Source organism: Spodoptera frugiperda, chromosome 1 (assembly GCF_023101765.2).
Source record: "Spodoptera frugiperda isolate SF20-4 chromosome 1, AGI-APGP_CSIRO_Sfru_2.0, whole genome shotgun sequence".
NCBI classification, from domain to species: domain Eukaryota; kingdom Metazoa; phylum Arthropoda; class Insecta; order Lepidoptera; family Noctuidae; genus Spodoptera; species Spodoptera frugiperda.
The window spans coordinates 9,987,158-10,198,279 of NC_064212.1; the positions used below are offsets into that span (position 1 = coordinate 9,987,158).

At 35.7% G+C, this 211,122-nt stretch overlaps 21 protein-coding genes, 1 long non-coding RNA gene and 1 other non-coding gene across 69 annotated transcripts; 12 read left to right on the forward strand and 11 right to left on the reverse strand.

The window, feature by feature from the left end:
- Positions 1 to 5,809: 5,809 nt before the first annotated feature.
- LOC118273446 (Krueppel homolog 1) lies at positions 5,810 to 8,526 on the forward strand. Its single transcript, XM_035590424.2, has 2 exons — positions 5,810 to 6,025; positions 7,059 to 8,526. The coding sequence occupies exons 1-2, from the start codon at positions 6,019 to 6,021 to the stop codon at positions 8,117 to 8,119; spliced, it is 1,068 nt and encodes a 355-aa protein (XP_035446317.1). The 5' UTR covers positions 5,810 to 6,018; the 3' UTR covers positions 8,120 to 8,526.
- A 4,099-nt stretch (positions 8,527 to 12,625) lies between these two features.
- LOC118273054 (small nuclear ribonucleoprotein-associated protein B) lies at positions 12,626 to 13,997 on the forward strand. The gene is made up of 2 exons (XM_035589816.2): positions 12,626 to 12,794; positions 12,989 to 13,997. Exons 1-2 carry the CDS (start codon positions 12,792 to 12,794, stop codon positions 13,550 to 13,552), a joined length of 567 nt encoding a protein of 188 aa, XP_035445709.1. The 5' UTR covers positions 12,626 to 12,791; the 3' UTR covers positions 13,553 to 13,997.
- Positions 13,998 to 14,805: 808 nt separating this feature from the next.
- Positions 14,806 to 21,028, reverse strand: LOC118273052 (uncharacterized). 2 transcript variants are annotated; one of them, XM_035589812.2, is made up of 5 exons: positions 20,454 to 21,028; positions 17,387 to 19,898; positions 16,944 to 17,179; positions 16,113 to 16,606; positions 14,806 to 16,018 (listed from the first exon to the last, which is right to left on the reverse strand). In XM_035589812.2, the coding sequence occupies exons 2-5, from the start codon at positions 19,891 to 19,893 to the stop codon at positions 15,680 to 15,682; spliced, it is 3,576 nt and encodes a 1,191-aa protein (XP_035445705.1). In that variant the 5' UTR covers positions 19,894 to 19,898; positions 20,454 to 21,028; the 3' UTR covers positions 14,806 to 15,679. The 2 variants fall into 2 exon arrangements, with proteins under 2 accessions (XP_035445705.1, XP_035445706.1); XM_035589813.2 differs by lacking the exon at positions 20,454 to 21,028 and adding an exon at positions 20,281 to 20,437.
- Positions 21,029 to 21,286: 258 nt separating this feature from the next.
- Positions 21,287 to 25,691, reverse strand: LOC118273053 (ATP synthase mitochondrial F1 complex assembly factor 2). Its single transcript, XM_035589815.2, has 6 exons — positions 25,493 to 25,691; positions 25,179 to 25,372; positions 24,585 to 24,695; positions 23,925 to 24,105; positions 23,414 to 23,529; positions 21,287 to 21,509 (listed from the first exon to the last, which is right to left on the reverse strand). Exons 1-6 carry the CDS (start codon positions 25,596 to 25,598, stop codon positions 21,360 to 21,362), a joined length of 858 nt encoding a protein of 285 aa, XP_035445708.1. The 5' UTR covers positions 25,599 to 25,691; the 3' UTR covers positions 21,287 to 21,359.
- Positions 25,692 to 26,329: 638 nt separating this feature from the next.
- Positions 26,330 to 30,183, forward strand: LOC118273337 (repressor of RNA polymerase III transcription MAF1 homolog). Its single transcript, XM_035590241.2, has 4 exons — positions 26,330 to 27,088; positions 27,181 to 27,301; positions 27,776 to 28,053; positions 28,166 to 30,183. Exons 1-4 carry the CDS (start codon positions 26,889 to 26,891, stop codon positions 28,227 to 28,229), a joined length of 663 nt encoding a protein of 220 aa, XP_035446134.1. The 5' UTR covers positions 26,330 to 26,888; the 3' UTR covers positions 28,230 to 30,183.
- A 1,270-nt stretch (positions 30,184 to 31,453) lies between these two features.
- LOC118273402 (mRNA (2'-O-methyladenosine-N(6)-)-methyltransferase) lies at positions 31,454 to 38,769 on the reverse strand. 3 transcript variants are annotated; one of them, XM_035590353.2, is made up of 7 exons: positions 37,464 to 38,769; positions 36,747 to 36,887; positions 35,949 to 36,125; positions 35,388 to 35,656; positions 35,016 to 35,226; positions 32,968 to 33,026; positions 31,454 to 31,815 (listed from the first exon to the last, which is right to left on the reverse strand). In XM_035590353.2, exons 1-7 carry the CDS (start codon positions 38,391 to 38,393, stop codon positions 31,626 to 31,628), a joined length of 1,977 nt encoding a protein of 658 aa, XP_035446246.1. In that variant the 5' UTR covers positions 38,394 to 38,769; the 3' UTR covers positions 31,454 to 31,625. The 3 variants fall into 3 exon arrangements, with proteins under 3 accessions (XP_035446246.1, XP_035446245.1, XP_035446247.1); XM_035590352.2 differs by having other exon boundaries at positions 31,456 to 31,833; XM_035590354.2 differs by lacking the exon at positions 31,454 to 31,815 and adding an exon at positions 31,843 to 32,348.
- Positions 38,770 to 39,901: 1,132 nt separating this feature from the next.
- Positions 39,902 to 42,426, forward strand: LOC118273169 (2-oxoglutarate and iron-dependent oxygenase JMJD4 homolog). The gene is made up of 2 exons (XM_035589989.2): positions 39,902 to 40,883; positions 41,766 to 42,426. Exons 1-2 carry the CDS (start codon positions 40,363 to 40,365, stop codon positions 42,424 to 42,426), a joined length of 1,182 nt encoding a protein of 393 aa, XP_035445882.1. The 5' UTR covers positions 39,902 to 40,362.
- LOC118273170 (alpha-methylacyl-CoA racemase) lies at positions 41,347 to 47,627 on the reverse strand. Of its 5 annotated transcripts, none has more exons than XM_035589992.2 (3): positions 47,466 to 47,627; positions 43,613 to 43,723; positions 41,347 to 43,501 (listed from the first exon to the last, which is right to left on the reverse strand). In XM_035589992.2, exons 2-3 carry the CDS (start codon positions 43,718 to 43,720, stop codon positions 42,473 to 42,475), a joined length of 1,137 nt encoding a protein of 378 aa, XP_035445885.1. In that variant the 5' UTR covers positions 43,721 to 43,723; positions 47,466 to 47,627; the 3' UTR covers positions 41,347 to 42,472. The 5 variants fall into 5 exon arrangements, with proteins under 5 accessions (XP_035445885.1, XP_035445886.1, XP_035445884.1 ...); XM_035589993.2 differs by lacking the exon at positions 47,466 to 47,627 and adding an exon at positions 46,834 to 47,430; XM_035589991.2 differs by lacking the exon at positions 47,466 to 47,627 and adding an exon at positions 46,567 to 47,430.
- Positions 47,628 to 48,104: 477 nt separating this feature from the next.
- On the forward strand, positions 48,105 to 51,472 carry LOC118273168 (basic proline-rich protein). The gene is made up of 2 exons (XM_035589987.2): positions 48,105 to 48,601; positions 49,094 to 51,472. The coding sequence occupies exons 1-2, from the start codon at positions 48,380 to 48,382 to the stop codon at positions 50,219 to 50,221; spliced, it is 1,350 nt and encodes a 449-aa protein (XP_035445880.1). The 5' UTR covers positions 48,105 to 48,379; the 3' UTR covers positions 50,222 to 51,472.
- Positions 51,473 to 54,083: 2,611 nt separating this feature from the next.
- Positions 54,084 to 56,515, reverse strand: LOC118273176 (39S ribosomal protein L3, mitochondrial). Its single transcript, XM_035590004.2, has 6 exons — positions 56,302 to 56,515; positions 56,129 to 56,207; positions 55,809 to 56,036; positions 54,885 to 55,180; positions 54,498 to 54,662; positions 54,084 to 54,405 (listed from the first exon to the last, which is right to left on the reverse strand). Exons 1-6 carry the CDS (start codon positions 56,349 to 56,351, stop codon positions 54,153 to 54,155), a joined length of 1,071 nt encoding a protein of 356 aa, XP_035445897.1. The 5' UTR covers positions 56,352 to 56,515; the 3' UTR covers positions 54,084 to 54,152.
- Positions 56,516 to 56,921: 406 nt separating this feature from the next.
- LOC118273174 (protein O-glucosyltransferase 2) lies at positions 56,922 to 60,247 on the forward strand. Its single transcript, XM_035590002.2, has 6 exons — positions 56,922 to 57,173; positions 57,539 to 57,747; positions 57,979 to 58,435; positions 58,517 to 58,754; positions 58,828 to 59,127; positions 59,234 to 60,247. Exons 1-6 carry the CDS (start codon positions 57,016 to 57,018, stop codon positions 59,351 to 59,353), a joined length of 1,482 nt encoding a protein of 493 aa, XP_035445895.1. The 5' UTR covers positions 56,922 to 57,015; the 3' UTR covers positions 59,354 to 60,247.
- Positions 59,473 to 65,357, reverse strand: LOC118273172 (ubiquitin carboxyl-terminal hydrolase CYLD). Of its 6 annotated transcripts, none has more exons than XM_035589997.2 (12): positions 65,204 to 65,312; positions 65,029 to 65,105; positions 64,309 to 64,579; positions 62,781 to 62,978; positions 62,480 to 62,679; positions 62,096 to 62,275; positions 61,837 to 61,992; positions 61,408 to 61,596; positions 61,158 to 61,266; positions 60,728 to 60,861; positions 60,325 to 60,508; positions 59,473 to 60,113 (listed from the first exon to the last, which is right to left on the reverse strand). In XM_035589997.2, the coding sequence occupies exons 2-12, from the start codon at positions 65,092 to 65,094 to the stop codon at positions 59,935 to 59,937; spliced, it is 1,866 nt and encodes a 621-aa protein (XP_035445890.1). In that variant the 5' UTR covers positions 65,095 to 65,105; positions 65,204 to 65,312; the 3' UTR covers positions 59,473 to 59,934. The 6 variants fall into 6 exon arrangements, with proteins under 6 accessions (XP_035445890.1, XP_035445889.1, XP_035445892.1 ...); XM_035589996.2 differs by having other exon boundaries at positions 65,029 to 65,124; positions 65,204 to 65,307; XM_035589999.2 differs by lacking the exon at positions 65,029 to 65,105 and having other exon boundaries at positions 65,204 to 65,357.
- Positions 63,337 to 77,287, forward strand: LOC118273175 (probable phosphorylase b kinase regulatory subunit beta). 5 transcript variants are annotated; one of them, XM_050706930.1, is made up of 21 exons: positions 63,337 to 63,484; positions 65,866 to 65,983; positions 66,325 to 66,460; positions 66,866 to 67,148; positions 67,230 to 67,359; positions 67,436 to 67,587; positions 67,669 to 68,005; positions 68,093 to 68,182; positions 68,474 to 68,500; positions 69,326 to 69,480; positions 70,296 to 70,415; positions 70,838 to 70,948; positions 71,387 to 71,514; positions 71,856 to 72,031; positions 72,415 to 72,677; positions 73,142 to 73,300; positions 73,513 to 73,638; positions 73,826 to 74,049; positions 75,220 to 75,334; positions 75,456 to 75,689; positions 75,878 to 77,287. In XM_050706930.1, the coding sequence occupies exons 1-21, from the start codon at positions 63,473 to 63,475 to the stop codon at positions 76,028 to 76,030; spliced, it is 3,249 nt and encodes a 1,082-aa protein (XP_050562887.1). In that variant the 5' UTR covers positions 63,337 to 63,472; the 3' UTR covers positions 76,031 to 77,287. The 5 variants fall into 5 exon arrangements, with proteins under 5 accessions (XP_050562887.1, XP_050562933.1, XP_050563058.1 ...); XM_050707101.1 differs by lacking the exon at positions 63,337 to 63,484 and adding an exon at positions 65,440 to 65,458; XM_050707000.1 differs by lacking the exon at positions 63,337 to 63,484 and adding an exon at positions 65,538 to 65,701.
- A 245-nt stretch (positions 77,288 to 77,532) lies between these two features.
- LOC118273177 (dnaJ homolog shv) lies at positions 77,533 to 80,008 on the reverse strand. The gene is made up of 5 exons (XM_035590005.2): positions 79,433 to 80,008; positions 79,072 to 79,248; positions 78,517 to 78,684; positions 77,827 to 78,037; positions 77,533 to 77,731 (listed from the first exon to the last, which is right to left on the reverse strand). Exons 1-5 carry the CDS (start codon positions 79,880 to 79,882, stop codon positions 77,676 to 77,678), a joined length of 1,062 nt encoding a protein of 353 aa, XP_035445898.1. The 5' UTR covers positions 79,883 to 80,008; the 3' UTR covers positions 77,533 to 77,675.
- Positions 80,009 to 80,809: 801 nt separating this feature from the next.
- On the forward strand, positions 80,810 to 82,095 carry LOC118273178 (proteasome subunit beta type-7). Its single transcript, XM_035590006.2, has 4 exons — positions 80,810 to 80,992; positions 81,081 to 81,517; positions 81,604 to 81,809; positions 81,892 to 82,095. Exons 1-4 carry the CDS (start codon positions 80,931 to 80,933, stop codon positions 82,030 to 82,032), a joined length of 846 nt encoding a protein of 281 aa, XP_035445899.1. The 5' UTR covers positions 80,810 to 80,930; the 3' UTR covers positions 82,033 to 82,095.
- Positions 82,096 to 82,121: 26 nt separating this feature from the next.
- LOC118273171 (protein O-mannosyltransferase 1) lies at positions 82,122 to 86,399 on the reverse strand. The gene is made up of 9 exons (XM_035589994.2): positions 86,115 to 86,399; positions 85,813 to 85,985; positions 85,423 to 85,724; positions 85,013 to 85,175; positions 84,161 to 84,475; positions 83,799 to 84,081; positions 83,390 to 83,657; positions 83,085 to 83,302; positions 82,122 to 82,924 (listed from the first exon to the last, which is right to left on the reverse strand). Exons 1-9 carry the CDS (start codon positions 86,232 to 86,234, stop codon positions 82,433 to 82,435), a joined length of 2,334 nt encoding a protein of 777 aa, XP_035445887.2. The 5' UTR covers positions 86,235 to 86,399; the 3' UTR covers positions 82,122 to 82,432.
- A 421-nt stretch (positions 86,400 to 86,820) lies between these two features.
- On the forward strand, positions 86,821 to 90,692 carry LOC118273741 (ATPase WRNIP1). The gene is made up of 9 exons (XM_035590885.2): positions 86,821 to 86,988; positions 87,105 to 87,409; positions 87,495 to 87,698; positions 87,784 to 87,956; positions 88,309 to 88,563; positions 89,327 to 89,492; positions 89,860 to 90,043; positions 90,212 to 90,457; positions 90,551 to 90,692. Exons 2-9 carry the CDS (start codon positions 87,149 to 87,151, stop codon positions 90,661 to 90,663), a joined length of 1,602 nt encoding a protein of 533 aa, XP_035446778.2. The 5' UTR covers positions 86,821 to 86,988; positions 87,105 to 87,148; the 3' UTR covers positions 90,664 to 90,692.
- LOC118273729 (DNA topoisomerase 1) lies at positions 90,688 to 96,127 on the reverse strand. Of its 2 annotated transcripts, XM_035590865.2 has the most exons (10): positions 95,959 to 96,127; positions 95,502 to 95,653; positions 95,015 to 95,410; positions 94,501 to 94,600; positions 94,260 to 94,418; positions 94,081 to 94,177; positions 93,826 to 93,991; positions 92,205 to 93,502; positions 91,757 to 92,033; positions 90,688 to 91,669 (listed from the first exon to the last, which is right to left on the reverse strand). In XM_035590865.2, exons 1-10 carry the CDS (start codon positions 95,998 to 96,000, stop codon positions 91,567 to 91,569), a joined length of 2,790 nt encoding a protein of 929 aa, XP_035446758.1. In that variant the 5' UTR covers positions 96,001 to 96,127; the 3' UTR covers positions 90,688 to 91,566. The 2 variants fall into 2 exon arrangements, with proteins under 2 accessions (XP_035446758.1, XP_035446759.1); XM_035590866.2 differs by lacking the exons at positions 93,826 to 93,991; positions 94,081 to 94,177; positions 94,260 to 94,418; ... (2 more) ...; positions 95,502 to 95,653; positions 95,959 to 96,127 and adding an exon at positions 93,575 to 93,730.
- A 1,464-nt stretch (positions 96,128 to 97,591) lies between these two features.
- LOC118273747 (mRNA cap guanine-N7 methyltransferase) lies at positions 97,592 to 99,790 on the reverse strand. Its single transcript, XM_050707743.1, has 3 exons — positions 99,703 to 99,790; positions 98,457 to 99,573; positions 97,592 to 98,367 (listed from the first exon to the last, which is right to left on the reverse strand). Exons 2-3 carry the CDS (start codon positions 99,568 to 99,570, stop codon positions 98,258 to 98,260), a joined length of 1,224 nt encoding a protein of 407 aa, XP_050563700.1. The 5' UTR covers positions 99,571 to 99,573; positions 99,703 to 99,790; the 3' UTR covers positions 97,592 to 98,257.
- A 1,973-nt stretch (positions 99,791 to 101,763) lies between these two features.
- Positions 101,764 to 129,196, forward strand: LOC118273734 (ral guanine nucleotide dissociation stimulator). Of its 7 annotated transcripts, none has more exons than XM_050707290.1 (8): positions 106,812 to 107,100; positions 110,178 to 110,462; positions 120,838 to 120,939; positions 124,140 to 124,291; positions 125,166 to 125,276; positions 125,622 to 125,757; positions 125,865 to 127,293; positions 127,481 to 129,196. In XM_050707290.1, exons 2-8 carry the CDS (start codon positions 110,256 to 110,258, stop codon positions 127,615 to 127,617), a joined length of 2,274 nt encoding a protein of 757 aa, XP_050563247.1. In that variant the 5' UTR covers positions 106,812 to 107,100; positions 110,178 to 110,255; the 3' UTR covers positions 127,618 to 129,196. The 7 variants fall into 7 exon arrangements, with proteins under 7 accessions (XP_050563403.1, XP_050563435.1, XP_050563247.1 ...); XM_035590870.2 differs by having other exon boundaries at positions 106,813 to 107,100; positions 120,835 to 120,939; XM_050707446.1 differs by lacking the exons at positions 106,812 to 107,100; positions 110,178 to 110,462 and adding an exon at positions 101,764 to 102,210 and having other exon boundaries at positions 120,835 to 120,939.
- A 756-nt stretch (positions 129,197 to 129,952) lies between these two features.
- On the forward strand, positions 129,953 to 208,328 carry LOC118273731 (whirlin). 24 transcript variants are annotated; one of them, XM_050707792.1, is made up of 19 exons: positions 129,953 to 130,267; positions 149,775 to 149,947; positions 151,022 to 151,235; positions 151,359 to 151,579; positions 155,138 to 155,291; positions 156,990 to 157,120; positions 161,163 to 161,321; positions 161,943 to 162,068; positions 163,046 to 163,212; positions 163,954 to 164,137; positions 166,831 to 166,938; positions 167,639 to 167,695; positions 168,278 to 168,369; positions 169,408 to 169,474; positions 179,046 to 179,147; positions 203,596 to 203,676; positions 204,867 to 205,133; positions 205,304 to 205,444; positions 205,554 to 208,328. In XM_050707792.1, exons 2-19 carry the CDS (start codon positions 149,795 to 149,797, stop codon positions 205,632 to 205,634), a joined length of 2,505 nt encoding a protein of 834 aa, XP_050563749.1. In that variant the 5' UTR covers positions 129,953 to 130,267; positions 149,775 to 149,794; the 3' UTR covers positions 205,635 to 208,328. The 24 variants fall into 24 exon arrangements, 22 of the variants coding, with proteins under 22 accessions (XP_050563749.1, XP_050563784.1, XP_050563753.1 ...); XM_050707827.1 differs by having other exon boundaries at positions 204,930 to 205,133; XM_050707796.1 differs by lacking the exon at positions 179,046 to 179,147 and adding an exon at positions 186,848 to 186,949.
- Trnap-cgg (transfer RNA proline (anticodon CGG)) lies at positions 170,349 to 170,420 on the forward strand. Its single transcript has one exon. It is a non-coding gene; the product is annotated as a tRNA-Pro (tRNA).
- On the reverse strand, positions 187,989 to 197,393 carry LOC126913080 (uncharacterized). The gene is made up of 2 exons (XR_007707662.1): positions 195,611 to 197,393; positions 187,989 to 189,005 (listed from the first exon to the last, which is right to left on the reverse strand). It is a non-coding gene; the product is annotated as an uncharacterized LOC126913080 (long non-coding RNA).
- Positions 208,329 to 211,122: the final 2,794 nt, after the last annotated feature.

Below are 211,122 nucleotides of genomic sequence, written 5' to 3' on the forward strand. Positions count from 1 at the left end.
TTGATATGACTAAGCGTCTAATTTTCTTCGTAATCGTCTACAACGTAGGTAGCGAGTAACGAAGTATTAGTAACTGACTGGAGATATCTGTGTATGCCTAGTATGTCTACCTATATGTACAAGTGACTTACTTGACTTAAGGTTCTATGACCCCTAGATGGGACAGAGGGCGTCCACAGAGGTCCTCTATCTCGGTCTTGTGCTTCCCGCTTCACCTCGCTCCGCGTCATCCCGATGCTCCCCGATTCCGCCACTACAATAGCCTGCCAAACCCCGCCTGCTTTGTGGAGGACGGCCACGTTTCCTTAACCGGGGATTGACATATTATATATTATATAAGTACACATTCGTAATAATAAGTGTACAAATAATATCTATATAATATAATAATAAGGTTTTTTAGGCTCCCCACCTAAGTATCTAGGTACTTACTGCATATTATGTAATAGCTTCCCGCTAACAATTCACTCACGTTTAATTGAAAAAAGCTGAAAGTTCCCTCGATTGAGCAGGAAAAATGAAATCCACGTGTTTATATTTTTTACACGTGTATGTAATGGTTTGTACATAAAATAATCTGTGGGGATTATTTTCTTGTTTCGTAGTTCATAGAGTGTATTTAAAAAAAACAACGTTATATGTACGCACGGATATCCTTGCTACGCCCGCAGCACTTAGTTGTAATCATTGCTACATTCATAGCACATAATTTTTACAATCCTTGGTACGCCCGTAGCAACTAGTGGTAGTCGTTGCTACGACTGTAGCACATATCAATAGTAATCCTTGCTACGCCTGTAGCACTAACTGGTAGTCGTTGCTACGCCCGTAGCACATAATTTGGAATCCTTGCTACGCCTGTAGCACTAACTGGTAGTCGTTGCTACGCCCGTAGCACATAATTTGTAATACGTACTACGCCTGTAGCACCTACTGGTAGTCGTTGCTACGCCCGTAGCACATAATTTGTAATCCGTGCTACGCTTGTAGCACTTATTGGTAGTCGTTGCTACGCCCGTAGCACATAATTTGGAATCCTTGCTACGCCTGTAGCACCTGCGGGTAGTCGTTGCTACGCCCGTAGCACTTAATTTGTAGTCGTTGCTACGCCTATAGTACATAAATAGTAATCCTTGCTACGCCCGTAGCACTTAATGGTAGTCCATGCTACGCCCGTAGCACATACATAGTAATCCTTAGTACGCCTCGTAGTACTAAATTGTAGTCCTTGCTAAGCCAATACTTAATGATTGTCGTTGCTACGCCCATAGCTCTTAATGCTAGTCTCCGCATGACGCTACGCAATGACTAGTAGGTATTAAAAAACAGAATGACTGAACGCAATATACGTAGTAGGAGTTCGGCACTTCGATCAGTCAACAAAGTATATTATTTTAAATGACCTAATTACAATATCAAAAAATAATCACTAGTTAGAATAACAGACAATGCTAATGTTTATTTTTATTAGATAACTAGTTTAATTGCAATTTTATCAAATTGAGTGACGTCATACTTAGCAGTAAATATTCATTTTGACATTTGATTACCCAGTATTTAAGTATAATGCTTGCCTGCGTACCATTTAATACCTACAAACAAACAACACAAGCACAAACAAGCAAACATAAATAATTGGCCTTAGCTACAGATATACACTAATTAATATAGTTCCTTGTACAATGTATGTAGTAAGTACAATTGATACGATACAAACACCTAAATCACATTTTGTACGATTTTTATCTGCCTGTCTGACTGTTTGATCCGGCTAATCTCTCAATAGTTAGACCGATTTTGACGGGACTTTTATTGGCAGGTAGCTAATATACCTACTAAGGAGTAATTTAGGATACTTTACTAAAAAAAATCAAAACCCCAAGTTCGTTCATTTAACTACGCAGCGAAGTTGCGGGCAGCAATTAGTTATACCTTTCAGCACATATCTAAAAATATTATTAAAAAATTGGGATTCAGACTTTTGATTTAAAGTCTCCTACGAGTACGGTAGCTACGCACTTACGCAGGTATCGTATTATAACTTAAAACTTCTGTTTGGTAGGTAAATACAACAACAGATAGAAATATAAGGAACTTAAAAATTGATTCTATGAGGTATTTCATAAATATATGTATATCAGAACGATTTATTCAAATACAAAAACATCATTAGGTACCTACCTTTTTAAACAAGATTTCTAGTTATGACCCAGTACGTGAATAGGTATCATGGTTCCAATCTATTAATTAGTTGACTAGATAGGTAATAATATTTAGTTCCAATCAGACCAATTACTGTTTATTATAGGTTTTTGATGTTTGAACAGAATTTCCATATTTATCTATTTACAGTTACCATGCTAAAGTAGAACTTATTACTAGTTAGTACTAGAAGTTATTCACATTCTAAGGGACATACATCACATACAATGCTAAAACAAAACAATAATAATAGAAACGAAAGAATCGGCCGTCTTTAGCGCGGTTACACGGGCGGCGGCGGGCGCCGGCGGGGGCTGAGGCAAGTGCGGGAGGCGCGACGCGGCCCGTGGCGCGGGTCAGTTGCGGTCGCGTTGAGGAAGGTTGAATCGGGCGCACGAGCCGTGTGGCCTCAGTACCGCGGTTTCGACCGTTCGGTGACCGTGCAGCGCGTGTCGGTACTCTGCCCCGCGCCGCCCGCCTCACTCACCGCTCGCTTGCGCCCGCCTCACTGTTCACTTTGTGAACTACGAACCTTTCTTCTGATCTGACACAGTACGATTTATACATAATGTACCTACTTACACCTACCTATAGTGTTTGAGTGTACTTACTAAGTGGTTAGAAATGTAACTAAGAACTTGGGTACCTCTCAAATGGGTCACCTTGCGACTTTACCTAAGTATTACGTTTAATAAAACAATATTCTTTCCGTTTACACGTGGATGAGTACTATTTATAAATAGAGAGCAGCGTACGATTGATAGCTATTGCTACGATAGATGTATTTTTACAATCAATAAAAAGATTCCGATACGATACGAAGGAGACATGATTATAATAAACACAACGTTTTTATAATTATGTTATAAATAAATGCGTGGGTAGTTCCGCAAAATAATACCTACTTATGTAACTTTTTATTTAGAATTTAGTTAGCTATGTGAAAAATATTATACAAAACATATTTGTTGAATCTGCCTAGGTACTGAAGTTTGGAACACGTAGGTATACCAATGCAGGTAACCCATACATGATCATGCACCAATATACACAATGAAATAAGTAGGTACATAACTTAATGATAGACAGTATTGGTAAATAAATAGTTGTTCACTAACTCAATATTAAAACTACTTCGCTTGAAAATTAAAAACCTATATCAATCCTGGATTATTTTGAATTGGTTAAGTATTAATACCGGTTGTTATTCTTCGGCAACCTGACTACGATCCGTAATCACCTGTTAAGGCTAAGCATGGAAACTGGAAAGTGGAATTGTTCTTAAGAGGGAAAGAGGGAAAATGATTATTATGAAAAAACTAAATGTTTTCTGTTGTTTCTCTAGTAACACTACTACAAATATTGCCTTATATTAATTAGTAGTGCCACTTACGATTTATTAAATACACGTACATGTATGTACTATAAGCAGTTATTTTTTGCTTTATTAATAGATAAGTTATTAATAAACTACACATATTATATGAGGCTAAAATAAGCCTACGTATAAGCTCTATCAAAATACACAACTACCGAAGAATTCTTCAAAAAATATGTCATAAGTTTGATCAGGATGCAGCGAACTAAGTACCTAGCGGGTTACCGGGGTTCCGGCTCGATAACCAGGAGTAGGAATGGGGTGGTTTTTAGCCAGTAAGAGTCCGACATTCCCTCTCGCTTCACCCAAGGCGGGAGAAGCCATTGAATGATTTTCCCCCTCAAAAAAAAAGTTTGATCAAGATAAATATATGTATTTTATTTAGTTACAACGGCGGGCTAATACGGTGACATTTCTTGTCAATGGCAAGGTGAACAAGGCCGTGGTATTATGTAAGTGAAGCAAATACTTACGTGCATAGTACCTTTCTATTACATTACAGTACTGAGTGCTATACACGTGCTAGTGCTACATTAATGGGCTGGAAATATTACTAGCTACCTAAGAATGTACTTAGAAATCTAAAGAAGCAACATTTAAACGTATTTATTTATAAATAAAGCAAGTGAAAAACAGATAATAACTTGATATCAGCAAAAATCGGGAAGAAACCGGATTCCAAGATTTGTACAATTTTAGCCTTTGTTGATAGTCCACTTAGTCGAGCATGAGTTGGTACCTAAGATTAGATTTAGATTTAGATTTCAGTCATGATCGTCCCACTGCAGGGTCAAAGGCATGAGTACCTAAGACCTTTTAAAATAGAAAATTATGTAAGTACCACCTGTATGTTTGTACCTGTATGTATGTTTACATAAAGTAAAACATAACATACCTATTTATCAAAGAGTAGTAGATGTAAGTACTTATCAATCTAGCTAGCAAGACGCATGCAACATAGTCTCATCCAATTACGTAAATATTGCTGTTGCAATGTTTGTTATATGCATGCATGGCCCATACAATGCAATACAACGTAATAAGCTACCTGTGCCGATATTATGTATAAGTATCTACCTATATCTATATATTAAACATGTATGTCATCATTCAGTAAACAATTTACTCACATTTATCACCTTAATAGACATGTACATTAACTACATAATATAACTATAATAATAAATGAAAACTACATTTTGTGGATACCTATCTGTCTAAATAAACTGAAGTAGAAAAAACATCAAAACATGTTGAACTGAGGAAGTAGCTCGTAAATGAATTTAAATATAATTATTAAGTTGGTACCCAAATAACTTTAGTAGGTAATTTCTTTTAAATAATTACTTCACGGGTCACCAGACCCACCTAACATAGATCGCGTTATGTTGTTGTCCTAGCTAGACAGACAGATATCGGCGAGAGGGAGAGTGCGGAAGGGAAAGAGGACAGGGGGGGCAAGGGAGTTACGCACGCGCACTGTTGTCGAGAGTTCACACGCGCGTTTCGAAACCGCGGTGCGCCTCCACGTGTACGCTAGCGTTGCTCCCCGCCCGCTCACCGCGCCCCGCTCGCGTTTCGTTCGGACATTCCAACCAACCTTCAACAAACGCGCACCGTCTATCGCATGCTAGGTATATATACGATATAATAGCGTTATGCTTGTGTAACAATTACAAATACCCATACATTTAATGAGTGTGGCTGAAAACTATTTACTTTCTGAAAATATTGGCAATCCGAAGTCCTACAAAAAATGCCTAGGTACTTATATATTTAAAAAAATAAACTGATTTACTTATAAAGTCAACATAATTATAAAAGTATTTAGATACTTTTTAGGTTTTGATATCGTTGCATACTTTTTCCATCAGTCTTTAATTTTTTGTGCCTAATGTTCCTTCCTCGACCAACTACCTAACCCAGCAAGCAAAGGTTCATAACCTTTAAAAACGGCTCGTGAATTGGAGACCTCAGTTTAGTGTGGGTAGGCATCCTGTCCCAAGGTAAAACTAAAAAGCGGATTGTTGAAATTAAAAAACCGGAAATTTTACTTTTAATATAAGTATTGTATTGTAATATTGATATGCAGTTGTCTAATACTACTTCATATGCTCATAATCACCATAAAATCTGGTTCAATTAAAGTAATTGCATCTAAGAAATAATAAAAAATGGATAAAAGAACATTATCGTAATAATAATATTTATTTGCAGTGGTTGTCAGCGTGAGCGATTTAGGTGTTCCCGCTTGGTCTCATGACTTGCACCGCTGCCCATCCCGCTCCGGCTTGCTCCGCAGCGCGGCATTCGGCTGCTGTCGGTCGAGTGAGTGTGTCGTTATATAGTTGCTCGCTGTCAGACCTTTGTACACAACCTACGCCAACATTAACAACATTGAACCTTGGCTAGAAAAATCATCATCATTGTATAATAACATGATAGGTAAGGATTTTTATTAATAACATTATTTATAGTATGGTGTTACATTTTGTTCGGTAATAGGTACCTATTATGTTTCAGCATTTTTTTACCTACTTGTTAATATCGCAATTTGAATATAATAATAACTTATACAGGTTCTCTTTCTACTGAAATATTGAAACCATCATTATTGTTATTTTTTTTAAGTATTTAATAATGCACTTCTAATATGACTTATCTATTATTAGCGACCATAATGCCTATCTAGATTAGTGCTTAATACAAAGGTTTAGGGTGTATTTCTGTGTGTGTGGTTTACTTAATCAAAACAATAGAGTTCCGTCCGATTGGTGGTACTTTACCTAAGCTTCACAAGTTACTTGTGTATTGTCAACGAATGCTGTCATTAGGGTGCGATTTTTATAAGATTTGCAATAAGGGACAATTAGTATGTTTTAATTTAATTTACTTTATTAATGTCTTTACCAAAAAAAACCCATATAGCTACCTAACTAAGTATATAACTTACATTAGTTAATTTTGAATTGTTACTTTTATAGTTTTTATTAATAATTCTAAGTATAGAAACTAAAGGTACCTATATAAAAATAAAAAATCATTGGTAAAATAAACATTCTAAATTAAAAACAAATACCTAAGCTTTATTATCTTGTGCCGGTAAATGGGGCGGGGTGGGGCGAGCGAGAGAGGAATATCTACTTGAGCGAGTGCGAACTCCGGGGTCGGCGGCCCAAACACGTGGAGGCCTGCACCGCGGTTTCGACGCGATAGTGCCGCGGTGCAGGCCTCCACGTGCTGTCAGAGGACATTCACTCGGCTTATGCCCCGCTCCCCCCTTACCGCTCACACCCCTGCGTGGCCGTATTATGTTGGTGCATCCTGATATTCCTGATCGCTGCATGCCATACACAACAGACACCGTACTGAGAACGGTCGTCGCGTTTGAATCGGGGCGCTAACGTTTTACGGTCGACACTCAACCTATATATAATGGAGTCTTTGTTACCTATTAAAGTAAAACAATTTCCGACAGGCGAAGAGGAACGGGTCCACCAATGTGGCGAGTGTGGGCTGACGCTGTCCACTCGCAGTGCCCTGACAGCCCACGCGCGTTCTCATCGTGCCACTGCTGATGCTCATCGTTGCGACGTCTGCCATAAGACTTTTGCTGTACCTGCAAGACTAGTGCGCCACTACCGGACCCATACTGGTGAACGGCCCTTTGAATGTGAATATTGCCACAAGATGTTCAGTGTCAAGGAAAACCTTCAAGTCCATCGTCGGATCCATACTAAGGAACGACCGTACAGGTGCAGTGTGTGCGACGCCGCTTTCGAACACTCCGGAAAATTACACCGCCACGCTCGAATTCATACGGGAGAACGGCCGCACGCGTGCCCACACTGCCACAAGACTTTTATTCAGTCGGGACAACTGGTCATCCATCTTCGCACCCACACTGGAGAAAAGCCATACCGGTGCCCAGCGCCCGGCTGCGGCAAGGGGTTTACCTGCTCGAAACAATTAAAAGTGCATTCGCGTACGCACACCGGTGAACGTCCTTACACTTGTGATATCTGTCTTCGTGATTTCGGTTACAATCATGTGTTAAAATTACATCGGTTTCAACATTACGGAGAGCGTTGCTACCGTTGCACAGTGTGCGATGGTACGTTCAACACAAAAAAACAAATGGAGGCCCATATTTACAAGGAGCATGGCGCAGATACGCCGCGCACTCAACAGATGCCGGCCACCGGTTCACTCGTAGTGAACGGTAATGTAGTGTGCGACTTGGTAGAAGCAGCTTTACAGCAACTACCACCCACTCCACCCAGTTCTCCACCTTCTCCTCAGTGTCCCACAGCTCCTTCTGCTGCCAGTGTGACGCCAGCATCAATTCCGTCACCCTCCGTATCTCCAACTCCTGTTCCACTTTCTCCAGCACTCACTACCTCAGTGCAATATACCTTCGCACCGTCCTCACTGCCGCCACGGAAAAGAAAATTAATTCCTCAAACAGAGACTGAAATACCCGCTGTGCGGCACACTTCAGTAATACAGTTCGCTCCAGCTGCCGCCTCCGACTCATAATAGGCAATATAGTATAATAATCTAATATTGTAAACAAAAATGTTCGTATTACATCCCGAATGTAGTATTTCCTAGCGTAATTTTCCCAGGCTTCTTCAATTCACTTGCTTGTAAGTTGTTAATGAATGAATTTGTAGTGGTAGCGTTAGGTGTGCGTCGACTTGTGTAGGTAATTGCAATGGTAAATGTATGTAGGTGTAGACTAGACACTTGTGTATTCTGAACGCAAACATCTGTATTTAATAAAATGAGAAGTTTTAATATTTAAGAGTTGAGGAAAAGACTAAAAGCTACTTAATAAGTAAGTGCATTTGTGCCGTTATTGTTAGTATATAAGTTTTATATTTAATCTAATAGGTATGTTTATGATAACTATTAAGTTACAATAAAGTACAATATTGTATTTACATGATGCCGTTTTATTAAATCCCTTATAGGTACCATGAGAACTAGCTTTATCGCCACGGCCTGTGTGGTCAAAACCATAATCTATATCAATACTAATATGTACGTTAAAGAGTTTGTTTGTTTGAACGCGCTAATCTCTGAAAGTACTAGTCCAATTTGAATAATTCTTTTTATGTTGGATAGTAAATTTGTGATCGATAAATTCGTAGTGTGATGTTATAAAACATCACGCTACAATGGAAAGGAGTCGAGTGGAGTGGCGGGTGAAACCGCGGGCGGAAGAAGCTAGTAAGATATTTATACACCTAAACCTTCCTCTTGAATCACTCTATCTACCTATTGGTGAAAAATAGTTGAGTAAATTTGGAAAATTCAAAAATTCCTAATGATGAATGATGAATCCTAAATTTATTCATACAGACAGACAAGAAATGAAACTAGTAATGTTTATACACCAAGGTGCAAGTCACATTCGTACCTATTTATATAGATTTAACAATTTAGTCGCTTTGCACATGTAACCACGTAATACTCATACCACTAAAGATCTATTTTTCACAATTTTCATATATCTTTGTTATACGGATTATACCAGTAGACAGGATATTATAGAGGCAGGCTATATTATGTTTGCACTCATGTATAGGTAAAATGGATACCCTACCTAGTCCAAATACAATTTGATATGCACTATTCATTGATAATAAAATAGTTAACTATAATTAATACTGCAATCAATAGTCAATTATTATTATTTTGGCTTGTGGAATACGCTAATCGCGCAAGCTATTACTATCAATATTTATAGTGGAAAGGAAGTTTAGTTAAAATTAGTAATCTCTTCTAAGTCTAATATCTTTACCAAGGTAGTAACTACATCTTCTATAATATAAAAAATAATCGCGTACATCTCGAGAACGGCTGAACCGATTTCGCTAAATCTTTTTTTGTTGGTTTTGTTATAGTTAGGAGATGGTTCTTACATAATAAAAAACCCGCCGATTAGCATGAATTATGGAATTGCCAACCCGCTTTGAGCAAGCTTGTTGATTAGTTCTCAAAAACCTTTTCTCCGTGCGAGAAGAGGCCTTTGGTCAGCACCACTTACGAGTACAGGTTGTTGCTGTGATGTGATGTTCCGATATTAGTATGTAAATATCTTTAGGTAAATATTTAGGTATTTATCTATCTAAACTAATAAATAAATTGGAGTGTCTGTTTGTAATATTGAAATAACTTTTTACTATATCACTATCAACACATCATTTTTATGTCTGTCTATTTAGTCCGGCTAATCCTCGAAATGACTGGACTGGACCTGGCTGGACTGAATGAGAAATCCTGGGATGGGACTTCTTTTAAACCACTCTACAACCAATTTAACCGAGAAAGGTCATAAAGGGACACTATAAAGAAAACTTAAAAACTTAAATATATACCTACTACATCGATTCTGATGAATCTTGATACACCCTTAAAATACATCTTGAAGAAGGCAATAAGACAAAAATCCCAAATTGTGCTAATAGTCATTATTTCACGAGGACGAAGTTGCGAGGCGGACAAAAGCTAGTAGGTATATCTAATACATATTACGTAAATATGAAATAAATAATTCTTTAGGATATGTGTATATTATAAGTACGTCGTAGATTGTAATTACATTTAAAATGTTTGCATGAAAACGTCGTTAAGTTATTGTTTTTTTTTTTTTTTACTAATTAATGGTTATTCTGACACAAAACGCACCTAAGTTGTAACTCCTCTGATGTTTTGGGAGCATGCTTGTTTGCCAGTCTAACACTTCATTCCTATTTACGAAAATATAAGTAAATAAATAACAATTTCAACTGTCTTCATCTAGATAAAAACCGGCCAAGTGCGAGTCAGACTCGTCTATGAAGGGTTCCTTAGCAGTAAATAGATGATATATAGAAGATATAATATAAAAGTTATAAAATAGTGTTTTTTGAACGACAAACTTATATTTGCGTTTTTTGAAAATGTATTATTTCTTAAAAACTAATAATGATATCTGATTCAAACCAATTTTCGTTAAAAGTTTCCATTGAAATCTACAGCATATACCTATTTTTTTAGCTTTCTCACTCCCTTATTTTAAAAGTTAGAGGGGGACACAATTGTTTCCACTTTGGAAGCGTCCCACGAAAAATGGATCTAGGAACCTTAATTTCTTTTTAAAGTCCTATCCATAGACACCCATTACGGATAGGCAAGATGAAAAAAAAATTTTTTTTGAATCAGTTCCTCAGGACTAACTTTATAGGAAATTGCTTAGGTATATCACATCCCAAGAGGAATACGTCGAGTTAAGTCACCGTGTATAATAAACATTTGGTGAAACGCCACAACATACAAGTCCCTAAGATGATCTACTGACCAGTGTGTGTATAACTATAATAAAGCTGAAGTATGAAACTGAAATCATGCTTATGGCGCGCCACGACACGCTGTGCCATGCTAATGGTCCCGACCGTCTAACCTCAACCAAATTGGAACGTGTGTAGAGCCGTTGGTCCGACATAAGTATTATTAATACTAGTCGGCCGTGGTCGGGCTACCGACGCCGACCAACCAGTATTGCCAGCAAGAAATTTTAGTGTTTAGCAGAGAAAATTGGTGTGTTTTTGAGGAAATATGTTTTCGAAAGCCTAATAATATTTAAACGCCATGTTTTCAACTTTTTAATTTTTATAATGACCTTCATCATAATATTGAACACATTCTTTGGTCAACCATAATACGTTAACGTGGGATATTACTAATGTATACCTACTTTTTAGTAGGTACATTACCGTACGGCAAATTGCTATAGATTTTGCTACCGTTATACATTTGAATAATCTACGGCATAGATTGTTCAAAATTGTAGTCCCATTACTGTAGAACACGGCACTATTGCCGTAACAATGGCAACATTACGTAAAGGTAACTGATCTTTGGATGTCCGATCGTCGTAACGTGTGTAGCAATGTCGGGGTAGTTTCTGCGTTTGACCTAATTTGTTCGGGTAAAACCAAATTGGGACGTGTATTGACGTGGACGGGCTTAATGAATTTCTGGAATAACTCTTAAAGCAAAAATATATAAGCGTGTAGCAGCGTGACAGTGACTATTGGTGGCCACTGCGTCACGACACTTATGTCCTAAAGTTGCAAACTCAACATTGATAACGATAAAAAGCAGTCAATCGGCACCGCCCAATATCAGCCACCCACCTTTCGGGGGTTGGCAATTTTATGATTTGGGGATTGAGGAGCTTGGATATCTCAAAAAAGAGAAAAAAATATTGTAATATGCTATTTAAGATCGATAATAAAATACAGCTTGATGTGACACTATCACTCACAGAAAAATCATCCGATCATAAAACGACTACTATAGATAAAACTTCTCTTTTGTCATATCGATATGACATCCGATATTTTGTTGTTAATATAATCGAGACTTAGCTTGTCTATTTAATCATGAAAATAGATGAGGGCGCCACAGTCGTTGCAACCCATACACTATTAGAGTAATATTGATACTAGTGCATTATTTTATACTAGAAAATAAACATAAATTACCCATAACAATTTTACTAGTTAAACTAAAATCAAGAAAACATAGATACTTAATAATTAACTGAGAATAATGAGAACCAACAGTATTCACTAGATGCAGGTCTAAAACCTAAAACCCTGCACGCTGGCGCAAAATACCGACAAAGTCTATTATTATTTATGACATTCTACGATTAATATTATAGTCCAGAAGATTTTTTTCATTATTTAAAAAAAAACTATGTATTTGCTAAGTTTAACTATATGTTTGGATAGTACTACTGATGGCAAGTCATTCTGCCGCAGGAATACAACGACTAAAATTCCACGGTGTATTTTAGCACTACCCTGAGGTCTAAGTCGTTCAAATAAAAGAAGACGCTCTTAAAATAATCAATATAAAATAATGTGCTCGTATCAATATTCTCTAGTCATGCTGTAGGGGTTGCTATGTGAACGACTGTGCCGCCCTCATTTAATTTATTTTTTTACGTCATGACTTCATAGACAAGCTGTGCTTGTCTTTGGTTTGTTAGTTTGTTTACAAAATGGCTACAAAGACAAACAAGCCTGTCGGCTGTCATTTCTAAAATTTTGAATAATCTGTGGTTGTCAATTTTAGCTGTGTAGCCATTGAATCTTAAAAATTACTTTACTTCTTATTAATCAAAGAATTATTGAATAATCAATCGTTCAAAATGGTGAGTAAACCTTGGCTTTAAAGTTTTTATTTATTGTGGGTCAAAATTTGTTATTATTTTACCAATAAAACAACACAAACGAGTTTGTTTTATGCCGGTAAAATCGGCGGGTTGCCGCCGATTTTTACCAAATAATATTATTGTAAGTGTCCAAACTTAATAATGATTCTAATGGCAATTATTTGTACTTTCAGACGATCGGGAAGAATAATAAAATGCAACAGCATATAAATTATAGAGTAAGGGTAATATTACAAGATTCACGAACGTTCATTGGAACTTTTAAGGCATTCGACAAACACATGAATCTTATTCTGGGAGACTGCGAAGAATTCAGAAAAATTAAATCCAAAAACAGCAAAACTGCTGATAGAGAAGAAAAAAGAACATTAGGGTTTGTTTTACTTCGCGGAGAAAATATAGTCTCCTTGACTATTGAAGGCCCTCCTCCACCGGAAGAAGGACTACCTCGAGTACCAATACCGGGTGCAATTGGAGGTCCTGGAGGTGGTCGTGCAGCAGGCCGTGGAGCTGGCCCTGCTGGTGCTCCACCTGGCTTACAAGGCCCCGCTAGAGGTGTTGGTGGCCCATCACAACAGCATATGGCTCCAGGTTCCCGGGGACAATTATCAGCACCGCCTCAAATGCGAGGAGGCCCCATGATGGGTGGACCTCCACCAGGCATGATGGGAGCTCCTCCTGGAATGGGCCGTGGAGGCCCTGGTGGCCGAGGTCCTCCTGGCATGCGGCGTTATTAAAATTATTTGATGTGTGATACCGCAATATGTGAATTAATATCTTCAAATGAAAACTGACCAATGTGTGTTAAGCTAATTAGTGATAATTACATATTAAAATTGATTACAGTGATGTCTCGTAAAAGTATTTCTATCACATGTTTCAAGCAGTTGAAATAATAATTGTCCTATCTTCTATACTCTTAACACAAATTTATTCATATGATGTTTACAATTTTTGTGTTGGTGTTGAGTCATTTTTTATTTTTGACAATAGTGTTATCAGGGTATAAACAGATAGGTGTTAGCTAACAACAAAACCATGTCAACGTTTATGAGAATATGCAAGCAGTGTTACAAAAGTTGTAACCTGCTACCCCAAGTGTATTATTATAGTAGCCTGGTACAGCAGTGTTTTTTTAAATACCAGTCAATAAATGTGATGTTACATCACCAAAGCCTCAAATCTACTTGTGTTTCATCAACATCCTTCTCTCTACTCTACCAATATTTATGTAGCACCATTCTGGAAAAGTTCAGTTAAAAACAGTTATGTAAATATTTAACAAAATACATTTCTGCCCTTGACAACATATTTCAAATTATCTAATTAGCAAAGCAATATTAAAAATTTACTAAAATTATCTTTGCAATATTATTCACAGAATTCCTGAAACATATATGAAAGAAAGAAATAAAAACAGTTTACTTGCACCGTTACAAAAATAATTAACATAAGAACATTAATCAAAAGTATACACGGCACAAAAAGGCCGTTCTATATCATGTACTTAAATGCAAAAGGACAAATATTAAATCCTCAACGCCTCTACCACCCTCTACAATGAGGATTATTCCGATGATCATCCTCGTAACTATTGAACGAAATTATCGATCTGTCTTCATACATATTATATACATATTTTTTAATGAGACAGTACTGAAAAACTAAATGGTAAAGACTAATTTAATACAAAAGCTTGCAGCTTTATCCAATTAGGTAGAAACATTATGTACTCTTGGTTCCTACATTAATATTATTAATACAATAATATTATTGTCTAATACATATACATGGTATCCCTGAAGCCGACATCCAAGTGGCACCAGTCCTACAGTTTTTATTACAGTATTCAAAACATTTATATAATAAACCCACATGTTAAAAAATCTAATGAGAGATTAGGGGAAGAGTGTTAAATAAAATCTCATGACATCTCAACAGCGGGAGAGGGAAGGATAATACATAATTTATGAAATAAGATAGAAACTGATAAGTACAAACTTTTAATACAAATGCACATATCAATAATTAGCTATAACAACAAAGAATATGGTACTGTAATAATAATAATAGTTTTTCACATAAAGGTACAAGTTGGTAATAGATAACATGAGACAGCAGCGGATGACGTATTGTCGGTAAATGACGCCACGACACGTCGTTATGACCTGTCACTGCAGTCATGGTTTTGAACTTTAGGTAGGTACCAGCGGCACTAACGATCCGGGGTAATCCAGGTCATGAGGCAGGCCGTGGATCAGTACGAATGTAGTTCGAAATCATGACTGCAGTGACGACCTATCTATAAAATTACCTCCGTACTTAGCTACCCGAACCTAACAACGCGTCATCGAGTGGCAGACGCCAGTGTCACCCGACCGCGGATCAGTAGGCCGCCTCACGTCACTCGCTATAATCCTACTACTTAAATCGTAGTTAATACGTACTTTAACACATTGAACGCCGTGGTGGTCACCGGTGACCGACGTTAGCGGAGGATTTGCCTTCAACAGTTTTCTTTTGGCAGTCAAAGACTTAATCCAGTATCCTGGGGCTACCTAACAATCTCTTTTTAAATATGAGTAAGTGCATTGAATGAGAGAATAAATAATTGATACTTGCACACTTGCCTCTCCAAGCCTAGAGAAACTTTGCCCGCATTACCTATGATCCGATAATGTAGGCAAAGTATTATTTCAGATTGCCAACATTCAGATCCGTTCAGTAGTTTGTGCGTTTAAGAGAGAAAAAAAAATCATATATAGCCTACACTACCGACACCTTCATAAACTTTAGCATTCATTTTTATTATAAAGTAACGTTTAGACCCCAGAATTGCATTACTAACCAGATTTCAGTACAAATTAGTGACAATAACCACAGGATGGGTGGCATCTTTTGCCGTCAACGCCGCAACGACAACCACCAGTAGTGTCACCTTTGCCGCCCGGCCCCCAGCGCCGTCCTCGAGTCACCCAACATATTTCCGTTTTGCACGCTGAGCACTTCACCCAATCACAGCCCCATTTTTTTGTTATGATGGCACTGCATTCAGGGCATTCGAGAGCTTCCCCTTTGCTGATAAGAGAATTGAGTAGAGTTCGCGTTCCGTCATCGACTACATTTCCACTGACGGATTTCTCACTTGTAGCTTGCTTAAGTTTAGCGCGATGCTGCTCACACGTGTCACCTGGATGAATAGCCTTAAACGAGAAGAAAATAAAAAGTTTAGCATTATGCATGAAGTACCTATCATACCTACTACTAAAGCTAATTATAAAAACGTAGGTACTTTACCTGACATGGTACACAATTTATACATTTGCACACCGGGCACGGAAAGCGTTGAACTCCCGGTTCGCACAATGCCCACCCTTTACAATCTCGAGTACGACAGTGAAATGCGTTACGAGTTCCGCTTTCTGCAGCAGCCAAACCCCGTGCCAACCAGCGCTCGTAGTCCTCGGTTGACACAAGGGCGCGGATTTCTCGTTCTTGTAGCATTCCTCGACAACCCATAGCCGGACAAGGAACGTCTGGTTCTTCGCAATGACGCACTACATCAGACAAACAATCTTTGCAGAAAATATGTACGCAATCACGGAGCACTACTCCTTGACCAGGAGGATACTCTTCCATACAAATCCCACATTCGAAGTTTTCTGCGTTAGGAACTACTGCTTGTTGTTCCAATTGCATCAGTTCTGTATAAACATCTGATTTTGTTTGCTGGTCATCCGCTTTAGTGGTGGTGCTACTGTTTTGTTGGGTGTTTGATTCCAATTTAGTTTCTGTAATACCAAAGCAGACAAATTATAATCACATTCGTTGATAAATTAAACAATTAGAGAACTACTAATTTCACTACGACAGCATAATCGTACGGCAGTCGGCAATCTTATAAAATCATATCGGATAGGTACCGGAATAAATCAAAATATACTTCGGTAATTAATGTGTACTGCCAGAACCTACAAAGCGCTTGACTACTATGTCTGTAGTATCTACATAGCCTGAACTCACCTGACTTCGACTTGGATTCCTGTTTACATAAATCCTATCATTACATAAAGCTATCCTATGATTGCTTATTTAAAATTCTCACTGTAGACTCACGTATGTACCTACCTGATTCTACTACACACAAATAAAATGGTGCGCTGAAATCTGATCCGGCGAGTGATGATACAGGTGTGCCATCATTAACACACAGAGCACGACCAATAATCCAGCGCTGTAGATTTGGTGCTAGGCCGAGTAATCTTTGGGCTTCGTGGCGAAGGTCTCGTATGCATGCTCGTCGACTCACACGGAGATGCACAGGACCTCTCGTTGCCTCTCGATCTTCCACCAATACTGCTATTCTAAAATAATATAGTGTTTAGTTTTCAGATCATACAGGGGCATAATTTATAATAATGATTAAATTCTTAATAGCTTTGTTAGTCACCTAGGTGCAGATAGTATACCTACTTCGAAGTTATACCTCCTGGCCATATTATTCATCAAATTTTAATATATCTAGACTGAATTTAGAATCAAAGCAAAGTAGGTAACGTCTATTGACTTACGTTATTTTATCTTCATATGTATTAGGAACAGGAATTTTTCTAAGCTCTATTTCTTTCTTTTGTACTACTTCTTCATCTCTTTTCTTTTGAGGTAAAAGTATAGCTTTCGTGGTTTCTGTTTTAGAGACTGGCGATGTAGTCACTTTATTTGTTATATTAGCAGCAGTTATGTTGGCAACTGAAACTTTTGGGGGAGATCTTTCTTTTATATCATTTGACTTGGGTCCTCGTGACTCCATTTTGTCATTTTTATCAGAATCTTTATTGGTCGAAGTAGATGGCACAGTCGCTATTGTTATTTTTGATTCTCCTATACTTTCCTTCAATTCATTATTATCGGTTGACGACGTAGAAGGTCGAGATAATATTTGTGATGAAAATGATAGCACTGAACATGACAAACGTAATTGTGCCAGTTTAGCAGCTGCTTCTGCAGCTGCTCGCTCGTCTCCTTGGGCAATAGATTTCTCTAATTGATTAATTAAGTCTCTACGTCTAGAATGCTGATCCAGTGCTTTCATACTTTTCTCCGCGTTTAGATCATTTGGGCGCACTGACAACTTTGGTATATTGTTATTTTCTTCGATTTTAATTGGTTCTGGAATTTTTGCAGTATCTGTTGTTATATTAGGCGGCGTGGCTTTTAATAATGGAACAGACTCTTTTATACACTTTTCTTTGTGCTTATTTTCGATACTGATATCTGCAGGTATTGCAGTAGCTCGAGACGTGGAAGGGCCAAGTAATACGTTCGCAGACGTTTTAGTACTTGTGCTTGGAGAACATTTAATTATGTCTTTAACTACATCAGCAACCGCATTTTCGTTTTTTAACTGCTTTTGTTCTTCGCTAGGTAAATTTGGTTTGATAAGAACAGAATTCTTGGGCACGTACATAGGGTTTAATAGTGATGATATTTTCAATGGTGTATTCAAATTGTTTTTCTCGGAGGTTTGATTTTGTGGTAACCTATCAGGCTGTTTTATGTTAGAATGAGATACCTTGACTTGTTCTAAATTGTCATTTTTTGTAGCCAGTTTAGCAGCCAAATTTAAATTATCGTTAACATTTTTCTTATACGCAGATATAACTTGTGCTACTAATGCAGCTTGTGCTGAAACCGGGGTTTTTGATGGATGGTTTGATTCTAGTGTAGGCTTTATTTCCATACTACTTGATGTAGATGGTTCAGCAATTGATTTCATTTCATCATGAATTGTTGACCCAATTCGGAGAGTAGGAGTTTCCGTTGAAATCGACTCTTTCTCAAAGCTTTTTGGCTCCGCAGAAGTTTGGTTTTTCGTTTTACTGTTAAAGTCATGTTTCGGTCGTTTAGGAAGAGAGTCTTTCATTTCTTTCAACATTTCTTTAAGTTTTTGTTTATCTTCCGCATCATATTTTCTATTTGGTACTAAGTCATTTCCCGTTTGTGTATAACTGCTTGAAGCCTTGGCTAATGTTGTTTTGTTATCACCAAAAAATTCAGAAGGTTGAGATTTTTGTTTGGAGATGCAATAGGTACAAGTGGCTATTGAAGAGTTATATCTTTTGAAACAACGAGTACAGATCCATGCATCGCCTTGTTTAGAGCTATGTGCATTGGGCTCGCCAAAAGTGGAGTTATTATTTTGTTCATTGGCTTTTAATTTACAAGTTTCAATTAATTCAGCTGCCTGTTTATCTAATTCACTAATGCTCGGAAGTAATTTAACAGCAGATGTATCTATATATGAATTTCTCTTTTTACCGTCAAAAATTTGCTTTAAGAAACTTTTTTCAGGTTTAACTTTTGAATCTTTGCTGCTTGCATCTTTTTTTATATATTTTTCGGATTTACACCCCATCATAACATCATTATTTCTTGTTTTGGATTTATCTTGATATCTGTTAGAATGCATTTGAACAGTATCAATGTTTGTTTGAACTTCTTTGAAAATGTTGTTATTCTTTTCTAACACTCTTACAGGTGGTTGTGGAGCAGGTCGTTTTCTACTATGGCGGCGTGGCAAAGATGCAGAAGGGCCAGCAGATGTTCCAGGAGGTAGGGGCGCTCGTCTCTTGCCAGGAACGTGTGCTAGCCGACGTTGATAGCACTCACTTGTAGCCCTTCTCTCGCGGTCCCATCTAGTGCCGGACTCAGTGTTCGCTCTTCGTGCTGGTGGTAAGCTAAACGCGTCGTAACCGCAACTTCCTTCACTCTTAAATAGCCCGTATTTGCGATGTAGAGTTATATCACGATCGTGGTGACGTCGGATGTTTCTATCGTGCACTCTTTTTTTGTACGAGTCTGTCGGAGGTCCGGGTGGCGGTACTACGAGGGGTCCTTTCGCTGGCTGATAGCGTGCTGGTGTCAGGAATGCAAAGCTTGCTACCGTTCTGTCAGAACCGGCGCTGGAGAGGCTCTCGCTGGAAGCAGATCGATCGTCACGACGCAACCAGGAGAACAACGTCCACAAGCCCGTAGATAAAGGACGAGGGCGAGCCTCTACCTCCACGTCGTTGTTCATCACCCCTGAAATTGAATGAAAATAGAAATAAATTCCAGTGTAAAGCCAGAACAGTCATAAAAGTGTGTTTTATCTATTTAAAAAGTGCTAAAAATTATATAAAAAATATATTAAAAACTTATTATTAATTTGAATTAGAGATAGGGACTTAGGTATATTTAAAGATAAATAATAAAACTTTCGTTTATATTGTTTACATACCCATTTAAATAATAGGAAAAGCGTACATAAACTAACCAAACGACATCTAATAAACATAAATAACTACATATACATCTGAACCCACTTCTATTTTTTAGTCAATATTAAACTGGTAAAAATTTTATATACCTACTTTTAAGTAAGGTGCCATGACAAAGAATTTATATTGTGTAGGTATGTACTTACCATAAACTAATGTGTTGATAATTATTCCACATTTACTATTTTCATATTTCGGCACTTATAGACACACTAACAAATAGACACTAACTGATCTAAGCGGGGACACTGCTCGGTCACTCGACGAGATAGGTTAACTATGCGTCAACACTAATTGGATACAGGAGCTGGGTACTTACGTCGTCGTGGTGATTCAAATCGGGGTAACAAGCTTCGAATCTAGAAACTAGAACGTATTAACCTCATTTCAGCATTTTATCATAAACCGTTAAATTAATCACTTGATCCCATTTTTATAAAAATATCGCATAGGCGTCTGGATTACCTATGAGACAAATGAAGATATATATTGGAGAAGTAAATCGATCGTTGATTTATATAGAGTACGCGGATAAACAGAGACCGCGCTCACTTCTGGATTGTGAACAAAGCGAGGTCGCGCTCGGGCACTGGCGATTAGTTGCGACTGCGCCGCACTCCGCCCGCCCAGCTATATTTAGAGGAACTTCGCGACTTCGCTTTTGCTATTTTCATTTCATTCTTACACTGAAGATGCTCCGACCTCACTTCTTTAATTCAAACTTCCTGCAATTATTTGAACTTCTCTTCGGGCTCAATTAGGAGCGTTACCTATATCATTCGTTAATAGGTTAAATCAATTTAGGTCATGACCCGCAATAAATTATAAACTTTGTATCTTCTTCGGTAGCTATCTATACCTACCTATGTATATTAAGGTACGCACTTACGCACATATACAAATACTGTAGCTATACTTACATCCCACGCAGTAGGTATTCAGTTTATACTCATACACAACTTCTGAATTTTTATAGAGACAAAGTCTATGTTGATATTGTATGTAGCTAGTAACTTTTCATTAGGTATGCCCCACAATGTTTTTAACGTAATTAAAAGAAATAGCTTTAATTGCTAAATATTATGAGTAAAAAAAGGGAATTACTAAACTATGACAAGTTGGGAATAATGAATGTTGAAAAAAATGTTTGAAAACATTGAACTAAGTTATATTTATTGATCTAAAATAAAACTGATACCCGACGTTTTATCTACAGTATTTAATTTTATTGACTTATTTGTTCAGGCGTTGCCTTCGCTTTCGCCGAGTGGTGTTCCACAGAGCTGTGGATGACTAACAAAGAAGCTGCCACACGCGCAGTTAGCTCCGCTTGATTTAACTCGTGTGCCCACGGGACGCGACCCCACCGCATTAACTGCAACAAAAATAAAAAACTATGTTACCTACCTCTACATATAGGTATCAGTATTTTGTATACCTAATATAACCTACCAAATAAATGTATATTTTTATGAACTCCCGCATAAATTACATGCCCATACAAGTGTAATAGGTAGATAAATTATTCGATCCTTTGTATATTGTATTTTTGGTATATTGTATTACCTATAATAAATTCAGAAACCATACGAACTTAATGTCGACTTATTGTATGTACATACGTCAAATGGCTTACTTATTTCTTAAAAAAATACCTAAATAAATACTCGAAGTATAACATAAATAAAAAACTAAAAAACCCGACTGCGTTTCTTTATAATATTAAAATGAAAAATCCCTAAAACAAGAAAGTCATCGTAAAATTTAAGCAGTCGGGACCCATTCTAAATATTATAAAGACTTTGTGAGGGCGCATACGGCTGGCTTTCTAGAATTCTTTATAAAGAAACGCAGTCGGGTTTTTTAGTTTTTTAAATTACTTTTTTTTTTTTTTAGTTTTATTATTTTTTTATTTTGATATATCTAGGGTCACTCTCACAGTAAATACGAATCAAACGACCACTATCGAGCGTAAATCCATCGAGCCGTTCAGGCTAGAGAGTGAGAAATTTTCAAATTTGGCGCCAAAAATCCGCCATTTTGTTTTTTTATTATTTTGATATATCCAGTGTCACTCTCACACACAGTAAATACGAATCCAACGACACCTCTCAAGTCAAAATCCATCAAGCCGTTTAGGCTAGAGAGTGAGAAATATTCGAATTTGGCGCCAAAAATCCGCCATTTTGTTTTTTTATTATTTTGATATATCCAGTGTCACTCTCACAGTAAATACGAATCTAACGACACCTCTCAAGTCAAAATCCATCAAGCCGTTTAGGCTGCAGAGCGTGCCAAACAATTATACATACATACATACATACATACACTCGAAAAACATAACCCTCCTTCTGGCGCAGTCGGGTAAAAAAATTAATCGAGTTTATAAAAATGCGCATTAAAAAACCAAAACTGGAAAAACAAACAAAACATACTCCGACCAATGTGAACCGATTTTAAAAATTATTTTATTGTTCGAAAGGGTATAACTCCCGAGAGCATTCTCACTTTCACCAGGTCAGGATCTGATGATGAGGTCCGAGGGAAACTTTCAAAAATTGTACTTAGGGACATGTAGTGCGTCTATTAGTACTTTTAAGAACTACAATCTAATAAGGATCTGAAGTCGACCTGATGATGGAGCCGACAGACAGTCGAGGGAACTCCTCAACGATTAACAGTAGCTACCTTGTGTTTGGGTTTGAGTAATTTGTATTGAAGAGAATTTTACACCTAAATGGGGTGTGATTGTCATTAGGAAGCCTTTTCGGGAGTATAACCATTCGAACAAAAAAATAATTTTGAAAATCGGTCCATAATTGGTAAGTAATCGATGAACAAACAAAAAGAACATCCGAACATAGTACCTCCTCCTTTTTTGAAGTCGGTAACAATATTCATGAAAAAAAAAAAATATTATTTTTACATTTTAGTGTATTGGAAAGAAGAAATATGTTTTTACTGACTGAATAAATAAACAAAATAAGTATCCAATTTATCAAATAACAATCCATACTCCAATGTATAAACAATCTTACCTACGCGGTCTATCTTGACGCGGTTCTTTGACGGATTACAACTTTTTAGTGGATTATTTTACAAATCTAAAACCGTATCGGCCGACTAAATTAATGATGAGACAATACAATAACATGTTTAATTTTGAATGTACGATACCAAACAAAGGTGGGAAATCACCCCGAAATTTGTATGGGTAAAAGAACGACTAGAGCCACCTTAAAACATTATAGGTAAGTTCAATAGATAAACAATACAAACCTGATATTCTTCTTCTAGGCGAGCCAAAAGGACTGCTTCCTTTGGATCGAGACGTCGCTCTACACAAGCCAGCATCAATAAAGGCGATTTCAAAGCCTCCACGCCAAATGACATTGCTAGTTGATAAAAAAATTACAATGTTATACACAGAAAATGTATGTAACACTTAGTGATTAAATGTGGCTCTCATTTCAAATTTAAATCCAAACAAAATTACCTCTTGTTAAGAATGATTATACTAACCATTAAATTGAAACATATCAACAAATGTACATTAAGTGTCATGGGTGACCACAATAAATATCATACTAAATCTATCAGCCATGTAGCATCAAATATTGCCTTCATAAATAATACTGACACGCCAAACTGTTGGCCTGACTACTGACTATATGTGTAGTGACTAGGTACCTAATTTGTTCAGTATTAAAGAGGTACCAGCTTTAGCCATAAAATTAGTGTTGAGCAGCTGAGTATATGTATAGCAATAGACTATTAAAGGATTACATACCAGTAAGTGCAGAAAAGTCATATGACAAGAAGTATTTAGCTAAAACTGCCCTAGTGTTGGCTGTAACAGGTGGGGGCTCCAGACCTTTAGACACCTCTTGGACCACATTAAATCTTTCCTGGAACCAATCTATTATAGGTCCCCATTTTCTTTCTTGTAATTTTCGTAACTCTTCTTCTTCCTAAAACAGTCATAATAAAGTAATGTTTTACTTGTGATATTGATATAGGTACTTATGGATAAAAAATACAACATACAAATCAACTGCTAATGTTATAATGATGGTGTTTAGTGTGTACTAAACACTTATAGAGCAAGTTTCCAGGGTCCCCAGACATTATTTATTTTTTCGGGATCTATTTGTTATCCATTAGAATATAAGTATGGCCTAGGGGCTCTGGTATCTTGGACTATTATAGTTTTACTTTTTATTACTAAATATAATAATTAGAAAAACTTATTAGGGCCTGATGCAGAAGGCAGTACTCCTCGAAACGGCACGTATTGTGAGGAGGTTTCTGTCTTTGGAGCCCTAAGCCCTCTTGGTCGGCTCCTATTTTTATATTTTTAAATGTTATTTTGTTTTTTATTTTTATAAGTAATGTTTAAAAATATAATTTTAGAGTGTTTTAAATAAATATATGAGAAAAACTTACTTACATCAGAATAAAATAGAAGAGTGTCTGTAGAAAAGTATTCTAGAAAGTAAATTGCTATGTCATGTGGAGTTAACTTTCCGGGATTGTCTAGAGCAGTGTTGCATAGTGATGTCTAAAAATATAAGAATACTTATCAGTCAGTGTGCTTATAAAAGCTTTAATATTAATTACAACATTTAATGAGAAAGGGCATTATAATAAATTAACTATTTATTTCCCGGACTTCTTAAAGTATATTATAATATACATTATTACCATTATTACCATTACATACAAGTGTTCCTAGTGGAACTTTGCCTCATTTATACTCCAATTGAATAATTCAATTGCATGTTTGATGCAGTAGCTGGGCAACCGGCGGTCATCCAATGGGTAACGATTTCATGGAGCAACAATTTGTGTGATCCACAAATTGTTGTTCCAGGTTTGGGTGTCATGAGTATATGTCAAATTGTATGTTTATAAAAGCACCCATGACACAGGAAGAAATCCTAGTTTGGTACAACAGTTTAAAAAAAATATATATTTATGTAGGTACTTAATATTAGGGACGTATCACTTAACCATGTTTATTACAACTTGATTGTGTACAAACCAGGTGCATTGTTGGTTGTGTGATTACTTCAGTTTGAGCATCCCATTCTGCCGCAATAGCTCGAGCTAGAGGTTCACTGTTTACAGTGAAGACTTGGCCATTGGGTGTTTTCAGTCGCCGATGATCCAAAGTAACTTCCCATTTCTTTTCGCTTTGAATTACTCCAGTGCCTCTATAAAATCTCTTTCGTGTTGCTGTAAATTATTAACATATTTATTAAACTACATGTTTAAACAGAATTATTGTGTCAAATATAGCATTTTCTTAACTCATGTTAGAGTGATCTACAACCTAAAAGAAAACCAAATGGTTACCATAATTTTGATATCTCAAAATTCTGGGGCAATTGCTTCTCAACAAGCCGGTAAAGGCAGCAGATAAAGGTAACATTTTAGGCACTCTTAGTTTGTTAAGTACCATACATCACATCCAACACTTAGCTGTAAGGTATCATCACCATACCCAAACATTCGGGTTCTGTCTGAATCCTTCAGTTTTGCAAGATACTTCAAAAATCTGACAGCACCAGTACAGACGTCAGTGTCAGTACTTTCATAATATAAAAAGTAGAATACTCTGTGGTCAGTACTGATAGCTTTTGACATTTTGGCTTATTTTATTTTATACAGCAAAGAGTTTAACAAGTACAGTCTGTCTATTTGGTTGGAGATTACAGCGCGACTATAACTTTTGTAACTTTTGAATTTAATTCAGCACTATAGTCCGCACATTCATTGATACTATGCTTATGACTACAAAATGTAAATAGACAAGACTACAACTGTAAATAGACTAGACTGTGACTGTCACTGATCAGTAACTGTGCGAAGTTCAAATTCTAATCGGAATAGTCGGTATATTTTTTCCTTATCTATTTTAATAATTAATGCTTAAGTTTTAAATGTCGCAGTAAAAGTTATATTTATTTTATAGAAAATTATGTTAACAACATGTGAACATTATTGTGTATTTATGTTGAAAATCTAATAATATTCTAGTTAAAATACATCAACTTATTATAGTGAATAATCTAATTTAAAACTGGATTATAAAACTCACTAGAAACTAGTTTTCATACTGTTTCTAATGTGATCAAACTCGTTTTCATACTATTTAGTTTACTCTAGCTTATAGGATTTTAGTTCGTTTGTAATAGTCTATGCGTGATATGACGTGAGCTTGCCTTCCGCCATTGTATAATCGAAGTCGAAGTTTGTTGTGTACTTGTTCAAGAATAAATTGATTAGTTATCGTAGTTTTGAGATTTATTAGTTTTTGAAAACGATTCACTATCGAGAAATATTGTGCATCGTAGTTTTATGTATAATTGTGACCATGTCTTCTATGGATATTGATCTGTGATTTGTTGGTGTTTACTATTCATTTTTGTGGGACAACAAGTGAAGTGACGCGATCTCCTTGTGCTAAGGCAAAACAAGCTATAAATAATTTGCTACAAACGGTTCGGCGATTTGGTAAATCTATTTTTTCTTCTTATTTGTGATGTTCCCGCATTCCACCAGAGCGGAAGAAGAACAGAAGACGAAACTGATTCCGAGTGTAAATCTGCTACACTCTAAGAGAAAAGGAATATTCATACACCCCTCTGCTATGTACAGAAATAGTCTTCCGTGCTGCAGTATTATACAAGCACCGTTTATTACAATAAATTTGAGTGGGTAATTAACAAGAAATATAAAAATACAGAAAATGAAACTATTGGAGAGTGGCCGCTTAGAGGCATTGAGCAGAGCACTCTCTATTTTGAATGGAGATAGTGCCGTACAGGGCCGTGTCGAAAGCTATAGCTGCAAGATGGCTGGTGCTGAGAAGTCGTTTTATAAACGTTTCACAGCAACTGGAGAAACTACTCTGGAAGCATTGTCACCACCAGAGAGTTTTATGTACAGGTAAAATATACCTAACTAGAAATATCATAATTTTATTGAAATTTATAAACCGTTATTTGAAAGTTCTTATTTATTTTATTTTGTTTCTTCAGCCGAAGCTTGTCTGGTGATGAGGATGGTGTTCTCTGTGACACCATATCTCGTAAAACATTGTTTTACTTAATTGCTACACTGAATGCTGCCTTCCCAGATTATGATTTTTCCATGGCTAAGGTAAGTTCAAACGGTTATATTAATCTATATTAATATATAAAGTTGAAGAGTTTGTTTCTTTGAGCCAGCAGAGCGCTTAGGAATGGCTAGTGGTAAGATAAACAGCTTGTTGTGGTTACAATTGTTTATCTTGATTATATACATTCTTATAAGATTTGAGATGAGATGTTCTATCAAGCTATCAGTAATGTTCTCCCATATTGTTCAGCATTGTGGCCCATTATCATCATCTGTATTTATATTCGTTTGGTTGAGAGTAGTGACATGGATCAATTTATTTAAACCAAATTCTGAGTTTCAAACAGCATTATCTTTTTAAAGAATTTAATATAAAACAAGAACAAAATTACTTTGGCATTATTTTCTTATATTGATGAATTGAAAGGATCTGCAAATGAATTTTAATTCAAATTATAATTAATTCATAGCACACTTGGGTGAGTGATAATAAAATAGAATTTGGTTTTATTACAGAGCAGTGAATTCAGTGCAGAGCCGTCACTTAGTTGGGTGCAAGGAGCAGTGGATGCTTCCTTGTCTGCAGTGGGTGGTGTGCGTTGGCGACAACTGCGACCTTCATTGTGGACTGCCGTTGATGAGGAGGTGGTGTTGTCTGAGTGTCGCATATATAGCTACAACCCTGACCTTGCCAGTGACCCATTTGGTGAGCCTGGTTGTCTATGGGCATTCAACTACTTCTTTTATAACAGAAGATTAAAACGGATTGTCTTTTTCACCTGTAGAGCAATGAGGTAAGGAAATGCATGTGAAAAAAATTTTTACAATACCTTTGATATATCTGTACTATACCTACTTGTAATTACTTTGATAAAATCCATTGAAATTTGGTTGTTATCTTTTCAGCCCTGTGTGTGCTGTTGACTCAGGAGTTGATTTTGCCATGGATGAAGATGATGAATACAACTAAGATATCAACTTCCTATTCAAGAAACATTCAAGCTATTATTGGGGATTGTAATAATCTTGTGGTAAATACTTTAAAACAAAGTATTTGACTGATCTGCTGGTTGAGCGAGCACCAGCATAACTGCCAAGCATGTTGTGTCATGATTGATACACAAGTTGAGCAAATAATGAATTTTCCATTTTGCTAATTTTTTGTAATACTAATTAATTTTCCCCAGCGTTTAGCAATAGGATTACCTATTTTAAATAGGATTCCATACCAAGCTGTAAACCTTGTAAGGAATGAAGTTATATATTTTTTTCTCTATTGTATTATTGCACCAGTCTGGCTTTTTATCTGTGTTATTGATAAGTATTTAGACTTCTTTGAAATTAAAAATACTCTAGCAATGTTTATGGTCATTCCAATAATCAATATTCAGCACCCAAATCTTTTTGGTTTTGCATTTCTCACATGGCAATTTTTGAGAATAAAATTTCATTTCTGCAGAATTCATGTGTACCTATAATTCAATTAATAATCTTTTTACCCGACTGCGCCATAAGGAGGGTTATGTTTTTCGAGAGTATGTATGTTTAATTAGTCATCTGAAAACCAATGAATCCGAGTTACTGTTTATTTTATGTATAATGGTGCTCTTGGCAGTAGGGCTCTTTATACCATGGCACAATACCCTGCTACAGGTTTTTAGGCCACATACATGATTTATTTCATTACTATACTTTTTAAAGGTATGTAATGGTGATTAATTTTATTTTAATATAGGCTTTGTTCTGCTTTATTATTACATTAACTATAGTATGGAGGATAAGTAGACTGCTCAAATATTAGATAAAGCTTAATTCACCTTGCATTTCAATATGTCGACACAGTGTGACTGATTTGAAACAGTTGTCTATTTTCCCAGAGGAATCGACTCCATGAAACTTGTCTTTGAAACAATAAAACTACTTGTGACTGTATTTTTGAAAGTTTGACAACGACAATGTCCGCCTAGTTTTCATATCTCTTATTCCTCCATGTCAGCACTTTATTATATCCAGTCTGCATGTATATTATAGACTTGTGTCTAGTGTTTTAAGAATCCACATCCTCGAGCTTGACACATAAAAATAAATTCCAATGAAAATATTATGGTAATCTAGAATCACAAGCTGCAAAATAGTTTAGTTTCCTAAGATTGAGGATGAGGATTACCATTTCTTTTAATTTATAAAATCACATTATCATAGGTATATAAATGATACTAGTTATTCTGTGGGTAATTCACAGAACAACTAGTATCAGTAGTATCATAATTAGTTATCTAAAACCAAGTTTTGCTGCAACAATTTTTCTGTGCACACAAGTACCTACCTAGTACCTATTTCCTTTTTTAAATGTACTCTTTTAGAAAGTATTATTCATTGTTTATCTTAATTTTATTTTACAGCAGATCTAATATTTTTGTTTTATGTAATTTCAAAATAATAATATTCAGTTCTATAATCTTCAGATCGCGGTGGGAGGTGGTGCGAGACTGATTTTTTGACAACACGCAGTCTTCACTCTCTGCCTCTTCTCATTCCCGCCCTTTAATCTAATTGAACTATTTTATTTATTATTGTGCCGTAGCCCCATTATAAATATAGGACTGCGACACAAAATATTCTAATTGTTCATTTTATTATATTGTTACTGGTATTTTAATAATAGCATTTCTGTCGCATCTACTAGTTTTCGAAAGTTCTTACTTCTCACTTTGATATTGTTTGGTAATAATATATTTAAAAAAAATACTAAAAAAACCACATTCAACAATAACACTTCTATCGATCTGTAGTACCTGTAAATTAGTGATAATGTTAGAAAACTTTTACTTAATGTGTTAAAATAACAGGACCCTGTTCTGTAATAGACGTAACGCTGTAATATGTATTGAAGATCAATCACAATAAAAATCTCTGACAAAAGACCGAAATTAATTATAATTCCTAAATGTCAACAACACAAGTTTATTTACTTAGGCCTCGGCCTCGAATTTTGCGGGCAGCGGGGCGGCGGCGGCGGCGGCGCGGCAGCGGCAGGATCTTATGCGTATAATCAAATGGACCGGTTTTCGAAAACAGCGGCGGCGGAGCGGCGCGGGAGCGGGCAACGAGCGGTGCACTCCAGTCAAGCGGTGACCGCCCGCGTTGCGCGTCTGCATTGTAGTATAGTGTTGTGTACCTACATTTTTTTTGTGACGTATCAAAATGTCCTCGGACGTGCAAGAGCAAATGATTTCGGCAATCTTTGAGAGGACACCCATATGGAACAGCAAAGATGTGAACCATAAAAATAGAAGAAAAATTAACCAATTATGGGAAGAAATAAAAAACAAACTGAATATTGAAGACTAAAGCAAAAACTGAAATCACTCTTGATAGTTTCAAGAATATAGTCAAAAGTTTCTACACTCATTCTAGTGTAGTCGTAGAATTTGTCGGGATTTTGTCTGGGCGGCGGCTGTTCTTCATAATTTCGATAAAACTCGCCATTTATTTTCCTTGCCCTATAGTAGGTCTTCTTCTTTTGCCCACAGTAAATCGAGCGTTAGGAATAAATTTGAATCAAAAAGATTTCGTTCGCTAATAAAAACAAATATCTCGACAACACAACCACGAACACAACACTACACCGCTGTAGTGCCGCGCGATCTGCCCGCTAGTTTCGAGAACGGGTCCGCCGCCGCCGCCCCGCTGCCCGCAAAATTCGAGGCCGAGGCCTTATAGCCCATATTATACAAGCTAGCTTACCTAACTGTACCCATAGGGTAAAAATGTGAACCCAATTACTAAGACCTCACTGTTCATCTCTGTCACCTGGCTGTATCTCATGAACCATGAATGCTAGGCAGTTGAAGTATTTCTTTTGTCGCTTTAACAACAGAATACTGATAATAAAATCAATATTTAAGGGTTCTTTTGGGGAAGGATTCCATTGTTTATTGCCCAAATGAATAAATGAAGGAATTGGTATTTAAAAAAAATGCTTGTGTTTTTAAATACTTTTTTGCAAAAGAACTATGTGTGACTACTATGTACTTTGCATCGAATAATGCAATATGTATTACAATATTTTATTTGCAACACATTAGAGAACATTATGTTCTTTAGAATTAAAAGACAACCCGTTTATGATATTCTTTCCTTGATATATATCATTTTTAAAACCCAAGTGGCGACAAGAAATCAAGAAATAAATACAGTTTTTTTTTTCAGAAAATATAATAAACAATCAAAACATAATAAACTTTATCGAACTATACAACAGAGAAAGGTGATTTAAAATAAAATGATACCAATCGTATCGTTAATTAATATACATCTAAGATCGTATGTATAAATATGTACAGGTGAATATTTACTAGTAGATTTAGCGCTTGTCTGGAGTGGGCGGCGGCGCGGGCTCTGGCTCGGGCTGCGGCGCGGCGGGCGGCGCGTCTCTTAGCTTGGCGCGCGGCCGCCACGCGTCCAGCAGCGCCTCCACGCGCTCCTCCGTGGGCCCCCAGCGCGCGAACCCCGCCGCGTTCTGCAGCCACACCACCACCGTGCCGCCGCCCCATCTGAAGTACACCTCGTTCCTGTGACACGTCATGTGTTACGTACGCTAGCCCAGATTCCCCCCCTGATTCATAATCAGTAACCACTTTGATCTTACATACTAATTACATAATACACAGAACCATGAAGCTATTTAAAAAAAACATCTGGACTCCCAAGTTACGAAACTTGTGAAATACGAATCACAAAGTTTTTCATTTACTGTCGTTAATCACGGTTAGAATTATTTGTCAAACAAACTTCTGTGTAAAATTGCAAACTACACCAAAACTGTTCAATAATTCGAGACAAGGTACCTATTATGAAATGGTTGTGAATTTATGATGTTCTAAAGTAATATTCAAAAATAAATGAAATGGGCATACAATGAATAATAATGAAAATGATCAGTATTACAATTAACAATTACTGTTACGTAATAATAAAACATACTAATTACACGTAGTTTGTCTTCGCTTCTCAGTGAAAGTCCGGTTCATTGGTATATTTTCGTAACCTCACTATTCCAGGTACGTAACAAAAACTAAGTAAAAACCTGTAATTAACAGTGTAACAAGTTGAGTGCTCCAACACTTAATTTTTGTTGTTATGGAACTTTTTAGCAGTTTTCTGAAGTTTCGATGCTAATAAGTAATTTTTATTAGTATGAAGTACCAAGTACAAACAATAATGTAAGGTGCAAGGCCACTCTCTACCCCTTGAGACGTCACGACCTTTGAAGTACAGTCAGTTTTGATTAATCCAGATCGGATATTAAAATTATATCTGTGCGACTGCATTACTAAGTGAGCAACTAAAAGTATAAAGCGGGTAACTTCTATATTAAGATAATCACCACGCAGTTGTATCTGCTCTACCTACCCCGACCTCAACCAATACTCTAAATATTTTTTTGTTCTGAGTAGCCGAGGGTGACTTAAACGAATGTAATTATGTTATGGTTATTTTATGAAATGTGATGTCGTGATCTAGAGTTACATGCCCAGAATCTATCTCATCACAATATAAAAATCTTGAATTATAAAAAAGGAAGGATTCATTACACAGCATTACTTTTTGTTCTCATAAAATTTCCATTCAATCTAGAACATTAAAAACACGCTGAATATTGTATTTTAATGAATGAATTATTTTTTAATACGATTTTAACTCACTTGGTTAGGACATGCTGAAATCCGTGGCGGTACTCGTGCTCAAAAGCTGGAATAACCACCTGAAATGATAAAGATAGCATTGTATGGCTTTCGTTGAATTTTATTTATCGTAGTAAGTGTCACTACGTACGTCTTCTCCTAAATTTTGTGATCTTGATATGACTTGACATTACTCACTTATTATAGATCCCACCCAAAACATAAATGTGAAAGGATGCCAAGTTCGATAATAATATTGGAATGCTTCGCCTATAAAAGAAGTGAGATCTAAATAAGTACCAAGTTCCATACACAGGCCTCAGTTAAAAATGATATAACAAGTTGGCAAGTTTTCACACACTTTGTTATAAACCTACTAAACGCAATGTGTCAAGTACATAATTTTCTATTAAAACTTGCCAAGTTATATCATTTTTAACTGAGGTCTGTTATGGAACTTGGTACTTATTTAGATCTCACTTCTTTTATAGGCGAAGCATTCCAATATTATTATCGAACTTGGCATCCTTTCACATTTATGTTTTGGGTGGGATTTCATTTATTTTTGTAAGGTTTATTTTCTTTTTTTCTTATTTTACTTTACTTTGACTAAATACAAACCTATCGTAACGAATTTTAGGTCGGTACGACCATTGGAAGATATAGATAATTTTTTTGTTTTAGTTCCTTAGGGGTATGAATTTAAACCTTCATTATTTTTAAAACCGACTCACACTTGGCCATTTTCAGATTTTTTCCTTTACCTTGACCTAAAGACCTACCTCCATGCCAAATTTCAGGTCAATACGACTATTGGAAGTGGTCTAGGTTTTTGATGAGTGAGTGAGTCAGTCAGTGAGTGTATAGTAAAAATAGCGATTTTCTGACGTCAATACAGAAGAATCCGTTTATTATGACTCCGCCTATATTGACCAACCGGTTATTATAACGTAATTGCATGACGAAGTTTGGTTTTCATATAAAATTCTTTATAAAAAAGTCGGATATAATGACTTCCCTTACAGTGACATGCCGCTTTATATGACCCATTTTTAATAAATTATGTCCGGTTATAATGACCGACACGATTCTTTACCTTCAATAATGTTCGTTAATTCCCGACGACGTTCAGCACGTGCCTAGTTTTTGTGTGTGATGGGGAAGAGGAAGAGGAAGTCGAGGAAGCCCCATTACCCACCGCGGAAGAGGCATTAAAAGCTGCAGAATTATTATCACGATTTGTCCACAGCAATATTGAAAATGATAATTTGACCATAGCTATGTCTTCTATACACAATAGTGTGAGAGTCTGTTTTTACAATAAAATGAAGAAACAAAAGCAGACAAAAATTACAGATTACTTACAATAAAAAATACACTTGTATGTGTTATTATAATAATCTGCTGATTACGTGCAATTTTGATTTTGATTTAATATGGTCTTACAATATGCAAATATACTATGTTTCTGTATTAAAATACTTAATACATACATATTTACATAAAAAAAGATTTTCATTTATACATAACGCTTTGTATGACGTCCGCTTATTATGACGTGTTTGTCAATTCCTTTCGATGTCATTATAAACGGACTCTACTGTATCTCAAGATCTACAATAGGTACATTAATGAAATTTTGTATTTTAGATAAGTAAGTAGATCTCGATAGATACTAGAAATTTCATATGCGTAGATAAAATAGATTTTGAGTTATAGGTGGGTCGAACTTGACCCGAAATGGTTCGTGTAATATAACCCACGGCCGGTGTGTCGGTTTTTTTGCTCGAACTTGGCGGACACACTGCCGTGTGTCTAGATGAAAGGCAACCGCGGAGAAACAAGTGAAATCTTTCAGACTGCAGCCTAACTGTGATGATGTGTTAGAAAAAAAAAATAGTTTACTTGAAGTTGGAAGATCCCAAAAGCTTTTTTTTATTAAGGCATTACACAAATGCATTCTTAGTTCCTTACCTATATATATATATATATATATATATATATATATATATATATACCTATTTAGTTGAATACCAATAAATAAAAATAATTGATATAAGATAGAATACCTGTTTTCTTTTGAAGTGACTGGCTTGAAGTTTGTGTAATGCGTGTGTTTGCCTATCTGGCCACTCTGGCAGGATAACGACGAAGCTCAGCGGTTCGGCGGAATCTTGCAATAGCCTCTCCATATGTCGTAACGATGCCTCTAGTAGTTCCTCACAGTAAGGTGGATGTGCTACCATTGACCCGGATACGGGACGCAGCTCCAAAAATGGCCTAGAAATATTTTTAAAATAGTTCAATAAACACTTACTTTTAATAAGAGCTGTCCCCCATATTATCAACAAAATATCGACTTATTAACCCCAAATTTCAGACCATTTGATATTTTGAACTTGTTTTGAATTAACGAGAGTCAACTGTAACATAATTCTTACCCTCGAGATCCAAAATACGAGTCAGTGTCGGCAAATGCAGAACAATATTGCCTGAAGTAGCAATCCAGCGGACTAGCGAAGCATTCGAACGTGACGCCGAAGCAACGGTGCAGACACTCGAGCACGGGCACGGGCAGCGACATCTGCGTCAGCTGCGCCTCTCCGCCCGCACCGACCCACGCCGCGTAGCGCCGCAGCAGGCACCACACTCGTGACAAGAACTGCTCGAACTTCTTGTCGTCGAAGCAACTATACCGGTATAGGCATTCCTATCAAACAAAACACATAAATTCATGCTAGACCTGTGCTACCTACTAAAGTTATGCTATAGAATAGAAATATTGTTCGTTGTTACGTATTCTTTTAATTTACAATCCTATCCCTATCATGCCTAGTTTCGGAAAGTTAAGGAAAATCATCAATTTAATTTTGATATTCTAAGCATCATATTAATATATCGGCAATTTATTTGTTAGGTAGACAGATATCATTTCAATTGCCTTCGTTTGAAGTAATATTGCAGTAGACATATCAGATAATAATCATAATTCAACAACTTACCAGCTTCTGTAAATACACAGCATTGAGGACCTGAGTTTCACCAAGATAGCGTAATAATGTCTGATCCCGGTCGAGGAAATGCTCTACGAGCGGAGGCCGTGGGGCCGGCACTGCGAACTGCACCGGATAACACCACACTTTACGCAAAGCTGCTTGTTGCAGCGGAGCTTGAAGTTCCTAATGTAAACAATTAAATCTTATTAAACGAAACTCTACACCTTAGTGGAAACTGAATAATCATAACATAATATTACATTACATATAAACTTATAAAAGTTCCATATTCTATTGTAAAAGTTAGACTAGATTGAAATACATGAATGAATATTTAGCATGTATAGTACTGATTAACTAGGTAGGCTACAGTATAACCTGAGTTTAATAAATACATTATTGCATAATACATAACTTGTCAATGCACATGGCTTTGCTCGTGTGTATAATGAACTTTGTGACTTAGTTTAATGCTAATCCTTCTGTTAGTTTCAGAGATTCAGTCAGTGGTGGGGAGTAATAATTAGACATTGCAACAATACATAGTAAAAAAAAAGTAGCCAATTTACTCCTTAGTAGACAATACTTGAGATTAGCCATAACAAACAGACAGACAAATCATAACATAGTACTATGTACATTCATATGCTACTAAAAAGTGGTTATTTCGATATTACAAACAGCCTCCAATTTTTATTTATATATATTGATGTATAGATGACGGGAAAAAAAGAGCAAAACAATACTATGCCTGGTTTTATATTTTAACTTTTGAATTTAAATAAAAAGTATAAATTTACCAACCTGTATTCCATTTTCTTTAAGTAACGCACTATGTTTCTCTCTTATTTTACGAGCATATTCCGCAGACAAGTGGTAAATTTTCAAGCAAATGCCCTCAACTGATGCTTTCACAGTTTCAGCCAAATGCGGTTGACACTGTCTCTGGAAATAGTAAAGATAATTTTAGTAATGTGACAATATTTTAATTTAGAGAAATTATATATTTTAGACAAGGTTGTTGTCTCCTCATTTATATAAATCCAGATATTATTTATATTATCCAGCCATTAAGAATGTCTACTGAATTTAGACCAGTGGTTCCCAATCGGTGGTCCGCAGACCACCAGCGACAAAGCAAAATATGGTCTGTGAAATAAGAAAGATGCGATACAACACCTAAGCTCAAATTTAATGTATGTCAAAAGAGACAAATGAGAGGACCAACTGATTTTGATAATCAAGAAATCACTATTTTTATGCGAATGAACCTCACAACCCTGGGAAAAATCTTATGGTAAAAGGTTGGGAACCTCAGATTTGGACAAAGTGATATATTATACAGAATTAATCACCATGACTAGCTATTATAATATATTAAAATCAAATAATTCTATTATAGAATCAAATAGAAAAGGGCAACCTGACAACTGTACAGTAAAAAATTGCACCGTTAAATTGTAATGTGTGTAGCATGCATTAAGGGATGTCTCATATTGAATAAAAATTGATATCATTTACCCGCAAATGTGATAATCTATCTTGAAAATCATCATATGTTGCTCCAACAGTCCGTCTCAACCACTGAAATGTATCTTCAGCATTCCATTTCACCACCTTACGACTTTCAGGTGATGCATTCCGTGATTCAATCATTTTCTTTGCTGCTTCTGCATACCTAGATAATTGTTTCCTTGCATCGCCAGTAAATTTTGGATGAGTGAGTTTAATTGGAATGTCATTCATAATTTCCTCATACATTGAATGTGATATTTCTGGGAAACAATGACTAGGAAGAAGGGGGTCTGAACCACCCTGATCATTGACCTTCCTTTCCATCAACCATCTATTGAATGAATCTTTAGGAGCATCAATGCCTTCCCTTGTATGGCATAGCTCTTGGTAGCATTGTCTTAACTTATTAGCCAAGGTGAATCTAAAGCCTTCTATTTCTGGATGGGGATGTGGACAAATGGTTGGAGGTCTCTCATATATTACCACATTAGTTGGCACCTCAATATCCCAAGGTCCAGCCAAAACAAATTTCTTTGGTGGTGGTCCATTATCTTCAGATGGACGGCGTTTGTTGGCACCAGGAGTCATGTTACCAGCATTTGATGGGCCTGTGTGACAGATGCCTAATGGATCTGTTATAGGATCAAAATCTCTCTTGACTGCTGGAAGTTCCCACATAGATTCACCCGACAGCTTGTTCCAGAAATAAGGTCTATTTTCTCTTTTAGACCAATATTTCCTCCAGCCCTGCTGTATAAGATCTGGATGTAATTCAGCTGCTAGGTGTGGGGCCAGAGGAACTGGTGCTCCTGGCGTCTGGGGAGTCTCACCACTTGAACTTGGAGACGACTGTAGTTCTGGAGATGAGTCACTCTGTGTTGCATTACTCTCCCATGTAGAAGGTCCAGGGACAACTTTGTCACGAACATCATTCATGTTGACTGTTGTTCAACTAGATACGCGAGAACGGCGTCAACACTGCTGATGTTATACACTTTTGAAAACTTTTTAATTCTTACAAGTATTTATTTATATGAAAACTGTTTATCCAACTAACAAGGTTCTTATAAGTATGTAAGCATATTTTTATTTAGAAACACAACATTGATAATATTGATACCACCAGACAATAAACGCATGGATTTGCGCTCGTTTCAAATGGTACTCACGATTATACATATTTAAATATCACTTAAAATAATTCAAAACAAACAAAAATCTTAAGTTCAGAACTAAGAAAACACCGCGTCCTATGTTAAAGAACAATAGCGTAACTCCCCAAGCGCCGCCATCACAAAATGACAACTGAACTGTATTGGCCGCTAGAGTTGGAATAAAATTAGAGTTCGGATTCACAATTAGGGTTGTACTTATTGGAAACGATTTCTAAAAAAAAGGCCGGCTCTCACTGCCGGCACGGTACATCGAAACGGATTTTATTACTAATTAAAGTATCTAGAATTGAACTTATATTATTTCGATATCACGAGTTTCTCTGTTTTCTTTAGTTGTAGGTTACAGACTTACAGCTAATTGGTGGTTACGGCGACATGACATGCTTCAACACTTTAATTTGTATTTCGTATTAGAATTTACCAGAAATCAGATAAGAACAATCATGGCACAAACGGAAATCTTTGGCCAAATTATCATTTATTTCAGTGTATCTAAGTCTATCAAGTCTAAGTTTACTCTTGTTGTTGCCACTGTGTCGTAGAATCGACTTGGGACACCATGGTCTTTCTGGCTGCAGAAGAGCAGGCCGCATAGCTCGTAATGCCTGCATCAACGACATTATTCGTCATGCTCTTGCCATATTGGAACCCAATGATTTGGTACATGATGATGGCAAGAAAACAGATGGTATCTATGTCGTTGCTGCTTTGTAAGATAAGTAGTTCTTAGTGAGAGATGCAATTTGTGTAGACACCCTTACGCCATCTCATCTTCCAACTTCAGCTACATACGCTGATGTGGACGCTTCCGCGGCCAAGGCCCTCGAATCGAACGTCGTAAATATTACAATTTTGTAGGCAACTACTGTTTGAGCCGTTTAGGGTCGAAACACTTGCGCCATGGGGTCTCAGTGTACATTCTGTTTTTAAAGAAATTGCTCGTTTATTTATCAACTCTACACGTGACCAGAAGCCTGGTTATTTTTTCAGTAAGAAAATAAGCATTGCTTGCTATTCAATGTGGCAATGTGGCCAGTCTAACTCTACTAACGTTCCCCGGTGATAGTGATGCGGACGAGTACTTTGACGCCTAATCTATGTAGGTTTAATATTCTTCATTTTATTTATTTTAAGTTTTATATATTAATTTATTGCTTATTATTTAAGTTTAGTTCTTATTTCATTTAGATTTATTTGTCACCGTGTATTTAAATAAATGAGTCCAAGTCAAATGTCAATCATCTTCACAAGTGTCTCTGTCTCTGTCACAATGTCAGTGTCATCGCGTCGAAAGTCGTTTACTTACTAACCTAAACCTATAGCTATTTTCAATTTTATATTTTGAATATTTCGTCAGGTTTTCCTTTGGAAAAATAATAAAAGTGATCAATGTGATCACAAAAAACATATTATAAGAATGTTTTATATACGTCTGTAAAGATGTGAGTAGTCAGTAACGTTATATAAATGATTGTAATGGGTATATTTTGCTTCTCAATGTGATTTATCTTTCACGACCCATTGTTTACTATTATTGTAAGTCAGTTTAGATATGTCGCGACTTACAAAATATTAAATGTAGAAGAATTCACAATAATTTTAACTTCGAAACCAAGGTAAAATATAAAAAAAATTTACTAAAGAATTATTCAGAAGAAGATGGCTGTTTATATTGTTTTGAGAAGTTATTGACTTATCTATCTAGTCATTGCACCAAAAAATAAGATATAATGTCTAATATAAACTTTGAAATACAATGTCCATTGGATGTGGAAGTTCCCGAGTATGACTACAGTACCTGGAGTTTTGATAAAGCAACTTTTCCACAAGCAAATTTTGAGTTCTTAGACTTTTTTAATAATTTTATGTTACAAAATTTACCTTGCATAATTAAAAATGTAACAGACAACTGGAAATGCGCCCAAGAGTGGGTAAAAGGCGATCAAATAAATTATGATGGATTGATTGAACAATATGGTGATTTTGTCGCTCCTGTAGCTGATTGCAAAAATATCCAGTTTAATTCTCAATGCAAATCAGATATGAAAGTACATGAGTATATTGATTACTTAAAGAACATAACTGATAATAGAATATTATATTTAAAAGACTGGCATCTAAGGAGAAGTGTACCAAATGACAACTTTTATGAAGTGCCAAAGTATTTTGCATCAGATTGGCTAAACGAATTTGCTATGGATAAAAATGAGGATGATTTTATGTTTGTATACATTGGACCGAAAGGATCATGGTAAGTGGCAAGTTATAACGTTTATATATTATTTTTATTCAATATACAAAAACTACTGCTTGCTGTATATGTGTGACTAGCTACTTTCGCGAAGTTTCGTCCGCTCTGCCCAGCTCCTACTGATTGCAGTGTGATGTTATAAAATTTATTACATTTCTCAATAGATTAACTTCCATAACCAAAAAGAATTATTTAAATTGGTACGGTGGTTTAGGTAAAATATTATTTTTCTAAAATATCAGTAGCATGGAGTTTGGAATTGTGCTCGGTATTTGGCAATAGGCTCACCCCCTATTACATGGGACTTATAACACAAATGGTGAATAGTGGGTGTACATTGTACAGCGGCATTTCATGCCGTAATGTACAGAGTGCACCTCTGCCTACTCCATTGGGGATTATAGGCGTGACTTTGTATTTATTGTGTATTTTAATATATATTAAATTTCAAAATAAAACAACATTTAAAAAAAATAAGGGTTTATTTCTGTTAGCTATGTATCATTAAGGTACATTTTGTATGGAAGACACATAATATCATCTAACAATTAATTACCGATATTAAAAAAAATATTTGTATCACTGATTGCATCCATTACACCTTCTTATACTAAATAAATAAATCTTGTAAAGCTTAAACAACTACACCCACCCCAATAATGTTCAATACATATTCTTATATTCCCATCCAAAATATTAAACTCCTAGTAAATAAGTTTTACATATTTTCATTAAATAATTTCTATAGCAGCACATAGACAGTATTATAGACACAGCTAAAAGTCAACAGTAGATCACAATACATGTCATTTTATAAGAATGTCTGTAAAACATTGTATTTGTGCAACTACAGATGAATTGAAATTAATTATTTTATTTCAGGACACCGTTACATGAAGATGTATATTGTTCATATAGCTGGTCAGTAAATGTTGTTGGAAGAAAAAAATGGATTCTGTTTCCTCCAGGAGAAGAAGAAAAATTAAAAGATACACTGGGCAATCTCCCTTTGCTATTCGAACCCGAGAAACTTCAGAATATTAGATATTTTGAAATCATACAAGAAAAAGGAGATGCCTTGTTTGTTCCTTCTGGTTGGCATCATCAAGTATTTAACGAATCACATACAATTTCAGTCAATCATAATTGGATAAATGCATGTAATGTAGAAATTGTATGGAAAGCGTTAGCACATTCATTGGTGGTAGTAGAACATCAAATTGAAGAATGCAAAGGCACACCAGAATTTCCTGCCGAGTGTCAATTAATACTAAAATCCCACTTTGGCATGGACTTTGAGTCTTTTGTTACATTTTTGCTTTATATAGCTAAGAAAAGACTAGCTCAAATGCAAGGTAATTCACGAGACATTTTTAAAAAGTACTCACTTGGTATGAGCATTATCAAATTTGATTTAAAAAATATACTAAAAGTAATGAACTTAATTTATCAACATCCAATATTTTTAGAGAATAACATATTATCTTCAAAGGAAGATGAATTTAAACAAGTCAGAAAGGAGCTGAAGACTATTTTCTCATAATACCTAGAATATCATGTAATACCAAAATGCATCCCTATGTTATGTATTATAAATTCGATTTTCTAATTGCATAGATATGATCATTTTCAATAAGTTTTTCGATTTCGGCATTAGTATACCCTAATTCATGTAATATGTCAATAGTATGTTGTCCCGGCATTGGTAAAGGCTTACGACCACTAGATATACCTGGAGTACGAGATAATTTGGGTACCGGTTCCGGTACAATCTTATCATTTTCATCGCGATGAAAAGATGTATCAGATGCCCGGAATTTATGTTCATTTACTTCATCTATATTTAATACTGGAGTGACGCATGCATCTAATTGATCAAATATCTTACACCATTCTTCTTGAGTCTTCTTCAGAAATACTTCTTGGAATTTCTCCTTACAGTATTCGTTATTGTCACCTTGAATAAATTCTTCTTCAGATAATTGCAATCCTTTCAATAACTCTGAATAGAATTGTGGTTCGAGGGCTCCTACTGCCATAAACTTTCCATCTTTAGTTTTGTATGTCTGGTAAAATGCATATCCCCCATCCAAAACATTCGAACCTGGTTCTCCCGACCAAATTGGTAAGTCTCGTGATTTAAATAACCACTTACCAACATATGCTGCTCCTTCTGTCATACTGGTGTCTATAATCTGCCCTTTGTTCGATTTAGTTCGTTCAAACAAAGCTAATACTATACCCATAGCACAAAGTACACTACCTCCTGCAAAATCACTCAGAAGATTTAGAGGTGGTGTTGGGGGTTGTTTATTTTTACTAAGTAATGAAAGTATGCCAGACATTGCAACATAATTGATATCATGACCAGCTTTATTTTTGTAAAATCCGTTTTGGCCATATCCTGTTAATCGTGCGTAGATGAGTCTAGGGTTTTCTTTCATAAGAGCTTCAGGACCTAATCCCAACTTTTCCATAACCCCTGGTCGAAATGTGTCCAAAAGAACATCAGAACTCGAACAAAGCTTTTTTACCACATTGACTCCTTCTTGGGTTTTCAGATTCACCGATAACATTCTCTTTCCATTAGACAATACATCAAATGGACTTGGATTGATCTGGAAAATAAAGTAGGTAATCAACTCTTATGCCTAATAGGTTGTAGGTATAATTATAAAGTACAAGCCACATTAAATAACTAGCAAAAATAAAGTTTTACAGGCACATACCTTTTGCACCACAGTTACGTTTGCTCCAAAGTCCGCCAATAAGCTGCCACATAGCGGACCAGGGGCAAGCCCCATCATTTCGACAACTTTTACGCCTTTCAATGCCATTTTCTGGAACAAAACCATTACCATTTACTAAGGTTACCACGTCTACTTTTATGTAAGTAAATACAACAAAATGCCAGTACTAATAGCCTTTACCTAAAGTAGATTAAACTGCACCAAAATTGTAATCAACTCTTTGAAAAAATAAATTTACTTAGCATATGTTAGGTACTTGTCATTGCAACTATAATTAGTTAAAAGGACGGTATTAAAGAACGACACTAACGGAGATCTTTGCTCAAGGAAAGTTGGAATGGGATGTACCTATATTGCTAAAAGTATTTGCATCACTTTTAACTGGCATTATATTCTATAAGATACGTACCTACTCTACCGGCCCACAGTGTTTTAGAAACCCTTGGGGGAGGACATTTTTAGCTAATAGCGTATATCGATGTAGTTAGTCCTAATAACACAAATTGCAAAAGAAACCCCATGTCAATTATTTTTAGTTTTCGAGAAAAAAAATACTAAAGTTGCTAATTCGGAGTGTGGTTTAACAAGGATTTTTTAGAATTTTTCTTTTATCTTTAAAATAAAGAGCAAAATTTGATATCCGGATTTTATCACATATATTTATATGTTATTCAAGCTTTACAATACGAATGAATTGTAACTAGGTACAAAGATATTTGCAAAAAATCCAATTTTAGTTTCTATTTTTTATTTCTTTATTGACATAGTTTCCGCACGAAATCTTCATGGTAAATGATAGTTAGCCTTTTGTACTATGTACTTAAATTAAATCAGCCACATAATCCGTGGTATTACAAAATTATGTACAATTATAAAAAAATCTAAGCGCCTTTATTATTACAAATAGCAAAGTCAACAATCAGCACTTTGCTTTTTAAATGATACAATCATTTTATCTAGAAAAGTCGACATTTTAGAAGATGATGCTTAAAATAAATTCTTATTTAATCTACCATATAGATATGTTTAATATATACATGTTTTAATGTGTATTTCTTTCAATTACGTAGGTCCTAGTAATAGTCACCACACGATTTTTATGACATAACTATCATGACATGACTTTTGCTATATGGTAGATTAACTAAGAATTTATTTTAAGCATCATCTTCTAAAATGTCGACTTCTCTAGATAAAATTATTGTATCATTTAAAAAGCAAAGTGCTGATTGTGGACTATTTGTAATAATAAAGGCGCTTAATTTTTTCAATTGTACATAATTTTGTAATACCACGGATTATGTGGACAATTTAAGTACATAGTACAAAAGGCTAACTATCATTTACCATCTATATTTCGTGTATTAGGTAAATTTATGTCAATAATGTTAAATACAAAAATAGAAACTAAAATTGTTTTTGCAAATATCTTGTGCTCCTAGTTACTAATTCATTCGTGTTGTAAAGCTTGAATAACACATAAATATATGTGATAAAACGGATATCAAATTTTGCTCTTTATTTTAAAGATAAAAAAAAATTTTCCTATTTTATACACTTGCAAAGCAACTTTAGTATTTTTTTTCGAAAACTAAAATAATTGACATTTTAAATTACAATTTGTGTTAGGACTAATCGATTATTCATTTTCCCTATTTTTCATTAATCTACTGTGGCCCTAGCCATGTGATAATAATATTTAATTTTATTTATGAAGACTATAATGTACCCTTAATATCAAGTACTTAAAGTAATTAATCGACCTATTATAATGATTGTATTATCCTTTTATTTTTTTGTCAATAAGAAGCCGCAATGTAACTGTGTTGTTATAATGAATTCCTAGCCTAGCTATGTATCAAGTTATTTTCTAATTATTGTGTATTTCATTAATTTTATGGTTTATCCAATTATGATTAGAACTCTTTGATTAATTTCTTGATACACTAGTCACTACCAATAAGATATTCCTACATTAGATGTAGGTTTACATGTGTTATATACAGCATGTTTATGTAAATATTTAATTTTAATTAGATAAATAGAACTATTTGATACATAATTAATGACCATAGGTATTATGCTGTAAAGTAAATCAAAAGCAGAATTTGTCAAAAAAATATTTGGTTTTTTTTAATGATCAGTAAGGAAAATACTTCTTTCAAATAAAAATATGCAAGGTTAGTATCTATAATAGTAGGTGTAACATGTGCAATAAAATAAATTTGGAACGGGATATTTTTATAAACGACCCTCCACTTCATAAACATCTATAAGTTAATCTATGCAGATGCAAATGCAAGCATTTACCTTACAATGTCGATTACGAAAGCGTGCGCATGAAAATACATTTTAAGTGAAACCACAAACCTGAAGTGAAACCAAGTTATTTATTTACTCATTTACGTAATACCTAGTATTCCGAACAAACTTCGTTACAAAGTTTAAAGACTAGGCACCAATGGAAGATATACCTAGTCTTACACAACACAACCCATCACATACACTCACGCCTCCGTGCCGAGGGAGTAGGCAGAAACCGTGGAGCCCAACCTGGTACCTGGTACCTAGTATCTACTACTACTATATAGGTACATAGTTTCTTCTCTTCCTACTTCTGTCTACTATTTCTTACCTATTATAGGTACGTTAGGTAAGTACGTTTTTATTATAGTTTTACGCACTTTGTTGGGACATTTAATATTGAAAACAATAGGCTAATACTAGCAGAGCCAAATCTTTAAAACATAATAAGTAAATAATGCAGGTAAGTCTACAAGAAATAACAAGTTTAGTGATATATTTATTTTTATAAGTACCATTCAAATGAAGATAAGGAAAGCTACATAATAAAAATTATAACGGTGCCTAGGTACCTACAGTTAGGTGCTGAATTTTTAATTATTCAATACATTTTAAAACTAGGTACATACCTTGTTGTCCAATTAAATATATTTAAAGAAAACAACGTTGAACTTTCAGTGAAGTAAAAGTTCACAACACAAACTGTTGAACTACTCAGTAGGTAAGTAATATGTATGAACTGTTGAACGACGGGGTTAAAGTCGACAAACTCTTGGCTGAATGAACGATATGAACGAGAGTATAATAATTTAGATAAGATGATTAAAATAAAAACAAAAATCTTTTGGATAAAAACCTTGAAACAGTCATAAGTATTTAAGTAAGTAAGTACCTACCTACTATTCATGGCCAACCCAAATGATTGCTTATTACCTACATAGGTACTACTACAACAGATAAACCTATCTTTAAAATAGGTTAAAGATTCCGTTCATGTCAATGACTACCTTTCTTCAACTATATTTTTTTTAGGTACATAGGTAGTTGTAGGTACTCCTTTCCCTATACTTATGTATGATACTCTTTGGGTACTCCCCATGCACATATAGATATAGTTTGTCTATTTATTTTATTTATGAAAATGTTCAAGGAACTAACAACATTAGGTACGCTATGAATCTCATCAGCTGTGATTAATTTTGTATTACGAATAGATTTTGTTAAAAAGATATTGAATTGAAATTTAACATGCATAAGAACAATCCGCACTGAAGGTCGACTGATTATATTTCGAGTACCTATTTAAATAAGTAATGTTTATATGTTAAGCAGCTGGAATTTTGTTATTGAATAAAGATGATGTTTTTTTTGCTCGAAGGGCGGCTATGACAGATAGGATTAATTTTACTGTTTATATTTTATCTGCCAGAAGTAAAAAACCTCCTAAATAAACAATTTTAAATCTTAAATAAGGATTGTTTACATTGCACATTTATAGGTTAGTTTTTGATTTTTGGTTGGTACTTACAGTACGACCACAGCTTTTGATACATTTGAGTTAAATTCAATACTATTTTTTTATAAGAAAAATCCTGATGTCTGTAATTTAAAAAAGAGTTATTTATTTTTTGTTTCAGTAAAATCTGAGGCGTATTGTTAATCAGCGCTTTAAAAATAATGCCAAATTCGAATCACATCAGCATAAGGGACTACTCTTGCAACCAGTCTAAATGTCAATGCAATTTCAAGCCAATAAAATCTCAATTAAATATGCAATGTCAAACTTTATAATCCTAACCGTAGCTTTTAAAAAGCATTCAGAGTATGGAATATAAAGCCAAAATCAATACTATTTTGTTCACTTAATATCCACGCAATACGGATGCAATGGGTGCTAGTGTCGCAAGTGAAGAGTACTTAATTTCACATCTTTTTGAACATCGCCCCACACGAGTATTTTCTCGTGTGTCGTAGGTGCAATTACAAACATACAATTCTCATATACATGACTCCCAGACCTGAAATAAAATTTAGTATGACATAACGCGCTGGTATCAAGATTAGCTGTCGTCGAGCTGTAGGTGTTGCTATATGAACGACGGTGGCGCCCCTATTTATTTTCATGATTAAATAGACAATCTGTAACTTTCCTACAATGACATTCGTATCTCATCTCTAGTTCGATTTCTATAGTCTATGACTAACTGTCTGATGATTATTGCGTTCTGTGGATTGTTGCAATGTCCAATGTCTGGAATGTCTGTTTTCGTTAATACTTAAATTACTGTGCGTTGTTTGTTGTGGCGTTATGATAGACAGAAGTGTAATAGAAGAAAAAAATTGGCGTTCATTGAAATACACTGTTATCTGCTCTAACTAATTTTGCGATATCTGTTGATGGCTTACAGTTTCGAATAATATTCTACATCAAATTAGACCAACATGTCTGTAGCATTTGCAGCACGCGGAAATCGACCTCCTTTGAGCCCGGCGCAAATTCAAAAGATGTTAGATGAAAATGCTCATCTTATTCAAACTATTCAAGAATATCAATCAAAAGGTCAACTTATGGAGTGTCATCAATATCAACAAGTTTTACACAGGAATTTAGTTTATTTGGCGTCGGTTGCAGATGTTAATCAAAACATTCAAAGCATACTTCCGGTAACTATCAATTCTTCTATTTAATTTCATAAATAGGAACTTAAGTTATAGTTAAGGACATGTAGTAAAAAAGAACTGCAATCAATGCAACTTTCCCCTGAGAATGTTGAATATAATTTAATTTACTATGTCCTATACTGTGCCCTTAACTAAGACAAATGAAAAGTAGAAGAGTTTATCCTCATTTTAAAATTAGTACATTAACTAGCTTCTACCAGCGGCTTCACCCCCATTCCCAGGTTAAAATTTACCCTATGTGTTATTCTTCTGGCTTGAATCTATATCTGTTCCAAATTTCATTCAAAAAGATAATGAATCTTGCAACCTTTTGCAATTTAATTATTAGTAGAAAGTAAGATCATGGAAGAGTTATGGGTAGGTACACAATATTAAAGTATTTGGGAAAATTAATCATTTTGTTAAAAATGTGGTGTGTTCACTTAATTTTCTACATTATACAAATTTTCTTCTATAACAACATTAATTTTACAGCCTCCTCATCAATTAGCAGCTGGCAACTCACAAGCACCACCAATTAATTCACCGTCTCCTAGTGGTGGTGATGTGTCAGGAGGACCTCAATCTTCATACAGACCTCCTGGAGTGTCTACAACACCAACAAGACCAACACAATCTTATGGTCAACGACCATATCCGCAGAATCAGTACCAAGGTCAATATCAAGGTGCTCCGGGTGGGTACCCTCCACAACCTGGTTATGGACCACCTAGTCAAGGTTATGGACCCCCTAATCCTCCTCAACAGCCACAAGGTTATCCTCCAAACTCGAACTATGGTCCTCCTATAACAACTACTCCAAGTAATTATCCACCATCTACACACCCAGGCCCAGGGTATCCTCCGTCATCAGCACAGCAACCCTACGCACCACCTCCTGGCAGTCCAGCAGCTGCTGGAACACCCTATCCTGTGCGTGGTGCTTCACAACCTGCTTACACTGGCAATTCAGCCTATCCACCATCACAAACAGGTTCAAATTATCCCAATGTAGGTGTTAGCACTTATAACAATTCAACTGGCTCTCAACCTCAACCATACCAATCTCAACCTTTTCCTAATAGTACACCAACATCAGCTTATAGTACTACTCCTACATCACAGCCAAATCGATCTCCACAGCCTCCACCCACTGGTTATTCAGCACAAAACCCTCCCACTTCTGGTTATGGATCTCCATCAGCTCAATCTCCTACATATAATTCTAGTTCGCATGGTAATAATGCTCCTCCAACATCGGTAGCATCTGGGGCGCCAACATCAGGTGGACCGCCAAGTCAACAATACCCCCCGCCTGGACAGGCTTCTCCTTACCCACCAGCTACTCAGCCTCCTTACTCAAATCCGTCATCGCAACCAGGAAGCCCCGCACCATCAGTTTCTACGGCACCACCTCCTCAAGGGTCATACCCTCAAAATCCCCAAAATTATCCTGCTGCAGGAGGTGGTTATCCGCCTCATGCTTATCAACAAGGTTATCCCCCAGCGCAATATCCTCCATCGCCGTATCCATACGCCCGCGCTCCAACACCTGGAGCTCCACCCCCTGGTGGGCCACAACCTTATCCTGGCTATGGTTTTCAACCACCAACTCAACAGTAAAATGGTTGTATTTTTAACTTCATATTAATAGGAATATCTATATTTTTATTCTTTGATAACTGGATTTGTTTTAGTTGATAGGAATAATGCAACAGAAATGTACCCGAAAAATTATAATTGAAGGATTGTTACAGATAAGACTATTTTTGAAAGCAACATGGTCTTTAAGGACAAAAATGAATTTGTTAATAAGGCATTGCAACTATACTTATCAATAATCGTATATTTATTATCTAATTACAAATAAGTTTTTTCTAATTATTATTAGGTATATGTAGTAATTATTATTAAGAAATGATCATAATTCACAGGAGCAGATGCCATACATCTGTTGCATAACATTGCATTACTTTATTAGAAATACTTTCGCGCAAGTCGCGCGCTCTATGAACCACTTGTTCCAGAGATGCTCTTCTGACCTAAAATCAATTGGTAGATTTAAAATAAAAACCCGTTGCCCCACTAGCATTAGCTCCTATTGTGGTTGCGTTTAAAAACATACGGTAAAACGGGGTGAATAGATGTTATAACATTTTCGCAACATTTATTCGCCCCTCTTCTTATCTATTCACCCCTTTTTACGGTACTATTTCACATACACATGATACCCAGACCTAAAAAAATGTTTAGACCTCACAAAGATTAATCTGTACCTACATTTAATAAATTAAAAAAAATATAAATCATTTGCTCCTATTGGTCGTTACTTTACCTATTATTAGTTTTAGAAAATATATTTGTCAAAATGTCTGTATTCATCCCTGTTGATTGGATTGTGTGGACTCTAAATAATTATGCGTGTGCATATTTACTGTTGTACAGTTTACTTTAAGTATAAATAAATGTATCCAGACAGTTCATACAAGTGCAGAGTTTATAAACATTTAGATTTTGACTGAATTCACGATTGGATCTGTCCGTTTTTTTAACTAGAAAACGTAAGAATTAAATAATTCTGCGCTGGTAAATAGAACTTATGAATAGGTTTTAATAATTTAAGATGTAAGTGCTTGGAAAGTGAAATATTACTCATTTGCTCATACAGCACCTATCTGGGTGCTAAGACATAGTATCGAACTATATTTTAATCAATAAAACCGTTTAATAAAAAATTGGACAATGTTCATGGCATAAATAAGAACAATCTATGAACTATTATTTTATTATAATATAAGAATGAAATATGTTTGCTTAATATTGTAGTCTGACAAGAAGTCTGATGTGGTAAAATAAAAACTTAATTTGTGATAAGTACTTTCATTGACAATCCTAATCGATACATAAATATTCGTAATATTTATACCGTGCGATACCACTTATTATAATTATATTGGCTACTATAGCTACTTGCCTTAGATGATGATAAATCAAGTAATGAAAATAATTAGCCCAGTTACTAAATTCGAATTACAGTCACTCAGAGAATAGTTAGTTATTAAATAATTAGTAGAGGCCTATGTTGTTGCAGTGGACGTTTTCCGGTTTATGATGATATAGATAAAACGAATAATAAATATAAAAGATAAGTGCTCCTGGTAATTTTCGACACTGGCCCACATGATACAAGAATCGCTGCTATAAGCTGCTAACGAAACACACACACACAACATCGCGCCTTTTATCCCCGAAGCGGTAGGCAGAGGTGCACATTACGGCACGTAGTGCCGCTATACAATGCACACCCACTTTTCACCATTTGTGATATCAGTCCCATGTAATAGGGGGTGAGCCTATTGCCATATCCTGGACACAATTCCAGACCGAGAAATTATCGAAAATTCGAAATAAGCCCAGTAATAGGTACTTGCCCGGGAATCGAACACGAGACCCCTTGTTCGGCAGTCGCACTTGCAACCACTCAACCTAAGAGGTTCTCTAACGAAACAGCAATACATTAATCAATCCCTAGGCCGTTTATAGACTCTACTTCTTCGCTCACTCTGTTGGGATAACAGGACCAGGACAGGACGCCGCTATTACTATTTCTCAGCCTCTTAGTTAACCTTTTGACCGCCAGAGCATAAACGCTTCGCTGTGCCCTCCACGCCAAGCCACAAATTCAACGAAATAACCTTGAAAATATTAGGGATTCCAAAATGTTATCGATAAACCAAAGTGAGTAATAATTTTCGTCTGAATTTTTTTGAATAAACTGCTTATAACATAAAAAGAATATTTATTTAACCTAATCTCCCACTGTAATAAACTTAAGACCACATTAATAGCAACTATCAATAAAATATCAACCTTTTGAGACACAAAAATACATATAAAATTGCAGCAAGTTACAGCACTATTATCTATCAGTTACGCGCCATTGGCATGTATACATGCCAATGGCGCGGGCAACTATCCATTTTTTTAAATCTCTCGTTTATGATTAGGGATGTAGCTGAATAATGTAACTTATTGAGTTCATTTATGTATTAGGTAATCAAATTTGAAAACTGCTAAATAGGTACAGATTTTAGTGACATTATTTATACACTTTCATATTCTTAAAATAGTTGCCTTGTATTTGTAAAATGTCACATGAAACTTAAAAATATAAAAAATCAACAATCGTATTTATTTATTATGCTCATTAACAGCCTTGTAATTGAAACCGTCACGTGAAACTTAAAAATATATAAAAAATCAACAATTGTGTATAATTATTATGCTCAATATCAGCCTTGTATTTGTAAAATGTCACATGAAACTTAAAAATATAAAAAATCAACAATCGTATTTATTTATTATGCTCATTAACAGCCTTGTAATTGAAAAAGGTTATGTGAAACTTAAAAATATATAAAAATCAACAATTGTACCTATAAAACATTATGCTCACTAACAGTCTTGGAATCGTAAAATTTAAAACTAAATTGTATATTATCTATAATTATTATCAATAACAAAAATTTATTAAATAAATAGCAATTATAATGTAGGTACTCGATAAAATATTTTTTGCAACTTCCCCGCATTTAAAAACACGGCACGCGCTTACGACGTCACGAGTCCGACATCTATACATGTCAATGGCGCAGAAGGGATTGCATATCGGTAGTATGCTAGGGATGCGCATGATTGGCGAAAAGGGAATGTCGATAATATTGAAAATATAGTAAATATGCTATTATACCCAAGAATTTTTCAGTTTAAAATATAGTAGATTTACCTTTTTTCTCAGAGACTAAGGTTATATATATACTTTTTAATAGTTATTACAAAAAATAAGCGAGTCATTTAGCTGAAGTTTTAATATTACTTGAATTACACTACATCACTAGTAGGCATGTATACATGCCATTGGCGCGAGAGAACATTCTTTTTTAGCCGATATTTAAGTTGTTTTTATCAATCAAATATTAGAATAACTATATTGCAATTTTGTTCACTGTGTACAATTATGTAATAACTGGGTATTCAGTTCTTAAGATACATCAATAAAACACGTGAAAGTAATGATTTAATGTGTTTATTTTGTTTTTCTCTGTGATCTGTTTCTTGGCATCTATAGATGTCGGTGGCGCACAGGGCACGCTTGCGCATGACATCTATACATGCCATTGGCGTTCAAAAGGTTAAAATGAAATAGAAATCGCAGGTACACCTGTCATACAGACAAATACATTAACTGTAAAGAACAACGTTCGGCCAAATGTCAGGATTTTTGCAACACCAAGTCAGACTTTTACATCCAAATGTCCGGGTTTATACCCTATTAAGGATTTTATATTTAACAATAGGTTTGATTTAGGTTGATGATAATGAAACTAAAAAACGTTATAGGTGGCATTGTGGTAGTTTGTGAATCTGCACCCCTAGAGGTATAGTGGTCATGCTTGATGTCAAAAATTATTGAAACTATATAAAATGTATTTTAAATATCTTTCTATTGCTATACATAATAATTATGTACCTTAATATTAACACATTCTTTTATTTAAACTTCTTCATACGTAATTGAACGTTCGTCAAAACGTTGAATAGATTCATCAAAATATTCCAATGGTAAATCATCAACCAATGGTTGTGTGGGGAAAGGAGGTGATGATGAATGTTTTTTCAGTGGAAGAACTGTATCAAATAAATAACACGTCGCTCCTGTTTCCCCAGGTATTGCCACACCTAATGTCCAAATAACATTATGTTGCGTATTTATGCGCAGGATTTTTACACCACGTAGCATCCGCCATCTAAAAATTAAAATAAAAAATACATACATAAATAAATTAGCAAAATAATGGAAACTTTTGGTAATACATTTTCTTTATAATCAATGATTTACCTGTTTCCCATGTGTCCAGGCATCTTAGTACCAGGCCAAACCCTTGCTTTCTCACCACCAGAACCAATATTTCCTGGTCTTCTATGAGTTTTAGTGACACCGTGTGATGCTGGCATACCTTTAAATCCCCAACGTTTCATTACACCCTGAAATCCTCGATCCATTCTGTAAACATTAGTTTGTTATGCATACTTTATTAAAAATACACAGGTTTTAAAGAAGTCGGTATGTGTCACATATAACTAGGTTGCGATTAGTTACATAATTTCATTGAATTTTGTAATAAAATGTACGTGTACAAAATAAAAAGATTTCATAAAAGAGTGTAATAGGCTATTATACTTTTTTTTTATGAAATCTTTTACTATTACTTATAGTATTACTTACGTTTTTGCTCTTACATCTATGTAGTCTCCTACCCTAAAATGTGTTGCATACAATGGTGTTCCTGGTGAGATATAAGATTCTGGTGACACCATGAACCTAAATAGATGTCTCTTAGGTAGCATGCCTGCATTACTGAATAGACCGCAGTATTCTCTTGTGACAGTGCTAGGATCTATAGTCTCGGATCCAACTAACATACATCCCAATTTTCGTTTTTCCTTCCATTGAACAGATGAAGTTTTCATAGGATTAAATTCCTCAGGTGGGATGTATTTGATCACATGGTTATCTACAACCTTAAAATAAAAACAAAATTATACAAACATGAAATATTTTTAACCTATTAGAAAAAAGGAGGTTCTTAGTTTGACCTGTATGTATGTTTGTCTAAGATTGTCTTGCTATTAGCTGAACCGATTTTGATGCAGTTTACAGAAGAGTGTTTGTTACACTCAGGAGTAGGCTTTAGTATATTAACTGGCTAAAGGAGATTGAAGTGGGCTTTTTAATCATGCTTTAAAAATATGGATTTTGAATTTCTGTGATTCTGTATGGCTCTGAAGGAAAATGCTGGATGAGCAGATTAGGTAATGAGACAAGCACAGAAAAAATAAGTCATAAATATTCATCAACGCTTGAAACTGACAAGTTAATAAACTTATTTTCACCGACCGCTCTTTAATTTTAAGGTACTCTTAACACATTGAACCCCGCAGTGGTCACCAATGACCTATGTTAGCAGAGGATTTGCCTTCAACAGTTTTCTATTGGCAGTCAAAGACTTAAGGTAAGCTATTCCTGGCCCATCAGTCTTTCAAGCAATATGGCCTACCCATTGCCACTTCACCTTGCAGACCTTGAGAGCTGTGTCTGTACTCTGACATTCTCTAAAATATTGTAAGGATAGAAATATAAATAACCTACCTGCAATAGAGTAGTAAGAACTTTTTTCCCATCTTTGGTCCAAAGAGGATAATTGCCTATTTTACGGGCTATGAGCCCTACTCTACGGGTTTGTGGATTCCATGTAGGTGTTTCATTTTGATCAATATTTACTAGAGGTGATTGTAATGAATTCTGTAGTTGCATTTTATCTTGCATAACTTCTTCAATGAACTGCTTGTTTTCTTGAGTAAGAAATTCATCTGATGTCTAAAATGTTAATTAAATTGAAGAATTATATACAAAAGCATTGTATTGCAAACACATTTCTTTCATTATCAGTAAAACCAACAAACACATACCGCACTTTCTTTAGGTGCATACCAATAAGGTGGTCGGTACCTAGGACGTTGAAGGGATCTAGTGAACACATGATCAATTCTGTAATAAAATACATAAGTACGTTTATTTTATCTTATTTGTGTCGTAGCAAATAAAATAAATAAATAATTAACAAAACAATATAATTTATAACCTTAATTTACTAAAGGCATTGCGTAAAAGATTCAAATTTCCTGTAGCCATTGTTAATTCTTTCACATGTGGATATATTGAGTTTTATTTCAATAACGTTAAGTTAGTTTAACGTTTCTCAGTTAATAAAATCGGTGTATTCTAACATTTATAAATACACCGACCGAATGGTCAATGCACTATACTAATACAAATGCAATGTACAACCAACAGTCAGTCAGTGTAATTGTACTGTCACTCATGTCACTGTCAGTACAATAGTGTCAATGGTGTCAATTATCGCCGCATCCAAAGACAAACTGTAATGAAGGTTATCTGGGAATTCTGGACCCTGGATTCCATTGAAAGCTAAATTAAAGAATAAAGTTTTCTGCACCATTTACATCCATAATACAAAATGGTGCAGGCTACTGTCAAAGTGGCGCTAACGTCGATGGTTCCATCCATTGATATATTTATTGGGCATAATTATTCTAAGCGTAAAAGCTTTTATAAAAAATTTAACCACGGACGATAAAAAACCATAATCTTTATTTCAACGTCCTTGTCAACCAAAATGCTGAAAACTTGGAGTACAACATATTCCGTAACATAGAAAATGTCTACAATTATGTCAATGTTTGTTTACGTATTGTCTATGTCTATTTTTGATTAGAAGATTTAGGTTATGTTTGTAAAACTGTATTCACTAAAAATATTGTAACAAAATATCAAAATGTTATTGGAAACTATTTTTTCTTTTATGTTTCTGTATGTTTTATCATATTCACAAGAGAATGATATAATTGTAGCAGGCCCAGGCCTTGATCCAATAGGAATTGTGATGCCGGCAAGATACTTTTTCATAAATTTTACTCATATCAATACCCAATCGTGAGTATTTTTTAAATCCTATAAAAACTAATACTGGGTTTGAAATGCACGATCATCTTCTAGTATTTCTGTGTAATTGTTTGATAGTACATAATTTTATTGTTAAGTTAACTGCACCTCTATGTATATTCAAGTACGCTAGTCGTTGACCTATTTCTCCACCAAATTAGTTAGGTAATTTAATGCAATAGACAACTTCAGTACACTAACATTTTGTCTAATTTACAGAACAATGATAAGATTGAGTACTAATGTGTACAGCTTCACAAAGAGTATTGCAGTTTCTCTTTACTATTATTATTTTATTATTTTGTCATTTCATTCCTTAGTTGCCCTTAATAAGTTGTTAAATTACCTACTTACAGGTACACTCCAGAATTGAATAAAAAATTAGTAGTTGAAATAAATGGCAGATCAAGTGATGGCAAACATTGCCGTGTTTGGGTTAACAAGTTAGACAGGAAAGACGGAACATTTATTGTACGTTATAAAATTTATGAAACATGCTTAGATTTGTCTATTCACATTTATTATGGTAAAAAAGAAGTCGCGAAATCGCCATACAAGATTAAAGGTAAATATTTTCCTTATGTTAACATACTTATCTTCAATATTTTCACACACTTGAAGAAGGCATCATTCTCTCAATTAGATTGCTTGCAAAATATGATTTTTTTACAGTGTTATTGAATGTCTGTAAGAAAATTATAACAGGACTGACATCTCACCACAAAAAAGACATGATATTGTGATCAAGATCATGTGATGGTATAAAAAGTATTAATTATTTTTAATATTTTTTCAGGATTTATTTATGCAGATCAATGTAACTGTCCAGAAAACGAGTTTCAGAAATGGTTTAAAAATTATGGTTGTCAGAATACATATGAACAAATTAAGAAAGATCTGAAACAATTCCATAGCATAAACATGACTGAGGAGTTACCAAGGATTATTAAAAAATATCATCAACCAGAAAGTACTAGTTTTTGTCATTATGCAATAAAACAAAATGAATTGTATAGAAATTGTTATGGAAAGCATGTAGGCTTTAATATGTTTTCTGATAACATTTTATTATCTTTAATGAGAAAAGTTAAATTGCCTGATATGGACCTGGTGATAAACCTAGGTGATTGGCCTTTAGTCCACAGGAAAGATAAGCCACTACCAATCTTTTCATGGTGTGGGAGTGATGAAACTTATGACATAGTAATGCCAACTTATGATTTAACTGAATCTGCATTGGAAAACATGGGAAGGTGAAATTTCCATTACCTAGACCTTCATAAAATTTTTCTTTATCTATGGCAGGAAAAAAATTAATACACACATTTTTTTAGGGTGACTTTAGATACCTTGTCAGTCCAAAGTGGTGCGGAGATTGTGTGGAAGGAGCGTGAGCCACGAGCAGTTTGGCGTGGTCGTGACTCACGTGCTGAGCGTTTGAAACTTATTGACATTGCACGAGCCAACCCAGACTTGTTTAATGCTTCTCTTACAAATTTCTTTTTCTTTAGAGATAAAGAGGCACAATATGGACCAAAACAACCTCATATATCATTCTTTAAATTTTTTGATGTAAGATCCTTTCTAATATTTGGTCACTTTTATGTTTTATTTATCTTTAGAAAGTATCTTCTCTTTCTTTCAGTTTAAATATCAAATTAATGTGGATGGCACCGTTGCTGCATATCGTATGCCGTACCTGTTAGCAGGTGGAGGTTTAGTTCTAAAGCAACAATCTCCTTATTACGAACACTTTTACTCACAACTAGTGCCTTGGGAGCATTTTGTACCAGTTAAAAGAGATTTGTCCGATTTAGTCGACCGCGTGAAATGGGCGCGCGATAATGATGATAAGGCACAACAAATAGCTGTGAATGCAAGGAATTTTGCAAATAACAATTTGTTGCCGCAAGACGTTATTTGTTATCATGCGGCATTATTTTGGGTATGTATAACATTCATTTATACCTGCATGTTAACATGCCTCATCACTTTTCAATATTTATGTTCTTAAAAAATTACTTCAAGTAATTATAACATATTTTTTTCAGGAATGGAGCAAAATTATAAAAAGTGAAGTGAATATTGAAGAAAATATGACTCATGTACCCCAGCCTTCAGTTACTTGTGACTGCAAACCCCAAAAGCCAAATACTCATGAAGATCTCTAATTTATAATAATAGTTTTACATAACAATATTGCCTTAATCAAACGAACAAAACATATCTAATCTCAATCAGAATCTAGATAGGTAGTAAAAGTAATTTAATTTAATAGAATAAGTACAAATTTTATACATACATTTACTTTTATTAATAAATAACAATAAAGATATTTTATGATGTAAATTCAACTTTATATTTATAAAAATCTACAATGATGTCTCAGTATAATGTTTATTTGGTGCTATAATAGTGATAATGCAGACATGGAGTCTACTAATTAACTTTGTCATTTTACTTATATCAATTTGATATTTCAAGTCGTCCAAATATTGTTATTTAGAAACATAGTATCTTTGATAATACTGATATACCTACATTGACAAAATAAATAATATTTGTATTTTTTGAAATAAGTTAATGAATCCAGTTACATTAATTACTTTGGATTTAGTTATTTGACACTAATATGCATATTTACTCTGTTTACAGTAATATTACTAATAATACATATATACATTTGTATATGTCTTTTTATTATAGTTAACAATGTAGGTTTAGTGAATAAATAGTGAGGTGTGTGGGCCGACTACCGGTACATGGCGACGTCGGGGCTGCGGTAGAAGCACATGTAGGCGTCGGCCAGCAGACGGCGCGCGTGCGCCGGCAGCGGGCGGTCGGGCGGCGCGGCGCGCGAGTCCTCGCCCAGCCACGCGCCCAGCTCCGAGATACACACGATCTCCGGGATGTTGTAGCCGTTGCGCTCTCCTGGTGCAGTACCATGATCGTTAATACATAATTTATATACTTTGTCCAGAAATGCGATTTCAAAACCTCGTGGGACTAAAATGAAATGTTACATTCCAAAGTTACTATATTTAATAAAATTATCGAATATTAGTCTCTTAAGTTTATTTATTTTTACGTACATAACTTTCTTAAATTGTTTGGTATTATGTTTATAGAAATGATTTCTTACCTTTCCTATCTGCCATTGAATCAAAAAAGCACCAGGGTGCATCATGACCAACTCCTGCTTTGACAAATGCTACATAGTGACTAGTCTCAATGCATAGAACAGCAAACAGTTCCATGTATACCCGGGGAACTGGACACGATTCGAGAATATTAGCATACTCTTCATTTATTGTAAGTGGTACAGCCTGAAAGAAAAAAGTTACTTTCGTTAATCATATTTTGCTAAATGCAACTACAATGATCAATTTATAGGGATTTACAAAATTAAATTACGGGTGGGTTAAGATTTAAACTACAGTAAAATGTGGCATAGGCATTGGAAAATTTTTCATAGTATCTATCCCTCTTCTGTCTATATTCTCTTTCTCTTCCCTTCACCCCGTGTGACCGTGGTGCAGTAGTACCTTGTGGTGCGGGCGCGTGGCGTGCGCGACGCGGCGGCAGTTGTCGCAGAGCGCGCCGGCCTCCAGCGCGGAGCCGGCGCAGGCAGAGCACTCCCACCGCGCCAGCGACCCGCACACCGTGCACTGCCGCGGCACTGCGTACAATCATAGCAAACCACTGTATTATTCCACATACCTCGATAAATTAGGCCGATCTAATTGGGCCTACCGTATTTTTGCGCACCAGAGGGCGCCTCTGTCCTAAGTGGACCTCTTCCTACATTCTGAGCAAAAGTACGGTAGCCCCCATTGGTTTACATCACTCTGATAGTGATCACCACACGTCGGATCGATTATAATACTTATGTACGCCAGCACATAAAACTATTTTACGTATTTATAATATAGGTAGTTGTATCACACTTATGACGTTAAAATATAAGGTACTTACAGCCTTCTATTAAATCTGTGACGTCTAAAAGGGGTGATGGTATTACTTTTTGGTATAACTTGTATTGTTTGCCAAACCGTGGCATTTGAATGATGAATGCTGCTGGAACCTATAACAATTTGTAACTGTTTGTAAAATATTTACAGATGACACAGAACATTGCAACAACGCGACAAAATATTTAAGATAAGAAATAAATAAGTATTGTCATTGTTAAATTCGTCATAATGTTACCTTGCTAACTTCTTACCTCACTAAGTTTAACTCCGGATGTTGTGAATGACTGTTCTAAAAGCTGCTGCACGGTTGGGACCGAAACATGTTCATCTTTCTCTACAAAAAGTTGATAGCAGTAAGCTTCTTGTCCCGAAGACAATTTCAGGAATGGTTCAGCTCGCAACAATTGCGCTACTAGGCCATTTAAGAATTCTTCTGGGTCCTGTAATAATACACAAGAAACTTAAAAAAGGAGGTTCTTAGTTTGACTTATATGTACATATGTATGTTTGTGCGCGATTATCTCGAGTTTGGCTGGATTGATTTTGATGCGATTTTCAGCTAGTATTTTTCAGACTTGGAGACTTTACCGCCACATGAAATCCAGAAGGCCGTAAAGAAAAATGAAGGCGGTTACCCTTTAATAAAAAAAATCTTTCTTTCACCAGCTTAGTAATCCTACCTTTTCTTCAGAGGTCAGTCCAGGCACGTCAGAGAGTCTTTCGAGTAATGTACGTAATTTCATGACCCTATCAGCACGCACATAACCATGCTTTCTAAGGGGATTCACAATTTCTTCTCGCAGAACACGTTGTACTTCGGAATAATGCGGAGAATCCTATAAGTAACAAAAATAATTTTTGTTCATTTCATTTGTTTGGTTCAATTTAAAGTCAGGGAAATTCAAAGTGGATATTATAATAGGTAATAGGTATACTTACTTCAGGTTCGGGAGGACGGTATAAAAGAGCATCAAAGACGCTTGTGAATGTGAACATGGCAAAGAGTGTGGCATCAAGGTAGCAAGAGTTGTGGTGTCCTTGGATACCACGGTTCTTGCCAGCCAGTTCGCCGAGCGAGTTCAGAGGGGGCACCACACCTGGTACCACAGGGCAGTCCGGCTGAAACATTATAAGTTTATTTAACAACAAACTTATGCCTATTCATTTTATTAAATTAGCTTCTGTCAGACGCTTCGCCGTGGGATAAATAGTAGCCTATATTATTACTACAGATAGACAGACATAACATTTTCAAAACAATGTGCAGTTTTATGAATAGATTTGATTGATTGATTCTTATTTCTGCCCTGACCTGATATGTACCTGGTCAAAGTGTTCAGCATCATGAGCATCGCTGTGGTCAGGGGGCGGTGTATCGCGAAACCGCGCGTCGCGGCGGCACAGCGGCAGCGGCACGAACAGCGCGCGCCCCGCTGCGCACGAGAACAGGCGCGCGCCGCCGCGGGACCCGTCGCCCAGACCGCACACACTCTGCTCTAGCTCCACGCCGGCTGTCGCCGTGTCTAAACACCAAATATGTAATATGTATTCACACTCTTGATTTAGTAACTCATAACAATTTATGAACTACCAAAATATGGACTGCGGGTTGTTGTTTACTTACCATCAATAACTCCTATCCATCTGACTACGCCGTAATAATGCTGGTCGACATCGGTCGCGACTTCAACCAGTGATCCGACTCCGATATCTTCCGGTACATGGACTGGTGATGGTTTAGACTGCGGTGGAGCGGCGCGAGGCGACCCAAGCGCCGGCGAATCATAAAACTCTTCGGGGGCGGCTTCCGCATTACAAATATCTATTGGATAATAAATGTCAATTACACTGGATGATAATAATTAAAACATGCCGAAAATAAAGAAAACTCGGAAACTAAAAAAATCATACTGAACAGTAATTTGGACCATTTTGAATCTAGGACACTGACTTCACTTCAGGAAATGACATGTTAGTTTACTAAGCACTAAATTTCTCGGATATTGTGCGAAAGGTAGAATTTAAAAGTGGTTTTGCCCATACATTTTTCACATTCAAGCACACAGAGTGGTATTTCATCAATAGATAAGTCCTGTAAATACGACATGTTGGTGGACGCTGCACTACACGAGCGTGCCAGCCGGCCGGTCGCCCCCTACCACACTAGTGCCAAAATTAGAACCAGAAGAGCTATTATTGGAGGTGGATAGACGCGAGTTTTATGCTCAGTTTTCTAGCATAACATTGAAGTGTTTGTCAATATTAACTAAGGAATAACCAAGTGCAGTGGTATTACACTTATAGAAAGGCACAAATATGAATAAACCAGTAAGTTTGATGTGATCCTTTTGTGTAAGATTTGTATTTAATAATTAATATCAGCTGAAATAAAAATGATTTAACACACTGATGTTGAGTGGTGAGAATAACATTGACATTTACAAAGTCATCTGATATTTTTTTTAACACAAGAAATGAAGATAAGAATTTGATTACTACTTATTACTATTACTCATTAATTTTTAAATAGTAAATAAATAAACAAGTCTAATAAGTAAAGGGCTTGTGGTACATGCAATTTGTTAGTCTGAGTTTGATAAGATAAGGGAATTTTGAGGAATAACTATTAGAAATTTCATCTAATTATGTAGATGTTTGAAATAGAAAGTTTATACTTATTGGTATGACAACCAGCGTAATTTATGCTTCCAATTAATTTGCAAGACATTTTAGATACATTAAAAACATTTATTTTATAGTAAATTTCTTAATAAACAATATTAGAGTACAGCCAAGGTTGATACTACTTTTTAGTAATTCATAAAACTATGCTGAAAATTACCTAGTTTTAGTAAATTAGTGTTCAATACACTAATTTACTTGAATTGTAATCAGACTACTTAATTCAGTGTTATGGATAAAATTAGATCTTATTTATTACTTTTGAATGAAAATAAGTTAATATTCTATTTTATAAAGAAACATATTATAAAGTACATTTTGAGATATTTTAATTAGTATTTGTTTTCATATTATGCAAATTATTTTTATATGGCTAAGATTTAAACAAATAATAACTTATGTTGTGTATGTATGTGAATATAGGTATGGCCCGAAATACTGAGGAAGCAGTATTATAATTATATACAAACCAACTAAAATTCCAGTTTCAATTTTCTTTGGCTCATGAACCATTTTTGGTTGTATGTCTTCACTGACTGAGGGTGTTGGTGTGTTGTAAGTAGGTTTGTTGCGTCTTCTCTCTGGTGCTAAATGAGCCAGCAAGTTTACAGACTTAATCCGCTCATTTTGAGGTCGCTGCATAGTGCCTTTGTAGTTTCTGTGCAATGATCCATACTCAATTTTCTCAGGCTCTTTCGGTGCTGGTGGCCAGCTTCCTCCAATTAAATTAAATAGATCTACCTAAAAGATTACACACATTTTTATTTACTTTGTAAAGCTTTGACCACCTTTATAAAACCCTCCATATTAAGTTGTTAAAGTTAAAATATTGTTTAAAAACATGCTAGACATGCAAAATTAATAAAACAATTAATGAATCCATCCAGGAATATTTCCCAAAATTTATAAATATTGAAAATAAGTACACCACACAAACATCCAACAATCCAATGCTGCATGCAGATCCTAAATAACAATTTGTTTTCCAGACTGTTGTTTGCCAAGTGATAATTAAACAAAATATAAGTATAATATCTTAATATGTATAATAACAAACACTTTTCAGATTAGACCACAACAGAAATAAACTTTAAAATGGTTATTACATTTAAATCATTGTGCTTTTGATTTTTTTTTGTGTTGTTAGTGGTAGTAAATAAAACATTCATAATTATATCGTTTCATAAAACCTGTTGGGTGTCTCTGCTGTGATTGTTATCATTTTCCGATGAATTTTCACCTATATCGTTATTCATTGTCGTCGACGCTGTGCACAAAACAAATCACTACTTTCTAATTAGAATAAAGTTCTATAATTAAAGAATTTTTGTTGTTTCCTACTAGAAATAGAGATAGAAAACCGACCTGATTTTGATTTATTTATTAATAATTAGGATTCAATTGAAATAAAGATCAAGTAAACGTAAAGTAGGTCAAACTTTGTGTTTTTATCTTTCGTCGTGTGACATTATTTTGACAAATTTGACGTATACAATTTGACACTTGGCAGCCTTTTATTACTCTTTATTTTTTATTTTATATCCAAATGAAAAAAATAAGTTCATTGAAAAATTGGAATTGATCAAAATATCGAAAATTGTTGAAAAATATGAATACTAGGTACGATCTATGAATACAGTTGAACTTTTTTTTTGGTGCATCGTAAAGGAAAGGAACTCTACATTTTTATTAATTTGACCTTTTGTCAATCACCAATGACATCAATGTCAAGTAGTTGTCAAAAATATAAATAAACTTGAGTTGCTTCGTGAAATTAATTTATTTTCCTTGAATTGAAATAATTAAAGTCAAACACATAAACTATTAGTTTGATGTGTTGAACATGCCATATTAATATAACCGGTACTGTCTCTTTAAAAGTAATTCTTGATTCTATAAAAATGTTTATTTATTGTATAAAAGTGCAAGGATGTAACATAACATGTACCTGCGGTGCTCAGAATAGAACTTGTATTATTTGAGGACTTCATCACAGTCTATAAAATATATTATTTATTATCTTACAGCCGATCCCAGACATAATGATTCGTCAAGGAAGTATTGACGATATCAATACTCAACAATTTTTAAAGATTTCTAATTATGAAGACACAGTCCGTCAGCTGGATATATACTATGCCATAGGTATGTTAAAAATTAACACTCTATGACAAAATCCGCAAATACGTTTTACTCTTAAGTTCTAAAATAATAATTTTTATTACCTACCACCTAATTAAACTTCTTAAAGAGTGTAGGTGTAGACTAAGTGCTACATGGGTAGTATAATTTACACAAATAATTATTATAGCTATTGATATATGTACATACAATTGTATGTCAATTAAACAGTAAATTGAATTTCAACAAAACTTTTGCTATAAAATGTTTTATTATTGTTTATATTTTATGAATTTCAAAATAGGTATAAAGAGATCATAGTGTTGTGATCAGGTTGCTTTTCTAATTGGAAATTTATTTTGCAGTGAAAAGGCAGTTATTAAGATTTCAAAGTCCTATAACAGGATTATTTCCAGTTTTATCATCAGACCTCCACATAGGCAGTGTGAGAGATAGTATTTACTGTGCATCTGCTGTGTGGGGACTATATCAAGCATACAGGTAATGATTAATTGTCATATCATAATGGTATTGTAACGGTTGAATCCATTTTGGTGCCTCTAGACATCAATTGCACGGTTGGTGCGGTGGCTGGGCAACTGGCTGCTGTGCAACGGTTAGTGGGTTTGATTCCCGCACGGAGCAACTCTTCGTGTGATCCAAAATTGTTGTTTCGGGTCTGGGTGTAATATGCATGTGAACTTGTATGTTTGTAAATGCACCCACGACACAGGAGAAAATCCTAATGTGGGGCAACATTTAAAAAAGAAATCTATTTCCTGAACATGTCTGATCTTTAATGAGCAAAATAATTTTATTTTTTATCTGCCCAATTTACCATTTAAATACTAAAACAACAGAATAAAAATGCTCCAAATTTATTCTATTTTTCTATTAACATTTCAGACGCATTGATGATGACCGAGGTAAATCTTATGAACTGGGTCAGAGCACTGTGAAATGTATGCGTGGTATACTTGAGTGTTGGGTGAAGCAGTCGGCGCGAGTGGAGGCATTTAAAACACGACAGAGCGCCGCACACGCGCTACATGTCAAGTTCCACCTTACCACAGGGGAGCCAGTGCTCACAGATGAACAATATCATCATCTACAAATAGATGTTGTCTCCTTATATTTACTGTTCCTTGTACAAATGATCACATCAGGACTACAAATTATTTATACCCAAGTAAGACTAATACAATATCCATCCAAAACTGAGACACCAGTATCACTGTAGGTATAAATAAATATTACCTTTTGATTACAGGATGAAGTGGCATTTGTTCAAAACCTAGTATACTATGTAGAACGAGCATACAGAACACCAGACTATGGTATGTGGGAGAGAGGATCTAAATATAATGATGGCAAGCCAGAAATTCATGCCTCTTCAATTGGTAGGTCATACGAAAATACACTGTGTATATTTATGTTCTTATTAGGAGTAGACAATAATTACTTTAAATAATTTAGGTATGGCAAAGGCAGCTTTAGAAGCCATCAATGGATGCAATCTTTTTGGTGATAAGGGAGCATCATGGAGTGTAGTTTATGTAGATATTGACGCCCATAATCGCAACCGAAGTATTTTTGAAACAATGCTACCACGCGAGTCGAGTTCCAAGGTATGTGTAGCGACTTACATTCAGTTGGTTAAATAATACACTTTACAGGAGTTTAATCACTGAAATTTCGGTAATTTTTAGGGGGTTGACGCCGCATTATTGCCAACAGTATCGTTCCCAGCATTCGCAACACACGAAGAACATTTAGTTCAGTTGACGAAAAACAATATTTTAAGACGTTTGCAAGGGAAATGTGGATTCAAGAGGTTTAGTCGTGATGGGTATAAGTGCGTGCTAGAAGATCCTAATAGGAGGTACTACCATGAAGGCGAACTCAAAGAGTTTGATGGTATCGAGTCAGAGTGGCCCTTGTTCTATGTAATGATGATCATTGATGGCGTGTTCCGCACCCTGCCTGATCAGGTCGAAGAATACCAGAAACTATTGAAAGCCAGGATTTATATGGATGAGTTTGGAGGTACTTAGTTGGTTTAGTAACATATTATTCAATCATATTAATTGATGTTTAGCCTGTCCTGTGAATTCAAAAATTATTTTATTACAGACCCAGTAATTCCTTGGTACTATTATGTACCTCGAGAAGGCATTGAAAACGAACGGAATGAACCGAATTCAGTTAGACGATTGCCAGCAAGTAAGTATTTAACAAATAATACCTTATACCTCTATATAGGTACTTAAAACATAACTTGTTAAAATAAGAAGTAATTTTTATACACACAAATTACGAAACAATTGTAGGATTAAATAAATACCTACCGCGACAAGAATTATCTAAATGAAAAAAAGTATGTCCTAAATACGTATTTGAAACTTTATTGTTTATGTCAAATTCTAAACGATATGAAATTAAAGTTGCTGCAGTTAGTCACAGTAAAAAAGTACTTTAAAATATTAAAACATGTCTAACTTCAAATAATTGCAGATCATCCGAGTGACGGTAACGACAAAGGTAATTTTGTAATGACATTGAGAATGGATATTTTCTTCTTCTTTAACACTTTTCTCGTTTCCCTTTGTATTTAACACTTAATTAAACATTCTTCACAAATAAAAAATCTATCCATTTTGTCTATAACAATAAACTTAATAAAAATTGCTAAAATATAAGTATTTACTAACATTTTTATTGTTTCGAATAAATTGTATGGTGTAGTGTGGCTAATCAGCTTTAAGATTAATATTTTTATCATGATAAAATATAGTTTTGTTTGTTTTAACAATATTTTAGTAACTAAACAACTTTTTGTGCTTAGATATATGTATATTTAATTTGTACTTATTCATTATATTTTTAAGTTAAACTGCAAACTTATTATAGGTAATGGAGTGGAGTTATAGTACTTAGTATAGTGTATACCTATATTTGGGACTTGGATTTTTGTGGTTATTTAGCTCAGTGCCGGCGGAAGGGCCACTGATACCCTGGGCGAAAATATTGTGGCGCCCACTTGAGGGCGACTAACACTTGATATTGCATCAAGTGTTAGTCGCCCTGGGCCATCGCCCCATCACGCCCCCCCTAACGCCGCCACTGATTTAGCTAGCACTAGCGTAAATAGTTAAACCTCAATTCTAAAATTTTGATGGTTATGGATACCTGAATATAACAAACGTTCTTAGATAAATAAAAATAATATAGATCCTATGCATAATTTCGCTTAAATATTAAAACGAGGTGTAAGTAGTTAGTGTACATAGAAAATGTAACTTATTTCTGTGTATTAAGGTTCAAATTAGTTACCAGTGATTAAAGCTCACCAGTTAATGTGTTCAGACACAGGTGGGTTGTTCCTGTGGGCGCAGTCGTTGTTCGTGTTGGCACAGTTGTTGACTGGCGGACTGCTGCATGTGAACGAGCTGGATCCCATCAGGAGATATCTTCCTTCGTACAATAGACCGCGCCGTGCCGGCCGGTACTCTGCCTTTCAGGTGAGCTAAATTAATCTACATTTAAACTATTAGAAATATTAGGCAAATTGTTGTTTCGGGCCTGGATGTGATGTGTATGTTTGTATAAGCAATCATAACAGAGAAATCCTAGAAATAAATGAGTATCCTACTAATACAAATCATATCCCATCCTACTATCCTACATGACACTAGTACTATGGAAACCTGACTGAACTGAAGCTGAACATGTTTGGAAGATTAGCTTAGGGTTATAGCTTGTGATAACACATTAGCTTTCTTCCGACCAGGCTCGCATCGACTCACGCGGGTGAAATCTCTGACAAAAGGTAGCTGTGTAGTCATGTAACCTAGTATCAGTTCATTTGTATATATTCGATAGGTTTTAAATAAAAACGTGTGTTTTGCTTTCATGGAAAACTTGCAGGCCAAGCCCGCGTTTGTAAGTATAAGAAGTAATAGTATTTGCATGAGTAGCATCCCACAACAACCTACAATGCAAAAGTGCACAGCATTAATGCTATATGCAAAACCTACGCATGTGCCAACTACCTATATGCGTTTATTTATTGAAAACATGATTAGCGAACAAGTTAATTGTTTTATGTTTTCTGGAATAGCTTTCGTTGCGTAATAGTGATGTTCTTTTTCTATCTTTTGTACCTATGTCGGACAATAAACAGATAATATGATTATCAGAAAATTGTATTGTATACTTGCATTTACTTTCGTTATGTGCATCAAATGCTGCTTCTATGTACGCTCAATGTGCATTGAATTAATTAAGTAAGTTCAATAAACGAACAGTAATATCAACTCATATTTTCACTGTGCAGGGCATAGCTACTGATCTAGTAGTCCAAGTAGTGTTGATAGCTGAGTCTATGCGTCTCCAAGCCATGATGGGGACTTACGGTATACAGACACAGACACCACACGAAGTTGAACCCGTTCAGGTAATTTTATAATACTTACATACTTTTTATTATTTTTTTACCTTCACAAGAATCGGTTGCCATCTACCATCCACTACCCAATATATGATGATCCTTTTTCTGGCAGATGACAGCCATGCCACTTCAAAAAGAGTAACATATGGAGTTTCTTGCTCGTTCTTCTCCATAGGAATCCACACTTTGGAACGAGCAAATAGCTTCGCTAGAGGACTGACCGACATAGAGACGAGACGTTATTAATATTAGGTATTACATGTGCCTTCCTGGTCTATTTGAAATAAATAATTTTGACTTTCAAAACAGTATGTATAGTTGTACAGTAGTATAATTGGCAAAGTCCATGAGAAAGAATAAGAATAAGAAGATTCAAGTACAATTTATTCGAGTTGGTTCATAACACTAAAAGTTGATTATTTCCATAGGTGTGCAGTTCCACGCAGTTGGTGCACGTGTACAGGGAATTGGGAATATGCCCCAAACTGAAGCTCACAGGACGTCCAATAAGACCCGTGGGCTCCCTCGGTACCAGTAAGGTAAACTAGCTCATACATTCCTTTGAAGAATAAAAATCGGAACTCCAAGTTTTCAGTGTCATTTCCAACAATATTGAGGCTATTATTGTGTCTATATAAGCGACTATTCCACACCTCGTTATGTGTAGCTACGGCATAAATGTGGCTGAATTTCGTTGATGCAGCGTTGAATCTCCTCCTTTAATGAAAAAGATTTCAAATAACCCCATAAAAAAAAGCCTAAAAACTATTTTTTCGTCTTTATTTTCTTTTTTAAATATTAATAAAGTAGCTGTCATTTGTGCCAACACTTCACTATGGCGGCAAATTTTTGCGTTAAGTTGACTATTCCAGATCTGGATAAAGTCTAAAAACTATTTTTTCGCTATTTTATTTTAAAGGGCTATTTTATTTTATGTGTTACATAATATTTACATACTTATTATTGATTGATTATAGATATATAGAGTGTGCGGAATGACGGTGCTATGCTACCCGCTCATATTTGAAGTGTCCGAGTTCTACCTCTACAGAGACATGGCCCTGCTCATTGACGACATCAAGACTGAACTACAATTTGTTGGCAAGTAAGGAAACCTACTTTAAATTAAAAGTGCTTAAGTAACTTTTAACTTGAGTTAGCATAAAGAGAATGTGCAAGAATTATAAAGTTTGGAAATCTTAGCACATGTAGCTTATTACACATTAAAACCGTGTGAAACAGAATATGTCACTTATTAGAACTCTATATACAGTGAACAATAAAAAATACTACCACAACCAGAATGAATGTATTTTTCTGCAGGCACCTCTTTGGGTGTTCTACGCTACTAATGACAACCACTAAAATATGTAATATTCTCTTAAATATGTATTACTTTTCTTGGTATAAGTGCGCGGATTAAATTGTAAAAGTGTTGTACGTTAGGTACTGGCGCCTGTCCGGTCGGCCGACCGTGTGCCTGCTGGTCCGCGAGGAACACATGCGCGACCCCCACTTCAAGCACATGCTCGACCTCTTCGCCATGCTCAAGAAGGGACACTGCGATGGCGTCAAAGTACGCCTCGGGAGATTGCAGAACTTGATCTCTAGCTCTTGTATGGGCAAGTATCATTTAAGCAAGCAAGTTTATAATATTATTTAGGTATCTGAGAAAATGAATGATTTTTTTGTTAAGATGAAGACATTATTTTGAATGTCAAACTCTCTTTTTCGCTCTCTTTCTTTCTTTCTTTCTTTCTTTCTCTATGACTTTTATTGGTGCTGCTTTTTGACCATTCCACAGCGTAATTTCCTATGAAAATGAAATTTATTTATCTACATTATGCATCAAAAGTGTCCAATAGTAGGCCATGTGACGTAAACTAGCGACAATTTTCTCTTATCATTGACTTTTGACTTCACTTTGACTAGGATTTTGGCCGTTATATCTTACGAGATAGTACTGCCAAAATTAACAATTATATGGTAATTTATTTGTCCATAGAACATCTGGACTTCATGAGCCAAGGCGAGTTTCCTTCGGAGATGTTCACTCAGTTCAGACAGTTGGAACACGAGTACATCGGGTACCAGTCTTTGACGGACGTCCCTCGCACCCTCACGTACCGCGAGGAGAATCTCTCGTACGAGTCGTACAAGCATCGCTCCACGCCCGACGTGGTCTCCGCGCTCAGGTCCGTCGACAACATCTTCGCTCAGTGCCAACTCTGGGGCATACTCATTGAAAGAGAGGGCCCTATGTTTGAGGTAAGCATTCGTTATTTTATAGGCATATAGCAATTAAGGCATATACGTCAATACTTATGTATGTATTACGTAAATATCGTCGTACATAAAAAAAAACAGAGGTTAGCAAAATTACAACGTCTAATGTTTAGTGGATAGATTTCGTGTGATCCAAATATTACTGTTTCGTATCTGGGGGTGATGTGTATTTCGTGTGTGCTATTGTATGTTAGTAAACGCACCCACGATACAGGAGAAAGTCGTAGAGTGGTGTGGGCAAGGTTTAAAAAAAATACGTTATTGTGAAATAATAACTTTGACATTGTATGAAACATGTTATGCAATACCTAAGACTGAAAATCTATAAAAAAGACAATTTGAAGTAGTAATAGTAAACGTGGCCATCGCCAATACCATATAGAGTATACGTCATCTGTCTCGAATAGATATAAAATAAATTATATTAATATGTAATATGGACATAGGTAAACGGCACGAACGCGCTGGAGTCCCTGAAGAGCCTGTACCACAGCGCGGGCGTGCTGCGACACTGGCGCGCCGTCCGCTACTGCTCGTCGCTACTCAACCACACCGTCGACTCCATCAGCCCCTTCATCACCACCGTGCTCGTCAATGGCAAGCAGGTCACTACTTAATATTTATTACTTTATTAAAACAAACGTCGCTCCTGGTTTGCCTTGTTTTAATTATAACACCTTCTTGAATACCTATATCAGTCAGACGCGATGTCCTATTAAGGTAAATAGGGCAAGTTATAATCTGCATTTACTTTGTTAGTAATAGTGAATTTCTTCGAGGTCATTAGAAATAACAAAATAATTTTCTTTTTAAACAGCTGACTGTGGGTGTGATTGGTCAGAAGGAGACGGTATTCGACAAGCCCATGACTCCCGGCGAAATACAGTCGGTTATGTACTCCACTATACAACCATACGACGTCATCGGTGCAGTATTACAACAGGTACCTATTTGGATACAGTCAATATAACAAGATATAAGTTTACAATTAATGCAAATAAACGTCTAACCTTATTTTTTATACTTATTTATATCGAACTTGTTTGCAAAAACCTAAGGAAACTGCAAGCCTAGACAAAAAATTACACATGTTTAATTATTTTGTTAACTATACCAATTCTTTTCACTAGGAAATCGTGTTATATTGCGGACGGCTGATAGGAACGAACCCGGACATGTTCCGAGGTATCCTGAAGATCCGTGTGGGCTGGGTGCTGGAGGCCATCCGTATTTACCTGGAGCTGTTCCCCAACGAGAAGCGCGCGGACGGGTCGCTGGAGAGCCTCTCGCCTTACAAACTCCGCACGCTACTACAGCAAGTTCTCACTGTTTCCGACTGGGCAGAGGAGAGAGGGTAATATTATATTCTTTATAAAAACAACACATTACCGTTTTGTCTATTGCTACGTCCAGTGTACACAATTCACTACGAGTTATTCATTTAAACCTTCCTCAATGTATGAGTAAGAATCATATGATAATTTCAAAATCTTACATTTATTTATTAAACTTTGTAATAATGGAATCAAAATGGCTTTAGAAACAAAAATTACAATTTTGTAAACACAAATAACTAAAGTGTCACTTTGGCCTTATTGGGAACCCTATGTCTTAATAAGGCCTCAATAAAAACTAGTAAGTACAACTTCTTAATTATAATAAAACTTTGTATGCTTATAATAAATGTAATGAGATCTTATTAAAATTTTGGTCATTATGTATTAGGCTAAAAGTTTCTCATCATGTAATACCCAAGTAACATATTTGAAGTCATCGGTACCCCAGCATCAGTTAAACGAATGAGAAGGACTTCTTGTTCTGTAGCCAATTTAGCGACCGACCTGCTTTCGTGTAGCGAACCACTCTTTATGGTGCGTACAAGTTTGGGTTATATTGTTGCGGACACCTAAAGGGATTATTATTCAGGTAAACATGCAATACTTGGTCTCACAAGATTTTTGTATAATGGATTCGGTAGTCAAGTTCGTAACATGAGATTTATCTATCAGTAGGATATCTGTAAGTGGTTCGAGTGCACAAAAAGATTGGTCCCGGTACCACAGGGCCAGTGGATCCCGGCGGAGCCGCACATGGTGAACATGTCGCGGTCGGATACATCGTCGCTATCGCACTAATGGTGGAGGCGGATGGCTGTATAATTGTCATACAGACGTGGCACGGCACGTCGTATACTGATAAATATAAAAATACTAACAGTTTACGCTAGAATTTTATAAAAACTAAAGTGCGTTGGACGTCGTGATTGTTCGTGCTGTAGGTTCCACCATAATGCGCGGCAACGGGTTGCTTGCTGTGCTCAAATTAGTTGCAGCATGTGCATGCACACTTCTACAAACTTTGGCGACCATTTGAAATCGGGAAGAGGGAAATTTTTAAAATAGGCTTTATTGGGGCATAGGCCTTATTTGGTTAGGTTACTATACATCCTAATAGAAGAGTTTATGCTATACCTAATTGTTATTATAAAATTTACAATGTATTGATAAATTCGTTATCCTAACAGTTTGACTCCGCTACAAAGACGACAGCTGGAAGGATGTCTGTGTCGAGTGCCAAAACATTTCTACATACAAGTTTGGGATATATTGTTGCGGACACCTAAAGGGATTATTATTCAGGTAATCATGCGATACTTGGTCTCACAAGATTTTTATATAATGAATTTGTTTTTAGATTTATCTATTGGTAATATCTGTAAGTGGTTCGCGTGCACAAGCTAAGTTTGGTTGTCGGTCCCAGGGCCAGTGGATCCCGGCGGAGCCGACGCTGGTGAACATGTCGCGGTCGGAGCTGTCGTTCGCGCTGGTGGTGGAGGCGGCGCTGGTCCGCGTGGCGCCGCCCGCGCGCCGCCAGCTGTGCGTGGAGCTGCTGTGCGTGCTGGCCACCATCCTGCGCCGCAACCCCGAGCTCTACCTGCAGCAGCCGCTGCACATCGACCAACTCGTCGACGACGCGCAGCTCACCTTCGCCAAGGTACCTGCACTCCCCGCTGATAATCAAACGTTGTGCTATATCTGGCTATTTTGCGACAAGTTTTAGACTATAAAAATTGGAGGAAACAATAAGCCAATAATTCAAACTTCTACCAAAAAGAATTATTCCACACGAACGAAATTGCGAGCAACAGCTAGTAGAGTGATATGTGTGATTGCGTAATCCAGGATAGCGGAGTGTCGGACAGCAACGCGCTGAGCAGCGCGGCGCCGGGCGTGTCGGTGGGGTACCTGGCGCGCGCCGTCGTCAACAGCGTGCTGCAGGGCGCCGCCGCCGCGCACCTCGAGCCCGCCGCGCAGCCCTCCTGTCTCGTCTCCTGACATACTCGCCCCCGTACCACACTCCCAACACTACATACAAACAAACGTTCATTTCTCAAGGTTCACTTGTGTATTCACACTTGTTCTTTTCCTATATTAAGTCGAGGCTGAAGACTCGCAAACTTTATAATTATCTCAATTTTATTATGTATTGTGTCATCGTTCTTGTCAGCTGTGCAAGAGTAATATTACAGCCATTTTTATTTTAGATAGATACATGTTATATTTTGTCCCGACTGAAATTTAGTTAGGGATCTTGCAGCACAAAGTTAAAAGATATAATCTTTTCATGATGTAGTTGTTACTATTAAATTTTATATAAAGTTTAATATTAATATATTGATTAAGTTCCATACGTTGTTAGTTGTTATTCTTAGGTAAGTGAAATTGTTATATTTTTATCTAAGTAAGTATTAAAATACATTAACTAAAGACATGTGTATGCATTCCTCGATGAACCGTGTTTTGGAACCATTGGCTTCATTCGTAACTCAGCATGATCAAGTTCGCGACGCGACGGCCCAAATGTAAAACTGAATTGTTAATCTGTCTATTCTTGTAGCATATCATCGTATCAGTTCCACTCACCATGCGAAATCAAACGTTTAAATGTAAACACAGGCCAGGAATTTATTCACAAAATACATACATTAGTAGTTTACAATGCGAAACGTATAAAAGTAGTACTTAATTATTATTTGGCCATAAAATGAAAACTTATTAATTTTAGACTCTATAATATGAACCTATGAAGGGAGAATATTTTATTTTTTATATGAAGCGATATATTTGTCGATCTATCCTTAGATGTAGAATCATCAGTTGCAAATATGTTACGAAATAAACCTGGATTCTGAATTTCGGAATATAAAATACTGCCTCCACATAGTTTCATACGAAAAGAAATATTATTATGTATAAATGAACAGAAACTTCGATTTATTTTTCATCTCAAATGTTTGCTGTACAAACATATTATACTATATTTTAGAAGAGCGTATTTGTTTATAATTGTTTCAAAATAAAAAGTAATGTATTGTGTTGTGAAAATCTAATCTGGTTTTATAAAACATGAAAATATTTTTATGGAAATAAAGATGTAATATAAACAAAATGTCTTTATTGTTTATTATAAAATAATAAATAAGGTTTTCCCGTAACAATCAGGGTAAATAAATTGAGGAAATGAAAAAAGCTGATAGGCGAGTACAATATTAAAACCAAGACAGAGTAAATTCGTGTGTTGAAGAAAAAAAACAGACATAAATAAAAAAAAACATTTTCATACAATGTTTACTTGGATATCCAGTTCAATCGTTGTGAAACATTCACTGATATTTTATTTATATATTGTAATCACAAAATAATAATTCGTACGTATTTCTTGATATAGTGATAAAATTGTCTTTTATCTTGTTGAAATTTATAAAAATTGGTTCTCAATATATAAAAACTAGGATCATGTAGCCTTACAACTTGTTTATAAATAAAAATATTCAGCATTCTACAATTAGGATGTTTTATTATATAAAAACAATCACATATGTATTCACAGGTAACGAAAAATCCTTCACACAAAACAGACTTTGTTCATACCATTGCACTCATTTCACTACTAAAATAAATTAAATTGGCAGTATGGCTACTATAGTCCATTGTATATTTTATTATTTGGTGTTTGTTTAAGTATTTTTCGTAGTGCTGAAACAAAAAAACAAAGTAGATTAGATATAAAATACTCTTTGATGAAAATAAATCACAGTAATATTGTTACATTTTGTAGTATTATGAAATACCTTCTTTTTCCTCATCAGTGAAGTCTTGTTTGGGGAAATCAATGTCGAATGTGATGTACAGATTTCCGTGTAGGTTGTTGTTTTCGAAGTTGGGCATGCCCTCACCCTTCTTGCGGACACGGGCACCGGCCCATGTCACTTTGTCACGAGTTACAGACACTTTGTGACCATCCAAGTGCACAAGTTCCATTGTGAAACCAGTTAATGCATCCTGTAAGACAAATGTTTATTGTTCAATTTGATGGCATTTCCTTTCATGACCCTACCTTTTACAACATGAGCACTGGTTACATATGGCAAGTAACTTACTTTCACAAACATATATAACAGTGTAAAACTATGTGATAACTGTTCACTATTTCAAGATAAGAATTTAATCTACATGTAAAACTGTTTCACCTATTACACTTATTTATAACTTGCATAGTTAACTTGTTGGAATAGTTTAAGCCTAGCTCTGATAAGAGTTTTAGCTACACTATTAACACAGACTATTACAATATTACAAATCAATTCGTTCCCAAAATACAATACTTAATGAAATTCATTTATTGCTGTGTTTGACAATAATTTCTTTGTAGGTATTTCCTTCTATTATTTTTATAAATTCTCAAGAATAACAAATCAAAATCTAAATGACAAAATATTTTTTTTCTTCGAACATAACATTGTTGATACGGTATCACTAACCTGTAGAGATATTGTGACATTGGTGTAGAGATCATCTCCTTTACGGGTGAATTGTGGATGCCTTTCTGTTGTGAATACCATGATCAGGTCACCTGGCTCTCCATCCATATGTGGTTCACCTTCTCCGCGTAACCTGGACTTATGGCCATCTGGTGCACCAACTTCGACCTGTAGAAATTGAAAATAGGTTTGTTTTTTAAATTATAATTTGTGTAAGTTAATAAATTATCTGTGTATGAAACTCATTTCATATATATAATTATTACTTTAGATTTGTACATATAGGTAGCTGTTGAAAGATATTATAAAATGATTCTTGATGTTAATAATAATTTTCCTCATATAAATTATTGTTTTAAGGACAACCTCATCAAATACTGTAACAAATAACAATGTAAAAGTTATCAACATCAGAATGGATTAGTTATCTATCATATCTGCTTTTTATACCTATTAAAAAAACCTTAATTTTTTAATACACTCTTCTATCTAATTAATTAATAATTTGAGATGTAAAAATGTATTGTTTTTATTTAAATAACACTTCAAAGTTACCTCAATCTCCAGTAGCCTCTCTTCATTAACCAATTTTACGTTGGGACATTCATCACATACAGTCTGTTGCATCATCTGGAATCGACCCGGGCCAAGGTTCCTCGTCACCATCTCCTGTCTACAATTACATTTCCGTGTCCCTGATGCTGGCTTGATAACAGGTTTGTTTCTAGTTATCTGAAAATTTTATGATAAGTAAACAGATTTTATAAAAATGTACATTTCTATAAAAAGTTCACTTATACACTTATATCAAAATCAAAATAAGATGGTGTTATTTAGTTATAAAGTTCTTATTTTTATGTGGAATAAGGTAAGGAAGACGAATAATAATTTCCAATAAAATCTCATTGTCACTTACCTCTATGAAGTTCCCATTATATAGTTCTTCAAGAGTGACAGTGAGCTCCATAATAATATCCGCCCCCCGAGGTGTTTCATGCTGTTGTGGCTCTCCACCAAAGTGGAAACCGAAATCACCGAAAAAACTTGCGAATGGGTCATTGTTATTCATCATACCGTCTTTTTTAAGACAGTCCTCGCCACATCGATCATATAGTTCTCGCTTTTCAGGGTCCGAAAGTGCTTCGTAAGCTGCTCCGAGGTCTTGGAACTTCTGAGAGGCGTCAGGATCATCTTGATTCTTATCTGGATGTAAAGCTTTTGCTAATTTTCTGTAAGCTTTTTTGATTTCATTTGTAGTCGCGGATCGAGATACTCCGAGAATTTGATAGAAGTCTCGACCGGCCAACGTCAATACTAATGCAGAAATTAAATATACTAAACAAATTAATGCTGTATTACTATTCATATTGTTAACTTTACACCTAGGAACTAATTTAGAAGCTAAATAGCTTAAAATTCAAGTAAAAATCTGGAATGATACTCCTCAACACATTTCGTCTTTTGACAACAGCATTACTAGTTTGACAAATTGGATGGAAGACAATTCGTCCGCTTACGATTGGTCTGAAACTTGACACACGAAAAATGATTCAAATGTAGTGATACTTGAAAATATCAATCTTATTTCGTTGGAATAACGTTTATATCAGCGTAAAGAACGGAATTTATATCATCCAATCATTTCAAGACTCGTAAGCAAAAAGTTACTAGATTAAATTTATATATTTTCGTACTTGCAACATTAAAATAATATTAAAATGTGATTCTGAATTTGACCTTCGAATTTTATAACTATTAAGGCTGGCCGCACACGTGCGGCTTCTGTATCAGAATTCAGATTCAGAAACCTGGAAGTACGCTGTAAACGTTCGGATCAGTCAAACATCATTCTCATTTTTTCCGAACAGAAAAATAAGTATATGTACGTCTGTTTGAACATTTTGTATAAAAGACGAGCATTCAGGTTTCCGAATATTCATTCCTGACCTGGAAACCTGGTTCGGAAATCGAACATATTATGCTGCCGGCCTTAAGTTTTACTTTTAATATTATATTTAGTTATCGTAGCTAAACTAACAACAAGATGCAATCATCAATCTAAGTGAGGAGGTCTGTCTTTCTCGGGTTTGACCCGGTGAAAATGGGCATCGCGTCCCACGACTATAATATACCTGACATGACATCAATTTATTATATCTCTGACTCTGTTATTATTCTATTATTATCAAGGACTTTTTGTGTCCTTGCATTACATACTGCATTACTTACAAAAAAGTCTTAAAGTCTTCTATCTTTTTTTATCTATCTTCTTCCGTCGCTTTTTGAAAAGTCATTGTATTGCGTTTGACAGTGACGTTTAGGAGCATTGCTTGCAGAAATACATTTCGTCGGCTTTCTCACAAAATCTATTCAACACAAATAAAACAAACTTACTATATCTATAAACTACAAATATGGCTTCAATACTTGTACCTGAAGTACCAGCTCCAGGATTTTCCTTCGAAAACTGCCAACGGTAAGACCCTAATAGTTTTATTTAAAGCAGTAAAACAGTTCAGTCGTGACTCGCAGTTTTGTAAACTTATTAACTTTATTATTTTCAGTAATGCATTTTTGGCTCAGAAGGGATTTCCAGCCCCCACGGCCACTAAAACCGGTACAACCATCGTAGGTATTATATACGCAGATGGTGTGATTCTCGGCGCTGACACCCGAGCCACTGAGAACACTGTAGTGTCTGATAAAAACTGCCAGAAGATTCATTACCTTGCTGGTAACATGTACTGTTGCGGTGCCGGTACTGCTGCAGACACCGAAATGACTACTCAAACAGTTGCATCACAGTTGGAGTTGCAGCGATTGCATACGGGGCGCACGGTACCCGTCGAGACTGCTGCAACTCTACTGAAGCGTATGCTTTTCCGTTACCAAGGTTATATTGGAGCTGCTTTGGTTCTTGGTGGAGTTGATAGAACTGGGCCTCACATCTACTGCATTTACCCTCATGGGTCTGTAGATAAGTTGCCTTATGCTACTATGGGTAAATATTATATTGTTCCATTTGAGTATTGTTTTTTTTAATGTGTTTATGTCTACTAACAATAAAATTGTTTTATTTGTAAACAGGTTCAGGTTCATTGGCTGCTATGGCAGTATTTGAGGCTGGTTGGAAACCAAACATGAGTGAGGAGGAAGGAAAGAAACTTGTTAGAGATGCTATTGCTGCCGGTATCTTCAATGACTTGGGATCTGGTTCCAATGTTGATCTGTGTGTCATTCGTAGCTCAGGACCTGCTCAGTATCTCAGAACATATGAAGAAGCTAATGTCAAGGTATATTCTAATTGGATTATTGTGCTATTTAACTATTTATTGATGTAAAATGGAAAAAATGATAATGTTATTATCATTTCAGGGCAAGAAACAAGGATCCTACAGATATGCCCTAGGCACTACAGCTGTGCTGAAACAGCGTGTCATTCCCCTGGAGATTACATCTGTTAGTGTCTCCAGCCCACAGCCAATGGAAGTAGAACCTAGCCACAGCCGCCGTTAACTTCATAATCTTCATATTGTATAACATTTCAATTGTTTACAAAATAAATGTAATTTTTTCTAACTGTAGTTGTTATTTTAATGAAACAATTTTTGAGTATAAAAATAATTTATTCTTTGTATTACAAAATATAAAAAATATTATGGACGGAATGACTTGTAGCTTAACTTAGTAATACATTTTATGTAGTATTATTTAGAGTATTATATTTCTCTCAGTCTATAATTACTTAGAAATATTATAGTTTAGGAGACTGGTCCTGTGTACACAAAACCAACCATTACATTTTGTTACATATTGATTGTATTTCTCTTATTCTAATTGTTGATAATCATCAAGGTAGTGACAAGATCTTTGAAATGGCAGCTGAAATAAGAATTACATAATTATGATAACATTGTCAGCCCTTTTTATGGATTATGAAATCCCAAGTATCCTTCCATCTGAGATTCAGGAGGTCATTTTCGGTTAAATTAGTATTCCCATAGTTAAGAACACTGAACTTTTTAAAAGTAATAACTACATAAGCTAACCATGCTGCAATACATAAAATAAATATATTTGTCAATGGACGGGTTTTTTCTTGCGACTGGAGAATAAAATACATGTGATCTATGACAAATGATAAGAGTAAAATTTTGAAAGTATATGCAGGTAGATAGTGGTGAAGAAATAGAGTTCGGTCCATAAAGAAATATGGTAAGTAGTGGATCCAGTAGCCCAGGAAGAGAATGCAGCCTCCATCATAAAATTTCTGCAGCGCCCAAGGAGGCAAATCTGCGCAGGCACGGCGTTGACGAATGGCATATAAGGCGAGAAGGGCGCTGTACACAACAACACATATTGTTCCAGTGTACCAGGTTATCAGATTTCCGATTAAATGCACCTGAGCCTGGAATAAAATAAAATGTAAATATAAGGTTTTAGATTACCTGTACTGATATGTTAAGATTATACTAAAAAGAAATTCAATTTTTACCCGAAAATCATTTGGAAAAAGCCTATTCTATTCTGGCTTTCATCAAATAGGTATACCTATTACAAATACTCACGTTAGAATTGGGTGACAACCAATATGCGATAGATCGAACGAGGAGGGGCCATTCAGTAGGGTCACTGGCGAACATATGGCCATGCGGTGCATCGGGCGCGTGCGCTATCATTTTGTACTGCAACTCTGCAAACTTCTCCCAAAATGTCAACTGTGTCACAGTTGTTGGTATCATTTCTGCAGATACAAGCTCTCGTTCTCTTTCCTTTCTATCTTCAGCTAAAACAATAAAAACATAAAGTTAGAATTAAGATAAGGATCACCCTTAGATTATCAATTTTTATTCTTTGTTAAAGTTTTTAATACCTTTTGTGTAGCGATGTTCTTCAACATTCCATACGGTATCTTGATGTGTGAGAACTTTGTCAGCGACTACTTCATGCTGATGGAAGCCCCATGAAGGTAATTGGCGACCACTAAAACGTAACGCGGAGCCAGAATCAACGTGTATCAATCGAACTAAGGAGCGGATGCTATCCCACGTAGCGTCTTCACTTGCGCGATTCACAATATCTACTCTCCACAGGTTCTGTGCTGGCATCGATACGTTATAATCGATGTAGCATGAAACTTCCTAAAAGAAACAGAAACAGATATTTATTAAAGCTATGAAGCTTAGATTTAGACATCTACAATGATTAATGTAGGACTACATGTAGGTAGGGTAGGTGGTACACTAGGTGGTGGTATAAATCCTGTTTTTATTTTTAGTTACCTGTGATTGTGGCGATACAGGCGCCGCGACATCATGCGAGTTCAAAGCACGACTAGTGATGCCATGAAGAAGCTGTACAACATCGCCGTGTCGTATAGCGTCCGGGGGCCGGGACACAGTCAAAGACGCCTGGTCTGGGCGCTTGACTATCCACCAGTTGTTAACGTCTTTGAAACTATAACAAGTGACTTGCTGCTGATGTGAGGAGCCACGCCCGTCCGTGTATCTGACGGGGTACACGTGAGCGTGGGAGTGTAGCCAGCACGTGCGACCATGTGTGTGTCTAAAATTCAATTAATCCTAATGTTAGCACAACCTTTACCTACTTAAAGTCACATTTTTCATGCAGAACTATATATTACCTTAGAGTGATTTGAGAGCCATGTGCAACATGTAAAGGCTGACCTCGAGTTATACTAGCGAGTCCACCCTGTAGAGACGCTTGAAATGCACTTGTCATGACACTGTCGTGAGGACCAGCTTTTGGCAACATCGTCAAATGTGCATAAAATACACCGACATACACGGCCAATGGAATTATTATGAGAATTAGTAGCCGCCATAATGCTGAGAAAGCGAGACGAAGTCCAGATCCTGGTTGACCAATCCGCTGCCAAATCTGTCTTCCCACTAGGAAGACAGCTAGGAAATACGAATATAGGCCTGAATATTTCACTCTGTAACAAAAGACAACGGTTTATCAGAATTCTCATTGTACGTAGTAAATATAAATGAATGGCTTCGAGAAAAGGATGGTAAGGCCGTGCCGCTTTTAAAGCTCGACTTGGTACAGATATAGTTTAGAACCTTAGAAAGGGATATATTTTTATTTCAAAAATCTAAGCCGTGTTACACGACCCCAGATAGGTACCCTACATTATCACTAACTTCTGGTTGAAATTAGCAAATTACCTGTCTTTATATTTAGTAAACTTTTATTTTGGCAATTTGAAACATATTTTGGTAATACAACCTTCTCAATATGTACATATAAAAGCGATTTGAAAATTATCTCGAAGATTTTCTTTTAATTGGAATGTCGCGCGTATAATGTATATATCATGCAGATTGCTAGTTCCCTAGGAGGGCGCTCTTCTAGGATATGCGTAAGATGATACGAAAGCCGTCGCCGTGCAGTCGACTTCTCCAACCATGTTAAAGAGGTAGGTACCTACTTAATTTTTTTTTAATGTTGCAAGAATGTTTATACTTACGAAAAGCAACAACCAAGTGAGAATGCAGCAAAGCAAAGCCAAACAACACTTTCCAAACCCGTGCGACGAGTACTTCTAATAGCACACAAAACTCCACACAGGCCAAACAGTATTTGGATACTCTCTAGTAACATGAACCTAGACTGCGCCAAAAAACAATTCTCTGAAACCATGCAATATATGAATATATTTTCTTTGTTTAGTTTAATTAGCTAAACTGATTAACAGACAGCTAGATGAATAGAACATATGGTTATGTTTACTATAATTTCATATCATAATAAAATAAAGCAACATCATGTAATATTGTTTTATTATAATTTAACTTAAATAAATCCTGTTCATGTTTAGCTCAGTTAGCACCTTCTACTAGATGCTCAGTATATTTGAAATAAAAATTAATTGCTTACCAAATAAAACAAGAAGGCCAGCCAGAACAGCAGTCCAATGATAGAAGGATATCTCCAACATCAATTGATATACAACTGCTACTAACATACTGCCCGCTAATGCAGGTATCAACCGCAGTGCAGTAACAGGGACATTTTCAGTATAAGGTGTACCAATTCGGTCAAAAGTAAAGTTTCCATCATATCCAGCTGCACGGCCGGCTAGGTACAACAGCTGCTTCCCAAGAGGTGGGTGGGCATCGAAAAAGAAAACTCCTTTTGTGTACAAAGACACATAACGGCCATAGTGCAGTTCATCAAACCTATAAAGATCACAGTTGTTTATAACAGTCATTTACATTTACATATACAATAAAATTAAAATAATAAAAACTTAAGCTTTTTACTCACACAATATAGTGAGGTTCATCAAGGTGAGGTAGTCTTGTACAGAGAGCCAATGCTAATAATCCAAGGAACACCAGGTTTATTTCCAAACGTAAATACAATCCCGGTATTGACTGGCTTTTATTTTCTGGTACATTTAATTTACATTTTTCTTCAACTACTGCAACATCATTTTGCTAAAATAAAAATTATATTTGATGATATTTACAATTGATATGAGTATCTAGTCCGTAGTACGAACATCTTGATATGATTTTATGTCAGTGAGTATCCTCACATAACTGATAGCAATGCAATGCACTTACAACTGCATCTTCGTCGGCTTTAATTAAACTTTTTTGAGAATAACTGTTTCTTTCAAGTTCGGTGACCTCCTTATTTTTCTTTCGATTTATTAGTTTTTTATCTTCTCTAGATATATCCATTTTGATAATTAATCATTCAGTATGTCTTTATTAAAACTTCATTCATGAAAACATTAAGGATCTAATTTACTTTTTATTAAAATTGAACACGTATGTAAATAGTAAACATTATAACACTGTCACTTTGCCTTTTGTCATAAGTCTGACTACTCTGACTATAGTCGGCACAAACTCAGAAGTCAACTTTGACAGTTGCCCTATAGTGAGAGGTAAAAAAAAGATTGATAATAATTGATTGCTATTTATGACCGAGTAAAAATAATGTTGAGTTTATAGTCACTAGATTAGAAAATAGAATAATATATCTACCAAGTATTGATTCGCATTGTAAAGTACATCACTATTCATGTTTAAGATATTTTATAAATAAATAGTCTACCAGGCGAGACTGTTAAATCTCTTTTTTACTCAAAATTCTAATTTCCTGAACGGAGACCCTTCTTAGCTAGTTTTGCTGTCGCACTTACAATTTACCTTGACCAAAAAAAACACCTTAGCCTGCTGATCATTGTGTATTGTGTAGCCTAGGCCTAATTAGTAAGATAATATCAGAATCTCATAGAGAAAAAAAAGTTGCGCGGGAATATAAAAAATATTGCCACTGTCAGTCAAGTTGAAACTTGTTGTGAATTTAAATCAAAGTCAAAAGCGATAACTTGCGATACTCTTTGTTAAACAGTAAACAATTAAACAATAAAAAACAACAAATTAATTAATGTTGTAAACTTGTAAAGTGTAGGTATACAAGAGTAATGTAAGTATAATGATAAAATGCTTTTCAGATATTTATACCCACTAAATAGAAGGAAATTCATTGATGGCTCGTCTTACCACTGACCAATAAGAATGTTTCACTTTATTGTCTTACAGAATTTGAAAAAATTACTACATTTAAATTAATATCTAAATCTCCAATGGCTTCCACCAAAGTTGATAAAGATAATCAAGAGGAAAACGCAGTTCCATGTCCTATTTGCAACAAAATGTTTGAAAAACCTGTTATTGAAGAACATGTTAATAAATGTTTATTTTTGAATTCATCGGAAGGGAGTACACTTAAGCCAAATAAAGTGGAACAAGTTAATTCTAAAAGAAATAGTTCACATTTAAACAACTCATCTTTTCAAGAAAAACGACCACGCATCAGTATTAGCCCTGGTTCTTCTAAATCTGAAGTGAGTAAATCTTAATGAATTTTCTGATACTTGTAAATGTTATTAATAGTTGAACACTATACTTACACTATACACCTTATTTTAGAAATCACGTGTAGCAGAACCCAGTAAGAAAACTCAATTAAAAGAATGCAAAAGTATACCTCTTGCTGAACGCATGAGACCATTACACCTGGAAGATATAATAGGACAAGTGCAGGTTTTTGGCCCAGGGTCAATGATAAGATCTTCAATAGAAAATAAAATCATACCTAATATGATTCTTTGGGGACCACCTGGCTGTGGAAAGGTAAGGTAAAGCTCTTCCTCTATGAATAAAAAGTCAGATGTGAATGTATAAGTATTGTTTTTATAAAATAATGTTTTGATTTCAGACGTCATTAGCAAATGTAATTGCTAATATTTGTAAAGAGCAAAATAACCTGAGATTTGTTAAGTTATCTGCCACAATGGCAGGAATAAATGATGTCAAGGAAGTGGTGAAAATTGCAAAAAATGAAGCTCAGTTCAAAAGGCAGACTGTATTGTTTATGGATGAAATCCACAGGTATTTTGGCATAACTTACATAGCTTCAAGTTTTCCCTGGATGGTTAGCAAGCAAACATGGTGGGACAACATGGAAAAATGTTATATTTAGTGGTAGTTGAGGTAGCTTAGGAGTTACATTTTCATTTTAACTGGTCACTGAAATATGATACAACATTTCTGTATGAGTCCAGTAAAATGGTATGGTTTTGTTTGTACCTCTCTTTTTTGCACCACATTATGAAATGGTAAAAGAAACTTTATTTCAAGTCTTGTCTTAATTGTGAGCCTATGGAACTTATTTCTATGTATTTACGATGATTTATTTGACCTTTGCAGTAGTTAGTGCACAATAAATAGTTAATTGTTTCAGGTTTAACAAACTGCAGCAGGATACATTCCTACCTCATGTAGAAAATGGTACAATTATTCTTATTGGTGCTACTACTGAAAATCCTTCATTTAGTTTAAACAATGCACTGCTAAGCAGATGCAGGGTTGTGGTGATGGAAAAATTAAGTGCTGATGATGTATTAAAAATACTAAAGCATGCTCTTATGAAGACTGGAAAAGCAGTCATTGGAAATGCCAAACAGGACCTTGGAAAAACATCTTCTGATCTACCTCAGTATGTTACATATTTTCAAATTTGTTATTACCCTTTATAATTCCATTAAATTGTACAGGTTGCCGCAGTGGTGGTCGACTGGTCACTACGCGTCTCTCGCGGGTTCGATTCCAATAAGAAACAATGTTCTGGATCTGACAAAGATTTTTTCTCGTACGAATCGAACCCACGACACGTTGCATCTGTTCAGCAGCCCAGCAACTGCGCCAACCGTGTTATAACCAACTAGTGTGGTTTCACCAGTTGCTTGGCTTCTTATTCTATTGATCGTAGCGTGATATTTTGTTTCCTACAGCCATCCGCGATAAATGAGCTATCCAACCCAAAATTAATTATTTATTTCGAACCAGTAGCTTAGGATATTTAAGTGTTCAAGCATACAAACAAACAACAATACATATTGCACAACAGATTTTTCTATTTTTAATTAGTTAAATAACTAAACTATTTCTTGCCATGCCCGATCCCACTTGCATTAGGTAGGTACATACTATACGTCACAGTAGAATATTGAATGTCGTTACTAATATGTCAAGTACTATCGTTTTGAAGGCCTAATTTGTACAAATTCTACACAGGTCTCAACTTGTCCCGAACGGGTAATACATACTTTGAACGTCGTCGTTACTCATAGTCAAGTACTATCGTTTTGAAGGCCTAATTTGAACTAGCTAGCTACTCGCGCGCGGTTTCACCCACTCTGCTAGTAAAAGGTTTAAGTGTAGATGTGCATAGGTATTAAAATCTTTTATTTATATTACAGGTGTATTGTTGAAGAAGCATCGTTAAAGTGGTTAGCAGAAATGTGTGATGGAGATGCAAGGGTTGCGCTGGGTGCCCTGGAATTGGCGCTAGCTGCAAGAGCACCGGAGACAGCTCAGTCAAAACCAGCTGTACTTAGGCTTGAAGATATTATTGATGGTATTAAGGTAAATAATTAAAAAAATGTTTTTATGTCGACTCCCGTGCCTTCAAAATAGTGAGAGCGCACTATTTTCACTCACTTGACGTCAGCTAGGTATACGTAAGGCCGCGTTTCCACTGACGCGGAGCGGGGCGGAGAGGAGCTTAGCGGTGCACGAATTGACCAATCACTATGCTCGAAACTCCGCTTCAATGGAAAAGATTTCAAGATCCTCTCCACCCCGCTCCGCGTCTGTGGAAACGCGGCCTAAGTACTAAGCTAGAGATTTTTTATAATAAAAACTCGTCCCGCGTAAATACTCTTAATTATGCCCTACATTAACCGTCATAAAGATTTTTAAATTCATATATGGACATACTTACCTATTACAGAGATCACACATGGTTTACGATCGAAAAGGCGAGGAGCACTATAATACTGTATCAGCAATACACAAGTCAATTCGTGCCAGTGACGATAATGCTGCTTTGTATTGGACTACGCGAGCTATGCACGGAGGCGAGGACCCTTTGTATATTGCGCGGCGTCTGGTGAGGGCTGCTTGTGAGGACATAGGTCGGTAATTTAAAAAGTTACAGGATACCTAATATGTTTAGAATAACTTCAGGGAATGAAGTACCTAAGCGAGAATTTAATTGTGGCAACAGTATCTGCAGTACATATAGTATAAGCCTTTACCAAATAAATAATTGTATTTAGCCTACATTATTTTTTCTTATCAAGGTTTAGCTGACCAGTCTGCCATAGTGGAGGCTGTTGCATGTTTACAAGGGTGTCAGCAGCTTGGAATGCCGGAATGCGATGTTCTGCTCGCACAATGTGCTGTAAGACTTGCAAGAGCACCTAAAAGTACAGAAGTATACCGTGCTATGAAAAGATGTCGAAAATCATTGATGGAAGCTAAAGGTCCTCTTCCACCAGTCCCGCTTCATTTGCGTAATGCACCTACAAAGTTAATGAAACAACTAGGTAAATGTCTATTTTTTTTTAATTAATCCTTTGTAATCAACTTAAATATTTTTTTTTTAGTGATCAAGTTCATATTAAATTAATTATTTTCAGGTTATGCAAAAGGTTATAATATGCTGCATAAGGATAAATCGGGATTAAACTATATGCCGGAGGGAATGGAGGGTAGAGATTTTTTTCAAGACAGTGATAGTTCTAATGAGTAGTGAATGAAATTAAAATCATTTAAATACTAGGTGTCAATGTTTTATTTATTTGGGATAATCTCATTTCACAATTGTATGACATGGTAAAAATTTACTATATACAGATGCACACATAAATGTATGTAATATTACAAATTTACCTATAGCATTGTACCTTTCGTAACATGAACTGCGCTTGCCACGATTTCCGATCCTAAATTTATAAAAATAAAATAACAGTATTTCTTACTTTACAACATTTGCTACTGCACACATTGTGCACAATTTACATTACATCTGATACGGTTTTACTCTTTTGGGTTCTCAAGTTATGATTAATTTAAAATGTTTTAAGAACATTCTATTTGATCATTCATAAATCAAAGATAGTAAGTAGTTTAAGGAGCGATTGCGGCGCTTAGAACAGTAATAGAAAACGTAAATAAAAGAACTGGTACCTATATACAAATCAACTTGAAAACCATTACATAAGTCACCATTCATTAAACAAAGAAATCCAATGAACTGCTTCTTCGTAAATCATAAACAGTTCAATAAGTAGAAGTTTCATCAGAAATTTATAAAATAAAATAGTACTTTTTTAGCATTTAAAAGTTTCAAAATCTATACAAGAAACTTCTTAAACTCCCATTTAACACTAATCTTAACCTATAACTAATTAAGCTAAGGAGAACATTGTAACTAAATAAAATAAATTAGAATCAGACTTCTAATTTGGATCCTAATCATGGGAGGAACACTATTCCGTTTGGGTCCAAATATTTAAATCAATACTACATCACTGATTAAAATTTACGTTAGAAATTCATAAAATAAATTCCATGTAAACATGTAAGTGGAACGTTTTCAGATTTAAGAAAAAATTAAAATAAAATATAGATATAGCTAATGCTAATATTGACCTTAGAAGATATATTCCGGACCGGCCATGTCGATCGCCCAACGGAATTTATCACGTTGAGTTTTGTTGTAAATTTTTTCGATTGGTACACCATGTTTTTTGCACCTGAAAACAAAAACATTTTATAGCTCTATGTCTAAAATTTACACTTTCAATATTTTCTGTTAATAAATAGTGCCAGATTATGCTTACCAAGCTACTGATATACGTGGATCGAGATAATTCAGCTTAGAAGTACCAAGAGCAATTGTTTTATTCTCGTCACGATCAGTCTCTTGGAGTTCTAGTTTTTTCAATTGCTCTCGCAAACGTTCCAAAGCTTTCTTTTTCTTATCACAAGCAAGCTTCTCTTTAACAGAACCTCTTTTGGCTGCTTTTGTTGCCTCTCTCAAGTCTTCCTCAGCTTCATCCACTTGATCACGTTTAGCTTGAATTTTCTCTTTCAAAGCCTCCATTGATTTTGAATGACCTGAAAATTTTAATTTTATATTGCACTGAACAAAGAACATTCTGACTGAAATTTTAAGACTTAAAATTTTGGGACCCATGGGAAGGCGAGCAAAGGTGCTTAGTGATTGTGTCTTTGAAATAAAATTACTATCACTTCTTTTATACAAATTTAAATAAAAAAACTGTGTACCTTTGGGAACAGCACGTTGATGGTTACAAAGTACTGCAACTGCACGGTTTGCACGGTTATATGCTAGTATTTTTTCTGGTATTGATGCTGATGCATCAGTAAGTTCATCTAATTGTCTTTGTAGTGTGATAGATGCATTGTATGTACGGAAGACTTTTGCAGTCAATCCCGGCATTAAATCTTTTAAGTGTTCATTAAGAGTTTGTGTATTGAGTCTATCAAAGAGATCATCACTGTCTTTTTTATTTTCCATGAATAACTCGAGATTCTTGAAGACACGCTTTTCGACTGGTACTTCATTGTAGTACCTGATAGAATCTTTACCAAGAAAATCAAACACAACAACATATTCTTTCCCATCTTTTTCTTTGTGGAGAGCAATGTGTTCAATACGCAAGGAACAACAGCCCACTGTGTCTGCCTGGTCATCATCCTTTTCATTACCTGCTCTCAATGCCAGCTTATCAATGAAGTACAGAGCAACAGCTCTCTGACGAACACGCATTTCTTTTGCTTTCCAATCAGTTTTATAGTTTTCTCTGATCACATCAATACATTTGTGGAGTTTTCTGGCTGTTTCATATTTTTGCCAATCTTTTTCACCTTTTAATTTTGAACTAGGATTTAACATGACATACTTAGCTTGTCCCTGTACATTTTCTGTCCATGAAGCTAACCATGTAACAGTGTTGTCATGTTTAACTTCTTTCCATTTATGTCCGGGTGGTGGTTTAGGTATGTTACTATCTTTAGAGCAGTTAATAAGAACATCCTCTGGCATTACACGTCTCTTCAACATACCCATTTTGGGATGTTCTCCACGACCTCTAAATAACCCAGGAGGCTCTATCCTAAAATTACCAATTTTCTCTTTATGGCCATCTATAATACAGAAACCATATTCTTTTTGGATTTCCTCATTCTTGGCTTTTAAAGCAGCTTTTTCTTCTTTTGTACGATTTCTATTCTTTTCTGAAACACTTTGGAAATAAGCATGCATTTCCTTAAAATTACACTTTGAGAGATCTTTAATTATTTTTGTTTCTTCCTGTGTCATAACTTTACGCCAGTCATTAAAGAAGTTATTGTTAAATGTGGATTTTGTTGTATATTCATGATCTAACATCCGAGCATAAAATCCCGCTACTTCTTCAGCATCTTGAGAGAGTCTCATCTCTTTACCATCATAATAAAATTTAACATTTTCAGGTAAAGGTTCATAATCTGGTGCAAAAACAGGACCTTTGTGCTCCAAAAACTTCCATTTGGTACCATCATCCTTCTTTTCTTCTTCCCACCTACGAAAATAATGACATTAAAATCTAGGACTTTGCCAATAGTATATATACATTTTAATTTCATATACCTACAAACAACTGAACTTATAACGGCGTGTTTGCTTTTGTAGTATTGTATTTACATGTGTTATATTACAAAACGATTTTATTTCTACTAAAACTTTTATTGACACATTTCTGAAGAACATTTTCAAATCATAACCTCAAAATTTTGGCACATTGTACTATAGTAACGCCATCTATTGGTTATCTTACGAACTATTACAGTGAGGTTATAAAGTAATTTTTCAGTACTTTTTATGTAACAAGACAGAATTACTTACCATTTCCAAACTTCAGGCTCATCATCTTGTTTTTTCTTGCGTTTAGAAGGACTGGGGCCATCATTGGGCTCTGACTTTATTTGAGTTTGTTTGGCTTTTATTGGTTTTGATTTCTTTTTTTTCGGCTTTTCTTCTTCATCATCCATATCATCATCGTAAGTAGGTTCTAGGAAAAATAATAACATGAATTTAGATTTCACAACACAAAAATGACAGTGAAATGCAGTAATAAATTATTTTATGATAATAAAATACCTTTTTTAATTTTCTTTTTAGATTTCTTACGCTGGAGTAATGGAATGTCTTCTTCACTCTCACTAGGTGCACGACGTTTGTTGCTAATGCGCTCGGACTATATCAAAAAGAACACTTATACATTTTCTATTATAGAACATAGGAACTTTTAAATATATATTTTTAAATGTGATGTTTACCGATGGAGAATCTTCTTCACTTTCTTCTTCAGGTGGTAGTTCTGACAGTGGTTCATCCTTAAACTGTGATAGAGAATAATCACAAGAAGAAGCTGTTGTGTTTAATCCTCCAAAATCATTGCTTTCATCATTTTCTTGCTTGATATCCACCTGATCTATCTATAACAAAGATATTATATTATGAGGAAAGCATTCCAGAGTAAATTTATAATATTTCAATAAAACCGTATCAGTTAAGTACCTGCATGGGTTCTTCTTTGATGGGGGAATCTTGATAGTCTGATTCAGATTTGATTTTGTCATGTTTTTCACTACTGCTCTTATCTTTGCTTTTACTGGAGCTATAAAACACAAAAATATATATATCTAAGTAATGTACATTGCTTAATAATAAATATATATGAAGTATTTATTATATTCAAGATTCCTGAAATAATAAAATTAATAATAAGTAAATTATGTCAATAATCAACATACAGTATTGTCATAATTCACTTATTTAACCTCAGGGTTAATATAGTGCACCTATATTAAGACATACAAAATCTAAAAGATAAAAGTTTTCTTGAGCTAAAGTAGAACATTAGCAATTACATTAAAGTAAATTATTACTGATTCACAAATATAATTTTGACACTTCTTATTGACAATTAATTTGTCAAGAAACTTTTTAATGAAAAAAGAAGCTTCTTTTTATATTTTTTGGTGCCAGTACATTCTTCGCTATGAAGTCTTGTGAATAAACCAAATCTAACCTGTGTTTTTCTTTAGAACTTGAATGTTTCTCTTTATCACTGCGATGTTTATCACTTCTGCTGCGATCTTTTTCACGTTCCTTATCCTTGTCCTTTGACTTGTGATCTTTGGATGAACTCTTGTGGTCTCTGTCTTTATCCTTTGAAGAAGATGATGATGATGATTTCTTATCATTGCTACTGCTGCTCTTGTGTTTGTCCCGGTCACGGTCACTACGGTCCTTGTCCCTGTGTTTGTCTCTATCACTGCGATGTTTGTCCTTGTCGCGATCTTTGTCCTTGCTGCTGTGCTCACGATCACTGCGCTCTTTATCTTTGTCGCTTCGATCTTTGTCTTTACTGGATGATTTATGCGAGCTGCTGTGATTTTTACTAGAGGAGTGCTTGTCTCTATCACTGTAAATTAAACATTAGTATTGCAAACTTCATAGATAAACTAGATGAACAATGTAAAGGACAATAATACAGAACCTTCTGGAAAACTAACCTGCTGTGTTTAGAAGAGCTTTTGTGGTCCCTATCTTTGTCTCGGTGTTTGTCTTTACTTGAAGACTTGTGACTGGATTTATGCTTCTCGGAACTGCTGTATCCGTTGTGAACACCGTTCACGTGTTCATTTCTATTACCATTTACCTTTCCCTGAGAACAAAATGAATTTTGAAACATAGCAAAAATTGACACAAATTGTCATCATATAGTGGATTTAACTAAAGTAACGAAACTCCACAATTAATTAGGTCGATTTTGATTCCCGAAACTTTCCAAACCGACGCTTAGCTTCGGCTTGTTCGAACACTGTAGTTGACGCCATATTGGGACTTAGAAAATTTTCGCTTCGTGGAGACTTGCACTCGAACAGTAAACAGCATAATTCAGATTAACGTGGGGGTAAAATGTAATACAACTGATAAATAATGAATATAGCAATTTATTTAAGCACTTACTGATTCACAATCATTGTCGCTAGCGGGATTTTCGACACTCATTTTGCCTACGTATTACCGACCGACGTTAGTACAATACGATTACATGAGGCCGGTCAAGCAAGCGCAAATTCTAAGTGCTGAGAGGTGACGAATGCGCATGCGCCTTTCCTTCCAAGATTGCGGATAACTTCAGGTGAATTGGTTCAATGTGCTAAATAGGACGTTGTTCAGAGCGTAGAATACGTTTTAGTGTTGTAGCGTTAAAAATCATAATTACATTTAACATTTTATGTAGTCAAAAATCGAGGGAAAATAAAATAATAATTAGAAAAAAATATACAATATTAAAAAGTGAGAAAAGAAAGCTAGCCCGAATTAACTAACATGCGTCCTCTTTGGTTGGATTTCCAACACATGTAGATTGTATTAAAACGACTTGATTGTAATTTCTCACCCAAATCCGTTCCTTTTTTTTTAGTTCCTTATCAACCTCATTAATAACTTCTTGTAGCAAGAGTGATTGAGCACGTTTAAAACATTTTCGAAACTGATCTCTTCTTGAAATCATTGTCACTGTAGTGTTCACACTTCAACGGCTTCTAAATAACTGGAATAATGTAGACGTAACAGATCCAGTCCAGTAAGCAATCCAGTACTGGACTGGATCGCTGGACTGGAATAATGTAAACCGAAAAAAGTTCTTTGAAGCATTTGTATAGTATAGGAATATTGTTTGTATGCTATTTTGATGGCGTCAAGGAGGCAAGCAATGCGCGAATGGGATAAACAATAATCGGCTTTTTATATTATTAATTTCAGTAATAGCAAGGATGCAAAAGTGGATATTGGGTACATTTTACATTTGCACATTTATCGTATCAATCAACAGCCTATAAGTGTCTACTGCTGAGCAAAGGCCTCTTCTCAGTCTCACACGGAGAAGGTTTGAACATTAATCACCATGCTTGCTCAATGCGAGTTGGCGACTTCAAACTGAAATTGCCATTTTACCTATTATTACCTAATATTAAAAAATCTTAAGATTTTGTTTGTTTGGACGCGCCAATCTCCGGTCCGATTTGAATAAACATTTTTATAAAAGGCTATAAAACAACACGCTATGACCAACAGGAGCCGAGCAGCGGGTTGTCAGTAGTAATACAAGGCTGAAGAGTTTGTTGGTTTGAAAATGTTAATCTCCGGAATTACTGGTTCGATTCGAATCACTCTTTTTGTGTTGGATTGTCCATTCATCAAGGAAGGCTAAGTTTACAGAAAATCACGATTGCAATAAGTTAATAGGAGCTGAGTAGCAGGTGAAATCGCGCGAGAGTGTATATTGGAAACCTGAATACAGGGGGCAGATCAGGTAATAATGTACTTTCAGAATAGGGATGATAACGGGTTACGAAAATAAAAAATCGACCTATTGAATCCGTCAGAGATAGAAAACTATTAGACAGGTATTTTTTTATTTTGTATTGTATTGGAAAACAACACTTTGTTAAAACCAATCAAAGTTTAGGGGTGGGAGTTAATTAGTTACGTCATTTCTACATACAGAAAGTACCTAGAAGTGTCGTCACGCGATATTAAATGTATATAAATCGTGGAAATTATTAGTTTCTGTAAGAAAATAAAAATACGTGTCTAATGATTTAAAATAATGTATCAGATGGAAATAAAAAATTAAAATTTGTTATCTATTGTATAATGTGGTGGTCCGCGACAAGCTCGTAAGTGTTAAAGGTAAATGCAAGAATACGATATAAAGTCATTACAACAATGATAACATAAATTAGTAATTTTACTAACTATATTTTATTGATTAACATATCTAGGAAGGTATATCATTATTAACTTACACAGTCATTAACTTACAATTCATCAGCTAAAGTTATTAAAATACCATAATAGTAAATCAAAAGATTCATATATCTGAAGTCACCAAGTATTAAATAAATAAATCAAAGCATTGATCACATGGTTTTTTAAATTTCAAGCTATCTGTAAGCTAAATCATAGTGATGATGTGTGTGGTAAGTTTTTACATGAAGTATACAAGTATGTAGAGGCACTAATATCCTCAGTTGTTTAACATTTTTTTTTTGTTACTTTCTTCTAGTGTATATCTAATATTCGAATCTTCTAAAATTTTCCAATAACCTTTTTATTTTATTCTTCAGAATTCATCATATTGCCTTCATTTTAGGCCATTTTCCCAGAACAAGAAACAAAATATACTTATTTAACAAAAATGTCAAGGTTCTATTTACTGATAAAATTATCAATAATCTTAAAACCTAAATGATTATAACTAATTTTTATTTGTTGTTTGGTTTTCTTCTCTTGGCTTTGAATATACAGGTTTCCCATTTGCATCCCAAGTATTCTTCAGTTTCCTGAATGCAAATGCCATGTACACCGCTAAAATGAAATAAAATCAAATATTATTATCAACATTACATAATGATAAATACTGCAAGATTTAAAGCACTTTAGATTTGTATACTTACTGGCTACTTCCCATTCACTTGTACTCATAGTCCCAACTCTGTCTCGTTCAGTCTTGTTTTCTTTGCTTTCCCAGTACTGCTTAGCATGTTCATATTCTTTTTCATCAGCAATCAGTTCTTTTCCAGGAGGTGGTGGATAACTTTCAAAGCACACAATTTTTTGTAATAGGTGCCTGTATTTCTCAGAGTGATCTTTAAAGAAATCAGCAAATCTTGCTTTATATACTAGTTCTAATCCATACTCTAAAGCAAGTTTAGTAAATAGTTTGAAATTCACTAAAAACTCTGGACAGTCCACAACACCTTCTAAATGAAAATCATACTTTCCCCCAAAAAGGGGATAGCCTTTCTCAATATCAAAAAGCAATTTAATATTATAAATTCTATTCCCAAATGAACCATTTGATTTTTGACTTCGGGAAACAATTTCATAGGCATCTGGAATGGTCCCAAAAAAGTAACCACCTGGCTTTAAACACTCTGATATGTTAGTGAGCATCCTCCTTGCTTGTGGTAAACTTTCAAAACTATAATGCAGTCCAAATTGGCAACTCACAATATCAAAACTGATAGAAGGATCTCTATATTTGTCTCTCAGTGTAGCCTTAGAACAATCGGCTGCAATGAATTCAGCTGAATACACCCGACCACCCCTTGTCCGTGCACGCAGTTCATCATATCTTGTTTGACATTGTTGAACTGATACCTCAGCTATGTCAGCAAATACAACATGTTCTACTCTGGCTTTTTGCCACTTACTTAGATCACCACCCTTTCCACAGCATATATCTAGCACTCTCAATGATCTGCCATAGTCTTTCTCTCGAATTTTGTCCGTGTACTCCTGGATTAACACACTTTTAACCCAATTATTAAAATTACGTAGGTAATATATGGGTGAGTTAAATCGTTCTCTCAAGCCCTTCTCTTCTAGATGGTTATAATGGGCCGCTACCACAGAGCTATGTTCTTCGGTAGCGGGCTTTTGGCGAGGTGGTTCATTGCTGTCGTCATCACGATCATCAGCATGCCTTTTTAAGGCGTTTTTCACATGTGTTGATTCAACCGCGGAATCACAATATTTTTCTTCTGCATCTTGAGTAGCATATGACATTTTCTGTAATTAATTAAGTTACCTGTTTAAGTATAATGACCATTACTTGTTGAAATTCACTTTAGTAACTTGCTGATCTCAGAATTTTATTATAGTAATATAATTAATCTTTTTATAAATAAATAACACGACCTCGTCGCTGTATTCACCAAAAGCTGTGTATGCAAGCACGTTTTACGTCACACGTCGTCACTGTCAAATGTCAAGTGTCTAGCCATAGAGTATAAATTTTGTAGTTTTTATTATATTTAAGTCGGGAACGTTGTTTTTTGCGCTATGGTTGGAGATAATTATGATAATATCTCTGAATAATATTATTCAATTATTTTGCCTATGGGTCAGGTTGGACTTGCAGATATATTAATATTATTCATATTTTGGAATAGGTACTGAATATAGGCACGGGGTTAAAATAATAAAAAAAAACACATTGTTGTGAAGATTAGATAGGCAAGTTACAGTAACTGTAACTGAAATGAGTACTGTTTACATGCCAATAAATATCATTTTATGTTAAATGTGTTACCACTTCTATTATTACATTATTTTAGAACATCGTTAGGGATATCTAGTGACATCACAACATTTACATGTAGGCACTATTGTGCGTCCACACTGCTATCAAAAATATAAGCGTCAATATATTTTATTTGGGTGGGTTAAATAGTCAAAAGTGCGACAGACCACCAAGATCACTTAGTGACCAGCAGGGTTCAGTTCCAGTTTCAGTGAAACAATATATGTTTGACTGCACGGTGGCTAGGCAATCGGCTACCGCGCAACGTGTAAAGGGTTCGATTCCCGCACGGTGTAGTTCTGTGTATGATTCATAATTATTGTTGTTTCGGTTCTGGGTGTCATGTTTATTCGAAATTTAATGTCTGTTGTTGTTTACGAACCCACGACACAGGAGAATATTCAACATTAAAAAATCGTATTCTTCAATTCGTACAATAGTTTTGGCACTTATTCCATGGACATAAATGAATAAAAGTGAGTGTTTTGTTTAGATATAAAAAAGAATGGTTGCCAGGTTTCCTCTGCGTATGCATAGTGGAGTAAAAGGAGAGATGCATATAAATGCTGATACTCCTTTCAAGCACTCCTACTTTGGTATGAGTCTCACGTGAGTCTTCCCCATGTATACTGGAACTAAGATAACTTATACCAAAGGGTGTACCTCAAAGACGCATCTACATACATAATGTAACAATATTTTTAGGAAGTACCTAATTAAGACTTAGTGTTATCCGCCACGCAAGACAGGTGATTGAGTCTTCCCCATGTATGGATGCATGTACTGGAACTAAGATAACTCATACCAGAGGGTGTACCTCAAAGACGGATCTACATACATAATGTAACAATATTTTTAGGAAGTACCTAATTAAGACTTAGTGTTATTCGCCACGCAATACAGGTGATTGAGATTGGCCGCTTATAGACCTAAACTTTATTAGAGATAACGAAATGAGATATTTTTACTTTATTAGTTTATTACGATTAGGTACTATAATATTAATAAATGCGAACATTTGTGAATGAGGGAATTGTGAAGTTTGGTATGATGAAGGGATCGGGCTGAAATTTGGAACAGGGGTAAATAGATTATGGTCTAGAATAAAACATGGTTACTTTTTATCCCACGAGAATGCGGATAATGCTGCTGGCAGAAGCTAGTACGGTATGGACCTAAGTATAAATTTCTTGAAAATAAGGTTAATTAAGGTTCATAGAAGAGATAGACAGAAAAAGTTGTACAGACTTACAGCACACCCACGTTTCTTTTCTTTTCAATGGGTTATTTAGTTGGATTATTATAAATAGATTTCAGGCAATTTAGTAGGTAGGTACTAATGTACCCTCTATACCATATTCAGGTACCTAATGATGTGGTTTGGGTAAGTAGAAGTAGATACCTAATGATTGCGACTAACATAATATGTGCCGTTGGTGCGTAAGTGAAGGAATCCTGAAAGCTAGTTCCTACTGCGCTTTGGTGTACCTTACTAGGAGGTACGTTCTTAAACAAATATGGATATATTCATATAGTTTTAGCTATTACAATTGACAATAATAATGTGGTAAGTTCATAATATGAAAATGGGCTTGCAAGCGATAGTGAGACAGGGCAGGTCCGGAGGAGTCAGGCTGGCGGGGTGGCGAGTGCGGCGGCGAGGCGGGGGCTTTGTGCCGTTACGTGGTGCGCGCGCGACGGCAGCGGTGCCACGACGCGGACGTGCTTCACTCAGTTCGTGCGCGAAAGTCGTTACCTGCGTCACACGATAGTACTTGCTCACACGCGAACATTATTTCTACAGCACGCTAAAGCGAAACGAATCAATTCATCAGTCAAGAGTATCATTGTTTGAATTTAAGTGATCGAGTGCACAGGACCACAAACACCTAAAACAACAATAACCTTGTGAAGTAGTGAGAAAGCGCGTGACGTCAGAGACACCGGCCACCGCGATCATATGTTGGACGCGGATGCAGTGATGGAATGTGGAGTGTTGTTATGGTGACGTGCGATGGTGCAGTGTCTTGGATTACCTGGCTTCTAGCAGCAACGCCGCCACAGCGCGGTTCCTCCACGGGAACCATGCGTAGAAAAAGATGAGCCAGGATGCTGAGAGCTTGGTAATATCATTTTTGTAGTTCCACTCACTACTAATATTATCACAATGTGTTAAGATTTCTCAATCCCAGTGCGGTAGGATGAGGTGCGAACAGCACGAGGAGCTGTCTGACGACTACTGACAACGATCGTATTAGATCACTATTGAGAAAATTGCAGAGGCGATTTCAGTTTGGCTATTTATAATGATGATGATATTATAGACAGTAAATGTTGCTTACTTAATACTTGAGTGTTTACTTGAACTGGTGACGTTCAAGGCTGGCTACATACATTCTGCTTACTTATGACTTTTAATAATGTCTGCCTATTTGGTACAAATACAATATTTGTAAAATAAGTAATAAACGTTATAAGGCAAATAACTAGATATAATATTATATATGCATATTAAACGAAATATTTACCGGTTACATTAATGGTAAAAATAGCCTTTATCACACGACTAACGGGAAAATAAAGAAGTCCTGAAATAATACGAATGTCCCACGAAGCGGGCTAATTTGTAGGGACCTAGGGACCTAGAAAGAATTCGTGATAAACCATGGCATAAATCATGGCTCTTACAGCAGGGAAGTGTTTGTTCGTCTACACCTTCAATAATATGTTCTTAATTTGAAATAATTTATGGTCGACCGATGATTCAAAGCGTGGGAGTTGTTTTTCGCCCACAGAAGTGAATAGGCCAACTTACGTTTGATATGACGTTGGTATGTGGTACCCAATAAAAAATATTCTAATTTTGAAAACATGCAATAAAAAGTTTACTTTATCGATTCGTAACAAACATTGTCCCCAACATTCGAGCGGTCACAGCCATGCCTGCATTGACAAATTAGGCTAAGTTAACAATAACTTCCGTTTGATTGGTGTGCAAAACAAAAAATATTGTTAAGCAACACACTGTACATTGTACACTGTCATTTCATAAAAAGTATGGCACAGATGTTGATTGCGATATTTGTTTTATTATTCTGGCAATAACGCAAAATGTTGAAAGTGTTCGTGGGACTAGTGGCAGTAGCTTGCACACTACACACGCGCGCTTGCTCCAGTTTCTGAACCATTGTTAACTTTCAGATTTCCTTCTGTTCTATGATAAATGGTACCTATGATATATCACCTGACAGTAAGCGAGTCATAGTTATCCTTCGACTTGCTATCAATATAACGATGGCATAATTAAACCTAGAGCAAAAACTCAGCAGTATTTTCCTATTCGGTTGATGCTTGAGGTGCATTATAAACTCGCTTGTCTTCTTCCTTCTGGACCGGTCTTTCTGCAAAAACCGCTTCGGCTCTTCTTGGCATTTCATGCAATTCAGTAAATCATTGTATCACGTCAGAGGGTTGGTCTGGTGATCTGTGATACAGGATTTACATACAACAGACACCAGTTATTTGTAAAATTGCTTACAACAAATTGTTATGTGATTAAAATAAATAAATGATTATTATATTTTGAAACTAGAAGCTACCTATGTACAAGTTTACTCGACAAAAACTATGGTAGGTTTTCTTAATGAATATTATTTTCAGAGAAATTAAATATAAATACCACTGTCCTTAGGTTGTGCTGATCTACTCGAACTGTTTGTCTTTTAATGTTACCTGTCTCTTTCGTTGCGTTTGACCTCACTTCATATTTTCCCCAGGAGGTTATTTGTTTGGTTTATCCTGAACATAATAGATAGCTATAAATACTGACACTTCGGTACACCTATACATCTTTTTTCCCAAATCACAAGCTTACTTATAAAACCGCTTACTTTATGATACTGCAAATATTATCGTGATTTGCAGAAAAGTATTGAGAAACGTACATAGATACGAACATTGTGTCTGGGCCTAGTGTTTATGATAGGCGTATAAATAAATCTATCGTTTTGTTAGACCACGTCGATGCGCGAACATTTCGACAATCGCATTTTTCTGTAGAAAGTGAAACTCTCGGAGTCCGGACCTTCGGTTAGCACTTTCACGTTACATTGCGTTCCATAGAACTTTAAGTAAGAGCTCGCGTAATAAACAAGTTGTTTTATTAAAGTTACTTACTTCGTTGCCGACTTGTGATTCGTATACGTAATATGCTTAAAATATCTTTTACATGTATCTTTGTGTATACATATCTGACACTAATCAGGTTTAAAATTAATAAAAATAAAAATAACGTAAGTGCGTAACGACGTTCAGTTTCCTAATTTCAGGAATTTTACTTAACAGAAAATTCAGATATTCATTGTTTATAGCAATATATTAGGTGCTAAAGCTTTCCCTATGGAAAGCTGGAAGCTATTATTAGGTATGTTTTACTAAAATACATTTAACTCAGGTATCATTTTTGTATTTAATATAAATAGCTACCTATTATTACCAATATAGACTAAGGAATCGGTTTAGTAAGTAAGTACATGCGTTGTTTTATGATGAACTAAGTAGTGCAAAAATCTATGACTAGCTTTTTTAATGTCTCCTCCTGCCTTGGATGAGGCGAGAGGGACTCAGGTTCGTCATAAATACATATGAATGGTAACTTACTTTTAAAATGTCTGAGTACAGAATGTGTACAGCAACTAATGTACTGAGGTGTTTTGCAACAAAAAAAGACGATGTGATATCGCGCGTTGAGATCTTTTACACGTGACGTGTAATTATGTAATTAATATTATTCCATTCATTCATGTCTCCTTTACTTTAATATGTATATTGGGACAGCAAGGGGTCCTGAATTAGATTCTCAACGTTTACAAGTTATTTAGCTACGGCTTTCGAAATTAGCGTCTTTAAGTTTATTCAAAATTCTCAGTACAGGCATGGTTTTCTGTAAATTGGTGCCAGAATCACCCCGTTATATGTCACATAAAATTGTCAAAAAATAGGTAGTACATTTCATATTAACTATACTCGTGCCAGGCGTATAGCGTACAATAATTTGTTTAATATTAGTTGGTATTTGGTACTAACCAGTCAGTTTTCGCAATTTCACTTTTTAAATATCTCAAATCAATTAAGAATAAAATAATATTTTATACAACACACAATAATATTAGGTACTAGACTGGTATAGGCCCCTGACCAAATCGTAGTAGCTGCACGTAATGTAAGATAACAAAAGTTTATCTAGAAGATGCTCATGGGACCCACAACATAACTGATGAAAAGTACCTAAACCATATAACTCTTTCATTATTTCTCAGTAGAAGCATGAAGTCTGGATATGTGCCCGATATATGGCAATAGCCTCACCACCTAATAATAAGTGGGACTTACAACATAAATTGAAAAGTGAGTGTACATTGTACAGTGGCATTACGTGCTATAATATGCCTCTGCGTACCCCTTTGGGGTTTAAAGGCGTCACGATGTAAGTGATCTGTGTTTATTCCTTCTTTATTATGATTTCCGTGTGAAATAAGATATTAAAAATGTGGTTTTTAATTGTACAACTGCTAATTTACAAATTCCTGAAAATCATTAATTTAATATAAAACATTAATTATATTTTAATAATGATGACCTTGAACTTCAATCTGCCGTTTTATCATAATTATTGCTAATTTGCCAGACAGTAATGAGAATATGAATAAGAAATAAAATGTATTTATTTATTTATTAAAGGTTTACCAACAGCTTCTGTATAAAGAATATTAAGTACAGTAAATACATGTCAGTTTTGGGCTTATACAGTCGCCAATTATAGGTTAACCAACAATTTAATACTAAGTGATAACACTACAAGAAATATGCATGAATTTTAGAAACTACTTTAAATGACAATACCAAGAATAAGATAAAAAATACCTAACATTAATACAAACATAGTTTAATTTAGTATAATTACTCACATAGTAAAATAAATTCTGAACTATTTATAACACTTATAGAAATAATGTCACTTGCATCACTTGTTAATTCGTCGTAATCATAATTAAAATCAATAATATGTATATTGTGATATATGTATGTTACATAACCATAGGCTTTCTAAATCTTTTACAAGCATAAACATATAGGTTTATTTATAACTAGGTAGATTTAATAAGTTTCATCGAAAATACCAGCATATTGTGCACAAATATTTTTTAATCATGTAAGAAGTCTTAATACGTCCTTTTGGTACACCATAATTATCAACCACTATTTTTAAGTTAAGCAACAGCTAAGTGCCTGGCTGGTATTTTAAATAATTCCGTACGAGCTGTCGCTAGTACAATTACAAAGCACGAAATCTTAAGTTAGGTAACCGAAGTCTGATCAAGAACCATTAAACTTTTTCATTTAGTTATAAATACTCGAACTTATTACCTAACGAATAAATAACATTTATGAATATTGTAATTTTGCAGCATGGTACTTTGAAAAGGTTATATAAATTATTACAACCTGGATAATAACCTCTATATTGTGATATGTAATACTCGACTACAAGTAAGTACTGTATCATATCATGTTTACTGTTACTGTTTACCTGTTATGGTGTTTACGATTGACTAGTACGGCGATTTGTAGAATTTATGGTTTAATGACGTAGCCGTGCAACGTCATGACAGTGGCGTGTCGGAAAATCCGAGAGATCCTGCACATGCGTGGTTTCCTTGTCGCGTCAGTCCTCGGTGTAGAGCGATGGAGCTTGTCGCGGGCTCAGACGACGCGCGCCGGGCGTCGAGTGCGGAAGGCCATTACTTGTCAACGTTCTTACTTTACATTCAGTGATAAAACACACTTCCGAAAAATCTCGTTTAAGTACTTTTTGTGAAGAAACCAGTGAACTTATGTTGAATGAATAATATTCCATTGTGTTTCCTTTGTGATTTCTGTGACTGTGTACAGTGAGATAACATTTTTGTGTTTTTATTTTTAAACGTGTTTTGAGTTCAAGTGTAATTTGCATGGTAATTATTTGCTATACCAAGTAGTTGGTTATCTACAGGTATGTAGTTAATGCCAAGTTAAGAATCCAAGAATCCTTTAATGCCAATTATCCGTAATAATCTAGCTACTACTATGAACTATGGCCCTCATCAGCTGATCGTACATACATAAATGGGATACAGTTTTAAACAAAACCTATCACTGTTGCTTAATATTTTGAAGTGTTGAGTACAAAGGCGTTCATTAGACGCTGAGGATGACTAACAAAGATTCACGAGTACACATAATAATCAGTCATAAGTTTAATCTACTACCGTCGTTCTGCGAAGTTACTACGGTTGATAGCACTTAAGGCACTTAAATGTTTAGGCCTAATTACGCTTGTAGTAAATCACAGTACATAATTATGTGACTTATCAACACTTTGATTTTCACTACAAAATCGTATGGGTAATTCTTTTTCATTTACCCCCCAAAATAATTCTGAACCTTCTTGTATGAATTCGCTTAGTTGAATCTAATTGGATCACACGGTTGCTAACTGGTATTAAATCAAATTTCGAAATGTCTTGACCATCATCGACTTTCAAATACAAGTAAACGCTGTGATCTCTGAATAATTTACTGTTCTCCTTTATGTAATCATTTTTATCAAGAAAAACTTATCTAATCATGTTTAAAAAATGTAAAAAAGCAAATCTGAGACGAAGACATTCACTTGTAAACTAGAACACAACCAAGAAAAATATTTTTAAGAACAGCTTGTTTGAAATACTTAGAATAAACAGTAAGGAAAGAGGAATTTTGTAGGCACTGAAACAGTACGAACGTTACTCTCCTACTCGCTGATAATAAACTTGCCTACTGCCTAGATAATGAGTGTGAACACAAAGCCTTGCACAAAGAGTACACGCAAAAAGTCGCGGTTCGTATGGGTAGATGAATAAATGAGAGTGGTGCGTTTGGAAGCCAGGTAGGATTTTTAAAACCTTTTCGGTCCTTTGTACGGCGCGCACCTGACGACAGTTGGCGGCCACCTGTCGTTTTCACTGCGATTCTGTACTGTTGCCGTAGTCACAAGCAGTAAGGACGAAATTTCGGGCCATTAAACGCATACAAAACACCTGCTTTTGTAGCACATGATTTGCATTTTGGTGGCTTTAAAAGTTTATTTTTACGTAATGACATAATTTTGGAAATTACGCTAATGTAAAGATATTTGTCAACTTGTATAATACTCGTATTCTTGTTTTATTATTGTAATTGACAATCAACATCATCGATATGTTAGTTACCAGTACCTCGTATTTACCTTTACTAGCTATAATTAGAAAACGTATTTCACAAGCTAAACATCAATTAATGCCAGTTTTCGAGCGAGATATCTTAAAATACGCTCACACTGACCCAGTAAGGAGTTGTTTAGAATTCCTTTGAACGGTAGCCACTATGTTGCAATTTATTGCATTCGCGGCATTTTTAAGATGAAAATAGATATTATTTGTCATATTACAACATAGTTTATACTAAAGTTTATCAATTTGAAAATAATTTGATTAGATTACTTGCAACACGCGATACTCGTAGAAAAAAATGTAAATGTACTCTTAATGTACCGTGTGTATTTACTCGTAGTGCACGTCGACGGCCGCTCCCTTCCTCAATTATCCAATTTCCTCGTCAGATATCGACCTAGTCTACAGACATGTATTTTACGCCTAAGCAACTAAACTTGTTTTTATACCATAGTTATTTAGGTCAGGTATTTTAAAATAAAAAATCTAAAAGCTTAGTCTTTTCTAAGAATCTTAGTTGAAATAGTCTAATGTTACTCTAGAATTCGTTCGTGCGCCAAAAATTACAAACTAAATGGACACAAAGTATATGTTTCATTTGGCCCTTTATTAATTGAAGTTTTTAGGAAAATGTCTGTTCGTTGGATCAACATTGCGATCCATTTTTAGCAACAGATAATGTTAAAGATAGCACAGCGCCCACGTTGTGTACACGCCACAAAACGTCCAATTTTAAATATATAAAAGTACTTTATTGAAATATATTGAAGCTGTAATGAAGAAATATCTCCCTATGAATAAACTGAAATAAACCTGTGATGTTGACCTTTCAAAAGTTCTATTTATGGAAAGTCTATTACTGGGATAATTAAATCCCGAGCGAAATGAGCGGTTGAGAGTAGTTGATTATGACATAAAAGCACGCACTAAAATGTAAACATGATTAGCATAGCATAAAGTGCTATTATCTGTAGCTAGACTTATCTAACTTCTACTCACAGCAACAAATAAGTGTATTGTCATTTGTAACATTAATGCATTTCTATATAAAGTAGTTTAGGTACCCATATACTCGTATATAAACAGTTTTAGACTTACCGATCACTTATGTTGGATTTATTTTGTATCTTCTTGGTCTATATCACTATATGTACAACAGTAATTGTTTTATTTAAAATATGGACACATTATTCACAATCTAACTAGGTAGTAGGTAGTGGCCCCATTACCGTGACAATGAGTGCCGAGATAGGAATGGATCACATTGCACCTTAATTACAATCAGAGTTCATTTCATTTCATCAACACTACTACTGGTTTAATTAGATACTAGAGGATATGACTAATTTTGCAGTAACATTAAAAACTGATAAATAAAATATTGCCATAATTATGTAAGTACACATGTAATTCCCATTTATAGGGGATTAACAAATTGTATGGGTCCGACAAAGTTACTATAAGAATCATTTTATGTAATTCCCACAAGCGATACAGTGACACGTACCTACTGGATATCCCATCCCGAGTCGTTGCCCGTCTGAATGCGTTTACTCATCATATCAAATGATAAACAAGTTGTTCCCCGCTCGACCTTATCTCCCGACCTAGACCTTGACGCCTCATCTCGTTCATCTAATCTAAAATAGACTACACTTAAAGAGGTCTATTTTTAGCCACTAAATCTAATTATTGTCGTGTGCGATAGTTTTCCTATTCGATAACTAAAGGTTCTTATCTTGGCATTGATTACATAACCATTTAGTAGAATGAGTATGTAAAGCGGAATTTCTTTTTATTAGGCAGGGTTGCAACACAATCAGCTGGGGTCATCGGTGTAGAGAAGGGGGTCGCGATGAGTGGTATTTCGAATATTATCGATGACAGTGTTCTGGTGGAGCAAGTGGAGGTCGGGTGAGATGTTGGTGCGGGGGTGTGTGGGGGGCGAGCTGCGGCACTCGTTGGCGGAGCGCACCAAGGCGCTAGCGGCGCAGTGCCACGCGCTGCGGTCGCCGGCTCGCGCAGACAGGAGCTGTGAGCGTCGCCGAACCAGACACCGAAAATCTCAAACCCGGTGGTATGTCAAAGTAAGTTGGGCTCTACAACTTCCCCTGAAATACCAATTAAGGAGGACCATCACATTTGTATCAACAAGTTACTAGTTTAATGGAATCTTCAGCATCATCACGCTATTCAGTTCATGGAACTGTTATTCAAAGCTGGGAATAAATCTCATGAGTTGAGTGGTGGATTTCGAATATTTATTGATAATTAACTAATGTATGTATGTTTTATCAGATGACCGTTACCGAAATGGTATTTGTGTAGCCAAAAACAAAAAACAGGATTGAGATTGTTGTCAGTTACGGAGAAGCATCGTCATCTTTTTGTAAACGAATTTCTTCTTAATGGTGTACTTAGTGATAACTTGATAAAATTCGGCGATAATACAAATATACGAGGATGTATTACACACCGGATATTGGTATTTGTTATTACCACGACAAATGACGAGCTTCGTCCGTACGTTGACTCATACATTGTCATATACTCGCTTAATAAATATGTAAATGTGACAAACAACGCATTAATGAAAAATAATAACGATGTTAGGCGTTTATACCGTTAAAAATACATAATAACGAGAACTCTTTTGACCTGTTCTATTTTAATAAACGACATTTTAAACAGCAGCAAATTATACGGCTCTCTCTTTATTAGCAACTCCTATATTTTGTATTAGCTTACTAAATATTCAGATCGATGGAATGTGCTGGAATTAAAAACATTCTACTCCAAAGACCTGATTTGCAAACCAGTTACATAGTTATTTTTAAATTTAAGTATTTGTCTATTCTAAATTAACGAACAAAAACAATATAATGGCTGAAATAATACTTATTTACATATTTTTAAACTGAGTTCAAGGTTCACATGATAGCAAAACCTAAAATTCTTACTTTACTTACAATGTTTTAAATTAAATCAGCAATTGACGTGTTTCGGTGAATGAATTATACCTACAATGGGAATTTACAATTCAATTTTGAGTAAACAAGTCGATGTTTGGGTTTTAAACATTTACTGGAAATATAAGTGAGTGAGTAGCAACAGAACAACTGCCTTAGTTTTTTTTATTATAGTTTTTTAGTACAAGGTTCTATGGTTCTAGATAAGTTTATTTTAAATGTTATGCTAAATTGGAAATGATATGTAATAAAAGTTACTAATGGGTGCCTGGATTTTGCCTCCAGACTCCAGTTTTCATGAGTTTCCTTTGATATACTCGTAGATACTTGATAACTTGTTATCCTCTCTGTATAACTTTTTATCAAAGTAAACAATTCAATAAACGGGTTGTAGGTAGTTCAACGTGTAAATGAGTGATTAACTAGCACGTATTGATTTGTATGCGTTACCGAGTGCTGACGTCAGTGGTATTTAGATTCTTGATTCATGCTATTACGAATCTGAACGCTTTTCAGTAAATACTCAGTTCCTTTGGAAGCCGATCGAGAAGTGTGCTTGTTATTCATATTTAACTAGGATTTTTGTGTCTTTTTTATTTGTTATCATCAGTTATCTCCGTGTTCTGGTCCGTGGCCAGTAGTAATGTTTCGCCATGGAATGTAATAACAGTAGTGTTTAAATGTTTAGTTAATTTTGCAAAGAGTGTCAGTGAATCGTCTTATCTGGTACGCCTGCAGGCTTCGTTAGCAATGCAGGTCAAGGCTTGAATTATGTGAGCGTCAGTGACTGCGCACGCGCATAGGAATGCATGCGGGTCGCGCTCGAGAATGCGGCAGGCTGCTATACGGGCCCTGGACACAAGTCAGTTATTTGGTAACTATCGAAAAAGTATTGATTATAAATTGCCAGTGATATCACTATGCCGCTTGCAATCATTTCGTATAGCATACAAATACAATCAATATTCAATTTGATATCCCAAGGGAATGTAGTACGGCGTTCCTTTTACGGCTAACATTAACATTGTAGCTTGTAACAGCTATAAAACATAATATTTTATTGTCATCAGAGACTGCCATAAAGTCATCATTTTTCACATTGTTGTTGGGCATTATTGCTCTAATCAACAAAATGTATCATAATATTCTGTAACATAGTATAAAATTAAGATTAACGGTTTTAACATCGGATTTTCAAACAGGCTTTAAATCAATAATCGATTATTTCAAAGTTGTGTTCATAAGAGATTTCTACCTGAAAATAAGCAGCTTCAGTTCGTTTTGTATGTACAGAAAATTAGGACATGAGGGAAAATAGGTCATGGGGTGGGCTTAACCTACAACTGAAGCGACTTGAAGGACGTCCTTGAGATAAGAGCACCTTTATCACTTTACCGGCCCGAAACATTTGTATAACAGACGCTTACTCGACACTGGTTTGTTTTGTATACCTCGTACTAGTCGACCCAGCAAACTTCGTACTATATTATTATGTCATAGCATGAACAAGTTATGGAAAATGTGCTCAAAGTATTATCGACAAGATTCTGTTAATAATATTATATTTTATAATAGCAAGAAATCTTGATCAAGCTCTTGAGATTGTCGATACAAAAGATGATAACATACTTTTAACCGTTTGAATTTTAACCCATTTAAAACTACGTTACCTATTTAGGGTAACCGTAGTTTTATATTCATTTATTGTTTTAGAAGTGTTTTCAAGAATAGGTATTTGGTTAGCATGATGATAATTGTCTGAATAGGAGCGTATTGTGACCGCTTGTTTATGGTTCAAAGTATGTACATATCTACTTCAATGAATTTGTGTGAATCATAACCCAAGTGACGAATCGTTTATTGACGTACAAAGATGATCGAATTATGTGTGCATTATGGTAGGTCTAATTTCCCAGAAAATATTTGTCTTCTTGAGCCGGTCGTCTATACTGGAGGCTGTTGACCGCCTGTCAAAACTTGTCTAATAGATAAAAATAAAATTTTAGATCCCATTAACGATATAATATATTAAAAAGAAATGCAACACATTAAATGTTAGGTAATTTTTTTACCACCCCTGTCAAAAGTTCCGTATAATTGGGGCGAGCGTAATATCGTTCTTCAGGCACAATTTCAGGTTCTTTGTAATTAATTACAGCGAATAATTTTCGAAAACATAAAACTCAATTACATGTATATAATTAAATATTTTTAGGAATTATATTTGTGATTACTGGACTAACGAGTTAGTCATACAATTTAATCAATATAGAATTAACTGTTATTTTATGTCATCAATGTATCGATTAATAAGCAGAAATAACATCGATTTACCAGGAAAATAGAATTCCTAGTATCCCTATTATGTGGTACGCAATCTACATTTCAAGACTACAGTGCGTACACAGAAAAGTGTTAACTAAATGACGTACACATATTTGAATATTTAGGTTTTGTTTACTTACATAATGGCATATAAAGTAACCTTGTGATATTTTACGACTGTTAAGTAACACATATCACAGTAAAAAGTCGTGTATGAATGTCATAAATAGAGTAAGAAGATGGCATTCTATTTCCTGGCGCAGCAGCGAGGGCCACACACTGAAATAGGTCATAGTGCTCCATATGCGAAGGATGCTTGACATGTAACCAACAGCTACTACAACTAGGAACTAGACCTCTAATTGTGTGCTAGTCTCACTTTTAGATGTTGGAGAAGTAAATAGAATATTCTTAGTTCGCAACATCAGATAATGAGGTTCGGGTCCTTTTGACCTGAAACATATTAACCTCGATCTTTTCGAAGATTTCAAAATTAATTTTCTTATAAAATATATTTTATTATTGTATATAGAGCTCTGCTCTTCTTTACATTGTTGTATTTTTAGTTTTGATTTCTGTTGGATTCATTAAAATATGCTTATCAGCTACATAAGTGGGTTGAGGAGTTGCTAAGTACGGTCCTCATTACCATGCGCATAGATTTAGATACGATATGAAATTGCAACGCTGCGTGAATGACTGCAGGTTGTTAATTTGATTAGCAAGATGATAAGAGCTGTGTATTGCATGCCTGTAATAAGTAGGTACTGGGTCACCAAGTGTCTGAGGTGCCCTGAGGTCGTTGTCACCGTGACTATTCGGTCCGATGCTCGATAAGTATCGATTCCAGAGGTGCCGACGAACTCGACGTTATTGTTTGTTGTTTTTTCTCTTTATTCTTCACTTTAATTGCACGAAAGAATGTTGTTATGAAATAAAGTAGTGAGTATTTTGTTTCGATTCACCACTAGAGACTTCACAGTATATTTGCGTACCGATTGCGATGAACAGCGTTATAGTATCGTGAAATGCTCATAATTTTACGATTAGTGTGGTGTGTACATGTTTGTAGTTATTTTGTAAATTAGTCTTTTGATTCTGAGTGCTTCGTTAGTCTAGTGAACGTGAATGCTGAGTATCTAGTGGAAAATGTATTTTTTAGTGTTAATATTTATCGATTCACCATAGCACCATGGGCGCTTGATACAACATGGCATGGAGGTTTGTTCGTTAAAACAAATTCAATTGTTTTGTGTGTATTTTGTAAATTTTTATGTTATTTGAATAAAATAGTAATAAACATGACGGTTTCGTTAAAAGTACGTGCTTTAAATTCTTCTCGTAAGATTTCTCTATAAAAGTAGTCGCTTCATACTGCTTAGTATGTAAACTGTGGTGCTTACCTCGAGACTAGCGTGGAAAGTAAGAAAATGTGTGCAGTGTTGTTTTTCAAATAAGGAATGGTGCGAGTACACGGCTTTATGAGGTGCCTCTCTTAGCCGCAGTACATTGCAAAAGGAATGACCGACATTTCTTACATAGCGGTATCGGTGTCAGCTTTTGCCGACAACTCGCAAAGGGATGTCTCATGTGGGTTTCCTTTTAAATGAATACTCATGTGGCGGTGAGTATTCTGCCAAGTTTGAAAGCGAGTATGTCGTTTGAATAAGGGGGCTACGATAGGACTGTCTTGCCCAATACTTAGTGGGTGTTTGTTCCGGGTGGCATCAGTCGTGGTGAGGGCGCGTCGCCGGCCAAGCGCGTCCGTCACGCCACACGCCTGCCCCGAGTCGCACAATGCCCTCCGACTTCACCGCTGTCCTTTGTTTAACAACAGTTTTCTAATAACTATCAACTACTTTTTGTATGAGGACACGGTTCAATGTTTTAAGAAGTTGAGTAATAGGGCACCTACCTGTTACCTACTTTAGTTTCCTGTTCATTATTGTTCAAAAAGTTCGGCAAACTAAATGTTTTTTTTTTTTTTTTATGAAAGACTATGAACCCGAAGAGTCGGTCATTATGTACAGCTATGAATCTAAAGTAAGTGTACTCTTAGGATTTATTAAAAGGCGGCGAGAGGGTGCGTGCGTGTCAAAGTGTCGTCTGCGTGAGCCAAGATTACAACAGATCACTTGAACCAAACAATACTACCGTGAGGATTTTTCACTAAAATTACATCACTTAATAATATAATCTAATTATACAATACTATATTTGGCGTGGTTATGCAAGTGGTCTATAACGCAAATAGACGAGTTATATTTGCCGTGCATAAGGGTTGCACGTGACGTCACGTCATTATAACAGACGTTCGACGTGGGAGTGCGTCACTGAGGAGAGCCCCATCCCGTCTGGTGTTCGCATCAACTGCTTTCTATTTTCGGAGCCACCGGCTATCACCATCAGAGCCTCTTCACGTTTTATTGCCTCCATATAACAACCTGCGTCATAAACTCTAACGAATGAAAGATATCTTTAGACTGATATAATCTTATCAAGTGACAGAGGCGAGTGTGGCGTGCCAATGTTATGAGATAAATGACATTACCTTCAGAAATATTGATTAAGATTGTTCGAAGAAATAATACGTTTTCATAACAGCACTACGCTGTTTCGTAGCAGTACTGCGCAATTTCGTAGCAGTACTACGTAATTTCGTAGCAAAACTATATATTTTCGTAGTAGTACTATGCAATTTCGTAGTAGTACTACGCAATTTCGGAGTACCTTCATATGTTGATTTGATAAGTTTCATTCAATCACAGATCTGAGATTTAAATTGAAAACATGGCTCTTAATTTGCAATTTAATCTATCCTAACATTGACTGGTCTTCGTGACAAGTCGGTTCCATGTGTGTCGAAATAATAAAATCTTTTAGGCTTGTAATTCAATTATCAATTTAAAAGTATAATATTGACGAAACAATATTTCCACAAGCATTGTTTATCTATCGAAATAATAAACGGTACTCACGCTTCGGCTAGACAGACAAATACTAAAATAACAAAGGAAATTTTCCTGAAAAGAGAATTCCAATATTCATTTTAATAGAGCCAATTATTTGTATACGGCGCGACGGCACAGACTGACAGTTGCCGGTAATTGGGCTAGCTCGGTGCTAGGGAGGCATGGGGTGGAAAGGAAGTCACCCGTCTTAGGTCATGTACTATATTTAGATTACCTACCTACTGTAAGTTGCATGCCGATCGATATTAGCACTTTCAAACAGCATTACTAGCTACCGGTGAAACTGGAATAAAATCAACGCGTACCTGGCGACCTATTTACCGATGTAAATGCGATTCACGACGCGACGTTGATACATCGAATGTTCCCTATTCACCACCATGACTATGCAGTTAATGAAATGCCTTGACACCCCGCGCTGGATAGCTTGTTAGAAATTTCACTGTAATTTGAAGTCTTTAATATTATTTTTTACCTTGAATGCCAATTTCGATGAAACCCCTCTTTCTATTATGGTTTGAGTGTCACGTTAATAACCTCGTTATACAAAAAGATTTGTTTTATTTTCTAGGGTTTCGTAAGTCTTGTGTCGTAGCAACAACAATCGGATTGTATGGGCGTAAATCGGCTTGGGTCCTAAATTCTTGAGTATCCTAAAAAGGTTTTGTTAGAAGGGTCCAATGTTTAGTCATGAGAGATTTTTCAAGCGATTGCGCATTTGTGAAGGGTTTCCGACAGTTTGATGCGTGGGACGACAATCTACGAAATCAATTGAGTATTGTTGTTGCTAGTCCCATCGATCGCTAGAATGTTCTACTAGGAAATTACCTATAAATACGAGCTGGTTTACTGTCAGGTTTATTTCTGTATAAAATCCCACGAGCCTCATATCACTTGCTGAGCAGATCGGCGGAACAAGTGCGATCAATATCATGCTTACATCTCACAATAACTATCATCTTGAGAAATATGTAAAACAACTACGTATTTATGAAACACATGTATATTTTTCTTTCTAGTTAGTCATCATTGATAAATATTATGGTTAATTAGATAAATCAACGCTGTCAAAGTTATGAACCAACAGATTTCATACATAGATGTCATAAAAATGTTTATTCAGAAGATTAGAATCGACGTAGTACATGGTTATATTAGAGAAGAAAGGTCAGGCGGGGTCAGGCGGCGCCGGCTGGGCTCCTGGCGCGTTGTCAACTCTCGTAAAACTTAACAATTTGTACGTCGCGTAGCGTTTAACTGTGTTTTGCAATTACATTTCACAATCGTACAGACAATTACCTGTTAATTATTCCAACTGGGACTGGTTTTAAATGGCTCATGAAATACCGTAAACATTACCTAATAAATAATTTGTTAACTACCTAGTTATATGTCGTGATTAGAGTAAGATAACAAATAAAAATTGCTTGAAACTATTATACGAGTACATAATAACTTCTACAATTTACCAGGGAAGATTGAAAGGAAAATTCCAAAGTAAAGTATTTATTCAGGTAAATCGACTCACTTGAGTGGAGTCTATCGATTTTATTTGATGTTATTGCTTTGAACGTACTTTATTAAATTTAGGTTTGCTTAGAGCAAGAGTAATTTTTTTTATTGAAACCCGACCTCTCATGTTGTTTTACTATGGGTCATAATGTTCGTCTGATAGATTTGACGTGTTTACAAACACTAATTTTACACACATCGACACGACTGAATCGTTCAAATGTCTTATAACATGTTAAAGGTCGTTTAAAAAAAAGTGACTAGTACTTAGCAGTCTTGTTTACAAACATACGTTTGTTACACCCAACATAACTAATCAGCAGTCGGTATGGAGTGTATCGCAGTTTACAAAAACTGTTGTCTACATGTACAGCATAATATGTGGTTAGGTGTTCATTACAATTTTCAATTATTGATCGAAACTACTTTGTAGTTGAGTGGGCAAGTTATTAATCGCTTCATTGGGTGCGCGCGGGCATATCGCTTCACAACTCACATCGCCCGCTATACAACATACATACGATAAAACTATTTACTTTTCGTAAACAACGCTTATGTTTGCTCGTAAACAGTTTGTTTAAAAATGTTATCACTAACAAAATGTTGATTTTGGAATTATACATAAATACTGGCATAAACTAGTTTAATGGTCTTATCCTGCACGTTGTCTTTTGTGGTTAGGATTATGAAATGTATTGATAAGCTATTCTACAGTTTGTTTGTTTTGTTATTGACAATGTCTAGGAGGACGTCTATCGGATAATATGTTCGACGATGATAACATTTTATTAGTCATTCTTTTCATGGGTTAATTAATTTTGAATCAGCTGTTGTTTGTATAGTACTTTTTGTGTTACCTACAGTATTTTCGTAAAAGTAGATTCACCAATTATAATACACAGCTTACCTGTATAGTTCTTACTCTGATTTAGTTCTAAATGGGTATTATCGCATTGTGGATCAATTATTCAACTATGTCATGTCTAACGTCTACTAATTCAATACATGAGACGTGATAGTGGAATACATTTGAATGAAACGCTCATTGTATGTGTCTACTCGTACATATAAAACAAAGATGAAAGTTACATAGAATAGGCCAGCAGTGGGTCGCAGTTTCACATTGCGTTCTGTCCCTAAGTACGTGTATCCCGGTTTCTAATAATGTGTTATTTTATAATTAAAGTATGATTTTAGGGATTATACAATTTGCTTCCAAAAAACCTGATGTACGCGTTGGTTGTGGGAAATATGAGAGAATAAATAGTACCTATTCTATATTTACTGAACGTTTTAACACAATTAAATGATTTAGTAAGATTACCTATTGGTCGTGTGCGTAGCTGAGGGTCCTAATAGGATTATTATTACAAGTGGTCATACTGAGCACATTTAAGCTTGTTTGATTCTCCTCACATATGTGCAGGCACGTGTTGTCGTGTTATGAAGCCAACACCTGGGTATGGGGCGCGGCGGGCGCGCGCGTCATTGCCGTGCTCTATCGGTGTTTTTCACGCGATCTCTCCACGAAGAGAGCAGTCGCCGTGCGCCCGCGCTGCAGCGCCAGCGCTTCTGTATTGCCCATTTATATTTTGCAAACTTGTTTATTATTATTTCTGTGATTGATTGTAGTTGTGAAGTGAATCGTATAGTTATGCAACTCATTCTCAATATCCAGTAGAAGTCAGTAGGTACCTAACATTCCTAACAATAAATGTGTGAAAGTTTTTGATAGACTATGTTCGTTATGCGATATCCATGTAATATGCAAATTCACGATTTCATAATATCAACGTAGTAAAATGTGACGATAATTACACAGTTTATTAGACTGAATCGCCAGTAATAGTAGAAAACTTGTTATGAGGGAGAGTTGGTTTTGGATCATTTATCGAGTGTCAGTGATTAAGAGGTGACAGTGGTGCTTAATTGTACGAGGCGATCAAAAGTTGCGTAGTGTCGTTCTGGAGCCGGATGCCGAGGTGGACAAGTGTGTCGGTGTCCGCGTCCGTTGCGATTTCTCCCGCGTCACGCACGTCCGCGCTGCTCGCATACTCGGTTGCCTCTCGCCACTGCCGCTGATGATCCAATTACTGAATTACTGGATTTGCATGTGGAGGCATTGTGGCGGTGCGGTGCACTAACAGAGCTAGTGAAAGTGAGCGTGATGCGGGAGGCGCTCAGCTGAGCTGAGGTGACGTCGCGCGTGACGTCGCGGACATGGGCCATGTGGAGGATCTGCGGCGTCAGTAAGGCCGAGCCCGCGCTGTTCGCTCGTAACCTAGACGATGATTATGTAAGCACTCTCTTACAGACACCACATACCAACGACCGTACTCTGTTGTGACACTTTCCTTATCTGCTACTCGCTGTTGTAATGTTCCTGAACTAATAACTTGAAGCTGCACATGCGTACCTTTACGCATACATTTAATAGGTGCCGTATGTACTTGACGTGATAAATAAACATATTTTATTATGAATTCTACGTTTAAATATTCATTTTTGAAAACGATGCAAGTGTTGCTGGTATCCTCAGATAGTAATAAAGACGACAATGTGACTGGAATAAGTTACCTCTATGAGACGAGCGGTCATGATGATGTATGACGATAGCCTGTTATTTCATACAAAATGTATATGTTGAGCTGTTATGTTGACCTATTGGTGGTGTGTTCCAGCAGCCGACATGGCGGTTGTGGGGCGAGGAGCGCGTCGACGGCGCCATCTACACCGTCTACCTCAAGAAAGTCCGCTACCACCGACCTACACGGAGCGCTTCTAGTGTGAGTATCTGCACATTTCTCTTTACTCTTATCAAAAGAGTTTCAAAATTGACATTTTAATTTAGAGACTGGTTGGCATCGGTGTTGGTTAATGGCATTTAGAAATTCAATTAAGATGATTTCAATATTACAATAGCTGTTTGCGTAACATTATACTCGCGTTATCGATGACTTAATGTCCTATGAGGAATAACTTATGGAAGAACAACTCAGTAGCCAGACCAGCATTTTCAGAAATTGATCATGTTATTATTGAACCTTTTCAAGTTTTGAAATTGAAATTTATTCTTATCGAATCAGTAAATGGTAAACAAAGCTGTATTAGTAGCTGTGGCTACCCTGGAGATATTTTAAAACCATCACAATAAATAGTTTATATATGTGTGTGAAAGGAGTATTTATTACCTAATCCAAATGGCTTCGTTTTCTAATCTGTTGCACGAAATGTATTGCAACGTTTTCTATGAATATCTAATGGGTCAATAAAACAAACGAGATAGTTTGCTCTTTACGTTATCAAAAATTAATAGTAGGCATATTTTGTTGATTAAACTAGTCTTATTCAGTAATGTTTGCTAATTACTTTATTATGTGCAAATGACTGTAAGTATGATACATCCGAGCGTTTTTGCATCATGCGCTTCCAATGGAATGTCAAATTGTTTGTTTATGTCATTTATGTATTGTGTTTTTAATAACGACGATGAGTAGCTGTGTAATCATTTTAAAGCTGATTAATTTATAATACATCAACACTACATCATTGTCATAATATATTAATGAGCCATACTGTCATTAAAACCATTAAAACTCCAAATGCGAAATCAAATTTAAAATTAGCACTGTTTATTCAAAAGTAAAGCTCAAAAATGTCTGACAATAGTAAAATTATAAATGGCAACTCAGTCATAATAAAATCGTGTCTCCAAACAAAATATGTACATTAGTGGCAGTAGATACTAGAATTTTCTATTGTGTTCGTTTGTGCAATACGTAACCGTTCCGATTTACGGTATGCGATAACATTTTGTAGAATACAAAGTGGCTATAAAACATCACGGATCACTCGCAGTGCCAGAGTTGTATTCATGTTTATATTAACTGTACTGTAAACTTCCCGGACGACCGACAATGGTGTACAAGGTTGTTCATGACAATTACTGAACGTAATTTTGGCGTGCACCATACAATTTATAATTCTTTATTACCGTGTATCTCTTAATTAGTCCGGCGTGTAATGTACGGTTTGGTACGATTTCCAGTTACATGGAGCGGTGTAGCGCCGAGTAAAATAGAATGAACTGATAGTACAAATGCAATTAAAATTACAAGATTTCTAAGTGATACGACAATATTATTCATGCTTATAACGACATTAATTCTATATACTTAGCTATAATCTACCTTCAGATACATAATACATAGGATAAATCAACATATTTTAAATGTATAAGCTCATCGTAAGTTTGATTTTTGAAATTGTAATATAGTCAATTAAACGCAAATAAAGTCAATGCCAATGCTATTTGTTTCTGTCTGTTTGTTCGATTATGTGCTTTACAATAATATTGATTTGTAGCGGTACAAGGCCGTATCGCTTTAATATCGTTCGAATCAAAACATTGCAGTTACGATCAGCTGATGACAAAGACTTCGGCCATATGCAGAGTAGCTACACAATGAATCATGTCGAACCACATTGTTGCCATTCGTAACACACCTATCTTTGCTTACATTCCCAAGAGTACGTAGTCTTCGCACCAATAGTTACGAAATTATAATCATCACTTGAGAATTGAGAGAGAATAAAAGAGATTACATGTTAAATAAATCAAGGAAACAATAGCTTTATGAATGAACGACAAGATTTTTCCTTTCTTTAAGATTACAAATATATTACTAACTCCATTCTTTACGAAAATAATTGTGAGAAAAAAGTGACGGATTGTTTTAGTAAAAGTCCGATATAAATATCAAACATATCTGTGAGTTCTGATTACTTTTGATATCTAGAAAGTTGATTAGGAAATTCTTGGTACATAATGTAGATTGTAGAACCTACTTATATCATGTCAGTATCTTGAATGAGTATTATTCTGACATACATAAATCAGCGCAAAACACGTTTTAAGACAATACCTATACACATTATTTCGATACAATGAGTGAAACAGAGAACTATAGTAAATGTAAGATGTGGGAACCTTAAGTCATTAGTTACTTAGTGTTGTTCTCTGATCTCACAATGGCTTGACAACTAAATTGCATAAAATTACATAGTTACATGTACTATCTCGTACTTTATGTGATATTAAGTCTGAATGCCACTTTATAACTATGGTTAACTGACTTTCTTAGCTTTTGAATCTTCATATACACTCTCACTTTACTGTTAAACTGATTATTAATTATTTCTTTCGCCTTTTCTTATTGTGTTAATGTGCATCGATTCAAAGAACGGTCTTTTCCCAAGTTTGTTATTACCTAAAAATACGGCTCGAAAAACAATGTCAGTATAAGCGGAAAACCACACTGAAAATTACGTACCTACCACATTTCTTACTGTTCCTTCAAAAACACGCTACTCATTTAATACCTGCCGCTTTCTGTATTTCCCCATTACACATAAGTGTTATTACTATAAAACACACATTGTCTTTCAGTTTTGAGAATGACGCAGATTTCGATAATGGTCATCTAAACCATTATTTTCCTTATTTTGTTGTACAATCGAGCAAAATAACAGTATGGTGACTACCATTGGTATATTATAAACTGCAACACGTTAGTCATCAGAGACTATGATGAAAACTTGTATCATTCCCATAGTTGTTTAAAAAAAAATGTGTTGTAGGTATTATACTTATTTATTTTTCGCATTTGTCCTCATACACGTGATACAAGGATAATTCTGATATAAACTGATATTCAGAGATAAAACAGCACAGGAAAATATTGATTTATATTCGATTTTCATATGTTTTTTTTTATGTATGGATTTTTGAAAGAAATCTTGATGATGACGAATGATTTTTCAAAAAGTCAAATCAATTAACTAATCTAACTAATTAACTAATCCATTAAAAACATGATGTAACCTGTGAATTATATAAGTGAAAGCTTATTTAACATGTTATAGGTTATGCATAACATTGACATGTACAAGTAATTAAATAAAAATTTGGTAAATCTTCTTCCAGGAGTCAGATGACGAGATCTCCCACTTGGAATGGGAGACGGTGCGCGTGCGCTTCGTGAAGGCGGGCACTGTCGAGCGGCTGGTGGAAGCGCTCGCTACCGACGATGGCGAACTCGAGTCCACATACGTTAATGTTTTCCTAGCTACATATCGGTAAGTTTACTATAATCTTTAATTAGGATACTAACTTCAATTCTCATGATCTTCATTAAAAATATAAATATGTAGTGAAAATAGAATTTGAATGATTGAAAAACCGGTTTAATTAATTTTAATCAATGTTTTTGTTTTGAGATTGTCATTTGGGCTGCCAATAATTATCTATCTTCTATACTTCTATACTTATAATAAATCTGTAGAGAGGTCAATTCTGTACATGAAATATATTTCCAAAATAACTATCAGTGGGTGATTAGTAGAATCGATAATGACGCCAAAAATGCAATCAGAAAATTTTTTGTCTGTCTGTCTGTCTGTATGTTCTTTATAGAAACAAAAACCACTCGACAGATTTCAACGAAATTTGGTACAATTGTTCTTCATACTCCTGGGCAGGTTATAGTACACTTTTCATCACGCTACGATCAATAGGAGCAGAGCAGTGAAGGGAAATGTTGGGAAAACCGGAGAACTTACTCCATTTTTGAAGCTTCCGTCGCGTGTGCAGCCTTAATGGTTAAAGCTACACAGAAATCATGTATTACGGAAATATTCTCCTTAAAATTGTTTAAAAAATATTCCACGACAGCAAATGTCTATCTTTTATGGTTGACTCATTGTTGATGTCATTGTCAGAGTTACTCAATATGGAGAAATAAAACTTCCACGCGAAGACCGACATCCACGCAGACGGAGTCGCGGGCGGAAGCTAGTTTTAATAATATTTATAGGGATATCTCAAAAGTAAGATGATAAAAACTCCGATTTTTTAATGCGTAAAAATAAATAATCAGTTCTCTGACCTACTTAGACAGATATTCAGTTTAAATTATTCCTTAAATATTCAATGTATGGTTGGTATTTGCAGATCTTTCGCGGAATGTAGCAGAGTGCTGGACCTTCTCTTGCGACGATACGAAGCGCTGGCTGCGGAGGAGGTGCACCCGACTGCAGTCGACACGTCGCAGCAACATCGAAAGTGAGTGAACTTAAATTCTAGTTAATTAGCCTGTATTTTTTCTTTGACTACCTGCTTGATTAAGTGATCGGAAGCGCAAGTACCGAGGAAATAAATTAATACCATGGACACAATTCCAGTTCGAACTGTTCCCGGTGTCTAAAATAGGCTCAAATCTCTTTACGTGGTACCTAGATAAAATACTACCAATAATTTGTTAGGCTACAAGGTATGAATTAATCCAAAACTTCTTATAAAACTGCAAATAGTTCGTAATAAAGTTGTGAATGATTAAGATCTCTATTAAAGAAAATTATTATTTACTTATCATTACTTAAGTATTGAATGGCATCGTATATGTTCCAGGACTCTAGTTGCGTGTCTGCACGTGTGGCTGGACACGTACCCGGAAGACTTTCGTCAGCCTCCTCACCACCCCGCACTGCAACAGCTACTCGCCTTCACTCAGGTTCATTTGCCAGGAACAGAACTACATTCGAAGGTATGATAAAAAAGTGTTGAACGCTTTAATAATGTGTTATTTTACACCCGTTGTCAAATAACACATTATTACGATGGAACGTTGTCTGATTGTGTGTATATTTGCAGGTATTGCAGAAGTTAGCTGTATTCAGTGCAGAGCGCAATGGGTGCGGGGTGGGCGGTGCGATGTGCCTGGCGGCCGGTATGCGCGTGCCGGCGCACCACACCAGCGCGTACCGGCTGCCGCACGTGCCGCACCGACACTTCGCCGAGCAGCTCACCCGCATGGACATGGAGCTCTTCAAGAAGCTCGTCCCGCACCAATGCCTTGGCGCCGTCTGGTCTCGCAGAGACAAAGACCGCAATCATGACGCGGCTACCGTTTTGGCAACTGTAAACCAATTTAATGCCGTATCGTTTAGAGTGATATCTACGGTTCTGGTTGAACCCAATTTAAGGCCACTCGAACGAGCTGAAATTTTAGCAGCATGGCTCGATATTGCCCGAGAACTGAGGGTACTCAAAAACTTTTCTTCATTGAAAGCGATTATCTCGGGGCTCCAGAGTAACCCTGTTTATAGACTGAGAAAAACGTGGGCATTACTAGCTAAAGAAAAAGCTGAATTGTTCGATGAACTTGCGCGTATTTTTAGTGAGGACAATAACCGATGGGCTCAACGAGAGCTACTCATGCGTGAGGGAACCGCTAAGTTCGCAGATACAGTGGGCGAAAATGATCGCCAACTACAAAAACTATTACACGAACGAGGCTCTCCTGGCGTCAGCCATGGAACCATTCCTTACCTTGGAACTTTCCTAACCGATCTTACTATGATCGATACCGCTATTCCAGATACGGTAGCCGATGGGTTAATAAATTTCGATAAGCGACGGAAAGAATTCGAAGTCCTCGCGCAGATTAAGTTACTACAGGGTGCTGCCAACGCCTATCACTTGCCCTCTGACTCGATGTTTGATCGGTGGTTTGACTCGGTCATTGTGCTGGATGACCGGGAGTCATATCAACTGTCTTGTCAGATCGAACCGCCTACGAATCCACCAAAGGAGAGGCGACCAAAGAAAATAAACGAAACAAATAGCCATGGCCACAGAAAGAATGACTCGATTGCTAGCACGAGCTCAAGTAACAGTTCGCAGTTCTATTGTGAGACTGACGGCACGGGCACAGCGTGGAAGAGGGACAGCCTAGAGAGGAGGGTGTCACCGACGCGATTATCGCACGGTTCATCATCGTCGTCACTACCTTCCCTGGATGTTTCGCTGTCGAGTGCCAATAGCGGACAGAAGCCCGCCAACGGGAAGGTGGGAGGAGTCAGCCCTGCAGCGCCGGGCGTTCGCTCAGGCCCAGACTTCTATATAATTCGCGTGACTTACGAGTCGGACTGCGCTGAGACCGAGGGCGTGGTACTGTACAAGTCCATCATGTTGTGCAACAATGAGCGCACGCCTCAAGTTATCCGTAACGCGATGCTCAAGCTCAACCTCGATGGTGATCCTGATGGATATACCTTAGCGCAGGTTCTTCCTGAAAAAGGTAAAATGTTCAATTCAAATTATTTTCCGTTGTATTTATTGACTATAGATATTTCTTTAATTTATTTTGTAATACTATAGTGCTACACGATGTGACTATCATAATTACTTAATTTTTTTAATATTTTCAACAGCAACATTTACCTACCTGAAAACAAAATTTAACAAATCTCGTTACTTTGTTACAGAGATGCTGCTGCCTGCGAATGCGAATGTTTACTACGCGGTGAATACCGCATACAATCTGAACTTCATTCTGCGCCCGCGCAAGACGCAGCAGGTGGAGCCAGTGGTCAACGGGAAGTCGCGCGGGAAGCGTCCCTGATCACAGACAGTGTCCATTTGGTAGACAGCTATTGTGCTTAAAGACTATATAATCTGAGCGACGACAGTTTTGTGTTGTGGCGGACTCTATAACGGTAGTGACAGACTTCAAGAATCGCATTTATTGTTTCAACCTTTTCCATAGACCTCCGAAATTGGTTTCTTGTTGTTTTTAGATGAAAAAGAAGATTTTTTGTTAATCACATATCATAAATCAAAACAAGGTTTAAGAAAAATGCGAATAACATAATTTACATTTCATAATTTTATCGTTGCCCAATTTCGAAACAGCGAAAAATGTAGTCTTGGATTGTGTGCGCTGTTTCCTATTTGGCTCTATAATAAACAGACTATTCTAGAACTCAATGCAAGGATTTTGCACACAGCTTTACAAGTGGAAGTTCCTTAAGTTTAGCAACCGTGCCGAAACCAGACTTATTACTTACCACTGTGTTCCCATGTATTCCTAGCGTGCATTTCACGGTGTCTACGATGTATTATTTGTACTGTACTCATGTAAATAACTTAATATAATGCCACCTCTAGCATAGAATGTTTATGTATATGTGAATTGTCGTTTGTATATAATGGTTTGTAAATAAGAATCTCATGAAATAATATTGTAGTATAATACTGAGCCAAAGGCAATATACGTCTAATAGCAAGGTGCTGTACCAATTTTGTATAACGTTTTAGAAGCTTTAATAGGAACATGTTTTATAAATTGAATTTCGTATTGTATTTCTAATTGATAGAGTTTATGTGTTTCAAAGTAAAGAAGGGTATAAAGCGGGAACAAGGTGACTCAAATGATGATCACAAAAGCCAGTCGTTGTAAGTCATGTTTTTGATATTATAAATATACATACATTAGAATGATGATGGATAGGAAAATTTCGTTTTGGACTGGGAACGATCTAAATATAACTGTTTTTATTTTATTTCTTGACTTCTACCTGGTACGTTTGACCTGACAGAGACGTATATGTACTTAAATGTTTACCCATAAAACAAATGTTTCAACATAAAGTGGTCTTGTAGTTACACTAGAAGTAAATGTCGCTTTAGATATGTGTTCATTGTTGTGAATGGTCTCCGATCGACGGCCATCTTACGAAGCCCATTTTGCACACAAGTAAGTTAATGAGTAGATCGTAAGCTCTACGTACTTACAGCCATACATTAAATGTACTGATATTTGAAATAAAATTTTAATTAAAGACAATATTATATTATCTATGTATTACTTCACCGTGGTATTTTTATTTAATACCTATGTACTGTACTAATTCTTTTGACGTGCCCATACGCATACAATAAAAGTAAGATTCACGGTGTGCCTAAAATAAATTATTATTTAAATTGTATCGTTTGTAACGTATGTAACTCGTATTGTGTTATCCTGCATAATATAATGTATTTATGTTACCTACTCTATTGAATTAAGCTCAGAATGACATTCATTAAACTATTGTTCTGTAAATATCTGTATTATCTAACTGAAGTGTAATTTTTGTAGTTTTCCACCAGTGTCGCTGTAACATGTTTATATTCGTATAATAAAAGTTAACGAAATCTTTTGTGGAGACTTTTAATTCGTACAAACAGAGACCTTCATCAAAATGTCGATTGAAATTCAACCTTACTTAAGTTTTATTTTACTTACATTACTTACACACTTATCAGCACTCGAACTGCCTCTCTCAGTGTGACTATAACGACGAGTGCCTACTTTATTTAGTGTCCTACATCGTATTAGAAAATGTTGATTTAATTAGCGATTAGTAAATAAATAAATAAATAGTAGTCCGTCAGTGGCGCCACCTATGAGCGCAACTAGAAATCTCGAATCATATCACTAGATGAGGAAGGATTAGGTTTCACTAAAGTTAAATGTTATTCTATTTTGAGATTAGATGGAGTTTCCTCAGATATCGTACTCACAGTTTCGTCAATCCGCGACTTTATACTTACAGACTGGTTTCATGTTATGAGTTAATAAATATTATTATAACAAAATATTTTTTATTTACAAAATTAATTATCTTTTTATTAATTACTACGGATTATTAGGGATGGATCAACTTTTTTATTGACATTAGTTAGCTATAACTGACAAAAAGTAATAATTTAAAATAATATAAGTTAGTATCGAAAGGAAATGTTAGTTGGTGTTTAGAAAGTTAAAGCGTTAGTTTTGAAAGAGAATGAGAGCAGTTCAAGAGCGGCAAGCCTAGACGTATGAAACACAAGGTTCTGGTGGTGGTGGCGCACCTGCGTGCCGCCACCGGTTGACAGCAGCTCGGCTGAAAATTTCATGGCCAGCGTATCGAGCGACACACGCGCGCTGGGGCCGCGCAGTCGCGCCGCGCCGCCCGCCCGAGCGCCTCGCACGCTCGCCTCCACGCCGACACTCGCTCCGTGACAACCTTGCCGTGCCGACCCCGGCTCACAACAATAACACGCGCGACCTCTATCACTACCGCCTCCACACGGAGCGCCGGGTCCTCCAGTGCCGGTGCAGTGCAGTGGTCGTGCCACGTGACCAGCTCCCGGGCCCTACGGCCGACATGTGAAAAACAAAGCCTTTGTGACAGCGCCGGCCAGCGGCATGTGGCGTGCCAGAGTTACGCACAAAATGAAATAATAAGGTAAGCGGACCGCTGTTATTCTGACTGATATCCTCTTCCGTGACTTAATTGTTGTTTTTCTGACTTAACACAAAGTTTTGTTTTATACATAAAATGTATTTTTACACTTAATTCAACTTGACGTAACGTATTAAAGGCGAAAGTAGTCTTTAGGTCACAGTCGTACTTTAACCTGCGTGAATACTATGTTGCACGATCAAGGTCAGAGTTCACTTAAGTGAAATATATTCGTGCGGATTATGGGCATCAAATATACCTGAAAGCTGATATAATTTAGCTAGTTGTGGTGGGAGCGGCCGAAGTCCGTCCGTAGCGAAGCTCTACGACTGCCGCAATCTGATTATGGCACACCCACTAAGCTACAAGATATTTATTCAGCGGTATTTTTAGTTATACAACCTAGATATGAAATACTCACACAGCTATATCATACAATATATGATTAGAATAAATTATTTTGACAAACATATGTTTCGTAGCATTCTCGTAGCAGCGTAGCAACTCGTAGCAGGCCTTTTGTTTATTCTAATTGGTTTAATTAATGTGGGGTGATTTATTACACCGAGTCAAATTAGTGGGTTACCTCAATTCCGGTGAAACACAAAGTTATTGTTTTATATACTTTCATACATTTTCATTATTTACGGAGTGAAGTGGTGTAGTGTTTAGGTACGTATATTAAATCGATGTAATAGAGTAACTAACACTTTTGTATCAGATATGTAGCTGTAAACATAATTTAGCATAAATCATAAATATTAGTTTTTAACAAGCTTATTATTTTATCAGTATTAGATATCGTTTGGCGTGCCGCAGGGTCGCGTGTCGGGGGCGCGGCGTGCACGCAACTCGCACAGAACGATGCAATAACTCAGTCCCCTCACAATTCCTCCCATCTATCCTGGTAATCAGGGTTTGGACAAACAATTGGACAAATTAGGCTACATTTCAGACTAATTAACAGTTAATTACAAGTTCCTCTGAGAGTAAGACAGATACTTACGTTACGACGAAGATGGTGAGGAATGAGCTACGCTGTAAGTGGACAACGTATTATAATTAGCCGTTTACACACAAGCCTCTTGAGGTTCAATGAATTTGGGCCTAGCTTGTCAGTAATTGGTTTACATCAAAAAAATTGTTGCTCACTATGGGAAATGGTCAAATTACGAATATAATCTCGAATTAAATCAACCACTTATGGTTTTTTTACTACCCTGTCTGGTGAGTTCAGCAATTTCGCCAGCAATTTCAGTACATACTTAGGTAATAATTTTAGAAGATTTTGATCACACACTTTACATATGTATGTACGAGTATGTATGTCAATGTTTCATTTTCAATGAGCATTATTTTGTAAAGAGGTTGGTTCTCATATCTAATTTATGGAAACAGCTTTATAAACAAACACAGTTTGGTTAAAATAACCGTTAACCACAGATCCTGCATCTAATCACCATTACGAAAGTCTAAGCAGCAAGTTATCAGCTAATTGTACAATTATCTCTTGGAGCAGTCTGTAATTATGCTATTTCGAGCCTCGAGCACCTACAGATGCGCTATTTGCTCGCGAATCCAACTTTATGCGGACCAAGTAAGTAGATTAACAGAATCTTTGAAACTTGTATAATTTAGTTGAGAGTTGCTACTCTGTATGGATTATAATATTGCTGCAGTTATACCATTTTGGGTCTAAAGACAATGGGTCGAAGGATGATTATTTAGGTTCGCAAATCAGATTAGTTTCCGGTTACAGGGTACATAGTCAAAATATAATATTAGATGAAAAGTTTCCTTGCTTCCTACCAATTTATCGACAGCTTTCCCCAGAAGACCTTGGAGACTTTTATATTCAAACCAACATTAGTACGATTGTCAGTCATCCAATACGGATAAGTGTCAGACTGACATTGTACACGCCTCGGTTTCGCATAGTCAAAATCGATTGTAGTAAGAAGATATTACCTAGTAACTACTAGAGCACCTAGGAACGGGGTCACACTCCTTATTGGCGTAGAAACAGCCTGGAAATGAGATTACGAGAGCAGGAATTTTGCAATAGCACCCTCGGTAATAATAGAACCAACGTTCATTGCTTATGGCCGTGCATACACCTGAAATGCACTTCAAGACGATTTCAACGAGTTTCTCCGGAAGGTGAGCTGTAATACTCTATAATTTCCTTACATTTTCTGAATATTGTTGAAGTTCGGAATAATCAGAGATAGTCGAAGAAATTGTATGTTAAACTATCTTTTCTGGTCTTGAATTTGGTATTTTCAGGTTGGTTTGTTCAGAGGTTCTAAACCGAGGTTTCTAACTTTACAAGGTGGATAAATTGTTATTTAGATTTTCGGATTAGAAAAGTATTATAAAACGATATCCGTTAAATATTTACACAAGGGTAGCCCCCTTACATTTTAATCGACTCTATAAAGGGAACGTAAAGCGGGAATATACATTATGTATTGTTCTACCTACGATATATGTATACAGTATCTTGTAAGCAGATTAAAATATAAACATTTAGTGGGACATAAAATGAAACACGACGGCGGTAAAAGTGAAATAAAATAGCAAGTTCTGCAAATGGCTCAGCGTTGTAAATTATACAAGAATTCTTAACTTACAATTTTGTAGTGTCATATTATTTTTACTTGAGAGTGCTTTCAAAGGCATGCAAGGCTTGCATGATTATTCCGCCATCTTGAATTTTTGTTAAGTAAACTGTGTTTATTTATTTTATTTAGCGGTTACGTGAAGTGTTTATGTGATATGTTTTTATGTGTTTCATTGTTATTTCGTTGAATTTATTTTTCGTTTAAAGTTCAAGTAGTCTGGAAACCATCGCGGGTTAGTTAAAGTTATTCGGCGAAAATAGGATATCAATAAATGACATAACACAATAAAATGTGATGCAGTTATACCTACTATGAAATAATAGACCTTTTTATCTTTACATAAATTAGTTCTATTACTAAAAAAATATATTTTGAAAGATTTTATATGTAGTAGCTATAATGAAACCATCTTGATTCTGACTTATATTTCTCCAACCTTTTAGCTTTTATATACTCTATGGGTATATGTTGAAATTATCGAAGCGAATTTTCAAGAGAGTGACTTAGCTACGTGAGATGCGGGCTCATTGAAATGTAGGTTTGGGCATAAGTTCTCTTTAACGATAAGTACTGGGCCCACAGACACTTTGCCACAGCCCTCAGTTAACTGGCCAAGCGGTCGAACCCTACACGATTTTACTTACGTGGACAAATAAATACAAGAAAAATCTTTATTATTTGAAACGGTAAAGTTTTCATTGTTAGAAGTTCACATAAATCCCGATTCTAATGTACCACGTACATAAATGTCAGGGGTATTAGGGGCAAGCCTATTGCCGCAAACCGGGCACTGTTCTAGATTCCGCGGTACAAAGTAAAATGAAACAATCCGTTAAAGCATTCCTCTACACAGGAATCGAACTTAGAAGTTTATGGTCGGTCATGGTTGAAATCTCTAGTATTCTGATATCTAGTACTATAATTTATAGGCTTAAAAAGAACTAAAGAGTTTTATACCCTATCCTGGGCTACAGAAGATCGCTGGCGAGGCAGTAAAATATTGCGCGGATTTATTTAATTTCATCATCGTAACTCTGCGAGCCACGTTAATTAAAATGAATATAAATTATCTCCTGTTTTGACTCTCGGTTACGTGAGTTAAACCTGGGACTAGGGCTTTACGTGACAATTAAGTATTATTTATAGAATTTTATTTATAGATTTATATACCTAAGGACAACAACCATTTTAATCTAGGACCTCGGTAAAGGTAGGTGGTCTTTTAGGGAAATATGAACAAATTAAGAAATTGAATGTCTAGTATAAGGTTTCTATGTGATAAATTCTGTATACCTAGTATTCAACAATTTGGTCTATTGACTGCGGTCGTAAGAAATGTCTTCTGTATTTATGACTCAATTCTAAACTTTTAACGTTTTCAGTACGGTAGTAGTTCAAAGTTAATGTACTCGCTGTACAACATTCGATTAGTAATAAATGACAAGACTAATTAACTCAGGAAATATACGAAAATTAGATTGAGGGCATTAATTAAACACCGTACCTATCATGTTACAGTAGGGTAAGCTAGTAATCTTGTTTAGCTACTTATTTATAGAAAACAAAACAGGTAAATTAATAGCAGTTAATCGTCTCTTAATTGGCTGTATGTCAAAGATGATATGAGGCTAAAATCGCCTTACCTGTGTCGCTAAAACGATTTATACGATTTTCAGAATTTCAGAAATAGAAATAACGTCTCTGTTATATCACATAACTTGTAGAAAATACAAGTAACTTTTCCGAAAAATGCCATCTAGATCCTCTACTTATAGTTTACATTTTCTAATAAAAGCGACCTCTTTCTCGACAGAAAATTTTACTCACATCTCAAAAATAACTTCAAGAAAGAAATCCTTTGCTCCTTTGTTAAGAAGTGAGCCAGAAATAATTTCTTCTTATTTCATCTACTTTTTTCAAGAAAGAAAATGGTTCCCGCGGGTGTCGTAAAAGGTGACAAAAGGATTATGTCGAGACGATGGGCAGCTGCTTTTCCTTGTACACTAATAACGGTATATTGCGGCCACAGCGTTTGTTCAGCGGCCTAGCGCCAGGTTATGGAGGAAATCCCTGTGACGACCGGTAATACTTACGAGCTTTGATTATCACGAACCTTAGGTATAACTTATTGTTATTATTCACTAAATAGCGCGTTTGTGTTTCTACTTACTTGGTAGGTATATGGTTTTAACAAGTAGGGTTTTAGTTAGATAATTATGTGATAGTAAATGAATTAAATTCGATGTTGATTTTATGAGGTGATGATGGAAAAATTTTATTACTACAAAGCGAGTAGGTTCTACTAATCCATTCTTTTGTAAGTCTTATTAGAGAAATTCTGACAGATCTCATTTTTCTTTGTAAAGTATGTGGTAGATTGTAATGTAAATCAAAAATAAATAAAACGAATGTCCTTTAATGTCTATTTATTTTGGTAGAAACAGATGTATTTCACGGTAGCTGCACATACAATTTATGTGTGTGAGCTAAACATAAGTCTGTTTACCGAAATATTTATGTAGCTATCTATTTGCAAAAGCATGTACTTATTTATTTTCTCAATTGTATATAGTGGGTACATTTTTAAACTAATCCTGGATGCGTAAAATTGTACAATAAATATATTTGAATGACGAAAGAACTCTGTCTTATCATTTGCAGGGTTTTATTTAAGACAGATATCTGCCAGTCTCTTAATTTAAGACTACGCAGCTTAAATGCTTCATAAAGTGAAGCCGTACATAAAATAATCAGATTAGACACCAATTTCTAATATAGTTCTAGAAATCACTATGAATGTTTGTTTACACGCTCCTAAAATATCTTCTAATAATATAACTTTGTAAGAGAAACACGTAGTACATAACAATCATTTGATCGTAACAGAATTAGTTTTCTAGTGTCGTTTCTTAGGTCATAAACTTTCTAGACAGGCTTATTTGACTTTTTATGAGATTTGTGTTCGAGCAGTAAAAATTTACTATCCATTATCCTCGGGGCTTCTTTACGATGCCTCTGGAATATGCACCCGTTGTAAACCAAGACACACTCGTCTGCTGAGCGGACCAAAGAGGATTCTCATGTTTGCTCAAGGACCCTCTGTGCCTCTCCGTACCTTTAACAGTCTAAAGATTGTATTTACTTTTTTCTGAATTCATTTTATAAATTCTTAAAGTATTTTGTTCATTTAGATTGCGTTTCTGTTAAAATGTGAGCTGTAATTCCATTTATTACGTACATAATTTCATTTTACGCCTGTGTATGAAGTCGGAAGAGGTGCTCTTAAGAGTAATTAAACTCTTACGAAGCATGTGAATTAGGAACCTATTTTCGTTAATTATATTTTGTTCGAGTATGCTTTCACCTACTCTGAAGTTCAAAGTGTTACGAGTAAAAATAGTCTGAAAATAAGAATCTTGAAAAACTTAATGTTTAACATGAGATGTGAATGGATGTGAAAAAACTTAAACGACAACAGTGGGATAACTTGGAATGAAATTTAATGTTAAGTTTAGTGGGGATAATATTTCCCTAAATAATATCTCGTGAACCATTTTGCATTTACTCAATATTTAAGTACAAAGCCGAACCATAAAAACTAAAGTTTAAACGGAAATATTTAAATGTCTTTTGACACGCAAACTCGTTTCGTATTCAGTTTCACGTTGAATCTAAACGTTATGTAAGTGTATGTAAAATTAACCTTTCCTTGAAGCTTTGGGTAATTTTCTGCGTAAAATTGAAACGGTGATGTATGATGTTTTATTATTTTGTGAATATTTCGGAAGCAAGGGAACAATAATATTATTGATATATTTTAATTCGAACTGGAACTAAAACAAATCTTGCAATCTGTGCTAAAGTGTCAAATGCAATTTCAATCCAATAAAATGTAAATAACCAGTTAATGTCAAAACTGTAATACAAACCCAATCGTAGCTGTTAAAATACCATTAAGTACGGAATATAGTGTTGCAACTCAAGTGTACGAAATTTCACAATATCAATGTCTATCGATCGGAATTGGACTCAAAAGTAAACCCCCTGATAGCGTTTTATTTTAGTGACTTATATCATAATTATGTTGTAAGAATTTCCTAGTCATCGAACTATTTCAGCGTCTCATCTGAACGTGCAGCGCTGAAGGTATTTGGCATTCCGTTATGTTCCTATGTGCCTGTAAGTGAATTCAACGCGTAGATGGAATATCTGATTGTGAAAGGAATACCAATGAGCTTCCTCCAAGGAGATAATGCGAGTTCAATTGGAAAATTAAGCTTTTTTCATTTCTAAGTTGTGAGTGAAGAGTTCTGTGAACGGAAATTCTGTAAAGTGAGCTTGGAATTAAAGTGCAAAAGGTGGAAGGGTTTTTTGGTCGTTATCGAGGCCTTATTTCCCGAATTTAGGTTAGTAAGAAAGCAAAGAAGTGTTGTTCTAAGATTCAGTCAGAGCGATACTTTAGGAGAAACAACAACAGGAGTTTTAAGTTCTTTGTCTAAAATTTAAACTCTTTATTCAGCGTTTCCTCAAGTATTTTTCGTTAAGATAATCAATGAATTCTCTCCAGACTCCACCACAAAATTACCAAGAAATAATCCACTCCAACAAAATGTGTTCGTCGAAAACCTACCACTAAATACTGTTTCATAATCCTAATTAAATTCAAAGAGGGATAATGACGTAGTCCTGTTTATTATGACAATGAGTATCGTTGGACTTAACTTACAACCAATTGAATAAACAATACCTTTCAGTTTAGGGTTCATAGTCGTAAATCACGGGAAATAGCCTATTTGAAATGAAGCCTTTTCAGACCCTCCATAAAGCAACAATAACCTACATTCAGCTTGCATCGAAGAGCGTGGAATACCTTTTTACCGCTATTATCAGTTCATGATACTTGAAAAGTGGCAAAATATTAATGGTTTTAAGTATTCATATACATTTTTTCATACACCTGGTGGGCTAAGCAGAGTGTGTCTGTAATTTAATAGAGCCTGAAAAAGTAGGTTTTATTTAAAACTTAAATCTTGTAGGTAGTTAATATTCCAGGCCATGTGATTTTTCATCTAATGAAACATTCATATTAAATCTTTTCTGTTTAAAAAATTAATAATTACAACCGTAATAATTGACTTAAATTTTTTATCAACTATTTCTTTATGAGTATTATTGAATTGCAAATTAAAAGCTTGTTCATGGTTAAAGTAGGGATTTCTGTCGCTAAGAATTTCAATCCAACCTAAATTGAATTTTTTGTCAAGTTAAATGTATGTACGTATGTATGTATGTATGTACTTACTATAACAGTAGAGTGTACAAAGCCTGAATATAAGAAGTCAATGTAATGTAGGTCTGCCTTGTGTGTCAGTGGGACTATTTCTATTAAAAAAGCTTTTGCAAGGCGCAGGAAATTAGAAATTTATCGGATGGCGGTTTTCTCATTTCATATGTATTTATGAGACGTGTTAGCTGTGTGTTTGTATAGTTTTATAGCTCAGAACGCTCTCTTGACGAATGTTAGGTGACGGTAAGCGTTTAGCGCCCGCATACAATGGCCGCAAAGCCCGTTTAAAAAGGAAATTCTCAACTTCACTCGTCTGCTGTCAGTTTCCGCCCACTCTCGCTCCAGTTCTCATTGAGAGGTTGTTTTTCCCTCTTTCACTATAAATTAAATTGAAGGATTCACTTGTTTGTTCAACACTTTACAGCTGTTCGAGCGATCGCTTGTTTTTTTCAGCTTTTATAGCGTTTTCTTTTTATGTACAATTTATTGCCGTAATAAGAATAAAGGACGGCAGCTAGAAGACTAAGCGTGCAATATAGCATTTTGCACTTAAAGCCTACACTATAAGAAGAAATTATGTGGCAGCTGCTTAGCCCCGCAGTATTATTTTATTATCACAGAAAACGGTGGAAATGAATACGTTATATAATTTAATGGATATTGTTGGTAGCGTTAAAATAATCTCTTGATGGAGAGTTATTTTCATTTTAGCGACTGAATTCGCTGGTGTGCCGACCACTATACCGAGTCATTCGCTGGTTCTGTCACGTCCTACTCGGTGGGTGGAACAAAATTGTTCGATTATTTTTGGCTGTTTCATCGACAAAGCAAATTAGTCCATTTGTATGCTAACGGACTTTCCGATTCGGATGTGAATATGGGTAAAGAGTATTTATTGTTACCGGGTTTTTGTTTTTAAACACAAAATGGCGTGCCCTTTTCCTGCAGACATAACTGTCACATTGAATATGCATGTACATATTTTCCTGAATTTGACTAAAACGGTCAAATTGCACGATACCCGCGTTGTGTTCTTTGTAAATTGAATATTGAATAGAGTTTGTTTACAACTTAATATAAATTGATCCAGTTATATTGAGGTAAAAATAGTTTGAAAATATTAAACTTTTTATCGCAGTCTACTAAAAACAGGCATTGACATACTTTGTACGAATCGCATCAACATGCTTATATTACATTAGGTACTTACATAATGTAGTAGCAGTTCTTGATAATAAATTATTTTACTAACATTTATTATTCTATCTAGTATGTAGATAAAAGTAGCGGACTCCACTGAATCTAAAGGACCATTATAAAACCTTGAAACTATAAATAACGGAACACTATCCGTAATAAAAGGCTTCTCAGTCGGTCGCAAGGTTGGATCTACTTCTTATGAAAAATGATGCTATATATAAAAAGATAAACATTACAAGGAAAGTTATTTATTGAGCAAATGAGAATTATTTTGAATGTCATGTTGCCGTAATTTATTTACATTCTATATTTTACTAGCAGTTACCCGCGACTTCGTCCGCGTACAATAATGACTTGTGGCTGAATTTGGGCTTTTAAATTATTATTTTTTTTTGTTATAAACCTCACAGATCCCGAGTCCTTTCCAACGAATGCAAAACCGTGGAAATCGGAGTTATAGAGTCAGGAAGGAAACCCGACTTATTTTTATAATATACAAAAGAATTAAAATGTTAGAATTTTAGGTATTTACCCATATTATTAATGTAATACTGTTATTTGTGATCATAGCAGTTATTTATCTAAATTCAGACAATTTATTACCAACAAAACATTTAATGTTTTTCTAAGGTTTATAGTCGTTTACAAAGTTCGTGTTTTCAACCGTTTTATTGTGACTGGTGAAATTGCATGAAAAGGGTGGGTCGTTGGTTTCCCTCAAATAATAACACGTTGGGTGGAGGCAATCGGACACGCTAGGGAAGGATCACGCGTCGATTAGTAACGTAACAATAGCTCTACGTTTACCTAACTTTACCGGTTTTCAAAAGATTTCATGTTCCACGTTTCATTCCGTTTTCCTTTTTGTGCTATGAACCAAATGCGTGCTATGAACCAAATAAGACGCTAAAATGTAGTACTGTCACTATCAATTCTTTATAAAATGACGAGAGATATTTTAAGTAATATAAAATTGAAATAAGAATTATAAAAACAAGCACAGTAATCAGCCCGGCATTAGCCAGATGAAACAGAATTATATGAACGGTTTTTATTGCTCGCGATCGGTAAGACATTGAATCTTATTTTATCATTGGCTTACGATTATTATTTCTTCTTCCCTCGTCTCACATTAATCCGCTTCAGATGATCACGTTACTGGTGACTTATTTCTTTTTCAGATCGAAGAATATTTTGTTCTTTGTTTTCCAACTTTACTCTTCCAAGATTTGTTTCATGGCTATATTATTTCTGCTAAATTAAAAGTAAAATCTTTTTCAAAGCATTCTTGATCTGAGTGAACGGTTCTTTTGATCTGACGGGTCTCGGCCAGTTATCGGCCAGGTGGAAAATATTTAGGTACCTACAATTTGTGCTCTGGACCGAATAATTTCGATAGACTCCACTGGATCGTAAATTATAGGCTGCTTTATAATTAACCCTGGGTCGTTCGTAGCTTTCTGAGATAAGTAACGTTGCTAATTTTGTGAAGGCCATTCCCAATAGATAGAATAGTGGCGAATAACTTGGATTGAAATCAATAGACAGTAGACGGCCATGCAACATCTCGACAAATAGATAGCGATGCGATGGTATAGGTATATAACAGAAGCAATCAGGAAGTGTGCCGTGAGCCAGTATTCGTAGTAAATCCGGTAGCCCAACTTCGTCCGTGTCCCATTGACCTACATTCGCGCCCTTGAACCCCTACCCCCGCCCTCGACACCCGCACTCTCCCGTGACGTCATAAATGCCCTCCGCAAGCATTGTCTTTTAAGTATATTGTTTTGTTCTATAAAAAGATAGCTCCACTGTATGTCAACAAAGCTATTAGTCCTTCTATTCCATTTTCGTAAGTGGAGCGCAGAGAAACAAAGCGATACGTTAAAATTATTTACCTAACTGGTTGTTTTTCCGAAAAGGAGATTATTGATTAATATTAAGGAAAAATAAAAAAAAATACTGCGAAAACATGGATTTGAATTCCTTAAGCAAACAACAATAATAATTTCGTGAATTCTGCAATGGGCTTCTGCAGTAGACTTTAATAATAAATGCTTGTTTGTGCCCAGTAAACACGTTCAGCAATGCCAATCAACGAATAAAACTTCAGGCCAAGTAAATTGCATGTTTCATGTTTGCAATTCCAACAAACGAATGACTGCAATTTACTGAATGCAAGTTCACGCTTTATGGCAGTGTTAAGTTGTTTATTATTTCGCAGATCTAATAATTACCTTATTTATTTAAGTAGGTGCCGCTGTTAAACGTGCTTACTTACTCGTGTATTTTGTATAACGAGGCAAGCGGCTGTTCTTTGAAGAATTTTGTGATTAGATTCATAAATAAACATGTAAGTAAATACTGCTACGTCATAAATATACATATTTATCAGTATCACAAACCCATCGATGAATTGCAATACTGGAGAATCTGGGTTGGCTTCCAAGGATAAATCCTTGAAAGAAATTAATGATACGTTGATATTTAATTTATGACATTGAGTCGACTCTCCTTTGTTACATGGTTACGTCTCTGAAAAATAACTCACACACACATACACTATACAAATTCAACCGTTCTTTTATTGCCTATAAACGGTCCATTAGGAAATGGCTTTTTCAATGTTCTGTCTGGTATAAACGGAACAATGGAAGTTACATATCCCTTTTATATTTGCCAAAAAATCCATATTTATTTAAATTACATACATGCCATGTTGAATGAAGAAAGAGATAAATTGAAGCGTTGTCTACTTTTTTTGATTTATTCATCTAACAATTAGGGAAATACTCATTATTGGTCATTCTTTTACAGAACTAAAATTGGAGAAACTTATTTGGGAAAGAAGAATGATGATGATGCAATTTTATTTTGAGTAGCTTTCTTATAGAAATTTAAAGAAACATTATAATTAATTAAATATTTATTAAATGTAGTTGGTAGTTAATAAATGGAATAATGTGGTGACAAACATCGTCTAGTGGCTGAGTTCAGTTCACTGACGCCTCGTGGCGTTTGTAGGCAAATTTTCCATTTCGTCGTCCGTGGTTCCAGCTTGTTTTCCAAGCCAGTGGCTCGTTCAAATGTATTGCTGTGAAGACATTCACGTTATAGAAACTATCCACATTTCCATATGTATGTATGAATGTATGTATGTATGTGTCTGTTTGTGTTAATAATGCTGACAGCATTCATTGGTTTAAAGGTTTAAGGTTTGCTGTAATGATTGTCTGATTGGCTGTATTTTAAGTAAAAGTGATTGTTCAGCAGAATTTGTTGTTGGGCGTAAAGCTTTCAAATTATATCTCTCGTATTAAATCGAACTTTGTATTCTGCATCTGGGGTTACTTTAAACTAATGATTATCATTAGTTCAAACTTTAAAGTGTGATCATGCATTCGTAGGTACGTTATCTTCAAGCGAATTTAGCTTTTATTAAACGTTTGCCTTGTTAAATATTTCGATTTGTTTTAGAACCGTTTGAAAACCATTTCGTTGTTCAAGGACAAAGCTTGAACTTCATTTGTATCGCAGATACCAATTGCCACTTGAAATTCAATAGTCAGCAATTTTGCATAATATTGACTTTAGATTTTTGGTAATTCAGTTCTGTTCAATTAATTCAAAATTAGAGAAAGGCACACAAGAATAGAAATTCATTAAAATAAACAAACGGGGGATTTATTAGCATCGTAAATTATTTTAAAGCATTCAATGCAATAGATAAGACTGCTATTCCATGAAATCCTCGTAGCCTACGCTATTAGGTGCCTATATACGTATACTTATAAATAAACAAGAAAAAGGAAACCTACACAGAATCCAATTGTGAATTCCAATAAACATTCACTAATGAATAGGAGACTAATGACGTATTTATTTACCTTAGTACTATACGGTTATAGTTCCTGTTTCTCACATAACTCTTTCCCCAAGTGAGCTAGTTATTGTCAGAATCGCGCCCCAAGCTTGGCGCCCGCTGTGCCAGTACTCGTACAATATGGTATTATTGCAGTACATCTGGTTAAAGCCCTCTGTACTTTAGACACAATCCGTTTTCTCTTGAAACTCTACGTATATATGTAATTATATAGTGTAATTATGAATATGGTTGTATGTGAGAGTAATGAGACTTCCTTTATATTGTTGTAATTAGGTAGATAATGCGTGTACTTACACCTAAGCATAGGTCATAAAATAAAAAGTTTTTCAGGATGGCTTATTTAGGTACGGTACGTTTTTGTAAATCGTTGTTTAGTATAAAACGATTTAAAATTAACCAGTGTTCTTATTTATGTTTTTATGAAACTAGTAATTATTTTTAAATTGGCACCCACTTAACTTTTCAACATGGTCACGTATACGTGCCTAATGCTACAATAATAATAGTGGGTTAATTTCAGCATAATTGGGTTAGATTTTTTCACTTAATAACGTAAATTCACTTTTAAACTGAATTAATAAAGTTATAAGTAAAATATAACTGGGTAACAAGCAAGGGACTCATCAAAAGGAAAAAATACTGAAAGTCTTTAAGGCTTTATTTCAAAAGATACATAATTTGAAGATAAAAGTTTTGGGGATAATATTCTTGCCTTTTTCCGCAAAACTTTCTTGATGCCTCTTGTAAGTCTTCAAGAGATGTAATCATTAAGATGGATGGATTAGACAAGCATTACAAAAGTACTTGTGCCACTGTAGACCAATCACTTTTCTTATTAGGCACTGCTGCCAAAAATAATGGAGAGACAATTATATTGATTGAACTTTTTTATATAATACTTGTTTTATATACAGGGTTAAATCTGGTTACTTCAAATTTTATTACATTGTCATAAATGTCTACGCCCCCGGAAAGTCTTGAGTCCACAAAACTTTTATCATAACCTCCGAAATAATTAATGAGATTAAAATCCAGCGTACCTACCTTGTTAGCGGTTCTAGGTCTATTAATAATTTACACTTTCCTTTTTGTTTTGATTAGAATTTGCTGCGTAGAGTTTGCTTAAAAAATAAATTCACATAAAAGAACAATAAATATCAAAACTACTACTAAAAATATTACTCTTGTAGCTCAAAGAAAGCAACTTATATAAAATATAAATAAATACAACTACTTTCTCTAATAGCTAAAATATCTAGACTAGTCTCACTAAAGTGGGCAAATAGAACAAAAAATGTGGAAAGCTATTTTCGTGCGGACGACTGCAGAATTGGATTTATAAGGTCGCATCGCCTAGCTCCCGAAGGATTCCAGCGACTGAAGTTTGTTCTTAAAAAAGTGAATTTTACGGTAGTACTTTCCACAGGTCTAAAAGGTTTTTTATTAACTTACGCGCACGGGCGCAATTAGGGCGCACGTCGAGCAGTTTTGTTTACGATATGTGTGTGTGCGGCTTTATGGTCGTGTATACTAATACGCGAGGTTTATAAAGTACGTTCCCATGTATCTAGCGGGTTTAATGTACCAACATGTTTACTTGAATATTGTATTTGTTTACGATGCAGAGCTGGTCTGTAGCTTTGTGTTATGACTGTCGTTATTTTTAAAATATCCCGTTATTGTTTAGGAACATACGGTTTTATTGTGCAGACTCTAACTTTTGCCTTGCTACGTGTACATGTACAAGTATCCTTAATGGCAAGCACACAATTCATAGAACAAGACAAGCAATTCAGTTTTACATAAAATAAAATGTAAATTCTTTAGGAAAGCAAATAAAGTATAATGAATTCTGTTACCAATAGAGTATTTCGGGATGTTTCACCGACGACAGTAAAAATGTATGAGACATGAAGTGGCACGACGTAAAACTGATATAAAGTTGTAGGATGCGAGTCCGTTGGCGGTGGGGCGGGGTTGGCCCTCAGCCAAGGATTCACCCGTCCATCCTTCGAACTCGCTGAGATAAATTATCGCAAACAAATTGCATTCGTTTGGCCAATGTATTTCAATAATATTTAAGCCTAAGTAGCATTATTGTCAACTGTTGCACTGATATGTATGTAAATAAGTGTCTCTGGTTTTTGTTCGGATTACGTGGACCGAATTTTGCTGTAGTATGTATAACTGGATCGCTATTTCTCGTTATTTTCTTTCGATCTGGGAAGCGCTTCACAGATATCAATCTCTGTTGTTTACAAGAATAAGTAGATAGTAATTACCAGTTGCTAACCTCGGTGAGTTCAATGGGTTCTTGAACTTGCAACCTTTGGATGTGCAGTCAAAGCCGTAGCCTCGGCTATCCGTAGCGCGGCTATTTACAGGTCATTCTTAGCTTAGCTTCTTCAAGGTTTTTGTAAGATAGCGCTACTTGACATAGGAATAAGATTACATTCTATTATATGCCATTTAGTTGAATTTGTCTCATACACATATTACACGTACAATATTAGCTTCTGTTGTACAATGCAATTTTAGAATGAATTTTTGTAACTGATTGGGAAAATCTTCGTGAGTATTAGTATATTCAGAAACGATACCAATGTACTTGTGTCTTGGAATAATGCTATATTAATCACAAAATTCATCTCAATTTTAAATTCTGGAGTATTCCCCAGAGAGTTTTATGAAGCAAATATTGATTTAGATGTAAACATAAGATCAGATCTAATAAAAATTAAAAAAACTATTCTATTTTGTTTTACCTTGAATAAAAGTTGGAGTGTTGTCCGTTTGGTCGTACAACTTGTACATACATACATTTTATATTATCCAATTAGATATGTAGCTATTGTGTTATGGCCGCAGTGCAGACGTTATGCAACGGACCAGCGTTTGGTTACTGCTTCATCAACTCACGGCATCATGTCATCTGCCACTGCAATGCATTAAACTGAAATGGCGTACCTCTTGGGCGTATTTAGCATTTATGACAAATCATAAAATAAAATTGAATTCGTCACATAAACACGGAATGTTAAAACAATTGCTTTTTAATGGACGTAATGTTTTACTACCTGTTCGCTAGACAAATAACGTAGCTAAATCGAGTGAATAGAAAGCAAAATTCAAAGGATTTTGCTACCTTTGCCTATTTTATTTATTCAATTTTAGGTAGGTACCAACAAAAAGTCGTTTATAATGCAGGAGAGTGCAATTGAAAATGGGCCAAAGTGAGCAATTGGAAGTAGGTGTCGTGTATGTTGCCAAAAGCGATGATAAACGAAGCTAATCTCGAATGACTTTAATATTAGATACAGTAAAACCTATTTTGCTTACAATGACTTTGTTGATACTGTAAAAAAAGGTGAAACGCTATTAGATTTACTTTTTTTAATGCTTAGGTATACTTAACATTTTTTTTTTGTATTTTTAATAGGGACTAATATAACTCAATTCTAAAGGAAAAAAATAGATTTTTATAAAATACCGAAACTGTTTTACCTAAATCGATAGGAACTCAAATATTGAAAAAAAAAAAAATTGTTTATGCATTCAATACAATATGGCTGGCTGGAATCAACTAGACTTTTGGAGAATAGCCATAAAATATTTGTTTTTACTATATCTTTTTTTAACGAAAATAAGTCCTTTCATTTTGTAACGGCCAGCAATAATTTTATTTTAAATCTTTTTATTTGAAAAGAAATTACCCAAGCTAATAAAAAATATACGGATTATCCGTATATTTTTTTAAGAAATATTTTTTTATCTCTAGAAAAAGAACCGGCTGAAATCGGTGAAAAAATATGAAAAGCCATAAAATAATATAATTTTTTTAAAAACATCATTAAAAACGGCCTGTATTTTTGTAATAATACTTCTTTACCCAGAATGAACTAGTATTGAGTTATTTCATTGACTTTTTATTAAGTCTCGTTACATTTTGTAAATAATACTATAAGAGTCGGTTTTAGTTTTTACCTCAGTTTTACTATTTACGTACGGTACATTATTTTAGTTGCCTTGCGGCTATGAAATGCCAGAGAGTATTGTGCTGGTAACAATAAAATCCTACATTTTCCTAATTAGCTCTACCAGCATACAGCGGGAATTTTTTGTTTTCTTAACGTAGTGGAGTGAAAAATGTTCTTATATAATGTCTACATTTAAAAAATATGTATTTATTTTAAAAATGTCTAGAGTCTTTCTTCCTATTTTGGTTCTATTCACGAACCTACACTGAAAACGCTTCCATTTTTTAAATAGTTTTTGATAATTCCAATGAATACACCAAATATTTCATATAAAAATGTTAAGCTCAATTAATACTTACTTTATTTAATATTAATACAAATACCTGGTGTCCGAAATGTGCCTTATTACGGTAAGAGTGGATGGGTGAGAGTGAATTAACTTCCTTGCGAGATAATGAATGCTGTGTTCGTCACAATAGACATTGCTAATGCGGTCAGATATACCTGCTACCCTGGTTACTCAACTGCTCTAGTAGACATGATATACTTTAGTTAATCAACTCCTCTGATAAACGTGTGTGCCAAGCTTCACGGACTTTGTTACTGAATCATCATTATTCTACAAGAATAATAGGTAGGTTAATCCGTACAATTACTTGAGGCTTTAAGATGCTTGTTTGTAGCCTCTGTAGTTTTCTTAAAACAGATTTGCAATTGTTTTGCGCAAAATGTTTAGCAAGGAACAATTGAATGCGAGTTTTACTATCAAATCTTTTGACGTTTCTAAATATAAAAATATCTTCAAAGAATATTTACGAGAATTTAGCTATTGTATTAGTAAACGTTGCTTCAAACCGTGTGATTCGTGTACAAATGAATAATTTACTCGAATGTTAGCATATACATATAAATGGCACATAAACAAGACGGCTTTCAAAGGGCCGAGGTGACCGGAAGTCGACCGCCACGCCACCGGACATCGCACCCAATGGTCGGAAGCTTATTTTGTACTTAAGCCCTCATTACTGACTTTATGACAGTTTACGACCTAGATGTACTGAACCTGACTGACGTGTCTGCCAAGTATTGTGGGAGTAGTCACATAAGTTCGGTTGATTAGGAAAGTATTTTGTAGCCATATTTTATATACATATATTTTTTTTTAATTATTAAAATGAAAGTTTACAGCGAGGGCCAAAATACTTACATTTTAGGATAGAAATTAAACTTAAACCTTTTACAATACTAATTGCTTACATTTTACATACACTATTCAGATTGCATATTTAAAAACTTATACGTTAATTTACGTATGACATACGACCTATCGTGAAACACGTCTAATTTTAGGTACTGAGCTATCATCGAGTTCAATAGACCCATCTCTTGCTATTGGTACTGCAGCAGCTCACTTTGTGCGCACGCCTGGTGGCACAGCAAATAATTTCCTCCACCTACGATACCCTTCTGTGCCTTTACCAGCCTCAAGATATCAATTAGGATCTCCCATCAACCCTACTCGTGCTAGCGTTTCTTGTTACTGTTTCAGTTTTTTAAAGTTGTGGTAGGAGGTGATAGTAGTGTATCAGTAGTAATATTTTAACTTGCAGTTTTGCTCTGCACTCATACGTCAGGAATTGTATTAATCTAACCATGCACCTCATAGAGGAGCCATAGGTAATTTTATTTATTTTGAATGTACTAAGTTTCATCGACAAAACTAATGTAGGTATAGGATAACTTATACAATAAACAAAGCAGTTGAAGAAATTGAATTTCTACAAACATTCATTCACTGAACATTTACATCTTTAAAATGCGAAACGACTTTTGGCAATTGCTCTTAAATAATTGAAAACAGTGAATGAACTAGTGTCCATGAAAAATGTATGTCGCGGTTCACGATCGAAGCTCGAGTCGACGGTCCCATAAATTGGACCGCGCCCAGGTGTTACGCTTACTACTTCCTTCGCTGAATTGCCTAGTACGGCGGACGAGGACGGCACCGCGTCGCGAACTGCGAATTATGACCCCCATCTTAAACTTTTTTACACGTGACGAGAAACTTGTCCCAATTCTGCGAACTCTTTTAATAACAAATTTTACTGGATCCTGTCCCCGGAGTGAGGAGTAATATTTTATATCGCAACACTACGACTACGAGCTTCTTCGTCCTGAATACTTCTTTACGACTTACCTACCTGAATTCTGTTGGAGAGGTTCTCTAAAGATTTTGTTTTTAATATAATTATATTATGGAAGCTATTATTATTATTATCTGGAATTTTCGGCGTCAAGCAACTCTGTGGTTCTATTTTCAGCTGTAGGTAAATACAGGTTCAGCGTAAATATACTGAATGTAAATACTTTTGTAAAACTTGACGATATCATTCAGATTTCAGTACACGTTACTTTGTGGTTATTTACTTACCTGTAAAAAAGAGAAGACGTAATTTTTTGTGTATTTCAAGTCGTGTTTATTGATGTGAACATTTTCTTTGAGTGGCATATGTATTTTGTGTTTTCCTTGTTGTAGAAAGCATCGTGACCCCCGGCATGAGGTCGGGGGAGGCGGGCGAGGGCTCGGAGCTGGCCGAGTTCGGCGCGCGCTGGCCCCCGCCCTACAACCAGGGCTACGGGTGGACACGCTCCGCCACACCGCAGCACCCGCCGGCACATCACCTCGCCAGGCACTCCAGGAGCCACCAGGTACACCTGTTCTAGACAACTGACAAATTAAATAATCTAATACTCAAGTAACGTGCAAATGAAAAAAATGAAGAGAACCTTACTTATACACCGGTAATATAAACTCTGTGACCTGAAATGAACTTTTATCTACAGTGAAACTAGACTTACCTACCTATAGTCATCTTACATACGTTGTAATTTTATGTTACTCTTATATCACTGACATAAGAGTTTATAGTGTGGGGCAACTACTCGTGATACTAACCTGTAGTACAATTTACATATATACGGCTAAAGAAAAAAGAAATAACGAAAAAAGCACGTCCAAAACATAGATATCTTTTTGCTATCTCACGCGAGAGGTTGTAAATTCAGTTACATTATTAGCATGTAGGTACATATATACTAGTATATACATAAATAGCACTTATCTGGAGGTACACCTACAATTTGTATAGTCGGGAAACTGGTGTTCATTTCCAATTTTCTGCGGTAACGTGTTTTTTCCGTTTCTACATAATTGGTTCAATTTATATAATTTTGTCGTATCATGTGTGAGTTACTGCTATTGAACGTGACTTAGGAAAAATAACTAAAAAGGGCATGTCGCTGTATATGGGTCGTGTGTTGCTCGTTATTTTGACTGTGTTTTATCAGTAACTTCTGGAATGGGTCAGTCATGTATAAGCACGACTGGCGAAGCGCCGTGTGAAATAACTACATTGAAATTATTTTTCTTCTACATACAAGTAAATTAGAAAACTTAAACACTGGACATTCAAAAAAACAAAGGAAAGCTACAAGTTATTTACTATTTACAAAGCATTGCCATCAATGCTTATCCTCTGACCGAGGAACAGACCAGCCCTCTGATCTGGACTTTACCAATTAAAAGATATAGTACAAAGCATTGTTCCTCAAAGGGTTGGTGTGTGATTAGTCCTTTACAAATTGGTTAGTGATTTTCTAATCGAAAACCTTTTTTATCCGAAAAAGAATTTGTTACCATAGCAAAGATGGCGTCAAATGTGTTTAATTATTATCAATGCTAACACCACTCCAGTGTCATAGGGTTATGTTGTATGAAACCAGTGGTTACAGGACAATCGGCACACGAGCTATGAGGCAGAAGATGCCAGAGGCAGGGCGCGGGGTGGGGTGTACTACTCGCCGCCCGGCACGTCATACACCATCGTGGAGAGACCAGCCTCTTCCCATGGCCACCACACCTCGTACTCACATCACTACGCGGGGAAGCTGTCCCGGGCACCTTACCTCGGCTCCACTACCATTGCAAATAGTGCAGGTGCTTATAAAATGCATATTATGAATCTTAGTAACAATTTGTATGAAGCGCGATCAGTCTTGAAATTCCCTTAGAGCACCGAGTTTGTACAAAACTGAACTAATATGTTTTATTTCTATGCAGCGGGAGCAACGAGCTTGAGAAACAGTACAAACCACCTGAGTGCAGCAAATGGCAAGAAACGCCCGATATCGCCGGAGCAGGTCCTTCGGTTGTTCGGGCAAGGTGGCGCTGCAGCACTGGGGAAAGCGCTGCCGCCGTCGCATCCTCCAGCGCCTCTGCCTGCACCCCTCCCCGCGCGCAGACACTCCCCCGCCAGCAGCCCCAGCAGCACTACGCATCATGTAAGCGCTCTTAATACTAGTAATTGCATTATTTAGACGCCACGACCTAACTGGAGCACTACAAATTAGCCTCCTACAGCGCTCGCCAGAAATTGGGGTTAATTCCGAGAACAATTCGTGATTAATTAGAGTATCAATACTTGTTTAACTTTCTATTCCTTTATTCATGACTTGATTTTTATTTTAGCTGTTAGCAATTAGTACAATATTAGGTATCCGAATCACAAGTTTTATAATTATTACGGTACTATCCTCGATATCCCAATTAATTAAAACAATTTCTTAGGAACGGAACCTTGAATTAAACCAGCTGTTGAAATTGCGGTGGTGCAGCAATTATTGAATCAATACTAGTATCGTCAAGGATGTCAGTGGGTGAATTAAAGTTCCAAAAATAGCTGTGTATGAGGTAGGGCGGGGGCAGGGGTGTCATGTGTGTAAATTATTCCAGGGTGAGGCCGAGCTCGCCAGTCGATACCACTACTTTATTCATGACCACAGCGGCGACCGTTTAGGTGCCGACAATGTGGACATGGCCGCACAGAAATGAATGGGTTTTGCATTATCCGCATATGTACTTAGGTTACTTGTCTAACAAATCACTGGATCAGGTGTCATGCTTGAAATTTCCGATGGACTTGACTCCGAATGGCTGTTAGTTAGATACTTCGAAATAACTAACTTTTACAATGAAAAATATTTTATTGGTTCGTGTGGGAGTGTCCATACAAAACTTATGGTGTCATGGTCACCGTCGGTGCGACTGTCATCGCTACGTTCAGTCGCTTTCAGGAGACAGTGAGGTTTACACTGTATTTAACTGTTATTTATTGTGGAAGTTAAACAACAAATTGTGATTTTACGCAAACTTCCCCTAACTTTATCGTAAAATCGTTAGGGCGGTGTCGTGCCATTTGACCCAATTACACTGCTTTTTTTCAATGTTGGAACGATAAATATTTCAATTTGTGAACGCCGGACTCGTTGACGAAGGCGACGACGGTCTCATTTCCTCGAAGCTGATGTGGTTAGTCGCGAGTCGCGAGACCGCAAGTGTTATAACCAACTATAACTACATAAAACGTTAAAGAGTTGCGGTCAAAAAGTAAACAGCGTTGTTGTAACGAGTTTTGAATTTTAAAAGAGTTATTATCGTGACCTAAGTTCCTGATGCTGTAAGTTTCTGAACAGAAAGTAGCTAGAAAAATGAATGCTTAAAAGGTCTTCAAACAGTGCGTGATGTTTCTCAGTGTCAGCTGGTGTAGTGACGACGCATACCTAAGTGACATTCCAAATTGGATTCCACCCAGAATAATGAGGTAATTAATAGAACTCTACACAAGTATATTAATCAATACGAGTACAAAAATCGATTCTATAGACATGATGAATCACTTTGTTCAAACGTATAAATTGAACCTGAAAACTCGGTTGCAATAATAGCTGTTTTTGAACTTTCGGTTCTAATCAATTAAAGTGTACTTAGGGGCTATTAACATCGCAAACTGAAAGCGAGCAGTTAATCACTGTTGGAAAGTGTAAGATATCTTTAGTAAAGTTATATGAGCCGTCGGTATCCCCGGTGGGGCTCGTGAGCGATTACAGCCGGGATACACTTGTTGAGGTAAATCTGCATACACCGAGTGTTATTACGGAAATATTAGGGATACGACGTTTATAACGTTGAAAGAGAAAATGTTATTGTTTTTAATTTTACCTAAACGTAAATAAGTCTAAATACTATACACGTTGTTTGGAATGGTGCCATTTTTACTCCCTTTAGTCTTTTCCCGCAAACTACTACACTGGGTACAAAGATGAAGCCTGTGGGCGTTGTGTTTAACCAAATTCAATGGAATCCTATTTGTTAAGAGGGTAACTACTTTAAGGACATTCTATCGGTCCTCCAAAATGCCTTTCCTTGGAACTTTAACAGTAATCTAATAATTCGTCAGTCAAAGTTTCATTAATAATCAATCAAATTCCTACAAACAATTTTTATACGACAACAAGCATACATATTAAGCTTATCATATTGCAACGAAGCCTTTGAAAATTTATGCTATCATGCAACTGACACTTAAAAGACGTGGAATAAAATATGCATGAATATTGTACAATGCAAGCGAAAGCATAGTTTTGAAGTAAACCTCGGACGAGATCTGATGAAAATATTCGTGTCGGAACGCGAGCTGTGATCTCGGGGCGGGAGAGCGCGGCGCGGGGCGGCGCGCAGCGCGCGATCCGAGGGCGGCCGGTTACTACAACTTCTTTGAGATGTTAAACGTTCGCCTCGAGGAACATTGTTTACGCAAAAAAGGGGAGCACGTTTTATTGCTTATGAACGCCCCGTCGAGTACAATATTGAGGGAAACAATTCTTTGAGAAGTCACTCGCGTTTCTAGAAATCATTTCCTGTCTCTATATTTGGATCAAAATACCCTTTTGTATTGCACCTTATTGAAGTATAAAGGATTAGAATTTTATTACTAGCAAGCACGCAGAGAGCTGGTACTGGTTCCTATGTGGTTGTGTTATTATTTTGGAAAACACCGCCAAACATGCCAGGTCGCGTCGTAATGTAAAGGAAACACGTCATTTAGTGAAAAATTAATAAATGCGGAAGGCGACCGCGATGGAAGCCTACCGACTAAAGTTGTGTGTGTTTTTTAATTCGAACATACGAGCATGTAGCGAAAATTATGGCTTGTTTGAGAAAATAAAAGGTTAATGTATAGGGGATTTAAATATTTATTTGGACTTTGGAATCATGGAAATGAATCTGACATAGTAAGATTATTTTCTTACTAATATCAAACTGTTCTAACTCGTTACGCTTTCTATGCTATACTCTTAAGAAATTGTTCGCGTTTTTGTCTTTCTCATAGCCCAAAAGTTTTTTTAGGCAATAATAAGCTGCTACCTTCGGTAATTATTTAACAAGCGTCTCTTGAGCGAAGGGCTCACAGCTTTCGCTTTGGGCCAATCACAATCTTAGTTTAAGTATTAAATATGAACGAATCTTTAAATGTAAGAAAAACTTTATAGTCAGATTATATGTATGAGTTGTATTTTGTAGTATAACGATGCGGTAATATTATAAAAGCTAGTAGAAACAATTAAATAAATTGTTTTAACGGACTCGAGGTCGTGGAGAACTTATTGTATTAAAATAATTAAAATAAACTGTTTTAAAATATTTACCATCTTATCTCACATCACCTGAGTTAGGGGTCAGCACTAAATCTTAAGTAGTCTGGTGGTTAGCGTTACGACTGCGCCTACTTGTATCATAGATGTTATTTGCCATCTGGGACCGCTGACGGCTTTTTGTCCTCTTCGAGGCACGTAGGACCGTGGGCGGCCTGATTTACAAATTGATCCTTGGCAAGCACCAGTTCTAAGTTAGATAAGAGAAAGCCAGCACACGATTATCTACATCTAAGCATTGTTTATCTACCAAGACCGATAGACGTTATTTGGCACGTCTGTAATTAAGAAGGTATAGCTTCTTGCTGCTGGTAATTATTGTTGCTAATATATGATGTTTGTCGACAGGCAATATACCGAGGGGGTGAACGAGAGCGACCGTACTCATCGGGTGGGGCGCCGCCGCCGCCGGCGGAACCCGCCACGCGAACCGTCACCATGAGCCGAGACCCTGCCGACTCGCATGGCTTTGGCATCTGTGTCAAAGGCGGGAAGGAGGCAGGTGGGAACCCTTCCTTGGATAAAATGTTCTCAGTGTAATACCCTTGTCAGACAGACAGCGAACACGTGATGAACCGTTTATTTGCTATAAGCGGATACGTGAAACAGAAAACCGTTAGTAGAATGTTTTGTCTACGCGTAAAAAAAATACACGCAACTGTCTCTTACATTCTGATATATTGCCAGACAAAAATAGAGTAATAACCGAGGCTTAAATAGTCAACAAAACCTATTTCGGTGCCAAATATATTAAAATAAATCAAAGGCAGACATAGCGAAATTGTTTCATACATTTTTGGTAGCATTTCGAACAGTGCGATGGCGGCTTTTCAGATAAAATACCTATCGTTCATTGATCACTGTATTCTCTGTAGCTGAAATTGTGAGTTTGTTTTATCACGAAAGGCTAGGAACGAGCGATTTATCGATTATTAGCAAGCGTGGGAGGTACGCAAATAGCTCTGAGAGCGATCAGTACCTAAACAATGACCCCATGCTATTTGTGAAACACGCTTTACGTGTATATGAATCGTTACAATTTTCTTTATTGGTGATGGCAATCCCTTGTGTATATTGAATCGAATACGTACAAGGCATTTGTGTGTATGTTAATTCTTGATTTGGTTTGTGATTTGTCAGATTGAGGGAGAAGTAGTGCCTTTTTGCTGTTTGCTTATGTTATGATTTATGTATACATATCTCGGCTTATTTCAGTTCTTAATAGATTTTGGTGTGTCATATTACATAGATATCTACATGGTTATGATGTATATCTGAGACAACTGTACTGACTGTACTCGATATTGTACTACTTAAGTTGAATTTAGCAGCGATTTTAAGTCAAAGTTTTAAAAGAATATAAAATACCATTCTGCTTGTTTATTCGGGTTGGGTTGCTTGTGGCAACTTCAAACGATAATCCCGCTCGACTGGCAGACGAGACGGCAGGGCGGCGCGCGGCGGGTTATTTAAATTGCATAAAACCTCTTACGAGAAACTGCTTGTCGGCTATTATCCGGGAATCGCACCCATAAGAAAATATTTTTAAATTGCACGTCGAATAAAATACATACATAAATAATAACGCAATTTTTTTTTATAGTTGAAAACAATAAATTTCTTGTCACTAAATTGCGATGAAATCCTGAGATTAGGATACAGAAACTATCTAAAAAAACGCATAGCTTCTAGACTCTTATTAGTAGTTTCTTTTATGTAAATATATTTTGCTACGTTTAAAAATATCCCAATTAAAAATACCTATTATGTAATTTTGTAGACACGTTAGTAAGTACAACATATTCTTAAGTTCACATAGTTTTAATATCCAACCTCAGAGACAAAATAAGATCCTCCTCAGTTTATATTGCATAAAGCCCCATTGTGGAGGTTACATTGTAGCACAGTTTTCAAATTATACGAGTTTCATATCTGAATTTATTCAGCCTGAATATGCTGTAAAAGTGGACAAGAGCAGCTTTGCATTGTGGTTTTCAAAGAAGGTTCTATTAGCGTTCTAAGACAAAAACTTTTAGAATTGTCTATGGATTCGTTTATTTTATTTTGGCGCCATATTATTACGGAGCAATTTCGAATTTCTGTTAATTTTGTTTTATTAAAGTTTTGTTAATTTTAATTTTGCTTCACTGGCTGGTTGTAATGTAGTTGTATAAATTTTAGTTAATGTAATAATATTTAGGCGTAGGTGTGTACATATCGAGAGTGGAAGAAGGTTCGGTGGCGGAGCGTGCGGGTCTGCGCCCTGGGGACTCCATTTTACAAGTCAATGGCACTCCGTTCTCCGGGATCTCGCATGAAGATGCTCTTAAGGTAAGATATTCTGTATAAGATGCCCTGATACTTACCTAGACCTGCAGAAATAAAATATATCTGACATCGTGTACACGTGTACATTTTGTAACTTTTACAACCGCGTTCATATTGTAGTTTATTGATATAATAGTAGTGAACGAACGTAATGACCGCGTTATTAACAAAAATAACAATCGTGAGCCATTTGTTTAATGTTATTGTTTGTAAATGTTACTAAGATCTGTTTTAGTATCTAATTTGGTAGTGAGCCTATTCATCAGCTTAGTTTAGTCAAACACCTCGTTAACTTGGATTCCACATTAGCATATTGTTGGCGGTTGATATCTGTGAATTACACGGTGATTACTATATATGAGGAGGCTCAAGTGAGACCTGTTGCTGTTGGCACTCTGTCCTGACGGTAAGCCAAATGACCGTAAGTGACGCGCGCCAAATGCCTTCACTACCCAACAGTTCGTCTGTTAAGAATATTTTAAACATTTAACTCCAACATACCTGCCAAAACAAAAGGCTCTCGGTTTTCCTGAATGAACCATTAATTTTTTGGGATCTCGGTCAATTTACACAAAGATATTAATGCAGGTTTACACCTTACAGCTTGGTTTGTTGTGGGCTGCGGCTATTTTCTTTTGCCTTTTTTGGTTCGGATTTCATGAGATAAATTTTAATTATGTATGTTTTCGAAGACCTAAACACACATACACAAAGGACAGTTTTATTGGTTTCGTAAGTGAGGGAGTGTATAAATATGACATCTCATAATTTGTGTTTATTGCATTAGATTAAATCTCAAATGAAAACTGAACATTGCTTATTCGGTGCGGCAGTAGAATGTAAATGAGAAAAAATAATTACAGAAGGTACAAAAGTGTAGAACACTCGAGTGACGTTATTATACAAAGTGTTAGCAAGCGCAGACGAGCTCATCCTCTCATACGCCGTGGAAAACACTTACCGGATGATAATTATGTGATTTATATTGCAGCCTGGTCTAGGGAGTTAACGTTATGCATATTACATGTAGTGATGAACGCTAAAAGCTTTTTAAAATTTTAAGCTTTCCAAGCTGGAATTAAGGTATTTCCTTGCAAAGTTTTGTTTAGACGGTGTTTTGAGTCCTTCTCTTACGATTTAAAGAAGTGACAACACTAGGTATGTAAGTATCTGAAAATAAATATTTCTCGTGGTACCTAACATACTAAGCAATATATTTATCTGTCACAAGGAACTCGAAGTGAACGTGTTTAATATCGACTCGCACTGTGCGACATCGGGAAATAGAAATCGTATTTCTGTAGTGAAAAGTATTACAGGATAAATACATGTAATAAAATCGGTTTCTACATTCATACTTGTGGTACGGACTAAGTATTAATTTACTTAAAAACAGTAGGTTGTAATACATGGTCCACTGCTAAAAATTTATCCCTTTGCTCAAATGGTGCCGAATCTAATAACAAATGGGGTGAATTGATGTAAAATGTATACAAATGGCCTCATTGAGCCGACGTCTAGTTTGTCCGTAAAGCCGCTGATTGTTCAATTGGGAGTAATATACACTCTCAAATAAGAGTTTTGAATGGCGTACGAATGAAATAAACATTACATGCTATGTTTGTTTCGTTTAAAAGTAAAAATGCATCATTATAAATTACCTTTTACGATTAATTACTGAGCCAGCTAAACATTATTAAATTAAACAGTTGGTTTTTAAAGAAAGTCCTTCAGTATTTTTGAAGTATACGTTACATTTACATTTCACTGCAGCCAGAATATATTCGACATGCAAACAGACATTGCTGTTGTTTTAAAAATGGCAACTGGACACGATAGAGGGACGTTTTCTATTTCCTTTGTATTGTTGACTGCAGTGGCTGGCATACCGAGACCTTTTTTTTTCTTTCAAATTAATTATACACTATATTTTCCATACGTCCAGTTTTAGTTTCGAGGTACTTTCGTTTTTCCGATAAAAAATAAGTCTGATATTGTTCTTGATTAAAAAAAAATAAAGCTTGTTTCTTATGGGTATGATTTGTAAGACAAAACAGTTGTCTCAAAGAATACTTTCAGAACATAACGTGGTACATTATATTATGTATGTTTTTATCCTATAATATTGCAAATACATAATATTTTTTATCTTTATTGTCTGACGTAAAAACGAGCTTACTAGAACTTTTATGTAAAAGTTGTAACATAAATTATTTAGTTACGGTACTTATTTTGGTAATATTTACTTTTTTTGTGAAAATACGTACCTACCCTATAAATGATTCTGATCGATTTTGATTCTAATTGTTCTGTACAGAAGTTTGTTTAGGTAAACAATAGTATTGACTTTATTAAATAAAGTTAAATAACTCCTATACATTTCTAAGAGAATTCAGGTGAAAGTTCCAAATCTATAGCTTTTATTTTCTTTTCGGAAAAGTTTATCATTTTCTTCGAAGGAACAATCGAGTGTTGTACTTGGAATGATATTGGCAATGGCTGTTATATTTTGTTACTTGTTCCTAAGTTATAATAGCTTCATTTAGTAAGTGCTCATCTTCTGTAGTTATTGTTAATGTTCATGAGTGTTTCTGTAGAAGTCTTATTGGATAATAACGTTACTATATATTTCATAGAAAATGTGTATTTTCTGAAACGTTGCAAAATATTTAGGAATATAATTTAGATACTGGATAAATAGTTGGTGTAGTGGGTGCCGCGTGGGTCAGGTAAGCGGCACTACTTTTGCAGACGTTGTCGGACTTTTCCTTCCGACTTGACGATATCGCTTGATTTACGATGTCGCTTCCTGACATTTACTGAGACCTTTTTGTAAAACACGACTATAGTTGTTCCGTTACAAAGACATTTTGTTATTCATACATATCATTAACTTTTATCTTTAGCCACTATCCTGTTTTTGTAACCACCGCTGTATTTATTTAATAAACGTACGTCCTAATATTTTACAAAACCAGTAGAGTCAGGAAAATATTGTTAGCTGTCTGTGATATATCTCATCTAACTTGGTATATTACGTAAAAGCATGTGGCAGTTTTATAAATGTACCTATTTATGTCAGATAGGGAGCGGGCAGTAGCGCCGCGCCGGCTGGCTGAATGTCGCCAGGCTGTCCCGACCGTTTCTCCACTGGGGCGAACTATCAGCTGACAAGATTTTATCACACAAATAAAAGTAGACGCTTTTTATTAAATGAACCCGAAACTGCGGATAAACTTACTTTTAAACTTTCAAATGTATGTGGAAATGGAGCCAATCTAAAGAGTAGGCAAATTGTAAAAGCGTAATTCGACAAACTTTAGTCGTAAAATCTTGGTTTACTCACTCTACAAGAATATTCATACAATATAACACGGTACTGTACTCCAACGAACATCTTGCGAAAATGACCCATGTACGTAGACCTTTTTTTGAGCAACCCTTGCAATTTTTTACTGACGGTCTCTTTGATAAAGTTGCCCTATTTTAGGGTGATTGCGTGCCTAACCCTAGCATTTCTTTCTAGGAACTATGTACCTAAACATAGCATAACCGGGTTGCTATATATAATATTTATAACTCGGGACTGCAAAACTATACCGTACATCTATATCTAATAATTTATATGCAATACTTTTAGGCATATATGTGTATTTTTGTGTAGCGCATGTTCAATAACTTTAATAATAAAGTCAATCTTACGGTAAATACAAAGAACTCACCTACATGCTTCTACTTTTAAAGCTGAACCTGAATATGTATCTACTGTCAAGATTTATATGACCTTAAGTAACTTTATGGGTATTGGATGGCATAACGGCACATTTATGTGGAACGTAAAATTTAATGCGATACAAAATAAAATTTGTGTTATTCTAGCTATGTACGAGTATGTATATTTTGTGTACGTGAAGGAAGATCCAATATGTTTTACTATTTAATAAGAAAGTCGGCATTTTAATATTAGTATTTTTAAATTTATTGAACCAATTTCTGACAGCTGTTGGTTATATCCCTTTGCTTTAAATTGTATATGTTTCAATAGATGCTGAAATCGTGTCGTCAGCTGACGATGACGGTGCGGACAGCGGGCGCGCTGGTGGGCCGGGCCTCGTGCTCGTGGATGGACCGGTACGGCCGACCCGCATCGCCGCCGCCGCTGCGTCCACCGCGGTCCTCTAGCAAAGACCGCTCCGTACGTAGGGTGAGATAATACTAGAAAAGAGTTTAACCAGTAACTATAACTTAAAATACCTATCTGATATTTGTGAACGACAATCTATGCCACAATGTATCCGTAGACGTCATTTACTTATTGATAAAATCATCAACGATGACGACAGTTGCTTATAAACCGCGTAAATTAATTTATGACATCATAAATTTTATAGTCAATTCCGCAACTCGTAAATATTTAATGTCATTGCATATTGAGGTTAGCAGAGGGTGGGTGGCTTTGTGGTATGCTAATCGTAGTCAACTCACCACAGAATTCTGTCGTTAGTGGTTGTAATGACGTTGGGCCGCAACGCTCGCATCGATCTCCGTGACATGGCGGGCATCACGCATGACCCTGATCATAATATACTACAGCTTGGTGAATGAAGCCATTCTTGAGCCGCTGTGAGCACAGATTACGTGTTTATGGGCCTTTACATTATAATCACGTAACGTGCCAAGCGTTTCCCTAATAGCTATTTCCTTAATGTTCTATCCGAAATGCCATGAATTTTCTCGTATGTACTACGCATTTTCATTATACTTATGTAAGTTGTTTAGGACTAATGTTTCGTAATAAATAGCTAATCTATGAGTTTATGTGCAGGTCGACCTTTGTATAGAGCCAGGACAGTCGTTAGGACTAATGATAAGAGGAGGGCTGGAGTACAACCTCGGCATCTATATCACCGGGGTCGACAAGGATTCCGTTGCAGACAGAGCGGGACTTATGGTAATTATCGTTCCATATTAATCTTATTTTAACCGTTCACGTGTTTGAGCAAATTGGAAATGAAACATAATATTCTTGAAAGTCTAATAATGTGATTGCTTTCACACCGCTGCTCGCAGTACCTACATTTATTTTGACTTTGATAAATAACCAAAGGGCTCAATGTGAAAGAATGACAACTAGGTATATTATACGTCAAATAAAAGGAGGAAATCTGAGACGACAATGTATGTCTAGCCTACATATCATATGATTCTTCATTTGTGAAATGTTATTGAATGAAATGTTGTAAATAAAAAAATGAATAAAAACAACTCCAAACATAACTTCGTTCTGTTAAAGTACATAGAGTAAGTTTACTGTGAATATAAATCTCAATTTAGTGCGCTAAGTTTGGTGCAATTCGTTGTAAATTAACGCGACACCCAGCTCGGAGAAACTTGCGGGGACGGCAGGCAAGAGGCCTTGTGAGAAGGAAATGCATCGAAGTTAGTGCCAGCTGAGGGCGCTTCAAAGTCGGCTAAATTACTCGTTTGTTTCCCATTAAACTTGCAGCTCTATGGAAATGACACTCAACATCGCTGCTAAATGAAGTCTATTTTTAGAGGACTAAGATATTGTAGAATAACTTAGTTGAACAAATATTAATAGTTGGCTGGTGTCGCGGGCAGTAGCGCGAGGTGTGTTGGCAAATTTATAGCATTTGAGTTCGAGGCTCGAACCCACGCTTTCTGCACGCTACGTAACTAAACCCGTACTTCATAATGTTTCAAACTTCGACCACTAACAATTTTCCAAGAATTTTCATTAAATTTTCATTTCCAATTTATTGCTCTTGTTCAATTAGGAATACGGACAACTACAGATATCTAAGATATATACATATAACCTAGTAGTTTACAAATGCTCTTATTTTTACCTTTAGAACAATAAAAGCGGATAATTTTATAATTATATTAAATTCATTCTTCCATCAGGTTGGGGACCAGATTTTGGAGGTGAACAATCAGTCGTTCATCGATGTGACGCACGATGAGGCAGTCGCACAGCTCAAGTACCACAAGCGTATGTCACTGGTGGTGCGAGACGTCGGGAAGGTGCCTCATGCTTGCACTGCGTACGGGGAACGAGAGGCGGCTCCAAGGTATCTTAAAGATCATCTCTTCACTTTTCAAAATCAGTCATTAACTAGAATTTGTTAAGTCTCAGTGTTGACCTAGTAGAGAAATGCTTAGGACACATTTCAATATTCCAAGTATCACAGGCACGTATGAAACTTGCAGATTGTTAAAAAGTTTAAAGCATACTTTTGAAACAAAACAATTTTGGCAACAAAAGGGTAGGCCAGCCCAAGTGAATTATGGTTTTCGTTTTAATGAACGGATGAATGTTGAGTTTTTTTTTGGCAAGTCCCATATCAAATTCCACGGGGCATTTATTATATTGTTTGTTATTAATTACATTTCCCAGAATACTGACAGTATTGTTGCGTTGTATAGCAATGGTTATTATTCCTACTTTTTTGTATCTAATTGGGATGTGGGGTGTAGAACTTTAGGTGTTGTTATGAAATGTGGATGAGCAAGATATGCTTCGATTTTTTTGAAGCATAAGGATCTGTACCGAGGAAATTCAGAGTTAAGTTCCTTATGACACATAGCTCATTGAATTAATATGCTAAAGAAGTAAAGGGAACCGGTAGCTGATGGAGCAGAAAAATATGTTCTCTCCATTTCGGTTCATCGATTTGGAAAGCGCCTTAATATGTGAAAGACGAGGTACATGGGGTATTGTCAAGCGATAAGAAAGAAGTTAATGTCTTCCAGTGTGTAGGTATAGGCTGATATGATAAATGTTGATTAATTGTAATAAATATTTGTCGTAGAATAAGTGGTTGGGGCAAGCGTCGTGGTGCTGCGGCGACGGCGGTGGAGCAGAAAGCTCGGTCGCTGCTGCCCCAGTGCGACCTGCCGGCCATCGCCTACTACATGGAGGAGTACGCCTCCAGGAGACTCACGCCGGACTCCTTCCTCACTGTTGTCAGAGACCTACTTGATACGCCGCAGAAGGTAACTTGTAGTATTAATTCTGAAAATATTTGGAATAAAATCATTACACACGCTACACCTTACACCTTAACTAACCTAAAGGGAATAGACATCCCATAAGAATTATTCGTGCTGACAGTATCGTAAAAACAAGGTTTATTAGATTTAGAGTTTAGACAAAAATCATAAGATTTGCCTCACGTCGTGGATTAGACTCGTGTGTGTATTTCTATTCAGCGGTAAACAAGGGTTTTATTTATAGCTGTATGCAAATTTAAGCCAGTGTGAGAATCGACCCCACAATTCATAAACAGGCTGCGAATCCGCGACCCGCGGTATTTAGGTCACTCCACATACATATCTGGTGACAGCTTATGTAGTTAATTAGGTGACGGTTTGATTCAGCTGTGGTTACATAAACACTGCAGGTTAAGCTTACAGTGATTACTAGTTATTTGTGATTTATTAATTCAATCAGATAATGTAAAGAGAAACATATCATTTCATAATAATTAATCAGGATGGTAAATATTGATTCAAATCTACATATATTTATTTACTCAAAATCTTTTTCTAATCATACATATCACCATTTTAGTCACTTTTAATCATAGTTTATGACTAATGGACGAATCCTTAAAAGGAAAACGATTCGAGAACGTTCGATCTAGTGAGTCACTATGACTCAGAAGATATGTTTTCACGTATTAGGTATGGAAAGCTATAAATAACAGAAATGCGAACACAAAATAATACAGAGTAAACAACCTCATAAAAGTATAATGTATGTTAACAGTTTCGGATACTTTCAAAGACTTCTTTCTTTGCCGAAGTACAGATTGTCCTCTATCGACCCTATTATCTTGGCCCCTCTGATCCCTATTTCGGGACGTTCTGCGCTAATACTTACATCCACTAAATGTTAATGAAAGTATTTGTGTGCGTCGCTCAGGCTTTTGTCCCGTAAGCAATAAGGAAAAGCTGTAACATAAGAATAATGTATTGGATTACTACTGGCTAATTTAGGCGTGGAAATTGTATAGGCTCGTCTCTATCTTACATTTGTAGTTTTACAGTTGTACGACGGAGACATAAATACATTCCATTCAAATCACGTATTAACTAACGTTTATTTTCTCGGCTGAGTTCTGTATCTTGGATTTTATACAATATCAATTGATTCGGAATGAGATCGTTGTTAATTATTCTTGGTTTATCTTTCAACTCACGAACTGAGCTAAAATACAAATTGTAATCAAAATGTTCGTACTTGTTGATTACGTTAGTTGTTCACTTATTAAAGTACAGAATGGCAGTTTGTGCAACCCACTTTAGCTTTACCTGAAACTAGATTTTATTGATAAACAGAAATCCAATTTATTTCGATCGAATCTCTCGATATGAAGTAGAGGTTCGGAAATAGGCCGATCAATTGATTAAGCCATCACTACGTAGGTAGATATGACTAGTTACTTTTAGTGGTAAATACATTATTTACTTTGCTCTAATCCAGTTTAAGTGACTTCGTAAATAAACTTGCTCGTTCTGCCAAACTTTATAAGGAGAAAGATTATATTAATAGTTTTAGATACACATGTATATATACAGAACACATATTACTAGGCTAACTATATACTAAAATACATAAAATATCTGCTGAAAAATAAAATGAATCCATTTCAACTTTATAGATCCATCTTTCTTCACAATAGACACTAATTTCGCTAGCATTCTATATTGAACGAGCACATAGAGAGTGCCTTTACTTCGACGTCTAGTGTTGCATTATTCAATACGTACCGAATTTTGTTCAGTGAGACATCTCATGCCGTCGTATTTTCTCCCACCACGCGATTTTATAGTATTCAAGTAATTTGTGGCACGTCAAGAAGTGAGCGTATAGTAGGTACATCAATACATTATCATCAATCACACGCGGTCTAACTTATGTCTTGTGCAGGCACGCTCATCACATTACCAAACAATAATTTATCTTTCAGCTAGCTGCCACGCTACTGTTCATTAATGTTTTATGAAATGATTAAGTACCTAAGTAATTTGAAAGTTTCATTATTTTTTTAATAAGATATGTACTAACTACTCGTCTTTCTTTAAAATGAGTTGATCTCGTCACATCTCCTTAGTTATTACATACATACATAATTTAATTGATGATTTCTTCTAGAATAAAAAATATATAGTTAAACTTTAATAATTAGATAAAGATACATAACTTCCATTGGATCGTGTAACATTTTTTCTCAAAGTAACTAACCGGTAAATGGTTACGTCACGAAACGAAGGACCGTAGCAAAAGGATTAAACCGTGGGGTGCAAGCATTACCATCAATACTACATAGTACCTACTACAATAATACTACAGTAAATAACTAGCTGACAATATTGTACATATATACTAAGCACCCGTGATTTAGTCACAATAGTTACGATGACTGGGTACCCACATTATTTTTGTAGGTACATATGTATTTTGATTACAATACCGCAACAATACAGATAAATTTTGAATGTTGATGATACCGTCTGTTTTACACCGGATTACAGAATATTCCACGAGAGCAGAACCCTTTTGTTTCTCTATCTACCTGTTTAACCTACATTTTCTCGCTCGTAACCCCAACAATAATTTCGGTCGTGTTAGTTTTTCATCGTTATTTCTGTATTCAAATAATACATGAGAGTTTCCTTTCCAGTACACTCTTCTTACGGAGATAAGGGAATTCATGCTACCAGAGGATAGAGCGAGGTTTGATGAGCTCGTCTACAGAAGAGGCGAGGAGCCCGTCGACCACCATATCAAGGTAATTACTGTTTCTATTCAAATAACTTAATCATTCTTGGCAAGACCACGTATTAGATTGTTTGGAAATGACTACGTTGATTCGGACATTTAATGCAAATTCATAAAAAGAAGGAAAGTCGCACATTAAATAGTGTATTTACTAAATAAAATACTTTTATAAAAGTTTTACAAACTAAAAAAATAGAGTTATGTAAATCCCACTTCACAACGTTGCCACAATTAATCTCTTCTTCAGCGAAAAATAAAGACGTATTTTCTTCGAGTTTATTAGGCAGGCTTTCGTCTTACAATTTTATAATCTGTGCCTTACCTGCAGTGCCTAATTAGGATTCCGCCCTCTGCAAGATTGCTCCGAGTAACTTAATTTAAACGATGTTTTTCTGCCTACTACAAGATAACTAAGTTGGTTTAATAAATTATACCTTTCGTTTCGTTTCTTAATACCTAAAATTAATACCTCGAAGTAATGCTTCTAAGTTGAACTTGGATTTTCATGTAATCAACAGGCAAAAATTACATCTACATTCACATCACTTGAGTACTTTTAAATTCACACAGCTGCGCTGCAAAATGAAAGACATTACAATGTATAGTTTAGATGAATTCATAATTATCCTTTCTTTCTAAGAACACGAAGTTAACATCTCAGTGCAATATCATTTGCACAAACTTAGTTGATGCTTACGATTTGTTGGTAGCGGGGTCCCGAGCGACACATGCTACCCTCCTCGACGATGCATGAGTTGCACGACCCGGTAAGTGCACACGCTTTACTTTACACTTGACTGTACATGGACGTACACAGCTGCTCCCAACTCCATACTTCTTAAAGCAATACATGGCGGTTATACATTAAACAATATACGGACTATAAAGGATGGCCGAGTACGCCCTTGTCTCTGCATGTTCCATCGATGTAATAGTTTGATTGCTTTCTAAGTAGATTGAGCTTTGTTTATAAATGGTTCATTAATGTACCCATTAATTCAATAACACGTAAGAATCATTAAACATCAATGAAACACCATTATGGTCAGGCCTGAATAATGTAAGACTCTTACAACACTCTGAGGTTACTAATGGTGACCGATAATTATTTACGCGTATTTTTAACACTATGTCAACCACAAGCGTTTGAAATATCTTCTTAAATTCCTTTATCTTCGTTTAGGGGTTTTTAAAATTGTATTATATAGTAGTGTTTTTGTAGTTCTACACCACTAAGGAGTTCGAAGTCCCTAAGTAATAACCAAGTTAGTAAGTTCAACGTAAGTTTCACATGAGAAGTGGTTGAAAGTGTTGGGGCTTTCGGGTCAGGTTGCGGGTTATTGTTATAGGAGGGACCGGCGGAGGCACCTCTCGTAGCCGACCATCGCTCGCCCTCCGAGGACTCCGGCCTGGGCCTGCCACCGCATGACCATGCTTACAGGTGACCTCATTATATGACTGACCACACTTAGATTAACATAGCTAGAGCTCTTTACACTACAATTTACTTTGATTTTGTGGTTTCTGTGAAAACGGAAGGGTATACAAATAATTTGACATTGAGTTGTGGCTGCGCTGCATCAGACAGCTGCAAGCGCTAGAAACCGCACCTCTCTAATGAGCGAGGCGTAAATCCCTCATCGCCGGCGGGGCCTCTCATAAAGACGCTTAAACGTTAAAGTACCATTAAAGTGCGAAAGCAAAGGCTGAGTCCTCGTCGAGCGTTCGCTTTCGTCCGCTCTTTTACATCTCACAGCGAAAATAACCCACAGTTTTCCACTACCCCTTGTCAGCGCTCACTCTTGCGAACCGAGCATCTCATTGGCTGGTCGCCAAACACTTCCACTTTTATTCAGTATTGGAATCGATTGTTTTATGAGAGCATAAACGTTCCCATTTATTGTCACCGGCGGTTTAGTGCCAATGTCCTGCATCCGTAAGTAAGGGGTGCTTTCAATTTATGGGCCTATAAAATCGATGCAAAAGCATCATTTCTATTTTTATGTTACATTAATTTTGCGAAATTGTTTCAAAATTGGTGAACAATTTTAACGTACTTTTTTATTATTGTTGCAACCCATATTCATTTAGGGAAGGGAAGGTGTAGATTTGGTGATTTTTTGCATGGAATTTGTTTTATTATAAGGATGCGGAAATATCGAACGCTGCTACTTCTCAGTTTCTAAAAAGACACGAATTACTCGATTAAGTTTCGCTGCACAAGTGCGTAAATTTTTTCGTTTGCTTTATTCAGTGCAACGTAACTGTTTAGGAGTAGGAACATGGACATCTGTAAACATAAACATAACAAGAATAGGTTCGTATGGTTTCGCAAGTACGTCCCTTTAAAAGCTCCCAATGGTTCCAATCGGCTGATGGTTGAGTTTGTGTGTTATCGTATGGTGTTATGTGTGAACTAGTTGCTGGAGTAGCTATGTGTGAAGGCCTGTTGATGTGACGGTGGTGTTGTATGGGGCAGGAGCGGGCGCGCGTGGCGGCCCAGCGACGCGCCGCCCCCGGACGACGACCTGGAGCCCCCGCACGAGGTGATTTTGCCAGAATTACCTTCTACACTTATCTTGTCGACCACATTCACTTCTCTACGCCTTGTCTATAGCAGTGTCCTGGGTGTCACTCGCGTTCTCATCACAGACCACACTTAATATTGATAATTGTATCAATCTTTATCAACGGCTATTCTAGCTCATGTTCAAGTCCTTTAAGCTTGATCACATTGTCATGATACAACCAAACACAGAACAATTACTGAAGCAGGTGATGCATTGCTTTCATTACATCAGTACCTTTCATTGCCAAAGAGTACTTTATTTCACTGATTTGGAATTTGCAAAGAATTCATTGGCTTTTGCTGGAGTGGCACCTCGGCACTACCACTGTACAACTATTATGTATCTCACATTTTCTTGCATGAGTCGATAACGGCTAGCGAGTAGAACTAAAACAGCTCACAAATATGGCCGTTATTTCCTGTATATTGCATTTCATGGGTAAATCTGGCAAAATTCTGTTACCTAATAATTTTTATCTCACAAAGAGATAGATCAATGGGGAAAATTGGCAATTTGACTGTCCGAAAATACTAATTTGGTAATAGCGGCCAATAACAGTGTTTTCTTTCGACTCTATTAGTATAGACTAGATACAAGTAGTATTCTTCTCTTGCAAAACGTTTTCATTACTCTGTCGATGTATGTGCGATATTTCAAAATATGCAAAATCTCAACGATGACAATAACCACTTTAAAGCCTAAGTAATAAATATCTTCAAGTACTAATTCGTCATGTGTAGACTAGTCATAATTCTGGATGACTAATGTTATTTAAACAATTGTGACGTCATTGATAACAGTGTAGTGCAGGGCGTTTGTTCAGACTACTATTTTCGCACGTTGCTGTATCGGCTCGTTGGTCCAGGGGTATGATTCTCGCTTCGGGTGCGAGAGGTCCCGGGTTCAAATCCCGGACGAGCCCTGTGTGTTATCTTTTTATTTTTGATATTTTTATCTTTTTGTTTGTTAATCGCTTGTATGTGATTTATTTAGAAAATGTTAAATATGAATATACATAGATATAAAAGAAAATAACTCATTTTATTTTGTTTTACATTAAAAGTATTAAAACGACTATTTCGCATTGAAAAAAATAATAAGAGCTACTAAAAGAATAAGCTATTAATTAATTATTATTAATTACTTATTATGAACAAATAGGCATTGTTTTTTTTAGGATTTCTAATTAACCACATCAATTATTTTAGTTATTAACCTATTAGCTAGAAATAAATTTTAAAAAGTTATCCAAATGCGTCCTTCAGAGATTAATGCCGATTTTAGGATAAAAAATACGGTCGGTTTAAGTAGCATTACTTAATACGGCGACGGATATTACTTCCACAGACGACGTAGCCTAGTTTTAGCTTAGGCTTAGCATAGGCTTTATCCCTAAAATACTCAGATTTTAGACTTGTAAGGATGCAGGTCGCTTCCAACCGGCCTACTTGAAAGTCATTTAGGGATGCCTATGTTCAGCAGTTATGATGATTATAATGATGAAGGATATAAACTAGTTCGCATAAAGCCTAAAAAAATTACCTAACCTAAGTTAGTGCTATTTTTATATAATAATGTTGGCAAAGGTATAGAAAGCCGTGGCAACGTGCCAGTTGAATTTCAAAAGTACTTCTATTGCCGTGACACCTTTGTCCATTCGTCTAACCCTCAAATACACACTGCTTTTAAAAGGTATATTTTTCCAAAGCAATTTTTAAGGAAAAATCTGAATGGGAATGTAACGTTATGGACTCGTTATATCCGTCTGTCTGTCAGACTGTCTGTTAGTTTGGGGTTATGTCGCAGAATTTATATTTGAAATGGACGTGGGTTTAGGTATTAAATTTACATTTATTTAAAAAAGATATGTATTTTTAGTGAGAATTTACATTATGATAGTCTTAACCACTGTTGAGTAATGGTTTAACGACTCATTTCCTAGCTACAAACCTGAAAAGTAAATTAAGTTTTGCTTAATTTTTATGCGGGTACGAAATAAAGGTTGCTAGTTAATATTTCTGTATACACTACACAGTTAAAGATGAGTACACCATAGAATAACGACGACTACAAGTATAAAACCTTTCCCTTTTCCTGATTATGTTCCGCGTTCCGTATTAATAAAGCGTTTCTATTCGAGAATTCTCTTTTCAGTGTCCTTTCAATTCCCCGCGAGAGGTTGAGTGTGTATGTATGATATTCATATGACGTATATCATTTCATAAATATGTAACAACTTTGTTATTGTAAATACACAAACTGTATCAAGATTATTTGTCTTTAAAGTAAATATAAATATGTTGGTACTCTGAGGACCAGTTTCACAACAATTGATTAAATTCCTGTTAGATCAATTGACCTACGTAATTAATTACATTTAACGCATTATGTTTGGAAAATATGACAATTATTCGTCAATTAACGGCTAACAGAAACTTAACCAGACATTATAAACAAGGCCAAATGATTTAGTTCATAATTTTATGAACATTTTAGACGGTTTATGTCTAGTAAAAATTATTCTTTAATTAAGAAAGCAATTTATTACAATTTTACAGAGAACCAACTGTTTATCTAAGAAAAGTATTTTAATAAGAATAGCTGTTTTATAACCTTAATTAACCTTCGGTGAGGTTGATATCGATTTAATTAAAGGTGTACTTTTCACCGCACCTTTACTTGTTAAAATTAATGAGTGCTAAAGGCTAAACTCTAAACCATCTAATATTGTGACGTCAGCGAGGCGCGGCACTCGTACCGTGATACGTCATAAAGATAAGGCAGCTTATATCTAGGATTAAAGTTATTACTGCCAATATTGAACCTATTTAAACGTTTTAAACTTAATCGTATGACACCTTACTATTACAAATGCACGCGGCTACGAATAAAAGAGAGTTTCAATCGCGTGAAATGTAAATATTAATACATATTAATACCGCGGTCCACCCGGGAAAATAATTTTTTACCGTCAAAAGAAAGCATTCATTAATAAATATAGGACATCTTTTATAAATGAAGTTCAATAAGAGCGAGGGTGCCAAGAAAGACGGCTTTTTGGGCATCATGCTTCATCCTCCCCTAAATGTAATTAATTAGCTAGTATAGATAACTATACGCAGCGTGCGGCACTTTCTTAACGTTATCTAATTGGAACTTGTTACGTAAGCATCTCGTTTGTCATCGTTCAGTCGCAGGTATCATTATATTTACCTTTCCGCCCGAAATAGACAAAGATAAATGGACCCTTCAACTTCTTTACGACCAAATGTTTATTTTATGTTTAAGTAAAAGTTGTTTAGGGTTAGGGTCCTGTGTACTCTTAATCAGCAACAATTTTACAATTTATCTTCTAGATAGGATTATAACTTGAAGCCTAAGCCTCTTGTTCATAATAAAATGTTTGAATACCAACATGAACCCTTAATTAAGCTTTTAAATGAACCACATTTCGTGGGTTCAAAGGCGACAGTTATTGACCGCAATGATATTTCATTTAAGGGCGTGGAAAATTAAAAATATTTCCGGAGCGTACTTGGCGCGGGTGTGCCATAAAATGTAAAGTTAAGAGGGAGCCTCTTAAACAAACCGTGGAGCGAGCACGTAGGGCGTGCGCGTCCCAAGGCGTCCCAAGGGCGGTAAGGGTGGTTATAGGCGGTTCGTGGTATCAGTGCGCGGCGCGCCGGGCGCTCGGCATGACGTCGCGCCGGCGGCGCCGCGTCGCCTTTCGCGACTACGTACCCATGGACGTTCGCGCCATGGCCAAGGTACACCATCTACTTCCATAAAAACCCTTTGTCTCTTACAGTACAAATTAGTGATAATTACAAGACTTTATAAAGTTAAATTGTTTCTAAATAGTTTCGGTTTTAATGTTTTCATTTTAAAGTTTTCAAACGTATTTGTTTTGATTTTCGACAATATGTATGTAATTAAATTGATGATATTTTGGTTTTATAAAAAGAAATTCTTTCAACATATAATTGCCTTTTTTCAATAATTTTGTGTTGACGTGTGATTCATTGTGTATAGACAAGCGTGCGCTGCCTAATGGAAAATTCGTGTACATGCAATGTAATTTTAAGTTACCTAGAACACAAGGAACCTCATTTATAATTAGGGGACCTTTTAAACCTGTAATGAATATTTACTTAGTGGGTGGTTTCAAAAAATAATGGTTCTGTAATTAACTGAAACGAGTGACTGTTAAGCGCCTGATCCTGTTTGAGCTGCAACAATAACAGAACGCCGTCGCGAGAATATCGTGAAAATTACGGCGGTTCAATTATTTAATAATACGTAATGAGAGTGTAATAATGCGCTGTACTGACGTTGTGTATATTTAACATCTGCGACTCGGAGTGGTTCCATAAGTTTAATGAAATCGTGTGTTTAAAATTAATAATTTAAACATTATGCATAAATTCCCGCATAGCTCTTAGTTTGAAAGGTGTGAGCTACTTCCACATAGACCACGGATTGTCCTGCATAATTAATAGGGTTGTTGTTAACAACCCTCCCTTTTCACTGAAACTACACCGAATAAACACTAGAAAATGGTCAATTTTTAAAGGATTTACAGCAGGTGCTATCGCCTATGTAGCACTTTGATAAATTTACTAGTGTCTGCAAATTCTTTTAACTAACGAAAGATTCCTTTGTGGTCTAATGATCATCGTAAATTATCTTAAACGAGATTGCTGAGTTCGAGATCCCAGATTTGATTCGATCATTATTCTGTGTCTGCGATATTATATTCGGTATATTATGGTAATAGACTCGTTATTACAGACAGAAAGAACTCGCAAAATAAATGAAAAATTTAAAATGTTCGCATACGTCTCTGTTTTCTTTATTTAGAAATTAAGTTTTTGTCACTAGATATGGTAGACATATCTTTGTATAATAACGTTTACCTCGACGGTACTATACCTCTAGTAACATTTGGCCGATCAATAAAGCTAATTAAATTAGCAATTTGCTAACCAGGTCGTTGATGTCTTCTCTTTGGGGACTAATCGATGCAGTGCAATGAACCGTTTTGTTACTATCTATGACCACATCTGATTAATTTTATAATTAATATCCCAGTATTACCAAGTTTAACTAAATATGTATGAGCTCTGAAAACTTCACAATATGAATCAAGTATACAACACGACTTCCCATAGTCGTAGCGCTCGTAGCGTCTCGTAGCGTCGTAGTCTTCAGGATCTCTTTTGTAAACGAACAAAACCTCGGCGTTATCTACGATCTGTAGCAGGCAGGTGCTACGATAAAGTCGTGTTTTAAAAGTACCGGTTCAGTCTGTAGCCTATGAGAACCGGAATGACCTATTTTCCTCTGTTGACAGTTAGGATTTACGCGGGAACATGCCGATGATAGGTTAGATATACAGAGTGTGAGTACTTTGTGTAATGAATAGCTGGATGCCGTGCTCTAGATACTGACTGAATATTCTTTCTTGTGGCCTTTTTGGACTAACATGATGGACATTTATCAGATTGGCCTAGCTGTCGGATTGTGGTAATTCAATCGTAAATATGAATTTGTATATAATTTTGAATGTTTAATTCATCAATCATTGGTTTCTACTTTCTAATATAGCATTGCCTTAGTGTAGTCATTGAAGTTCATATAAATTGTTTATTGTCATTTATTTGTTTTAAATAAAGGCCAACGCAAATAACTCTAATTTCAATGTAACCAAAAATAAGGTTGTTTACTTGTTAATCCGAGCAGGCATTTAGGTCGATATTATTCCAAATTATAAGGTCTTTAGCCTTTATCAGTTGCGTGACTCTGTAATATAGTTACACGTAAAACTATTGCGTTCAATGGCTCCGGTTAAACGATAACAACTAATGAGTTCGGCTCGATGTAGCACGCAATTGTCCACCAACACCTGGTTTTGGTTTCTCTTAGATACAATTAACAAGAAAAGCTAGGTCAAATTCAGAGCTATTGTTTAAGCTTCCTGAACCAATCTTGTGTTTATTATACTTGTACAGTTGTACCATATCTCACGATATGATTTGTGACTAGGTACTTAGCGCATTTATGAGTCATATCAAGTTAGTCATTTTCATAAATTATTTGACCTAATATTTATTTTACACAAAATAATGAAATTGCAGGTAAAAACGAGAAAATTAATCATTTGTTGAGTACGATGAACGCGCCCGTTTATTGCTTTCAATTAAGAATACAATTTATTTTTGTATAAGGACATATTTCTGCTCGTATTTATCATTTACACCATGGCTCCTTCTTCATTGACCTCAAATAAATGTAAGATATAAAATGTTTATCATAATGAGTTTTCCAGGTGAACTTCAGACATGATATTTTCATTTCATATTCAGTTACATTTCCAATAAATATTTTGAAAGAAAAACAAGTCATTTAATTTGTTGAAAACTAGTTTAAAAGTTAATGGGTGAACATGTTTAGATTGTTTAGTTTAGATAATCATACTCGAAAGTAATCCATCTCAGACATAACAGATGTTATCTCAAATGTTTGTTGTGCAACATATACGAAAGTTAAACAATGTAAATTGTTTTTCGTGGGAATTCGTCGTTAGTTAGTATAGAACATACATTCAGCATTTATAACTCCAAACAAACCAATCTTGAATCAAAGCAATTCTCATGGAATTCTACATAGGGGCAACTACCCAATTGCTAGCACTGCACCAAATTATCAGCACTCTGAATAAATCGACCAATTCTAAGGTTTTCACTTACTAATTTGGGTTTCCACACTTATAAATAAATAAATGTATGTTTTTGGAATCCTGCTATTATCATACTTTGAGACCTCAAATTGGTGGAAATTATGTAAACAAACATTTGTGTCTTGCAGTTTCTTCTGTTTTTGCCTGTTTCTTGTGATCGTGTAATTTCACGTGTTTACATTTTATGATATATCGTATATTTTACTAATTTAATATTGAAACTACTGATTTCTCTGATATTTGAGATAATATGATAATCTGAAGAGTAGAATTTGAGGTTTTGGTGATTAATTGGTAAAATACGTAGTGCTGATAAATGGATCGCATATATTTGTAAATTCTAAATTATCAGCACTGGTGCTGATAAATGGAAAAAAGTACATAAATACTAATTTCATATTTTTTAATGTAAATTATGTTTATTTTATGCAAAGAATTAATTTTGTTTTGTAAAAGTAGTTTATACCATCAAAATCCAAATGTTAGCATGGTGCTGATAATTGGATCAGAAGCATGCTGATAAATTGGTTTCCCTAGAATTTCATCATCTCTTCTTATTTCTTTTTATTTTATTTTCTCTTCTTATTTTTTTTACATACGGGAACATGCATATCGTATGATAGGCAGAGGTGCAAATTTGACACGTAATATACTGTTCACAGTAAGTGTTAGGTGGTGTGCCTAATGCCATATAGCTGGCACATTTCCAGACTCCGTGCTACTAAAGAATAAAGCCCAATTACTTGCCCGGCCTTTTTGTATCTAACATGATGGACCCATTTATCCGCATTGCAACTACTGCCACCGTTGTGCAGACTAATTCAATCGTTTTAAAGTATGATTTGTATAAGATGTTGGTATGCAAGCTACGACAACTTCTATAACAAATCAATGTTATAATATACTGGCATTGTCTTAGTAGTGCGCAATTGTATGTCTTGATATCAACAATATTTTAACACCAGTCTATTACAGGACATTTTGATTACTGAAAAAACATCTGAACGGAAAGGTCCAAAAAAAGTTTACTTGGCCATCGTACGTAATTGCAATAGACCATCGTAATTCGTTTACATGAAATAGACTAAACAATTTAATACGAATTATGTCAACAAAAGTAGGTACTTTGTTTATCATGCGATGGCTAAGTCAATCAATTTTATTTAAAACGTAAAATTAGTAATATTGATATGATAACAATTTACATTACAACTTAAGACAGAAGGTTCTTAAGTAGGGACTAAATAAAATAACCGACTTGGTATTACATGGATCACATATTTTTTTACGGTACATAAACTGATGAGATGCGGGACTTAATTTACAGAATGTTTTTGATGGTATCTCACTTTTTTTGTGATTCAATTATTTCATTAAACATGTAACTGCATCAATAACTTTGTAATCTCATACATTTATATGGGTTTACAAAGTGGTGTGAGAAATTTACTGTATCAATAACTTTCTAATCATACATTTAGGATTACAAAGTTAATGCAGTTGAATTCAAAAAACTGGACTGAATTTACATTTGATTTTTCCCTTGATGTAGGTACTAAATACTAATTTTACGCAAACATTTTGCTTCTATATCTGTTAGAATGCCTTATACTTTTTGATCTGTCAGTCAGTGACAAAATTGAAACCTTACGTGTTATAATTCTTAAATTAAGTTAAAATTTTGAAAATTCAAATATACCATGTACAATGCCTGTTTTATCTGAAAATTCAGGCTTCTTGTTTTATCCACAACGAAGTTATAGGCGGTCGAAATTGGCCTGAATGGTTTCGAGAAAAAGATGGTACGGCCGTGACGCTTTTTTTTGTTCGACTTATACAGATAAAAGTATTATTAGATTGTAAGTAATTGTTTTGTTACCTGCTTACTAACTATATAAAAAATAATTACAGATTTTAATAACATAACTAATTTTTTTTAATGCAATTCCTAACAGTGATGGTTAGGTGCTGATAATTGGGTTGCTCTATGCTAGTAATTGGTGGAGATGGTGCCAGTAAATGGTGACAACATTTTTATTCTTAGTCTAAATAATCTTGGATAGAATCATGTTTTTCTTTTAATCGTCGTTCTTTATTAAATATTATAACAATTTGCCTTAACGAACAAAAGCCTTTTTTTCACAATAATAAGTTGGCTTAAATTAGGATTCTACATACTTCATTCTTATTTAGTTACTAATTAAAGTTCCAATCCAAAGCTATCCGTGTCAACATCAACAATGTTTCGTTATGATTTGCAAGTAGGTATATGTGAAGCGTAGTCCGAAGCTCTGCCAGTATCGTGGTCGTATGTATGCGCGTTATGTGACTTTTTGTTATTTTTAGTATAGTTTAGGTGCTGCTAGAACGATAACAATACTTAACAACTTGCCACTTCCGCGCGGCGTTGGCCAGAAACTGTGCCAACATGCAAAAATAGCGTGAAAAATCAATTGAATCGTCGAGACATTTAGTTGGTCATCCCTCGGCCTGCAGTTTAAGCGCGAGTCTTCAGTGTTTCACACCCCTTAGCTTAGACATTTTATACCTAATAAAAAATATCTATCTAGGTTCTTGTCTAGACGGAACTTTATCGTGTGCTACATAGAGTTACGTAGTTTGAAGCTTGTATTACTTTCTTGCGTGTAAAGTGTGATGCATGTTATGATTTGTGACACGGTGCTGTCTAGTGTTTTGTACATTTAGTTCGACTGTACTTACGCGATTTACATTCATTGGTCCGTGATGTTCTAATGTAAGGTAATACTTGGTTTAATACATCAATATTAAAAACACATTCGTGTGCAGGAGTACGAGGAGGAGGGCCGGAGATCTCGACGACACTCTTCCCCGTGCAACTCGAGAGAGGGCAGCACCACCGCGTTACACACGCAACACTACGATGACTCCGTAAGTATTCTATTGATTATTTTCATCATTGGTACCTACTATGTATTTGAGGGTAACATTGTGTGCCTGTCTATTCATTACTTAAACGAATATTGTTAAAAATCTTTTGTGTGTGTGTGTGTTTTTGTGAACGACTATTCCAGTAACAATTTGCTTTTTGGCTTATACCTTTGACTACTCACTTAGTTAAATGAAACAATGACTTTATTCACGAAACTTAAACGAAAGCAAACAACATTAGTTATATTACTTATAAAATATGAGTGTTTCGTCCAACCACTAACTTTTAAACTATTTGAGTTTTAATACCATTTGCTATGCCACGCTTTAATTGTAACTCTTAATATATAATAATCTTCTTGCCTAAAAAACATTTACAAATAACAATAATAGAAAATGCCATTCACAACAAGAAGTAATACAACTTTCATGTTGTTTAAATTTAAAACTAACATTGTATGCAGAAGTATCTAGAAAGTGTCCAATACAATTTCTGCTTAGTTTCTTCCCCACAGATGTAGATATAACTTATCGAACACTTTTGCTGAATAAGCAGAAGCTCCTGTTTATATGTATGTTTGGCGGAACATAGTGGATATCCACCAAAACTCATTTGTAACCGAATAGTTTGGCATCTTGCCAGCCTTCTGACAAAGCCGTCTTGATCTCACAAGTCCATCTAAAACGTTATATGACGTATTACTAGCGCAGCTTCGAAATATCCACTAATCGTTAAGAATGTATAAGATCCGTGCCGTATTACAAAAATGTTGGTAAAAGTAAAGTAAGGTATTTAAGGCAACTTAAAACTATTCTAGCTCTTTGGATGATATTCGAATTATACTAATAACAATTTAATAGTTCAGGTAGATAAGATGATAATTTATTGTAATAACTTCCAAAGAAAATAGCTATTTCTAAGATATCCAAGAGGTTCTGAAATTATCATAAGCTTACTAGTTACTAATAATAATATCTAACTTGAAATAGAAAACAACAACAAACGATATACCAATATTTATTTATAAAAGTATTATAATACTATCGAGATTCAATAAACTTATTCTAAATTGATATCAGTCTAATTACCTTAGCTATGTCTAATACGCAGTTAATAAGGATACTGGTTTAACAGTCACATCAGTATATTATATGTAGCATGATTCTTTTACCTTATGGCAAGTGAAACAATTTTATTGTTTACAGATGAAGTTAACAAGTGTACAAAATCTATGTAAAATAATACTGACAGCATTTTTACATAAAAATATGTTTTAACATAAGACAGACGAGGTCTCTATTCATTGTAACTTTGTAACAGGTAGTTGTATATTTTATATTGTAACAAAACACGACCGACATGTTTATCGTTTCTGATAAGTAAAGCAGGGGCATTTGACATTCAAATCCACTCACTTTTAAATCTTACATTATACCGTGACATGGATAGTATGTGTGTCAAAAGTATCAAAGCGACCTCATTCTTCTACACCAATTTCATTGTGTTACGTAGATGTGGTATTCATATATTTACCACCTCTACAAGAACCACTCCTTAATTGAATGTTTAACAAAATAATAACACTATTACTATAGACTACATAATTGATAACAATAACCCGGACGATATTAACACGCGCAACCCGTGTCCACAACACTTCGTAAATTTAGCAAATCACGATCATTTGTTCCGAACAATGTCCGTCAAAGTGCGTGTGTAATCGTATAAGTGGGAGTGTATGGGGTCATTAAGCCATTGGCTAGAGTTAAATCTAAAATAGACCTAATGCTCAGTTGATAGGTCATAGTTTCTCTTGCAGCGATCGACGTAGCTCTTCTGTCGCCTTAGTCAGGTCTTTGTCATGGCGACGTTGCTTGCCAAGATCCCCTCCGCAATCTTCCAAATAATCCTTAGGTGGCTCCACGGGATATTTATTGTTCCCGAATTTTGGCCGCGGGATTCTGACGCGTTTGACATCGCCCAACCAGCTTTCCATTTTAATGATTGACTCCTTGATTCTGAAAAAAGATAATGATAAGTTTAAATATAGGTATCGTATGAAAGAATATTACCTATGCTTAATATGGTGTACATGTATTTTACCGGAACAAGTTATTTTTTGATAATCTAGCTAGAAATCTATTGCAACAACTAGGAAATTGTTAGCAGACATTAATTGAATCAGATTCAATCGTATCTGATCGAGTAAGTGCGGGCCTTGCAAAAAGTGGCAACACGCACTACTTTGGCGCCGCACCGTTGGTCAATAGTTGTGCAAGGGACGATGGTCATTGGGGAGTGGTGAAATCCTAAATAAGCGCGGCTTCATCTCGGCGCCAAGCGTGGGTGCCGCCATCGAGCAGTCTCGAGACATTTATGGTAAAGTAACACAGCCATTTTGAAATGATTACACAAGTAATCTTGGTTTATCCAAGAGAAAACGGCCACTGTTTTAACAATAAATTGCCGTCGATATTGAATTGGTTTTTGGATTTCTTAAACCATGTAGTTGGTTTCATATTATTCAATAATAAATATTTTTCGACTATCGCAAGTACAATTAGATAAATAAATTATATTCTGTGCAAACAAAATTAAGTAGGCAATAAATGAAAAATTATGTCTCAAGTAAACAGACATCTTTGTACGAGTACGAGCAAGGCCTCTATAACTGATATTGTATTGTATGGTAATCAGTATCACATCTCAGTCGTGCTCGCTGCATAATATAAAAAAAGTGATTAATAACTAGTCAGCCGTTCCGCGCATCTTAAGCGCAAAGACAAAGATATTTTATTGCACGAATAGCTTTCTCCAGCGAAAGTGTTGCTAAACGCGGTGCCATAATTTCTTTGTGACGCTTTCAAATACAATTTGTTTCATTATTAATAGGCTTATGATTTATAGGCTCCGAATTTTAATATTCAAATGCACAACAAAACAGTTTGATTGTTATGGCACGGGCATTGTCATTGACACTCATTATTTAACTTTAATCAATGATACATATTATTTTCGGTAACAATTATAATTCCGAATTGTGATTCGAAATTGACAGATAAAAATGATGTAGGATTTCAAGTATAACGTTTAGCATTATTTTAATCAAATTGAGCTCAATACGAGACGGTGCCGGTGTCGTAATACGCGTAATATCCGAGAAAGCGGGCCGACGGAATCAAATGCATTTACAGGTCCGGTAGTTGGAACAAAACGTGACTCACTACCGTGGGTGCGATCCGGCCCGACAACGGACACCAAAATGAACCACTGGACATTATACTCGTATTCTCAGAAACCTATGACTCACTAAACTAGTGATAAACATATCCAATAAACGAGATTAGATATATTTTTTTCTGTCATTGCATGATAAACTCTGATATGCAACAGTTTATGCAATTTATTTATCCTCAATAAAAGCAATAAATCCAATCGTCACCATTATTTAGAAAGTATAATTTAAATATTATTTTGCAATTATATCCAATATCTGCAACAGTATCTATTTAAGTTTTTAAAAACAGGTATATTTATCTTAATGGTTTTATAATTCCGAAACGATTTCATAAGGCGGAATATGGTAACATTATCGTTGGTTGTATTATTTAAGTGTGTATAGACTGTCAGTTTTCTCCTTCGGTGAAACACAGTCGTAAAGCTAAGTAACTTAATACTTCCTGAAAATGTTATCAATATAATACTAAATAAACTCTCGTATACTCTAATAACAATACGATTACACGATGCGCTTGAGAGGATCACAGACTTGCCGGAAGTAGGACGTCGCGTGCGCAGCGTCCACACCTTTTGTCGTTTGTCCGTATCAATTTGTGCATGTAAATAAAGGAAAGTACATAAATAATGTAACAATATCACTATGGATATCTGCACTTCAAATAGTTTCTATTGAAGACATTTCATCACTCATTGAAATGCCATAATGTCTCCAAGGAATGTTGAGTTAAGCATGGTGTAATTATGATAGTAGCAGTTTTACGATGCTCCAAATTGCTTTTGTACGTGACATTGTAAGTAACATATGGTGTAAACTATATGGTACTTTCTCTTTATGTAGCTCTCAGGCTCGAAACGTTTAATTGAAACCAATTTTGGTATAGAATTTAAATGTGAGCCTTATTTAGAACTACGCATTGAAACTGATTGATTCCTATGTTGTGACTTCGATTTATTATTGGCAGCTAATAGGTATTACGTCTTAATCGTAGTGGATTAGGTAGGCTTATCCATCGGCTTTTGGGTAAAGAAAATATTATTGCTTCAATTGCTTGATTAATGAATTACTTAATTCATATCATCTAGCAAAACTTGTTAACCAAAAGATATATCGAAGTAAGTTTGTACACCTCTAACTCCTCTCCAATTAGTTGAGTATATAAATAAATATTATCTTCGTTAAGGTCAGTAGACCAGTCAATCGTTAGGTGCTAACAAGTAGGATACTTTCGCTAGAAAAACAACATTATTGTATACGTATAGTTCGTATAGTGTCGCACATTTAGGTAAGTGTGTTAGATATATCTGTGGCAATTGTACGTAATGTACTTGTCATGACAATTTGATACCGTTACCTTCGAGATATTAGTGACAATATACCGACGTTCTACTTCGCCAGCAATACCTGTACGTCAACACATCTTTGCAAGTGGATTCAGAATGGTTTATGTCAATCACTCCATTGATTTTTTATCATGTTTCACTGGAAAGATTTGGGTATTTACATTTATTATACCTATCTTGTAAGTAACTATAAATTTAATGTTCCTATAATCATATCATTATTTTATCTATGCATAATAAATGAATTCAAAATAAAATTATCGGTTAGATCGCACACTGGATAACAGTTTCATATCGCGGGACATTTTCTGAAATAGCAATTAGGTAGTTCACTAAACGTCATTATATAATCTATAAGCCGTGTCTGCGTGATAACTGCAAATTGGAAGTAACAATTACAGCAGTTTTTATAGCGGACAAATTACAATGTAGGTACTAAAAGTGATTTGCATTATGTTCACCAATTACGCGCAGGAAACTGAAAGATTGAGCGTCTAAACAGGAAGACCAAGGGGTACTTGTATGGAGTGACCCAATATTTCCTGCAATTACCAGTCGTTTCCCGTAAACACGTCGTGCCACTTTCTACTTCACGATTCTGGAAAGGTTTTTAGTTGTCGCTTTACATTTGTGTTTATTTATACTGCAACCGGATTTGGAGTGCAGATACTGAACATAAAAGGTTGTTACTTTACTACACTTCAATTTGTTTTTGTAAAATAAGTTTAACTGGTTTTTTAATGGTTATCCGCTACTACGAGTACTTAACTGAACAATAATGACTTCCGATTAATCTCTCTTTACTAAAGTGGAATATCAGTTATCTTATTTAATCCAATATTTATAACGAAATAAATAAACTACTTTCGATAAATATTAATACTCCTCATTACATTTCTATGAAATATAATAATCTGTTTACTTGTATAAATTAAAAGTTTATTTTGTAATTATAATACGATAAGTTATGATTACGAGGACTGATGGATGGACGATTAAACTTATGTGTACGTGTAGGAATTTTATCATTTGAAGAAAGCACTACTAGTTACCTAATAAAACTAATGTATTTTTTATTCTTCATCAATATATACCTAGTTCTTCAAAGTACTTTAAAGTTAAGTGCCTAGACGATCCGTCGTATATGTCACGCATAGCACGATGTAAAAGTCTGCGTATGAAAGATATACTGGATACTGTCACTCATTAAATTAGACACGAACCTGACATATTATCTAGTACGCGATACGAAAACTTAAAGTAAAATACTGTTGATTTTCAACTCGGAGAAAATGGTGATCGTTTACAATATAAATCACATTGAAGCTAGTAAATGTATTTTAGTTTGAGGGCTCATGTAGCGAGTTCACGAAGTCAAATTTGCATAAGTATGTTAGTGTTGGAGAAAGGCAGTATGGAAGATCATGAGCTTAACCTGGCCGATAGTAAAATAGTGCAGGGTTGGAAAATACGGGTCTCGTCTGTCGGTGAACGTCCGCTTTGTTTGGCTAGCGGGACTGCGACGTTATGTTATCACGACCGCTCTCCCACGCCACCTCGCTAATTGCCAACCTTGTTTGTCCATACAAACCTGCTCATATGCTCACAGGCCTCAGCACGCATGCTCATTTGCCTTCTGCCTGTTTATTATTTATCCACTATCGTCTGACTCATTAATTCTGCCCACGGAAATACAACACAAATGACAAGGCTTGTTCTATTGGACTGTTGTAGACTGGTTGCATGGGTATCTACTATATTGTGCATTTAAATGGAACAAGAGGAGTTGCCGCTCGTTTTAGAAAACTAATGAACCAACTAGGTACGTCCTCGAGTATCTATGTTCGCAGTTAGTAATACCGGCCTCTAACAATGACTTGCTTAACATAACACACGACATAAACACAAACAATGCCAGAAATACGTACATATTCTTTATGAGTCGTCGTTTAAATAATTGTAAAGAGAATGAATTAAACAGCTAGCTCATAAGTCATAATATTCAACGTACCTATTTAGTTTCTAGGGCTCGCTGCAATTTCTCCAAGTTGGTCGTGCGCTATTGTGACCCGTGGGTCGACATTAATCTCTACCTACACAGCTTTCGCGTACCGTAAACCTAATATATTAGGCCAATCAATGGCTCTGCCTTTTCGTACAGTGCATTAATAATGGGGTTGTGCCGAGGAAAATGTTTCCGTGCTTCACTACAATAATGTATTTAGGTAAACGACTTCGCTGGTAATACGCTAATATAAATCAAGTGAAACGAGAGAACGGTTCTTTTCAAAGGGCCGGAAAGCTATCGGTCCGTCGTCGTCCCAGACGTTCTGTATAAGGAAGGTGTACTGTAACATTAACCCCCTTGGAAGGCACGGCTCCGGCTCGTGATCTCAACAATAGCTATATCTGTTGTAGCCGGTGTAATCTCCTGCCTAGCGTGACAATACAACGGCTTATCGATTAGATTTATCAATGATAATGTATTAGCATCGCAGGTTTTTTTGTTATCACCCATATTTATCAGATCTCAATCCAAAACGGCAGAAAGATAAACAATTCTGATACTGTTATTACAAAAATTTTAAATAAATAGTTACCAGACATTTACTTTTACTATTTCATCGATTCATACAGGTAGGTGACTCACAAATAGAAATGGGTCTCGCTCAAAGAGAACCTTGATGTTTTTGATGGTCTAATGCACTTTGTCCAATGGCGGTAATGACTGTGCCAACATGCAAAAATAGCGTGAAAAATCAATTGAATCGTCGAGACATTTAGTTGGTCATCCCTCGGCCTGCAGTTTAAGCGCGAGTCTTCAGTGTTTCACACCCCTTAGCTTAGACATTTTATACCTAATAAAAAATATCTATCTAGGTTCTTGTCTAGACGGAACTTTATCGTGTGCTACATAGAGTTACGTAGTTTGAAGCTTGTATTACTTTCTTGCGTGTAAAGTGTGATGCATGTTATGATTTGTGACACGGTGCTGTCTAGTGTTTTGTACATTTAGTTCGACTGTACTTACGCGATTTACATTCATTGGTCCGTGATGTTCTAATGTAAGGTAATACTTGGTTTAATACATCAATATTAAAAACACATTCGTGTGCAGGAGTACGAGGAGGAGGGCCGGAGATCTCGACGACACTCTTCCCCGTGCAACTCGAGAGAGGGCAGCACCACCGCGTTACACACGCAACACTACGATGACTCCGTAAGTATTCTATTGATTATTTTCATCATTGGTACCTACTATGTATTTGAGGGTAACATTGTGTGCCTGTCTATTCATTACTTAAACGAATATTGTTAAAAATCTTTTGTGTGTGTGTGTGTTTTTGTGAACGACTATTCCAGTAACAATTTGCTTTTTGGCTTATACCTTTGACTACTCACTTAGTTAAATGAAACAATGACTTATATTTCATGAAAGTTAAACGAAAGCAAACAACATTAGTTATATTACTTATAAAATATGAGTGTTTCGTCCAACCACTAACTTTTAAACTATTTGAGTTTTAATACCATTTGCTATGCCACGCTTTAATTGTAACTCTTAATATATAATAATCTTCTTGCCTAAAAAAACATTTACAAATAACAATAATAGAAAATGCCATTCACAACAAGAAGTAATACAACTTTCATGTTGTTTAAATTTAAAACTAACATTGTATGCAGAAGTATCTAGAAAGTGTCCAATACAATTTCTGCTTAGTTTCTTCCCCACAGATGTAGATATAACTTATCGAACACTTTTGCTGAATAAGCAGAAGCTCCTGTTTATATGTATGTTTGGCGGAACATAGTGGATATCCACCAAAACTCATTTGTAACCGAATAGTTTGGCATCTTGCCAGCCTTCTGACAAAGCCGTCTTGATCTCACAAGTCCATCTAAAACGTTATATGACGTATTACTAGCGCAGCTTCGAAATATCCACTAATCGTTAAGAATGTATAAGATCCGTGCCGTATTATGCTATATTAGTTATATTATTTTGGTAAAAATAAAGTAAGGTATTTAAGACTTAAAACTCAACAACAATTTAAAAATATTCAAGCACTTTGGATGATATGTATATTCGAATTATACTAATAACAATTTAATAGTTCAGGTAGATAAGATGATAATTTATTGTAATAACTTCCAAAGAAAATAGCTATTTCTAAGATATCCAAGAGGTTCTGAAATTATCATAAGCTTACTAGTTACTAATAATAATATCTAACTTGAAATAGAAAACAACAACAAACGATATACCAATATTTATTTATAAAAGTATTATAATACTATCGAGATTCAATAAACTTATTCTAAATTGATATCAGTCTAATTACCTTAGCTATGTCTAATACGCAGTTAATAAGGATACTGGTTTAACAGTCACATCAGTATATTATATGTAGCATGATTCTTTTACCTTATGGCAAGTGAAACAATTTTATTGTTTACAGATGAAGTTAACAAGTGTACAAAATCTATGTAAAATAATACTGACAGCATTTTTACATAAAAATATGTTTTAACATAAGACAGACGAGGTCTCTATTCATTGTAACTTTGTAACAGGTAGTTGTATATTTTATATTGTAACAAAACACGACCGACATGTTTATCGTTTCTGATAAGTAAAGCAGGGGCATTTGACATTCAAATCCACTCACTTTTAAATCTTACATTATACCGTGACATGGATAGTATGTGTGTCAAAAGTATCAAAGCGACCTCATTCTTCTACACCAATTTCATTGTGTTACGTAGATGTGGTATTCATATATTTACCACCTCTACAAGAACCACTCCTTAATTGAATGTTTAACAAAATAATAACACTATTACTATAGACTACATAATTGATAACAATAACCCGGACGATATTAACACGCGCAACCCGTGTCCACAACACTTCGTAAATTTAGCAAATCACGATCATTTGTTCCGAACAATGTCCGTCAAAGTGCGTGTGTAATCGTATAAGTGGGAGTGTATGGGGTCATTAAGCCATTGGCTAGAGTTAAATCTAAAATAGACCTAATGCTCAGTTGATAGGTCATAGTTTCTCTTGCAGCGATCGACGTAGCTCTTCTGTCGCCTTAGTCAGGTCTTTGTCATGGCGACGTTGCTTGCCAAGATCCCCTCCGCAATCTTCCAAATAATCCTTAGGTGGCTCCACGGGATATTTATTGTTCCCGAATTTTGGCCGCGGGATTCTGACGCGTTTGACATCGCCCAACCAGCTTTCCATTTTAATGATTGACTCCTTGATTCTGAAAAAAGATAATGATAAGTTTAAATATAGGTATCGTATGAAAGAATATTACCTATGCTTAATATGGTGTACATGTATTTTACCGGAACAAGTTATTTTTTGATAATCTAGCTAGAAATCTATTGCAACAACTAGGAAATTGTTAGCAGACATTAATTGAATCAGATTCAATCGTATCTGATCGAGTAAGTGCGGGCCTTGCAAAAAGTGGCAACACGCACTACTTTGGCGCCGCACCGTTGGTCAATAGTTGTGCAAGGGACGATGGTCATTGGGGAGTGGTGAAATCCTAAATAAGCGCGGCTTCATCTCGGCGCCAAGCGTGGGTGCCGCCATCGAGCAGTCTCGAGACATTTATGGTAAAGTAACACAGCCATTTTGAAATGATTACACAAGTAATCTTGGTTTATCCAAGAGAAAACGGCCACTGTTTTAACAATAAATTGCCGTCGATATTGAATTGGTTTTTGGATTTCTTAAACCATGTGCTTGGTTTAATATTTTTGAAAGGTAAATACTTTTTCGACTATCGCAAGTACAATTAGATAAATAAATTATATTCTGTGCAAACAAAATTAAGTAGGCAATAAATGAAAAATTATGTCTCAAGTAAACAGACATCTTTGTACGAGTACGAGCAAGGCCTCTATAACTGATATTGTATTGTATGGTAATCAGTATCACATCTCAGTCGTGCTCGCTGCATAATATAAAAAAAGTGATTAATAACTAGTCAGCCGTTCCGCGCATCTTAAGCGCAAAGACAAAGATATTTTATTGCACGAATAGCTTTCTCCAGCGAAAGTGTTGCTAAACGCGGTGCCATAATTTCTTTGTGACGCTTTCAAATACAATTTGTTTCATTATTAATAGGCTTATGATTTATAGGCTCCGAATTTTAATATTCAAATGCACAACAAAACAGTTTGATTGTTATGGCACGGGCATTGTCATTGACACTCATTATTTAACTTTAATCAATGATACATATTATTTTCGGTAACAATTATAATTCCGAATTGTGATTCGAAATTGACAGATAAAAATGATGTAGGATTTCAAGTATAACGTTTAGCATTATTTTAATCAAATTGAGCTCAATACGAGACGGTGCCGGTGTCGTAATACGCGTAATATCCGAGAAAGCGGGCCGACGGAATCAAATGCATTTACAGGTCCGGTAGTTGGAACAAAACGTGACTCACTACCGTGGGTGCGATCCGGCCCGACAACGGACACCAAAATGAACCACTGGACATTATACTCGTATTCTCAGAAACCTATGACTCACTAAACTAGTGATAAACATATCCAATAAACGAGATTAGATATATTTTTTTCTGTCATTGCATGATAAACTCTGATATGCAACAGTTTATGCAATTTATTTATCCTCAATAAAAGCAATAAATCCAATCGTCACCATTATTTAGAAAGTATAATTTAAATATTATTTTGCAATTATATCCAATATCTGCAACAGTATCTATTTAAGTTTTTAAAAACAGGTATATTTATCTTAATGGTTTTATAATTCCGAAACGATTTCATAAGGCGGAATATGGTAACATTATCGTTGGTTGTATTATTTAAGTGTGTATAGACTGTCAGTTTTCTCCTTCGGTGAAACACAGTCGTAAAGCTAAGTAACTTAATACTTCCTGAAAATGTTATCAATATAATACTAAATAAACTCTCGTATACTCTAATAACAATACGATTACACGATGCGCTTGAGAGGATCACAGACTTGCCGGAAGTAGGACGTCGCGTGCGCAGCGTCCACACCTTTTGTCGTTTGTCCGTATCAATTTGTGCATGTAAATAAAGGAAAGTACATAAATAATGTAACAATATCACTATGGATATCTGCACTTCAAATAGTTTCTATTGAAGACATTTCATCACTCATTGAAATGCCATAATGTCTCCAAGGAATGTTGAGTTAAGCATGGTGTAATTATGATAGTAGCAGTTTTACGATGCTCCAAATTGCTTTTGTACGTGACATTGTAAGTAACATATGGTGTAAACTATATGGTACTTTCTCTTTATGTAGCTCTCAGGCTCGAAACGTTTAATTGAAACCAATTTTGGTATAGAATTTAAATGTGAGCCTTATTTAGAACTACGCATTGAAACTGATTGATTCCTATGTTGTGACTTCGATTTATTATTGGCAGCTAATAGGTATTACGTCTTAATCGTAGTGGATTAGGTAGGCTTATCCATCGGCTTTTGGGTAAAGAAAATATTATTGCTTCAATTGCTTGATTAATGAATTACTTAATTCATATCATCTAGCAAAACTTGTTAACCAAAAGATATATCGAAGTAAGTTTGTACACCTCTAACTCCTCTCCAATTAGTTGAGTATATAAATAAATATTATCTTCGTTAAGGTCAGTAGACCAGTCAATCGTTAGGTGCTAACAAGTAGGATACTTTCGCTAGAAAAACAACATTATTGTATACGTATAGTTCGTATAGTGTCGCACATTTAGGTAAGTGTGTTAGATATATCTGTGGCAATTGTACGTAATGTACTTGTCATGACAATTTGATACCGTTACCTTCGAGATATTAGTGACAATATACCGACGTTCTACTTCGCCAGCAATACCTGTACGTCAACACATCTTTGCAAGTGGATTCAGAATGGTTTATGTCAATCACTCCATTGATTTTTTATCATGTTTCACTGGAAAGATTTGGGTATTTACATTTATTATACCTATCTTGTAAGTAACTATAAATTTAATGTTCCTATAATCATATCATTATTTTATCTATGCATAATAAATGAATTCAAAATAAAATTATCGGTTAGATCGCACACTGGATAACAGTTTCATATCGCGGGACATTTTCTGAAATAGCAATTAGGTAGTTCACTAAACGTCATTATATAATCTATAAGCCGTGTCTGCGTGATAACTGCAAATTGGAAGTAACAATTACAGCAGTTTTTATAGCGGACAAATTACAATGTAGGTACTAAAAGTGATTTGCATTATGTTCACCAATTACGCGCAGGAAACTGAAAGATTGAGCGTCTAAACAGGAAGACCAAGGGGTACTTGTATGGAGTGACCCAATATTTCCTGCAATTACCAGTCGTTTCCCGTAAACACGTCGTGCCACTTTCTACTTCACGATTCTGGAAAGGTTTTTAGTTGTCGCTTTACATTTGTGTTTATTTATACTGCAACCGGATTTGGAGTGCAGATACTGAACATAAAAGGTTGTTACTTTACTACACTTCAATTTGTTTTTGTAAAATAAGTTTAACTGGTTTTTTAATGGTTATCCGCTACTACGAGTACTTAACTGAACAATAATGACTTCCGATTAATCTCTCTTTACTAAAGTGGAATATCAGTTATCTTATTTAATCCAATATTTATAACGAAATAAATAAACTACTTTCGATAAATATTAATACTCCTCATTACATTTCTATGAAATATAATAATCTGTTTACTTGTATAAATTAAAAGTTTATTTTGTAATTATAATACGATAAGTTATGATTACGAGGACTGATGGATGGACGATTAAACTTATGTGTACGTGTAGGAATTTTATCATTTGAAGAAAGCACTACTAGTTACCTAATAAAACTAATGTATTTTTTATTCTTCATCAATATATACCTAGTTCTTCAAAGTACTTTAAAGTTAAGTGCCTAGACGATCCGTCGTATATGTCACGCATAGCACGATGTAAAAGTCTGCGTATGAAAGATATACTGGATACTGTCACTCATTAAATTAGACACGAACCTGACATATTATCTAGTACGCGATACGAAAACTTAAAGTAAAATACTGTTGATTTTCAACCAGGAGAAAATGGTGATCGTTCCACAATATAAATCACATTGAAGCTAGTAAATGTATTTTAGTTTGAGGGCTCATGTAGCGAGTTCACGAAGTCAAATTTGCATAAGTATGTTAGTGTTGGAGAAAGGCAGTATGGAAGATCATGAGCTTAACCTGGCCGATAGTAAAATAGTGCAGGGTTGGAAAATACGGGTCTCGTCTGTCGGTGAACGTCCGCTTTGTTTGGCTAGCGGGACTGCGACGTTATGTTATCACGACCGCTCTCCCACGCCACCTCGCTAATTGCCAACCTTGTTTGTCCATACAAACCTGCTCATATGCTCACAGGCCTCAGCACGCATGCTCATTTGCCTTCTGCCTGTTTATTATTTATCCACTATCGTCTGACTCATTAATTCTGCCCACGGAAATACAACACAAATGACAAGGCTTGTTCTATTGGACTGTTGTAGACTGGTTGCATGGGTATCTACTATATTGTGCATTTAAATGGAACAAGAGGAGTTGCCGCTCGTTTTAGAAAACTAATGAACCAACTGGGTACGTCCTCGTGTATCTATGTTCGCAGTTAGTAATACCGGCCTCTAACAATGACTTGCTTAACATAACACACGACATAAACACAAACAATGCCAGAAATACGTACATATTCTTTATGAGTCGTCGTTTAAATAATTGTAAAGTGAATGAATTAAACAGCTAGCTCATAAGTCATAATATTCAACGTACCTATTTAGTTTCTAGGGCTCGCTGCAATTTCTCCAAGTTGGTCGTGCGCTATTGTGACCCGTGGGTCGACATTAATCTCTACCTACACAGCTTTCGCGTACCGTAAACCTAATATATTAGGCCAATCAATGGCTCTGCCTTTTCGTACAGTGCATTAATAATGGGGTTGTGCCGAGGAAAATGTTTCCGTGCTTCACTACAATAATGTATTTAGGTAAACGACTTCGCTGGTAATACGCTAATATAAATCAAGTGAAACGAGAGAACGGTTCTTTTCAAAGGGCCGGAAAGCTATCGGTCCGTCGTCGTCCCAGACGTTCTGTATAAGGAAGGTGTACTGTAACATTAACCCCCTTGGAAGGCACGGCTCCGGCTCGTGATCTCAACAATAGCTATATCTGTTGTAGCCGGTGTAATCTCCTGCCTAGCGTGACAATACAACGGCTTATCGATTAGATTTATCAATGATAATGTATTAGCATCGCAGGTTTTTTTGTTATCACCCATATTTATCAGATCTCAATCCAAAACGGCAGAAAGATAAACAATTCTGATACTGTTATTACAAAAATTTTAAATAAATAGTTACCAGACATTTACTTTTACTATTTCATCGATTCATACAGGTAGGTGACTCACAAATAGAAATGGGTCTCGCTCAAAGAGAACCTTGATGTTTTTGATGGTCTAATGCATTTTGTCCAATCGCGGTAATGGTATTCTGTTATACAGTGCCTTTAGGTCTAAAACTCTCAGCGGATACGTGCTCGTATACTAATAGTCTATCGTTCCATTCCAATCGTAGAAAGCGTGTCATGGAGCTTCGCCGACTGGTGTGGATGGATAAAAAAAGTGCATAATTTACGATAACACAATAGCAATACAGAGATCTCTTGAAGGCCTTCTGCCGACTGTGTCCTTGTTGTATTCAACAAGTCAGTCACGCGTTGCACATAAACAGAGAAAAATGATATTTAGCTATTTGATTAGCAATCCGTAATACGATCACTGCACTTGCGACTCGTTAATTCATCTGTCAAACTTAGACTAGAAAGTAGGTGTATTTTATAACGAAATGATATCTTACTTGAATTCTAAAACTGGTTTCATTAGAAAAGACTATTAGTTAAATATAATCGTGACAGATTTCATCTTCATAATATTATCAATAGAAATACTATAAATATCATTGTCCAAAAATAAATTTTATAAATCAATTAGATACATTATGAATATGCACATGCGGTTCTGCTTTTGTTCCGATAATGATTTTTGAACAAACAGGACATCAACTTTTGTAAAATGAATATTTTGTATGAAATATACATAATGTACAATAATAAATATACTAAATACATGGTCGTTATTACACTAATGTCAAGGAACATGCATGCATTGCTGCGCCACCGTCCTTATACAATAAAGAGAAGAACAATAAATGTTTTAGTTTTTATTGTTAAGATTTTATTTCATCAAAAATGTACGTGAAGCGGAGCTGAGAGCGGTTCACATTATTATACAACGAAGTAAGTAAGACAAGGACCATTTTTTCTGCCCATGGCCCGAAAAGAACCGGCCGAATGCAAGCTAAACTTGCTTTGACGAATGTGTTCAGAATTACTAAGTGACTTACACAGGTATTACTTTTTGTAGATTGTAACACATAAAATGCTCACAAAGAGATTAATCCGACATATATGTAATAGGTAATATGATATACAACAATTTCACAACTAAAGCTGACCTACAAATTGCATCTGCGATAACTTTGTCGCGTTCAGCAAAAGTTCTAAAATTTCACACAAAAATCTGCTAAATTGGCATACAGTTAATTCAATTCACAATCTTCACAAGTTTTGCACGTATTACCTACATTATTTATAGTTCGAAAACAAAAGGTACACAATTGTATTGTTTTGTTTACACCCTAATAAACTACATGCGCTGTCGCAGGCGGATCTTTCTCGCGTACATAAATATATACAAAAGTGTATTTGGCACACTGGCCTCCATTTAACATTTAACTTACCTGTCACGGTTATCCTGTTGACGGCGATATTGCACTACCTTCGATTTGTAAACAAGTGATCGTGGAGCTAATAACACGTGCACATGTGTTGGCGCTCGGAGCAAAACTGACCGCTAGAGCAGAGCAACCGCCTGGCTGAGCCGACAGCCGACAGCCGCCAGCCGCTGTGCGAATCGAGTTCACTTGATACTCAACTAGCTACGCAAGCGTCGCGTCGCTTTGAGGTAGAAATTGGTTGTATGCCACAGGCAATGGCTATGGCCACCCACGCACACCATTGTCGATTTGTAGTCAATATCCCTGCACTGACAATACAAAATAATTGAACGTCTTGAAATATCTTTGGAAAATAAAATTAGTTTTGTTCAAAATGAAATCGGAAAATATACTAGATGGATTTATGAGTGACATAATTTCTGCAGTGAAAGCGAAGCTTATTATGTAAACACTATTGTATAAATAAACTTTAGAATTTCGTGTAATGGACTAATGATCTATTACTAGAATCCAAAACAAGTATTTCATAGCCATTGTCAGATCGTCAACAAACGAAATGCTTCTAGCATTCCGCGGACATTTTTGTAAAATAATAAAGTATTTAACTACAATATATTTGAGGAATTTAATGTTCGTATCATCATATTGAGGAATATAAATAATGGATATTTTATAATAATTTTCTCGTGTTCATCAAGTACAATGGTCAATGGACAAATCGTCTTACAAGCCGGCACCGTTAGTTCCCACGCGGACATCAGTCCAAAACTGGACAAACCGGAAATAACCGAGCCAACCACCTGCGATTCCCATGTCTTGTGAACACTATTTATTTTTTTACCACCTCAATCACGCCGCCCAATAAAACTTAATTACAGTTCAAATTAACATCTAAATTCGCTATTGTTGTAACTATTAGAATAACGCGTAAGTACACAGCTTCGTTTAAATTAAATGAGTTTGTTATTTATGGACTCGTTGATGTTCCATCATTAATCTAAAAATATTAAATGAGTATATTTATGTAGTCGCATTAAGCGCGTTTAGGTCTTATGAAATAAGGTATAAAACGATATCTGCTGGTGGTAACAACACAAAATATTTTTTCTGTTCCTGATATGATGTAATTCAATCTTTTTTTCTTAAATTAGCTTTTGTAGATTACTAAAATAAATATCTAATCAAATGATGCCTCAAACCAAAATCTAATCCAACCATGGCAAACTTTATCTTCCTATAATAGGCAGTAGGCAACATGAAATTTATATCGACCCTAAAGAACCAAACTCAATAATACAATTTCTTGCCAAAATTATTCAGGAAATATTTAATTAACAAAGCGAAGTCTTGTAATTAAGCATCTTTGTTGTGCTCTATTCATTGCGCGTTTGTTATGCAAAATGGTTCAACAGTTAAAAAGGATTCATTCTAGTAAAGTGAAAATTACTGCTCCACGAGTGCACTACCAAATTTAGTGTCTACATCACAATTGCGACAAATTTCTTTTGTCCATTGTGTCAAAACGGTTAGGTATTTCCAATCAGATTGCGTTTGCAATGGAAACATTTTCCGAGAAAGAATCTCGTGATTTTTCTAGTATTTTTTATCCCATAGTGTACATTTTATTTCTAATGATTACTTGATGAATGATAACAAAAGTTCATTTATTGTTATCATTAATCTCAGTTCGTTGTCCGTGTCGACAGAGAGGTTTTGCAAATCTTTAGATATTTATTTTATTTATACTTTATTGCAGAAATGTATAAAATAAGTTTACATTATAAAAGTAATCGATTTTATAAAGAAAATTGGTAGTGGTATTAGAGTGGCACTTCCACCATAGAAATATTAAAAACTTTATGAAAAGCTATTTAATTGGTGGTCACTGGAGGCTTCTCATATGACAAACCACGTGTTCGACACACGTTTATCATATTTCACGCAAAGAAAGTCGGTAATTCAATCTATCGAAGTGTTTACGGCGATTAGTGAAGCGTACTCAGTGGTCGGTAAAAGTGAAATTAATGTCGGCTTTGTTCGATACGGTTACAGTATTAGAGCGGATTTCACTAAACGGGTGTGCCTTTGTCTCCAAAGCTTTCAACGGTTCATTGAACATAACTAACTAATAGTAATAGTTACATGTTGACTTAAGTAATACAAGAGTATTGTAGTGTACACATATACATAGATGTGTATAATAGGCACAATAGAATGTAATTACCATGAATACTTACTATTATATTGTAGATACTTATTCACAGAGAAATTGTATGTTAATAAATCACATCAGAGCGGTCGAACGGTGGTTTGAAATTGGGCTCAGAAATGGATTATACCTATTACTACATGCAAATAAATCCTGGTGAAGATTTAAAACAGCACTTCAAAAGTACACAGACTACAAGAAAAAGTACGGTTATTGTGAAATAGATTTGTTTAAAGTTTATTTAATAGAATTAAAAGGTATGATGTCAAAACGCTGGGTAAAACCCAGTGCCATTGCCAGATTAAAGAATAACTCATCAGTTTTTATTCAAAGATTTAATTACCTTAAAGGCTAAATTACGTGCAAAAGTATAAATATTAATCAAAACTAGTGTGTACGCCTATATTATTGTACAAATAGAGAAGCGAACGAAATAGACTTGTCATCTATGTTATGTGATCGAAATCAATAAGCGGGGTAGAGATCCCGGTTTGTGTACATAAGGCATATTGTTGGAGAAAACGTACTATTGATTGATATTATATTTACTTTCTACTCCAACTTGGTGTATGTTATCTACGCTCTATTTTTGGAGCGAAATATGAATTTCGAAACGCAAATGTTTATTGACTACATATTTATGCTACGGTTTATTAAACGTATTTATGATTTCTTGTTCACATTTCTTTCTTAGCTCTATTAATGTTAAAAGAAAGTGATAGATGAAATTAAAATTGGCTTTATTTGAAAAGAATATCAATGGCAATATCCCATAATTATTTTAATAAGCAGACTTTCATCAAACTTCAATTACCATTAGCAATTTCAATAACATTATAGCGTACGGAGGTTGTTATTCATCTCTTGATACGAGTCTATTCATTAACGATATTATTGGTCTTTAAATATATTATATTCTAGTGATAAACGACCGAGTTCAGTCTATGAATTAAAAATGCTTATAGAAATCACACATTAAGTTTTTACATGTTTTCTACTAATTAAATTGTATAAAAACAACATGTAATAGGAAACATTAGAAAGGAAATGATAAATTTCAAATTTATTTATCTGTAAACGATTAATTAGGTATTAAGCTTGAAAAAGATATTTAATATTGAATTGACATTCGAAAGCTCAAACGTGACAAGAACTGGCTATTACTATTCAGTGTAGCATTAAAATTTGCGGCATCATATGTAACAACGGTTTAATTGGTAATTACTGTTCATGTTAGCAGATAAAGAAGTTTACCAACATATAGAGTTGTTCAGTTTTCGTCTGGCACAGTTCCAACGGTAACACCAACTTCATATATTGCCGTTGGCCCGTACAACACGTTATCTAATGGATAAATTTAATTCTACTTTTTACATAAATATCTAACGGATATCGCGATTTGGAACATTGATACGGAGGCTTCCTTTGTAATTACAACTGACTAGATATGACTGCGCATTATTCGAGAATATCGTGGTTCGTGGTTATCTTTAGAATTTATAATCTAACGGTTTCTATTTGGAAGTTTATAGTTAATAATCTTCTATTGTGACAGAAGTGACTGAACCCGTAAGTTGTGGCTATAAATGGTTGTATCACACACCTATACCTGCAGCTTGAGCATCGTACAACTTAGTTGAAGGAACAATAGGATGACAAGTGCTTATAAATTCATCCTTCATTAAGAACATAACTAATATTTAAGTTTAATCATATTTTGATACTTAGGAAGTTCCTAAGTTATGTTCAATCTCATTCTTATTATATGTACATGTACTAATATACATTGTTAGGTAACCTCATATTATTTAGCATAATAGAGATTGACTTGACAAATATAAATATTCTAGCTAGAAAGTTCTTATTTGTTAACAATACTTACATGAAATTTTATTTTCTGATAAGTAATCTTCATCCTTTTGACTATTAATAAATTAATTAATTAGACAATAAACTTGTGCCGAATGGAACTTCGACCTTGTGCTCAGCAGTCACGCTTCCGAGCACTAGACCAACAAGTAACTTAATTTGGAGTAATAACTCCCAAAGAGCCGTAAACTTCACGTCCCAAAAACTTTCAACTCGTAATGTGTGTGTACTACTGTGTACCCTCCATTTGTAACGGACCTCATACATCTGTTCTGTACATGTGTACATGTTACGTACGATTACGAATTAAGATTATAATATAATTATACGTAAACGTGCATTCACAATAAAACCACGGAAAAGGTCAAAGCAAAGTATATAAAAAAAATATTTAAAAATGTTCGTTCATGCGTGCAGTCACGAGATCTGAAACAAGCGCTGGTTATAAGTTATATTTACATAATATAAGTACAAGGTAAATTATACGTGAAGTCAGGCAAGTTTTAACGAGGTTGTATATATCTGATTCTTAATCCAAAAGGACCACAAGATTATCTGCAACAGCCCAATGGCGGACAAACTAGGTCTTCTCTATACACTAACTAAGCGGATAAGTATTAAAGCTTGTAAAAACCAAACAATTCGCTAACTATAGCATAAATAATATAATATAAATAAAGTTTTCGTTGAAAATTTATCGTAATATTTAATACGTGTTTTCAAACGATGTTTACAGTTTTTATCAATTCAGGTTTATTTGTGACATTCTGGTAATACAAATAATAAATTATAAATATTTATCTTCACTGGAATCGGATTGTGTGTAGATGACCGATAGTGCTGGCTATAGGTGTAGTATGGGTTAGTGGTTCGGCTGCTTGTATTGGCAGCCTGCGTCGTACATCGCGTCGGATCGGGCGCGTGTCGGACGACTTCGGCCGATGTTATCTCATTATTTATAGACGACACTAACGAGACGCACCATGTCGCGCCTGCTTCTAGATACGGCCCCTAGATACACGCTACATTTGTGAGAAATAATCTCGTTATGACAAACTAAGCGCTTTGTGTTTTCTACGTGCTGTTACGATAATGCTAAGAGATAACGTGGGCTTGTATTTACAGGGAAAATCGCTGGTAAATTTTAGAGCACATCATATAAAACCATACACTGACGAAACAGATATAAATTAGACAAATGTAACATAGGTAGTAGGTAGAAATGTGGCGTAACAGAATGATTATCTTCAAACAATACTTAATGTTACGTAAGTAGGTAAGCACCGCTACAAAAAAACAAAAGAACTATTCTTTTCCGAATACTGAAGAGTTTTCTATGAACCAACACTGAATTCGTTGACAGATCCGAAACAACACAATTGATGGAAAGTTAACGCGACGCGCCACACAATAACACACAATGGGACAAAATTGTTGCATGACTTGAAAGTTGCTCAGTGCGCTAATGCTTGGTTGGCGCTATACCGACACTGATAACATCTTACCATTTTTGTTTCATGCTATCCAACCAATCTCACGTGTAGGATCAGGTATGTATATTTTACTAAAATTACAAAAACATGTAAACTATATTTATTTTTTATTAAGACAGCGTGCAGTGTAAAAGACTATGTTATAATCCAAACTATACAGAGTAATGAAGGGTTAGTAAATAATGTTTATTAAGGCTTGGCAAATAATTTCACCTTTACATATTTTACCTAAGTAATATTTCTGTAGATAGCTAGCAATAGTAGTATTTGCTAATTTTTATAGCATCTTTTAACCTGTTTGATAGAAAAACTACTTACTCAATATAGATGTTATGATTATATATGTTACAGTCATAGTGATTAAATAGCAATTATTTATAATGACTGGTCATTATATATAAGTGGCAAATTGACTAGATAATGTAATAAATTAATCACTTTATCTGGACATTATTTATAATAGGGAGTCTAACTTAGTCAAAGTAATAATACACGTGAAACTCAAAATGACACAAGAGCCTTACTTGTAAGAATAACTTGTGAGAATAAAAATTTGTCTTTAAGTTCAAAGATTAATTTGTTTTGAAATAAATTTCATTCGTATAACGTTAGTAGGACTAATGATTAATGTAGGAAATGGTGGTGATGAACTTGTAGTGCCTATACATAATTCCGATCAACATTAACGATCAAACTAATTTGCTATAGTTTTTGTAACAATTAAATAATAATGTTGGTTAAAAAATTAATATGCTGTGCAACAAAAGTTAGTGCCAGCACCGAATTGCTACAAAACCGACCCCACGTAGTCTTGTTTGTCCTACCCCTAGAGTGCAATTTAATATTGCGTAGGCGCGTAGGACCGAGGCGGCCCGCGGGCTGAGGAGCAGGAGGCTGCTAGCGAGCCACCGTGGCTGAGGCTGGCCGGCGAAGCCGGCCAACAAGCCGAAGCTGCGGTGGTGAGCGAAAGCCGTCTGCGACGATTAGCACGCGTGGGGCCGCCGGAGGCCCGCAGCGCCGGAGCCGTGACAGAAACCCTGCCTGCTGGATGGTGCATTTTTGCTTGCATGCTGCTCGTTTTATTACGTTATCCAAGTCGTCCAAGATAGTATATAAAATTGCTAGTTAAAGTGATTAATTTTGTGTCATTTATCACTTTATCTAAATTGAGTAGACGTTATATATAATTGCTAGACAGTATATATAATAACGAGATTTATTACTTTGGCTGTAACATATATGTTACAGTCAGAGTGATTAAATAGCAATTATTCATAATGACTGGTCATTATGAATAACTGTATATAAATACCAAATTCACTAGACAATGTAATAAATTAATCACTTTATCTGGACATTATTCATAATAGGAAGTCCAATTTAGTCAAAGTAATAATACATGTGTAACTCAAAATGTCACAAGACTCTTACTTGTAAGAATAAAAATTAGTCTTTAAGATCAAAGACTAATTTGTTTTGGCATAAAAATAAGTCACATAACGTTAGTAGGCCTAATGAGTTATGTAGGAAATAGTGGTAGTGAACTTGTAATGCCCTATATACAATTTCGATCAAACTAATTTGCTATAAGTTCCTGTAACAATTAAATAATAATGTTGTTTAAAAATTTAATGTGCAACAAAAGTTAGTGACAGAACCGAATTGCTACAAAACCGACTCCACGTAGTCTTGTTTGTCCTACCCCTAGAGTGTAATTTAAAATCGCGTAGGCGCGTAGGACCGAGGCGGCCCGCGGGCTGAGGAGCAGGAGGCTGCTAGCGAGCCACCGTGGCTGAGGCTGGCCGGCAAAACCGGCCAACAAGCCGAAGCTGCGGTGGTGAGCGAAAGCCGTCTGCGACGATTAGCACGCGTGGGGCCGCCGGAGGACCGCAGCGCCGGAGCCATGACAGAAAACCTGCCTGTTACATGCTGCATGTTTGCTTGCATGCTGCTCGTTTTATTACATTATCCAAGTCTTCGAAGATAGTATATAAAATTGCTAGTTAATGTGATTAATTTTGTGTCATTTATCACTTTATCTAAATTGAGTAGTATTTATATATAATTGCTAGACTGTATATATAATATCAAGATTTATTACTTTGGCTGTAACATATACACCTTGTACGAGTACCTATACAGATTATTTGTACGTGTGTTGTGAACCTACTTAGTAGTATAACTGCATCAAACTGAGTTTTAAATCTATTAAGTAGGATACGTCCCATTGAATCCATAGCGTACCTGTCTTCGGCTATGTTTATGCTAGATGCTTAACAGTCACCTGAACATTGTACATGACAAATAACACAAGCGGGTCGCTGTGTGGCAAACTCAGGGAGTTAGGAGCCGCGACATGTCGGATGTTAGATTTCGGAGGGAGGATGTTCTGGTCCTGAGTGAGTGTGATGTTTCAGTGCGGCTATCTCGAGGGGCTGCGCTCATCACTCGGTGGCTGGACGCAGAAAGTAAAATCATGGTACTGGGGACGACCTCTAGTAAGTGGCCCGGCCTGTCGCCGCCGGAATGACCAGCAAACTGTCCTAGCACATTAACGATCTTACATTTGCACGAAATTAAAAAAGTCTTAATTTTTTATTGGAAGTTCTTGCTTCGAGTTCAAAACGATTGCTTGGTGTTAGTGAATTACTTAATTATGTATGTTTTCACTTCTCTTGTCGTTGCACTTCATTTCGGTGTTAATTTATTAGTAAATATTCTTTAATTTGACCCATAAATTTATTTCGAAGTAGTAACGCACATAAATCAGTGATTTAATTTATCATTCCGGTTATTTCATTTAGCCTGTAGAGGTACTATTGTCTTGAATGGATCGAGCTAACGTGCTGCATGAAAATTTAGAAAACAAATTATCATGTCACTAGTCCTCAATTTAATTTACCTCAGTAAAGTCCAGTACCTATACTTTTCATAAATTCAATTCCATTTCTTTTTTTTGTGTTCTTATCAATATTGTTTTGTTTCAATTAGAGCATGGTGGCGTAAAAGCATAACAGGACAAAGACGACCATAATTTTGGTTCCTAGACAAAATTTTATTTATTTTCTGCGTTTTCGTTTATTCTTATTGAGTTGGTCTGTGCTGTTTTTCTTGCTGCAACTTAATTGGCCTACTCAGGTAGGTAAACGGGATAAGAACTCTCTCCATAATACATTGTAACACTTGTAAAATATACCCACTTGACCACGCCACCGAGTGATTGAACCGCATGAATCCAAGCCTCTAGCACACATCTCACTTACAGCTTCTCAATACATTCGACGTATAATACTCACTGTACATATTGTAACTGAGAGGCACAAGGTCGTAAATCAAGTCTACCTGTATCTAGCCAGCAGTCAGCGGCCCGCGCGCCGCCACTCGCCTGTACCACGTCGCTGAGTTACTGCCCTCTGCCGCCCAGCTACACGTCTCCTCAATATTCTTAGAGCACCAAATTGTACTTAGAGGCTGAATTGAATTTGCTATTTATTAGCATAGTAGAGTAACAGTATTAGTGTGGATGTGTACAATTAGTTATTAGGGTTCAGGTATTAAAGGCATATCAGTAATTTAAATATCTTTACCTATATATAAATATAAAATACAAGAATCTAAGTGACTTATTGCCGCCTAGTAAGCAATCATTCAAAATGATGCTCTACGGTAAAGTGTTAACTTTTTATAGGAGTTAGCACACAATTTGTCACGAAGTTTCGACATGAAAGAGGATAGTGGTGCGTTGTTGGAGGAGCGGGGTGGCATCCGGCGGCACCAGTCCATGCAGCGGCTGCAGCACGGCGACCTGCCGGACGAGGCGCGCGCGGCGCGGGTCGTGCCCGACCACCACGGCAACCTGCACATCACCGTCAAGAAGACCAAGCCCATCCTCGGCATCGCCATCGAAGGCGGTGCCAACACCAAGCACCCGCTGCCCAGAATTATCAACATTCATGTAAGTTGCACCTCAACAAACTCACGTACTGACTCATCAACTTATGGATATCTTATGATTAAAAACAATTAAACGTATAAGTACTTTAGTACACATTTGTGCATAAAAGTCTTCTAAATACGTTCACAGACAGATTAAAAAATAATGTACATCTTAAAATGTATTTTCAGGAGCACGGAGCTGCTTATGAAGCTGGTGGGTTAGAAGTAGGCCAGTTGATCCTCGCGGTGGATGGACATCGCGTGGAGGGTCTCCAGCACCAAGATGTAGCGCGGTTGATAGCGGAATCCTTTGCACAAAGGGACAAACCGGTGAGTCATTTTTGTTAAGCCATTTTCTGCTTCTTGTGTACCAAAGATATCGAACTTTTTTGTTAATAAACCGATCAAGTTTATGTAACGCAACGCCAAATGTCCACAGGAGATCGAGTTCCTGGTTGTGGAAGCAAAGAAATCCAACCTGGAGCCGAAGCCAACCGCGCTGATTTTTTTGGAGGCCTAACATCTACTGTCCCTCCCCGCCAGCGACCCGCCGGCCGCGCAGGGCAGCGCGGCGGCGCGGGCCGACCTCACCGCGCACACCACGGAATAGCCAACTCCAACCTGCGCTGCCACATGCTCTTCTGAGCACCGGCCGTGCGCGCCGCACCGCGTGACGCGCCGCGACAGGTACGAGTGTACGACCCGCATGGCACAGGGAGGCGACATCGCGACATGACGCAGCCGTCCGGAGCGACGGAACACTACTTACGAACACTACTCCGCACCGCCCGAAGGGTTTTGGATGAAATCGCTCGAGACCGATACGCGTCCGTCCCGCGACGGACGCTTCGGGAGTGCTGAAATTTTTTAAAAAGTTTTCTAGGAGAGTAGCTATTAATCCGATTTTACCAGTAGGCGGCGACTGAATTTTATAAAAAACGAATCTCCTACTTTTACCGTTACTATAAGTTCATCTTAAAATTCACAAATTTTAAAATCACAATTTTTAAAAATTAGAGAAATCGAAAAATTCCGCGACTAATTTAATAGAACTAGAGTTGTAAAAAATGACGATAACATAGATCTTTCGAATTTCATTTAAATCGTGCTAAAATTTAATGGATCGGCAACGGTGCTACGAGAAGATATCATGTTTCAAGTAAAGAATCGTCCTCGAGTTCAGAGTCATGTTCCCATCAGTAGTTGTCACTAGAGTTCGTGTAGAGTGCTTCCGGTCGGCACATCGCCACTCTGCCGTGCAGCGCGGCCCGACGCGGCGCAGTTCTAAGCAAGCTCATTATACAATGGTTTAGTCGGTCCCTTCATTGCTTATACTACATTATGTCGGCTTTACTATTTTTCATACATTCGATATTAAAAAGGAGACCGACTTCTTTATTTCTTTTTAAAAACTTTTCGAATAAAATCACAATTTTAAGCCATTTCGTAGAAAATCCATTTTTGAATAGGTCAGCTCTATTTTGATTTTAACGCATAAACCTGTAGGTTTATATTGAGTTCGTCTTCGATAAAGCTTCGTATAGTTTGCTTAGCGAGTGTCACATAGAAGGTGCGTCAAACATGTCATTCCATCAGGTAGTTAAGCGGTGAGTTTACGAAATTATGGCGGAGAGGGATTTTAGCCCACTCACATATGGATATTATACATAGAATTAAGTGAATGTGTGCAATATAATCAATATGTTAGATGTTAGAACCAATAAACAGTGTTTGGTGTCGATGTAATAAGACATCACGCGGCGACCACTCGGTGATAAGTGTCGTACGAGTGAGTGCGTAGTGAGTGCACAGTGAGTGCGCAGTGAGTGCGCAGTGAGTTCGGAGTGAGGAGCGGGCGCGGCGTGATGTCGCGCTGTTCCCGTCACCGGTGTATCGATGTGAGTGTTGCTAGAGCTTTTATTGTAACGGACAGCTACAGCTGTAGATATTGTACACGTTCCACATTACTGACTATGTACTATTTGTATAAATGTAACAAGCTATAACTGAACCTCATTACCCTTATTGTATCAACAAGCGATCCTTGTAAATATATTTATATATCCGTATCTACTCATAAGCTGTAAATATCAAATTTGAATGTATTGTAATATAAAATTATTATAAATATTTATTGAAGTTAGTGCCAAAAGCATTTTACATTCCCCCACTAGGCGTGTACAGTATAGGGCAGGCCACGGACGGTGGCATCCACCTCTGCCGGTGCTGGCACCGAACGTGTCTGCACTTACAGTTTCTCGATCGCTAATCTCACTCAATACGCTTCTAATGTTAAGGTTCGATCATGATTGACATATACTTTGATTGTATAGTTACAATAAATTGCATATTCAAATATATATCTGTATTAAAGTTGTATACTCTCACGTTGTACACGATGGCGGCAGGAGTATTGAAATAGTACCTTGAGAACACTTGTGAATAGGTCGAGTTGTGTCACATGGAAAGACATCCAGATTACTGTTTTATCCACAAACAAATAATGAGCAGAAATGCACTGAAATAAATATATTTTGTACGAATAATTATAGTTAATTTTAAACTTATACCTAATTGTATTTAGTACCAATAAGTTTTTATGATTACACTTAAGCGGTCATGTACGAGTATGTTGAGGCGGGCTCTGACCGACCAGCCTCCTATTTGAGTCAATTCATCATTTATGTACGTATTAAACACGTCAAAACCAAAAGCAATTTAAAGTAGGGAATAAGAGATTATTTTAACTACAAACTATTTTAGGTTACATAATGTGTTTATATGTTGTTGTGGTAATGATTTCGCGGACCTGCTGGGTGTTTTGTTTGGAGATTTGTTTACCAACAGCTTGCAGCATTGTTTTGAATGCGCCTACAATACCTGCCTAAAACAGTTAGGTACATAAACACAAGTAGGTAGGCGTAGACATCGCCTTAAATCCCGCAGTGCCTCACGTGGTTGGCAATCTATTTAATCCATAAGCCGTCCATTTATTTTGCATTTATTTCGTCCTTGGATGCTACGAGGTGGACGTGGAAGTATGCCTGTATGTATATTGGACCTCAGCTAATCTCAATGTGTTGGTAAACATTTCACAGGTATTTAGGTGATGTTTAAACTTCGCGCAGGTGTTTCGTTGAGAAGATCTATGTTGTAGTCTGTTGTTAAGTTTGTCGTTGATGACAAAAATATATTGTTATCTAGATAATTAAAATTTGTTTTATTTTCCTCTTTGTGAACCCCAAATCTACAGAATATCTAAAGGTCTTAACATAATGGTCCGAGATCCCAGAGCTGTCAGACATATCTTATTTTTACAAGCATTTAACCTTCGGCTTACAGTAGTCTTGTATATACTTTTTAATGTCTGAATGTTTGTAAAGCTTGCCGAGTGACACCTGCGCAGGTTTAAAGACGCTTTAAAGCTCTAAAAAATAGTGCGCCTTACAAAATTGTTATAGCAATATATGGTGCCCCTGTAATGCAAAACAGTAGTACAAATCATCATAGTTTTACCAGATAATTTGCACGAACGTGATTACCATCGTGAATGTTACAAATGTGCTACTGCTTTGCCGAAAAGATATTTCTCTCCAACCTCACATATATTGCTATTACAATTTTGTAAGGCGCACTATTTTTTAGAGCTTTAAAGCGTCTGATAAAAGTTTTGGTCCATGGAAAATGTCTGATTTTTTAAATATGATTTCAGAGTAATATTCTACAAAACATATATAAAAATCAGACATAAAAAATTAAGTTAGTGAGTCTAATTTTTAGTTACCTTTCTCACCTGGTACCTGCGCAGGTGTCACTCGGCAAGCTTTACAAACATTAAGGCATTAAAAAGTATATACAAGACTACTGTAAGCCGAAGGTTAAATACTTGTAAAAATAAGATATGTCTGACAGCTCTGGGATCTCGCTCTATAAGGAGCTGTTGACATAATCGCATCAGATTGATGACCGAATTATGGTGTCATTGCCGCATAATGAAATTTTGTAATCTATATTAATCACGACCATAGAGAAACTTTGTTTATTTTGTATGCTATATGATTCTGAATAATGATATCATGCTAATTACTTACTTACAAAAATATAATCGTTTAGTTTGTAGAAATGAGAGATTAAAATATTATAAATACAATCAGACCTACATACAACATAATAAAAGTGATTATATCGCGTTATATTTTATAGACTTAGGAGCTAATGACTGATATAGCTACCTACTTATTGAACTGGTTTATACCTATACGTACCTAATAATTTCATACGTTTCAACTCCTTAAATGTTTACATCCTTTTTTTATCTAGGTAGGTAACATGGGCAGCGCGTCGCATCGCCAGTATTACTTTCAAGAGTTTCAAGGCCATGATACATTTTTAAATGGCTCACTGAGCTAACTGAATCACATCAGGCCCAATTACCCCCTTCCCAATTCACAATTCCCCGACAACCCTTAAATTACTAACCACCAAAAGGCCGGCAACGCAATCTTACGCCTCTGGTGTTTCGGGTATCCGGCAGCGGTTGTTTACCATCAGGTGATTCGTCTGCTCGTTTACCGACTTATACCTTAAAAAGGCCTTCAATCAGCAATAATTCTCACACGTGATGGCACCCAAAGGGAATATCGAAAAAATCGTTTATTTATGCTAATTCATGCAACATAAATGTACCTATAAAATATATTGCATGATTTTCACACGGACAAGGACAATACCTAAGTTGTCCTATCCTGGAACAGTATTTGGTACTGGCGATTTGATGTTATACTTATCATACATATTATCATCACTCTCGGCTATTTCCAGTTCAAACGATTGCTATTGTAATGAAGCAGGGTTGATTGAAATTATATAATATATGAAAATAATGAATGATAGGGGTATATTTCTGTAAATAGTTAACACAATGTACACAATTATTAAATTAATTCAATGGTTATTAATAACAAAAGTTGTATCATGAAGCTATAGCTATATATGTGTGTTGTTTGGTTGTACATGTAAGCGCCTGACGTCAAACGCAGAGCAAACACTCGCCTCGCTCCCTATTATTAGCCGATAAAACCGCATTATGCCACATATTCGCAATAAATTATGAAGATAAGTTAATTGTTATTGTTCCCTCAAGTAAATACGGCCATATAATTGAATTATTGAAATGTTTCTCTTATATACGTCGTGACTCAAGTTTTGCATTAAAGGAAAAGCAAATCTGTATCACATGAAGAAGTTCTTATGTTAATACTCCTATCTGTGTGCATACATATCATATACATAAACGTTTATACAGAAAACTTAAAACGAAAAAATCTATTAATTTCTCAATAATGACCCTGCATATATTAACATTCTTAATTTTGTCACAACCCTAACTAAATGATCAACAAACATATCTCTCAAAGTTACCGATGAAGTCAACATAAGATAAATAAAATATAAAAAATATGTAAAAACAAGATAACAAATAAAAAACTTACAAATAAGTAAGTATTTAACAGTTTCCATGGTAACTTCTGAAGATACAATTTTATCGCTTTCTTATCGTTTCAACGTTAATTTATCAATGAGCAACTATCACGTATGTGTGAATTGTGTTTCTTGTTATTTGCTATTATATTTCTGTAGGTACCTACTTGTTGGTATATTTTGACCGAGCAGACGCACTGTCATACGATAAAATACGCAAGCCGAGGGTACTTTTTGTAGTAGAGTAGTCAGAAAACTACAAAATATAGCTGTGAGTTCTAATAATATAGATAAACTAGTTACCTACCGGGTTAAAATATGGACATTAGGTAGGTACTTACTCTCGACGGGCAGGAGTAGGAACGGGGTGGTTTTTAGTCAGTAAGAGTCTGACACTCCCTTTCGCCTCGCCCAAGTCGGGAGAAGTCATTGGATGATTTTCCACCATCAAAAAAAAAGGTAGGTACTTACTTAACAAGTAGGTATAACGTAATGGCGTACGCTGTCTAATGTTGTAAGTGTAAACT

Coding starts and splice junctions, on each gene's coding strand:
- LOC118273169 (XM_035589989.2), top strand. CDS start 40,363: ATGTCTAATATAAACTTTGAAATACAATGTCCATTGGATGTGGAAGTT. Junction 40,884..41,765: donor ATTGGACCGAAAGGATCATG/GTAAGTGGCAAG, acceptor ATTTTATTTCAG/GACACCGTTACATGAAGATG.
- LOC118273178 (XM_035590006.2), top strand. CDS start 80,931: ATGGCTTCAATACTTGTACCTGAAGTACCAGCTCCAGGATTTTCCTTC. Junction 81,518..81,603: donor GTTGCCTTATGCTACTATGG/GTAAATATTATA, acceptor ATTTGTAAACAG/GTTCAGGTTCATTGGCTGCT. Junction 81,810..81,891: donor ATGAAGAAGCTAATGTCAAG/GTATATTCTAAT, acceptor TTATCATTTCAG/GGCAAGAAACAAGGATCCTA.
- LOC118273176 (XM_035590004.2), bottom strand. CDS start 56,351: ATGGCTACAGGAAATTTGAATCTTTTACGCAATGCCTTTAGTAAATTA. Junction 55,181..55,808: donor TTCTTACTACTCTATTGCAG/GTAGGTTATTTA, acceptor TTTTATTTTAAG/GTTGTAGATAACCATGTGAT. Junction 54,663..54,884: donor ATAGATGTAAGAGCAAAAAC/GTAAGTAATACT, acceptor TAATGTTTACAG/AATGGATCGAGGATTTCAGG.
- LOC118273172 (XM_035589997.2), bottom strand. CDS start 65,094: ATGAATAACGATATAGGTGAAAATTCATCGGAAAATGATAACAATCAC. Junction 62,680..62,780: donor ATGGATAGGAGTTATTGATG/GTAAGTAAACAA, acceptor TTTGGTGTTTAG/ACACGGCGACAGCCGGCGTG. Junction 60,114..60,324: donor TTCAATGGCAGATAGGAAAG/GTAAGAAATCAT, acceptor GTACTGCACCAG/GAGAGCGCAACGGCTACAAC.
- LOC118273170 (XM_035589990.2), bottom strand. CDS start 43,744: ATGGTAATGGTTTTGTTCCAGAAAATGGCATTGAAAGGCGTAAAAGTT. Junction 43,502..43,612: donor ACGTAACTGTGGTGCAAAAG/GTATGTGCCTGT, acceptor TTTATTTTCCAG/ATCAATCCAAGTCCATTTGA.
- LOC118273053 (XM_035589815.2), bottom strand. CDS start 25,598: ATGGTACTTAACAAACTAAGAGTGCCTAAAATGTTACCTTTATCTGCT. Junction 25,373..25,492: donor TTTGAGATATCAAAATTATG/GTAACCATTTGG, acceptor AATAATTTACAG/CAACACGAAAGAGATTTTAT. Junction 21,510..23,413: donor GCCTAGAAGAAGAATATCAG/GTTTGTATTGTT, acceptor TTTTTGTTGCAG/TTAATGCGGTGGGGTCGCGT.
- LOC118273337 (XM_035590241.2), top strand. CDS start 26,889: ATGAAACTATTGGAGAGTGGCCGCTTAGAGGCATTGAGCAGAGCACTC. Junction 27,089..27,180: donor CCAGAGAGTTTTATGTACAG/GTAAAATATACC, acceptor TTGTTTCTTCAG/CCGAAGCTTGTCTGGTGATG. Junction 27,302..27,775: donor ATGATTTTTCCATGGCTAAG/GTAAGTTCAAAC, acceptor GTTTTATTACAG/AGCAGTGAATTCAGTGCAGA.
- LOC118273402 (XM_035590352.2), bottom strand. CDS start 38,393: ATGAATGATGTTCGTGACAAAGTTGTCCCTGGACCTTCTACATGGGAG. Junction 36,126..36,746: donor TTAAAGAAAATGGAATACAG/GTTGGTAAATTT, acceptor TGTTTACATTAG/GAACTTCAAGCTCCGCTGCA. Junction 35,657..35,948: donor CTGTGTATTTACAGAAGCTG/GTAAGTTGTTGA, acceptor TTTGTTTGATAG/GAATGCCTATACCGGTATAG.
- LOC118273747 (XM_050707743.1), bottom strand. CDS start 99,570: ATGTCATATGCTACTCAAGATGCAGAAGAAAAATATTGTGATTCCGCG. Junction 98,368..98,456: donor AAGTGAATGGGAAGTAGCCA/GTAAGTATACAA, acceptor ATTTCATTTTAG/CGGTGTACATGGCATTTGCA.
- LOC118273177 (XM_035590005.2), bottom strand. CDS start 79,882: ATGAATAGTAATACAGCATTAATTTGTTTAGTATATTTAATTTCTGCA. Junction 78,038..78,516: donor ATGTCACAATATCTCTACAG/GTTAGTGATACC, acceptor TTTGTCTTACAG/GATGCATTAACTGGTTTCAC. Junction 77,732..77,826: donor CACTGATGAGGAAAAAGAAG/GTATTTCATAAT, acceptor TTTTTGTTTCAG/CACTACGAAAAATACTTAAA.
- LOC118273734 (XM_035590870.2), top strand. CDS start 110,256: ATGACAGTGTTCTGGTGGAGCAAGTGGAGGTCGGGTGAGATGTTGGTG. Junction 120,940..124,139: donor CTACACGGAGCGCTTCTAGT/GTGAGTATCTGC, acceptor ATCTTCTTCCAG/GAGTCAGATGACGAGATCTC. Junction 127,294..127,480: donor GCAGGTTCTTCCTGAAAAAG/GTAAAATGTTCA, acceptor ACTTTGTTACAG/AGATGCTGCTGCCTGCGAAT.
- LOC118273741 (XM_035590885.2), top strand. CDS start 87,149: ATGGCTTCCACCAAAGTTGATAAAGATAATCAAGAGGAAAACGCAGTT. Junction 87,699..87,783: donor GACCACCTGGCTGTGGAAAG/GTAAGGTAAAGC, acceptor TTTTGATTTCAG/ACGTCATTAGCAAATGTAAT. Junction 89,493..89,859: donor ATATTATTGATGGTATTAAG/GTAAATAATTAA, acceptor TACCTATTACAG/AGATCACACATGGTTTACGA.
- LOC118273052 (XM_035589812.2), bottom strand. CDS start 19,893: ATGAACAACGACGTGGAGGTAGAGGCTCGCCCTCGTCCTTTATCTACG. Junction 16,607..16,943: donor TTTGTGTGTAGTAGAATCAG/GTAGGTACATAC, acceptor TTGGTATTACAG/AAACTAAATTGGAATCAAAC. Junction 16,019..16,112: donor TAAATTGTGTACCATGTCAG/GTAAAGTACCTA, acceptor TTCTCGTTTAAG/GCTATTCATCCAGGTGACAC.
- LOC118273168 (XM_035589987.2), top strand. CDS start 48,380: ATGTCTGTAGCATTTGCAGCACGCGGAAATCGACCTCCTTTGAGCCCG. Junction 48,602..49,093: donor ACATTCAAAGCATACTTCCG/GTAACTATCAAT, acceptor TTAATTTTACAG/CCTCCTCATCAATTAGCAGC.
- LOC118273731 (XM_050707792.1), top strand. CDS start 149,795: ATGAGGTCGGGGGAGGCGGGCGAGGGCTCGGAGCTGGCCGAGTTCGGC. Junction 157,121..161,162: donor CGCATGAAGATGCTCTTAAG/GTAAGATATTCT, acceptor ATGTTTCAATAG/ATGCTGAAATCGTGTCGTCA. Junction 169,475..179,045: donor ACCTGGAGCCCCCGCACGAG/GTGATTTTGCCA, acceptor ATTCGTGTGCAG/GAGTACGAGGAGGAGGGCCG.
- LOC118273175 (XM_050706930.1), top strand. Junction 66,461..66,865: donor GGACTATATCAAGCATACAG/GTAATGATTAAT, acceptor TTAACATTTCAG/ACGCATTGATGATGACCGAG. Junction 75,335..75,455: donor CTAAAGGGATTATTATTCAG/GTAATCATGCGA, acceptor TGTCGGTCCCAG/GGCCAGTGGATCCCGGCGGA.
- LOC118273729 (XM_035590865.2), bottom strand. CDS start 96,000: ATGAGTGTCGAAAATCCCGCTAGCGACAATGATTGTGAATCA. Junction 95,411..95,501: donor AGCTCTTCTAAACACAGCAG/GTTAGTTTTCCA, acceptor TTTAATTTACAG/TGATAGAGACAAGCACTCCT. Junction 91,670..91,756: donor CCACGTATATCAGTAGCTTG/GTAAGCATAATC, acceptor TTTTGTTTTCAG/GTGCAAAAAACATGGTGTAC.
- LOC118273174 (XM_035590002.2), top strand. CDS start 57,016: ATGTTATTGGAAACTATTTTTTCTTTTATGTTTCTGTATGTTTTATCA. Junction 57,748..57,978: donor ATCGCCATACAAGATTAAAG/GTAAATATTTTC, acceptor ATATTTTTTCAG/GATTTATTTATGCAGATCAA. Junction 58,436..58,516: donor GCATTGGAAAACATGGGAAG/GTGAAATTTCCA, acceptor ACATTTTTTTAG/GGTGACTTTAGATACCTTGT.
- LOC118273171 (XM_035589994.2), bottom strand. CDS start 86,234: ATGGATATATCTAGAGAAGATAAAAAACTAATAAATCGAAAGAAAAAT. Junction 85,986..86,114: donor AAGCCGACGAAGATGCAGTT/GTAAGTGCATTG, acceptor TTTTTATTTTAG/CAAAATGATGTTGCAGTAGT. Junction 82,925..83,084: donor GGTTGTCACCCAATTCTAAC/GTGAGTATTTGT, acceptor ATTTTATTCCAG/GCTCAGGTGCATTTAATCGG.